Here is a 224882-nt window from a genome sequence, read left to right on the forward strand (position 1 = left end):
TGGGAGGCAGCACGGCCGGGCAGCATCCTCTGCCTGCAGGCAGACCTCTCTCATACTGAGGTGAGACGCACAGAGGAACCTGTCCAAACCTCCTAGAAGGATAGAAAGCGGGAGCTGCTGCCCTGTGCCAGTGAAAGAAACCCACCCAAAGAAATAGCTTTGCAAGTGGGGGGTGGGAAAGAATTAACTGCTTCAGTTAGGGAGGACTCAAGGGGAAGGGAGTGGTAGCTTGGGTATTTTTCATCTAGACAGTTAGGTCTGATCCTCAGGGCAGTGGGTGTTAGGCCAAGGCTGGAAAACTTTCCCTAAAGTAGCAAAGCACAAAGCTTCCACGCACTGTGTGCTCAGCCCCGAGAACTTCCTGGTAACTCAGGTTATTGAGGCAGATTGTTGATTAGGATCCAAGAGAGAATTAGAAACTCTTTTAAGCATAAATAGTATTTGCAACTGTGTGAGTTAAGCAAACGGATACAAGGGAAATCAAACCTCACGCTTCAGGGCATAAACTGCTCTCTTGTGAGTCAGGATCAACCTTTTTTTCCTCTACGCATAGCATCTCATAATTAGCTAGGTGCTTGCTGCGGTTTTGATTTGCTCTGAAGCATCAGTTACTGGCCGCTGCCAGAGGCGGGATGCTGGACGAGATAGACCCGTGATGTGTTTCTGTAGGGCAACCCTTTTGTTCCCGTATTGGCAAAGCTTTGTGGGAAAGCTTTGGTGATTCATGTCTTCAGCAGCTCCTGGTCTTACCGAACATTGGCCTCTCATTTCCATAAGCACTAAAGTCACTCTGAATTACTACAGAAATAAAAAGGCAAAGTTGCACGAAGGGTTATTTATCTACACTCTGCAGACAGCATTTATTTACTAAATTCGAAGATGCTTTTAGGACCTGCATGGGTAATTTTTGGTAGCAAGAAATTAATTATTTTCTGTATTCCATTTCAGCTGCAAAGAAGTCACACAACTTCCAGAAGGTTTTGTATTTTGAAAAATATATATTTCTGTGTGCATGTGCGTATACACATAGATGTATGCATGTATATATATATAAATATAAGTTGGTCCAATAAAAGGGTTTGAATTACTAGCATTTCCTTACAAATTAAAGGCAGGCAAGGACCAGTAATGCAGGTGACAGAGCATGCACTAACAAAGTCTGTCTCTCCACACTGCCTCTTTGATGTACCTCATCTTTGCCCTGAAGGAATTTCATTATCCTATGGTGAGCCGGTAATGAAATCTGTGCTCAGAATCAAGCCTTCATAGAAAACGATATCTTGAGTCTTTGTTCTGTACAGACTAGCTGTGTGTGGTAGGAATATGTTTCTATTTGTGTGTGATCTGAATGTACTTTGAATACTGATCTCCAGATAAAAAGGATAGAGATCTAATTTGACAAAATATTAAATTCCTCTATCTTGCTTTATCTAACAGAATTCTGGTGCTTATTATTGTGATGAACATTTGGGGTGATACTTGTAGTGTTCAGCATGTGTGAGAAAAATCTCTCTGTGGAGAAGTGAATGGAGTGTCAAAGACCCTGATATATAAAGAGTGCAGAGGGCTCTTAAGTACTATTTTTAGAACAATGCCGCAACAGATTTACACACAGAGAGAAAACCCTCCTCTACAGTCACTTAGGAGCAAAGTAGCATTTCGCTGCATAATAATGAGGAATTAATTGCTCTTTGTCATCACTTTTTATGCAAATTGCCATAGAACATTTGCCCAATGTGCATTTTACCTTTTAACGAAGAAAGTAGTCATGACAAACTAGACCAAATTTCATAAGCTAAAGACAAAAGTAGGCTGTACGATACATAAATTGCAGCTAGCAAGTCTATTCCTTTGAGGAACTCTATCAACTTCCCATGAAAGTCCATTAAAAAAAAAAAAAAGAAAAAGACTTCTTGGCCTACTCGTCTAGTTAAATTAAATTAAGTTCAATTATTAGACAACTGAAATTTCTTTTCATGGAATTTGCTTGTCACTCTTTATAGCCTTTGTTTATCTTTTTCTTTTCGCTTGGGACAATCACCAAATACCACCAATTTTTTGTTTCCTTTCTGACCGCTTTCAAGATTTTACTCATATCGTTACTGAATTTCAGACATCACAGGTTGCCAGTTGTTTAAAAATGTTTTGTTGGACTTATATTTAAAAGTAAAAAAAAAATTATTGACCTTGTGTTTCACCTGTTTTCACAACATTTACATTTAGACTAAAGTGACAATTCTTCAGAGTAAACTAGAATTGCAACAGCTATCAAACAGCGTTTCCTTTCAGTGCAAGAAAGAGAAATACATAATAAATAATCTTTATTCTACATGAAGCTTTAATTTTTTAGTCATTCTCCAACTGACACTGCAAATTTGATGCAAAAATTGCCTAGATAGATGGCAGACCAGGTCAAAATGTAGACATCCTAATGTATTGCATTGTGTCAAAGCATTTTCTCCAGAAACATCTCAACATGTTTTCTTTTTCCTGAGAAACATAGGAAGGATATCGCCGCACAAGGAGTTTCTGTCTTGCATGTGCAATGAATTCATTCAGTGAACTAGTGGGTCTTTTGAATCTCTAGTTTCTACCAACTTCAAACATAATAGCGAGTTCCAACAGAGTCCCTTTTCTATTCATATGCTATTCACAGCAGACCTTTGTAGTTCACAACTTCAAGTTAACATAGCAAAGAGCAGTTTTAAATCATTCCAGTAATCAGGGGTCACAATTATTTGCCACAGCTACAAAAAAACCAGAAATCACACACACACTGCAAGCCAATGCACTCTGCTTTCACCTCTAAGGCAGAAAAATAACAGAGACTTGACCTCTGCCTTAAGTGCTAACACTTCAGCAACACTATCTATTAATCAAAAAATGTATGAATGCAGCTTATAAATCCCTCTGCATGGAAAAAGCCATCTTCACCATTACAGAAATACATTTTCTGTCCTGGTCCTTGCTTAAGGTACAAGAACATCCTGCAGCCTTTTCGAAAAAAGCAAAAGCAATGGATGTGAGAACTAAATGAATCAAACCGTTGTTAGTTATGTGAGTGGAAACCCACAGATTCGTTGGGGTCCCCAGTTCTTTGCTTAGTATTAGAGCTAAAAGCAAATAAACTGCCCCTGCAAAAGCCAAAGCCTTCAGTGTAGTACTGAAGCACTCCAAACCCCTCTCAGAACTGCACAGTGTCAGGGATTTAGCCTGGATTAACAAGTCCAAAATACTCCAGCATCTACTCCAAGGTGATCAGAAGCAGTGGCAGCCACCGTGCCAGTATGGCCACTGCGTGCCCGCTGAGTGACAGTACATCTGCATCCTCCGTGTTCCCCACCTGCCCTCCTGCCGGTCCTGCTCCGGCTTCTGTTCAGCCAGAAGCCATCCCCGACCTCCACAAGCCTTCTTATGCTCCAGTCATGTTTCAGCTACATGAAGCACACGTTATTATTAAACTACACGACGATCAGACTTGCCTCTTGAATTTTACATTCCCACATGTTGCTCCGTGTCACTTCCCACCCCTCCCTCTGAAGGCACACTGATGGGCACCTTGGCCATGCCCCATAACACAGCAGCGTCCACCAACGCCGGGCTCTGCCGAAGCTGGTGGCTTTGCACTCTGCTTCATCCTCCCCTCCATCTCCACCGCCCACCCCCAGTGCCCCAGTCTCCTCTCCCAGTCTCACCAGCATTGCACTGCCTTCATGGCTTCACGTTTCCCACCATCTGCTACGTCCTGCGTGACTCAACACCAGAAATACCTCCTCAGCTGAAGCAGCAGCGCGCTCGGCGCAGTATGCCTCCTCCTGCAGAGGCGAAGGGAGCGCGCAGCTGCCACGACAGCAACGTGGCACTGAGGACCAAGGCAGAAGTCGCCAGAGGCACAAGAGTCAGCCGGGCATCCAGTTGGACATCCCACCACCACTGCCAGTTCTGCAGGAACTCCTCGCGACTTCCTTGCGACAACAGCAAGACGTCCTCTGCTGTGGCTGCACAGTCCAGCCTGGAAGGAAAGAAATTTATTTGCACGAAGCCCCTGTTAGAGTTATCCACTGAAAGCTGAATCACAGGCGCTAGAAAGTCAGACCTGTTACCAACTCAGTATTTTTGTTTGTGAGTAATAATTACCTCAAGGCTTTTACTCTTAATTAGTGTATTTGTGTCTAGTCAGCCACTGGTGCATGTGTGTAAACTCCCATTGATGTTAAAGACTACGTGGACTAGAACACTTTTTAGAAATAGTAATCTATCCCCAGGAAATAGTGGGGTTTTTTTCTTACCCATCTTCTGTTCCTTCCCAAAATCATGACTTTGAACTAAATCTTGCCAGCTTACTGGTGTCCTGTGACATATCAGAACTGGGACCTAGACTGCTCAGAAATATCTCTGTGCTCTTGAATGGAAAAAGATATTTACTGTCTAGAGCACAAACACTGCTCCGCCACCTCTGGATTAACCTCCGCGTGCCCTCCTTGTTCTCCAGTCCCAGACATTTTCCCTCCCTCAGCAGTGCTCAAGAGAAGGAGCTTTTTTCTAACCCTCTTGTGCATCCCCTGATTTGCAGGAGGACAGCCTTGCCAAGGCAGATGCTTTGTCTGCGCTCTCACGGTTTGCTGCAGATATTTTCACTTTTCTGGATAACGGTAAAGACACAGGGTTGTTGAAAAAATGGATTACAAGGCTTCTGAGCAAGCTGAGCTAAACCAAGGTTGAGCTTTGTCCACAATTGCCCTCAAACAACTTTTGGAGCTGATTTGCCTGTGCTGATTCTTAGTGATAGGGGAATATGAACTGAGGTTTAAATATGTCATTACAGATGCCCTTGCTTTTTGAAGCAGACTCTGGGATCATCCTGACCTGCAGAATCAGGGAATTTGCCAGATTTGACCTTTAGAATGCAAAAAAAAAAAAAAAAAAATAGTTTTATATTATATTTAAAAATATGATTCTAAATGCAAATTCTAAAATGTTACTCACAAATCGTAAATAATAATGAACATACTAAGTAAAAAAAAAAAAAAATGAAAGCAGTAATAGAGCTGATGAAGATCTCAGAAGGCGGCACTGATTTAACGACAAAATGGGCAAGGACAAAGCCTTAGCCTCGCTGGCTGTCTCCAGGACTTGCTGTGGGCTGTATTTCGACTGCCTCTCACGGCACTGAACTTCAAGACACCAGACAGCTGTTAGGATTGTGTTTGCTCTGGGGCTGACAAATTCTCACCTCCTCTAGAACCAATGGAAAGAATAATCTTTAGGCCATTCATCCTATTTATCTAGCATAGGCGTTGCAATTACTTTTCCCAAATTATTATATGTCAAACCAAAGTCTGGCAACCCCGGCAAGCAGGCAATCTGAACAGTTTAATTCTCTTTTTTTTGAAAAAGATAAACACCAGAGAAGACCCTACCTTTTGACTTAGTGACCACAGTAGATGTTTTGCACATAATGCGTAAACCTTAATGATTCCAGACCCTCGATTTCTTGACATACAAAGTCATCAGCTCCTTCAATTCCCTTTCTATTATGTTATCTGCATCTATTTTTTTAAAGGTCAGTGCCTGCCATTTTTTCCTGCCTTGCTTCCTGACACTATAATTTTAGTCCCAGCAACAACGCTTTGTTAATACTACAACATATTTCAAATATTATATCTCACCAGCTCCTCAAAATATCATGCTGGAGATCTGACGCTCTGTGCATGGCAAATGTTCCTTTGTGGAGCTTTTGATGTGATGTCAAGCCACGCTGCGGAGACATTACATTGTGGATCTTTGATATCACGCACCGTGACAATGTCTCCTTCGTAGCCGTCACAGCCACTGACTCAGGGCGTGCTGTTCGTACTGTCAGTGCTCCTGGAAACACAATGTACCTGGGGTGTGTTAGAATCCGGTTGCAAAAAGACATATGGTGCCTGTAGTACAATCATTAATCAACTGTGAATTTCTTAATCACTGCAAAGAAAATGATGCAGTTTCATGAATTCTACCTGGGCAACCCAGGAGAATATGTGCATAATTATCAATAATGACTCAGATCTGTGCACAGGACAAGGGCTTATCCAGGAAAGCCGATCTTTTTCACCCAAATGCTGCAGGGTAAAATGTACTTCGGAAGGAAATGACAATTTCCTCAATTAAAAACCGCAAGATTTGTCCTTATTTTTCCTTTTTCACTCCTTCATTACCATTGTAAAGATCAAGTCGCATAAGATCCACTAATGTGTTGCTCATTCATAGAGTCTTTGAGTCAGCGTGGTTGAAGCCAAGACCGCAACAAAAGTTGTTCTGTGCAGCACTTTCATCTCTTCCCGTAGCACTTTAAATTAGGAATTACCTATCACCAGGAAAAAGCAATTTGTTTTTATAAATACGTGATTGAAATACCTTGCAATACACAGAGCTCTCCAACAAGTGGCACTATTAAGACTATTCAAGTTATGAGATTGATATGCAAATGAGATCTCAGAAAGGGATGTTGGGACATGTTTTACAATATTGGACTCCATTTAAAATCTTTTAAATTTACATATGAAATACGATTGAAATAGATATACATAATTCAGATATTCTGGAAAGTTTTGTGTTATCCATAAAGAAAACACTGAAAAGTAGGTCAAGTGCCATAAGCTCAGCCAGGCGGTCCTCTCTCAAGGGGTGAAGTCACGGCGGTGTGGAAAAACCACCTAATTAAGACGTTAGTAAAGGTAATGTGTAACCAGGAAATTTGTCCATAGAGTTGACCCAAAACCAGTTGTTGAATGTGTGGATGTAGCCTTTTCTCAAGGATAGCATTGCAGCATTCACAGCAAGTTATCCCTCAAGTATTCATGGGATAATTTCTAAATCGTACCTCTTCACATTTATTCTTACCTTATTTTGTTGTCATTGCTTGACAAATTGTGGATCATTTTGAGAGACCATACATGACATCTCTTCAAATAATTCGTATTTGTTTGGAATATATGTTTGGCTGTACTTCAAGAAAAATGGTCCAGAAATAGTTACATATACAAAAATTGAGGCATGGAGATAGTTGATTGCAATGGAAACAGGATCAGAGTGGATTTGTTGCTGGAATATAAGCAGTTTGGGAATGAATTGGGAAGCCAATGCATTAAAATGTAAAATACATGATATAAAAATAGCATTTTTGAACAGTAGGTTTCATTTGGTTAGTGTAATATTCCTTCTGTCAACTCTGTCAGTTTTTCTCCAGTTTTCTAGTGTTATATAGAGATATAACGACCATAATAAAATCACGATCTGAATGATATACAGGAACCTGAACTCTGTCTTCCATTACAAGTTGGTCACAAAATTATTAATAGCATTTGGGTACCAAAAGCTGCATAGGGGTGCTTGGTGAGTTTTCAAAAAACCTACGTGCCCAGTCCCTGCTTGTCTCTAGCTTCTTTCGCTCTGTGCCAATCTCCATCCTGCACAAGCGTGATCTGGTTCACACTGAAGTCTCTGCAAATCTTATCACAGGGTAAACAGAATAATAAAATCTAAAATGGATGTTTTCCCTTTATGCTTCCTTTAAGCTAACTAGTAATATTCATTTAAAAATGTCGGCCAGTAAGATAAATGGCAATTATTGAGCCTTTCAGAAAGGTGCGCTATGGGCAGAGGTGTATAGAGAGTGCTTTGTTGAGTTTTCTATTTGGCCGGCTTTGACTACCTGGAGCCGTATGTCCTGTAGTGTGTTGTAAACAACAAAATATGTGCACTTTGAATACAGTGGCATAATGGGCAGGTAGTATGCTAACTAAAGCATTACAAATGCTGCATGGCTTATTTTTATCTTTCTGTCCTTCCCAACATAGTGTTTTTATCTCTCATGCCAATACAATATTATTTTTGTGTCTCTAGGAAAAATGAGGCAACAAGGAGACTCAGTCCTGCTAGTGTTTAAACACACGGCAAGTCCCTTTGCACGCTGTGGGACTTAACACTATATAAGTCTGCAGAACCAGAACCTAAACGGCACTTGTGAGCAAGGCTTTATATGAACCTTACTTGGAAAGGGAAAGTGATGTTTATGAGTCAAATTCTCCAGTGGGGTGCTATTCTGCAGCCACATGTAGCTAGGAAAAGTAGGGATAAAATGCTACTGCACTAAAATGCTTTTCACTTTACACAAGCAGACAACCGTGCAAAATGCAAGCCAGGGGAGAACAACGCTTTTGAAAAGTGACAATATGTTTGCCGTTACACACAAAGAGTTGATTTTGTGTTGGCACACAGTATTTGCATAGTTTTCTGTTGTTTAGTAGAGTTTGAAAACGCAGGTAGCCTGATGGAGCTGCTGCAATTTCAGGAGAAGACACCAGTGAAATAACTTGCAGAGAAATTGCTCCCCTCTGAAAGATACGGAAAACACTCTTTCTCTCTCATCTGTCTGTAATGAAAGGGGGAAACAGAGGATGAAAACGTACAATAAAAGCTGACATAAACACAAAAAAAATAACAAACATGCACATGTTAATTACCGAACGTGCTTTTGTTAGCAGTAGGTCACCACCATTCTTTATTGACATTTACTGCAACTGCAATTTCTTTTTCAAGACCACTGACCCAGGAAAATGTAACCCTCTAGTTATCCAACGCCCTTTAATTAGAGATGTCTCCAGAGATAATCTCACTCACGGCCCCTATTGTGAATCATTTATTTTCTAACTTTCCTTTCTACCAGCCGTCTTTCATCTTTATGTTTTTCTGTCCCGGCCTGGCTGAACAACTCGGGCTTGTCGAGCGCAGTCGATTCATTTACCGCCTCTCCCAGTGGCGTTTCACGCCTCCTGACATTCGGGGTCTCGCTCGGAAGCACTGGCTGCCGGCGCCGGGGCCGCTTGCGGGAATCGCGGCCCAACCACCGGGTAAAAGGAACCCCTCGGGGTGGGAAAGGGCTCGAGAACCGGCACCTTGCGCCCGCTGAGGCCAGGCGAAGGCCCACCGACCCGCTCGTGTCGGGGTCGCGTTGTTTGTGCTTTCGGCCGCGTTCGGCGGAGCTGACTCGTGGCTGTTGGACGCCTGCGGTCCGCACCATCAGTAGGATGAGGTTTCTCCGGGTGCGGAGCCCGTAAAACACCACCGGGACCAAGGGCGGCGGCTCCGCCGGGGCGCCCGGGCCGGTATTTTTCGCCCTCCCCATCACACTCTGCCCACAGCCGCCCAGGGGCGACGCGCCACCGCTCGCCCTCCCCACGGCCGGGCCCACCGGCGGCGGCGGCGGCGGTCCCCGGCCCTCCCCCAGGCCTGCCGCCCAGGGGAGGTGGGCTCCACTAGCCCTCCACGGCCGGCGCGGCGGGGACGGGCCCGGCCGCGCCGCTGCGACTGCTGTGGCCGCCGCCATGGCGGCCGGCGGGCCCGCGCGCCGCCCCAGCGGCCCCTGGCGGCGGACTACGGCTCCCAGAGGCCCCTGCGGCCGCCGGCGCGAGCCCCCGAGCGCGGGGCCCGGCGCCAGCGGCGGCACGCGCGCACGCACCGAGGGAAAGGCAGAGGCTCGCGCACAGCCCTCCGCGGGAAGAGCGGCAGGGAGGGAGGGAGGGAGCGAGCCCGCCCTGCGCATGCGCGGCCCGCTCCCGGCCGGAGGGGCGGGGCGGGGCGGGCGGAATGTCAGCAGCGGCGCCGCCGCGATTCGCGGAGCGGCCGTACGCCGCTTTCTGCGCGTAGCGGCCGGGGCGGGCGAGGGAGAGGGCGCTGCGCCGTTGGCGTAGCGTTATTGTGAATGGAGCGGGCGGCGGGGCGGGGAGGATGATGTCAGCCTGCGAATGTCAACAATGTAGCGATTGAGGGGCGGGGGCGGCGCTGGGCCGGGGCGCGCGAGGCGGCGGCAGCGGCGGCGGCGGCGGGCGCGGGCGGGCGGGCGGCAGAGCCGGGCAGCAGCGGCCGCGGCAGCAGCGCAGCGCCGCCTTCCCTCCTCCGCCTCCGCCGGGCTGCCACCGCCGCCGGCCCCGGGTGCCGCTCCGGCAGCGACACAGCCGCCGCGGTGCCGCTCCCCCCCCCCCGCCTCCCTCCCTCCCTCCCACCCTCCCTCCCTCCGCTGCGGCTTTCTCTCCTCCTCCGGCCCCCCTGCCAGCCCCCTCCCTCTCTCCCTCCCTCCCTCCCTCCCTCCCTTCCCCCTTTATTTTTCTCCGCAAGACTTTGGCTCTGGAAGCAGCTGGTTCAAAGCAATCGCCATGTGATGAGCGTCTGGGTCGGGGTTTTTTTTTTTTTTCATTTGGGGGGGGGAGGGCGCAGGTTTCTGACCGCAGAGAAATACTAATAAGAATTTCCGAAACAACAGCAGCAGCAACAACAGGAGCAACCCCCCCCCTCCCCAAACCTCCTCAGCTATAACAGCCTTCCCCCCCCCTCACTCCCCACCCCGCCCCGGGCCCGCTTCACCCCGCCCCACGGCCTCCCCCCCCCCCCCCCCCCCCCACCAGGCTGCAGCGAGAGGGGCGACCCCTGAAAGTTGCGCGGAGGCGAGGTGAGTGCGCCTGTTCCGCGGCTCGGCAGCCCCGCTGGGGAAGGGGAAGGGGGGGGCGAAGTTTAGGGAGGGGGGGGGAGGCTGGCCGGGGTGGGGGCAGCGTGGCTTCCCCCCCCCTCCTCCCCGAGCAGCTGTTGCGCGGGGTTAGACTGGGGGGGGGGGGCTGCACCCCCGCCCCCGGAGCGGCCGCGGGCTTTGCAGGAGTGCTTCTTGCTTATTCCTTAAAGTGGGAAACACGCGCGTTGCGTAACGGGGAATGCGCGGCAGGCGCCGAAGTGTGCGTGTGTGTGTGTGCGTGTCCGTGGACGCGTCTGTGCGCGCCCCCCGCGCTCCGCTCCCCTCCGCAGGCCGGGCAGGCCGGCAGCCGCGGGTCGGCCCCCCCCCGCGGAGGTCCCGGCCCCTTCCCCCGGCCACCTGCAGCCGCTCGGGGCAAGCGGGCACCGCACCCCCCCGGGCGTGTGTGTGCGTGTCCCGTCGTCCCCGTCCCCCCCGCCCCGTTTTTCTAGGTTTGGGGCGAGATGTGAACTCCGATAACAGTTTCTTGGATCATTAAAACGTAGCGTGTAGGCAAGGCAGCGCGCCGCGGAGACGCTGGCTGTCATGAAAGACGCTAAGTGTGAAATCATGCCTCTCCTTTTGTGGAGCAGGCTATTTTTGTAGTGCAGCGGGTGTCTTCGCTTAAAACGCTTCGGTTACCGTGAGATCATCGTGCCCTTGTTGCTGAAGCCCCGGCAGCTCCGGAGTAAAGCCCGGGCTTCGTTCCTTAATAATAAACGTGAGGCGGGGATGGCATCTTACTAGAATTACTCTTTAGGATGTTGGAAAGATTGGGAAATTACGGTGTTGCTGTTTGCTCTAGTTGAAGCCGTGTCAGTGTTTTCGTGATGAAAGCCCCTTTTCGAAGACTTTGGAACTGTCGCTAAACTTGGGCATATTTTAATTTGGTATTCTGGGGCTCAAGCTGGAAACAGGTCGGGTTTTTATGAGGCAGGGAATTGGCTGAGATTCTGCCGTAGATGGGGGAATGCTCTGCAGTTTGAGGAGGGCGGTGGTGGTGCTTGGGTAAATTGACTTCTTCAGGTATGTAAATACTGAAATTTGAGATAATCGCATTTGATGAGATGGATAGAATAAAACGATAGGGTTGCGTGTTAAGCCGTTGTCTACGGGGCTGTTGTAGCAACAGCCTGAAACTGGTGTTTTAGGAGTCTTTACTTCTGACAGAGAGAAATAAAATTCCACTTCAGATGTGGGCTTGTTCTTTTAAAAGCCCGTGTTGCCTTTTGTGTCCACCCGCCTGCCCCCGTCACTGGGATCTGGGCGCTTGTGCCGCAAAATAGATCGGCGTTGTACTTCCCTGCGGTGTATTGAACCTGTGCTTTCAGCATCGTTTTTCACATTTGACCCTCCGGCTTCAAAGGCTGTTCTGAAGGTGCTCTGCGAGAAATGGAAGGAAGCCGTGACTAATTGGAAAAGTAGAGGATTGAAAAATCAGGATCAGAGGTCTAGTTTTCCTCTTAGTTTGCTCTGTAACACTGGACGAGCCATTCAAACAGATGTACGCCAGTAGACTGAGCTGTCAAGTGGGCAAGAAAGGTCCCTAGTGATTTTGGAGATAGGGTGGTTGTCAGGATATTTAGAGATCTTTTGCAGAAATCCTCCACAGAAGCAAGAGTGTGCATTTCTGGGCAATGCTGGGCAAGTCTGCTCTGTAATTTGTGCTTAAACAACTCCATTTTTTGAAAAGTTTTACAATTGTGAGGAAAGGTGCGCACAGAAGGTGCGCAACTGGTGCACATGCTGACAGATCCCAACCGGTTAATCATCAGCAATTGTTTATGCCCAGGTATCTCACACTGGGAAACAGTGCTGGGACAGGTATTCCTAGTCCCTTTCTGACCTGGAGGCACATCTCGAACATGTGTTGGTATTAATGTCGTGCACCCTGGCAGGATGCGCTGGTGATGTAGGTGAGACGCCCACCTCCCCTTCCCTCCTTGCTTTCTGTCGTTCGTTTTGCAGCAAGAAAACATTCGCTGTTCACTCTTACGTTCTGGGCATGGAGGAGAGTTAGAGACAGCACCTGAGTTGCTAGCTGAGAAGAATAACAGTCCAAATCCCAATAAATAGGCATTTTCACGATGCTCCTAACATGAGGAGATTCTGGTAAATCTTTGACATTGTAGAAGGCCTCAGAGACTCATTGAAATTAATGAGTTTAATAAAATCTCCATACTATGTAGCAATCTTATGTATCTCTTTCTGTGTGTGCATAATTAATGACAGAGCTGGAAATAAAACCCTGTATAGATGATGTGTACTGTGGAATATGTGACAGAAGTTGCTTGCCCTTGCTTATTTTAAAACTTTCATTGCTTGATTTTCTGTTCTGAAGCGCCATAGCTATTTTTCTTAACAGTGCTGCAGTATGATTGCCAATTAGTTATTTTCCTCAAGGTTTTCTCTAAAAATATCACCAGCCATAAAAAAAAAAAAAATCAGCGATCAGGATTTTTTTGTGTGTGGGTTTGTTTTGTTGTTGTTGTTGTTGTTGTTGTTGTTGTTTTTAATCCAAGAAGAATAAAAAAGAGATGTTTTCTCATTGTGTGCCTGTGACATTCTTTTAGGGTAGGACTTCACATACGCATAGATAAAGAGGAGACCTCTTAGAGCATAGCTAAGAGACGTTTATGGCGCTAAGCTGAAAAATGAGATGTGTAACATTAATATATGCGAAGTAATCATTTTGGTGGTAATGACATTTTTATGTAATAAACTATTGGTGTAAATTGAATAGCATTTATTGTATGATGTGAACAGAGTCTCTGTGATTTTAATTTAGGTGGTATGAACGTGGTTTATATATTCAAATCAAAATGTATGTGCCTTTACTCAAAGGAATGCTCTCTGAATGGCTTCTTAGTTTACAAGTTGCATGAACATACCTGTAGTGTTTAGCAGATTTGACTTACATTTGAAGGCATGCATGCTTCTGTCTTTCACCTCTGGGTCTGAATTTTCAGCTTGGCTCATTTTGGGTGTGATGGTCTTAGATTAGTGGTTTCTGAGTTGAACTGTTAAGGGAAATATACCGCTCGTTCCATTAATGTGTTGAAGAAAATTTGGATTTAAACTTAAAGCTTTCTCGGACTCTAAGTCCGAGTTAGTCCTGCTGCTTTCAGTGTTCCTCCTGACTACAGATGCTTTAGAGAGTGTGGAAGAGAGTCTTTCTGCTATTGCAGTTCTTTACTGATGTTTGAGTAGGTGCCTCAATGATTTTGTTGTAGTAGCTGAATGGGCAGTAGGTTTCTACCCCCAGTAACTCCCTAAGGTTTTCCAGAATAGTACTCAAACTGCTTGTTCAGCTTTTTAAAAAAAATGGTCATCATTGCTTTAAATTCAGCCAAAAGACATTAACCTTGACAGCTGCCTGAATATTACGCATTCATGTGAAGCTTGCATCAAGGAGATGTAAAATGTATGAATATAGCCAGCTGAGTTGCAATGCGTTCATTTTACTTTTTAGTTAGGCAGAAACATCTTTGTAGTGGATTGAAAAGAGCACTACTTGCTGTGCCGATCTTGGACTATAAATTGTAATTTTGAAGCAGGCAAGCAGTGGAATGAATACAAAAGGCTTTGTGGCCAGTGATGGACTTGAAGTTCTAGTAACCGATGGTACTGATCAGAGAGCAACCACATGTTCAGAACAGGTAAATAAAAAAGAACGAAGGAACAAGTTTGAGAAAACCTTTATACTAAAAGTTTACATGCACGGCAGAACTTTGATCCGTCAAAAATCGGGCTCGGAAGGCTCCTCTGCTTGGTTGTATTGATCTTTATGCAGAAAGAGCCACAGCAACAACCTGAAGAACACCAGCTGCGCTGCACTGGCATCTCAGCAGATCAATAGATGTGTCCCTGTTTGGCTTGAAACAGGTTGCCCGCAAAAGCTCCCAATGCAGCGGGGGCTGAACTGCAACTCCTGCGTGGGCGAGGGGGCTGCCAGGCGTGCAGCCCCTCTGTGTATAACCCCTCATCCCTCCTCCATCTCCTCTGCCTCTGCTCCCCCTTTGCTCTTTACACCTCCTGGTGCAAGCCTGCCCTCCGAGCAAGCTGGGACACTTCAGCGTCCGTGCCTCAAAGGAAGAAGGGAAGGAGGAGGTGGCGGTGGCTGCAGGGGCAAGAGGCACCAGGACCTGAGGTACGCCGTTTTCTTCTTCTTTTTAGTGTGAAAGGTGACCTAAAAGGGTCAGATCCTCACAGATTTATTCCCAAGACCTATAATTTGCATACAACTTTCACTGCTATCGCATCAACTGAACAGATGCTTGAAAAGCTGTTAGGAACAAAAACCCTGCGAATTTCCAGTTTACCCCTAGTAGGAGTTGAAATGGAAGCTGGAAGCTTATTTTTTTGCTCCTGAGCTTTGAAAGCACTCAGCCGGGCTGTGATGGGTAGATGGGTTTTGGTGCATAGGTTCAAAAGGAGTCTCCCTACTAAGAAAAACAGGAACTGTTCACTGCTTGTCACTGTGGAGGGTTTCTGGGCTGTGGAGCAGCAATTTTGTTTTTTGAAAAGAGGAAAGCAGTTATGTCTGTTTAAATAAACAAAATGACCCTTGAGACTTAATCATAGCTACTTATTATAGCTGACATCCACGGAGGGTGGTGGGGTTTTTTTTGTTTGTTTGTTTTTTTTTTTTTTTATTAGTGATCGCTTTAAAATCTAAACCTGAACTAGGAAAACAGGAACTGTAGGTGTGGAGGTGTTCCTTTACCCTGATTTGCATGCAGCCTGTTTTTTATTTAGTGGGTAGGTGTGTTCAGTGTATGTGAGAGCAATTGAACATGTCAGCAGTTTCCTACAAGCTGCTCTTGCTGACTCACGTGTCTGGTGCAGCTTGGAGCTACCCTTGCTATAAACTATCCACAATAGGAGGCGCAGGCAGAGAGACCGTCGGTGCCGCGCTGTTGTGCAAAGGTTATTTTCGGTTCTCCGGTCACTGCTTTGCTGTGGGTTTTCTTCCCCAGAAATATCGAAATACGCTGTTGTTTTGCCAGGCTGCCGTTCCGCTAGGTGCCTAGTGTAAAACAGAAATCCATTGCGCTGCTGCGGAGGTTGTGCTCGGAAGTTCATCTAGATGCTACGGCTGTTCAGCAGGATCAAACCTCTGGGGTTTATTTTGTTTCTTTTTTTGTGAATGGGACGTTACAAAAAAAAATATTCCCCCCGAGCATTGTTCCCAATTCGGATATGCCAAGTCCAGCGTATGAATTGTATTTTCCCTTGCCAATTGCAAGCTGTACAGTCTCCTACCCTCCGCCCCTTTTTATGGCAGAAATGTTCTTTAAAGCCAGCAAGGAATTCTGATTAAACTTTAAAAACCTGGTTTTAGCTATCTTTACTTTTCAGAATTTTGCTGTTTCTTAGTCTGGTTTTTCTCTCCTGTGTGGCAATATCGCTGGCCATTAGTGTGAAAGGATTCTTTTATTTGCGTGAAGATGAAAACTTACGCTCTTGTACAAGTGCCTCTTTATTTACAGACTGTATTCTGATTACTCATAAGGATCCTAAAATGATAGCTTCTGCTGACTGATGATTTTTAACTGATCTTCTTGTTGTGGTTTTTCTTCTTCTCTCCATTCTTTTTCCTTTCTTAGTCGATCACAAAAGCATTTGCAGAAGCGGAGTGCATTATCCATCTGCAGTTCTGGATTTACTGTCATGGGGTTTAGATTCATAGTCCTCTTTTGTGTATTTTTCTTCTTTTTGTTGAATGGGGTGAAAAATAAGCAATCACTAAAAGCGTGGTAAACGAAATCAGCTGGTATAAAACAAGCTTTAATAACAATAAGGTGAGTTCTTGTCACTTGTTTTGTTTTTAGTCAACTACTTTGACCAGTAATGAATAGAAAACCACATTGAGAGCTTTGTAACACTTAAAGAAAATGGGTGTTCTTGGTTTCCGCCAATACAAATGACTCATCAGTATCAGTAGGGTTTCTACTTCTAATAATAAAACTGTGGAAGACCTTTAAAACGTGTGGTTTTGGCCCCTACTTTTAGTGAAAGGTTGGAAAATATTACTTTGAACTTTTTTTTTTTTTTTAAGTTATGGAAGCTTTAGTGCTTTGCTGTGCAACAGTGAAAGATCTTGTACCGTCCCAAAAAAACCTAATCGTACCACTGCTTGCGGTGCTAAAATCTTTTCCTCTCCTGTCTCCTCAGTGTTTCGTGTTTCACCGCAGTGACTATTGCTGACGCTTAGCCTCGATGTCAGAGATGCGCATCTGGAAAATATAAGCTATTTATGTCGAGTGGGGGAAGACTTGGCACACTACCTCGTCTTGTCAAGCTGCTGTTCTCCACCTCTCTTCCACTCCGGTAAAGAGAGGACAGTAAGATTGCTGAGTGACCTGTATTGCTGTTTGAGCTGGGGTCAGAGGATCCGGAAAGTAAACAGAAAATAGGAGTTGAAGAATAAACGACAACTGCAGGATGTATCTGTCATTACCTAGGAGGAAATGCACGTCTTCCAGTATTGAAAGTGATACTGAAAAAAGGGCAAATCAGAAAGTGATCTATTAAATTCTTCTCTTTCTTTTTTTTTTTTTTTTTTTTTTTTAGGTATTAGTTTTCAAATGTGCTGGCATCCTTCTAGCTGTTTACCTATGAGGCTGAAATCTTTTTGTAAAGATTCTGTCCCGTGTTCAGTGCAACAAAGCAAGCCCTAGCGCATACTGCGTTTTGTTTGAAACTATACCTTGTAGAATGCGAGGTTATTTTGTTTTCATATAAGCAGAGCATGCCCTCCATGCTGTTATAGTATATCAGATTTTAATTCTTTTATGCAAGGTATTCTACTTTTAATGGTAGTGCAATCAGTGTCTCCTGATCTGCTGCATTAATATATAGTGTTGCTGCCTGCTTTCAAGTTGCCTGTGTTGTTATAAGATTTAAAGACTATAAATGAGGCAGAGCTAGTCTTTTCTTCCCTGTTAGAGTAAAAATTCCAACATTTATGAAACCTCCATGTTTACTTCCTCTGTTGTTGCAATATTTATACTAGTAAGTTACTCCTTATAAGGATGTGATGGTTCTTTGTTTCTTATTATTCTATTTTAAAAGCAGAGTATGCTTTTTACAAAATCCATTCTCGGACAAATCCTCAGTAAATCTAGACCTATCCCAGCTCCCTCAGTGTCAGCGGGTATCTTTTACCACTAAATATTTAAATGTATTTATGTAGTTAATTTGGATTGTGCTGAAATACCTTGGATGTGTTTGTTAGTTTCTTGGATAACCAGACTGTGATGGAGAATCTTTGTTTTGTAGCTTCTCACTGGAAGAGGCGCACTAAAAATAGAGGCGCAGAAGCCTGTGGAGATACAACTTTGAAACATGTGAAAATCCAGTTGTTTGTTACATGGCAACAATAAGGGAGATTTTACTGTTTTCAGTTCGGTATAGCAGAAAAGGCCAACTTCCAACTTAAGGGGTTTATTTATGGACAGTTCTTACTGAAGTTCACAGAAGAATAATCAGTAAGGACTGCAAATGACAGTGTTGGTGGTTATTCAGAGTTCAAGAGGACATAGGTTCAGTGCTCTGATTTCAGCTTGTCTTTAGAAAATCTTGCCATCAGAAGTGTCATGAGGGTTGCGTTGTGACGAATGAATATCGTGTCTAAATCTCATCCATCTTCTGAGCTCTGCTGACTCGGAAACGGGATGTGTCTCCAAAATCACTGGGGGCTGGACCCGTGAAGGGCAACAGACGCTGTCGCTACTGAATTTTGAGGCTCTGATTCTGCTCTGCATCATCTTTCCTTGCTTTGCACTGCCCTGGCACCTGTCATCCCACAGTGGGCCAGCCCTGAGAGCTAAACTGGCAGAAGATTATTCATTGTATGTGTAGGGTTAGTTTTCTGCTGGTTGAGTTTACTGCAGGGTCTGGTAAGGGACCAAATGAACCCCAGATTTGTTAAAAGACCTGGAGCTGACCATGGGACACCTGGCCCTCAAAGCACAATGACCATCAAATCATCATGCCCCATCTCCTGAAGGTCACTCTTGTCTTGCTTTCGCAACGTGGTGGTACTGCAGAAAACCATTATCAGCCTGTGCCCAGCCTAACCTGTAGCTTGGCAGTAAGAGCTTGCTGCCAGGGCACGAGAGGTTTGGGCCATTTAATTTTGGCTTGTGTTTGCAACAGACAATTGAAAGAAACGTTAGAGGAAAACAGAACTCAATCAAGCAAGTCTTCTACGTTAACAAAATGCAAAAGTACTATCTTTTGCAAGTATTCAAATAACTGTTGTTATTCCCACCTGGTTCTTGTTGCTTCTGGCCTGATGTGACCTGGTTGTGTCACCTATCACCCAGCTGTGATGAGCTCTCGTGAATTCAGATTTCAAACCTAAGTCATAGCTGAGGAGATGAGCAGTCTTGGTGACTGTGGAGAGATTTTTGAACCAGGTGGCTGCAGTCCTAGACCCCGAGGTCTTCCTTGCAACCTTTATCACCCTGAGGCTGGCAAGTGTGTGCACTCATAGATGCTGAGTAAAGAATTCAGCAGATGATCAGAGCAGCCCTGATCAGCTTGAATTTGCTCAGATGAAGGAGGGAGTCAAATCTCATCCTCCATAACGTTGGGACCTGGTAACCTGTTCTGCTGCTGGGTGCAGCACAGGAGGTTCTGCTTGGCCGCGCACTTGTTGGACTTTGCTGAGGTGTGTCAGTGAGCTAACCTGAATTTAGATGTCATGGTAAATCATAAAATTGTTGCGTAGTTTGTCGTAGCTGGAAGTTCATGGGCAGTGCAAATATAAGCACTCTGCAAGGAAAATTTTTGTTTGTCTTTTTCCCCTTCTTGTTCCTCTTCATTTCTCTTATTATTAGACTAAAAGTAGAGTCAGTGATTCATTCAATAATCTGTTTCTTGGACAGTTAGTCATCTGCCAATTTGTGTTAACTTTCCACTTTGTTCAGAAAGTGAGTAATGCTTAATGCACTAACCACCAAATTCCAAGCTTAAGAAGCTGTGAGCATCACTCAAACCGTCTCCAAACTTTCTCTTCAAAATTTTTACCATTCCCTAAGATCAAAGCAAGTCAGGTCTGGCATGCAGTGTGGTACAGCTACAGTCCAATTGTTTTGTCTAGCCCCAGTTATTAACGCAAAACACAACGTTGCAAATGTAATTCACAAGTTCTGTTGTACACCAACCCCTGTATTACTTAATCAGTGTAATGCTTCTTGTTTTTCTTCGCAAGTCTTACTTTCAAAAGATAAGTGTTGCCTCCTTATTTCCCTCCTTTGCCCCCCCCCCCGACCCCATCATGACTTTGTTAATTTATATTGTTCCCTACCTCAACAAATTGTGATGCTATCAAGACTAATTTAGTGAAAATACCTTGCAAGGGAAGCTGGAATTGGTATTAGCTGCCTGCTGCAAATATTTCTGGTGCTTTTCATGATTCTTTTTGGTAGAAAAAAATGATGAACTCGAAGCTATAAAGCCTTCCTATAGCGAATGGGTACGTATTTTGATCTCAAGGTGACGCCAGTCATTTCTGAAGATGAACAGAGGACTTGTTTGAATCACTTGAGAATTTTTTAGCTACTTTTTTCTTTCTTAAGGAAACTGGAGTAGCATAAAGAGTAACAAGGTCAGTAATGTCACGGGAGAACTTTACAGGACCAAAGTCTTTACAGTCTGCTCTAAAATAACATGAAAGTGCCAACTACTGCGCCCAACAGCAAAGGAATTCAGAGTGCAGGAGGCACTTGAGTGCTATGGGGAGGGTGTGCGTGCGCAGGGGGTAAGGTGAGGTGGGGGTGGTAAATATGGGTACCAAAAGTGGTTTGCTTAGCCCAACACCTTAATTATTCCTTCCGCAGGCACCTGTCCTCCTCCTCCTCCCCTGCAACTTCAGTCCATTTCTTGCAGCGAAGTCATCGTCTCTGTGTGATTATCCTGTGGTGCAGATGGTTTTAGGGTCTTCCCGGTGCCACAGTTCTATGAACGGGCAATGCAAAAGCCGGTGGATGGGAAGGAATAGCCTTCGGTTGTAGGGTCTGTAGGCAGCCTGTGGCTGCCTCCTGCTGCGGCATAACGGGGTCAAAGCAGAAGTCTGTCGTGCTCTGCTATTGTCAGAATAAGAAAAAAATGGTTTGGTCCTGAGGAGAAGGTAGGGGAAGATCCATTTCCCCATTCATAGAATTTAATTCCAGTCAATGTAAATACCTGAAATGTCCTGGTAGCCGTGTTCTAGCGTGAAGAAACATGGCTTCGGAAAGGTTTTTCCTTGCAGTTTGACTTGGCACACCAGTGGGTTTGAACAGTTTGGTTAAGCTTTGGACAAACAGCCATGCTGGTTATTTGAACACCAGCCTTTGAGACTTGCCCGTCCTGATTACCTGCAGATTTTCCAACATCAGCAGTGTTAGTTAATGCCCTTGCCTCTTTAGACTGACTGCAACTATCATATTTAAAAAATTACTTGTTTCTGGTTTGGTCTTGGTTTCAGCTGTTGAGCTTTCCTTTTCAGGAGCGATGCTGGATCAGAACTTGAAAATTTCTTGGATATGTCTGCTTCTCAGTTGGCTCATGTGTGAGCAGAGCTTTCACCTGCTTTTGGTTGAAAGGCGTTCAGGAGCAAACCTGTACAAACGCTGCTCCCTGCCTGATTTCAAACAAAAAAATTAAACCACCTAGGATTGTGTATGGAGGGACCCAAAAGCTGTACCAGAGTAGCCTGAGAAACTGCCTCTAAGATTACCATATTACGAAATTGCTCCGTTGTTTACCAAAAATCAAAATTTCCACCTTCCCGGGAGGCCCTGAGCCAAGGGAGGGGTCTCTGCAGCCCCCTGCGGTTGGCGGTGCAGGTGGCCGTGCCGGCGGCTCTCCTGCGCTCGACGGAGAGGGAGCTGCGGATGAGCGCCCGGTCGGCCGAGCCGTCGGCTGCTGAACCCCCTCCGCTCTCCCCCACCGCACGTAGGATGCCTGTGCCCACACCAACGTTGCTTTTAGGTTTCTGATGTAAAGCTTCAGAGCATTGTGGAGCAGCTTGACTCCTTGCTAGTTTGGGGGGGGGGGAGGAAGAGAAGAGCAAGGGTTGAGGTTGGTGGTGCAGCTATTGGTTGGGTTCGGTGCGCTCCCCGCACCTGTGACTCGAGCAATGGCTGGTTCACTGCCTGAAGTTGGTTTGGGTTTTGGTTGGGTTTTTGTTTTTTGGTTTGTTTTTTTCTTTAAGGAAGTAATCCGCCCAGAGGTGAGAATTGGTGATGTTTCGTTGGATTATGAGTAAACCAAAACTGCGAGGAATGCCTTTGTTTCCAGCCTTTTGCTCCTGACCTCCGGCGGTCAACGCTGGGTGACCGACCCTGAGCGCTGAAATGACGCCGGAGGAGACGGGCACCTCCCGTTCGCAGGGGTGTGCAGCGTTCGGGGATCGCTTAATCACCGGGTTTGGCACTTCGGGTTTTGGGTCACCTGGACGGGGCAGAGGAGGCTGCGGGATTTACAGCTGTACTTGGTCTAACACCTGGCACAGCTGCTTTCTTTGGCTGGTTAAGAGTCTGTGGGGTGAAGGAGGGATGACCAGGCGCCCGAGACCTTGCAGTTGTTGAAACCCAGATAAGGGCAGTGTTGACTGTTGCAAAGCTGAAATCGTATTCAGGGCATTTTTATCTGAGGAATATATATATTTTTTTTTTTTTTTCCCCTCTCCTTTTTGTTTTTTCCTCTGCCTACCTTCCATTTGTTTCCTGCCTGTAAAGTTTGGGACATTCCTGTGAAGACGGGCACACCGGTATCATCCTGGTGTGCGGAGAGAGAGGTGCCCGAGGAGTCGCAGCCGGGCGAGGGTTCTCCCGGGTATTTACGGAGGACTGTCTCCTGCCCCGACTCGCTCTGCAGGTGCGCTGCTCAGTCGGTTAAAGAAACCGCGAGTTGAAGTGATCGCTGGGGTGAAACAGTTTACAAATAGCTTTTCAGTGTTTGTTTTTATTTTTAACTCCTTCCCCACCCATGGGCCCCTCCCCTGGCGTATTGGCAAGGTTGAAACGGCTCAAGGAGGGAAAATCGTTGTTGCAGAATATGCAAAGCGCCCCAAGAGTTTCCAGAGGACCCTCGGACGGCGAGTTGCTTTCCTACCGGCAGAGATCCCGCACCTCTTCCTTCCTCCAGCCCCACTCGTTCCCTTCTGCTCCTTTCTTATTTGGGATTTATGGGGGTAAAACTTCTTTTTCCGTGGCTGCTGGGTTTTTTTGTGGGGGGAAGATTGCATGGTTGGGGTTTTTTTGTTTTATAAGGGTGGACCACTGATGAAATGATACCGATAGCAATGCATTGAAGCACCTGCGAGGAGAGCCCCCGAGCCAGGTCCTGCTGCCCGGACACCGGCTCCCAGTGTCCCTAACAGCACGGTTCCTGTGGCCGGGCACATTCTCTCAGGCACCTGGCATGTGCCCTTTTTGCCCTCATTTTAGCTGATTGCAGAGAAGTGATCTGAACCATGCTGCTGCATCTGAGCACGAGAGGTAATTCAGACATTTCTCTCTCTCTCTTTTTTTTTTTTTTTTTTTTTTTAATTTAAAATTTTCCTAACCCGTGTTCAATCACTTACGGAAAAATCTGGTCAAAAAGGTGAAATTTCTTTGCTGGGTATTTAATCTCAAAACCACAGCTCCCAACACCCAGGACGCACTAGTGGCAATGCCCTGCTTACAGCCTTTTTCCAGCGCTGCGGGGGTGTGGGTAGGTGTGCGTGGAGCGGAAGAAAGGGAAAGGGCACGGATGGGATGGAGGGGTCTCTCGGTTTGCTTTTTAAATTAAAAAAAAAGAGAAAAGAAAGAAAGTCTGGCTGCCTGCGAAGTAGGTTAATCATTGCAGAAAGACTCGACGCTGGTACTGCGTGTATGTGTTTTCACACGTGTGCCGATGGCTGCGTGCGTACTTTGCGGCTGGTGCAGCGTAGCTGGAAAGTATGTGGGAGCGCGCCTGCTTCCTCTGAGGCTGCTGCAGGTGGTCGGAGGAGGGTGGGGGGCGGCGGGGGCGATGCTCGGGGCGAGGTTCGACACCCGCTTCCTTTGGCGTCTGCGTCGGGCGCGCGAACCCGCTGCCTCGCCGACAGCCAGGCGGCTGCAGGTCGCGCCCGCGGCGCGTCGTCTTTGCTCTTACTGATTTGCTGCTGTAGGATTGTGACTAAGATTGTGGTTTAATATGCCCTTTTTAGGTATGCGAAGTGTTTAAAATTATTGAGTGTTGCATTTCTTCTTTTTTTCTTTCTTTTTTTTTGTTTGGGGGTTTTGTTGGTTTTTTTTTTGCTATGGCCTTTTCTACCTTTAAAAGTTTCCACAACTTTTAGAAGGTGAGAAGGGTAACTTTATTGTAAAAGAAAAAGTTTTCCCTGGTTGTTACTCGTCAGCTACAAGTATGCGTTTTTTGCCTTTCAAAGATCCTTTTTTGAGATAAAATAATTTCATAGCCTTTAAGGTTTAAATATCTAATAGAAACTGTTGGTGAGCCTTAAAACTAAATAAAAAGAAAGCTTGAACACCTAGAATTTGTGAGGAGACTCTGTCTCTTTAGACAAGATGTCTGCATTCTGCAGCCGTACCCCAAGAAACTTGGTGTTAACATTTGCAAGTACAGATTAGTTTCCTTGTAATTTTGAAATCTTTACTTGAGGGCCTGTAATTTTCCTTAACTGTTCATGTGCTTTTAATGCCTTGGATATTTGTTGAGTGTATTGCATGTGTGCTCATATTCCCTTACGTTTCAGATGAAATGCTATAGCCTTGCAAGCTACACTGCCATCATGCTAATGGTGAAGATAAAATTGCACGTGCTGGCTTGGGGAGGAGGTGGGAATGGAAGGAAGCGGACCTATACTTACACATACATCTGATTGATGTAACACCCTTCTTTCTTAGCAGATTCTTAGCTTTAGTGCCCACTGATTACCTTTTTTTTTTCAGTTCACACCCTCTTCTGCCATGGAGCAGGATAGAGTTTACCTATTCATCTTATTGAAGAAAAGGGTGTTTTCCCCATGGAGGTACCTGGAATACCTGGCATCAGCTCGTGGTTGACAGGAGCTCCAAATGCTCTGCTCCAGGGGAGCTTGAGTGAGTTGAGCTGTTAAATGTAGCTATTAGATATCAAGCAGAGGTGTAGAGCAGTCTTTCTGATGTTTGTGCCACCTCATATGCCATTATTAATTGAGACTGCAACTAAAGGACCCAACAGTAGTTCTAGACTGTGTGTTTGACACTTTTGAAAATGTTGATACGCAACCATTGTGGAAGTGTTAAGGCTTGATACATGTTTTGAAAAGGAGTAACTGCAGGGAAATTTAATACCCCACAAAGGTGTAGCAAGATACATGAATCATTAGCAAAGTCATAGAGAATTAAATTGATGTAGTTTGGGAAAAGGTGTTGAAAGGCTCATAGCACTTTGGCTCAACTTCATCTCCTGCAGAAAGACTGCCTAGCTGTTGTTTCTTGTGTATTATTTGCTTTGGACTTGAGGTGGCTGGTCTTTGTAACCCTGCAGTCTGCGTGCCAAAATCCTCGTATAGATCAAGTCTCCCCAGTGTCCCTCCTTGAGCAGGAGCTCCGGGAGCAGCTCAAGTAGAAGGTGCCAGTCATTCTGTGGAGGATTTGCTGGTCAGTGCTTGGGGCCGCCTTGCTGGTGGTCCTGGGGGCTCAGCAGCTCCTGTGGACTTCACCCATCTCCGTGCCAGTGGGGTGATGGCAGGTCCCTGCACCAGCGGAGCCCCCTCACCTCTCGGGTGCTGCGGTCCGTGGGAATGGCCCCTGAATTGCTCGGGAGGCAAAGACTGGCCACCCTCATTGAGGGGCTGTTTGCAAAAAGGAACAGGATGAGGGAGGTTGAGTTGAAATAGCCATAAATGTTGTGTGCAGCTGCACGGCTGGAATTGTTGGATTAGAAAATGAGAGAGAAGGTCATGCAAAGCCAAGAAGCAGCTGAGAAAAAAAAAATCAGAAATTACACAGAGTAAAAAATGAGAATACAGTCAAAGCCCTGTCCTCTGTCACGCTGGAAAGGGGAACACATAATTAAAACCCCCATGTTGGAGTAGGTGATGTAGGAATTAAAACACATACCTGTTCCAAGTTGCTGCTTTCTATGCAACCTCACTTCAAAATTACACAAAAAAAGAGCTGCTTGCACACAGGAAACCATGTTTTTGACTAGAAGATACAGTAAAAAGACAGGGTGGGGCATACTTGTGCTTTACTGTATGAAAGCAAAAGGAGAGGGTATGCTGCAGAGCATCGTGAGTGAATCCATGTTACTTCTCTCTTGTTTTCAAAATGAATTCAGAAGGTATCATGCTTTCAAGGTACGACACTGAGGCTTGAGCAGTTGGTGTGAGTTACAGTGTGCCGTTTAAACTCTGCTGTTTTACCATCCATTTGGTGAAAAAGGGATTTAACAGTTGCAGGGAGTTTTAAAACATTTGAGTCCTCAAAACAACACAAGCATTTAGTTCAGCACACAGAACTTGCATGCTGACCAGAGGCACATGGCAAATACAATTCTAAATTTTTTTTTTTTTTTTAGAGGTCCTACTGGTAGACGTAAATGAAGCAGATCGAGCTCTCACCGTGGCTACAAGCTGTGGCAGAAAAATTAGCACCACACTTTCCAGTGGAAGCAGAACAAAAATGTAAAGTCTGCCAATTAAATTGGAAACAGCTCTTAATTTCCCCTCTCCTCCTCCCCCAAAGGATGAATGGCTTACTCTTCTGGATGGAACTTTGTGTAATGACTCATAGTTTTATATGGATTAGTGTGAATATGTAGGTGAGGGAGACGCTGGTATCTGAGAAACTATATATAGTGTCTAGAAGTGTCCTGGAACACAGAATAAATGAACGTTTGATCTATTTCTCTTGCTGAATTAACGGAAACATAAATGCAGAATATCTTCCTCCCTTTACTCCCTCCCCTTCCAGCTGTGTTCAGCAAGACACAGAGGAGCCTTATGATAAACAGAGAACGTGCCTGTATCGATAACTGAACTAGTCACTAAAATTAGGGTATCGCCTTTGCCCTGTCTGAAATATGCATGGACAGGGCACCAGGAGACAGAAGCATGACAGTGCAGACATCGCCAGCGAGCATGCAAAGTTTCTGTGGTACGCTTCGTGAGGCGGTTACTGTTCGGTAGGTTTCCAGCAGGGAAAGAAAGGCCCTTCCACCTCCGTGGTCCGTGTCTCTTTGGTCAGACGACGCTGGTCTGTGCCTTGCTATGGGCAGCAGCCAGAGGTAAGAGCATCACACGCCTTGCTCTTCTGGTGGCACCTTAACGTGCCTTGTGTTAGAGTGTGACACCATCGTACCTGCTGCTGTAAAGCCGGAGGTAGGGCAGCTGTATTCGTGCTGGGCTAAGCCCAAATCTTCCGGCTCTGCAGTCATCTATAGCTGGTAACTTAAGCTGAAAGTGTGGGTTCACATGGGGCTTCTCCAGAGGACTGCAAAGTTTTCCATCTCATGGCTCCTGTTTCACCCTCTCCTCTCTACAACCATTTACTATGCATCCGCTTGCACCAGAACAGCTATTAATAGCAGGAGCAGGGCAGGGATCGTCCCCTGCACTGGGCACCGGTGAGGCCGCACCTCGAGTCCCGTGTTCGGTTTTGGGCCCCTCACTGCAGGAAAGACACTGAGGTGCTGGAGCGTGTCCAGAGAAGGGCACCCGAGCTGGTGAGGGGCCTGGAGCACAGCTCCTGTGAGGAGCGGCTGAGGAACTGGGGCGGTTTGGCCTGGAGAAAAGGAGGCTGAGGGGAGACCTCATCGCTCCCTACAACTGCCTGAAAGGGGGTTGTAGCGAGGTGGGGGTCGGTCTCTTCTCCCAAGTAGCAAGCGATAGGACAAGAGGAAATGGCCTCAAGTTGTGCCAGGGGAGGTTTAGATTGGATATTAGGAAAAATTTCTTCACCAAAAGGGCTGTCAAGCATTGGAACAGGCTGCCCAGGGAAGTGGTGGAGTCACCATCCCTGGAGGTGTTCAAAAGACGTGTAGATGTGGTGCTTAGGGACATGGTTTAGTGGTGGACTTGGCAGTGTTTGGTTAGCGGTTGGACTCGATGATCTTAAAGGTCTTTTCCAACCTAAGTGATTCTAATAAACCCCCTATCAATGAAACATTCAGGTTAGGGAAAAAAAAAAAAAAGGCGACAACTTTTTGTAAAGATGTTTCAAACTCAGCTATTTCACTGTGTTGCTCCTAAGCAAGGCTACAGAAATTTGAAGTGGAAGAAGTAAGTGGTCAGTGAATTGTGGTAGAGGAGAAATGGGATCAAGCAGACAGGGGAAGGTGGAAGTGTGTTGAGCTGGCATTGCTGCAGATACACGCAGTGGGGCCTTCACCCATCAGTGTTGTTTTCTCTTCTTAGTCTGCAGCAATGCCATTTGCTCCCCGGGGAAAATGGTCTTCTACGTAGAGTCTCCATTAAGGGCAAAAGGGAGAGAGAAAACTGTTCTTATGTCCTTGTATGACAGTCGTACCTTAAAATTAGGCCTTATGTAAGGAACTGCCCACTTTGAGCAGTCGTCCAAAAATCTGACGTAGTTGGGTCCTCCTTTTTAGATTGTTCACCATAGCTTACTTTAGCATTTAATTGTAGGGACCTTATTTTTACATCGCAGACTTGCAGACACATATTGTGCTAGCATACAGTTGTTATTGGGTAGGAAGGCTGAAAATCCTGAGGTCAGTCCTGAGCTTCTGTCCTCTGCTTTCCCATGAGAGCGTGTTGCTGGTCTTCTCTGGGAGGACCCTGGTGTGGACTCTCCTCAGTCCTCTGTAGCAGAAAACTTTGATTTTTCCCTTCAAGCAAGATGCCACACAAGTCTTACTCTGTGTGCCGTGATACCCTGGGAACATTTTCTGGAGAAGGGGAAATGCATTTACATTAAAAACACACAACCAACAACAACAAAAAGAAGCAGCCGCTTCTCATATAAGTGGGAAGGAATCCCACAGTGTCTTCAGAGAATTAGATTTACTTGGTCATGTGCAGTATCTCAGACCTCCCACCATCGGATGTCAAGGAGGTCTGTCTTCCATTTTAAAACTAGTACCTGGCATGGAATAGAGTTATACTAAAGTCCTATTGCCTAGAAACGCAAACATGGAGAAATCAAGAATTCATGTCGTTTGGTGTAATTTCTTGAAAAGAGATTAGAACTCCAGTGTTTATCTTGGATCCCCAATGCAAGGCACAGGAGAGAGCGATGAGGGTATTTTATGATTAACGAGCCTTTTTGCATATGTTTCTCGTGCCTCTTGGCATTTAGTAGTCTCAGTGACCTGGCTTTTTATTTCATTTTTCTCTTGTTGGCATTCTCATCAGTAGTCTCCTGAGGTGGAAGAATCTACCCTCAACCAGCAGGTCTCTTCTGGGCTGTGAGGATGTGGGCCAGTGTACTACCCTTGGACTCCACCAGTCAAGCAGGTTAGCGTTTCTGTCCCGTTCCTACCATCACTTCTTTAGTTCTCTGCTTTGGCACAGAACAATTCCTACAACACATAAAGCCATCGCCCTCACCTTGAAAACAGGATCCGGTTATGATGGGGAGCAGCGTTACGCTGAAATTGCCAGCCTACCCGCGAACAGGTTAATTTGGGTACCGCAGGAGCCTACCCGCAATACTCCCTGTTCAGTGGGAGTCAGGTTTGCAGCCCAGGCTGGCCCCCGTGCACGGCGCTCCGGTGGTCCCAGCCGCTGCGGCTGCCGTGACAGCCGTGTAGACCTGGCCCACACCAAAACGAAGGCCGTGGGAAGAAGCACTCTTCAGCTGCCTTTGTCCTCAGAAGAGGAGAAACCCAAGGTAACAACACGTGGTTCCTGGCACTTAGATGAGAAAGGCACCAAGGATGGGAAAGCGCTGTACGGACCATGCGGCACAGTCTGTTGCAATCAGAGTTTTTTAGCTTTATGGATCTGTGTGAATTTTAAGGATAGGCAGGAGTTTGGCTTAGACATGGGACTGATCCTTCATCTAAGAGAGTGTGAAGAACATCTGACGCTGAAGATAAGCAATTTACCCTTTCGGTTGGGAGCTTTCTCGACTGGTGGCAGGCCATACATGGCACATCAATAGCTCTGCCTCCCCTGGGGTTTCTCCCTGCAGCTGCAGACCATGTGCTTGTGTATGTGTGTGTGCTCACCAAGGAGGCGAGGGGGGAGTATTTAACCAGCTGCAAATCAGTGAATCAGTGTAGGGGAAATGATTTCCCTTGGGCAGAGGAACGCCGTGCCAGAGCGGAGGCCGAGTTTGGCAGTGGCTCACCTGGGCTGGAGAAGGGACCCCCGGTTGCCAGGTCCCACTGAAGGAGTCTTGGGTGCTTTACAACCACTAGACAGCCGTCTGTCTCGTTTCCTATGCTGCTTCCACCAAGGTGTGGGGGGGCTGGACAAGAAACATGGGGCCAGAGGGCTGGGGCATGAAGTGGTGTCTCTGTAGAGCAAGAGCAGGGAGATGGAGGACTACTGAAAAATAATGGTGCGCTGCAGGTCAGGCGGCAGCTCTCTAGGGACTGGAGCATGAGAAGAGCATGGGTTTGCTCTTCTGGCAGTAGGGCTTGTGCTTCCTTTCCTGCCTCTCTCTTTATTTGGAGAGTAGTCAAAAGAGAAGTAATCTGATCAACCTGCCAGAGGCCCTTCTTGCTTCTGCCTGGCTGAAGAGGCAACCATAAAAGTCTCCTCATTCATTCTTAACTCTTCTTTCTTGGCTGTTGATGCACAAGCAAGTTAGTCTATACCAGTCTGTTTTCCTCATATACAGGCAGCCTATCTCTATAGTAAATATTTTTTGTCTTTCTCTAACCCCTGGGTACAACACACCTGTTTTCTACAGCGATGCCTGTCATTTTAACTAATTGTGCTTAAATGGAGGAAGTCACCGAGTAGATGGAGGGTTTTAATTTCACTGAAGCCATTCAGGAAAAGCAGCTGGATTTCTATTCTGCATACGTCCTTATTCCACCCCACGCTTGACTAGTTTGGGAAGTGCTGTGGTGAGCATCCGATAGGGTGAGTTTTGTCACCTGCGTGAGTGGCTGGATGCTCATCACAGAGGCTGCAGGATGAAGCGTGCCTAAACGTCTGGGGCGGAGAAGGTGGCTCAGCTTCATTTTTACGGAAGAAGCCTTAGACATTTGCATGAGCCTTTTCTGCATCCTGGTGAGTAACCCAAAGGGGCGAGGCCTTCCAGGATAGAAGCTATTGGAGAAAGTTACTAGCTGGCAGCCTGGTGCTTTGGGGTATAAGCATCCTCCTAAGAGCTTGGTTTCCAGCAGGGTGAGGCGAACAGAAGAGGCAGGATGGGGCAGGTTTTCCTGTGATTGACCAGTGTTAGTTTTCTTGCGCCTTGCCCTGAAGCTTCTGTAGCGCTGCTGCCTGAAGCTGATGGTGGGGTGGACCATGAGTATGATCTGAGAAGGCATTTTCTTGCGTACAGTATAAACTACTATCCTACAGTTACTATTAAACATTGCCAGAATGGTACATTTCAAAGTCTTATAAAAAAGTGTGTAAACAAAAAGTACCACTGTGTGGGGAACACTTAGCTTCTACAGAAATGAAAATTAGCAAAACTAAATGCAGTGTATTACATCCGGCAGGCCACTAGGCTGTATCCAGTGAAATAGATAAGGGGCTTGCCATTGACTGACAGGGTTGTAGATACACTGTGTTGACCTGTGCAGATTTCGGGCCCCATCTTCTCCAAATGAGTAGAAAAGCTACAGTGAACATTAGCACAAAAGCTGTCATTCTCTGCATGGGACAGCTAAGACCATGCTTTCAAGTTCTGACCCAAATAATGAAACAATTTTCAACGTGGTTTTTTTGGTGATTATTTTCTTTGCCTGGGAAGGGCGTTGTTTGAAAATCAGCCGCTCATAAATATGTAGCGATGTCTTGGTGCTCTGGACAGTATTATACTGCTCTGAAAAACTTTCAGCAAAGCTGTTCCAATATGTTTCCTCTTGGATCCTGAATATGAGGAATACCCTAGAGGTAGGATGGTACATCAGATGTAACCATATTCATGAAAAGAGGAGGATAACTGGCCTAGCAACGTTGATGTAAAAAAAATCACCCCTTCGGTGTAATGCTTTTGATAGGTCCAGGGAATGGCAGAGAGGTTGGTGCAGGTCATAACATGGAAGTTAAGCGTGAGCGTGACCATTAGCCGTTGAGTCCAGCAAGGAAGGTACTCTATTTTGTTTGTATTGCATATATTGTACTTTTCATTTCTTACAAAAAAACCAGATGTACCAATTTTAATGTACTGGACCTTTGCTTAGTTACGTATCATCTTTCTGGGAAAACCTATACATAACAGCATTGTTTTTAGTGGGCACAAATCCTTGCTTGGGCTACAACCACATATTTTAGACAGGACATGTTTTGGGCACTGCGCATGGAATTTTATACAGCAATTGTCCTCTTTGCTTTTGTGAGTAAATTTTTTAGCACTGAAATATCGAGCTACAATACTGTGCTTTATTGTTGGACTCACTGACCTTTGCCTTTAGTTGGAAAGGGGGCAGGAAATCTGTGTTTCCTAAAAGCTGCCTGAAGTCATAGAAGAAAGCAGTATCCCTTCTACTAGCAGCGTACGAAATGACCTCTCAGTGCAAAGAGAAATAACTGGGGCCACATGAAAGCCATGTGGAAGCTTGGCTGTGGGAAGTCAGCGATGATGGGAAGCAAACAAACAACAGGGAGCTGGATGTTAATGTTGGTTGTGTCAGATATGTAAACTCCTGTAAGTTGCAATAGTTGTGCTTATCAGGATCCACAACCCATCTCTTATCAGAGCAAGCGTGAGCCCATGGAGCAGATGTATACGCACTGCTTCAGAGGCAAGATCCAGTTGTGGGCAAAAGAAAGGGGGTCTTACAGGGAAGGGAAATCAAGGTTGTTGCCTCTTTCGTGACTCTTGGACTGCGTAAGAAAACAAAAAGCAATCCAGAATGGTGAAGACAAAACATCTCAGCCTCTCTTGCCAGTTGGAGAACTGCTAATAATGTTTATAGTCTTGGAACAAAAGACAACAAAACAAGTTACTTAAGAATCTATCATTCTGACAAAAATAGAGCTTTCAGCTGGTTTTTTTTGTCTGAGCCTCTGTTTCTCCAGCCAATCAATCCTGTTACTGAATAAAACTCTGGAAATCAACTTAACAAGATTAATGCCTGTAAATATTTGTAAAACCTATGTGTTATACAGTCTCTTTAAATGAGATTATGTCATGTTTATAATACTTGCTCATATTTTGTACCCAGCCTGGTCTAAAATTGAATAGTTTTCATTAATTTTTCTTGCTTGTTTAATTTCATGCTTAAACCAATAAGTTCCAAATCCGCATGACTGCCCACTTATTGTTACACTCGGAATAATTGCACTGAGTCACTGTGCATGGACTCGGATTGCCATAGGGTGTTAATACTTGATATTTAAGCAAGCATGTTTATCTGAAAGCTGGCTCATCAGTCTGTGGAATGCAATGTTTACTACATGGAAGTTTAGCCTAGAATGATTGTAGTCAGGGGATGTAGTCTGTGATCGTTAATAATGCCTAGAATTAGTGTTTGTCTTTTCAAGGGTGTTAGGGAAATTATCTGCTAAATGTGGGAAAATAAATGCAGGGAAAATAAGTGTTATGCTTTGAGAAAAGGGGTTTTGTGTGCATTTAATACAGTTATCTTAAAAGATTCTTTTTCTTGCCTTTGCTTTTTTTGTCCCAGTATCTGGTTTTTGTCTATGCTCTGTCTTGAATGTCTTGTTTAACCAGAGGAGAATTGGGGATTATGCAAGCTAATAATCAATTCCCTTCATAAATTGAAAGATCTGTTTTTTCCCTGCCCAAGTTTATTTCCAAGGTTTAGTCCAAGTGTTTAGTTCCAAATGCTGATGTAGAGTTTTTTTTCCTAGTGAAATTTTCCTCTGTGGCAGAAGGAACCCCAGGGAAACTGACATTTGAAATGCCATTTCACCTTCGTTTATTTTGCTGATGTGTTTGCAGGTAGTTAAAACGCTGAGAAATTTAGCGGCAGCATCGCCTGCTGCAGTGTGTTTTACAGAAGGAAAACAAATAACGAAGGGGGTGATGGCTGTTCATTTACTTGCACCTTCTGCTGAAAGGTTGTTCACCAGTCCTGAAGGAAGCAACTGGTGCTCTGCAAACCCTTGGCACACAGGTGAGAGCAGAGAACCCTTCCCCTAGCAGATTCCCTGCACCAGCAGGTCAGGGGCTGCTCGGCCGCTCTGAGGGGTATGCGCTGGGTAAAGCCTGCAGAGCTTTTCTTCCTCAAGCAAGGTGGATAATTTCATGTAGGACTTCGAAAGAGCTGATATTCGGGTTTTAGCAGGAAAGCATAATTTTCTAAACTGCAAAGGGTCCACAGTTCTTGCTTTTGGGATTACTAGCTAAGCGTCAGCAGCAGGCTGGATTTAATTTTTTACAGGAGAAGCATCTGTGCAGTTCTGCAGACTGAGATAAAGCAAATTTCAGATTGGAAATCAGATGAGTTTGTCAGTCAGAATAACAGTATTGTAGAGCTATGGGTGAGGAGTCAGCTAGCACTTCATTCTTTGCAAAAAACAGAGGGAAGATTTTTATGATGCACTGCTCTTTCACACCAGTAGTAGTTACTGCTTTTGAGCACGGTTGCTCCTGGCCAAGGTGATTTTGTTGTTAGTTGGTTTCCTCTTACTGCAGTTACTTGGAATAACCAAAGGAATCACTGTTATTCAGAGGCCATGTGTGGCAGCTTAATATTTTGAGTTTCGGGTGGTATTTACATGTCCATGTATCATATTTATAAATAACATTTATTTTCCTTTTTCAGTGTATGTATTACAATAAGAACATAGGGAAAAGGACTGGAGGACATCATAGTTATAAATATGCTTTCATTTATATTCTCTTATTTGATGATCTCTTGTTGATTTTTGCTATGTATACAAAGAATGTTTTAGTAAACAATACCAGTTTTGTAGAGAATGTAGAGGAATATGTATGTGTGCAAGACAGGCTTACTTTTTTTTTTCCCAACTGCATTAGGCTTTTTTTTTTTTTTTTTTTTAGATTTTAAGTACTTTGCATTATTCTTAACAGCGATAATACGTGGAGCATACTGAGATATATTATACACATATCATTTGTTCTTGGGCACCAGTGTAACATACGTGGGTGTCAACTGCATATCGCAGTGGTTTTTAACCAATTTATGATAGTTTTGTTCTGATGCAAAGCTTAAGTATGCTAGAACCAGGATTGCCACCCACTTGAAATGTTGTTGTTAGCAGATAGCATTTATTTCAGTCACTTTAAAATCTTAACATTGTGAAGTGGTTTATATCTTTTTAAAGCAACTTTTATATTCCATCTGGATAACATCTACCAGTGTCGGTACTGGAGATCACTCTCCTGTAACACGTAATGCAGGTGTGGAGTTCTATTGTGTTAATTAATTAATTCCACTGAGGTCTCGGACCTCCTAGAAGAGTAGGGTTATCCCTGTTAAGTGTCCAAACAGGATACAACTTACCGAACAGCAGCGTTCTCTCAAAGCTCTCCTTGATCCTCTGGATGGAGTCCAGGAAGCCCATCGCTTCAAGGAATACACGTGTCAGACCGTATGACCTTACATAATAACCACGCGGGTGAGAAGCCCAGGGGGCAGGTAATCTGTGGTGTGTCCAGTGGTGGTGCTGGCAGCGTGCTGGTGAGTTCCTGTGCCGGAGAGGTTTGCAGCTGGCTACCTCGTGGTTTCTGCAAATGGCCTTCTCCAGCTTTTGTTTGTCCTCCTGCCTTTCTCGTATAGCAGTTAGGCTGGGAGAATGGGAAGTGTGGCTCATGTCGTCCATGCAAAGATTTCTGAAGGCGGCTCACAAGGCTGCGTGGATTGCCCCTGTTGCCTCCAGTCAATTCTTGGGCTGAAAGTAGCTTGAAGATTAGAGGAGAGGGTACAGCCGCAAGCGCGCGCACACAGACTTACAGAACAATGAACGTACCCAGAGAAATCACCCGGAGTAAATTTTTTTTGTGTCACGTAAACTAATATATCTATCTATCTATCTATCTATATATATCTCATAAACATTCAGTGCCTGCTTGTTAGGTTTATTTGGTAGCTCACCCTGTGTTGCCTAAGAGTTTAGGTTAAAATGCTTAGTAATGCTGTACTTGATCTTGGGGATCTACTGAAAGAAGCAGGCTGAACTTCTTCACCCCTTCTTCCGTTTAAAGTGGAGGCTACCTGCCTTCCTGGGGCTTAGAGAGGATTAGTTACTCCTTACGGCTGGCTTTGGAGAGGAGAAGCGCTGAGCAGCGCGGTGGCGTGATGTGTGTCTGCTCTGATGGAGGTGGGAAGGGAGGATGCTCTGGGGTGCTCCTGGGCAGGGAGGAGCGTTAGCCGGCGAGGACGGGGTCGGGAGAGCCCCTGCGTGGGTGTGGAGGGAAGGCACCGCGGCCGCAGGGAGACTGGAGCTGCGTGGGGCTGGCTGGCCCTTCTGGGACGCCCGCAGCCTGCTCTTTAAAGCGAGCAGAGCGAGATGGGCAGAGGCAGAATACCCAGAGCATTTCAGTGAATGCGAGCACAAACCCATTCCCCTTCCTGCCCGTTCTCCTCCACAGCCTCCGGGATTTAACTCCACGTAGTTGGGCCAGATGACACCCAACGGATAAAGCTGGGTCTGAAATCGGGGTGCAGGGAGCGCCCACACTGTGCAGACCGAGGGGATGCCCAAGCGCATCCCTGCCTTCCAGAGGACCCTGCATCCATTGGTTATAAATCAGCTAGTTTGTAACATTGCCTCAGATTTCTGTTTATTTTTTTTCTTTTTTGACGTTCCTCATCCCTCCGAAGAAGACAAAAGGCTGTAATATTAAAAGATAATTTTATAAGTCCAGGGAGAACACACTTTTTCCTTGTGCAAATTAAAGTAATGTTCTATAATAACTACCATGTAGGAATTGATTTTCTGCAGGTAACAACTTTGTAGGCTTGATACAATAAAGTAATAGAGCTGTGCATGTGTAACCCCTGCAGTATTACAGGGCTGTGATAGAAACAGCCTTTATCATGCAAGAATAGCAATCACATTCTTAACATTTTTAGATTTCAAAGTGTGAACATCAAACATAAGAACAACAAAACAAAAATGTCTGAAATTCATCAGCCATTTTCATCTGAGTTTGCCAGGCCCCACAGTGTAAGTGGTACTTCAAAGCCCATGACAATTCAGTTTAAAAAAAAAATTAAACAATTTCATCCTCTTGAAATATTAACATAGGAGAAAAACAAAGGAAAAACCTCTCTTGGCATCTGCATCTGTGGTGAGGCAGACAATTTCTTCGTCGTCTTGAAGTTCTACCTAAAGTTGAGAGAGAAAACCCTGGCGCTGCATTATCATCAGGCTTGTTGGTGTCTCGTTCAAATGTGGTTGGCAAACTCCTTACAGTTCCCTTGTAGCATGAATGGGGAGTTTCCAGCTCGCAGAGGCTCTGGGAAGATGTGTAAGCAATTGCATAAGTCCAGAGAGGAGCTGTGAGGTGTGGTTCCATAGCGAGCGGGCTCCCTTGAGCCCAGGGGCTTGCTGCGGCAAGAAGTAGGGCATGAAGGGCAGTGAGTGTTGGTCCCTGACATAGAGGATGAGCCCTGTGATTCTGGACCAGCAAGTGATGTCCAGAGGATACTTGTTGTATCCCCCTCTGCATCAGCTGAAAGAAAGGGTAGAGCATATAGGGAACTGCCGTCTTGTCTGGCTACGCACATGTCTGGTACTTGCTGAAGTACAAGTTGGTTTCTAGAGCCCACGTAAAATCCCTCTGTATGTCTGAGTTATTCCTCTGTGCCTTGGAATAAGTAAACTTGCGGACCTGGGGTTAGGTCTGCATTCTGGCTAAGCATGTGTTCGAGCCTGTTAGGAGCCTGAGAGGACGGTGCTGGTCTGGGGACGGAGGGGAGCTGGACCGTGATGTCCCATTTTGAAGGAAGCCAGTGGGGAGGGTGACCTCAGGAGGTGCCAGAAGAGAGGCCGGTGTTGTTGCCTACTTGGGTCAAGACAAACCTAGAGGATGAAGCTGGGTCCCCAGGGCGGCGAGAATGGGCACCGATCGGACGCTGTGATTCTGCTGGTTCCACAGGTTGTGGTTGTCCTGGTTTTACCGAGAGGTGTTTCTTAGGGGGAAGGTACTTACCAAAGCCCTAAGTACCCATCAGGCTGGCAGCAAGCAGATGCTCTTGCCACCTGGGCAGAGGAGAAGGGCTGTGTGTAGCTGTTACCTCCTCTTCTGGCGGTGGGGGTGATGCACAGGCACTTGTGCCCTGTCCCTCCCTGCCGATGCTACCAGTGCTGCCATTCCGCAGCCAGCTCTTCTCAGTGTGGCATTACCGGTCTCCTCTGTTTTGATGGCTACATTTGAAATATCTTGTTGCTGATTATGCAAAGTATCTGCTTTTCATCACCGCGTCTTTTTGTGTGAATGCTGTGTTGAGTCTTCAGTATGGATTTAATATTTCTTGAATATTATATGTTAATTGCTTCCAATTTTCTATTGCTTCATCTCTTGGGCCACTTCAACTTAATTATTGTTACAGCTGCCCTTTTGTGAAATGTGTTATGCCTGTTCTGATTTTTCTTCTCAGTTTCATTTAAATATTTGGCAGCCTAAGTAAATGTTCTTGCCTTATATATTTTGTTTAGAACAGCAGATTCCCATTAAATCAAATATGGGAGTTTATTCAATTAATAGGGAGACTGATAGTAATGCTGAGTGGAAAAGACAGTGTGTTGTAGTCTACAGCTTTAAACCGAGAATGGTACATTTCTTGAAACTTGAGGTTCGTGTGTTGATTCTTTATATATATCAGGGTCTCAAAAAAATTTATTACTGCTCTTCATGCAGGCTTTCATCATGGCAGATGACCTGTGCTAGTCCCCTAGATCTCTGTATAGGGGGTAAAAAAAATCCTCTGCATGCTTATGTTGAATGAAAAGGTGCTCTTTCAAAAGGCTAATGAGTAAAACTGGACCTCAGCAAGAAAAATATATGAAGGTAATGTATCTCTTAAACCCTGACTCTGAAGTTTATGAGGATTTTCCTTCCGTGAAGGAGGAGTTGCTGCTGGAGTCCCACTAAAGTGCCAAGTGTCCTCATGTCCAAAAGAAAACTGCTTCTGGGGGATGGAGGGGTAGAGGGGATGGTGCAAAATTTAGAAGTTGTGAGGCACGGGGAGATGGGAGTGACAGGCACAGAAAGCTGCGTAGATGGTGGTGAGTTTTATCTCAGCCCTCTTAAAGAGCCTGAAGGCACCCCCGGGGATGTTAGTGACACAGTGACAGCTCTTCTGAGCTTGTCCTTCCTCCGGGTGGTAAAGGATGGGAAACCTCTGCCTGGGACGTGCGGGAGCTGGACCAGGTGAAAAAAAGGGTGGTGGGAATGTCCCCACCGAATTGCTGAGTGGGTTTTGTAGAAAGACGACTGTGCTCAAAAAGGAAGGTGCCGATGCCTTCCCACAGTCTCAGACCACTTCTTTCCTGGCTGGCTGGCTGTGCAACTCCAGGTCCTGCTGTTTACCCCGTGCAGAAAGTATTCGTCTGTAGAGGGGATGAGCCCATATAAAGACTTGTGTGAGGAAATGCAAGATCTCCCAAAGATAGCAGAAAATTGTTTCTTAATGAGTCTTCGGTATGGTATTTCATAATGGACCTTCGGAAAAGTATGAAAAGCATTTGCCTCGGTGTCTTAATAACCTCTCCGGGGGAGGGAGCGGTCTCCTTCCCGTGCATGGCTCCGCTGTGGTGAGCAGCCCCTCTGCCTCCTGCACGTCATCGCTTCCACCCCTGAGATTTTGCATTTAATAGTGAGGCCACTTGCAGGCTGGGATTTGACGGTGTCTTTTCTAAATTAGTGTGTTTGGAAAGGAAACCAACGGGCTTCACTGGATGCCCATGAATTGATCCAGGTGCTTGTTTAATGCAGACAGTAGCTCATTCATGAGCGTAACCCAAAGAGGATGTAGTCGGTTGTATCTTTTTTTTTTTTTTTTTTAACTGAAAAAAGTATTTTTGTAAGTGATTTAAAAATGGCATTAAGTTAAAAAAAAATAAATCAAGCAGGTGTTGTGCTAAAATGTGAAGTGCTTTTACGGTTTCACAGCATATCTGGCTCTTTTTCCTCTGTATTATCATTCTCCACAAAAGCAAGTGGCTTGAAGACACCTAGCAAACAGCTGATCATAATAGACTTTAAGGTGCTGGATTATTGCTCAGGTTTATGCTGCTTTGGGGTGCCTGTTGGTTGCATGCCGACTGCAAGAGTTCAATTATCTTAATAGTTGCAAAGCATAGAAGCATAGGACCAAAACCATGGGTTACTGTTGAGATGCTGTAACCCAAACATTAAAAATAAACATGCTAAAAATGCCTTCCATTTCCATTCCTACTTATCCCTTCTTAAAATAAATGAAAACAGCATAAAACAAGTATGCATTTATTTTAAAAAATTTCTAGAAAGCGCTGGAATACGAGGACATGAGCATGACAGTGCTACCAGCCCACTGCGAGACCACATGGAAGCGTTTAACTGAGTGAAGAGACCGGTTTCTTTTGTTTCAGATTATAGGATATTAGTTAAAACCAATTGCAGCTTGTTGTTTTTAAAGTCAGTTATTTTCAGCCAGTAACTGCTAAACGCTGCCTATTTTGGCTGTGTGTGCTCTGCACACGCCGAGACTGGGAGAAGGAGAGAGGGGCAGCCGAAGCTGGGGGCATGTGCCCTGTACCGCTGTGGCTCGTATGCACCAGATGGTCCCACCCCGCAGCTCACTCGCTGCTTATTCCCTTCAGTTTCCTAAATCTTACTAATTTTCTCTTCCATAAATCATCAGTTTCCTTTCCTAGCAATTAATAATTTCGCTTATTTTTTAGTTCTATATTTAATCCTTCCCATTCATCAACTCTCTTGCATGTTAATCTTCCAATATTAGAAGAGTTGTATGCATTTCTGTGCCCGTTCAGATGCCTGTCCGTATACCCCAATTTCCTCTCTTTATTTTGGTGACCAGCATAAGGTGCTCCGGAGGAAGGAGCAGTACTCCTGCCCACCTCAAATGACAAATGCAACATTCTGACAGCCTATGGTGGCTTTACCCTTTAATTACTGGGCCAAGACTGGAGCATAAGATGTTTATGTTCTTTTCCAAAGTCTTGCCGAGATGGGCAACTTGTGTCCAGTCCCTGTTTGAATCCAACTGGACTCTTGGCCTCCCTGGTATAAAGGGGAATGAATTACTATTGGGTAAATTGCTTGTTGTATAGAGAGTATTTTCTTTTGCGTGTGTTGAGTTTTTATTTGGTTGAAACTTATTTTCTTCTTGTGTTATGAGATAGAGAAACACTCTAAAATTCCAAATTTTCTAAAAGATGTATTTTAAGCAGACCAAGTGGAGCGTGTTACCCAGAACCGGAGCGCACCTTCCCCCTGCTCAGCAGCACTGCTGCAAGGGATTTGCTGTCTCCTTTCTTTTCGCCACCTGGTGCTGGGGTGTCCCTGTTCAGAGTCCAGGCACGGGGTGGCTGGGCGCTGGCCATGTGCTGTCCTGCCACCACAGGAGGGCAATCCAAGCCATCCCCAACGTCAATGCCACAAACTGTCACTTCAAATTGGAGAGGTGTTTGTCAAATGATTTAGAAGCCATCGCTGTGTGGATGCGTTTCTTGGGGGGGTTGACAAACCATGGGAGAGATGTCTATCAGCTGAGCGGTCTGATTGAACGATAGCTCTTTTGTTCCACAATATACCTGCAGTGCATACGTAGACTCCTGCCTGCTTTATTTTATTTGTATGTATGAGTTCTACAGAAAACTTCATAAAAGCCACGTGGTGTTTCTTAAGTGATTCTTTGAACCAGCCCCTGACTTACAAATGCTTGGCAAGAAGGGTGAGGGAAGGTGCTGAGGCATCGACACCTGCAGCAGCAGTTGGAAATGAAAGATCCGGAGCCCCGTGTCCAGCCGTGTACGGCTCCCTAAGGGACAAACCTGGCCCGGAGAGCCTACGAGAGGGCGCGTCGAGGGGGTCTATAGCTCTGCGTTTGAATGCGTGTATGCAATGCCCTATCTTTGACAACACGTGCTGCCTGGATCTCCTATCATTCCAGGACTTATTCAGTCATCTGAATAACTTCCCACCTCTTGGCTGCAGGTTGATAGTGGTGCCCTTTGTGGATTCGTGTGGGTAAATCCTCTATGGTACATAGTGTTGCTCTGCCTTTAATGTGTATACGTAACTGCTCAGATAAAATAAATTCATTGTACCTTGCTGCAGCTGTCAGTGAAAGGAAATTGTGCATTTTTCCCTTGAGTGTTGGGATAGTTTTTCTCCAGTCTTTCTTTGAAAGTCCTAGTAGCATGCTACTTTTTAGATCTATCTATCTCTTTACAGAGGAAAAATCACTTTCTGCTTTTCTTGTGTTCAGAATTATGCAAAGCAGTTGCCGAACATAAACATGCAACAGTAAATGCTATAGTAATGTACTCTACAAAGATTCTGCCGTTAACCACACCAAAGAAGACAAAAATGCAAGGTTCTTGAAATCGATGTCACATGCAGGAAGTGACATTTAAATTCTTACTCATTTAAAATTAAGCCGCCTTACCATTTTCCTCTTTTAAAGTGTTGAAGATTTTCCATTAGTTAAAGGGTTGTCTTGCAAGCCTTCAAGAATAAGTTTTTCCTTTTTTTTTTTTTTTTCCAGAGGCTTGAGCTGTTGGGCTTTTTTAAGATGATGGTATACATCTGAGTGTGAGGACTGCGTACGTTTAATTGGCTATTTGAGAACCTGTGTTAGAGGACTGACCTCAGGAAAATGGTAGTCCCACTGCTTATCTTTACACTTTGTAAAAATCATTGTTTAATTCTTGGAAGAAGAATGTGTTTCAGTCTCGCTCAGTTTTTTTCGTTGTTCTGGTTTGCTTTGCTTCTGTTGGTGTTTTTCCTCGTCCCCTTCAGTGCTGGAATATAGTATTGAAACAACTGTGTGGTTTATGGGTTTTACTCCAAGTTTTTCATTTTTTTGTCATGTGGAAGCCTCATGTTGAGCCTCCAGTAAACAGATTTTCTTGAATTGAACCAAAAAGCGAGGGCTGTGACATGCGACCGGTTTTGGCTGTGAAATCAGGGTCAAAGTCACTTGCACACATCCAGTCCCGGCGGCGGTGAGCTTGGGCTCGCCCAAGTGTTGAGTTTCCGCGGCTGAGCTCATGTCCCAACAGCAAATAATGTTCGGGACTCTTCTGGATGGCGAGCTGAGCTGTCAATCTCCTCTGCTATTAGAGTTGTCCAAACAAGCTTTTTGTCCTTCCTTTTTGAAGGAGAGTTGCTGGAGTAAACATCTGTCCTTCCTCTTCATTTGAATTGCTGATCCTTTCCTGTGCTGGTTGCGCTGCGGATTGAACACAACTGTCGATGCTCTCCTGAAGCATGAAAGGACAATGCATTTGTTTCGTTTCTCAGGCATCTGCCAGAAGTATTTGATAGCACTGAAGTGTCGAGATGTTATCTCAATCACTTAAATTCTGTACTTCAGCATTTCTCCATTGCTAGGGTTGAAAACAAAACCACCAAATTTGAAGTATGAACTCTCTATCAAATGAAATGTAGCATTTAATGTACTTTTAGCTGGTGAAATTATCACAGTTGCTAATTGGTATAACTTTTACCATTAGTGTTGAATCTTCTTTATCAGAATATGTTTGTGTTGCTTTTATCTACCACTTCTCCACAGCATCATGGAAAAATAAGCCTTTATCTTTTGTGCATCTCCAGTATATTCTTCTGTTAGCCAGAAGTGTCTCTTCGGTATTCTGGAAGTACTGGAAGATTTTAAAATACAGTCCATTAAGGAAAAAAAAATAATTAAAGGATACTCTGTTAAAGAAAGAAAGAAAGGGGGGGGGGGGGAAGCTAAAATCCTGTTAAATAATTAAGATGCTTTGGGCTTTATCAGGATTGTCAGTGTTCTTGCCATAATATACATATGCAAAAACTGTAAGAAGTTTAATATTTTATAGCAAGGATAACTCCAAAACCTAAATCTGCTGGCTTGTTTCTATGGTAACAAATATTGAAATATGTCTAGCCAACACTGTATGTCCCCCCCATTTAATTTCTGTCTATGGGTTCTAGGAATTCATTAAAACTGTAGAATCCTTTTAAAATTGGTATGTTCTGTTGTAAAATTCCCTAAGATTAATGTTGAACATAACTTTTAAATTTTAACATAAACATTTCTTTGAAAGAGATTTCTTAGCAAGTGAGGGATTAGAGTTATATTTCTAAGACTGTATGCTCATTGATCTGGTATTTTTGTTCTTCATTGGCAAGTTAAATTTTTTTTTTCTGTGCATGACTATACTTAAAAAATGGAGTTTCAGTCTATGGATTCTGCTGAAAATATTAAAGGCTGCTGAACTGGAACGATCTGGCTGGAAGACAGCAACGGCATGAAGTCAGCACCTGCAGGATTAAATTTAGTGGTCGGGACTTCTTGGCCAGAGCTACTTCTTAGGGATCCTATCCTACTCTTAAGATTAAAATGATGACTTACTGGGAGTTCAGCTTTCATTTAAATTAATTGCACTTAACTTTTTGTTTATTACAGAGTATGTTCCAGCTATCTGATTTAAGCCATTTTGTGTCTGACATCTTCTGGTTGTTTTTCTTTTGAGGGCAGCCTGGCAGTGTTGGGAAGTAATCTCAAGTGTTGGCAGTGAGTTCCCATTTCCCCAGTGGTAACTCAAACCACAAGCACCTAGTCCCAGCAGTAAGAGAAAAATTTTGAGACTTTGAAGCGAAACATCAGGTTGATGCAACATTTTGCATCTGGTTGACTAGCCAGCATTAGATGCAGCTGGAAGCATAAAGACTTCCTCCCTCCGCCTGCAGGGACTCTGGTTTCTGCTGGGATGTAGTATAGATAATGAGGCAACAGAAAGAAAATTTCAGAAACTGAGATTTGCGCTTAACAGCTGTGTTTCAGGAGCCCACGGTTATGTACTAAATGCATGTTTTCTCATAGGGCTAATAGCATCCAGCCTTTTTTTGCTCGAAGAGACTTAGAGCTGGGGACTTGGAAATCAGACCCAGCAACCTTAACTGATGCCTCAAAGGGCAAGGAGGTACAGCCAGAGCCAGTAACTGAAGTACTCAATAAAAGCAGAAGGTGGTGTTCAGAAAAAGTGCCGTTCGTTCATTCGTATCCTTCCAGAGCAATAAGGAAAAAAGTAGGATATTTAACGGGCAAAGGATTATCTCCATGGCCCTGTGTGGGAATGAGTGACTTCAGTGCTGAGCTCCAGGCTGGCGTAGGCAGCGCTTTGCTCCCAGAGCCAGGAGAGTTGACGGTTCTGCTCCTAAGGCAGAGCCAGGCTGAAAGAAGGGGGCAGTTGTATGTGCACAAGGAAACGTAAAAACAAAGCAACAGACTTAAATACTATTCAACTGGATTGTGAGCAAAATATCCTGTCGCCTCACAAAGCCCTAAGTAAATCTCCAAAACCTCCTTTTATGATCGCAAATGTTATGTAGAAAAAGACTTGAGGCAGCGTTCAGTGAAGAAGTTGCTTTGGGTTGGATATGGGAGGCTTGCGAGATCCCAGCCCTCAGCTTGCTTCACCTGTGTATATATTTACCTGTACCCGGCCCGAGATATGCCTTTTTGTTTCATGCACGTCCTGTGGTGTTCTTTGAACCAGCATGGGCTGTGGAAATGGGAGCTGCAGAGTCACCAACAAGAAAGTTATCAAAGTCTCCCTCCGTCTTAGGTGAGTCGTTATCACGGTACTGTCTGAAAGCTCTTGCGAGTGTGCGCTCTCCTAGTACCAGGGTGCCTCCAGCAGCGCCCGGGCTTCTCATACTGGTAGGCGTTACGGGTGATGGAGGAGCCTTGCCTTCACGCACCCTCATGCCACGCAGTCAAGGACAGCGATGTCCACTCTTGGCAGTATTTTGAACTCACCAGACTTCATCCCAAGTCCATGGAAAGACTTTTGATCTCTGCAATTAGCTTCACCTAAGGGGTCAAATGTAAATGATGGGTGCGTATTCCTGTTCCTCAGAAATAATGCTTTTCTGCAGGGCTGCTTTTTTTTTTTTTCCCCCCCTTCTTTTCTGTTTTCATGATGAAGTTTTTTGAAAAAGAAAAGCAAACAACCTCTAGTCTTGTAACTACAAGATGAAACTTGGCTTTTCAGGACAGAGATGTGAAGTCTCTGTATGCATTTTTAGAGTGGCCAGTGCAGGGAAGGCAGTGGCTGAGGCCCCTGGGAGCTGAGGTGAAAGCCTTATTTATTTTTTAAATCCAAACACAAATTCCGAACAAGAATTTCTGAAGGAAACTGACTCAAGACTTGCTACAAACAAGTGAAAAAATTTTGCTCTTTCATTTCTTGGGTTGAATGTGGAACTTGGTGAAACCATGGATGTGCTCCAGCCCAAACTTCTTTTCTTTGAAATAATGAATTTTTCTTAAATAGGTACAAGAATATATGTAACAAAATGAGTTCCGTTTTGAGGCTTTCTCACATCACACCAATGGACTTGTCAAATTTATTTTCAGGAAAAGTGAGCAGGATTGAGAGCAGGATTACACATGCGCATGAAAACTGCGAATACTCCCATTCCGTTAGGCTTGTAATCTTTTGCAGGCAGAGCAAGCCTGCTCGCTACAGCACAGCCAGTTGGTAGCCATTGGGAAGCTTTCCTGATGGACAAAGGTGTCCACACCAGTTTTTCCACCTTACTTTAAAACATCTGGTATATATCAGGGTCCTACACACCCTTTTTGACTCTCAGAGCTGTGAAATGAAAAAGCGACTTGTACTCTTCTGTGATCAGCTCTCACATTCTCGTATAGTGTCTTTGCAATCAGATACATCAAATTATACTTTGACTCACTCCTACAGTTTGAAAAATACTTACGATCGGGTTTAGATGAACTGCTTAGTAAAATCCTGCAGAGAGTGAGTGTGAGTTGAGGGGAAGCGCGCGTGAGAGGTAAGATGCCAGCGGTTATATGGTCTGCTTGGCGCAAGGCAAAGGCAGAGTTCAAGCCATGATTGCTGCTATTAACCTTGGCGGTGTTTGCGCGGAACAGGAGTCGGTGTTTTTTGCAGAGCTAATGTCGGTATTTCCCTTAACATAAGCAATCCTGTAGGAAGATGCATACCAGACAATTAAAAAATAATAGGCAGCGCGAGCGCATGCAGAGAAATTCTGCTTAGATACAGGAGCGCTCATTTCCTGCAGGAGTTATATAGCCCCTTGCGAGAGGAGAAACAAGGATTTGTAGAACTGTATTCGTTTTAAATGTCTCTGAGTGCTTAGTGCTGCCCTGATAGTGGGGGGGATTTTTTTTCTGATAGGTTTTTTGCAGACCTATAGTTTGGAACAAAAGGTGGATGGTACAACTCCATAATGCCTTTTACGTGATATTCCCAATCATAATGTTACTGAAAGCAAGTCTCCCTGCCCCATTTCCCTGCTGATTAAAAATTCGGTTTCTTATTTTTGAGTCCTCTGGAGGCAAAATTTCGAGAGGTCAGGAATGGCTCTGTTGCAGCTTCTTTTCTGTCTGCAATTCCCTAGCCTTATGGCAGACTGTTTTTCTCTATAGTTACTTCTGCCATAGTGGTTAAAGACAGAAAATGTTTAGCTTAACCCTGAGGCAGCTCAAACCTTGTGCTGGATTAATTAAAAAATAGTGCTATGCCCTCCACAGCAGCAGAGCGTTGTTTGGGAGGGGAGCGAAGGGAGGAGCGCTGGGGGCAGGAGGACTCATCCTGCCTGCCAAGATCCCTGCCGTCAGCAGAAGATCCCTGCGTGTAAGGGGCGCGGGTATCGGCTCCCAGATCTGCCGCGCAGCTCCCTGAGCTGGATTTCGCCTGCAGCGCTCTGTTTGTAAGGCAGCCGTTCCACCACCGGAGTGTTTTATTTTCTAAAGTTGTTTCAACCCCCTTTTCCATCCTGGGGAAAAAAACCAAAAAAGCCCTTTGGAAGAGGGGCTAGGTGACAAAGCTATGCATTTCTCCTCCATTTTATGTACTTTGTGTGAGTTAAAAGGCTCGTTCTGCCTTTCATCTTGCGGACTGTTTTCTGCAGATATTTCCTAACTTTTCCCATGACGTTTTCGCCTGGTTCTTCAGAAGACTGTACGGACTGAAAGAGACTATTGTTTCTGCAAGAGCGCAAGCATGTGCACATCGGCTAATCTGGTTGGTACAGGATTTCAGGAGTGGGTGTTGGACTGAGGAACAGGATTGGGATGTGTGCGGCTACAAATTCTTGCGAACGGCATGCTCCCTTATTCTGTAAATAATATCGCATTTCACTTTCTAGATTCGCCATTCGTGTTTCTCCAAAAGTTGAACTCCAGTACCATGAGACGTAAACAAGGAAATGGCGTACAGGAAGATCGCAAAAGCTTTGGTTAGCAGAGATTGGAAAGCTGGTTCGGTTTTCAGTCCTGCGCCTGGATAGGTATCAGCTACTTGGCTAGGTGGAGACTCAGCATGTTTATTTTTCACAAACATCATAGGTTTAAAATTGATAGTTCATTGTCTGTCTTGCTTTCTCCTTCCCCACGTTTGGGTTTTCATTTTTGAAGTACAGGGTAGGCAAACAAGTACTTTTTAGCCTGGCGTTTAGGAGACAGACTTTGGCAATCGAGATGCATTTGCCAGCTCTTGAGACGCTGCAATCTGAACCTTGCATTTACAACACACTCTTTCTGCAAAGCAGCTTGCATACAAGACATCACGTGATATGGGGTTTTGTTTTTGTTTTGGGTTTGTTTTTTTTTTTTTTCAATTGGATGGTATCGCCAGGGAGCAAAGAAACTGCTGGTGGTTGTTTTTGTTTTACACTCAGGACCTTGTCAGATGCAACCTCGCCACAGATTTGTTTCCCCTTTTGGGAGCATTACCTAGAAGATGGTGCTGGGATAACTCCAGCTTCCTGGTGGTGACCCAGATCTCTGCTGGCGATGAGATCTCATCTCCGCTGGGCACGGACTGAGAACAGCAGTTGCGTTTTCGACTGCTGATCCGCGGGCATGTTCCCATACGGCGTTTCCAGGCTCGTCAGCAGCCTTGCAGCGCTTTGGCTATTGCTGCTGGCGTGCCCGTGTCTGGCGGTGAAAGGCGGGGTTTTCTTCCATGGTCTGGTTTCATGTAGGTCTCGTAAGAGGGTGTGAGGCAACTCTAGGGTGTTTTTACGTGCTACTTTATGTATGTGTGAGACAGCGTAAAAATCCTCGGGTTTTTTTTAGCAGCAACAACCACATTGTATAACTGAAAATTCGCTGTATCTCCATTTTAATACAGTTTCCTTGGTTAGTCAGGAATAGTTGCTGCTTGTGAATGACTCCTTGGAACTAGAGGGTGCAGGCTAGGAAGGCTGAGACTTGCTGGTAATTTAAGAATTGATGAGGATTGATACTGTGGTTTGTTGATGGATTTTTGTCTGGCTGAGATGCTTTTTGACGGATGCACAGGAATTCCCAGGTGTAGATAAAAGCACTTGACCATAGCCAATTTTGTAAGAGAATAGGAAAGAGAGATTGTGAAGTGAGGGGGAGTTGGGGGTTTGTCTGGTTCCTTTCCATCTACGGGCTGTCTTATTTAGCAAAGAGCTTACAGCCTCACCCGTAGTCACCCGTAGTGGGTTTAGCACCTCTGGACCAAACTGCTGCGTTGGCTACCTTTGAAGGGTTTTCCCGATGCTTCCATGAGACACAGCATGGGTCAACTACCTTGCTTCGCAGACCACCTCCCTGCTTGCCCAGGTGATGTTTCTGAAATTACACCTGCTTTTCAGCAGTTCATGGGCACAGTACAGAGCACTGGAACCAGTCTGTGAAGCTGCCTTTTCCTATCCAAGACTCCTTTTGCGTTAGACAGAGTCCTTACTGCTATAGCCAAGAATATTTGAGGCATGTTTTTGCTGACAGTTTTCTGCTCTGCACTCCCGAGGATTGGATGTAGGGCAGTTTGGAGGGTTCCTAGCAATGGAACTCCCTATTTACAGTCAGCGAGTTCATTAGAGCCCTAAATTATTTACCTTAAAGAATTCAAGCCCTGAATTATTTACCTTTAAGGTCTGTCTTCCTGCGTTGTGCATTTGGTTGACTGTAGACCTATGATCCGTTATATGCTATGAACGTCTAAGGCAGTATAATATCTAGGGCAGTTTCAGCTATTTGCTCTTAACTTTATTTTCATACACAAATACATTACGATATTATAACTAAGGTCAGAGTGCTACTCAGTGAGATGTAAAAAGGATTTGTGCAGACTTACTGTTAAGTCTTGTGAATGCACGGACAGTTTTTGATTATGTGATCGCGCTCTTCTCTTTCTGCAAGTCCCTTGCCTTGTGCCGAGCATACGCAGCTGTAGCTGCAAGCCCTGGGTGGATGCCCTGTTCAGCATCTTGGTTTTTCCCTGCTGTTCGGTGTTTGGCCCCGGGCTTTTATTTATGGCACACTACTCAAACCCTGCTGAAGAAGTTTGTGATTTCCTCACAAACTTACTCTGTTTATCAGTGTCAGGCTTGAGGGTTTGACAAATGATTTGGGAAGCATTGCCACTTCTTTACAGGAATAGGGTTAAAACAAGAGGACAGAGGATCTTGAGGATCTTACAGCCTTGCCGCTGAGACGTCGCTATATCACGTAGTATTTCACGTATTGAAATACGGTTCCCTTTTGCTGAGAGCGTTCATTAGTTTTGCTTGAGAGAAGCCAGGGTTTCAGGTTGGTTAGGAACTCGCCATTAATGGCCACTTGGGAGATGCTGGGTTTGACTGACTGGAGCGGCGCCGCGTCGGCGCTGCGTGGCGGCTCTGCGAGGCGCAGCTCGCCTGCCCGAGCGCCGCGAGGGGCGGCGGGGAGCAGCGGGGTGGCTGCCATCTTGGCGGCCAACGACTGTCGGAGTTGCCCTGCGCTCTTGTCCCGTGGCCCGGATGCGCGGCCCGGGTACGTCCCGTGTGCCGAGCCTGGCAGGGGAGGGCGAAGGGAGCCGCCGCGGGCAGCGCTCGCCCGCCATGTTTCCCTCCCTTTTTAGCGCTTCGACTCGTCAACGTTCTCTCTTGCAACGCAGCTTTGGTACACCAAAGAAAAGAGGCGTGAAGCAAACAAAGGGCAAACGGTGTCCGCTGGCGTCGTAGAGCCTCGAACACCGTTGGCTGGCAGCGCTGCAGCCGCACAGCCGCTGTGCAGCCCTCCGTCCTCAACCAGGTTGTCGTTCTCTCCCCGTCCTACCTACCTCCAATTTTCCGTCTCCGTTAAGCGAAATTTCTTGTTCTGGTGTATTTTTCCCCGCCGGCCCCTGGCCCGGCTCTTGGCTGCTCCGCGTTGAGCGTAGGCGGCTCCGGGCGGCCGGGCCGGCGGCAGGGAGGTCACCTGGAGCGGGGAGAGGGTTGGTCCGTCCTTGCTCCGGAGGCGGCCCTGCCCGGTCGGAGGCAGATGCCGGAGGCGAAGGCCACCTCTCTCCTCCTCAGCCCCGGACCAGACTCTGCTCTTCGCTTCCTGCGGCACCGGGCTCGTCCCAGGTTTAGACTCTCGGTTCCAGAGGTTGCCAGAATTTGTTGAGTCTTTCCAGCCACTTTTTCGGGAATGGCTCGCTCAGACCACTGAGACAGACCGAAACCTTGCAGCAAATCTTTCTGGCAGGCTTCCGTGTCGATGATGGGCAGAGTGTGCCAAATGCTCGAGCCCTGGAATTGCAGGAGGGGTATCGCAGCCGTATCCCCCGCCCCGTGCTGCGTGGCTGTGTTTAGTTCGTATGCCCTTGTGGAGGTAGGCAAGGGATCACGTACAGACGGTTGAGTTGCATCTCCTTAAGTGAAGGGGTTTGTTTTGTTTGCTTTCAGAGAAAGCGATGAAATACTGACATTAATGGCATTTCCAGTACTGAAAATCCAGTTGCATTTTTTCTTTACTTATATGATGTGTCTTCTGGCCATTCAGAGAGGCTGGTGGGGTTTTTTTGAGGTTGTGCCTTCAGTTGGGTTTCTACCATATGGGCTTTTTTCTTCCCTATTTAAGTGTGGAAATTTCTTATATGAAGTGTACATTTTGTTTCATTGGTGTATTGGCAGGAGAATTTGACGCTGAAGCTTAAAGCTACTAATATGTGAAGTGAGGAGTAAACACAGACACTAAAAGACCCTTTTGAGAATTTTAAGCGGAGTCACTACTTAAATAATGTTGTAGGTGCAAAGTTCAGGGAAACTGTACGATTAAGTAATTTACTGTCGATGTAATTTTGCAAGTATTATTTTTACATTGCTGCTGCGGTTATTAGTGGCATGTATTTACTGTTGAAACAGAAAGAAACTTAAGCAGCTCTCTCTTCCCCCATATTTCTGCTTTTGGTGGCACTGAGTGTCTGCTTGGCGTTGGTCCCGGCACTGCCAGGCAGGATGCCCCAGGGAGAGCTGCATTCTCCTGCGCAGCTCTACAAGTGATAGGCAGTGGTACCTCGGCTGCCCCTCCAGATTGTTCTCTGTTCCTTCTATTTGGTCAATGAGCAATTTTGGGAAAAGGACTTTTTCTTGTTTAGTATCTTTATGACACATGGCAGAAAAAAAAAAAAGGGCCTAAATATCTGCTGGGAAAGCCAACTGCTGTAATGCAAATAATAGATAGTCACGTGCAGTTAATCGATTTTCTCTTTTGTGTTGTTTTTCACACAGAGCGATGAGGCAAGAGAGAAGTTTTTAAAAACAGAAAAATGTGATTGCGAAAACATCATTATTGGCAGGAGGACTCAGTGGATTCAGGTAATAATGTGACACCGCTTTTTATTATGCTTTAAAAACCGGCTGGGTTTCAGGCTGACAGGGGCCCTTTGTCAGGGACTGAGGAGTAGAGGAAGGTGACAAGGTATAACAAGACCCAGTGGCTGGCTGTGAAATTAATTCAGACCAGGTGAGAGGGTGTGAGTGTTCCCACAGCATGAGTGATTGCTGAATAGGACAACATTGCTGGAGCTGTGGTAGCTTCCTTCCTTATGTCAGGCTGTTGATTCTGAGGCTGTTCTTGGGGTTTTTTTAATAGGGTTTTTTTCCCCTAAGAGATTCTCTAATTCAACCTCTTACAGCTGTGCCGATGCAGGCAGGGAAGCTTCATGCCTGTTTTATGAAAGAAGGTCAAATGATTAGCTGTCCCTTCAGAGTGCACAACTCTGAATCTGTGACTATTCCCTTGAATTCCCCCTTTTAAAAGATTTCTGGATCAGTTATCATTATCTGCTAAAAGACCCAGACCTAGACCTTTACTGCTTTAGAGGACTACCGCTAGTTGTTTTCCGTGTGTGAATGAAGACAATTTCTTGTTGCGTGGCTGTATGAAACCTAATGTGTGATGTTTAAGCATGCTACTAATATGTTTGCAACAATCTTACCTTCAAATAATGGACTTTTAACATATTTAGATCCTATTTCACAGGAAATGTATGTTGCTAGCTAAAATGCATCTCTTATGTTTTTAATCATTTTAATTATTTCCCTCACTGAGGGGGAGTGGAAGATGAAGGGGGGGGAGTTTACAGTGCTAATTGCACTCCACGTTCGTAATTGGGGCCAGATCCTACCCTCAAACTTCTTAGGCAATCCCAGTGAAGTCATCAGGCTTTTCACAGGCATATGGGTTTTCCCCATGTCTATTTGATTCCAGGATAAGGGCCTACAGAGCGCTTTTTCATGCACTGATTTCTCACACGTATGAGGAGATGGAAAAAACATGCATCTTTTTCAACATAGCCTCTTGGTTTCCAGCACCGATTGGAGAGGATCTGCAGTATTTTATCGAGAAGCAGATCAGCAGAGCTGGTTGCCTTAGACTGAGCTGTTTTTAACTGGCGAGTCCTTTGCATTTTCTTTGTTAGGTGCTAGGTGGGAAAAACACAGTTGTGGCTTTGCATTGCTATAGTCATGACCAAGAAGGGCATTTAAATAGCATGTGAATGGATGTGGATTTGGTATTTCCTAGAGCCAGCTTCTATTTAGTATTAAATTGCATACTCCGGGAAGATAGTTGCTGTATCAACATTGGTATAATGACACATTATTAAAAAATCAATATCCAGTCATAGAAACAAGTCCTGGTGTAAGCAGTTGGGTGCTTACAGCTGCGATTTGTATGTATTTGCAAATGTAATGGGCTTTTTTTTCTTGTAGCACTGGTAACTTGGATAAACACTGTATGTGTGACTCATTGCAGAGTATAAACTTATTTTAAAGGAGCAAGTGTGGGATTTGCTGAATATCCTATTGCTTGCATCCCTGAATACTTGCATTAGGTCATGATTAATCTTAAATTGGCCAACCTGAGAGGAAAATTACTGCTGATCTCCCATAGGTGACTTCAGAAACAAACAGAAGGATGGAAGTGCTTTAAAAACATAAATAGTAGTTAGAATTCATAAAATCATAAAGCAAACATATGGTACGAGGTCTTCTAAAAAATAACACTTGAAAGCTTTTTTTATAGTTTCAGAAAGAGCTTGATTAGTTATCACAGGAAAAGTAAATATTTTCATTCCTTTTTCTTCAGTTCTCATTCCATTCCTGTTTCTTTTTCTCTTTTTCTCCTTTTTTTTTTTTTTTTTAACCTTTTTTTCCCCCGACTCTTCTTAATTTGGTGGCGTGGAGGAACCAACACCCAATGTGCCTAGAAAGCCCTGTTTGGGGGCAGCAGACAACACTGCTGATTGTCCTCCTGTTGTTAGGTTCATTCTTGAAGTCCTTCTGCAGTGTTGGCATGGAGTTGATGTAATCCAAACTGAACGCTCCCTGTGCGCGTGTGTGCGTGAGCGAGATGCGATGGGCACCGCGGCGGTTCCTGGACCGCTCAAGAACACGCTTATTTTTTAACGTGTTACCCCCAGCACTGGTGATGAGGGATGCGATCCCTCTGCGTGTGTGAGCGCGTGCAGGGGCGCGAGCTCGCAGGGGGTGGCACGACGCAGCATCCCTGCTCTGCTGCCGTACCCTCGGTGGGGCGGCCGCGGTCCCCAGCGCCGCGAGCGTCGCGGTGGGGAGGAGAGGCCGCCGCTGAAAGGGGGCGAAGGAGGAGACGGGGAGCGGAGGAGTGGGGGGCCGGGCGGGGAGGGGGAGCCGGGGAGGAAGACACGGCTCCAGAGGGAAATACTCTGTGCTTTGCAGTTGCTTGTGTGGATAGAAACCAGATGGTGCGCTGGAACACCCGCTTGCTCGGGCGGCGGCGGAGCCAAACATATGGTTAATGGTTAGGAGAAAGAGCTTTGCGAGCCAGGGCTTTGCTGACTGCCTCGCATTACAGATTGTTGCAGTGTGTCATTACATTGCCAAACTAAGTGCTTAATACCCGCTGCGGGCGCTGGGCAGGCATTTGCAGGGAGGATGCTGAGGCTCCCCGGGCAGGGCGGGAGGCTGACATCACGTGCGTCCCCCCGCCACACCCCCCCACACCCCCTTTCCCCACTGGAAATGCTGTAAATCTCCCCTTTTACAAGCTCAAAACCTACAGCAGGCAGTTTTCCTGTTCTGCGCGTCTTTAATCTGTTTATTTCCAACAGCATATGGTTGGTTTTGCCCTTTTTTGTGTCTTTTTTTTTTTTTTTTTTTTTTTTTTTTTTTTTTTTTTTTTGGTCCCCGAGCAGCCAAGTTCACCTAGGCTGCAGCACCATGCTTACATGCCCGGCATCCGAAGTTCCTGCTCTGGGATCTTTGGGCAACACCAGGCCCATGTTATCTAAGGAACTGCTGAGCTCATTCATCTCCTTTTCACGGCCCGCTTCCTTTTATTTTTAGCCAAATCCGTCAGGCCTGACAGGCGGGTAATTTGAGCCAGAGAAAGGGCAAAGCTCCAGGTCCTTTCCACAAAGCAATTCTTCTCCTCCCTCCTGGGAAGGCTCCAAACTTGGCCTGCTCCAGGCAGATGGATTTGTTGAGTCATGTGAGATCATTTACACAAAAACACAGCGAGGCAGTGAAAAGGAAAAAAAAAAAAAAAAAAGGAAAGAAAAAAGAAGAAAAGGTGGGGGGGAAGGGGTGGGAGAGCGTGCGCTGCCGGGGCTGCTGCGAGCGTAGGAAATGTGCTGCGAGGCAGCTAGACAGAGGAATGCAGCAGATTCATTCTTGTATAAGGTAATGTCTCGTTTACAGTACAGGGTGGAGCCAGCACGGAGGAAAAATCACTCGAAAACAGATTACTCATTTAAAACAAAAATTCTCTTTAAAATAAATAATAATAATAAAAAAAATACAACCACCCAACCAACAAGCAAGCCGCGCGCACGGGCGCGCAACAAAGGCGGCGTTGTTGACAGCACCGGATTACAGTAGCGGTAAACTCCGGGCTGGGAGGTTGCTGGAAAATGAGTTTGCTCCGTGATGCAACCGGAGTTTGCTTTGTCTGGCCGCCAGCGCGAGCGGGGCGGTGGGGACGGGGAGGCCGGCGGCAGCGCGCGCGCTCCGCTCCGTCCAGGGATGGTTTCAGGCGGTGGGGAGGGATGGAGGGAGCGATGCGGGACCCCGAGCGGGCAGGCTCTGCTGGGGCGTCGTTAACAGTGAAAATGGGGGGGGGGGGGGGGGGGGTGCATGGAGGGGGCAGGGGAGAGCCTCTTGTTTTGGTTTTGAACTGGTTATGGCATGATCTTCATTACATCAGGGAGTAAATTGCATTTACTCAGTTGAATGTTGATTTTGTTACCGTTTGCAACCTAAGCTAACCCCGGCGTGTTGGTTTTGGTTTTTTTAAGTGGGTGGTAAGAGAGAACATCAAACTCGGGGCTTTTTAGATCTTGATGCATCCCGGAGAATTAGGTTGGGTTAATTTATGCAGTGTTCTAACGAGATGCATTCAAACCTTTAAATAGACATGGACTGTATTTAAATATTGTTAATAGAACTTCTGGTTTCTCCAGTTTTCTTAGCAAGGCAATATCTGAATATTAGTGTTTTGTCCCGATGATTAAAAATCAGAGCAGGAGCAGAAACTGGAACTGGAAATTGGTGGAAAACATGTGAAATCAGACAACTCCAATGCAAAGCTTATCATTAAATTCTCAGCTGCAGTTAAGGAACTCATGGGAGTGTGTAAACGTGGGTTTGTGTTTTAACTTGACCCTTTCCCCCACTGAGCAGCATCTTCTGCAGACTCCACGGCCATGTCCATTGAGGTGTTTTCCTCTGGGGAGGGGAAGGTTTGTCTGGAGCCTGCCTCCCTCTGCTTGACCTTGTCTTTCCTTTTTTCTCCTCCCGCTTCTTTTTTTACACTTTTGTCTGAAAGACGGCTGGCTTTCCCAGCCCGCTTGCCCTGCCGGGCTGTGCCGCTGAGCACGTTCGGCATGGGGAGAGCCTTCACTTCTCGCGCTTAAGAGTTTTCTCACTTGGTGGAAACCTTTTGTCTTCTGTGTCTCTTGATCGGGCCGCCTCGTTAATTATGTTGAAGGAGCACTTGGCAGCACCCTGAGTCCCAGCTGGGGTCCCGGACTGCACAAACCTGCAACAGGATCCCTGCCCCTCAGCTTACGGCTGATGTCTGGGGTGAGGATCAGCAGGGGGATAAGAGTATAAGGATGAGAAGTATGGCCAGGCTTGGGCCCCAGACTGTGCAATAAGCTGTGGCCGTAGCACGGCAGCTTTTAACAAGGAATGGCTGTAGATTGCTCTGAGATCCCCGGAAAGGTCCCAGGGAAGGACAGCGTTGTTATTTATTCTGTTTGCATAGTTACTGTTATTTTCTTTCCCCTCTTCCCCCAAATACCTAATTATCCTACATTTTCTGTTGCTGTGAGCAACATTTCCCGTAGTTACCCAGAGCTGCAATTCCAGTTAAATTCTCACTTTATAAAGCTAATCTCCCAGCAGTGGCTGTGGGATTTCCAAAAGAAAAGATGTTTGTGAGGAGCCAAAGTTTTTAAGATTTTTGTCTTAGTGGACAATTCTGCATAACTCCACGGTTAACTATGCATGTTCGTTATTGGTTGAGGGCTCAATAACTTCATCTCTATTTATGGCACTTAGAAGACTTGTAGTTTTTTTAATTCCCCTGCAGAGTGCCCCACACCCCAATACCTCCTTTTTCCACTCCGAAGATGCTGCATGTGTTGCTTTTTGCATCTCTACATTGGACAACCAGCCCGACTAGACAGGTTTTGGGAACTATTCATGACCTGACTATCGGGAAAATCAGCCTTACTCTTCCTTCCCCCTCTTTCACAGTCACTCAACTTCCTCCCTTTCTTCTGCAAGTGTGTTGTCTATAAGATGCTATCAGCCCTGTAATTTTTTTATCTCGCTTCTCCTATCGTTTCCATTCTTCTGCTCCTAGTGTCTCTTCCTCTATCTCACGATTAGACCAGAAATTTCTCTGCTGCTGGCATCTTCTGCCTTCGCACGTACTGTGGTGCTGCCTCCTTTGGGATCTGAGGAAGGATGAGTGTGGAGTTGGTACGTGTTGTGTCATGTCCTGTGTTTGGCTTCAGTTTGCACAGGCAGAGGGCATCGTCTACGGCAATTTTTCTTTCATTGTCTCCTTAAGCAACCAACTCTCTCTCCACCTAGGTTGGAGGATGAGCAGGAGGTCCTCAGTGCCTCCCTCACCAAACACTGGGGACCTCCTGCTGAAGTTGCTCTTTCCAAAGCGATGCAACTCGTAGCTGGGGTTTGCTTGCTTTCCTCCAGGCTTGAGAGCGCCGAGTTTCCTTCCAAAGACCTTATTCTGTGCTGTAGCTGTATAACTTTCCTCGATCTGAAGTTGTGCCAAGGAGAGATGCTCTGGGAGCGAGGTAACCCTCTAGTTTTGAGCTCAAATTATCCCGCTTGACAGGATCGGATAGCAATTCCCTGCCGCAGAAAACTTGGGCAAACTTTATAATTCTCCGCGGAGGGGTCAGAGGGTTGAGAGGTGAAACCTAAGATGAGCGGGGCAGTGACCTCCCCATATTGCAAACATTCATTTATGGAACTTATGAAATAACCTCAAAATAAATAAATCTCTAGCCTGACAGCTTCCTCCTTACAGAACATCATAAAAGTTATGGTGTAGTGGTGGCAATTTCCTCTTCTTCATGTATGCATCTACAGGGCATCCCAGGGGAGAGGCAACAGTTGTTCTAGACAGATTAATCTAAATTTCCGTGGAGCTTTTTAAGGCATTAAATCTATGTAGATTTTTCTCATCCAGCAACGAACTGGTGCAGTGGTGAACCCCAGGACTATTTGTAATGTATTCGGAAACCTAGCCATTTTCTGGTTGCGGCCAAATCCCATTAACTGTGATTTCCCTGCTTCCCTTTTCCTCCTGTCGAGCCTTCTGGATAGCGGCTTCTCTTAACAGCTTGTTTGGAGAATCTGCTCTGAAAATCTCCCAGCCGCTCCACTCCTCTCAAAGCAAGGGAAACTCTGGGAGCAGCTTATCACCTGCTCATCGGCTGACTTCCACTTCTGCTAGAAAGTCTCTGTCGGCCATAGACCAAACAGGCTTAAATCTCTTTCCTTTCTGTTCAGTCGAGCTCAGCAGAGGTAGAATTCCTTTTGGAGATTAAACTTTGCCTGTTGGTTTAGTGAGACATCAATCCAGACAGCACACCATGTATAAAATTGGCTTCTTTAATTCCCTTGGAGCATCCTTAGGGATCCTTGAGAGTTGTCTGAGAGGTTCTAGCAAGGGTGTGCGAGCATCCTCTGGCACTGCCCTTGCAGTAGCAAGTTTTTCAAGTTTATGTTAAAAAATATCAAGTTGTTTTAAGGCTCTGTTCATTCCATTAGCTTTTCACTGATAGTTCCTGTAACGTTACTAACGGCTAACGTGATCCTTCAGTTTTTTGCCTTGATTCTGTTATAAATTAAATCGGTGTCAGCAAAAGCCGCTTCTGGTCACATGCTGTAAAAAAAATCTTTTTTAACCTGATTGCAGCCTTTGTGCAATTAATGGGAACTTACTGTTGCTCCTTGATAAATTCATTCATGTTTAATAGATATTTGTGGGCCATATTTGGCTTTAAGTGGATGTATCACAGCTCTTGAGGCATTTTAGTGGCTAAATAGCTGGGATTAGACACTCCAGTTACTTATGACAGTTGTTTTCCTGTGTCCATACCAAACTGTGTGTGTTACACAAATATTTTTAGTTATAGCCTTGCCAGATTTGTTTAAAGAAAAGAGATGTCCTCATTTTTCAGAGATGTTTATCTGTGAGTGAGTGGAATTACATGAATGTTTTCTTCTCAGTTGATTAAATTCTAAATGCTAAGATGAAAGGCCCACTATTACTTACAAAAGTAAGACTTGCTTTTGCATGAGTAGAGCGATTTATCTTCTGTATCCGCTTCTCTAATTGCAGTCTGTAAAGACCCTAAAAAGTCCTGCTATTCAATGATTTTCCTTACTGCAACCAGTGAAAAATCAGATTTAAAATGCATTTAACTGATGCTCAGTTCCACATTTAATACCTCTTGATTACTATGGTCACAGCATAAATAAATACATTTGATAGCTTACTTGATCATGCAAATGTTGAATGTCTGTCTTCTTCATCAGAATATACCTTTTATCAAAGATATCTGCTGTCATAGAGCCCCAAGCTGTTGATTAGGTAAAAGGGAGTGCCATATATGGGAAAATAAACCAGCACTTACAAGGTAGCTTCTTACTAGAAAATAATGAGATTTCTTTTAGCAACTTCAGCTTGTTGTTTTCTATTTGAATACTTTATCAAAATTAATAATAAAATGCTAAAAAATAAAGTTGTCATGCCTTCTGGGAGTATGGCATAAATAATTAACATGGGATATCTGTCTACTCGGTTTTGGGTTGATTGCTTATTGGCTTCCACATCATACTATGAATGGATTTGAAGCCCCTGTGGTGGGCTTGGACTGTGCCGGACTAGCTCAGACTTGGTGCTACCCTTCTCGATGCCGTTCACTGTGATTAACGGTGTCTGGATGGATGGCAGAACCCAGATGGTTATGACAAAATAATTGTCTTCTCCTTGGATGCGCCACTTGGGCACAAGCATCAGTGAAGCTCCTTCTGCAGCCGGTGATGTTGGAGGCAGCAGGACCACCTGCTGCTCCTGGGGAAGACATCTCGCACAGGTAGCACTGCACTGCCGAGGGTATGCGTGGCACAGCCAGACTCGCTCAGCTGTGCTTTTTGAGAGCGAGAGGTTAAAAGGACAAGGGTAAACCACGGTCTGAAGCAGACTCTTGCATCTGGCAGGTCTGTTCTTGGGTGACGCTCATTTGGTTACACAGCTCAAGTGCAGCGAGAGTTTCACCCCTGCCCACGGGCTGACAGTCACACGCCCAATGGGAAGTTATTTTTCTGTTGGGTTTTGCCCCTTGTGAGTGTTGTCATTGGAAATAACAGGAAATAAAGGGACGGAGGTTTATGGGGCATCATGGCCTGTTCACCGTTTAAAATAAATCTTCTGTGATTAATTCTCGGTGGGGCAAAGGGGAAGAGGAGTTCATGCCCTAAACTCTGGAGAATTTTTAGTATTTAATGCTAATTTTAACCCTGAAGCATCAGTGAGTTAAGTAGAGCTCAAAGTGCTGCATTTAGCCTTCATCGGGAAACGCTGGGTAGCATCGCTGGAGGAGTTGTGACAGCAGGGAGTTCCCACACGCGCACAGTGGTACTTCCAGAAGAACTAAGGGTTGGTATTTCCAAAGAGCAGTGGAGACACATGCGAGTTGGTGAGACATGTTTTGATTTTCAGTACAGTAGGTGGCAGGAGAGACAAAGCGACAGCTTGGCTGAGGTAGCTGCTTGTCCACGTGCCGCAGTAACAAATGAAGGCTGCACCACATCTACACCCAAAACCCTGGAACAAAAGTTACGTCGTATTGCCGGGTGCTTTTGTGAGGTCTGTCATCTGACGTGATAAACACGAAGACCTAAGAAGATGGGAACGTTAGACACATGTATTGCAATGCCCGTGTGAAATGCCACATTACACACTGTCTTGTGTTTTTACGATGTCTTCTGGTTGGCATCAAGGACTAAAAGTTTCATGGCAGCCTAAGCCAGTCCCACTTACGGCTGTTCATCCTGTTTCTCTCCCCACAGTGTCCTTGGCCAGGACTTCCCCCATGCCCTCTTGTACCTGTGCTGGTGTTTATGAAGCTGGACCATGAGCTGCTTCATGGGGTGAATCCAGCCAACAACTAACTAAAGACGTGGTTGGATTTTGTGCAACTCAGCAGAACCATCTCACCTCGTGCTCGTGAAACTAGGCTTGAGGCAAAGGAGCAAGATAGGAAAAAGGGACTGAGGGCTTCAGGCTGCAGTAGAGCTGCACGCTTGATCTACCACCCCTGTCAAACAGGATGGAAGAGGTACTTCTTTAATGGATAGCTAAGTAGTTGCTGGAGACTTTCTAAGCCAACATCTGATGTTCTTGGACTTCTGATCTGCAGTTGGATAAAGTAACCTTAAAAGCATGAAAAACATGTCCTTTCTAAGCATACGAGAGTCTTTCCTAATGGAGAGGCAAACTGAAGAAGTGAAATTAGTGGTGTTTTCCCTTCTGTCTCTTAGACATATGTCTCCTTTTTAAAGGTGAAAGGGAATTTCCTCATCCCACTTCAGTTAAGATGAACAGATTGTTAGCTTTCTTATCTATGGGAGATTTGGCCTCCTATTGCATGCAAGGACAAAATCTGCTCTGGTGCATGTGTAACTTGAGCAACGTCAATGAGGTTGCGTTTGTAAAACAGAGAAGGTGATTCGGCTCAGGTGTTGTAACTGGAGAAAGGAAGCACTTTTGTCCATTGATTTATAGGGAATTAGTGTGTGGCTAAAATAGGCTCAGCCATTTGCTGTGCTTTTTTTCCAAGGATTGTTCTCTGAAGGACTTTTGGTCACAATGGAAACAGCTTCATTGTGTAGGCCTGCAAGAGGGCATTGAGTTTTCCTTAGAGCCAAAAAGCAGACAGTATTTGATTCATACTTGTCAGGGGAACCTTTACTCTACGTACAAGCTTCCAGTGATGACTTTAGTCCTCCTTTTATCTGTACTTGGACATAAACTTTGAATTCTGGCATATCAAAGCACGCAGTTGTATGATAGCCTAAATTCTGCGTATTCATTTGATGTGAAGCCCTGCTGAGCAACTCCGCTTCATTACTTATATTCTGTTTCTGTGCCCACTGGTTTCATAAGATTTTTGTCAGCATTTTTTCAACACATTAATGTTGTTTTTGTCATTGAAGGTGACTGAGAATTGAACTGGTGTTGAAGTTGTAAAACTGTCGGTGTGATGTAGTGGCAAGGACAAGACATCTGTTTAGCTACTTGCTCAGTTCTCTTTGCTGGAGAGCCTGACTGCCCCATAGATAGAACCTGAGCACTTCTGGGCATCTCAGAGAGGATGAAATATCACCCTTGTACTGATGAGAAATGGAGGCAGAAACAGTGATTTATCGAAGGTCATGGAGGAAATCTGAAAGGTTGAGATCTAGGTCTCTTCCACCCCACCCCAGGAAGCTGCATCCCGTAATTTCTAGTATGATGAAGTTTTCTTCCTCTCCCCTGAGAAACATGAGACTCTTCCCATTGGAAAAATAGCTGTTCTTATCACAGGAGGCACGGGCACACATTTACAAATTTGGAACCAAGTTTAAGACTCATTGCCATGAAAAACAGGCACATCTAGAGGGTAGCTAGCTATAGCTGCAGCGTGGAATATTAAAAGGGGAAATCATCTGAGGGGCACAAGCAACAGTTAGTAGCTGCTCTGTTGTTGCTTTACATACGACTTGGAGAGTTTAGTAGCTGGACCAGAGGAGAGGGACCTGGGCATACACCGAGTTTGAGCAGCTTTTGGGCTGCTCCATCCTTGCATCAATGGGCTGCATGGTCAGGTCCTTTCTCATAGAAAAGCCATTTGTAAAGAATGGGACCTTTTTGGCCAAATTTTCCTTAAATAGGCTGGTATCTTGCAGATACTGGTATGTTGATATAAATTGTATGGCTGCAAATAGTTAATTGTTTCTGTAACCAGCTTTAACTGTGGAGTGCTCTGCTTGGTGAAGAGGATCAGGAAGGAGTTCCTATTATTTTAAAGCAGTAGCTGTCTGAGGCTAATTATGAAAAACGTGCCAAGTTGAAATACTCACTTTTTAAAATGATTTTCCATAAGCAGCTCATAGACAGGTTTAAGCTGTGCTGGAAGAAGTCCGACTGCATTTTAATGTAGATACCTGGATTGGTGATTAGGAAAAGATTGTTAAACAACTGGAACTTAAATACCGGTAAAGCTTCGCTGTAGCAATTTCCCCAAAGGCACAGTGGCAATTCTGCTAAATAGAGAGTTTAATAGACTTTAATAATGTGTACTTTGGAGACCCTATACACAAAGGAATAATGCATAAACCATTCGTTACAGTAAAATGCTACCTTTGCATCTAACAAGGAATCTGTCAAAACAAAACTGACCCATTGTGTGTGGCAACACATCGTTGGGTGTTAACAGACAGAAGTCATTATCGCCACCTTACCTGTCACTTCACCTGTTGTGATCAAAGGTGCAGCACGTATCGTTTTACCTAACAGTGACTGAATTATCTGAGGTAGACATTAGTTTCTTTTCTGAGAAGTCCTTTGCTGGCAGGAGGGCTGCGGTTGTTCACAGGGCTTTGTTTTCCTTTGATGTGCCCCTTTGGTGCCAGGAGAAGAGAGACCTGGCAGAAAAACTGCATTTAAAAAAAAAAAGAAAGAAAGAAAACAATAACAAAAAAGCAACCTTAGCAAGCAGCTCTAAGCGAGTTTAGCGTTGGATTTTGATTTGATTTCGCTGTGCTGCTGCTGAGGGCCCTGCTGGAGAACAGGCGGGAAGGAGGAAGGAGCAGATGCTTTTGGTAGAACAGTAGGGCATTTATCTCTTTTAATGAGGTAACATCATTAGTGCTGACAAAGTGCTGCAAATCAATACGTGTAATGGACTGCTGCTGTCTTTCAGTAGTGCACAGGCTGTTGTACTTCTGAGCATTTGAATCTGCTGAATCACAGGTCAGGCTTTATCTCCTGTCTGATGCTGGGTTCGTTTGGTTTTTTTAACCATTTTGGTTTTCCCCCTCCCTAATCTTTGCCTTCCATCTCCGGGAACTGGAGCACACCTCCAGGATATGTGTTGGGGCAGGCAGAAGTGTGCGGATTTTACGAGCATGGGAGCGCATTGAAATGCCGCATAGGTCTATTGTGCTGCAAGGACCTTCTCTTTAATTGGAAAGAGTGAGGTTGCTAATGTCTATTTGAGCCTGATTCCTTCTGCCTAAAATGGCTGCAGGTTTTGTTTTGGGTGTTTTGGTTTTTTTTTTTTTTCCCCTTGCCCTCTGCCTGCTTCCTTCAGAGCAGTGGTGTAATGTCAGCCACACTAATCATGTCAGCCGGTGGCACTGATGACCCTGACATTCAGCAACAAAGAGCAGCAGGAGAGAGGAGAGAGTGAGGTGGCTGCGGCACTGGACAAGGAGCAGCAGCGGGTGGGGGGAAATCTGCGGGTCAAAGTGTTTCTCGGTACAAAATCCATCCGTGTAAAAATCATATGCACGGTTGTATGCAAGGTGACCAAGGGAAGAAGCGGGATGGATGTCAGTGGAGATCTGTACTTTATCCCTCACTTTTCAGATGGTAAACATGACAGCACATGACTATGGTAGCATGAAAATAACAAAAACCCCAGCGAAATTAATGTAAATTTGAAAAAGCCTGGAGGTTATAGCAATGTCTCTGTTAAAAATTACTTAATTTCCCCAGAACTCCCATCAAAACCATGTCATCCTCCACCACAAACAGGTAACATAACTTAAACATTTGAGGTATGCTGTCTGTTTATCGGAGGGCCCGGGAGTGACACTTGGGCGTCCGTGCCGATTCCAGGAAAAGAGCCTGTCGGTAAAGAAGATTCATCTGAATAGATCACGCACGTCAGAAAAAAAGTGGTTCCTCTTTCTTTTTTTATCTGCATGCTCCTCCCATCCTGGGCTTCCCAACACCTGCTTGTGGTGAAAGAATATAAACAGAATTGCAAGAGTCTTCAGCATTAACTGTTGCCTGACAACTCCAGCTAAGCACTGCAAGGTCGTCTGGTTTTAACTCTTTATTTTTGTTACTTGTTCCCTGCCACACATCCAGTGACCCTCTGTAGCATCCCCAGGTGGTACCATCCCTGGTGGAAGACCTCCACATGTTTTTGCCCTGTCATGATCTGAAAGTCAGTCATGTTCGCCGGAGTTGATATGAATCCAGAGTTGGGGTCTGTCATTGCCCACCCCTCTCATGTTACCCTCAGACCAAGGAGGGGGACACGACTGAAAGCCAAATAAGGTCACAGTTGGAGGGGCCACATATTAGCGTGTACCAGTATCATCCAGTAGTAACACTGCTGAGTGTTGGTTTGGGTCAAGACTAGGTAAGGCTCTTTTAATACTTGTTACTTTTGTTAAATTTAATTGGTGTTCCCGCTGGAGAGATCAGAGGTGTACGCTTCAGTGACACCCAGGGTACAGTCAGCATTCCTCACTGCTGAAATGAAAGCATCATTCCTGCAAAGCAGAAATCTCACTAGTGGTTTGTTACCTGCTTGTGTTCTCGACCGTCTTGAACCGGCAGAAAGTAATGGCCAACAGATGTAGAAAAGGTATCGTCTTGGGAAAGCTCTGAAGACCTTTTTTTTTTCATTTTCCCCCCATACCCCCCAGAACATCCCTTTCATAAATCAATGTTCCTACATCACATACCAAAGCTTTTCTGTGCTGTCTTATTCCAACAGTGAAACCAAAGTTCACTTACCTCCCTTCCAAGGTTGGGATTACAAAAACCTTCCATGCGTCTCGCCCGCCTCTCTCTCTGCAGGCACTCCAGTCCAACAAATAAATACTTGGCCAAGTTTTACTGCCCTTTACCCGTTAACTAAAAACAACTGCCTTCTGCTTTGTTGAAGGCAAGTCATGCCTACTTCTGTTGCTCCAGCCAGCAGAGTTTCTCAACCAGCTTGGCCTCCGAGGGACTGATTCCTTTTTAGTGACTCTGAAATAGTTACCAAATCTTTCTGTGATCAACATATGAAAAGAAAATAACACAGTCGTGGGCCGTAAGGAGAGGAAATAGCTGGTCATACCGTTTCCCAAGACTACAGATGACCCACCTTTGCTCTACTTTCCTCAGTAAAACTGGGGCGAAAGTGTTGTGATGGAGGGCAAAGGGACAGGGGATGGAAGGGTTTGAGAAAAAAAGAGCTGTTAATATTACAGGCTCCTGTATTAAGGTTATCTACTTTTTTTTTCTCGTGGATAGTGTATTCAAAATATTTTAGCACTGCATCTGAGGTTGGCACAACTTCTCAAGAGGAGAAAATGCAGGGCTGCTCGTTAGTATTGTTTCAGAGCAGGCTTAGAGGTGATCCTGCTGCAGGCTCGGCTGCTCGTAAGGCTTGGTGGCTATCTCATAGCAAATACAGGACAAAGCATTGATGGAGAAGGGCTGCTAGCATGAGATCGCAGCACTGGTGGGCCAAATTGCGTTTGCCCGACTTTCCTGGGTGGTCGCCTGGCTTGTATGCAGCACATGGAAATAGACCTTCTGGAATGTGAAACCGTGCCTTCTGCATTTCTCCCACAAGTATTTTATAGTTTTGACTGGCATACGCAAAGGAAATGGAGAATAATAGAAGAAAAAACTTATATAACCCTTCAGCTGTGCTTCCTTTCCATACCAAGGTTTTGCATTTAGAGTAAAAAGACCAGTCTGTGTTATTGTGAAAGTCTTTTTTTAAAGTTTAGTGATGAGTTTTTTGGTAAATAAGTGAAGGAGTATTTTCTTTTTTTTTTTTCTTTTTTTTTTTTCCCTTAAACTCATCTCCAGTTTAGATAGTGGATACTTCTGTGTGTCTTCACGCAGAGAAACTGAACCAGTGGGGTTTAGTGATTGGGTAATCTGATTCTTAACAATTCAAAAGATCCCTTTGTACAAGATAGATTTATTTGATTCCTGGTTTTACAGAAATAGGTTGTGAAGGGATCTTGAGTGTTTGGGGATTTTTTTGTTGTTCTTTTCTTATTAGTAATGATGTTATAAAGCAGTAAGTATCCAGGCTTTTGTAAGTCTCAGATATGAGTGCCGTACACGGGATGAGGAGAGAAGAACATATGACCAGCATCTCTCTTTCCTTGTTCTCTAGATGTGGCTGCCATCTACTCACTAGCTCTGTGATCGTGGCTCTTAACGTTTGGTGTAAGATAGAAGCAGCATGTCTTTTCAGTCCCTTCACAGAAAGAAATAACAGGTCTTTGCCAGCAGGACTCCTTTCTCCCTCAGGTTCAGCTGCGCAGCCTGGGAAAGGCAGCCCGGACACGTAACGGGTTGTCCTTTCAGAGCATGTCGAGGATCCAGCTTTGGTCCAACCGTGAATCAACCACTTGAGGCTGAGGATCCTTTGCACTGCTGGAGAAGTTACCACCCGAAAACAGTAGGATCTTTGCCTGGGAAACGGGAGCTTGAAAGGACACAAACATTTGGAAGGGGCATTGAAGCAGTAATGGTACATACGTTAACAGCAGTAAAATTGCGCAAGAGCATGGGGGGTGAATGGGCATGTGCGAGTGAAAAAGAAAATGCTTGCTTTTCCCCCACCTCTGCCCTTGGAGGTAGCCGCATCCTCTGGGGACATAGTCCCAGTTTTGTGAAGGATGCCCGACAGCTCAAGTCACGTAGCTTCTGAGCTTTGTAAATCTGGGGATAAGTGTTTTGTTGTTTGCAAGGTGCCTTGCAGTCCTCCGCTGGGAATGTGTAAAAAGTATACATGTAAAAAGTACCTCTGCCTTTGCAGTGGCTTTCAAATTAAGTATCTTTTGTTTCGTTAACACGACGGCTCCCTAGCCTGCTTTTTCAGCAGCTCACTGAGATGCTTCCCAGTGGCTTATAGCTCTTGGTTTCATCTGGCAAAAGCGATCTATAATCCAGGGGTGTACAGGTATGGGAGCCCTTCAGAGGCTTGTGGAAAAGGAGCGATGCGTTTGGCTTGATACTTAGAGAAGGTGAATATTCTGATGGTTTCCCACTGTGTCGCGCTATTCAGTTTTGAAAATTGCGGCTTGCATTTATTCTCTCAGTAGAATGAGGCACTCCTCTCGGGCTCCTGGAGGAGACCAAGAAGTGTACACTTAATTGCTTTGTGAATGATGGGAAGTCTTGGAATGCAATCTAGCCATTGCTCATTAACTAGCTGAACCTATTAAACCTGGACAGCAAGCAGGACTGAGTCGGCCGCCCTTGATTGCAGGCAGCTAATGGAGCTGTGGGAGCAAGCTGTGACTGCAGAGCGGAATTGGCAGTAGACTCCCATCAACCTTCTCTGTTTTGAACTCGCCCTACACTCCATTTAGACTTCTGGCTTGGAGACAGATGATTTCAGAGCAGTGAGGAGGGGGGGAAGGTGGAGGGTGGAAAGCATTGTCTTCCCAGCTATGTTAGCTTTGATCTGAAGTTAAAAGCGAACCAGAATTCAAATGGCATCGGTAATTCGACATTTAAACCTGCAGAAGCAGAGAGATTTGTCATCTGGCTGTGGCTGGCTTTGATTATTGATTGGGTCTCACGCAGATGGTTCCGCTGCACAATGCTAAAACAAAAGAAAATGCCCAAATAATGTGACTTAGCATCTCCTCAGTGTTTTTTAGCTCTGAGGGAACCAGCTGCTCTTACAAAGCATACATATAGGTGGTTTGGTACTCACAGAATATATCCTGTCTTGCAAAAGAGCATGGTAGCACTTTCTTGGATCTTCATGCCACACTAGCAGCACAGAAGAAAACAAAATTTACTAAATGTTAACTGGATAATTGAGGGTTTGTTGTGGGTTGCTTGGGGGTTTTTTAGTAGCTTGAAGAAATATGAACAGACTTGGGATTTGCCCAGGAAATTTGAAGCATTTAACCTTTTAAACGCATGAGGGCCTCAACTGGAGATGGATACAGCCCTGGATATGTAGCATTTACCTCCAGAGCACTCTTGGCATTGCGCCGGAGCATTGTTTCAGAGCAGTTTGTGCTGCTTGCTAAATCGCCAGCATCCCATCCTTCAGCACTCGCATGCCTCTCATCCAGTTGCACTTTGTGCCCAACCTTATTTACCTTGTGGGTTTTGCCAGGATCACAGCTTGGTGGTGTGGCTTCGGGCCCAGTCAGACCGTCTGTCAAGGAGAAGGGGAGGAGAAGTAGTGGTTTTAACATGTTGCCTGAAGAAGGGCATGTCCAAATGTGCTTTGAAATCTTTGTTCTACTTGCTTGTTCGATACTTTTAAGGTGCTGTATATTGTGGATTTTTTCTGTTGCTTTGCCTTAATTTCCCCATTGTGGAGAAATGGTTTCATTTCTAGTCTGGATTCGTACACTTGTTTGTGCTGCTGGCAGATCCTATCAACACCCACTTTTCTATGATATTTAAACTTTAAAAGATAAAATAAAAATCTTTGGTGTCGTAGAACAGTGACTTGCTTGTAAAATGCTTCCATATACCAGAGATGCTATTTAAAAATATTGTAGGAGTCTAGTAATACATTAGCATTTTATGCATTTCACTCTGAGCAGTCCCAAAGTGCTTAAACTGTAGCGCACGCATGCAACCCTGCTGAGATGCAGTCCCTAGGACAGAGGCTGTAAACCAGCCCTGCATTTGCTGAGGGTACAGGCAGCAATGGATGTGAGCAGCTTGAAACAAAGCAGCCAGAATAAACCGCCTTCTGGAGGAAAATGCTATGAAAATTATCACTCTTGATATAGGACAGCCAGGGGTTCAGCTCGGGATGCTGACGGAGTTGCTCACCTTGGGATCGCTAAGCTGTGTGTGGACCTGCACTGGGACGCCCCACAGCTGCGGGTACGGCCCCAGACTGGCACTCGACGCCAAATATTTGGAGGGGCGACCGCTAAACAAGTGTCCACATGGGCTCTGTGTTAATAACTTGTTGCCCGTAGTAATCTTCACTGCATTAAAAGCAAATACCCCCTTCATTTGTCATCGGCTACAAATGGAGTAACCCGCTTTAGCTGTAGGCTAAGCTGGGCTGAGATGACTTGCGGCAGCCGTGCACCAGAGCAGCGTACAGATGGGCAGCTGCCACCGGTCCTTTGGTGGCTGGTGATCTCTTACGCGATACCAAAGCGCTCGTGTCCCCAACGTGTGCGAAGTGTGTTCCTCTGCATCGTCCTAGGTATCCTTCCACACGTTTTATATTTGGGTCCCTTTAAAACCAACGTATGAGTTGCTCTCAGATTAGCTATTTTATACGTTTCTCAGCAGGGGGGGGTTGTAGAGCTTTAGTGTGAGGACAACAAAACCATTTTCAGATGATTTTGAGACACCAATTACTTCATTCTGGGAAATTCAGCCTTGCAGAGGCTAATAAAAACTAAAATTCAACCTTTTATAATGTTTAGCAGAATTAATACAGCACGTTTTCTGGTTATCATTTCAAAACCTCGGTGACATTTTGTCTGAATGTTCCCATACAGGTGCAGCTGGGGGGAACAGCAACCTCACTGGTGTATAAGAGAGCTCCATTTTCCAAAAGGAAGTACATCATAGCCAGCTAAGATGTCATAGCTCAGGGTTCAGTGAGCTGGCAGCAGCCTCCGAGTCTGGTGTTTCTAACCAAGTGGCATAGCAGCCTGTGCTCCTTTTTCACTCTTTAAAGAAAACAAAGTGATTAATTCTTTCAGTTTTAAAATACATCATGTCTAAAAGAGAAAAAAGAAAAAAAAGAGAACTATTTTATTTTCATTTGACATGACTCTGTTAGGCAGAAGAAGCCTTCCAATACATTGAGTTGGGAAGTAATTAGTCTTGGGAGTGTGAGATGGGTTATAATCTTAATGTCATTTTACCATTACTAAAATAGTCTAATTTTGTCCTTTTCTAATCCATGCAAATCCCATTGATTTAACAGTGTTGTACAGATGAAAATAAGAAATGCGGCTGGCCTATATTTTAGGATCTCCTTGCCTAGTGTAAAAGATTAGAGAGCACATCGTCTGATGAAGCAGCCATCCCTCCTGTATGCTGGAGTACTGCTACCAAATGCTGGCACAAGGCAGAGCATCACGTGCAGCTCTTGCTGTTTTGGAGCTAGCAGGTGAAGCTCAAAACCTTTCATTTCTCTAGATTCAGCAGAATATGTGTATGTGCAGTTTGTCAGTATGTTTACAGCAAAATAGGCTAAGAGCAGAAAACATTTCTAGAGATGGTGAAACCTACTTTAAATGAAACGAGAGGCTTTAAAAGCTTACGCAGATCTTGAAAAATACAAAGGGCTGGACTGAACGTTGCCATTTCAGTCAAATTTAGAACCTCCGCCTACTTAAACGGGAACACATTTAGGTCAGTGCTTTGTGCTTTGCAAAATCATCTCCCTAATCTCCTTCAGAGCATTTCTGACTATGATTTAGGTGAAGGGGGGAGGGAAGTGCTTCCAGGCTGAGACTTGTAGCTAAGTTGTCATACAGAGTTAATCTGTTGAAAGACTGAAGTGGTGTAGATAGATAGGTACTGAATTCTGAAACCTATTTACTGGCAAGCATACTTGCATGCACGTACTCATTATTTGGAAGCATTCAGCCAAGGTATCCAGAAACTTTGGGGTTTTAAACCATTTGCCTAAACCACGGAAGCAAATTCTAGTTACCTGGGCTGATCTCACTTTGCTTGTGTGTTTCAGCAAGATTCGGAGAGGTTGTGTGAGATGATCTCTTCTATACGCAGTTTCTTGCATTCGTCAAGTAAGTGGAGCACAAATACGGTTTCTTCCTTTCTCCACCCCCTTTTTCATTTAATGAAATGGGAAATATTGAAGCTACTGGAAACCCTAATGTGACATTTCTTGATGCAATGTTGCTGTCTCCTAGCTTTGGGTCCTGTAAGCAAGTTGCAAACATCAAAAACTCCTGTATTGCTGGTCTTCTTTAGTGCTGTTGTTTTATGAAGTTGGTAAGGAATAAGTAATCAGGCTAATATATCAGGCTAATATATATTTTAAAACACGTAATGAAAAGTACTTCTTTGGCAGATGATACTAGTGGCGAAGCTGTTGGTAGAGCTGTCCGTTACTATAAGGGATCCTGAGTTTGAGTCTGCTGTCAGGGGACTTCGGATGATGGGAGATGGGGGTGGGATTTAGGATACCTTTAACTAGCATCCTGCGAACAGAGGCTCCAACAAGACTGTAGCTGGTGCAGTTGTGATTGCAGTGTGAACGTGGGTGTCACGTAAGTGGGACTGAGCCTCCTGGGAATGAACGTTGGCGCTCTGTCTTCCATGAAACCCCCATGTGCTCACCCACGTCGGTATGTACGGTTGTCGCCCACCTGCTAATGAAGAATGAAACAAAAATATTCTGCAGGAAAGTCTTCCCTTGGTGTTCATCGCCTAAGTATTTCTTCTGCCTGCTCAGCAGGCACTAAAATGGAAGGCAAGAGAGTTACAGAAGTGGAGGAGTTAAACTAAGGAGGAGGTGACCCTGTGTTCTCTCTGGGCTTCCCAAGTATCTCAAGTACTTGCTTTTAAGAACAGGGATTGGGGCCCATTCCTCTTTGGGCTGATGCTTCAGTTCTTGCCTTTCCATGTCTGCACTTACTGCTTTTCCACAAGCAGTAAGATCAAAAGCTGACAACAAACCCGATCTTGATGGAGCATTGTGGCAGCAGCCCGGCTTATCTGGAAGTACAGATAATATTAAAACGTGCTTCATCAAAGAGGGCTAATTTTCAAGAGGTAGAAACGAAACTGCAGCACAGTCATGCACAGATTTGTTGTCTAGCCATTATGAGGCCAAGCAAAGAAAGTTAAGGCACAGTCACGCACAGATTTGTTGTCTAGCCATTATGAGGCCAAGCAAAGAAAGTTAAGTATCACAAAATTAAAATTCATAATCAAAGCAAATGAAGCAGTATTGTAATTACTTGGGGCAACAGAAGCTAGCTGTTCTCTTGCGAATCTGAACTAGTCATTTCAGTATTCCTTCAACTTCCTCTTTTCTTCATCTGAGACCTAATAGCTACAGATTTTAGTGACACCTGTATTGACTCAGACACCTGCTCTTTGCTAGAAAACAAGTACACTGGAAGTTCTCTCCTGGAGACTTGGTGGGGAGTTAGTGCAGACAGGTACCGGCTGTGTCCTGTATCTGCTTGCCGATCGCTCCTTCTCAGCGGAGAGTAACTGCACAGTGTGACTGTCCACGTTTCAGTAAGTCTAGGGGCGTTGCTTATGGCATTTTAAAGTCTGGATTTGAACAAGTGGGTTCAAGAGTCTGTTTCAGTTTCAGAAACACAGGGCACTTTTTATACTCTTTGTACTTTGGAAAAAAGCTGTGTTTTCTCGGGAGAAATGATGTATCAGATAACCGCAAATGGCCAAATTACTTTTATCAGAGTATCAGAGTACACTGAACAGTACTTTAACCACCAAATTTTAATTAAACCCATCTTACAGACACCTATTGCAGTATACACAGCTTTTATGTGTGTGTAAGCTGAGGCACAGAGAAGTTGCTTGGGGTTATACAAGAAGGTTTTTAACACAACCCGGGTCCCTTGTTATTTGCTTTAGCCTTTACATGGCTGTGTGTTTGTTATGGTGTGTTAACAAGAAGAGGTGAAATGCAGATGGTTTGTCTTTTTTAAGGCAAGCTATACATTGGTTACGCTTAGTCTATATTTATACTACTTGAGAGCTGGTTATCTGCAAGTATTGTTAAGTCGTCTCTGGTTTTTATGTTCTTCTGAATGTCTCTTCTTTGTCTTCCGTGTTTGTGTCTTCTGTCTTGATTTGGCAAGTTTAAGAGGCTGACACTGATTTCCAGATATCTCCGATAATAGCATTTTTTGTCTCATATTTTAACCAGAAGACTCTCTTTCAACCCTGAACTCTTGTTTTTTCCCTCTCCTCTCTCTGGGTTTAAATTTCCCCCCCCTCTGTGGAGCCTGTCTCCCTGAAGGCTTGGGCTTTTTGCAGTGATGAACTGTTGTTCACTGCTGGCCCATTTTGGGTCTCTCTTGAATCCTGAGGTTTGAATGTTAATATTTCAGGTCTGTGGCTTGGCCATCCAAGTGCAGTCTGCTCTACCCTTACAGTTTACTTACTGTCAGGTCCAGAATGAGTTTGTCACGTGGGGCCCGAGCGTAGATAACATCTCTCACGTGAAGTAGAATAAATAGTTGGCAAAAAGGACCTTCCTTTTCATTCTCCATCTGCTGAACCAAATAGCACCATAAGTATAGAAGAATATGAGCTAGTTCAGTAGCCAAAAAAAAATTTTCTGAATTTTTTTCTCCCAGCTCCGGTAGGTGTGAAGTTTCTGTGTTTCACTGTATTTAGGGAGTCCTAACGTGAACCTGCATAAGATTCAGGTGGTAATAACTACTAACGTATTAGTGTGCTGAGGACGAGGGAGGCAATGCAAAATGTCATGCTGAAGAAGGTATGAACAATTCACAGCAGCTCTGGAGACAGAACGCAGCTGCTTCTGAGTTACAAGATGTGGTTTCTTTTTTAAGCCAGGTATTGAAATGGCTGCTGTTACTGTAAAATGTGAGTACTCTGCAATCTTTTCATCTTGCAGCATCCTTATCAAGTAGAACATAGGTGACAGGAAAACTGCTGTGTTCCCTTAGCGGTTGGTGGTGCATGGGTACCACCTAACCCAACGACCAAAACAAGGTTGCAGCTGAACTCACTGAGGGCAAGGTTGTAGAGTCTCATGACCCAAACCAAACTGGTCAAACAACATGGTTGACATGAAAAGCAGTAATACGCCATTCTGTGTTTGGGGTTCAGCTACAGGCAAAAATCGGTCCTTGGAAAAGAGGCAGTTTAGAGGAAGATGGCGAGGTAGTAGTTCCAGCAAACCACGTGCCAGGTGAGTGACAGACTCTGTCTTGGGTCAAATGATGCACCTGCTTTGGTGAAAACCATGAGCCAGGCAAGCCTCTGAGAACTTCTTTGGGGAAAGTGTTGGAAAAAAAACCCCAACCACTGAAAGTAGGTTTCTGGAACACTGGAAGAAGGGCTGCAACAACAAAAGAGGTGCAGGTGAAAGAGATGGACGAATACATTAAGTAAAATTCTTTGAGTAAGCAAAATGTCTGTGACCAGGAATTGATGAAGAGCAATCTAAGAATGAAAACAAAGCTGTAACATATTCATGAAGCAAGATGATCATAACTCAGAGGGAGTAGCATTAATTATGACTTCCAAGGCAGAAAAATAGCTTATAGACTGGGAACCAATTAGCGGTCGGTTGCTCTGAACTAGATTTCAAACACAGTACATGAAATGACAATTACACAGTGTTACCAACAGGCAAATACTATGATGAGATAAGAGCTGTCAGCAGACTTGGACCAAATTCCTCAGCCTGACATCTGCTTACTAATGGGGAGACTTCCTTCTCAGGGTTAGGGATGGTGACAGAATGGAGGAATTGATGGCCAAGCATCATCTTCTGTCTCCAAAGCAGTAACAGGGGACCTGGCAGAGCTCTGCCCGCTCTTGAGGCTCTTGGTGATGCGTAGGCATAGTGTAAAGATGTCCCCAGAGCAGTTGGTGGAATTATTGTGGTCTATTGGAAGCAAACACAGTGCGTATCTTCAGCAGATCTCCACGTGCACTAGATGTGATTGTTATTTTTTGTGACAGGACCAAAAAGAAAAAACCTCTGCAGAAGAATTAGAAGTGTTTCTTTTGGTTTTACTACCAAGTAAACAAGGCATAGGTTGCTAAAAATGTAACTGATTTTCAGCTAAGCAAGCCCAAATAGTGGGCTTTCCAAGGATGGAAATATCAAAGCCAACACCAGATGTTTGAATGCATCCAGCAAAAGCAGCAGGAAGGTCAGTTTCAGAAGAAGAGTAGAGGGCCCCAAGAGAAATAAAGCAGATAGCTTTGCCCAAGAAGCTGATCTAATTCCTGAAAAAGCTATCCCCTTCCCTGTTGTCTCTATCAGCTCAACAGGTAAGGTGCCACCACCCAGTGGGCCTGCCTGAGGTTAACAAGTGAAAACTCTATAGGACAGGAAAGAAGGACAATGATGGGAGGACCACTGTGACTTTGCCAAAGGAACTGAAAATGCCAAAGTAGAAATGCTATCTCACAGCACAAAGGCACATGTGAAAAACTCACTAAAAACAAAATTTGGAGAAGCTGCAGGTAGAGACCATTGTTGAAAAATGATTGAATGAATAGTTGCTGAGTTCTTAAAGAAATACGGGAATATGAAAAAAACCCAATAATCTGACTGATGGAGAAATTGCATTCCAGTTAAAATATCCTAGAAAGGTCATATAAGCGATTGCAACAGTTGAAGAGAAGTTCTATTCCTTTCAGTGGTACAGTCATGAAAAGTGAAAAACCAAAACAAAACAGAGATTCTAATTTTTTTTTCTGTTATAGCTTCAGCTCAGCCATTTCAATTCAGGAGATAAAGGAATGGCCAGATATTTTGATAGCCTCTCCTTCTCCCTGGCTTGAGACAGATTACCTGCCAATCTGATGCAGTTGTTTGTTTGGGGTTCTTGGGGAGGGGGAAGGGTATTTTTATTACCTTTTTCAAGAGATTAATCTACTCTTTTCAAGTATGTATTTATAATAATTGTGAAGTCTTGACAAGCTTGAACCATTGAAGTAAGTGGAGAGCTGAGTGAATGGTTCATTGTCGGTAACGCTGGTGTAAAACAGATGTGCATTCTGTCACCTCTTTATGGTTGCTGTTGACTTGATGTTGACATGACCAAGTCACCATGAGAAAAAGTGCTGCTAGATATAATATAATGAAGTGTTACATCGGTTAGAGCCAGCGTCCTGAGCATGGGATGCTTAAGTGACAGAAAACATGTAAGTAAACATGTAAGTAAAGACTGTCTGGCATTGCAGGGCTAATAATTACTTAGGAAAACAAATCTCAGGAGACCTTCAGCAAATCCCAACTGAAGCATTATATAAAAAGGCAAAGGAATACAAGGAATTAGTCAATTTACACGTCTTGGCAGAAACACACCAACCAGCGTGGAAGTCCAAAAGGAAATGTCACCAACTGGCAAGGCAACAGCTGCGTTTACCAACTTAAACAAAATTAGTCATTGAAAATACAAATGTAGAGACCAAACTAGGAGTCTTCCACTCAGATGTTATTTCCATTTTAACATGTGGATGTGAGTGTTGGAAACTCACCAAAGGCACAGACGCCTCATGCCTCCAGAAGTAAATACCTGGGGAAAATACTAGGTAACAGACGGAGTGAATTTGTCACAAATGCAAAGATCTGTCACTTTGTCACCAGTGTGTCCCCCAAGTTCTCCAGGGTATGTGATGGAAGCACTTGGGTCGTGTGCTGAGAGTGAAGCCAGCAAGCCTGTCCGAGCAGATGGGCTCTTGAGCAGCTGGAGGAACACGCAAATGGTCAGACCAGATATTAGTTGGAGTGTGAACGCTTACTGGCACTCAATCATACAGAAAAACTGCAGAGAGCGGCTAAAGAAGATCAGCACAGACGGCAGAGCTGCGTTGGCTTCCAGAGCAACATCTGCGGGTACAAGAAGGCTTTGGGGGAAAAAGTTACTCTTGGTTCACTTGGGGGTGGGGGGGGGGAGCTTACGTGATGTTTTCTCCTTTGCAGATTTAGACTATTTAAGGTTAGGTTACTGAGAGGAACCAGAGCTTCCCAGTGACTGCTTTTCTGGCCCTGGCTGCAGAGTGCTGCATTGCACGCATGAGCCAAGAGATCCGTCATCTCTGGTCTAGCATGCTTTTTCTGTCTGACCTCAAGCAAATCACGCGACCCCACCAGTTCTCCAGAGCTCTCTGACCACAAGACTATGGGATTTTAATTAGGAACAGTGGACAATACACTACTTTTTCTGGTTTCACAGCCGCCTGCAGGGGCTAGTAGGTGAAGCAAGTTGCTGTGGAAATAGTAGAAAAGCACGTGTTTCACACACTGCAGTGGGAGTAAAGATGTTGCTTGTAGCTTTATTTAAAAGTGACCTAAGATGATGTAACTGTAGCTACAGATCGTCTTCAGAGGTGAAAGCTAGCCCTTATCTTCCTCATTTATGGGTACTTGCATGTTTGTCTTAATACAGTTCTGCAGTTTTTTCGTTTGGTGTTTTAGATGATGGCAGTTATTACAGTAAAAAAATGTTTAGTTTACTGAGTTTTAGACCGCTTTGTAGAACATGGGGACAAAAATAACCTCCCACGCTCTTTTTTTTATCCTTTCTTCATTTGTACAAATAGCACTTCAGTTGTTTGTTCTTTATAACTCTGGTTCCTTTATGCAAACTCAGCTTTCCCAGGATAGTTATCAGACCCTGTTCATTCTCCCTGCTTTTATCACTGCAGCTTAGCACCTTCTCATGCATCAGGATTGAAGTAGCTTGCACCCTTCTTGCTAGGCCAGTTGTGCTACCTCACCTCTGCTACTCCTCTTTTGACATCTACATTTGGGTACAAACAGCCATCATTTTTATTCCTAGTGACAGTGTCATCAGCCTGTTGGATGAGAAGCTGATTTTTCAGAGTTAGAAATTTAAGGCAGAAGAGGCTTATTTGATCATCTGCTCGCGCTCTCCCTGCCAACCTCCTATTATTTCTTAACTAGCTTAGCTTTAAAAGGTTGAGGTGAGATCTCAGCCCCGTGCCTGGGGAGGCGGTTCCAGCACCCAAACCCAAGCTTTCTGCCGTGGAGTAGTTCCCAGTGAGAATCCCAACATTTTCCTCCCGGATTTAATCTTGCTGTTCTACTTGCACATGCCTCAAGGGCATTTATTACCATTTACCACAACCTTCCCAGCTAGCCAGGTTTAGCCCTTTTGGTTCTTCCTCCAGCAGTCTTTCTCGGTAGCCTTGTAGGATAACTTGCTCCTGGTAACGAGAAGCCTGTGACTGAGCATCGCTTTCAAGGGTTTGCTTTCTGCCTGCCCTCTTCCATGCGGCGGAGCCCCCCTGCAGCAGGATGAGCTGTGGCAGCAGGCGCGGACAGACCCGCGCGTTTCACGTGACACCATCCTTCGTGTCTGGAGCCGGTGGATGACGAAGTACAGTCATCTATTTCCCAGCCGAGAGCTAAGTCATGCATTTTCCCTGCGAGAACCGATAAGCATCACAACCAGCTAAGTAAAGGCACAGCGTTTTCCTGTGTTATTGGTCGTGTGAGTTATGCTGCCCTCCCTCTCCAGAGATGCTCAGAAACCAGAGTCCGAGCTTGGCAGCGTGATCAAGGAGCCCCTTTCCAACCACAGTGAAAGGCAGTCTATCTAAAATGATTCTGCTCCCTTTTGAAAACAGTCTGCTAAATGGGGCTGCACACAGCAAGGGCAGCCGCTGCGTGTGCTATCCACGCCAAGGAGCTCATCTGGGTTGCATTTAAGAGGGAGTTTTGGACGAGAAGAGCCTAAATAAACACAGGACCTGCTGTGTTTGAAATTTTTACATCAGCAGACATCAGAATATGGGTTGGCACCAAACCCTGTAGGTAGGCTGGGATGCAGCGGAGGCCAGTCGTGAGAGCTGGGGGCTTGCCAGGGGGCAGCTCCAGGTGCCCGAGGGCTTCCCCGGCCGGCGCTCTGCAGAGCCACAGGAGCATCTGGCGAGGCTGCTCGGCGGTTTCTGCAGGGAGTTTTGCTTGCAGAATCTCAGCTGGAAACCCTGTTAAACTGGTAGCCGGCCTTCTTGAGACCGTTTCTCTTCCCCCGTGACCCAACGCGGACGTGAGCAATGCTGTCTGTCTAGCTAGGCTGAATCAAGTCATTTGGGCCCTTCGAGTAAGTGGTTGCAGATACGTCCCTAGAACAAAGTCGTAGTACAAATTGGTCATGGCAGCGGGGATGGAGTTCAGCAGGAGTTAGCCTTTGGGGTATTTTGTCAAATTTTTGAAGCGTGAACTGTTGGTAAACCAAAGCTAACAGGGCAGATTCATAATCTGCAGCAAGAAGCAGTATAAAGCAGCTGCAACCCCACTGCCGGTGCCCGGCGTTAGATTTCTTCTGCCCTTTCTCTGCAGACTTGCTGTTGCTGTCACCATCCTACCCGGAGGCTTGGGGCACACTGAGGACCCCAGTCCAGCTGGAGATGGCAAAGCTGCTGAAACACTGCTGTGAGTGACCTTGGCCCAGGAGACCAGACCCAGCTTTCCTGCTGCCAGCCCTGCTTAGAGCAGGGGTTTGTCTGGGTGCAGATGGCCTCAGCAGAGCTCTTCGTCCCTTCTGTAGGCAGCGAAGGGGTTCGTTCACCTCCTCGAAGATGGGTACCTGAAATGGTGTGACGTGTGCCCTGGAAGGGACTGTCACTTTGCATCAACGGTAAAGGAAATCAGGAGAGATGACTGTCTCGGCTGCAAATTTCTACCTTGTGTCTGAATCAGATGAGATTAATCCTGTTGTAAACTGCTGGAATGATGGGGCCGTAGAAGTAGCTAGATAAGTAGTACATAGCGAATTAGATAATATTTTACTTTGTAAGGGGCACTCTGTATGTGAGTATAGTAACCAGCTGAAGTAGAGAGGTGGGTGTGAAAGGCATAGTAGTACTGAGATTCTTGTCTCTTTAAGTTGTGGTGCTTGCTAATGTTGTTTATTAACTGGCAGCACACTAAGTATTCTGTGGTAGTCTTGGACATTTTAACAGAGAAAAATGTTTTACAAACGTGGATGTTTTCTAAAAATATATTAATTTCTGCAGGAACATGATAGGTAGCTTTCTGTTTCCACCTAGCCATTTCAGGACTGTATCAAGAATAACTGGATCCTCAGTTTGGCCCAAAGTCCAGACTTTTTTAATTTGAAGAAAGCTTTTATAAACCTAAAGCCATGGGTTTTATCTTCTTCTTCTTCTTCTCTTAAGTCCTATGAAAATGTTGTTTGTAAACAAAAATAATACATGTAGCGCTTCAAAGCCCCAGCTTGATTTTCATACCTTGGTTTACTTACTTGTATTCCTCTTGATCAGGACAGCAGAAAGAGCTTTAAAGATATTTTCCGTCATATGAAGCAGTATCTCTGTTATGGCTAACACTGTAAGGACTTCTCAGTGTCAGTTGGCTTCCACATCCTTTAATCTCTTCCGGTTCCGCATGTCTTTTTGGATTGTCTCAAACTGATTAGATGCAAAATTAAAAGTTTAGATGGCAATTACAAGAAGTACTGAAAAATGTCGTACTCTTTGACCGTCTTGCTTCTAGGAGGCAGTGGGTGGGAAGGAATAAAAGCATGCCTTAATTATACAGTCTAGCTGTTTACTTTTACAGCTGTAGCACTGCTGAAATATGCAGCAGACATCCTAATTCCACTAAGCGTGGTCCCTGGATGTTGCACCTGCCAGTCCCACAGTCTCAGTACTGGATGGCGATGTGTGTGTGGCTGAACAATGCAGGAAGACTACAAGAGGTTTATCCCATTAGAAATAAATTACAGTGTAGTGTAGCATGAAAATGATGTGTCAGTGAATACAGAACACAGGATTACCTTCTGTCTCTCCCCTTTATCATAGATAACAGAAGCAGTATGGGAAGGAGATTTATATTGCACTCATTTGAAGCTGACCAAGCAATTTAGATGAGATGAAATAGGGATTTTATTTCTGGAGAGAAGAATGTGTTCCTGCTAAAATGCCATTAATTGCTTTGTTATTTAAGGCACAAATTATATCCAGCAATTTGTTGGTCTCCTGTTTTTTCCAGTGGAAATAATTCACCATGGAAAGATTATTCTGTCAAAAAATGATGATGAACCTACTAACAAACTCAGTTGAAAGAAGTTGAACTTTCAATTCAGCTTCTATTCCCGCTCCCCGCTCCCAAGCACTGTGTGTGTGTCTGTGTGTGTGTGTCTGTGTGTGTGTGTGTGTGTGTGTGTGTGTGTCTGTGTGTGTGTGTCTGTGTGTGTGTGTGTGTGTGTGTGTGTGTCTGTGTGTGTGTGTCTGTGTGTGTGTGTGTGTGTGTGTGTGTGTGTGTGTGTCTGTGTGCGCGTGTCTGTGTGCGCGTGTCTGTGTGTGTGCGCGCGTGTCTCTGTGTGTGCGCGCGTGTGTGTGTCTGTGTGTGTGTGTCTGTGTGTGTGTGTGCGCGCGCACATAGAGGAGAGGAGCTTAGGAAAGCTCCCAGGCTCCCCTGGAGGAAGAGGCACTCACCAGGGTGGACCAGTCCCTTCCAGGTCCAGTGCTAAACTCTGCTCCTGCTTCCCTGCCTTGTTTTAAAAATACCATGTAGAGCTTCCTCCACAAGCACTGTCCCTGTCTGCCAAGCTTCCCTCCTTTGGCTTTTTTTTTTTTTTTTTTTTAAATCAGTCTCTTTGCTATCTCTTTTTGCTCCTGCTGGCACATTTTGGTTTTCCTTTAACTGGTTCCTCCCATCACCGTGCCGCCACCAGGCTGGTGGCCTGACTCCATCACCCAAAGCTGTGCTCTTTCTCCCATGTCTTCATGCCTGGAATTTGCCGTGCGGATATTAACCCAATGATTGCCCACGGCTAATTTATTTGTCATAAAAGCAAACCAAGTTGAGCCCAAGGGAGGTGCGCCTCCATGCAAATCACAGTTGTCTTGTACAAGCACTGCTTGCAGGAACAGTCGCTTCTGCATCATGCCCAAAGCACAAGCTTTGGGGTTTCTGCTTTGCCGCAGGCTTGGGATTAAGAAAGATTTGGAGGCTGTGAGATGAGCAGGGTCTTTTGTACCATTAGTATGCTCATGTTACCTCTAGAGACCTTGCAAGCAGTTCTTGCTTTGGTCATGGCACCAAGGGTTTCCTTATATTGGGGGGAGCAAAGAAAAATGCATCTAGACATGTGCACGACGTATGCGGGGACCCTGTCCTTGGTGTGCCTGGATCTCGGGTCTGTGGGCTGCAGCAGAGGTGTGCTCCCTGTGGCAGAAAGCCCCTCAGGTGCAGGGCCTTCTCTGCCTGAGGTTTAACTCAGCTCTTTGCCACACCACGTTAGGGTTTTTTGGCTAAAAGCAGGGCTCAGTCATAACCTAACATGGAAGCGTCCCAATCTTCTATGTCCTATTTATAGAGGGTTTTTTTCAAGGGAGGTCTAAATTGTACTTCATGTGGTTGCTGCCCGCATCTTTCTACTACTGCAAGCTGAGCAGTGATCGTGGTAAATTAGATCTGCCCTCACACTGATGGACTCTTGAGGTTTTTTCTGGAGTGAGGTGATAATTATGTTTTACTTTAAAAAATAATAGTTGTTCCACGGAACAAGAGCTTTGAAGCCATTTCTTATATTTTTCAGTTCTTCACAAATAGAAATGATTCCAAGAATAACAGCTTCATATATATATATATATATATAAAAAAAAAGTTCCATTATTGCTGTTTTCCTTGTGAGACAGAGCATTGCTCTCTGTCTTGGTCGGTGTTTAAAGCTGCAGCGAGACCCCTGAATTGCCAGCAACTCTATATCATTTGTGTCACCATCGATGGGGAAGAAGAATAGCTTTTAGAAAAACTATTTTTGTTACAGATGTGTAGACTTGAATTTATAGGTTCAATCATGCTTCCAAGAGAGCATCTGTGAAAGTGAGATAGTTAGCTGGATGAAAGAGCTGGCAAGAGGAGTAAAACGGGGGCGGGGGGGGGGACCGCAGGAGGGGGTAACACCTGAAAACATCCATCGGGAGAAGCGAAGCTGGGGGAGGTATGCAGCCATTAAACCTCACCAGTCCCTGACCAACTACTGGCTTCTTGCCTGCTTTTTTTAATTTTGAGTTGGCATTGCCTGGTGTATTTATTCCTACCCTTATTTACAACAAGCACTTTTTATAAGGCTCGGAAGTGAGCGAGCGCTTTTTCCAGCTCTCTGCTCTCCATGCCTGCTGGAACATCTGTACGCACACACTTTTCCTGTCTAAAGATAGTTTGAGCTAGTGTGCTGAAAATACAGCTTCAGGCTTCGGTTTGTTGTCTTAGTAAGCATAAAAGTATGTTCTAATATTATGTCACTCCAGTTATGTATTTCAGCAGCTGCAGTCTATCTGCGTCCAGTTTGTTGGGAACGGCCTTGCTGCCTGGGATTTGTTTTTCCATGGCCCGAGTCCTGGGTCGCTTAGGTTGACTGAGTCTGTGCATTGCACTCTTTCTGTGAGGGTGATCGTTCTTGCCCAGTAGGATAATTCCGACAGGGTTTTCTGCAGGAATGACATGACCTCCTTTGACTGACCTCACGCTCTGTCGGCAATGCTATTTGACCAGCATCCCTTCCCCCTCACACCGCTTCCCCTGCGGGTTCCTATCCTTGCAGGCCTTGCCATGGTCGTACAAAAAAATTCCCTCCCCTCTTTCTGCAGCGCAATCTCCATGTCAGATATTCCTGCTTTTGCTTCCCAAATTTCCTGACTTAACCTCTCCCCCTGACTTAACCTTTCTCCATCTAACACAGATGCAGTACACTCATCCCTTCTGCAGATATATAGGTTCCTGAAGTGTGCATTGAAAAAATGGAATTTACTTATTGCGGACCATTCCTTATTTCTGTTTGTATTTTATTATATTTAGTTTAATGCATTGTAGCCTGTGCTGTGTGGTCATGAGGTTTAATCTTGCCTTCCCGTCATGCATTCCCAGGTAGGAAACCGGGACGGGAGCTTTTTGCATCCTGGGGACCCAGGGAAAGGAAGCTCTGCTAAATGGCAAGTTGTGCTCCAGCTGCAGTTCTGGGTCGGCTGGTGTTTGGAAAGCTGAAACACGCTCAGATGTTTCAGGGGAAGCTGGTGGCAAAGGTAGAGAGGAGCACAGTAGTGACCAGGATCAGCAAATGTTAGAAGTTCAGGTATTCGTAAATGGATATCACAGTCCATGTATTTGTGTGGAGATGTGCATTTTTGCTGAAAAATGAAAAAATACACTAGGCGCTTTTATACATAAAGCAAAAAAAGTGACATGATCATGCATGGTTGTAAAAGCTTTTATACTGCTGTAAGTTTGGAAATGTTAAGTGGCAAAGTGGATGAGTTATGTGGGTCATCTCAAGTAAGTGCCTATAAAAAAGGGCTTTGCAGCTCATTATCAGTTATTCTCTGTCTAAGGCTTGTTTTATGGAAAGGGAACTTTTGAAACTTTGAAGATTCTGATTTTTATCAGTGATATTCTTCATCTGTCCTTGGAGCAGCACAAAGGCAGGCTCTCCTCGCCGCAGGAACCCAGCATGCTTGGTCTGAAGGAAGGTGGAGGTGTCAGAGCTTCCCCAGCAGAGCAGGCGGGTGTCCCTTCACCGCTGCTGGCCAGTTGGAGCCAGGAGAAGGCGGCAAGAAACCATACAGCTGGCATCCTGGTTACGACTCTCAGTGGCTGCCAAAATTGGTTTAAAATAGCTTTTACTCAGAGAGCAATATTACAGATTTGTATTTGAGCTATTTGGACTTCACGAGGGTTGGAAACCGAGACGCCAAACAGTGCAGCTTGCTGTTTTTTTGATGCACACTTTCACGTTGTGAAGTTTTCGTCACATAAATTTAGATTTCAAGCTCTGGGCCGCAAGGCCTTCATTGTAAAGCATGCCGTTGTTCAGGACTGAATGTTTGCCCTTCTTTGGCATTTGGGTTATCGTCATTTATGTTGCAGTGATGCCCAGAGGCCGAGTAGGTCGGGGCCCTGCTGCACTATGTGCTGGGTGAATGCACAGTGACAGCTTCTGCCCAGGGAGCCGGCAGCCCGATTTACTGGTTTCAGATGGCCGCTGCCACCAGCTGCTCAGGAGCGTCGGCTGCTGGGCCAGAGCTTACTAGGGACAGATAAAGCAGGGATAACTCAGGTGAGGCAGCCAAATGTGCACTGTAAATGCAGCTTACAGTCAGGACATCAGTGCTGCCTCCTTTGCCTGACTCAGCACATACAAATGCACAGCTTATTGTGTCAGTGACTATCATTATATATTGCAAAGCCTTATAAGCCCTGGCCTACTATTTGGTCTCTGTCAACACCAATTCCAGTAGGACCGGTGTGAAAACAAACTGTTAGAAACAGAAATAGCAATTAGAGGGATGTATTTTCTCCTTCCCAGTGGGGAATCCCTCTGCCCTGTCCTTCCCCATGCTCTGTGCACAGCATCCCTGGGTGAAGGACAGGGACTGGTGTCCGTGGATTCAAGGGAGAGGTTGAGCTGTAACAGTGAAGTGCTGGGAAACTTTTCCATGTTTATAGTGTGCCTTAGTCTGAGGCATGTGCAGGTTGGAAAAGAAAATAGGAAAGTTGGAAAGAAAAGAAAACAATTGCAAATTCTTGAATACGTTTCAAAGCCCATTGGGTGCTATTTGTACCTTGTCTAGGAGGGTGCGAGGTGGTTTCTATGGCATGTAGTCTGAACCATCAGTGTGATTCAGTTGTGCCTTTGCCACTAGGACTTGTCTGCAGTCCTTGGGAAGTAGGGCAGGTAAAGCCCTATCCCCCACCTTCCCTCACCAGGCAGTGTGTGTGCTGTACGCAGCACCAGTGTGGGTACAAGCTGAAGGAAAATTTCATTATGTTTGACAGTGCCTTTTTAGATGAAGTACTGCCACGATTGGCATGACAGCAGTGAATCCCAAAATTGGTTGATTGCAGAGAGAGACTTTAAACGGTGAAGACAGACGTGAGGGATAAAAGAATTAAATGCTTAATTAATGGGTTTATACTTCCTACTTCTTGGAGCATGACTATTTTTCCTCTCTCTTGTTTTGTTTACTTTAAGGTGCCATATGTTCCACTTGAAGCTGTATAGAAATTTGGTAAAGAAACCTGCATGTCAGAGTTAAGAGGGTTCTGAATTAGGTGATCTACTAGTTGAATATTGGACCTTTTTAATAGGAAAATGTTTTGGGCTACCAACATAAAGAGGTTATTTGGCCAATATTCTGTATCCTAACGACAGCACCTATACAACCATGCAATTACTCTTGCTCCTAAGGGACTAAAATGAGCCTGTTGCCTTAGCTTCGACTTCCCGTGGCAGTTCTCTCCCGTTTTCGTGGATTCCTGATAACATTTTTCATTAGAATTCTAGTTATGAATGTCAGCTTTTCTTTGGTGTCTCCTTCTGTTAGTTCCTTGCTTCCCACATGCTGTTTTATGTGAAGGTCTTTGTGAGTTGCTTAAAGGAGTAAAATCCTTCATGGTAATGGAGATGCTAACATGCGTGACAGTTCTTATCCACCCAAAAAAGGCAGCAATTGACTTGTAGTTTTTTTCATATAAACTGATTTTTCACTCAGAAAAGTTTTCACTTAGAGAAGGTAGCTATTAATTACTTATCTATCCATGTTTCAATATGCCACCATCTCGTTAAATAGCTCCCTTGTCTATTTCTTTCTGAAACTATAAAGCACTCTTTTCTGCAGAACAAGCTCGATGACATCTTGACACTTCCCTAATGTTTTCAAATCCTGGTGGGTTTGAGTGAATTATTGGATTTATTTGAACTTCAGATTCAGGGCTTGTAAATATGCACAGATGAAAGCCAAAAAGGTTGAGAAAAACACACTTGCAGTTGCAAGTGCTAGATTTGGCATAGTTATCTTTGGCAACATGAGCCTCATCTAGTCCAGGAACTCGAGGGATCATAAATCTGTTGTGATACCAATAGTTGTCTTCTATTATGGTAGTAAGTACTCCCTCCACTGTTGTTAGATCGGACCCTCGGGAAATGCAAAGGAAAGTGCAAGTCTCACCCAAGATGTTTTGGTACTAAGCAAGCCAAGCACTTGGAAAAGATCCTTATCTTCACTTTGCAGATGGAGGATGAGGTGAATGTACAAGACCAAGTTGCTGAAGAGGTCTGATGCAAGTGTTGCTTGGTGGGTTCTCACCTTCCAAATATTAGTACAGAGCCTTAATGCAGAATGGCCCTGCTTTCATGGATCGGTACACTGCTTTTCTCTTTCCGAACAGCAGTGCTGCTACCCACGAGAGACCTGGAGCAGAGTCCACCCAAGCAATGAAGCTTTCAGTGATGGCCTTGCTAAGGATGATTTCAAGAACTGATTTCTGATATTTTAATGGTCCAAGGATTTGGAAGGTCTGTGAAACCCTCAACCATGGTTTTATTTTCATGAAAGGATTTCTGTAGTGACATTAGAGCTATGTGCATGTAGCCATTAAGCAAAGAGAGCAAGTAGGTGGCACCTCTTGCTACTACTTCTGCCACTTCACTTTCTGAGTGTAATGCTTCAGTTTAAGCGCTCCTACCATACCACCATCTCCTGGTGAGCACAGATGTTTGTTAACTGGCTCTGTGCAGGGGATGATCGGATCAATAGGTGTTTAGTTTATAAGTTTCACCTACTCATCTTGTTTTCTATTAATAACTTCGTGGTTTAATCCTATAAATATATTGTGCCATGCATATCTCTATTTGGGGAGCTAATCCTGTTGTGGTAGGCATCTATTTCAGGAGCAGCCTAGACAAAGCACAGTACATTCAAGTGCTAGCCTCCATTATTGTGTGTAGTGTGTTATATCGCTGGTATTATTGTAAAGTAGGAGTTCAGGAAGGAAAGATGTTATTTGCAGCATCAACTCATTAAAAATATTCTGTACAGATTTTTCCAAAAGAATAAGCAGACCAAGCACAGTGGGCCCCGTGCCAGGGTATGTAATAGCTTTGCACAGCATCAGTTGAAGCTCCAAGTTGGATAAAAGGCAGCTTTTTATGGGTTTGTTGAGTATTCCTTTAAAAAAAAAAAAAAAAAAAGGTTTGTGTACAGAAGTAGCAAATTAATTCAGTTCTATCAGAAAGTAGGTCAGTGACTGACCTCCTGATAGCATGAGGCAGCAGTTTCTAGCAGAAGTGACAGCTCAGCAACATGAACCCTCCGTGTCTCCAGGAAACTTCTTTTGACAAATGTAAACACATTATATCCTGTATTCCTCTTACTTACTTGTTTTTTTGCTGCTGCATTAGAAACCACAAACTGTCACTCTCCATCCCCTTTCTTCACCCCTTCTGGTCCCCAAAGGGAAATGCCTTGTAACATAGCTAATAATTTTTGCAAGGCTGTGTAATGAGTGAGGCGTTCCAGCAGGGTTGGGGTTTTTTTTTGACAGCTGAAGTTGAGGACTGTAAACCAGACTTGACTAAAATCCAAACCAAAGTCTTTCCAATGGTGAGGGAAGTCATTGGGAAGACAGAAACTGGATTAATTTAGGATCCTTGTGTCCTGGTCTTGCTTTGCTTTCTGCTGAATGAAATTTTTGCATATACCCACGTGCCGCTTCAACGTTTGTCTTGCCAACATTGGCGTCTGTGTTGCTGAACAGACAGTGCTTTGAACACATCCTCACTGCAGCCCAGCAACTCCTGAAACTGGGATGCTTTTTTAATTTTGGGGGAAGTACCAAAGAGTTGATAAAGGGGGTGGTAGCTCCTTGGACACCCCATAAAGAAAAATTGCCTCAGAGGATGTGGGGTGTATGTTCATCTTTTCATTGAGTTGTCTTCATCAGGAGGTATAAAAGATGGATCGTACACTACTAGTGAACTACTTTGACTGGTACCTTTCCTGCAGGATGAAAAGGTCAAGCCAGGTTTCCCGCTCCAGTGCTGTAGTTGAGACCAATCTCTGAAAAACTCTCGAGCTGGTTCTTTCTCCTGACTTGTAACCAGGTTGCACACACAAGGTAGCGCCACATGGAGTAGGTAGGAGGATTTCAGAATGTACTAACCAACCTGGTCGGATGTAGACATTTTTGCTAAAGATCTCATAAAACTTGACATAATTTTCTTTGTTACCTAGTTACCTGAGGTGGCTCAAAAACATCCAGAGATTCCTATGGTCATTTATACAAATGCTGTACAAAGAGTGATTTTTGCCATGTGATAGATAAACCTCTAGAGCGCTTCAGCTGCACGTTCCATTTAACTGAATTTTTAACTTCATTTGTTTGGACACACTGCGCTACAGTAAAAGTTGGATGACATTGTCTCAGCCAGAAGTAGAGATTTGATTTGATGGGGATACATTTGTTAGAAACAAAATGCTGCTAGCTTTGATAAAGGTTTGATCTGAGTAGATACAGGTCAAGCAAGAACTCAGCTGGTTTTATTTAACAAAACTATGAGAAGTTGGGGAAGAAGCAACTCCTATTTCAATGAATGACATGCTTCTGTGCCAATGCTATAGGTAATGCTGGCATTGATCGTTACGCACCATACAATAGATGTAATGCTAAGGAAGTAATGAAAAATGTATTAGTGTATAGAGTTAGAAAAAATGGTAAAACAAAGGAGAGGGATGCCCATGTGCATGTGTGTGAGTACGCTTGTGTGCGGGAGGCAGACAGTTCCCAATCTGCCTCCTGAGGGGTCCTTGCACTTCCTTTTTGATGGAGTGGCAAAAGGGGAACACAGATGCTGGCTTTCAGGTGATTAAACTTGTCATAGGGCCACCAAGTTTCTTCTGCTTGAAAGGGCTGGAAGCACAAGGCATGCTCCAGAGAGGCATGGACAAAGATCTGATGCCTTTTCTCACCGTTCCATGGTTACAGAGAGATCGCTTCCCGTTGCTCCCTCTCCTGCACCGGGGAGGGAGGGTCAGGAAGGGAACGGCTGCTTTAGGGCCTGGGCTTTGCTGAGCAAAGCTTGCTGTGCAAACCTGGCACAGATTGAGATCCTTTCAGTTCAAGGCAATTTGAGCATCTCAGTCCCTTCTCAAGGTTTAAGAACTGGAACCGTTTTTGAAGCACACACACACCCCCCTCCAAGTGGAAAGCTGCAAGGTTTCCCCCCACCCCCAAATGCTCGCAGGAGGTCCTGCCAGACTGTCCAGATAAGCTGATTCCCTGTTTGCTGGTGGGTGGCAGACCTCAGTGTAACAGATATGACGTGGTGACCTTTGCAGCGATGTGAAGACAGGCGTAGAGCAGAGACAGGAAAATTGCCCACGGTGTAGTTAGTCACTGGTGCCACTTGCCTTGGGAGGGGAGAGGAGAGGAGGCCCTCTTAAACCCCAGCAGCTGTGAAGTGTTTGGGTTAGCATCCTGTCCTCGCTGGTTGGAATAGTGGTGCCCAGGGAATAAAAAAGCTGCAATCCTCCTTTTTTTTTCAGTTTCTACCCAGAGGAGTTTGTTTCACAGTCTGCATCCCATGCAGTGACTACCCAGTGCATGTTCAGTATATATATTCAATATATATATTTACTGCTTTGGTTGCATGTGTGCGTCATCAAGAGAGCAGGACAGCTTCATCTATTCCCCTTTGCTTTTGAAATCTTGGTGAGGGCTTGCTGGGGCAAACATCATCTTTATGGCTTTCTTCTAATGCCCTGCAAATAGCAGTGGGAGGGAGTGCAGCTGTGGGATCAGCCAAGACTGCCATCCTTCCCGTGATGAAACCTGAAGGGCAGAGCGGAGAGGTGCGATGCAGGGAAGCCACAGGAGATCCTTGGTCTGCATTTCCCCAGTGTTGAACCTTCCTGCACTGGCCCTGCATTGGTTAGAGCAGGCACAAGCTCACACAAAGGACTTGGCAAGAAGGGCCCTTCTGCTTGCGGGTGGTTACTTCACATTCACAAGCTGGATCCATCAAGAAAAAAACTTGTCACAAGTCAGTAGATACTTTTTCTCAAAAAAACCCTCAATAATCACAACAACAACAACAACAAAAACAGAAAACCCGAAGTCCCACTTTCTTCCTAATAGTATTCTTCACTGGGTTAGTGGGGATGTCTTGGGCTTTTTCCATCCCAAAGTAAGAACTCAGGGAGTTTTAAGTTCCTTGGATTTCCTTCTATACAGCAAAGAAGTAAAAATGTACAGGAGAGATTATATTTGGGCAGTTGAGATAACTTACAGTAAAACTTAAGTTTTTATTAGTTTGCCTTCAAGGTGGAGGAAAGTCAGTGTTATCTTCTGGGTAGTTAAGCTGAAGTTTTTGACTTAATAGTTGAATCATCTTTATTTCAACCTCAATGATGCTCAGACAGAATCCAGTGAAATAATGCATTTCATGTGATGCACTGAAAATATTTATAAATTTTTGTTACTTTGGGGGAGGGAGGTAGGAGTTGCCACTTGAGTGCTTTTCTAAATGTACAGTAATCTAAGCTAATTAAGCATGGATGATATTATTCCAGTCAGCAGCACAAGATAATGTCCATCCTGACTGTTATGACGTAAATGTCCTTTGCTTCCATTAGATCCATCAGAGAGTAATATATGTAATTTGTCACAGTAACATCTCAGGTGATGAAGAAATTCTATACAGGGTGTATGAGTGTGAGCAAGTGAAGAGTCTGTATGAAATTTCATCCCCCCTTAATGTTTTGCAGGAGCTCTTTTTGGTTGATGTTACTTGTTTTGAGTTTTGTAGGGAAATTACATGGATCGCTCTTGCACTGATGCAGGCATGTGGCAGGTGGATCTGTTCTGCAAAGGTACAACATTGCCTCTCTTCAGGACTTAGGAACCGCTCGAAGCATCTCTTCTTTGTACAAGTGTTAGGGGAGAAAAAAAAAAAAAAAAGATAATTAATTCCTTGTGTTGCCAAGTTAATTTCCTGAATGAATTTCCTCTGCATTCTCTGTGGTGTGTACTCTGAGAGGTGGTGGAGCTTAGGGAGAGGTATTCCAGAGCACTGAAAGTCCAGGTCACTGGTGCACAACATGAAGCAGGGGCTTTTACGTGCTCCTCATGAAGCCCATTTGGCAGACGCTGAGAGTGCTCGTTTTGCAGTACTGTGCTTTGCTGCCCTGGGCTATTGCTAGCATTTCTATTTCTGCCTGGGGTCGGGCCCAGCCTGACTCCCTTTCTCTCCTGCATTGACAGTCTTCCTGTCCTGACTATCAACAATGCTGGAGGTAAAACCAACCAACTGCTTCGTTTAGTTGCTGGATCACAGTCCCTAGCTTACATGGGTGTCTCTGCAGAAGTGCAGAGGAACTTAAACCTCAGAAGATAAGAAAAACAAAAATAACTTGAAGTTGTTGACACCTCAACCAAATGGATGCCTTGGTTATCTCCTGCTGGTTTGGTTCTCTCTATCCTTGGCCTTGTTTCTTTAACCTTGATTTAGGCTAGTGTGGGGCTAACGTTTTAAGTTAGCATTGCCACCGAAACACCGCTTGTTTCAGCTGAGACCACTTTTGTGTCCGTTACTGATTCCAGGGTGTAAACTAGACAGATTATTTGTCCTGCCCTGAGGAAGAAGAGGAGGAGTTAAAATTTAAGAGCTGCCACTCATGGGCACGAGTGCTGACTAACACTTACTATCTTGAGTATACGGAAATCAATTTGGACCTTGTCTGATGAATGCCGCCGCTTTTTTTTTTTCCCATATAGAGCTATACAGAAGAATCAAGAAATAAATGCGTTCGCTTAAGATAACATTGTGTGACAGCTGAGAACAATTAAAACTCTTACTTGCAACTATATTTTTTTTCCTTCCTTTCTACGGTAGGAGGGTGGCGTCTGCAGCTCTGAGTAGTTGATACAGGGTATTTGTCACTGGTCCGATCTTATCTAGAACAAGTATTGTGCAAGGTTATTTATTTTACAGCCTTTTCTCCTAGTTTTGCACAACACACAGGTCTTCGTAGCTGGGAAGGGATTTTTTTTTCTTTTTCCTGACTACAGTCTTTTTGGCAATAAACACACGCCTAACTGTAAGAGAAAAAACTTTCACAATCGAGCTTGTTTTGTGAAGCCCAAACATTTGTGAAGCTTACAAACCCTCAAACTTTGCATAATGTGCCCATCCCTGGTCTCAAACATGAGGTGGCAGAAGAGGGAAGTGTTACTTTTTTTAACCAACAACTTATGACTGTGTCAACACATGACAATTTGTCAAAGCTTGCTGTAGCGGTGCTGTAAATTAATTTTTAGCATCAGTTGTGAGTGGTAAACACTTTGTGCAGTGTGAACAGCTCTTAGTACAGTGTGAGTTGTCAGCAGCTTGTGAACTACCCTATAAGAAAAAAAAAACGCAAAGGAGAGAAGGATAAAAGCTCGTATACTAGTACAAAATGGATCTGAGTCTGCAAAAATTCGACATGTGGTGGTAGTTTTTTTCTCCTCCATACCAGTCAGCTCAACCTTGAAAATTTGGTTTTTCCATTAATAATAATCACCTGCAAAGTTGGGAAATCACAACTCTCCATCCTATGCACCAGGTAGTGCCTGATAGCAGACAGGTTTCTCAGGCTCGTGGTTAGATGAAGTAGAGCCCTCTCTTTACTCTCAGATTTTGCCTTTGCTTGCTTGCTTTAAAAGCAGAATGTGTCCTGCAAATGCAAGCACAATCCTTTGTTGAGAAGTCTCACATAACAACATAAAATGCCTGGAAAAAAAAAAAAAGATGGCAGCCCAAAGATAAGTGATGAGGGCTGAGCGCGCTCTTTTCCTCACCTGTCCCCTTTCTGTTTCTCCTTGCCTATCCCAGCTGCTGTGGTGGAGCTGCAGTGATGGTTCATACAATAGCAGCTGACATGATGGAAGAAAATTATTTGGTACGAAAAGCCAGGGAATATGTATTGTAGGAAACAACTTTTCAGATACAAACCTATTTTAACCTGTCACTTTAGCAGAACAAGCAGTAATAACCTCCCAACCTAACAATGACTGTTAAGTTGAACATTAATTCACTCAGTTGTTGAATTGCTAACATGTCTACAACTTAGAAGTGAACACCCACTCAAGAGAGAGAAAAAAGAAGTTGTGCCTGGAATTCCTGGCCTTGCTGAAGTCACCTACATTTTTTGGCGCTAACGCCGGTATTTCATCTTGTGTTTCCTGCAAATATTTTAAGTAGAACTAGATGAGAAAAACATCTGCGTGCGTTTGTTCGCTGCTTTGATATGCTCAGCATGGGGCTTTTTTTCTCAAGTGCAGTCGCTCTCGGCTTCAGTACCCTAGGTAGGCTTTGACTGTGCCTTGGAGTTTGTTCTTGTAAGCAGGCAGCACACATGAAGCTTGGCATGAGAACTTTATCGAGTCCTACTAAAGCTACTTTTAACCTGGTTATGGTTTTAAAAAGAAAGATGACTTTATTTGTGTATTTGCTCACAAAGAATTTTGGTTTTATTTCCTTTTCTAGATATAACTGTGGGTGCTGCTTGTATGAAAGAGCTGAGCCACACCATCCAGTAAACTGTCTAGAGCAGCAGTTGGCTTGCTTGGAAATCGCTTCCAGGACTGTTTTGTAAGTATTTTTGCAAAAAGCAGCATCAAATGGTTTCTTCAGTTTTGGGGCATTTTTTAGATGTTTTGATTCTTCCTTATAATTCATAGTTTTACTCTAACATCTAGTAGGCAGTAGCAATGCATGTGGGAACACGAGCATTCCCATGTCTGAAGCATAGAGCTAAAGCCCTTTAAAGGCTCTTTGCTGACTTGCTCTAAAACTCCCTGGCACAGTACCTGAACACTTTTGAGAACAGGCAGCTTACGTATAAGCCTAGAAAGAAATTTGGTAAAATACGTATTGCTCTATTTTGTCATTCGGTCTGTGCATGCGTGTTTTTTGAGTCTTCATCTCTGCCTGCATTTTCGCACTTCAGCATTTTATCTATGCTGGTATAGCCCTGCTAGGGCAAATGCTTTGTGGTGATTTTCATAAACTGTGATCTGCCTAACTCAATTTGAAATAGCCCATGAATAGCTGCCTTAACTGATCTGAAAAGAGCACAGGTTTGTCTCTTTGGACATGCTGTGGGTATGGCTAGGGAACCTCAGTAGGCTGTGAACGGCAGTGAATTTGGTCAGCTGCATCTGTCTCCGTGATGAGTGTGTGTTGATGAAAAAGACCCCATTTCAGGTTACAAGCCAATTGCATTGAGTATGGCATTAAGAACATGTTTGCACTTAAAATGAATAACATCATTCTAGAAAACTTCGAGATGTACACCAAGAAAACCTTATCATGCCATTTATACAGTTCCTTTTGAAAGCATAATCCATTTGGGGATGTTTGTGACCTGAAATTTTATAACTTTTATTTCTTTTTATATTGCCTTCATTTTTCTGCTGCTGCTGATGCAGGTTATGAGAAGTATGATGTGAGAAGTATTTATGACTTAAGTGCATTTCCCTTGAAATGGCCTCTGATAATATGGTTGCTTCAGAGAGCAAGGGTGGGAGAGTTAGTGGCTTAGGGCTCAAATCACTTAGTTAAGCACATTATACAGGCTGCTCACACTCCTCAGCACCTTGCAAAATATTCCCTACAGGTTACATTTGCTGTACATAAACTAGTTTTAAAAAAAATATATATGCTAATCCCATCACCAAGTCCTTCAGTAAAGCAGTTGAGTCAGTCTTTTGGAATAGGTTTCTTGTTTGTGGATCTTTGTTCTGTGCAGTCAACTGACACACCTGAGTCACTCTCCAGGTGAGGTTGTGCTGGACAAAAATCCTTGGCTCAGCTCTGCCAGCAGTTATCTGCCAGATGCACTGACTGCCATTTCATCCTTGCTCTGTGCCTACCAGACCCGTGGGGTGCTCAGCCTGATACTGCGTGGGTGGACATGAATGAGATGAAAAATGGACATGGGTGCCGTCAGTGATGGGATACCTCAGCTATGGCAAACGGGCAGAGAACGAGTGAGGGAACTGCTTGGGAAATTAGGACTTAGAAAAGTCGTTAAGTTCTAAGAAAGTTTTCTAATAGAAATTTAGAACAAGACAAAATGTTTGTTTTCAGCATCCTGCCTGTAAATGGTCTGTCAGCTTCTGGAATTTAGTCCTGACCCAAGCCGCCGTTGCTTTCATAGAATCATTTAGGCTGGAAGAGACCTTTAAGATCATCAAGTCCAATCGTTAACCTAACACTGCCAAGTCCACCACTAAACCATATTCCCCAAGCACCACATCTACACGTCTTTTAAATACCTCCAGGGATGGTGACTCCACCACTTCCCTGGGCAGCCTGTTCCAATGCTTGACAGCCCTTTCGGTGAAGAAATTTTTCCTAATATCCAAACTAAACCTCCCCTGCAGCAACTTGAGGCCATTTCCTCTCGTCCTATCGCTTGCTACTTGGGAGAAGAGACCGACCCCCACCTCGCTACAACCCCCTTTCAGGCAGTTGTAGGGAGCGATGAGGTCTCCCCTCAGCCTCCTTTTCTCCAGGCCAAACCGCCCCAGTTCCTCAGCCGCTCCTCACAGGAGCTGTGCTCCAGGCCCCTCACCAGCTCGGGTGCCCTTCTCTGGACACGCTCCAGCACCTCAGTGTCTTTCCTGCAGTGAGGGGCCCAAAACCGAACACGGGACTCGAGGTGCGGCCTCACCGGTGCCCAGTGCAGGGGACGATCCCTGCCCTGCTCCTGCTGGCCACGCTTCCAGCACGGGAGGCAGGACCCCGGCTCGTGTGGGGTGACGAGGGCTTCTGGGCCTTTCTGGCAGGGTGCTGCAGCGCTTGCCGGCAGGAGGCCGCGCTGCCCGCCGGCCCCGGGCTGGCACCGCCGTAGAGTTGCCCGTAAGCCTTGCGGCTGTTTCAAGGGGAACTTTTTGCTCTGTTGCTGTTAGTGCTGAATTTTCATCCAGTTTATGTCATGGTGTTTGAATCGCTGTGGCACCAGGAGCGGGAGCTGTGCGTTTATTTAATTTATCCTGTGGTAGCTGCTATTCATTTGGTAGAGCGGGTTTGGACGTGGTGTCGCGGGGCACACGCTGCTGAGACAATCTCAGTTATACCAGTTCCTTGAAGGATTCACTATTCCAGCATGGCTTTCTGCCTCGTGTCCTTCCATTTTAAGTGTATTAAACTGTATCTGCCACTGTTTAATGGTGGCAGAAGGCCACATATTGGCTTTCCGTGAAGCTTCAAACAGTAGATGCATGCTTTTAAATAGTTAAATAAATGTTAATTACGATTCACAAATAGATTTTCCCCAGCTATTAAGTAATATCAAACACTGAATTTTTCAATCAGTAATCGTTTTTCCAGCTACCGAGTGGGATCAAGTATTCAGTATTTTTAGAGGGTTATTTTTGCAGCTGTTCGGCTGCTTTAAGCATAAAAGTCTTGTTATTTTGTAGGGCTTGACAGCCCTGGATGCACAGAGTGGGCACAAGTTACTGAAAGCCTGTGGTGGAATTGGAATGATGACAATCTTCTGATGCACCTTGGTGAGCTGAGGATAGTTTGGGCTGCATCCAGATAAGCTGAAAACAGCATATTGGGCACTTTCGAAAGTTTGTGGTTTTGCAGCATTTTCTCACAAAAGTCTGAAGTCTTTTTCTTTCTCACTGTGTTAGTTATTACACAGGTGGAAATTAGGTATTTTTTCCCTCTCAAGATCTTGAGACTTTCTGTAAGGGATTCAGCCAGTGTGAATTATTTCATGAAGTAATGGTTTGACTTGTTGCACCTCCTTGCAAATAGTATAATACCACAGAATTTTGTCTTAGAAATATATATTATGTGCCTTTCACTGGAAGATCTTAAGATGTTTTCAAATATCAATTAAACCACAGATCATGATGATAATGGAAGAGACACAGTTCTCACCCACCATGAAGACTACCCTGGCTGTAAGCATATTGCTCACGTTTGCCCAGTGATTCATTAGCTGAGCCAGTAAAACATTCTAGGCAGTCCGATGCGGTGGCTTACTGGTAGCTGTTCTTCAGCCGATTGCTCGTTTTGACGTGATGCACAGCAGCATCAGAGCATTTACTTTGGAACTTACCGTTTTTGTGCATCTCCTTTCTCTGGTTTTCCTACCAGATCTGCTCTGCTGCCTCACAACACTGCTGTTTGCGTAAGCAGTTGCTGTAATTCTTTGAAGCTGTGAATAAGACTTCTCCTTCTAAATATCACTGATGTGTTTTGATGAAGCCGTAGTTGTGAGTGCCGGGTGCACAAACAAAGGACACTTAACACCGAGAGCTAGAGAGAGGCTGATGTTGGTAGAGGAGAAGACCAAACAGCTAAGGTTAAATTCTCTTTAATGTTCAGTTGTGTTGGTTTTTTAAGCCAAAACAAAAAAGCAGCAGAATAAAAAGCTTCCACAAAGCAGAAGTGTGAGTGAAATGAAACGTAGTGGCTAGACAAACGAAAAAAAACCCACATTCATTAAAAAACCCACCAAACTTAAATTTCAGAGCCCTGGTAGAAGAGGTGATCTGTCAGTCACCCAGCTTGGACTGGGCACCCAGCTGGAACTCATGGTCTGAGTTCAGTTCCCCTCCTCGGTCGCAGGTTTCCTGTGCGTACTTGGGCAACCTCCTTCATCTGCCCCATGACTGACTTCCTCGTTTGTGCAGTGGAGATCATCCTCCTCCCGTTCATCATGAGGGTGAAGCCTACTGATGCTGCTGAAAGACATGGATGTTGCGACGGGGAGAGCCACCCCAGGGACTAGAGCGGGAGGGATGCGCTTCCTTGCAGGGGATAATCACCCATGCTGCTTGCATTTCAGTGTTCAAGAGTAGAGGAAATGATTTCCAGATCTAGCAAGGGTTGGTTTTTTTCTTTCCGAGTCTTTCAGGCCTATTTCTCGTGGAGTTTGGCTGCCTCCGTTCAGCAGCAGGCATTTGGAGTATTCCCTGTCTCTCGCCTTTCTCTTCTCAGTCTGCCTGCTTATGGCTTTCAGTCGTTCCTGTCTGCTCGACACGCGTGACCCATACAAACCCAATGAGATCAGAAACGCAGCTTCTGTCATCTCCCAAGTTACGTGGAGATCTCTTGAAATTTAAATACAGTTTGTGTAAGAAAGAAACCGAAGAATGCTTGAGCCTGATCAGAGGGTTACCAAAGGTGACCCTAGGAGCTGAGGAAGGTGAAACAAGGGAGTGGGCCATCACCTTCCAGGCCTCTTGGCAAGGAGTGCGCTGGCACAGTGTTGCTGTGTCTGCTGAGGGTGTCCAGATAGCCCATCACCACCATTGCCCTTCAGTGCCTCTGCTCCTCCACTCAGTCCCTGATAGACAAATATTAATTTAAGAGATTTTTATATGAATCTGACCTGGTGCCGATCCTAATTCTGAGTAAGGAATCAGTAATAACAAGCCTCGTGCCTTTTGATGTGTCCTTTTATCTCCTGTGGATTGGTTGTTAAACTTTTCTCACCCTTTACAGGAATTACTTTTCTCTGGGAAGAGGGTGTGGAGTCCTGTATGCTCTTTTTCTTCTCCAAACATGAGTAATGCTCTTCTTCAGCCACTGATGAGATCTTGAAAGTACAGGCAGGTTCGTATTCAGACCAGAGCCACTTTTTGTTTTCTATTTGATTCTGCTACAACAGCTCTTGCTGTTTCCTGTCCTCCCACCTTTTTACTGCCTTCCCTTTTTTTTTTGGTCTTGCTTTTACAAACCTTCCTTTGACCTGACCCTCAACTTTTTCTGAGCTGCTGGGGTTAATTAGAGATCCTTCTCTTTGGGACCTATGTAGTCCTCCCATCCCTGAAGTATTTCAGTCTCCTTCTCCTCCTGTACCCACAGAAACACTTCCCCAGCCTTACCTTGAGATCCATACTCACCTGGACCTCTTTCTGCCAATGATAACTCTTTATCCTGGCCCTTCCATGAGAAGTTCCTTCTCTGTCATGACTCACGTCTGGTAGGATACCAAAGTGGCACAAGGTGTGCTCTTCCCTCCCAGGTCCTCCCTCTTCTGCTTGTTCCTTACTCCCGAATGGCAGCCAGCCTTTGTCTTGGGCAGGTTGGCTTTTCTTCAGTAACTCTCTCATCAAGTTACTTTCCTGTTTATTTTTCCCCACCATTTCACTGCACCCAGTTTTCCCTCTCTCCTGATTCATGAAATGGTTTTATTTGGTCTGAGTCTGGTTTCTCATTTGGACCCTAGTGGACGGCAGCACGCAGCAGCCTAAATTCTGAGCCTGGGTGCTGAATGAGGGTCAGACCAGAGGTCCACCAGCCCTGCCTCTGACCGTGGCCAGGAGTGAACATCCACAGAGAGTGCTTGAGAAGGCAGAAGGCAGGTGTGGGTAGTGCCGGGCACTGAGGGGATGAGCTGGAGGGGCTGTGATTTAGAGCCCTCCATAAGCCCTGATGGACCCGGGAGCAGCCCCATTCATTTTCATTGACTTACTGCCATTTTGGATGAATAAAGAGCCCCCTTCTCACTCGGAGAGATGCAGTGCAACTCCAGGTTGACTGCTGCGTCTAATCCAAACCTCTAAGTAAGAGGACTTTGAATTACAGGAAAAGCAATGTCTTGTCTCTTCTGAGGTCGGTTAGCTCAGAGTCCTCTGCCATGGGAAGACATGGATAGTTTGAGACATGCTGCTGCTGACACTGGATGTCCCCTCTCTGCCTGCAATGGTCATCCCTTTTCCCAACTGGTAAAGCTGGGAATTCAGTCTGCTTACAGCTCTAAAGGACTGGTGCCTGAAAATACGGCAGCTGCTTAGTTGTCCGTTGCTGTTTCAAGCCCGTGCCCAAGCTGCAAGTAACGAGTTATTGAACTAATTTAGTTTTATACCAAAGAAGTGATTTTCTTCCTGCAAGTCAGGAAGGCTATTTAACGCAGTGTAATTGACTTTAGCTGTAAGATTCAATATACTTATCTAGGATTACGGTTCAATAAAATCTAATTGTGCCAAGAGCAACAGGAATTGTAGAAACACCCAGGGACTGTTTTCTGCCTTTCCTGTGGACACGCTGAGTTGGATGTCTTCTGATCCTTACAGTTTGGGTTACACTGCTGCTTGACCTGAGCGTTGGCAGGAGCAGCTTGAGGTGGCACTGTTTGGCGCGGGGAGGTGAAGCCAAGCAGCTGAAATGATGGGTAGCCTTCTTCAGTCAGTTTTACATGAGTGACTCTGTCGTTTCAGCGTGTCCTGCTGGTGTCAGGCTGGGGGAACGGGAAGTAAGCTGTGTCTGGTTTCATTATGATGGTGATGATAATAGGATCCACGAGGTAAATGACATTAAAAGCTCTATAACATCGCAGGCCAAACTGTGCACGGAGAACAAAACCTAAAATCAGTTCAGTTCCTAAACATCCTTTTGTCTTGCCTCACCCAGTGTAGAAATAAATACGGGAAAACAAATATTTATTCAGAATTTCCTCTCACTATTTACCAAGTAGGAAGCTGAGTTAAGCCAATTTCTACATAGAAACATTTGCTGGCCATCGTGCATTGGCTTTTATAGCTGTGTGCTATAATTGTGGAGAGCCTTTTCGCCCAAGCATTCATTCATGAGTTCTTCATCAGCCACTCTGAACAAATGGGAGAGCGTTAGATTTAATTTTTCACTTGCAAAGCTTCAGGAAAAAGTACAGACCTTTTCAGTGGAAGGAGGATACTGGCACAGGTAATGAGTAATTTGGGATGATGGCTGAACAGACAATGTGGCAAGTGTCCTTGTCACATGCTGAGGCACAAATTTAGTTATTATTTCTTCACAGAGATACCTCCCAAACCACAACCCTTGATCCAAACGTGAGCTGATGTCATTAGGAGTGCTTACCTACCACCATGCTTATTTTCTCCATTATTTCTTGAGAGTATTAATTACACTTTTGCAAGCAGGAAAGGAAGAATATAATTTCAGATGAAACTAACAGATTTGGCTGGTTCTGGTACACTGACTTCATAAGCAATAAAATATTATAACATTGCTTGGTACAGCACATGCTGTACTAATCATTTGCTATGCAACTGCCTTTTTTTTACATCATTTTAAACAAATGCCAGGACTACAGAGAATAATAAAACAAGATAATCAAGGCAGAACAGGCAGGTTTTGTGGTATGAGTTAAAAACAAAACAAAACAAAACCCTCCAAAAGCCATGAGAATTGGAAAGAGAGGCTCATTCACATGACAAAGTTAAGCTGTAATTACTGGGCGCAGAGAACATTTTTCTTACAGGAACAAGCAGTGAGTATGGATTGTACTGGACATCCCTGAAGCTGGCATAGCCACAGTTTAAGAGTGGAGAAGGGAGCTTGCTAAGAAAATAATTCTTTTTTCTGGTTATGGAGTTAGCTTTGATTCTGGCCTAATGGCTCTTACTACTGCTTCGGGTGATAGTTAACTGGGATGGTGACAATACTGATACTAAACTTCTGTTTTCAGGTGCCATGAAATGGAAGAAGAAATTCATGTAGTGCCTAAGTTTTCTGTTCGAGTTGAGCTGTTAGGGAGAACTAGATAGACATTTAAAATACAATCTTTGCTGGTTTAGTTAACTTTATGAGGTGATGAACCCTGTCTTGCTTTGTTTCCCATGCCTTTATTTTTTTCATTGTGACATTCAAGAGTTGGTGCAAAATTAACTAAAAAGCAGATACAAGTGGCACTTCAAATTTTGCCCACTTAGCTTGCATCAAAACACTAATGTACGTTTGTACACAACCTGCTGGTATGCAGCGCCAGACAGCAAATGGTTTGTTAGTATTGGCAATGCTCTTATGAAGCCAAATACGATTCTTTTGCTTGCTGGCCTGAGAGTGCAAAGTGCTTTTAATTCCCATTCAATTTTTCTCTGCTTCTTCTGTCTTCGTATTGCCACCCTTGTGCCTTGGAATAATAAAACTTCAAAAATTTTCTAAAAGTCGCAGTCGAAAGCATGTGTTATCTTAGGTCAGGCAGATAAAACCAGTGCTAAATGCAGTCTCTTCTCAAATCTGGCCGAAATAGTGTGTTTTGTCACATTCTGGGAGTGTGGCTGTCTGTTTCTCTCAGCTGAAATAGGTAAAAGTTGTTCACAAAAATACGAGATTCCCCAAAACTGTTGCAAGGTTGATGATACTCATTGGATTCTGTGCTGAACAGACCTAAAGCTATATGCTTCTGGACATTATTTCTAAATCACAGTTGATATTACATCTTGTTTATTATTGTCATAGGTTAGTTTCATAAGTGTAGCTCTGCAGTCATTTCTTCTTTCAAAAGAGCTGTGTAAATTGCTTGCATGAAGATTTTTTTGTCATTGAAAAGCAAAACTTTCATTTAAATCCACTTCTGCCCCATTCAAAGGAGACAGAGTACAATATTTTGCAGATACTTCTAAGTATTAGTTTCAGGTCCAACTATCTACCACAGTTAGGGAAATAAAATCTAATGTAAGCTTCAGCCAGTAAATAATTTTCTTTTCCCTTTTTATGCCATTTGTTTCATTATTGCTTCTCCTCCACAGCTTTGGATTTTGTCTGTCGTCTTGTTTTAAAATCTACCATTGTATTACTCTCAGTACTCAGTGTTTAGATGCGTCCTCCTCCTTCTCCTCCAAAGTATACTGAGGTTCTCCTATCTCCATGCCTTGTTTTTAAGAATTAATAGCTTGCTGTGTAATCCATGAGTTACTGATGAAAGCTGAGAGTTGTGCCTCCAGCAGCGCTGCTGATGTACTCCAACTGCTGGTGGGCACTCAGCCTGCAGCGCCCGGCTGGAGTTACTGCCAGGAAAAACACAAAATTTGGGCATCACGTCAGCACCACAGTACTGGCGGTTTCAGTCTACAGACAAAGGCTAATATAGATACAGCCATTAATTTCTCACCCATCCAGGGACATACTTTTAGTAAGACCATGCATCCGCTGTTAAATGTTTCAAATACTGTCCCCTTAATCTGTAAATTATTGGTCCATTTAACAGGGCTCAGTGTTCAGTCCCAGCCCTGACACCTGCGTGGTACCCATTGAGCCTGGTGCTCCTGCCCCAGTCATCTCTCCATTTTCATGCTAACGGAGTAGACTAATCCTCTTTCTCTTAAAGTCTCACACCCATTTCTCCCATTGGTTTCTTTTTTGTTGTTGTTCTAATGATTTTGCTCTTCCAGGGCAGATTCCCTGCCAGAAGACCCACAGTACAGCTGTCTAGCATCACCCTTACCCTGGTAGTAGCAACCACCCTGTTTTGTGTCACCTTTTCTTCAGAAAACACCACTAGAGGCAGTTGCAGCCTCACTTGATCTTTCCCTATTTAGAAAATGTGAAAATAGTTAATGAATCGTTTTGGGGAGGTGTGACCTGAGGGATGCAGACGTGTGGGAGTGTTTGTTTGTTGAAAGCATCAGAAGGGGGGGGAATCACTCTGTTATCCAAGTACCGGTGTTGAAAGGTGGGAAATCGGCGTGCTCTGAAGTTTCACTGAATCTTGATTCTTCTCCTATCTATCTCTTCCTGGAAGGTACTTCATTTTGGAAAAGCACAGGAAGAGGAGAGAAAAGAAGCTCTTAAATTCCCAGGATTTCCTTTGGGGGAGAGATCCCGCAAGGGAAGGAGGGAACTCATCTAATAATCTTTGCAGCATTTAATCCCAAGAAAATGCAATAAAATCAGTGCTTCCACTGAGAGTTGGCAGCATATTTTTTCCATAACAAGACCTGGATTTCGTTTCTTTGTAACACAGTCTGATTCAGACCCTACCGAGTTGACTGAGGAGAGTGAAATCTGGTTTTGACAGATGTTTTCCATGATCCGGCGAATACAAACACTCCTGTGAGATGACAGGCGGCTTGTTTACATAAGAAATCTTTTTTTTTTTTTTAATAAAAAAAACCCAACAAAAAACACACAAACACAAAGCAACATTCGGATCAGTCATTCTGATCAAGGCAGTGTCAATTATTAGGCTGTAAAGGGAACTGATGACTCAACTTAGGCACAGCGGCAGCGGCGGTCTCCGATTTTCGGTTTCACAACAGATTCTTTTCAGGAATGCTTTTCATTCATACCCGACGTTTAAACGTGTCTCCGGGAGCGTGTATCATTTTGTGATCGGGATGCGAGAGACCAGCGTCGGTGTGCTCTGAGCGGTTGTGCAGAATTTGGGAGGCACCCCCATACCTCGGTGGGATGCTCAATGGGAGAGGGGTCCTCTGACCCATCGCATCGCGTGCCCGGACCATACTTGCACGCCACCAGTGCTGTCAGTCACCACATTAAATATATAGATGAGTTCGCATCAATAAAATTGAAAAGCACTTTGATTCAGAAAGCGAAATGTTTTGATCAGATCCCATGCTTAGTAATTCCAGCAAGCACACTTGTTAAAACGGGTGAGTCAGAAATGGAAATGCAAAGCATTTCTCTGAACAGTGGCCGGAAATTAGCTCTGAAAACTGAAACAAAGCCCAGACCGCAGTTTTATCTATTTACTTCACAATTTTAGATCTGCGAAAATCCCTTTGTCTTTGGGAGACATTTTGATTCTTCTTTTGTCGCGCCAGTGCGATCCTTAGGCTGGATGATCAACACGTCAGGACTGTCTGACGTGTCTTAATTTTTTGGTTTAAAAAATGAGTTTTCTGTAAGTGGCTTCATTGCCTGTGGTGCTGCCTGATTCTGCCACACCGTGTGGTAGAAGTTGGTGGAAGTATTAGGCAGGATGAGATATTGCAGTATTTGAGGTCATGTAATACTGAGGAAGAAATCAGGGGAATGGAGTGGAGTCACTCAGCTGCTTATTACCCAATACGTATGTTATATATATGGCACAGGCGGCTATCTGACTGCTCCAGCACCAAACACTCATTGGTTTGGGGCTGGCTGCTCCCCAGCTTAGAATGGAGAGGCCGCGGTAGTAACAGCCCCTCGGTTTGTAAGGACATAGCCCTCTGGCCGTGGAGAGAGAGCAGCGGGGGGGTCATGAGTGTCTTGATGTTAGTAGAGGTGGTCTTGCTGCAAAAAAACTTAAAAATCAGCATATTGCGTGATAGGTAGCAGCGTTTTGGTCCTCATCCTGCACCCAAGATGACGATGCTTTCTTCTCTACTGGCATCTGGGTACCTGCGGCTCATCCTTGAGAGTGAGTCTGGATGCTTTGGCCTTGTTATACGGCCTTGGACAACGTCGGGACTGCTTTCCTGGCAGCTGTTGCGTGGTCTGAGGCCCACGAATGTAAGTCATGGTGGAGGAGGACAAAGTAATGTATGTGTTTAAGGGACTTGCAACTTCCATGGCAAGGCTGGTGAAGGTAGTGCTCCTTTCAAAGAGAAGACAATCATCTGGGTGATTTTTCTTAATGACTGTTTACCTAAATAAATAAATAATGCATATTCATGGCTTTAACTAAAGTAACTCATGTTGAAATGTTTACCTCTCCTGGGGATAATTATTAAGGGTGGGGCGTGGGGTGCAGCAATTAATAATAAAACATTTAGATGAGATTACAGAACGTTCTGATTGGAATAGTAAACATTATGCTAGAAATAAAAGCAAATACACAGAGCTGTCTTGAATTTAAAAAAAACCAGAACTATGCTATCCAAAGAAACGCACTGAGCAGAAGCAGTTCGGGTGAAGTGGCTGTGCTCTTCAATATCACAAGGAGGTTTCTTCAGTGTAAAGTTAGATTTGTTGGTAGGTTCTCCCTCAATTCCAGTCCAGAAAAAAATGACATGAAAATTGGCATCCACATAGATTGGTGTGGCAGCTGTAATACCCGTCAGCACTGCTTTGAGGCTGGTTGATTCTTAAACCGAGCGACAGAGAGTGTTTCACCTGTTCATATCGGTAGTAAACAAAACCTTTGTTTGCGTTGTGAACCTTCTTCCCCCCCTCCATTTCATACAGTCCTGTGAATGAAATTCTTTGCTCAGCTGAGAGTTTGAAATTTGGACCCATCCTTTCATGTCTTTTGGCTACGGTTTCTTTTCTGGTTAATGAGCTCAAAGAGAGCCAGTGATGTGTTCAAAGATTTCTGTGACAGCTGCATGCCATTAGGCTGAATGATTAAAAAAAGCCCCATAATTGTAGTTAAGTGCAGTAAATACAGATTGGTCTTTCAGTTTAACATACGGTAGCAAGAGAACTGAGCCTTGGACAAGAGAGCTGCTGCTTAACCCCATGCAGACGAAGCTTGTGGGGATGGTGGAGCTGGTCTGCCCCGTAGCCTTAACCTGCCTCCAGCTCTTACGGACCAGCAGAGGAGCACGATCGAGCAGTGCAGTGTATCTGCCCCTTTGTACTGGGCTGGGGATGAAAAAGAGTGGAAGACGGGCAGAAAGTAGTTAGGAGCACTAAGGCAAGCCTGCAGGGGCCGTAGCCTTGGAGCTCCTGGTGCAAACAGGGTCGGCTCTTCTTGCTCACCGAGGCGTCTCTCCGGGCCGCTCTCTAACCTCAGGTATCTTTTGGGGGTGAAGGCTTCCAGACCTCCTCCTCTAGACCATATTGGTCCCTTCTAAAGGTAGCATCAGAAGCGCTGGGGGCACTTGCCAGCACCTAGCGTGCCTGGCGTGCTGCTGGCACATGTCCCCTGTATACCCTCTCATCTAGAAACCGAAAAGTGGCTTTTCTTTGACTGGAAGTGCGGTCTGACTATTGGATGTGGCGGAGTCTTTGCTCACATCTGTCGCTAGCGGAAGTCCTTGGCTGTGCTCTGAAACAGAGCAAGATGTCGAGGAACAAGCGCTGCTGGATGGGCTGCCTTGTTCCCAGCACCGGGAACCGGTGGGAACACCCGGTTGACTTTAGTCCTTGCGAGGCAGCTCCGCAGCTGCTTCTGGCTGATGAATTTCCTCGACCACACTTTCTTTCTCTGCTTCAGTGGGTCAGCCTTTTCCCTGACCCAGCTGCCTGTTCTGCAGGATCTATGAGTGGTGTCTGTACCCCAGAAGACAAGGGTGCTAATGGTGTTACAAGGTGTCCTGTTGGTCCATCTCCCCTGTAGCAGAGGGCGTGCATTTATAAGCATGGTGCATTTTCCCCATTGAGAAAATCTTTCTGGGTTCACCTCAGAAAGATTTCTGTGGAGCAGAAATATCCACCTCCACTTCACCTTTTTTTATAAGGGTTTCTGGGAGTTTCATCCACACAGCTCCCGGTGAAGCCAGTGGCAGCGAGGAAGCCAGAGCCTCACGCGGTGTTTTGCAGGTTGAGAAGGTGCTGCACACACGGAGTGCGCAGCACAGTAAACCCGATATCAGCTTGCAACTAATTATCTGTGTATAAAAATTCCCCTGCTCACCGTTTTGCCGTTAGAGGCTCACTGGTAAGATTTATGACTCTGGCTAAAATGAAGTACCATTTCCTTTTTCTCAGCATTACTGTGCGTGGCCTCTCTGGCTTTTCTTGTTAAACAGACTTGAGTTCACCCAACAGGGAACGTATGTTTGAAGCTCTTTCCCATCACGATTCTGCCTTTCTCTTTTTCTGTTTGTTACAACCACTGAAGATAACCCACAAAACATTTTCAGGTCTTTCGACTTTCTCCTGCTTGGTGTGAGGGTGAAGATGGAGAAGCTAAGAGGCAGCTCCTTGACATGAGATGCAGCGTTGGCCAACTCTCAGCCTCGCCACAGCTTGCGCAGGCTACTGGTAGACACACATGTACCTCCATCGGCTGCCTCTTCAGTTTGATGTGCAACTGTTGCATTCAGCATTTCTATGAGCTAAAGGATAATTCCTTCACTTCATGCTAGAGCGTGGGGGACCAGCTGTACAGCTCGGGGAAAGGCTGTATTTCTCCTACCCTCATGTTGCACACGTATGTCCTCATTTCACAGGCTGATGAAAATGAGACCACTGACTGAACTTTCTGAACTGGCAAATGCATTGCTGACTTCACCCTGATCTGAAATCACCTGAAAATTAGTCTGTGTGATGTTGTAAGACAGTAGGGGTTTTCTGAGTACAGAGGAAAAAAGGGAGCAATGTTGAGCTGCTGCCATCTCTCCCAGTCGCAGTTAGACGTAGTTATTTTTGTATTAGAGCTTGGAGGAAAACCGGTAGAGATGCCAGATAAACCTTCCCAAAAAAACCATTTGTGTTAATACTTAAATATTGTTCATCTTTCGCAGCATTTACTTATCTGTTTCCCACATGTTGAACCTTATGGGGAGTTTTTGTGGTTGACTGTGGCCCATTCTTTCATTCTGTATGTTAACTGTTTTCTCGATTTGCATTTTTTAAAAGAAATCAGCAGTAAAAGCCTGACTGTGATAATTGTTCAACGCGGGAACATCCTTTTGGCAGGGCAGGCATGTGTTCTTGTGGTTCACGTGCATTGGGGCAGCTGCATCATTTCGTGCCGCCCTGGGAAGCATCCTTCCCCGAGAGACCCAGCGCTGGCTAGTCCCGTATTGTCTTCCAAGATGCCAGGCAGCAGTTTCATCCTCGTCACTGAACCATCTTATTTTCTCCTGTTTGCATGCATATTAACCAAAATCTCCAGTCCTTATGGAGAAATAAGCCAGATATCTGAGTTTTCATCAGATCTGACACAAAGTATTAGGCTGTGACTTTTGCTGTGTATTGGTTTTACTGTGTGGGGCATAAATATTCATCTTGTGTCATTTGATAATGTTGTTGTGTGTGGGTCTTTCTCACAGCATATATTAACTTTCCTTTTACACCTAGCCATTCTTTCATGAGTCATACCACCAAGATAAAATATTTTCAGCAGTGGCTTTATTTTATGTCGAGTATATTCCAATGATAAAGTCATTCAGATTTTACATAAAAAGATCTACAAGTTCCTGTGGTGATGCTCTTGAACTACAGTCTCCCCCCCTCTCCCAGCCCAGTCTGGTTGATGTGTCACAGAGTTAACTGCAACCAGAGGACAAGAGGGGGTGGAAAATTCCCCCCATGCACATCCCCCAGCTCCTCTGAGGGTTTTCCGTTGAAGCTCAGCTGGTGCTGTTAAGTGTAGCTGGGGAAAATCCAGTTTGCAGACCCTGGAGCGCTTCCCTGGCCAGCACAGGGCAGCAGCACTGCCTTCCCCTTCAGTCAGTCAGCGGCAGTTATTTTGCTGCTTCTCCTGATGACTTCAGTCGTGGTTTCTAGCCAGACTGATTCCTCACGCTGTTTTGCCATTATCTGAACAAACAGCTCAGTCTTGTCTCTGCTGACTGTTGACACAGCTTGCCCAGGTAGGGACGCACCGCAGAGGTGGTCCTCGCGGTCCTGAGTGGGTACCTCCCTGCTTCTGGTCCACACCTTCTTGGTTGTGGTGGTCTTCTGCATCCCACCTCTGGGCACCGGGGAAGAAGCTGCTGTGCCCTTTGGACTCCTGGTTTTGGCCAAACACTGCATGTGAGCACAAGCAGGAGTGATGGATGAGCACGTTCCTTCTCTTTGGAAGAACCGAGCAGGTTATTAGGAGGAAATTAAATGCACTGATAGCGAAGCAGGCCGTGCGTGTTTTCTGACATAGGTATCGGTATCATCTTGGGTTTAATTTACAGATTTCAGGGAGAGATCCCGCACTAGATGTCAGGAGTACTGCAAATGCCTTCTCAGCCTCAGGCAATCCTTCAAGCAGTTGCAAGCTACAAATATTCCAATGAAGCTGTTTCAACCAGAAAGAAATATTCTTCAGCTTCACTCAAAACCACACAAAACGTAAAGAAAACATGTTTGCTAATCTGTGATGGTATTGCATGTAACAGACTGGGATCCTTGACTTCACTGGGATTAATTTCTGTACACGTTTGTGTAAGAAGCGTTGCACTCCACCAAGTGAGGCATCGCTTCAGAAAACACCAGCTCTGCACATCTGTGCTCACTTCTCCCTGCTCGCTGGTGTGCAGCCTTCCTTAAATATTTTTTTTCTCCTGTCCGCATCTGTGAGAAGTTCACCAACTTGTCTTGTCTTGTGGGTTCATTTTACTTAGCCCTAATTTTACACGCCCATTGTGAACATTGGTGTGTTTGCTAGCCCCACTGTGTATTTGTTGCTCGCCTCCCTCATTGCCAGCCCAGCTTCTCTGGTTTTCTTGAGCATGATTACACGATTTTCTGTGTCTGAAACATCTTCCATGCTAAACGGAGTAATGCCTAGGTAAATTCATCGTGCTCTTCTCAAATCATCTTTCTTGGTTTGTTCACTGCAAACTGAAGAACTTATAAGTTTTGCGCCTCTTAAGCTTCAAAGCTCTTGTTATTTTACATTAACAGCAATAATTTGTTGAAATTTTTGAAACGCACCCTCCATATAACAGAAATCCAAGCTGGAAGGTGTTTTCTTGAAGTAAGTACTTTTTTAGCTTCATGCTTCCTTCTGCCAGTTGTGGTGTCTGGTGCATCTTCCTTCACATTTGCATTCTTCAGTGCTAACTTGAGCCGCCAAGCAGTACTGGAAGCCCCCAGAAAGGGGGATAAAAGGTAACGTGTTTCAGATATGTACAAGAGGTTGTTAAACAGTGTAAGTTTAAAAACAAACAACTTACAGTGTCCGGTTCGAAGTGATGTTGTTTTTCTAGCTTTCTCTGCAGCTGTGAAGGCAGGTGCTTCATTTTAAAATAAAGATAAGGTTTCCTTGCACCCCTTACGAGTCCAGGAGCTGGGTCTTCAAGCTGACATAGAACAATGATTTTGTGGTCTCTCGTGATCTGTAACTGATTGCCCATGTATGCAGGTCAGTGCTGAGAGCTGAGACCTTGGTGTGAGCAAGCCTTGGAGCAGAGAGTGCATCCTCCCCTGCCTCTGGTCCAGCTCTTTTCATGCTGTAAACCTGGCCAGTAAGCATGTTAAAATGCTGAAACTCTCTTCAGTGCATGCACTGTTGGCTCTTCATTTCGTATAAGCTCAGTTTTCCTGTATTCCTTGTAAGTTTACAGCTGTAGCAACAGTTTTGCTTTTAATAATTTGCCTGTTTCAGAAAGAAAATTCTTTTATCGAATGGGAAGCATGAAGAAGCCCTCATGTTGAGCGTAGGCGGGGGGGTTAGGTTTCATTCTACCCTAAGCTGACCCCTGGGCAGAGAGATTCCTGCTTTCATGTTTTAGATCATGTGTAAAACCTGATGCTGGCTGGATCGTCCCGCATAGGGCAAGAATATCTAGGGAACATGGGGTGAGATATGGAGTGAGACATTTGCAGAAGGGAATGAAATGTTTGGGATGCAGCCTCATGCTTTCTACAGCAGTGACCATCAATCACACCTTCTCAGAAAAGCATGGCACTGAAAGTCTTCCTCTCCCCCCTTTTTTTCTTGTCTCCCTGTTCCCTGCTTCTGTTTGTTCTCCTTTCCTTCTGATATGCTGTGGCAAGTGCAATTTTAGCTCAGAAAACTAACTTGTCCTTGAAAACACAGAGCCTTCCTTGGTTTTATTCCTTTGACCATTGAGTAAGCAACAGTTATTTTTGTTCTGCCAGTGATTTATGACTGAATAGATTTGGAGTTTATATTTTTAGTTTTATAGGCAATTTAGATAATGTATATTTGTGACCATAAATATTTGGTCCTCTTACAGTCTGTCAATGAATGTTATGACCTGTTGGAGAAAATTATATAAACTGAAGAGACACAAGCATTGTGTTCCTAGCATAGCCTCATAATTCTTTTCAAGTACCCATATAGGTAATCCTTAAAGGTAGTAGTATTTTGAACATCTGTTGGTATATCATCTAGGAGGGTGCCATCTAGAAGAAATAATCTACTTTTCATAAGCGATCCAGTTCTCTACAAGGCTTGGTGTAAAATGCTGTAGCATCAGTGCTCAGAAGGTATTGAACTTTTTTAGCAGGAACTGCACACTTACAAAACCCAACAAACTTCTTTCATTTGCACTGCTTTGTGTTATTTTTTGACTTTTTTGTGGAGTCAGTAGACATTTCTTGAGAAACCACAAGTTTTTACTGAAGAGTTAATTTTGCAGATTTCAGAAAAATAATAGGAGTTTTTAAAAAAAAATCTAAACGTTTGTTTTTTATCTTCCTTCCCCTCACCTACTCCTTTATCGAGCTTTAGTTTGTGGTAGTTCTGCAGACACAGCCCTTACAGTGATCCTGGGAAGATAGATACATGCCACTGCTTGTACTGCTGCTGTCCCCTTCTGTTCAAAAGGAAATCATCTTCCTTTCCATTCCCAATTGCCAACTTTATTCAAGTGAAGAGTAGTTAAGCATTCGAATGTTTTTTCCAGGAAAACAGTAAAGTGTTGGATACTGGCAACTTGAAAACTTCAACTTGAAAATCCCTGTAACTTAAAACTAGTTACTTCTCCTTCCAAAATGATTTCCTTCCCACCCTCCTCCCCAACTACTTCAGGGTATGACCTCTTCCTTGATATGTGGGGGAAGCCTTTTCAGAGTCAGCTGGGACTGGGCGTTGGGTGGGATCTGGGCTGTGTGCGGATGCCGGGACTCCGGTGCTGAGCCCCCTCTTCCAGCCCCCCGGCCCCAGCTCTGCTCTCAGCAGCCCTCCCTGTCCCAGAGCCTCCCCTCCGGGGACTGAGCCCCGAGCCCCTTGCACGGCGGTGGCAGCGCGATTAATTTGCTGTGGGCACATGAAGCTTTTACTCCCTCTCCAGTTTTCTTTTGACACGGACTGGCGTGACAGGTAGCTTTGCTTTAGGGCAGATGGAGGAATATGACACACAAAGCATTAACCTGAGGATACCAAACTACACAGATGGCGTTTCTTCTCTGAAGCTCCCCAGAATAAGGCAGAAACAAAGGAACAAATTTGATGTTCCTAACTTAAATTCCTTGATAAAATCAAAGCAAAGCTTTGACGAAAACAATATTAATTGTTATCTAAAGTCTATTAGATCATTTTGCTAGTTTTGTTGGAACAGCTTTCTGGTGCGATGTGCAGTTTCATAGATCCACACAGTGGTTTGGGTTGGAAGGGACCTTTAAAGCTCATCTAGTCCAATCTGCCTGCCGTGGGCAGGGACACCTTCCACTGGACCAGGTTGCTCAAAGCCCCATCCAACCTGGCCTTGAACACTGCCAGGGATGGGGCATCCACAACTTCTCTGGGCAACCTGTTCCAGTGCCTCACCTCCCTCGTTGTAAAGAATTTCTTGGTATGTGTGCATAAGTATGCACATACCTGCAGTATGATCTGGTAGAATAATCACAGAAGTGTTAGTTCATCTGTTCTGTAATTCTTCTTGGGGGTCTCGTATGTCTGGGTGCTATACGAATGCAAGAAAAACATAGTCTTTATTGTAAGGTGTCTACAGCTTAAAGGTAACAGGAGGTATGTAATGGGCATAATGTAATTGTCATGTTTGACATAAAGACCTTCTGCGTTTCAAAAAAAAGGGCCTCAAACAATTTTTAGAATTAGGAGGGGGGGGGAAGAGGGGTTTTGTGAAGATTCAGTACTTGCATTTTTTAATGTCTGCCTTTATTTTATTTTAGGTTGCTATTGACTGATTTGCCAGAACATTGCCCTACAAAGCATTGGAGGGCCTCTTCTTAATGGATTGCTGCAGCCCCTTAATTTCTCCATTGATCTTGTTCCCTGCATCGTGAGAACATTTTAGCCAGCGCAGAACCTAGAAGAGTTACATGTAAGTCATGATTCAAATTCCTTTGTACTTAAAGAAAAAAAAAAAGAAAATACAAAGGTCTTGGGGAGGCAAGGTAGAGGCAGTAAACATCATAGTTTAGAAGAATACTGTAAAAGCTGTAATTCAACAGCAAACATTAGGTGGTGAATAAATTGTTATTGAAGTAGTTACTTGCTTTTTTAACCTAAATGGTGATTGCCATTTTGAAGGCTTTTCTAAGTGTTCTGCTACCATAGTAAACCATAGCAAGAAGTACTTAAAATAGCTTCTCTTCACCCCATCCCCCTCATTATGCTTCATTTTTCTCCACAACTGGAGAAGCGTGCGTACACTTACCTTGGTGTGCTGTGCCGAAGCCGCACGTGCTCCATGCGGGTTTGGAGGCCATCCTTTGCTCAGCAGGACTGCAGGCATCCCTGTATTTTTCCCATCATAAAACCCATATCCGCCTCCTTTGGGGTTTCCAGAATACTTCCCTCGAGGAGCCCTGGCGCTGCTTCTCCTTTCAGCCTGCTGCCACAGAAGGCTCTTTAAGCATCAGTAGTACCTTCATTGCCACCTCCAGCTCCTTCCAGGGGGAGTTACCTGCTCCACCTGGCTATAGGAGGGTGGAGAAAGCCATGCACAGATCTGCTAGGGACAAAGGGGCTTAAAGGGGCTGCAGATCCCTTCCTGTCTCCTCAGTCTGGGTAGTAGCTCCTGGTGCTTGTTATGTACTTTGATTTTTCCTCCCAAGATGGGGAGCACCTGTGGTGCTGTGCACACACTTCCTGGCCCCCATCATGGCTAAATCCTCCTCTGAAACCTCGCATGGCAGCAGCCTGGCACGGAATTGGTGGGTTATTCTAGAGGAGAGAAATTGGTTTGACCCTTTTTAGCTTGGGAGCAGTTCAAACCCTAATTCTGGGATCCATCTGCAGGTGGAAGAGGCCCCTCGACCATTATAAGGATGGCATGGATGTGGTGGTCTGTGCTGTCCAGAGGGTGGGGCACTCCAGAGCTGCCAAATTTGGAAAAAGGCTTGAGCACAACTTTACTGCATTCATTTTTTAAATAAAACCAAATCTTGTTGTGGTTAGGAGGTTTTTATCTTTCTGATGGCGGTATAGAGCAGCTCGGCAAAAGGCCGCCTGAGCCAGAGATAATACAAAATTGTGTTCACAGTGTGGCACTGTGCGTGTTCCTGCCCTTGTTTGTTCACTGCAGTAACAAATTCATACGACACAGTTTAATGATTAATCAAGACAGGGCAGTGAAGCTGACCACAGCACTCATTGCTGATCAGTTTTTCTTGAATGCCTACAAAAACCATTTTTAATCTTAGGAAGTGATTTGTAATACTACTAAAAAAATAGGAGTATTTTGGAACTGAAGAGTTTATATTAGATTTATACCTTCATTTGAGGTACTTTATTTGCTTATGTGACACTAAAAGTATTATTTAAAACAAGAAAAGTCTATTGCAAAAGGAGGACAGGTTTTTTTAATGCATATGGAAATTCAGTTTTTAAAGAGAGGAGAAAATTTTTCTGGTGTGATATATATCAGCAAAAATAATAGTGAGGTAGTAGGCAATGGAGAAAGGGTAGTAACAGCATTTGCTGTTAAAGAGGCCTTACAAGGTGTTGGTTTGATTTTGTTTTCCGAAAAAGGGAGAGCATTGCCATTTCATTGTGGGCTTGGCAATATATGGTGCAGTCATTAATCAAACCCCTGATAGCAGGAATCCTCTGACTACAGGAAAATTTTGGATCTGGCTTGAAACTTGTTTCTAGTGCTTGTCTTAAGGGAAGAAAACTTGAAAGTATGAGTTGTAACAGCTAGGCAGGCAGAAACAACTCGTTGTTCATTAGTCCTATTTAGCACCATTGTCATGAGGTTTGGAAGCCTTATTCACAATTTCTTGCAGGCTTTTCTCATGATGTTTGAAAAGGTTGCCATTAGGCATCTTGCAAATTCACTATTAAAAACCCTTTCAGAGGAACTAACTTTAAAAATGGCATCCTTCTTAAGGGACTTGAAAAAGCAGCCAGAAATTGAATGGACATAAATGGAAAAAAACCTCTCTCGTTCCAAGAAGTGCATAGGAAGTTTTGTCTTGCTGCTTCTTGTGCTGCAAATAATCAGAAGTCTCCACTTCCAACAGTAAAATCAGGTCTGAGGGCCAAGTAAACTTGAAAACCATTGTAAGGACAGAGGAGCTGTCATCAAATACGTGCTTTCTTTACTTTTTTTTTTTTTTTTTTTACTGTGGTTGTGTGCTTGAGATATGCCAAACTTATAAAACATGATGTGTGCTCTAACTCCTAGAAAACACGTGCATCACCTCACAGGTTGTAGGCTGGTGGGCTGGTGTTGCACCCATTGTGCATGCAGATCTGTGCTGGCAGAGGTAGATGCAAGGGCAAGCTGCCGGTTGCTTACTTAATTTCTCAGTGTTTCCTGCTGTCTGGCTTTTTTTCACAACAAACTCTGCTTGTAACAATTACCTTGTTACAGCAATTCCCATAGAAAGAAGCAAACTTTCCCTTGTTAATTAGCCCTGTTGGAAAAAGCAGTTGCACAAGGTTGACCCAGCTGTAACAACTGTATTCTTCTTGCTTTTCCCAGGGTGCAGTGTATTTCATAAACAAGTATACCTTCCCCCCTCTTCCATTTATTATTTAGTTTTTATAATACTACTAGGATGCTGATAGATGTGATCTCCATAAAAATAATACGTATTGATGTTTGAATTCAAAGCAGAAGGTATCTTCCTTGTTCTGACAGAGCAGATTGCAAAACCCTGTTACGGTGCGTGTGCCAAGATAAAAACATTTCTCCAGGTCCCCTAGGAATTAATTCTGGGCAGGTTACGCTGCATGTATTATAATGAGGGAGTACAGGAATTAGGGAGAAGCTGTGCTTTTCTCTGAGCAGCTCGCAGTTTGTTATCCCGAACGGTCGCTAATGGCAGAGTACGGGACGGGGCTTTGCTTGGGTGCTGGGGATGTGGCTGTGCCTTGGAGCAGACGCTGGGGCAGGGCTGCTGGCATCCCAATGGAGGCGGGCAGTGATTCCCATCGATTTCCACACTCTGCTCACGTTTCTTCATTTTGTTTTACCTGTGTGTATTTTCCTTTAAAAGTGGCAAAAATAACACCCCAATCAATGGCATTCTGTGTCTAATAAATTGTCCTAATTTGTACTGCTTATGCAGTGTTGAGAATTCAGCAGGGGCCTTTAAGTGCTTTGTTCAGGGAAAAAAAAAAAGGCAACCCAAACCTCAGAAACCTCTGCACACAAATTTCATATTTGCTAGTTATAAGTCCTTGAGAATATTTCCAAAAAATTTTAAAAAGATTTCTTGAAATCTGTCCTACAACCATCTGTAGGCAGATGTAAATAATGTAAAGTTTTAAGATGCAGATTTTGGTGATTAAATGTCTGTCACCCGCCTACCACCACTGCCTGGGAAAAATGCATCTTTTTTAAAATCTGCACCAAAAGGTCAGGTAACTTGACTGAATTAAGAAAGAAATAAAATTTCTGAAGGCAAAGTCGCATCCCTTTGAACATTGACTTAAGCACTCCTGACTCTCAGTACCAAATCCACTTCCCAAGCGCCATGGCCGTACCTGAGGACATGGGTGGTTTTATCCTACTGGATTTTGATGCGAGATGTGGCCATGTCTGGATTTCATGATTTTTCTCGTATGTTTTCCTGTTGGAATGCTGTTTTTATAGTGGAGAAGGCATTTTCTTACCCGTTTTATGGTACTGACATATCAGGGCTCTGCACCTCATGCACCATCGCGTGGAGCATCTCCCGCCCCGGGGAGCTTCACGGCCTCCCGTGGCATCCTGTCCTGGGTGTCACGCTCAGAACTGCCAAAAAGCATTCACCTATGATGTAGGGGAAATCTCTTTTGCTGCTAATTAATCCAGTTACTCCTCCTGCCCTCCTGTTGAGAATACATAAAGCCATTGACTGCTGCCGACACTGTGTCGGTCCCTCGGTGTGATCGGGTGCTCCTCAGCACCATCAGTGCCTCTGTACCTGAGGCAGGCTGCACCCCCAGCCTGGGTGGCTGGGGACGGCTTTTAATAAGTGTTTGCTGCAAATATATCTGTTGATTAAATGTATATTTTTCTTTATATATACATACGTGTGTATATATATATAAATGAAATACATATATGTAAAAATAGTTCTATATATCTAAGTATGTAATTTAAAAAAAATGAAAATGGGTATCTGGGCAGATATATTCAGCATGGTCTGAAAAGCGCTGGTGTAGCTTCATGCACAGCAGCTGTGCACGCACACGTGTGTGGGCGGTGAGCTGACGTCCCTCTCTGGATGTTTCTGACCAAGAGCCCCGTGCCGGAGGCAACCCCATCCGGGTACATGCGGCGACCGCGGGCCGTATGGCCAGGAGGAGCATCCTGCTTGTGCTTAGTTGGTACGATGGAGGAGGACGGTGGTGTTTGTTGCAGTATAGCGCGCCGTATGAAACCGAATTATTCTGACACCTCTCCCCTTTGCTGCCATTGACCACAGGTTTGTTTGTTCATCACCCCAGCGGCGTGACAGGCCGCGTGGGCGCGCGGTGTCATTGATCTGTTTACTCGGCGTTTCCCACGTGGCTGCCGTGTTGTGGCGAGGACTTTTATTTTTCACTGCGGCAGGTGACAGCCCGGTTGCGTGCGTGTGTCAGCCCGAGGGACTGAGTCACAGCCCTCCCTCTGCCCGGGGCTGGCGACAATTCCCCTTACCGACGTGGGGCGAGATGCCGGCCCATCTCCACAGGACAGCTTACCTGCCCACATGTTTCTTTATTATTTTTTTTTTTTTACTGAAAAGACTGAGAGATGGTGATGGTGAGATCAACTTTCTCTGTAACCCAAACCAATGAAAAGTAAAATCCATCTCACCGCATCAGTTTTGTTTTCACTGCTGGTTCAACCTATCCTCTCCCCCTGGCAGAGCCCTGCACAGTCATTCAGTGCCCAGCTTGGGGGTGGTGTGGTTGTTAGCTCAGTGGTGTATGACCCATTTATTTTCATAATACTTAGATACCCGCGCTTCTGCAGCGTTCAGCACTCGGGTCCTACGACCTAAATCCTTGCCAGAAAAGCACACACCTGATTTCAGCGGCGTGCGTGGAGAGCGGCTGGCTCTGTGCTTGGCTTGCCGGGGGCTGCGAGAAGGCGATGGGCCGCTGGGTCGATTAATGTGCAAGCGCAGGTAAAGGTACATTTTTCCAGAGCTGGCACTTTGTCTTAGATTATGTTGTTAAATATCGATTGCTAGCTTACGAGACATGTTTCCTGTTATGATTTGCAAAGAGTTGAGAAGTAAAAGTGTTGTAGTGGATACTTTTCTGGCTATAATAACTTGGATTTTCAGAGACAGCAAGGTAATTAATGACATCAGATTGTTCACTCTCCTTTCCCAATCCCCAGACGTGGCATCACATATACTCTTGTTGAATCTGCTCTTAAGACAGACCTTTTTTCTTATTGAGTTACAGGTTTTCAGATGATAATTAGGTTCATGCTTGTGTTGCTTTCAGTAAATGGAAAGAATCAGGCACAGGATAGACAGGAGAGTAAACTGCCATCGCAGTAGACCTGGGAGCTTTAGGTATAAAATTAAAGAGTAATTTGCAAAGCGACTTGAAGTAAAGTGGATTTAAACACAATGAAATCATCCTTGACAGCAATTTGTTTGAAGTTCTTCTACTGTTATGAGTATAAAGGGATTTTTTTTAATTGCCGGTTTCTGGGTAGAGTATTCAGCATAATTTCTCACAGGTAAGCAAAGCATTAACTCCTTGTACCTCAGTAGTTTGGGCAGTGGAGGGATGTCGTGGTTTAAGCCCAGCCGGTAACAAAGCACCACGTGGCCGCTTGCTCACTCCTCCCCGCCGGTGGGATGGGGAGGAGAAAATATAAGGAAAAGCTTGTGGGTCAAGACAAGGATGGGGAGGGATCACTCACCAGTTATGCTCATGGGCAAAAAACAGATTCAACTTGGGGAAGAAACAAAATCAATTTAATTTACTACCAATTAAATCAAAATGAGGATAATGGGAAGTAAAACCAAGTCTTAAAACACCTTCCCCCCACCCCTCCCTCCTTCCCGGCACAGCTCCACTCCCAATATTCTCTCCCTCCTCCCCCGCAGCAGCGCAGGGGGACGGGGAATGGGGGTTGGGGTCAGTTCATCACACGTTGTCTCTGCCGCTCCTTCCTCCTCACGGGCAGGACTCCTCACTCTTCGCCTGCTCCACCGTGGGGTCCCTCCCACGGGAGACGGTCCTTCACGAACTGCTCCAGTGTGGGTCCCTCCCGTGGGCTGCAGTCCTTCAGGCACAGCCTGCTCCAGCGCTGGCTTTCCCACGGAGCCCTGGCCATCTTGGGGGGCATCCATCCCCCTGCTCCGGCGTGGGCTCCTCTCTCCCCGGGCTGCAGGCGGGCATCTGCTCCCCGCTCCCCTCCGCGGGCTGGGGGGGGACAGCCTGCCGCCTCACCGCGGGCTGCGGGGGCATCAGCCTCCTCCCCCGCTCCTCCTCCCCTCCTTCCTCACTGACCTCGGTGTCCGCACAGGGGTTCCTCTCACATCCCAATCCCACTACTCACTGCAGGTTCCCCTTCTTAAACCTGCTCCCCCAGAGGCGCTACCGCCATCGCTGACGGGCTCGGCCTGGGCCAGCGGCGGGTCCGACCTGGAGCCGGGGAAGCTTCGAGCAGCTTCTCACAGGAGCCGGCCCTGCAGCACCTCCCCCGCTACGAAAACCCCGCCACACAAACCCAAAACGGGAGAAACTGAGAGTAGGGAGAGGCACCTTCTTCATTTCATCATTTCAAAATCGGTCAGTGGTCAGCTAACGTAGAGAAGGACTCTGCCAGGTAACAGAGAAAACAATTAATCAAATGTATGAAAACCCAGCAAGATCCCGGGCGGTAGATACACACTGCATGCGAATAGCTGTCCAATGTTTAATAGAATATAATGGCACTCTAAATACAATGGCACTCTAAATACAAGCTGGAAAAAAAGTAACAGCAATTAGCTAGTTTGCATCCCTTGTTCAGATGAGCCATGAGTTCTGGGGTTTTTGCATTTATATACTTTTGCTGTAGGTGTTGGAAGTGTGGGTGGCCATGAAAAAGCAGTGGTTACAATAAGATTTTCCATTTATTGCCCTTTGTGTACAACTAAAAATAAGATTCAAATGCTTCAGAATTTGTAGAGCAAGCATAATCCTTCTCTTAGCTCTGATGACTGGCTCGCCTGCAGCTTCAGCTCTGTCTGGTGAGTCCTAAGCTTAAATGCTTGTAAATGGGTCTGTGTTGGAAGGGGAGGCAGAGTTTACTTGTGGTGTGGTCTAGCTATGTTAATTCATCAACTTCTTATTTGAAAAAAAAAAGGAGTTAGTCTTAGTGCATAAGTAAGATGTGGTGATGAAAGAATTTTGGAAGCAGAATTGTTCTGCTCTCTGGAAAAAGTAGCTTTGGAGAGGACTGAAAGATCTTTAAAATCAGTCCTCCAAAACTTCACTGGTGTAACTTGAACTGTTGATCCAGAACTTCATCTTCTGGCAAAGAAAAACAAAAAAAAGGAAATTACACAAATCTGCTGAGCATCAAGAAACAAATTCTCAGGGTTAACTTTTGGCATGTAAAATCCTTTTGGTTTGGTTTTTAGGGTGACAGTATTGAAATACGCTGTCTCGGTAGCTTTTCCAGGTAGTTGCACTAGTTAGGAATCCGCTAAATTAGTTGCAATGTCTTGAGCTACTAAATCTGTTCTGACCACATTAATTGATATGTCATCTCATGGCCAAGAGAAACATTAAAGAGAGATGTTGTCAGCATATGCAGGGAAATTCGTAACTTCATGGTGTCAGGTTTGGTGCTGTCCCAGCTTTGCTCATTAAGTAGCCGTGGCATTTCCAGAGACTAAGTGTGCCTGTGCATGTCAAGCTTCTCGGTTTGATGTCATTCTTGCAATGGATGAGTAGAGAAAGCATCTATCCAAGAGCTGCAGAACCAAAGGTAGAGGCTGAAAACTTGCTTTCTGCTGCGTGGCAGCTTGAGCTTCACCACTTTCTTGTCACTTCGTGACCTTTCCAGGTTTTCCCGGCTCGGCAGGGTAGCAGAAGTGTTGGTCTTGAGAATCGGGCTGCGTAAGACAATAGGTTTTCGCTCTGAGTAACACCGCATGGTGCAGAGGATGTGGGGTGCTGGGGGCACTTAGAGGCACTTGCGCTTGTTCCATGGAATAGCCATGCTGTCGGCGGTGAGTCTTTTATTATGCAATATGAAATCCCTTTAAATTAGCTTGGTGTAACCCTCCCTCTATTCTTAGGAGAGCTCGGTGCCTATCATTGCTGCCTTACTTTTGCCTTTTTTCTGAAACACGCGTTTCTGCTTTTACATCTGTATGCACCCGTTGGACCAGCTCCTGCCATGATACAAAGTATGAAAGGCAAGAGAGCTAACGCAGTAATCAGGCTTTTAAGTATTTCAGGTGCGAATGGGCAAAACTTCAGCAATAATTAGTTTCCATGGCGGTGGTTGCTGCAGGGAATTACATTACAGCTGTTACAATCACCTGCATGTCTCAGTCCTGTAGGTGACCAGATGCTGACAAGCAGCATAAACATTTGTTGTCATTTTTTCTGTGGAATTTTCCCTTTTTGGTACAGAAGTAGAGGTGGGTTTTTTCTCTCCCCCCCCCCCCCCTTTCTACTGCTACGCCCGATGCAGATGAGTTCAAACCTGATGGCTTTGAAGATAACGGCAGGAGAGAGTGTGTCATGCGGCGACGACACTCACGCGCCGCTCACTGCTGCTGCACTTTCCAGCTGGATGAGACACGCTGGTCTTTTCCAGGGGTATCGCCGCACCAGCTATTTTTAGAGATGGCACATAGGACGCGTTGTGCAATTATCAGTACCCGCTGCTGGGCTCTTCATTTTTTCCCTTGTATGGTGATGAGGTTTTTCAGGTGTTTACCTTTCTCTTGAAGAGGTAGACGGATCTCTTTTTGATTCTTCTAACCACTTGCAGAGCTGCTCCGTGGAGTCTGCGGAGCTGTGTTTTCTGTACACAGCCTGAAGGGAACAGTCCTGCATGCGGCCACTAAATTAAGATCAGTATAACTGACCGAAGCAATGCAGTTGAGATTTTCAGCTGAAGAGCTCTAACAACCTGTTGGGTTGCATAGCAGTAGATCTGCTATCTCGGGAAACCCCCAGCTTGGTTTTTTTTAACTTTCCCACAGCAAACAAGCTGCACTCAGGCATTTTTACAGTTGTCATGAACTCTTTCTATGGCTCTCAGTTTCTGGAGTCCTTTAAACAGCCAGCTCGGCTGTTGCTGCTCCCTGTGATGTATGGGAGGTCCTGTGAGATGGCGGCGGCAGATCCCAGTCACCCGGTGATCCCGTCCCACGCACCCGGGGGGAACGGTGGGTGCTTAGGGATGTGGTGCAGCCTCATGATGGGAGCAGAGCCGGACAAAGCAGTTGACTGCTGGCTTAAACCTGTCGGTTTCTGGAGGAACAGAGCTGGCCGGTTGCAGGCTCCTTAATGCATTGCTCAAATAATGCAAAAACATTAGCAATGGAGATTTGCTGTAATGGTGTATTTTAAGTGCATCTCTGCTCTGCCAGCTTCACTTTTAATGCATTCGGTTAAGGAATGCTTTGGAGGTTGCTGCTAATGGATGAATCTTCCGGAAAATTGGAATTTTCAGATAAGATTGACACTTTGGAGTGAGAAATATAAATCTAATGAGAGTATTTCAGCAGAGGTTTGTAATTAGGAATGAATGGAGGGAATTTGTGCGCGCAGTCTGCAAAAGGGCACAATGGAAGGTGAAATTGCACCCTCTGCGCTGAATGAGGGATGAAAGCCAATGTATCAGTGTCATGGCATGACAGTGTAGAGTATAAATGATACTGTCACTGAGTGCTGCAGAAGGTATCAAGGGAATTCCACTCCAGTAAATTACATTACTTAGACAGACCTGAAGGCATTGTGTCTGAATGATTGGAGGGAAAAAAGGTTGTCAGCACAAAGCAGAAGATATTATAGAACAACTGGCTGCAGGGTTGGAAAGCGCTGTTTTTCTGATATTTACCATGCAAAGCTCTTCAGATGCTTTTTTAAATGTTTTTGGTTGAATTACAAATGTATTGATGAAGCAATAGTATTTTTTGAGATGGTGTTCGGAGTGGATACCAGCCTGCAGCAAAGTTTGAGCACACACAGCTGCCATTTTTTCAGTAGGACTTGGGACTCCTTCAGACCTGGGGAAAATCTAGTTGTGTGTTCCCAGCTCAAGCAGTGATCTTTATGCATTGCTTCATTTGGCTGAGGACTTGCTTTTTGGGCTGGATTTTGGTTATGGTGTAGTTCTAGCATAGGTTTGTGGGGAGGGGAGGGTTGTTACCATTCTCACTAGCAGTGTCTGGGGCTGGATTGTGGTGAGCAGCAGCAGATCACGGGACACAAACTTTATATTCTTATTTAGAGGCACTCAGACAGCATGGCGAGGTCTGTGATGCAGGCGGCTAGGACCGTGATGTCATGGTGACAGTGCAGCAAAAATCCAGAGACTTCATCCCTTTCAGTATGCATGTGCTGGCACATCATACACATGTGTTCCTCAAACTGTTTTGCTCATTGCCCACCCAAACCCACTGCTAACACCACCTTGCTTCCCCCAGCCACAGTGATGGTGTCAAGTAGAATAGTTATTTCTCTCCTTTTTTTCCTCTGTAATGACCTATTACATCCACCCTCACAGGGGCAGTACCTCAGAGACGGGACTTAACTGCTTCTCTGTCTCTGTTCTTACACGCAGACAACACCTACAAGCTCCTGTCATTTCCTAGTTTGCTCGTGGGTGAGACAGCCCAGCTCCCACAGTGCTCCCAAACTGCCGCTTGACGATAAAACAGCTTCCCCCCGAAGATGCTACGTTTCATTCCTGCAGCGCATAATAAGCCCTGTCTGCTTTGGGCTTCTTGTAAAACTTCAGCAGACTTTGTACTGCTTAAAAACATATTTTTCCACTTGCCTACTCATGAAAAGCATCACTGAAAGTGCATGCTGTAAATAATGATAAGGGAGCAGGCCTCGTTTCTCCTCTTCAAAACATGATTCTCAGCAAAGCCCACACATGGCAGGAGGATGGACATGCAGCACAGTTAAATTAGCAGTCCTTAGCGTAGGGTTCTTTACCTAGAAATACCATTCCAAGTTGTGGGGGCATTAACCAGGAAATACAGCCAAACTGAAGGGTTCTGATTCGGGAGAGGTTGCGGTTCAAATGCTTCCATGGAAATGGCCTGTCCTCCTCAGAATGCAGGATTCAGTCCTTACATCCCCTAGCTGGAAACCATAGCGTCAAACCTACAGGCAGTGTGCAAAAGCAGTGAGGCATCTGTGGAAAAGAAGATGGCCTGTGTGGGATGGGATTCAATAGTATAGCAATTTATTAGCAGGTCCTTATCATAGCCAGAGGTGAGTGGGAGGAAGCAAAGTGTAATTTGTATCTATACTTCTCACATTAGAACTGGGCTGGAGTGGCCCAGGGTGTAGGACTGTGTCTGTCTGTCTGGATAAAAAGGGGAGTTAAGATCTAAGAGATGTAAAGTTTTTCCTTAGACCATCATTGCCATGGGAGACTACTATGCCTGCTTAAGTGCTTGTTTGTAGCATTATTAAAAATCTGCCGTTGCTCACTTCTGTGGTATTTTGTGTCAAAAGCTGGCATTTTGACATTTTTTTTTTTTTTAATGTTGGGAAAGCAAATTCTGTTTCTTATATTCAGCGTCATTCCTGCGGTCATGATTGAGCCACGTTTTCAAAGTGTGGTTCTTTGTAGTCATCCATCAATCCACAGAAGACCCATTTGTTCTCGCTGCCCTAGCTATCCATATGATGCCATTTTCCTCTTCCCACGCTGGTCCTGTGGCATGAACGCCTATAACCAGCACCTGTGAAGTCATCAGGATCACTCATGGGAGCAATGGATGCAAGACTGGACTTTAAATGCTGCAAAGTACCATGACTGCAAAAGTAGGGTAGAGGGGGAGAAGGAATGACCAAACTCTACACCTTAGGGAATATGGAGAGACTAACCAGTATTGCTTTAACTGAGAGACATATTGAGCCTGCTCAGTCAGATCTGTATCCCCTGGCAAATGTATTTTGTTGTGTAAATGGCTCCCTGCTGTCCCAGAAGACTATCGCTATCTTTTCCTACCTTGTACAATGGATTTCTAAATAATCAATCTTTGTGCAGGAAAGTTGTGGTTCAGTAAGCCCAGTTTGCTAACGAGTCAATGGTTTAATCTTAATTCTCACTGCTAGTGCTTTTGATAACACAGGGCTATAAAGTTTGACATAGCAGAAACTTCTCTATAAACTCTGATTTGCTTGCCAAAAAGTCAGACCATTACCGTTAATTCCCCTCTTATCATTAGTGTTATTAAACTGACGATTGATGTGTAAAAACTGCCATTTGCATGAAGTTCCCAAAACTGCAGTAAAAGAGACTTTTGTTCTGACTTGGTAAAGAGAGGGGGGAAAAAAAGGGCAAAATAACGCTAGGTCTAACAGCAGAGATGTTCATATAAAGACATGTTCTGAACAATAAGATCGTTTATCCATGTATGACATAAATACATCAGAATTTAAATAATGAGAGATCTTGTGAAATGCAGCAAAATGCACACCACTGGCATTGTGAAGTTTCCCTTCTCTAAAGCCCTATTCTCAGGGAAAAGCAGCTTTACTTTTGCTTTGAAAATCCATTATCATAAGCCTTTTTTTTTTTAAAACACTTGTCTTAGTGCAATATTAAAGCAATTTTATACCCTAAGAGCAGCTCTTTTGTAAGGTAAAGTGCAGTCCCGTGTGTGTATGTAATTGCGGTTTATAATACTTCTCACAATCCTAATTTCCCCCAAATTAAGAAAACCACTCACCTTTTTAGGCTTTCCTTTTCCTAATTATTTTTTGTTCTGCCTGTTTTTCTTCCCCAAAAGATCCTTTTTTAAAAATCCCTTCTTAGGAGAAGAAAAAAAAAGGCACAGAACGCTTTCTGGATTCATTGCAAAACACTGCTTGAAGGAAGCATTTTAAGAGTTTAGGTTAGAAAGTTTCTGCCTCTTTGAAACTGCATGGGTGACACTGCTATTTTGGGAGGCAGTGCCATCTGCTTGTTCAACCAAAAAGCGGGGAAGATGTTCCTAGTTCTGGCATAGACTTTTGGGTTGATTCCACATAAAATTCCCGATCGATCTTTGCTTGTGCTTGCCCCCTCTATAAGCTGGGGAGAGCAAGGCCACTCACCTCTTCCACCTTCACAGCTCCCAGGGGAAGGGTGTTCAGCTTGTGGTCCACGATGAGTAAGACATGGTTGTTCAAAACAGGCACAGTCCATCATGAGGTATGAGGTCCACAGTTCCTCCCCGCGGGTGTTCATGTTTCAAGAGCTGTACTGAGGAGAAAGAGAGAGCAACGTAGCTCCCAACACCTGATGCCACAGGTAGCTGCTACCTGCAGGTGAAGAAGAGGGTCTTTGGGGGAGGCTTGGTTGGGGTTTGCTGGAGGAGTTGGGTGTTTGTTTGCTTTTGAGTAAGAAAGAGGGAGGACAAGTTTTCTGGGGTTTTCCTTGCTTTTGGGGGAGAAAAAAAGCAGGAGGACAAGGTTCCCTGGAGCACAGATCAACCATCCACCAGCTAGTGCAGGTGTAAGCAGTGCGGGAGGTGCAGAGGACAGTAAGACTAAGTGGGGAGGAATGGCAGGACTTGTAGGGAGTGCAGATGGGTTGAAGGAAGAGGTTGACATGAGTAAGGTGGAGTCTATGTAGTATGTACCGTGAGTCTGTGGAAATAGCACAGGGAAACATGGAAATGTGAGGTTACTGTAGTCCTCCATAGGTGTTTAAGACATTTCTCTGAGATAAGAGAGATTTAAGTCTATGTTATATTGCTGGAGTATTTGCAAATACGTATGTATCATCGTTACAATATCTTCCTGACTGGCAAAATGTTTCATCCAATCTCTGTTGACAGAGAAGATTGCCTACTGATAATTGCTTTGCTTAAGTGTCTGATAATATGCCAGAAATGAGAGCATTCTCTGTTAGGTCATCTTTAATTATGCATGTACCACCTGTCAGCTTTAAATCTGAAGAAGATTGGTTTTCTCATTGGATTTGGAGTAGGGAAAAGAAGAGAGCCTTCAACAAGAGGACTAGGCAGTTGCAAACAGTGTGCCTATGGGGGAGTTTCACAAGCAGTCTCCTCATCTTCCCTAGTCATGGATACCACTGTTGGCACATGCGGAAATATTTGAAATATTGCCTAAACTAGCTGCCGTAGCGATGGTTTTTGCAGGAAGAGGATTTCAGACCATCTGTTGCATTTCCTGGTTTTCCTTTTTCCCCATTTCAAAGGGAGAGGGAGCACCGAGTTGGGGAAGGACATGTGGCAAGTCATGGCTTCTTTGGCAGCTCTGGGAGGAAATCCCTTCCAAAAGCCTTGCGGGTGGGTTATTCACTTTTACACTGATTAAAGCACACAATAAAACTAGTCAGGCCAATGAAGACATGCCAATCTAATAGGAAACTAAGGGCTCAAAAGACTGAAAAATTATGAGGATGGGTGCTTAACAGGGTTGCCATTACCAGACCAACTTATGATACTAAAAATTACCTTGGAGATAAAATTTTATCTTTGTACAGGGTGGGGAGGCAGTAACTGTTTGGGAATAGTTGAAGGGATTTTCAGTTCATGCGAGAATACTAGCTGCTTATTTGGTACAGTAATAGATTTTAGGAATCTCCTGGGTTTTCTGGTCTCCTTTACTCTGAGGCCAGTCTGGAGAGCAGGGAAAGGGTGGTTGGTTGTCCTCAAAAATGTACCGTTTGTACCGGAAAACAGGAATGGTCTTTGTTAAACTTCTCACCTGCTTTGGCAGAAGAGAACATCACTTGCAGTGTGGAATGTTGGTCCTGATGCTTCTTGCCTATGTATCCGAGTGGCCCACACTTCCCCCTCTCTGGGATTTTGGTTTTTCAGCTTCTGTCATCACTGCCTCAGCCTCCTGGAAAGAATTCCTCAGTTACACTGGTTAGCTGACACTGATTGTTTTTCCTGGTAATACCTTCAGCCAGTGCTATTTTTGAAAATCTGGGATTTGGAACAGTAGGTCAGTTTGTAAAACAACAAGAACGAGTGAAGAGGGACAGATGGCTCTGGATGCGAGAGCATGTTTCTGTTCATCTCCCATTTGGCTTTTGCTGATGCTTCGTCGTTGTGTGAGCATTTGAGGCTGTCGTTTTGCATTGGTTAAGTGGTAGATGCTCCTTTGCTGCAAAGATTGTCCTGTGGCACACGTCATGTCCCCCCCTCCGCTCCTGTGGGGCTCCAAGGCAGGCTCCCTCTGCAGAAGCTGGCAGTGCATTTGCACCTGAGGACATGGAAAGGGTTTGGGAGAGAAGTGGATTTTCTGCCTAGAAATCTGGCTGTATTTTTTCTGACATTTTCTCCCAGTGACTACACTGGACGAAGCTTGCCTGATTATTCCTTTGTTCAGCATAAGGTTGCCAGACTCACCTTTCTTTGCTATTCCTGTGAAAATGATGACAACTTCTCCATCTTCTGTTGTGCTGTGGGATTTTGCTCAATTCTTAGTCAGAATCTGATTGATTCAGACTTGCTTACTTCTCTCTCTCTGAATAGTGGTTCCAGCAGCATCACCTGGATGTAGCTGAACTTTACAGAGCTGAAATGGAAAAGTGTGTGGGCGGTGCCACAACCTTTTTTGCTCGCTCATGATTCATTCAGCCTTTCTTTCCAGCCTCCTATTGCAAGCTAAAGGGCTCTCCAGTCTAGCAGTGGTCACTGGAAGACACCTCTTTCATACAGGCTCCTTCATTAAATACAAGGGTGTATGCATCTCATTATCCTTGTGCTACTGCTGAGTTGTGCAGCACCACTGGACACTGCAGCAGATGTCCCGTTCACCAGTTTGACGGACAACCATACTTGAGTGAATGCAGTACTCTGCTTTTGTCTCTGAAAAACTGGGCAACTAGATGAGATTTAAGGATACCTTTAAGGATTAAAGAAATTTTTACTTAAAACCAGACTTGAAATAATTAAGCAAAATTCCCTCCCCAAAATAAAACAACAGCATGCCCTAGCAAGGATTTTTCTGAGCTCTTCTGGCTTACGAGATGTGGCTTACGTAGTCCCCAGGTCTGGCCAGTCCTGGGGGCTCTTTCTTGCCCTATATTTTATGGGTGATTACTTAAACTACCCAGAGCAGTTTTTCTGGAAAGCCTTCCTGTTCTCGAACCCAAGATGGCATCATCTCCCTTGTCCTCTCTTATGACCACCTACCCCTTTTCTCTCCTGGACTCTTCAGTGGAGCTTGCCCAACTGCCTTGGTCACAGGAGGGGCTTCAGCTATCTTCTTCATTTCTCACAGGGACACTTGTTTAACATTTCTCTTGTAGCCTTTGGTGTGCTGCTGGTTTTAGGCTTTATGCTTTTTCTTTCTCAGTTCACTCTTAAAAACACTACAGTAAAACTTTTCACATGTCAGGTTTAGTATCCGTTATAGTAGCAGCTTCATGCAGGATTCATACTTTCCCTTCCATAGCAGTGCAGCAGTGCTTGATAGTGAAGCTGGTGAAATTCAGAGCAATGTGTTTACATTGAGATATCCGACTGTATACACTGCTAATTTTAAGAGGAAGGGGAACTCTTCATGGGATAATTGGTTTTGCCATATTTATAGACATGACCTCTTGCTGAAGGATGTTTTTACTGACTCCAAGTCGGCTGCTGACAGCTGGTATTACAAGAGTTCATTGTGAGTCTCATGGTCTGTGTGTGCTTATGTATACACAGCACAGACAAGATGAAGCCACGGAGAGATAATGAAGGCAGAGATGCTAAACCCTGTAGCAGTGCCTAGTAGTGAAGCATTTGAACAACCAGCGTGGCCCAAATTCCAGCTCCTGTCTAGGCTGTAACAATCAGGAAAATCACTTTGTCCTTTAACTGATTTTACCAGTCTGGATGAGTAGCCAAGAAGTCAAGGTAATCATCTCTCCCTTACGTAGAGCCCTGGCAGCGTCAGCACAAGCTCCTAAATCATGTGGTTTGCCTGTACCCCCACGGCCCACCCGTAAATGGGAATACTGCTGTATCTCCCTCCATGCCCTTTTGAGGTGTAGAGGCAAAGCGGTGTGTGGATCGCATAAGTATCGCAGTCAGGTTTTGCAGTGTTTCTGCCGCAAGTCAGTTGGCAACACAGTACTGTAGATCAATGGTAAATACATGCAACCTTCTCGAAAAGTTCAAGTGGGCAATCAGAGCAAGGCAAGTGGTTGCTTTTACACTTTGGTTGCAGAGCGTTTGTGGAGGGATTTCAAGGAAGCCTCTTGGTAGCAGGAAGCTGCTGCTGCAGGCATTCGATGAACAATCTGCGTAGTCATCTTCTGTTCCTAGTGCCTCCTTCCCTGGGCTGCTTAATAAATATGTGAGCATGGCCATTATCAGCCAGGCTCCGTTTCTTTTGCCTGTGTTAATGTGCCGTTATTTTATGTCACATTGAGTGAGGAGGGAAGGCAGTGATACGAAGCCTTTTTTCCCTTTCCTTAAATAGGACTGATGACCACAGCTTAACAGCATTCCAAGAAAAATACATTTGATCGAAGGTGGCCAGAGCCTTCCCTGAGATGCTGCATAAGGACATTTGTCCTGATAATAACTTGCCTTTGCCATTTTCAGAGCAGACGTTCCTATTGCAAATCCTGTGTCAGCTCACTGCAGTTAATATGCACACACGTATATAAAGGTACCTCTTTGATTTCCCTCCAGGCTGCCTCCCCTCACCTCCCACAAAGGCCCGAGGGCTGCACGGGATGCCCACGCTGCCAGCAGCTCCATCTTGAGGGGTTTCCTCCAGCAGCACCCGCTTGGTGCCCTTCGGTGCCCCTTTAGCCATGAGCGGTCTGCTCTGCTGTGCAGGAGCACCGGCGAGCTTTTTGCACACCGCAAGCTGGAATTCCCTCTGGGCCACTGCAATGAATATTGCAGAAACCTCACCGAGCAGGGGAGAGCATCGTGCTTTTACGTGCAAGGGCTTGCCAGTTCGAATCACGTCTGTTGTGTTGCAGAGGGGAATATTGCTCTGGTTGCAGCGGGTTAGTGGAGTACTAGCAAGTCTCATTTGCAAGGGGTCCTGGGCTTCAGTCTCATCTCATCTGTCACCAAGAGAAGGAATCTACTCTGACAAGTTCTGCAAATGCTGGTTTCACTTTTGGTTTTTGTTCCCCAGCCATGTCCTTTGTTTCTGAAACGCTGTTTACATACCACAGATTTCTTTTTTTGTGCAAATCGATTAGCTTTAATTTCTTCCTCAACTACCTGATCTTTGTCCCATTGCTTCACCAGCATTCTGTTGTTAATTCGCATGATATATGATAATGCGATGTGATATCCCTCCCTAGTTAGCAAAATGTTAGAATAGCTGTTGGCAGCTTCTGGAAGAGTAATTAGCAAGTAGGAATTACACAAAGATGTGCACACTAGCCTAAGTACGCATTTTCCAGCTGTCTGCAAGTTCAAAAACTAGTAGGGACTTTTCAGGCTCTAACACAAAATTAATTACTCGCTGCTAGAAAAGAACAGTTACAAAAATGTGTAGTGTGCAATCAGGGCTACTGTGTTTTTTTCCTTAATTTGGAAGAGGACTTCTTTATGACAAAGAACAGGATTTTTACAGTATTTGGTAGTCATTTTCCTGAGAAGACGAGCGTTTTCGTTACAAGGGGATGTCGAGCTCAAACTCAAAATAGTAAGCTGCCTAAGAAAGCACTTAAGGGCTTTGTGTACATCAGTCCTCACGCCGTCGGGCATAGCGCTGCCTTCCATGGGGATGGCACGATGCAAGTGCCTTTGTGCTGGCTGCCTGAGCCAGGATCCCCAGCTCCGTGTGCATCCCGGTGTAGCCCAGGACATCAGTGTTTCCTTTCTCTCTTTCTAATGTGCAAGAGTTTCTGTCCACGATGCTTTCTTTAGAAAGCCATTTGCACTGCTGTGCCTCTGTTTTGCATGAAGAAGCCCACGTAAATCAAATATAGCTGCACAGCTGTGCTAAAAGCCTCCTTTTTATCCACAGGCAGCTATTGTCCACCAGCTTTTATTTCTCCTCTTTCCTATTCTTTTGCTCCTCCGGGATCAGCCTGAGGGTGGCTGGATTTTTGTTTGCTCCCTGCCATAAGGTAGTCAGTCTCTGCCGGTGCGATGGAGAAAGGGGGCAGGCAGAGGGGAAGCATACAGCTGGTGCATTCGGACTGCTTGACAGTTTTATTTTAAGCTCAGGCTCTTCTTGCCACCTCCGTAGCCTCTTCTGCTCTCTGCCTCTCACTTGACATCTCTTGTACCTAATTCTCTAATCAGTTGGATTATCATCTCTTGGCACCGTGTCCTCACCTACTCTCCAGCTTCTCACCAGCGATTACTCCTCCCCTCTCATCTCTTCTCTACTCTGACACTTCTCCCTGTTTGCTTCTCTGAGTGCCTGCAACTTTCCCTCCTCTCGCCTCCCATTGAAAAAGCATCATCCCACCTCCCGGTGGGGGAACGGACAATTTCCAGGAAGCTTTTTTCTCAGCGTTGCCTCCATTCCCACTGCTCTTTCAAGCTCCTTGGCAGTCGTTCCTCTCTCTGTTCGCAACCTCTCTCTGCCGCCTGCCCCCTTCTGCTCCCCCCCAGCATCTTTACATACTCGCTGTAATAGGCAATGGCTTTATCTCCAGCTTCTTCAGTTTCTTTTTGCTCACTGAAAACACTGGAAGATAGCCGCTCTTTCCCACGGTTCGTTCCCCTGTTCTCACTTCTGCCCCTCTGCCCGCCTGGAGGCAGCGGGGCCAGGACTGGGCTCCTGCCTGCTTACTACAGACCCTTCTCCCTTGAAACTTCTCCAGCTATCCCTCCTCCACCTTTCCTTCTGTGTAACTCCTGATCCATAAGCCCCCAGCCTCTTCAGCCTCCTTTCTCTCAGAGGTAAGCCTGGTCCTTTTCCTTCTTTTATCTTGAACCCTTCCACTCATCCCTAGTAACACGATTTTTAGCATCCTTGTGGATGTTGCTCCTGGCTCTTCCCCATCCCTTCAACTTTTCACCATTGCCATTTCAGAGCTTTTATCACACATCCCTTTCCTCCTGTATTACTACTAAAAACATTTGCACAAACATCCTTTTCAGGATTTTAATTTCTCCTCTTGATTATGCTCCTTTTGGAAAAATTATTGCCACATGCAGTGGAGAAGTATGCTTGTGTGCGTTTGTATGCATGGTATAATGGCTACAAAGAATACTGAGCCACCTAATTTGGGCAGAGTTAAAGGAGTGTTTCCTCCTTGATATAAGGCTGGGTAGCTCTATTGATAGGACTGGCCCAAGGATCCTTTTAATAGAGATCATGTCATTTTTTGATGTTTGGAAAGGTAATGCCAGGTAATATGGGCTATTCCAGAAACATGCAATGGAAATAATACATATTTTCTAAGAGATGCTAATTCAACATTGTGCATATGTGTGCACTGATATGTATACACACACACGTACATTTATACACATACATAAGTCTATGCACATGCACATACATGTCTGTTTTTAAGACACTATATTGGAGCATAGCATGCTGTAATGGAAAAGCATCATGTCATTCATAACACAGTAGTGACTGTCCTGTATTTCATCAAGCAACAAGTATTTTTTAAAGCATTTTAACATTCCTTTGAGCATATAACCAAACTGTGTCTTACTAGGACTTAAATTCTTGAAGTAATGGCATGAATCTGTAGATACACTTACCTGATCTTGACTTCCAGTAAATAAAAATTAACTGAGCCTATTTCTACAAGGCTTCAGTTGTGCTAATGGCAAAAATCTTCATTTAGTCTGATAGTGGAAAATTGTCTCTTCCCTCCAAGAAGCTATGTCACTAGGTGGTCAAGTTTGTCTAGACTGGATTTGGTCCTGCGTAACAATATTTGCATTCTTCTGACAGTCCAAGAAACACAGTACATTGATATAGTTAGAAGATTTGTGGAGTGATTTTTTTTTTCATTATTTATTTTTTATTGCAGCCAGCGATATAGGTTAGATACAGTTAGGATAGGCAGAAGTTGAGGGGGAAAAAGTAAGAAAAAAGTATGCTTGTTTTTACATTGCGGACTGTTCTCTTTTACGCGTATACGGAGAGACAAACTCCCTAGCAAGCACTAGAGTTTGCCATCTAGGCTGGTCCTCTTTTTAGCACAAAAATTGCTGTAGGGGTTGCAAGTGCTGGGAAGTATTGATTGTTTCCCAGCACACTATTTGTATTACATATTTTAGTTAATAATTAGTAATGCTTTTAGGTTAGTTTTGTTTGAAATACTGATCAATGAGCTTTATAGATTCCCCGCTTTATACATAAACATGTCAGTTTCCGATGGAGCAAAAGAGTTTTATTTTATCCCAGATTGTTTATACTGTATAATTATTAATCTGTAGTTTAATCTCCTTGTCTTCATGCTTTTATGGCTTGATCCTGCTTGTTGCAGGGGATCTCAAATCTCGTTAAAGGGCATGGATTAAAGGCACTCAACACCTTGCCAAATAAGTGCTGGAATGTGCCAGCTAACTCCTGTTGCATGTAGACCTCCCAGTGCTTCTTACTCTACATGTACACCACAAATAGGACTGCCTGCCTTGTATCTTGTCATTTCCCTCTACAAAGCCTTATTTTGCACCACACAGTAGGTTTGCCAGACTTCAGGTGTACAGGGTCACAGTTTTCTTGCTGTGATGTTTTCTCAGCCTGTAGTTGGAAAACCACCACCAAAGTGTTTCAGCTGAGGGGGATGTAAAAAGGAAAAAAAGCTTGAAATTGTGTTGATTTTCTGATGTTCAACATTTTTTTTAGCTCTTCTAAAGCTCTGGTGCCCCCATGCTGTGGAGCAAAGACATGAGATCTCAGCTGGAGAGTGGATTTGGGGCCACGGGTGCAGCAGTTGCTGTTGCTATTCCCATGGAAATCCATCTGACCACCCAGAAACTTTGGAAAAGAAAGTCCAGCGCAGCTGATGGCTTCTGCTTAATGCTGCCTCAGAAATCTGGTTTCTGACAAACCAGGGGGACCTGCAGAGCTGTGCTCTGCTCGCTCCACCCATATTTGGTGCGGCGTTGTGGACTGCTCGGTTGTGATTTTGCAGACCAGTGATGGTCAGCCAGCGCCGCTTGAGAAGCAGAAATCTCATGGCTCCCGCCCTCGTCCTGACCCACGTGGGCTCGAGGGTCAGGTTACACAATGGCAGCTTTAGTTTGTTTAAGGGGAGGAAATTATGCACAGAAGCTGTTAAAAGAATATAAGGTTGTCAAGTCAAGCGAGAAATGTTATAACATCGCCTGCTCAGCCTTCAGTTGGATCCTGTGTGCATGCAAATTTGACAGTCTTTAATTGCATGTCTCCAAGATCTATGGAGAATATAGCTTCTCAATTCATATCAGAAAAAGCACACAGACTTTTTTCTTCTCAGAAGAAAAGCATTTGCTTGTACATCAAATATCATTATCTCTTAAAGATTGTCCAGACTGTAGGTATGCGGTACGCTTCATCAGCCAGGCAAAGCTTTCATACGTCACAGCTGCCTGAAACACAGCCCTGAGCAAACCTGACATGGTCCTGAAAGTAGTGTGGCAATGGTGGTTGCCACTGTGGGGACAAGGTCCTCACTGATTTGTTTTGTGTTACCTTCAGGTATGGTACAGTCAGGTGTTCTGGGGTGTCCGTCCCCTTGTGAGAGAAGAGAGAATGCAGAAGGTAGCAGCAGGTTGCACTTAACCACACTGCTGAGGGTGGAGAACGGCTTGGGATTTTGTGGGTCTCCAAGATATTGTCTGCAGAGACTGTGGGGAATGTCTGGTTTTGGTGGCCTCTTTCTCCCCCAGTAGCACCTCTACCAATTCCCCTTGAAGACAAATGAGCAAATGGGGGCTGTAAACTAACAATAGAGGGAGAGAGTGACGTCAGCGAATACCCAACTGCATAAACCAGCCTTATGGTGCTTTCAGTATATGTAAGTCTAAACCATTACAGTTGTACAAGAATCATATTGTTTGACTTTTTATTAGCCAGGTTCTTAGCTTTACGAGAGAGGCATTGGAGAGAGTGGCACATGAGCAGGAATCTGAAAGAGTTTCAGTGGAGTGGTTCTCCACTGAAAAGTTCTCCACTAAAAAGAGACTGGAAAATAAAGGTTTACAACTTGTTGCATGAGAAAATGAAGCTAGAAGGGAAGCAGTTTGTCAAACGCTATTATTTGTGGACAGTCTTAAATAATGTGAATCACGGGCCCTCAAATCCCGTACAGTGACCTTGTGCAAGCAGAGTACACCACCTGCCAGGAGATTATAAATTTATGCATGCACTGTACTCAGAACTGAAAAAGATGTTTTCCAAAGTTAGAACCTGTTGTGTTGGCATAACATTACATTTAAAGTAAAAAGCGTTGAACGCACTGGGAATTGTTGAAGAATATTCTGCCAGCTGCTCAAAATTATGATTTTACACTGCCATCAATAACAAAAAACGTTACTCTAATGAGAAGCCATTCTGGTTAAATGAAGAAATAGAAGTCGTGGTAAAACATTAACTAATTGAATATCAAAAAAGGGAAAATAGAAAAGGCAGAAATCTTCCCTAGATGGTTCTTGTATTTGAAATGGTGGAAGAGGATGTGTCCATCCTGTGCAGTGATGTGGAAAGAAGAGAAAGTTTGCTGCTTATAGCAAAGGAGGATCTGAGACAGGCAGCAGTGGTTGAAATTAAACATTTTCACATCCTAGTAACTTTTACATCCAGGAATCTTAAAGGAGGTAGCTGAAAAGCTCTGTTCATTTCTAATAAATCTTGGGAAACAGGGGAAATTCCAGAAAATTGGAGGGCTGCCAACTGTATTTCCGATATTTCAAAAAGATAAAAGGGATGTCCCGGGGAACTGAAGGCTGCTTTAGCTTGACGTCAGTCCAGGGTAAAATAGCGGAACAGCTATTTCAGGATCTGTCAAGAGAGAACTTGGAGGCTAAAGGTATAGATAATTCCAGTAACAGTTGAAGAGAGAGCTTGTCAAACAAACTGCTGGTTTTCTTTGCTCTGTCAAGACTGCAAGTCTGTGTGATAAAGGCAACTTTTGATATTGCGTTTAGGAGGCCAGATTAGGTGGTCCTTTCTGCCTTTTGGGTTTGTGAACCATATAAGGAATGCCCTGAGATTAAAACTCCCATGACGAGAGTGCGCTAATTCAAACAGAAATAATCAAGCCACTCTGTTTCCCTGGGATAAAGCATGGCTTAGTTTTGGGTTTGGCGTGTTAATCTCCTATTTGATTTGATTTGGCTTTTGCAGCTTTAAGTGTGTTGAGTACATCGTAGTTCTGTGCAGGCAAAGAAACCAAACAAACTTCAAAAAGCTGCATGAAAAGCTCAACAAATAATGTAAGTATCCTCAAACAGAGATAAAATCCAAGTTCTTCTTATAGCAGCCTTTGCAGCTTTAATCCCTCGTTCTTTACCACGGCAAAGAAGCTTTCATAAGCTCCTCCGGATCTTACAGGAGAAGGAAAGCTTGTCTTTGCCTTCTGCTGTCTTTGCAGTCCTCTAAAACTACAGGTGCAGATGCTACATTGGCTGTACTTACCCTCAGAACCAAGACCCAAATGCATCAAATCTTTTCTTTCTCTCTGGGTTCCTTCAGGCTGCAGTTGCACTTAGTCAAAATGCCCATTTGTCTCACATCCTCTCCTTACCTCGGCTGTAGCCTGGTAGGTGTTGGCAAGCAGAAGTGATTGCTTTCCGTGCACCTTTCTCCGTGGGATGATTTATTGTTAACAGCAGGAAGGACACTTTAGTTCCAGAATGAGGGCCGGTCCATGGATAAAGGGACTTTAAATAGGAATCTAGGCATGTGCCAGACTCTGAGGATGGTGGGAAGGCCTGCAACTCTTGCTTAAACCTTCCGATAACAAAATGGCAATTCTCAGATCCTTGCAGGATCAAAACCACTGTCAGAATACCTTGGCGTAATCCAGGTATCCTCTTGGCACTTGCTCTGAGTTTCTAGTCATTTCAGTGACCTTCGGATCATTTGATGGTTAGAAAAACATGTGAAAATTGTTTTTTGCATGTGTAGATAAGCCTTCTAAGATTCAGACCTGTAAATCTGTGGATCCTAATGCAATAGTCACTAGAATTTATTTATTTATTTATTCATTTATTTTTAGATTAGTAAAAATCTATGATTTAACCATAAGAAAACATCTTTCCTTCCATACATATGTTGGCAAAGGAGAACATTATTGTTGGTATCTGGTTGGTTGTGGAAAAAGCTGCACAAGCAGATAGCAGCCCAGTCTCCAAGGAGAAGGCAACACCTGTATTCTTTCCCAAGAGCAGAAGGTGTGAAGTTATCCCCTACGAAATTCTGTCCCAAATTTAACCCAGTGACCTACTGCATGCGTTCCTGCTCTTCACACATTAATCACAACAGACATGTTCCAAAGGACATGCCAGTTTGTGTCCCAAGGAAACATGAAGGATATTCTGAACACCTGCTAACTTGCAGCAAAGATGAAGAGCTTGCATTTTAGGAAAAAAAAAAGAAGAGCAGATTTTTTCCATAACAACTGTGTAGTGTGACAGGAGAAGATGGGCTTTTGTCAGTTTTGCAACCTCTACAATTTGAGCAGTCGAAGATGTTAGCAGTGGTTTTGGCCATACCCTCCCATGCAGACAGAACTTCTTCCACCAGTAATGCAGATAGGCTGGAAAAGCAGTAATTAGTACAGCTTGAGAAATGAAGAGAAAATTAACCAGGAGATGTAATTTTGAGAGAGAACTTTTCTGTTTTCCTCTGGAAAAAAAGATCAAAAACAATGCTCATTTGATAGCAACCAAAAATTTCAAGTACAGAGCTTCAGCACTGAACTCTACTGGAGTTTTTAAAGGCTGGGCTTCCTTGAGAATAGAACATAAGGGAAATAACTTGTTGGCATAGTCTTTCACATTAGAAGGCTGTTAAAAGGAGCAGAACAGTGCCATTGTTCATTATTTGTAGCTTCCAAATGCTGGTACTATTGGGTCAGTATCAGCCTGGCCTTTCTTCTCATAGTCATATTAGCAAAAGAGATTTCAAATAGAGAGACACATTCTTTACTATCCCGAAGTATTGTTATACTGGCAAGTGGCCTGGATACTTGACCCACAGTTTATGCTTCAGCAATTTCATCATTTCAGATGGCATTGTAGTGCAAATTATACATACATACACACACGTGCACATATGCTTACAGAGGTACACGTAAATTATTTAAAGGTTTAGGAGAAGGACGAGAGCCATATCACTGTATTGCTCATCAACCAAAGCCCCAAAATACTCATTTAAAGCAAGGAAGGCAGGACCTAAATCTGGTGGGCCCTTGCCAGAATTTCCAGCCTCCGTTTGTATTGAGACCTCAAACCTTTTCAGAGAACTCACAAAGCTGGACAGCAAGATAAAAACAAATCACTAGTTCATTTTTCCCTCTCTGATTCTTTAATCTGGCAGTCCAGCTTACCCAAGAATAAACCAAAAGGCCGTGTCTTTTCCCCAAGGTCCTGAAGCCATTGACCACTTCAGAAAAACATAGTATGTTGTTTGTTTTGCTTGGTGGTTTCCTGGCACTGTTTCGGTGTTGGGCATTCCCCATTCTGCTTTGAATAAGCTATTTTGAGTAGCAGACTTGGTTCCGGTCCCCTTCACCATAGCCAGCTACTGTAAAGAGCAATGTGAAAGCCATGCGAAGAGACTTTATCAGGGAAGAGTTCTGTGTTTCTCACTTTCCATGTACATGTAATTTCAGTTGAGTGGCTTCTGAGAAATAAGGATAGAGGACGGTTCTTCTGTTGTTCCTTCTGTTTTCCTACCTGGTCTATGTCTTCCCCCACCTCATCTACTATGCCCCTCTCCTGAAGGCATCATCATTTATATTTAAAGGACGTTGAAAATGCATGTTAAACTAAGCCTGACTTACTGAGTGTAGGACAATTAGTAGTATAATTATGTAATTTTTCCTGAGTCATAAAAGATGCATACTTTGCCTAGTAGGCCTGTATAGAATGTATATGTCAATGCATGTAATGTGTTTAAGCATTATTTGCATGTTAACTGAAGTCCCTAAAGACTGCGAGCTATCATTACCTTGTTCAGCTGGGTTCCTCTCTCAAAAAACAATAACAACACAGCCTTCTGAAGTGTAAGAAATAGGTTTTACCTGTATGTGGAACATAAATCTATTTGGACTCTTCAAAGCAACCTCCACTGGGAATCCCTGCCTCCTTATGGTACCAATCTCTGAACAACCTGAAGCGCAATTTCTTTAGAGTAGACACCTGGGGTTTAAATAAACATTCATCATGGAGACTATGGGCATCTTGACATTAATTTAAAAAAAAAAAACAACAAACAAACAAAAAAGAAGATCCATCGCAAAAATGAAGCTGTGGTACATTTCTGTTCGTGTGTGCAATCTGCCAATACCAAAATCATTGTAAGTAACCAAAATGCTACAGAGAAAACTTACATTAAGCAGTTCTGTCTAAAGGTCTGCAGGATCAGAGTCCCCCCCTTTTTTTTCCCCTAGTCTCTATCCAGTTGTGCAGTAGGGTCTAGGTCCAGTATAACAAAACGATTAAGTGACTTTTGCAATGGGACTTACTTCCTACATCAAAGCCTCTGTGCTGTGACGACGTATGGGTGTGCAAAAGCAGCCATTCACGGTCTGGAGGACGCATCCCTGTTCCTGTCACTTTAAGCTAGGGAATGAATTCCCAGTATTCTCATCTCCACTTCAAAAGTACGTGAAGCTTGCCATGCAGAAACAGGGCTCATGGCGCAGCTCTGCAACCAGCCCAGGCACTAATGCTTCTGCTCACTGCCCATGGCGTAGCTCGTCGAGGACCAGTTTGTGGCCCTTGAACTGTGTGCAGCTCTTTAGCAATTCAGAGGGTGCTCCCTGGGCTGTGAACGCTTGACGTGTTGGAGCCATGCGGCCTCCTCAGCAATGTGAATTCTTGCCTTTAGGAGATGTTACCAAATGTCTGCAGGGTTCTGCTGCGTGCCCAACCAGACCTGCCTCTCTAGAGGGCCTGTGGTTAAATCCTCTTTTGGGTTTCTCTTAGCTATCCCCCTTCCCACCCATGGTCAAACGAAGGTCTTGCTTTGAGGCAGTAGGGTCAGAAGCACCAGCCGTCGCTATCAGCAGCAGCACATGTCTATAGCTGCCAGCCAAGAATGCTCTACAATGTCTTTTCCACTTATCCATGCATCTTCTGCTTTACAGCAGAAGTTACTTAAACAATGTGAAAAGCTCATTTCTGAAGACGTTCTTGCTAATGGCCCTGGCACCCACAGTATTTTTGGCAGGAGGCAAGCCCGTGTAGCCTGGCGGCCTGCTAGTCTATTTTCAATTATCTGGGGTGCTCAGAGAAGAAGACATTAATATTGCTGAGGATGACATAGCAAATTACTACTGCTCCCTAACCTTTTTAAATTGCTAACACTGTTGTAATCTGTAATTACAGAAATCAGTGTGAGAATTGTGGCACAGTATAATTATCTTTCCTGATACTTTATTGCTGTATGAATTATTAATCAAAATCAGTCTTGTATAGTATTTGCAGCAACTAAGAAGAATAATGTATAATTAAATTTCGTTATTTCTATTTTTGTGCTGGTGTTTTATGATGTTGTAATTGATAATTAATTGGTTAAAAATTCACACAATTCTTGGGAGTTTCATATGACTATGACTGTTCAGTATTCAGCATTTATTAATTGAATAATGGGCTCACTGAAGAGACCTTTGTATATAGTCTTCTGTCATTACAGTGAGCTCTCAAAAATGGTGAATTAATCATTAGGCCTTTCAATAGTTTCTTTTTAAAGGAAAGCAGTGACAATATAATCATATCCTTTGTTGTTATAGCTATAATTGAGAGATCGTAATAACCAATTACAAGGATGGTCATTTGAGGAGCTCTGAAGTGTCAGTTATTGATAAATTTCTTTAAAACAAAGTGTTGATTACACAGAACGAGTCTTTTCATAGAAAAAATATTAGGAGATGGGGAAGGAAGCCTGGAAAATTATTTTCCTCCCACTTGCCACTTAAAAACAGTGCATGTTTATCCGTAAAAACTGTCAAGTCTGATGTGCTTTTGCTGCCATTTGTCAGAAGTACAAGTTCCTCTCAGCTTTTTCATTATTTTATCATCATTCTCCCCATTTTTTTCCTAGTACCTTTTGCTAAATTGTTAGGGAAAAAAAAATTAATAGAAAACCTCAGAACAAAAGAGCGTTTTTTCACACTGTCTGCATCCTATTGAACAGAAATACTGTCAAGACGTTTACATGCAAATCTGCAGTGCAGACTCTCCAGCTACCTGTGAACAAAGAGTCTTGGCTGTGTTCAAGCTGACCACTTCAAGTTATTCCTAAGTGTCTTTTTTTTACTCTTAGTGGAGCTGATTGGAAGAATGTGAACTGGAACTAAAAATAACCGCAGTTCAGTATTGATCCTCTCTTAACACAATCACGAGAAAGCCGGGAGTCACCTTGTACAGCAGGATATAATGCAAGCTCCAGCTTATGAACCTGCGGTTCATTTTACACCAGGTCAGGTACTGCAATTCCTAAATGAGAAATCACACAATGTTATCTGTTGGCTTCCGTACTAAAATGTAGCATTACAGACATAATGAGGAGATACCGATAAACCTTTTCAGGCCTTTACTGTGAGGTTGTTGGGAGTCCTCTGTGTGCTGTTGTAGAGCTGATGTCCTGCTTACACCTCCTGGGATACAAGTGAGCCTTTGTTTCATGGGATGAGATGATGCCTTTAAGCCCCCTTTTCCCCCTATCCCCTTCCTCACTGGTGTTTTGCCACGGAGAGGCTACAAAGATGCTTCTGCTGCAGTCTGTGCACCTTTTATAAGTTGAGCTTGACATCTGATGGCTTCTCATGTTCTAAACCCAGCGCTCCTCTGGAGCCAGTGGGAGGGGGAGCCCCTGCTCTCAGTGACACCCACCACATGTGGTCTTTAGACAGATTTTTTCTACTGCTTGCCCTCAACAGCATGGTCCCATGCAACTTCAGTACCCGTTTGAGAGAGAGGAGTGCGGGGCAGCAGCATGCCCATCACTGTCTCCTGCAGTTGGGGGCAGAGGAGACGAGAGGTCTAGGAGGCATGTGTGGAGGGGATAGATTTGGGTTTTCATCTGTGTTGACATCCATCAAATAATTTGTTTCTGAGACAGTGGTTAGTAGGTCAGGAAAGACAGATAATACAGGCACGTTCCTCTGCCCAGGCAGTTTGTTGTTGGCCAGTGTGCTAGAGCATGTGAATATTCATCCCGTGTAAACTTGTACCCTGAGTAATGTGGCCCTGGATGTTTTTGTAGGAGTGACTAATCCTTTTACAAATCCGGTGAGTTCTTTGCCTAGTAACATGCAGCAGGGGTCAGTCGTACATATGGTTTATTGCAGTAACCGTGAAATCTCTGGAAAAACAAAACAAGCATCTTCCTATGAGTACAGGGTACAATTTCAGTTCATTTCTATGGTCAGGAATCACAGCTCTTCTTTTTACAAATTCTGCGTTTGTCTTCCTGCTTTAATGTGGGTGTGCTCTCCAATTTGCAACACTAGAAACAATAAATAGCAGTGCTGCTTTGAGCTTTTTATTTTGTATTATTTGTGTAGTGTTTATTGAATTGATCATGCTTTTTGAGGAGGGCTTTTTCTCTTTCCTTGCCAATATTCTTTTTCATTGTTCTGCTGAGGATTTCTTTTGTCCCTGTTTCGGCATCAGTAATCAGATGCAGACACTACACAACAGTGTACTACACCAGAAGTAACTAGAACATATATCTCCTTATTAAAATATTTCTCTCTCTCTAAAATAGGTGATGACAGTCTGTCTGTCTTCAGTCTGTCATCTTCATGAGAGACTCCACATTGGAATTGAGATTCCAGGTGAATGAGTCCCTGTTTTACTGTAATGGTGGTAGAACACTGCAACAGGTTGTCCAGAGATGGTCTGGGGTCTCCACCTTTGAAGAGACTCAAAATCCTACTGCACATAGTCCTGAGCACCCTTCTCTAGGTCACCCTGCTTTGAGCAGGGAAGCTGGACTAGATGATACCTAGAGGTCCTCTCCAACCTCAACCATTCCATAATTTTTGTTTTTCTTCTAATTGCCACTTGTGTATAACAGAGTGCCCTGGATTTAGTGTGTCACCTTGTTAGTGTCTAATTCTTTTTTGTATTAAGGCTTTTTTAAATTCCTATCAATCCCTATTACCTTGGACATTTGAACTAATTTTATCAATTTCAGTCTCCCTGTCATGGTCTCTGGACTTCTAGGTCACTAATTAATGTAGGATCATCAGATAATTCATGTTGAAAAGGACCTGAGGAGGTTCCTAGCACATCCTCCGGCTCAAAGCAGGTCAGCTCTGAGATCAGAGTGGGTTGCTTAGCGCTATATCCAGTCTGGTCTTGAAAACCTCCAAGGATGGAGATGACACAACCTCTCCAGGCAACCTGTTCCTCAGTTTTTCCTTATGTCCAGTCTAAAGCTCTGTTGTTTCAATTTACTCCCAGTGTCTGGCTCCATCTTGTCGATGACCTCAGTGCAGGAGTGGCAGGCTGCTGTTAGGACCCTGGTATCCCCAGACAGACTCTCTCCCATCCAAGTACTAAGTGTGCCCAACCCTGCTTCAGGTTCAGAGATCAGAGGAGCTCAGTCGTGTTGCATGGCGTGCCGATAGGCAGATGTGAGCCAGTACTGCTGCTGTTTTGTTTCTGGAGGAATTTCACTGTTAACCTGCTGAAAATTGCCCCTGCATCCCTTCTCTGTTGCATACAGTTTAGCCTAAGTGATTTCCAGTCTGATGCAACTTCTCACCTTATGACAGCTGAGCTTCTCTAGCAGCCTTTTGTAAAGGTTTTGTCAAAGGATTTCTGAAAGTCAACACTAATTACACGTACCAGTGTTCCTCACTGCTAATTTGACACACTTCAGGAATTCTAATAGAGCCCATCAGAGACATGACTTCCCCTTGCAGAAGCCATGCTGCTTTGTCACGATGATAATTTGCCTGGTTAAGTGCTCCGTAGCTCTGCCACGATCGAGATTTACCTTTTCACGTAATTAACCCAGTTCTAATGCAGGACTTTCTGGTCTGTCTTGTTAAGGTTTTCTCTCCCCTAATGCTTCCCTTTAAAAACAGACACCACATTGCCTTCCCGTTAGTCTTGTGAGGCAGGAGCTGGTTCTTTCATCATAGGTAATGTATTTTTGGTGGCAGCTCAGGCAGTGCGTTTATGAGTTCCTGGAGAGTTTTGGGTGAGCACCAGCCAGTCGAGACAACATGCTGCAAACTGAAGTAATTCAGATGTTCCATGAGCAACTTTTTTGGTCTCCTGAGGTTACATGTGCCTCCTCCATGCTGCCCATGCAGAAGGGCTCGGTGGGATCTCCCACCCGCCGCTGTGGAAGGACCGTGTAAGCAACGTTCCAGTTCGCTTCACTGCAGTTGCTGGCCTTTACCAGCAACTTTTTTTGGCAAGGTTTCAATGGTGCTTTCCTTGCCCACAATAGTTTGTGCCAGTTTCTGGAAACTTTTGTTTCAAAGAGGCTTTTTCTGGCAGTATGGTGACCTATATGCAAACAAATGCACAGCATGTTCTTTTGAGCTGGAGAAAGGCTTGCTAAGACATTCTCTCTTCGGTTTGAAGAAATACCAAGTGTGTAGCAATGATTTCCATGAAGAAGGTTCTGCAAACTCAGCATAATACTGAATTCAGCAAAAAATTATGCGGTTTGAATTAACACTGTATAAAAGACTTCCAGCCCCGCTTGCCTCAGAGTTCAGAGTTAATACCCGATCCCTGCTTTTCTCTTCTGAGGAGAGGGGGGAAAAAAAGTTGAATTCTGCTAATTTTCTTGCTACTACATGCCAAAGCCCTGCAGTGACCTTATCACTTTGCACTCTAAACCCTTTCCCCATGAAAATGAACAATATACTTCCCAGTGTAAGGTTTCACCATCTTGCTCCTGTCCTGCAGGATAAAGCCCTCTTGGAGAGGAAGCACCTCGTGCCTGGAGGTCATTCAGTCGATGGCAGATCGTGGAAAAGGGAAGACCGTAAATCACTTGTGTTGAAACATTAGAAGCTGATAAATAGGTGGTCCTGAGCTGTAGCCCAGCCCCGGCTTCCCTGTGCGCAATGCAGGGCTTGGGGTGCTTCCTGGAGCGGCCAGGGGCACAGCCAGGGGAAGTCTGTGTCAGACTGAGATTGCAGCTGCTGGCCAGGGCATCCACGCGGGCTCTCAGCAGCTGTGGGAAGGGGCACGGCATGGCTCTGCTTTTGGGAAGCCCCTGGAGTCACAACAGTAGCCTTGGGAAAGCATGGCAATATAAGCCGCTGGGTGGAGGTCCATCCCGGGAGCGTAGCTACGGATCCGCTGGAGCGGATGGTGTGATTTACAGCCCCAGCATCTCAGTACTGCGTTGGTCAGGCTTCCTAGCATAGAAAGTAGGCTTGCTCACCAGCGGGGAAATACACCGTGGTATTTTCAGCACTGCATAGGGCATGCAACAAATTTTTTTTAAAAAATACACTTGATGAGAGCTGTACTTAAAAAGTGGGAAATTACTAATTAGTAACCAAGTAATTCAGGGTTTGATTCACACAAATTGCACTATTACTGTAAAAAAGGATTGCAATTTCAGGCAAACAGTGGTTTTTGGTTTTTTTTAAAAAAGGCACTGAAAATATAATTGATGTTCTGTTCATTACCTGCCAGGTTTCAGGTTTCTTGTACATATTTTCATCATCTGACACATTACGGGCATAAAACATGCCTGGAAAAAAAAGAAAAAAAAATTAACTCTTTCCCCTTTGTATTGTCATTTGCAACTCTCAGGTTTTCCCACTAGATTGTTCTAGTAAACTCTTGCATTTCGTAGCACACAACAGTGACCACTTAGAACATCATTATAACGCTATCGTTAGCATCAGAGTTCGGTTACACAGAAAGCTATGAGTGGGATGAGCTAAGTATCATTTTCTCTTTTACCTTACCAGAGTGCTAATAAAATGATTGCTGTCAATTCTTCTCATTAGTCTCAATTTAGGAGAAAAAAAAAAAAATTCTTCTGGTTAAGAAATCTAACTGGTAGCATAAAAAAAACCCAAAGTATCTCCCTCCCCTACCTATATGCAGATCAATAAGCAGCTATGTATCTTCTCTGTAGATATAAAGTCAGTGAAGGACTAATCTGGGTTGGTTGGCTGTTTTTTTTCTGTTCATGTAGGCATTTCAGCTGGGTACTCAGAAGTGTAGCATGAGTCAGCAGTAAATACTGAAAATACCAGTAAAATAGAAGCCATAAGCATCCCATTAAGACTTCCAGTAATATTATAGTTCTGTAATGTTGGCAAAAATACCTATTTTGTAGAGTCATCATAGCCACTGGCTTAAAAATACTCCTATAAAGGTGGGAAAATGGAGTGATTGTTGAGAAGTCTAGTAAAGTTACAAGTAACAAGCGGGTCCTCTTAAGTCCGTTCTCGTCTAGATTATTAGTATCTTTCAAATGACACTGTAGGAAAATGGTACCCTGATGAACTCATGGCAAGAGAAATAATTTGAAGTCATGTTATGTCTGTCTCCTCATGTACCTGCATATTGCACTAACACAGGAAAATGCTGCAAAGGTCCACGTTAAAAAGTAGGAGAGGAGGATTTTTGCTTCTACTTGCTACAGTGGTCAGATATTTACAGTGCAGCGGTATTATACCAAAATACCGCCATCTGTTGCCTTTAGCCCTGTATGCCTCTGAATCTTGCCTCTCAGAAGGCGGTGGTTGTTCGCAATAAAGAAAAATAATTCCTTAAAATACCTGAAGCTTGTGCATTTACACGACTTTCCTTTCAGCAGCAGATAGAATAGTACATACAAATAATCCTTTTTCCCATGTAAGCCCTAAAACAAGCATGTTCGGTTTGTTTTGGGGTACATAGTGTGTTCAGACACAGCACAGGCTTTTACACTTTTCTACTCAGAGAAATTGAATTGAGAAAATAATGTAAAGAGAATTCAGTCTAGTGCTGGACAGAAAATTTTGGGTAAAAGAATTACTTCAATGTGATCAAGTACAAAGGGGGTTCCTGTGGTGTTGGGTGTTGGGGGAAGCTGATCCCCACCACCATCACAATCACAAGTCCAATCCCCATGTTCAGAGGCATTGCCAGTTCTACGTGTGCCAGAAATTGCAGAACATCAGGCAGAGAACTTCCTAGCTCAGACAGTTGTAACGAGTGTCTTGCATCCTTCCAACCTCTGCTCTGCTGTCAGGAAGGGGAGACTTATCTGCAGGCAGGAGCAGCCCCAGCACCCAAATGCTGCCCTGCCGCCTGGGGTCGGACCTCCACATGGGTTGAGGGATTTTCTTGGGTCTGTGGGTCTGGAATTCAGAAACTGCTCTTTTCTGTAAATGGCATTAAACTGCTGGTGAAGGCATGTTGCTTTAGGCATACCTGGAAACAGATTTCTTCTGAAGCCACTAAACACCTTTCTCTCCCCCTTAAGGCTTAAAATGGCTCTAATTCTGAGTGAGAAATGAAGTCACTATAGTTAGTGGCTTGTCTTCATCGGGTACGGCTCCACCTTGCCTTTCACTTGAGCCGAGGTCTTCAGTGTAAACACGCAGCTGTTTACAGCCTGTCAGCTGGAGAATAGGCTGGGGTTTTGAGGGTTCTTTCCCTTAATCTGAAAACAACAGAAACAAGCACAAAGCCCTTTTTTCACTATTAGAAGACCCAACAGTCGCTCTTGCTTTTTTTGCTAAAATCTCCTAAAATTTCCCATGTTCCCACGTTACTGCCTCTACTAAATCGAAAATTGTAGATGCGTAGTAGGTGGTTGAAGGAAAGCACTTTGCAGTCCATCTAAACTCTACTTTGGTTTTGAGGGGGGAAGTCAAGGGTGGGTTAGGTAATCAAAGAGAGGTGGAGTGAAAGCCAGTGGCAATGAACACCCTTCCCCATACCTTTCCCAAGCAACTTGCTCAGATCTAAGAATTAATGGACTGCTTGTCTGTGGTCCCAGGGTATCCAGAAACCCGGCAGCATCGCACCACACCACGTTCACCTGGTGGCTGTGTTGCTCCTCACCACCTTGTTTGTGTTTTCTTCCTCCCTTCTCCCCTGCAGGGTGTGAACGGCATGTCTGTGGATGAGAAGACTGACTCCCCCATGTATGTGTATGAGTCAACGGTGCACTGTACCAATATTCTCCTCTGCTTAAATGACCAGCGGAAGCAGGACATTCTCTGTGACGTGACGCTGATCGTGGAGGGGAAGGAGTTCCGCGCCCACCGGGCTGTGCTGGCTGCCTGCAGCGAGTACTTCTTGCAGGCGTTGGTAGGGCAGACGGAAAATGACCTGGTGGTCAGCCTGCCGGAAGAGGTACAGTATGTCACCGTGCCCCCGCCATAAACATGAGCCCCCTCCATCCTACGCGGTGAGGAAGACCTCCGCGGTCCGCTAAGGTGGCAAAGGGGAGCGTGGCGCGGGTTTCAGTGCCTGCCCTGGCGCGGCTCTGGATGTGGTTTTTGTGTTTGGGTGGGTTGCAAATTGCTGAAGGATGGACATGTTCACGCCAGCCTTCCTCCCCAGCAGTAACTCCTAACGGTTACAGTGGCAAAGCTTTAAGATGCTTCAGCTCGCCTTTGTCACTGCCGCCGAGGGAGTCGTACCCAAATGCTTAATTACCGTAGCTTCGTTCAGGGCATTGTCAGGACCCTGATACTCTTCTGCTGTACCAGACAGGAAATTTGAAAGGGGTGATGTGGCTGCTAGGTGGCAGGTTATTGTTGAAAAATCATTTGAGCTGTCACATTGTTGGGAGTCTCATTGCTGTCCACCCCGCTCTGGCAGCTCATATCCTCGTCCTCCTCTTTCCCTTCTTCTGTACCTCATTCAGCCTTGCTTCCTCTCACCTCCCCTCACAGCGAGTTTGGGATTTAACTGCTTCGGGACATGTGTTTTCCACCGAGAAACCATGAACACAGTCTGTCAAAAAGCAGGGTTTTTCACATGCAGCGTGGCTCCCACAGCAGGAAGCCAAGGGACGTAGAAAATACATACCTCACTGGAAAGTTTACTTTATTTTACCACAAAATCTCACTGGCTGGCTTCCACCCCCACTGTAGTTTCCTCACAGCCATACAGCTGTGACAGCACAGCTACCGTAGGGCATGCCGGTGGCTTTGCTGCCCACAGAGGGGAGATGTGTGCCTGCTGGCCGGGGCTGCCGTCACTTGCCGCCTCGGCACTGCCTACCCGACATCTCTGGCTGGGATGGGTGCTACAAGAAGGGTGGCAACATACCCAGGGCACGGGACGGCAGTCGCTCAGTGGGAAGGTACTCTGGCATACAGAGGGGTTTTCACCGTCATTTGCTTAACACCCATGAAGAAGCACAGTGTGTTTTTAAATGATGACAGATCCTGAAGTGTCACACACCGTTTTTCCCCCTCTGGTTTAGCTCTCCAGAGACTTCAGCAGCATCATGATGTTGTCACGGCACAAGTTGGAGAGCATGAGAAGAAGTAGGTCACCAGGTGTGACTTCATGAGTCTTGACACTGAATATTACTCATGAAGAAATTTCAACCCAGACATTTTGCATAGGAGTTTAGAGATATCACAGAGGATGCGCTAGGATGCGCACTATGATTCTGCAGTGTCCACTAATAATTTCCAGTGGAAGAATCGAGTCTCAGTGAGTGTCACATAGCTTTCACACCGCAAAGCAAGGGTGGGTGCAGAGAGGTGACAAAACATGCCTGGGGTGCACAGGTACAACAAAGAGGCAGGAGAGTATCGACACTCTTCTACAAAGCCTTGGTGAGACCTCCATGTATGATTCAGGTCCTGTTAAAGAAAAATAATTGAAATTCAATTAAGTATATACAAGAGTGACTGAGATGTTCAGAAGAAGGAGCCTGGCCTAAAGCAGGAGGAGACAAGACCATGGCAGGTTCCTACTGCTGGTGTGACAACTGCGACATGCTACAGCTCTGTGTAGGCAGAGGAGATGAAACGGCTGAGAGGCGGAGTTTCTCTTTAAAAAAACAATGTTGACACAAGCATTGATTGGTTTCAACTGGCTTTTAGTAAAAGTAGATTGGAAATTAGCAGAATTCTAATCACAGCAGCGGTGAGGTGCTGAGCCACAGGCCAGTGGGAGAAGCAGGGTGGTGGGGGGATCAGGATGTGTCTGCACTTGGTGACCCAGTCCTTTGTTCATATGACACTAAAGATTTAAAACACAAAGGTTTGTCTATGTGTTTTATATGAGATACTACGTAAAAAAAATTCCTCCAGTCCAACCATAAATGATTTCTATTTAAGTCAGTGCCCTTTGGATAAATGAAGCATTGGACTTCTACATTTTAGAATATATCTTAATGAAAGATCAAAAAGTTTTAGTGACTTAAGGTTACTCTGGCTGCTGTTACAGCTCAAGTGAAGTCCATGGATTTGCAGAAGTAGTGAATCTAGTTCTTGAGGTTTTTCCCAGTATTCTGAAATTGTCAATTGACCACCACTGTTGTTTTGCCACGTGCTTCTCTTAGTTGCAGAGCACCAGGGCTTTAACTTTCTCATCCTGGAAAAGAACTGTCTTAGCCTATTAAACAAGACATCTAGAGTTACCAATGCTTACTTGTACAGATATTTTCCATGTGCAAATTAATTGCTGTTAACTGCATTGAATTTAATTTGCTCAGTGGCTACTTTATTTGAATAGATATACGTGAGGTGGTCAGTTAAATGATTTCCTCACAAATGCTAGTCACTTGGGGTAGAGAGCTGCCTGATGCACTTTGTTATTTCTCAGTTACTCCTTGGTTAAGGAGCATGTCTCGGTTTCTGGCGTTGCTCTGCTTCAGTGTGCTGAGCGCTTTGGGAAGTGCCTGTGTTGGTATGGGAAGTGCCTCCAAAAAAGAACAGTGTCGGAGCTCCCTATAAAAGGAACTGAAACACTCCTGGTTTTTAAGAGCTGATAGAGCAGGGGAAAAAACATCTTAGTTATATTGCATTAAAAGAAATTAGCAGGGTCTTTTGCAGTTCACAGGCTAATGGCTTTTCCCAAGGCTATTGTTTTTAGTCCATGGTCTGCAGAGCTCTGGCAGCCCATGAGTTACTTCTAAAGGTATCTGTGAAAACTGTCTTAATCTGTCATGTAGGGGGTTATTCCTCCAGTGGAAAAATTTCAAACAAAAGTACGAAGTTAATGTCCTGAGCCAGTACTTTTTTTCAGGCTTATAGACAATTTATGTTGGCATATAGATTGAAAATAATTTTTAAATATAGTCTTCACGGTTCAAAACTTTTCCAAACGTGAGGATCACTCGTAAATTAGCAAAGCTATTTTTAAGTCAACCATACAAGCATTGCATTTTAAATTCTGGCATGGTTTGAAAACTGCTAAAGTATGCAATTGTGGAGAAAGGGCATTATCATTATTATTTCTCAAAGTTTTGATGTTGGAGCTGGATAAAGCTTTATATATAAAGCTTTTACACTCATGTAATGTTGGTGTGAGGGAGCTTAACATCAAAACAAAAGAACTTATTTTTGATTATTCAAAGCAGTAAATCTGCCTCTGAAGTCTAAATTGTATACTTTTTTTTTTACTTCATAGCATGTTGGGGTCTTTTTGCTAATCTGACATCCAGACGTTGTTAACTGTTGTCTAGCTAAACAGTGAACTTAAGTTTTTTACATTATTTCTTGTTCATATCCAGTTACAGGTGAGAGCAGTCTTTATGATACACCAGTCATTTCAGTAGGAGACATTGTGCACACACAGAATTGGGACTAGTTTACCTTACAGGGTTTTAAACTGCTGCAGAACTTTGTGTTAGACTTTTCAGGTCAGTTCAAGCGTGACTTAATGTGCCTCAGTTCAAACCTTTCTCTAATCAAGTTAAACTAAGTCAGTATGGAGCTAATTCTGCACTGATTGAAGAGTTTCCATAAACCCTTTTGTGCTAGCCTGGGTAATTTGATTTCGTACTACACCTTTTGTTAAAGCAACGTATTTTAGTGTGTAGATAAGCGCTTGGAAAAACAGCCCCTTAATAACAAAGGCTCAGATGTGGCTGTGGTGTGTTAACTGTCAGCCCTCAGAGCAGAGTTAGAGGAATGGAGTGTGTCAGCTGCCTACAGCTAATAAAAAAGGACCCCGTTAGCTCTTAACTTTTATGCTTTTCTCTTCATTTGCAGTTTTTGGTAAACAACTAGAACCTCGCCTGCTTTTCACCCAGGGTATTTTTCAGCAATTGTGCAGTTTTCCTCTAGCAGCCGCTGTTAAATGCTGCCCAAAATTAATATTTTCCAAGAACTGAGTTTAAAGCCGTAAAGTTAGTCATTCACTCCATACCCCTAACTGTTGTTTTGTTTTATTTAATCATGAAAACTGGTCTTCCTTCCTTTAACAAGGCACTTAATTAAGCTTTTAATTCATTATAAGAAGTTAAATGGCACTTATGAGGCTTTTTTAATGGTTTCCACTTCCCATCCAGATTACAAAAAAAGGTGTGATAGAGAGAGAGACACGGCTGTCAGCCAGAGGTATTGTAGGTCATGCCAATATTAGCTGGCAGCAGGCCATTATCCAATTAACATTGCTTCATCGCTGCAAGTAATAGCTCTCGAGTAGATGATTGAGTCATTCATGCTGTAGTGGTACTCTACTTGAGAAGGAGCCAGTGCTTCATCGAATAGGCTTTTGATACGCTATTATTACCTTGCCTGGCTTTGCTAATAGAAGTGCACAGCGAGTCTATATGGGCAAGCTGAAAGCTGGGCGCTGGACAGAGGACCATCATCTATGCAAACACCTTATTCACTTGGTTTTCTGAAAACTGAGGTTGTAGTTAAATGGTGAAAAGACAGAAACAGCAACAACAAATAAAACCCCTCAGTTACATTAAATTCCTACAGCTTAGAAATGAGATTCCCAACCTTGCTTGCATTTTTTTGACTTTGGGGTGTACCTTTGAAAAAAGCTTCACCTGGTCATTGCAGCCATGAAAGCACCAAATGCATTTCTCTCTGGTGAAGTTAAACACAGGTCTTCCGAAGTCGTAGACCAAGCTTTTTCTAGCACTGGTCTGATACTATCCTTTCTGTTATAAAACCAACTTGCTTCTCAAGTAGGTTGGTTAGCTTTACCTGTAACCCTCAAGTTTCTTCAATCTGTTTTAAAGAGTGGTTATTGGTCACTTTTTTTAGTGCAGTGAACTACCTGCTGGAAATGTTGCCTTCTAAAAGGATTAAATGGAGTTGTCTGTGGCTTACAAATCTTCCAAGGGGCAAAGGGAAGCAGCATCTCTTTTAGGAAGAGGGGGTGGGATGTGCTTGGGGAGCTTTTTTGTTTGTTTATCTGCACAGCTCTTTGCTATTAAGAGAATGATGTTCAAAGTAGATGTTAGCACACACCACAGGCTGAATTTCTCTGCGTTCTTACTCCTTTACTGCTCCCTGACGGCTGCTGTGAAACCTGCCATTTCCCCATGAGGTCTAGCCCTGTAAAACCTGTCATCTGCTTCTTCAATTGACGTGGGTTAACTCCCTCACCCAGTTAAATCTTTGCAAGGAGAAGGGCAGGACAGGACCTCGATTTGGATTCAAGGCTGGCAAAAGCTGAGTATGTTGGAAAGCGAAGGCATGCGGCACCCTGGGTGGGACTGAGCCAGGCATCTAACATTAGTATGGCTCGTAGCTGACAGGGAGGAGAAATACTGGCAGCTGCTAACCATCCATGCCAACCAGCCAGCCTGAGGGAAAAATGCTGGGAATTAGCCAACAAAAGATGATTGCAATGAGGAGAAAATCAAAGGCAGGATGCAGGAGGTCAACTATTACATACCCTGCTGGCTAAAGGCAATTGATTACTATTCCTTTTTATCTCTCTAGAAAGAAACGATATTCTCTTACTTTGTTTCTTTCCTTTCTGTGTATATGCATGAATATAATATCTTTAAGGAATGCAGGAACTGAGCTGGCAGTGCTCTGCACAGGACTGTGGAATGGAAGAGGTGATAAATGTGAGAAAGAGGAGCAAGAGGGCAAGAAGAAAATGTCTGCTTGGAAGTTTCTTTCCCAGCTGGAGGGATGTTATTACGCAGTAGAGAACAACAAAAGACCCTTTTTCTTTGACACCCCAGAGATGTATTAGGAGTAGCTAAAGTTAGTTCTTAGAGAATGGGAAGCATTAATGTGGTTTTCTCTTTACATGACTGTATTGGCCATTGATGTTCCTCACAGATTGCAACACTGGCCAGAATTATTTCTGCTTTGGCTCAGGAGGCAGTAGTGACCTGAAAGCCTTAGTGAAAGCCACCACCCCTTTCATCCACAGACCTTTTTGAAGTGGCAAGAGGTTGTATACATCAGGCTTCTAATAAAGTCAGGCTTCAAACTCATTTACGCTTCAACCTTACCTCAGCAATGACACTTCAGTGAGTCCATGTGGATGGAGGTTGGGTCTCTGGTTTCCTAAATTCCTTCCAGGGAATGTGTTATTTTTCGTGCTGATTCACAGTGCTGACACTGACCACACCGAAGGATGACTGGAGGCTGCAGATCTGTAGTGAGAGCAAAACTGAGCATTTGGGTACTTTTTGAGGTCTTACATGATGTGATACTAATTCAGGAGAAACCATGAGACAGAAATGGATATTGTTTTATGTGCATTGCTTATGTAGCACAGTACAAGGTACAAACGATGTATTTTGTTTCTAGCAGGTGAGTGATAAAACAGAAATGAGACCATCAAGATGTGATATGAAATTCCATCTATGTCTTGCTGCAAAGGCTTCCGGCACTGCCTGATTTTTCATGCCTCAAGTATGATGAAGAAACTAGCTGCATACTTTTCATTCTGTGCGGTGTAACTTCCATTATTTTCTGATGAGGGCTCTCTTGCCATTGATAATACTTCCATCATCTTTTCCAGTGGAGAAAAGCGAAATACACCTCTGTTGTGTTGTGGGGAGAGCTAGGCTTAAAAAAGGAAAACAAAAGCCATGCATACATGCATGTTAAGGAGAGAAAATCTTGCAATAACTCCTTTCCTTCCCTTTGGCGGTACCTGTACTATTTATTTATTTATTCGAGTAAGCATATAAAAATGTACTGTCAAAGGGGATATGGAGATGAATGCACAGAATGAAATTCACCCCACAAGTGGACTCAATTTTGTTGCCTTTGTTAGACTCGTGCCTGCCACTAGTGCTAAATCAGGGTGATTGACTGTGATTGCACTCGCTATTGAAAAGGCAGTTTGTAGTGTGGAAACTTTCTCACTCAAACATGACAAACATAATCTAAAATTTAAAAGATGTCCGAAAGAGTGAGTCGTAGAGGTAGACTATGCTAAGGGCATGAGCAGAAGCAATAAGGATGTGTAACAGGAGGTGTTTTGGCAGGGGGGAGTTGCTGTATTCAAATATATATGTGGGCATGAATGAAAATGAGGTGGCTAAGCCATGACTGTGCCTGAACACTGAGCACTCTGGCCCTGCAGACTGAAAGATCTTCTCCTCCACCTTTGATTCTCTTACCTTTACTTTTTCTCCCTCTAAAAAAGCTTTGAATTTCTTTAATGCTGGCAAACTAAGGATCTGCTCTTTTAAGAGTCCAGTAATACAGGCTGAGCATTTGCCATTTGAATAAACAGACAGATAAAGCCCAGATAAGACACCCCTCAGCTTCACCACGTCAGAGACCACAACCTGTAAGGTACTTTCTGGTCCCAGTACCAAGCTTTGTTTCGTTAGTGTTCCCAAGACCCAAAGAAGATAAGGTTTTATCTCTGTACAGCACTTTCTGACAAGGATTCCCCGGTGAATAATGTCAAACCGACTGTTTTTCTCAGCTACCAGTGAAATTGAGCATGTTATGGGATGGAATATGGCATGTATTCAAATGATGCGTTGCAGCAGTCAACAAACATTAAGGCTAGGAAGTATGGTTCAGTTTGGAAGTGAAATACGGGTTTTAGGTGAGCAGAAGGCAAATGAATCATACTAGGATTTGGGAATGAGATGCTCTGTGAATTTTACGGGCAGGCTGTTGAGTTTTTTAGAGGAAGAAGTAGACACACTTTCTGTTACATGTTCAATGCAAGCTCTGAAGAGAGAAATGGCTGGTTTATTCCAGGACTTCTGTGCAGCGCTGAATTTTCATCTGTCCCACTTTCATGGGAGACCGCCAGCAACTACACCTCCAAATCCCAGTGCAGTCTAACACTACTAAAAGCTGTGTCCTTGGGCACTTTATTTACTTTAATAAAATAAATAAGTAGGAGCAGCTGTACTTGGTCAAACTGCAGATCAATCTAGCCCAGGCTTGGTTTGTTTTAAAAATGAGATTTAATTTCACTGAAAGAGCTTGAGAGGAGGCTTGCATGGTTGTTTAAAGACTTAAATGAAAAGAAAGTATCAGGCGTATCTCTAGGAAGCGTGTTTTAATTTACTGGGGAAAGATATCATGAGAGCCAAAGGCAGTTGTTTTGAAGCCAGATTAAAATCAACTGAAAAATTTGGCATGTGTTTTTAGCAACAAACTGCTCAGTGATGTGTAGGACTGCACATTGTTTCATAACTGTAAGACAAATGGCCTTGAAGAGGGGTGAGCTTTAGACACCCCTTGAAGAAGATTGGTGCTCAGTACAGATGTAGTTGAGTGGAACTTAAGATAACTAAGATAACATAGATCAGATCTGCTAATAAACCTTTCTGCTCTTCACTTTGCTTAACCTGACCTTCTAAGAGCGGATGGCATCAAAGCGTGCAGCTAATTTTAACTGTCTGTTTCCAGCACACAGAAGTAGTTGAAATCTTTTCTCTTTTTGTGTTCTGTATTTTGGGATGGTTTTTTTTTTTTTGCTTAAAGTTTGCACGATGCATCTTTTGGGTCACTTAAGAGTCCGTGGTGGAGGCTTTAGAAGACTGTGGAGAAGAAAAGGTTAATTCGTAATTGAAATGGCACCAGGAATTTCTTGCTGTGACCCAGGGCCTGCTGCTAGCTGGGGGTCTGCAGTTAAAATAGCCATAGCTGGGCTGAGAATGGCAGAGAATCACGGTACTAGCGCTTTCAGTAAAACCAATATATAAACAAAGTGTCACCAACAGCTGGAATTGAGAGGTATCGGCTCTGAAGTTAAATAATGATAACATAAAACCTTCAGCACTAGATTTTTGAGGTCTCTTGTGAACAAATAAAATACTATCATCACCTCTGTGCAAATGCTGCAGTGGAAGCTGATGCATCAGGTGGGAATTACAGCACAGGTCTGTGCATCAGGTCATTGATAATTAAATCACCTTGTGTGAACCACTCAGCTGTGTTTACCTCTCTCTAAATGCTCTGGTTCACATTACCTCACAAGGAGGTGAACAGACTGACCCACAGCTGGCACAGCTACTGGTCCCAGAGCAGCTCGTGTATCTGAACCCAGAGCTTCCAGCTTATCACTCCTCAGCCAGAGTTTCAGTCTCATATTCTTCCCTCTGTATCTTTTAAGCATGCAGGAGGCATTGAGGGGATTTTCAGACTAGTTGCAGCATTTCTCAAGATGATTGGGGTAAGATGGAGCCGCTCACTGCCTTATCTGGCCGATTGGTCCTCGGTGACCGATGGGCTCTACTCTGTGTCCTCTACCTGTTCTTCCTGCATCATACCTGAGGTCCTGTGCGCTGCCATAGATAACAGCTGCTGAGACTACCACATCCAAGAGGAAAGTAGACTTGGAGGCATGGAGCAGATCAGAAAGAGTCTGTGAATTGCTACAGACTTCCAGTCCCTCACCAGGAGACTGGGGCACTTTGAGGATGCTTTATTAGGAATTTTTGCTTAAGTGGCAGAGCTGTTGCAGACCCAGGTTCAAAAAGAAATGCTTAATTTAAAAAGCAAATCTTGATACTTAGAGCAAGATGTAAAAACTTTTTCCTATATTGTAGCTTTTGGGCATCCCATTTATTCCAAACAATAGGTGAGTAGGTACCTAGCAAGACTTGATCTCTTCCACAGAGAGCTAATCAGTCTTGGCAGATGGGAGCTGTGGATTTCAGTACCTCAAAAACTGGGCATCTTTGTTTTGATGTTGAAGCAACCATATTTAGTTGAGTATATATTGCACCTGGTTCACATTATTCCCTGCAGCAGCTGCTCATCATTTCAGAACACACTTTAGAGAAATGGAAGTGTACAGACTTACTGTAAGGACTGCAGAGAGATTTGGCAGGTGTGACCCTGGATGGATTCAGCGGCAGCATTGTATTCTCAGTGCTTCCTTCTGCTTCCGCGGTGTCAGATGTACTTCCCAAAGCCAGAGCTGAGGTGCGTTTATGTGGGTAGCAAAATAGAAAGGAAACCATCCAAATAAATTAATTGACCTAGAAAGGGACCTGAATGGTGCTCATAGTTTAAAGAGGTGTGGGCATCGAGTGCGTTGTGCATCAGATTCTAGTAATAAGGTAATACTCTACTTGAAATTTGCTTGCTTTGAATTTTGATAGGACCAAATTCCCTAGTCTGTGCATATACCTCTTACTCTGTGTTCCCAGAATGGGTGGGGAGGCAGTCTGCGGTAGTGTTTCAAGGTAAAAAGAGCAGAATTAAAGAAAAAAAATGTCCATGCAAACTTTACCAGTACAGTTCTCAGTTTCAGGAAAAAATGCTTTTGATGAAGTGGTCTGGGATTTTTGTCAGAGTGTCAGCTAGGAGGCTGAGACTACATTTTTGGCTGTGTAAAGCTTTTGCTTGTGGGAAATGTGTTGGGTTTTTGCTTACCTTTGAAATTCAGACCTGTGGTCTTCTGTTTCAAGGGCCTGCAGCTGGTAAGAAACAACTCTGAAACAACTCTGAAAGCAAAATATCTTTCCATCTCTGACCACGCAGCAGTAGTACAACATGCCTGACCACCTCTCTCCCAGATACACAGGCAGCCTTCAGAGAAAATTTCCCTGTCAGGAGATTCTTGGTCAAGTAAAAACAGACTAAGCTCAAGTTATTTCCTGTTTCTTTCAAAGGACAGGGTTGGAGCCAGTAACCTTTCAAGACAGGAAAAAGCTGGGGAAAGACAAATCCTGACAACTTCCCTTCTGCTTTTCACAGAGGACTAGTGCTCATTTCTGCTTCCGGAATGGGAAGCTGGACTTGCGGTGGATGGGTCTCCAGCCATTCCATCTGCCTTTCGAATTGAACTATTTTTTAACCTTATTTTTATCTGACTGCAGATTTCCATGCTCCCCCATGGATGATTTTCTCCATATGGCGTTTTTGTCTGGACATAAAGCCAAATCAAGCAGTTTCTGCCTGTTCCTGAACTTGTTAGTTTTCAGGAGACTGGACACATCAAACCAAGGCTATGTTTTAAATGTCCGAACTAATTTGTCAAATGCAAGGCACAAAAAATAGAGTTGCCTGTCTTCTGTAAGAGCCATCTATCCTTGTCATTTTTGCCCCGTCTATATAAGCAGTAGCCATTGAGGACAAATAATATCTATACCATTGTCAAAGGAAGTGAAGAATGAAGAGGTGTCCGTGACATATATAGGCATTCGGGCATTCTACAAAGAAACTTGTTCACATTTACAAAGTCATCATAGCATTCAGAAAGCAGAAAGAGTTGCTTTCAGTAGTAGCAGAAACCTTTAAATCAATAACTCCTTTTCTTCTTTCCCTGTCTTCAGTGTATCTTGCAGCTGGACTGAGAAGAACACCCCGTAAGAGCTACCCGGGGCTTGGTTTAGTTTTGCTTCCTTTTTCAAAGATGAGCCCAATCCTTCTCTTACAGGATTTATTTCACTATTATACATGAACTTCCCAATTGGAAACCTCAGTTGAGAGGGCATAGGCAGGTAAATTGTTAAAGACAAACATTTGTTCATGTTCTGGCCTCTGTCTTCAGCTGGTGGTGCACAGCTGAGGTGACCCTAGTGGGAGCTGCTGTCAAGATTGCTGTGCTGGACCTCCTCCAAGCAGCTCTGTAGAGCACATGAGCACTGCACACCGTAAGCTGCTCCTCACAGTGAGCTTGGAGGGTTTCAAGTCAATCCCAGCCTCAGGAGCCCAGACTGTTTGCATCATCTGGTCTTGTACTCTCAGCTTAGTTCTCAGATACAGTTTTAAGCTGAATTATTTGGTGAGGTTACAGTCCGGTTCTGAAACTGGTTTTCTGAAGAGAAATTGCATAGCTAAAGAGGTGTGAGAATTCGTGGTCATTTCTTGTCACTGTGCTTTCTACCTCTTGGTTGAATGGTAAGGTGGTAGTAAAGACCTATCTAAATACTTTCTTTCAGGAATGGATGTTTTATTCTTAACTAGGCTTTTATTTTCCCAAACTGCTCTGATTGCAGGTAGAGAAAAGAGAGGGTCAGGTGTCATGTGTTCTTGAGAGACTTCAAAGGTGTCTTTGCTATTGTAAAGAGTGGAAGAAATCAACATCATTATAACTACTTGACCAAATTATTTCCCTCCTTATACTAAAATCTCTTAAAGCCAAGGTTTTCATGAGGCCTTTTTGTAACTAATTGTCTCTGCTATCTTTTTATTTATTTATTTAAGGGAAGGGAAAAAGTCATTCCATTTGCAGTTTGCAACCCTTGTCCATCTGTCAGATGGGTGTATATTTACAGGAATTAATGAATGCCTGTTTCTAATTTCTCCCCTTAAAACAAAGGTTACACCATCGTTGTCTCTGGAAAGCTTTTGGACCAGCTTGCTTTTGTGTGCGTGCACCATTTTTTGGTACCACACCAAGCACACTGTTGAGACTCTAGTAGTGACCAAAGGAACAGAAGGAGATTTTGGGTCTTGGAGATAAACCCTGTTCATGTGGCTAAAACTCTAAAACCCCAACGGTGATCTGCTGGAGAGCAGATAGAGATCTGGGCTCTATCATGCACTCCCCATGCCCATCTCTGCGGGGTAAAAAAAAAAAAAACAGCTTCTGCCCTGCCACCTCTGAACATGGGATCCTCCAGCACCAAATGTGAGAAGGACTTGAACTCTACTTGATCTTCAGGAAGGCAGCCACCCGTGGGAAGGCTGGTATTTCCTCAACCTCTTGTATTGGGTCTGGCTGAGATGGAGTTAATTCTCCCCAGCTGCATGTAGTACTGGCACTTAAATGCTCTTGCTCAATCCAGTCAGCTGCATATCATTCTGTTCTGGGGAAGGTGAGAGCAGTTCTGGAAATGATGCAGCTCCAAAAGGTATCAACTTTACTCCTTTTACCCCCCCAGAGCTAGTCCTCGCCTACAGTCCTTGCCTACAGAGGGTGGAAGGACAGGTAGCCTGGGAGGAATGCAGAGAAATTGTCTGAGGAGTCAGGGATCAAGTTAGAAAAGCTAAAGCCCTCATAGAATTAAATTTGGCCAGGGACGTCAAGGGCAACAAGAAAAATTTCTGTAGGTATGTTGGTGATAAAAGGAAGACTAGGGAAAGCGTGGGCCCTCTCTGGAAGGAAATGGGAGACCTGGTTACCCGGGACACGGAGAAGGCTGAGGTACTCAATGACCTCTTTGCTTCAGTCTTCACCAGCAAGTGCTCCAGCCGCACGGCCCAAGTCACAGAAGGCAAAGGCAGGGACTGGGAGAATGAAGAAGCACCCACTGTAGAAGATCAGGTTCGAGACCGTCTAAGGAACCTGAAGGTGCACAAGTCCATGGGACCTGATGAGATGCATCCGTGAGTCCTGAGGGAACTGGCGGATGAAATGGCTAAGCCACTATTCATCATATTTGAGAAGTCATGGCAGTCTGTTGAAATTCCCACTGACTGGAAAAGGGGGAACATAACCCCCATTTTTAAAAAGGGGAAAAAAGGAAGACCCAGGGAACTACAGACCAGTCAGTCTCACCTCTGTGCCCGGCAGGATCATGTAGGAGATCCTCCTGGAAACTATGCCAAGGCATATGGAAAATAAGGAGGTGATTGGTGACAGCCAACATGGCTTCACTAATGGTGAGTCAGGCCTGACAAATTTGGTGGCTTTCTACGATGGGGTTACAGTGTTGGTGGATAAGGGAAGAGCAATGGACGTCATCTACCTGGACTTGTGCAAAGCATTTCACACTGTCCCGCATCACATCCTTGTCTCTAAATTGGAGAGATATGGATTTGATGGATGGACCACTTGGTGGATAAGGAGTTTGCTGGATGGTTGCACTCAAAGAGTTGCGGTCAACGGCTCAACATCCAAGTGGAAAGCAGTGATGAGTGGCGTTCCTCAGGGGTCGGTATCAGCACCAGCACTGTTTAACATCTTTGTCAGCAACATGGACAGTGGGATTGAGTGCGCTCTCAGCAAGTTTGCCAACAACACCAAGCTGAGCGGTGCGGTTGACACGCTGGAGGGAAAGGATGCCATCCAGAGGGACCTTGACAGGCTTGAGAGGTGGGCCTGTGTGAACTTCATGAAGTTCAACAAGGTCAAGTGCAAGGTCCAGCACCTGGGTCGGGGCAATCCCAAGCACAAAAACAGGCTGGGTGATGGGTGGATTGAGAGCAGCCCTGCAGAGAAGGACTTGAGGGTGTTGGGGTTGACGAGAAGCTCAACATGACCCAGCAGTGTACGTTTGCAGCCCAGAAAGCCAACCATATCCTGGGCTGCACCAAAAGAAGCATGACCAGCAGGTCAAGGGAGGTGATTCTCCCCCTCTACTCCACTCTCATGAGACCCCACCTGGAGTACTGCGTTCAGCTCTGGGGCCTCCACCATAAGAAGGACATGGACCTGTTGGAGCGAGTTCAGAGGAGGTCCACAAAGATGATCAGAGGGCTGGAGAACCTCTCCTATTAAGACAGGCTGAGAGAGTTGGGGTTGTTCAGCCTGGAGAAGAGAAGGCTCCAGGGAGACCTTATAGCAGCCTTCCAGTACCTCAAGGGGGCCTACAGGAAAGCCAGAGAGGGACTTTTTACAGGGGCATGTAGTGATAGGACAAGGTGTTAATAGCTTTAAACTGAAAGAGCGTAGATTTAGATTAGATGTAAGGAAGAAGTTCTTCACTGTGAGGTTGCCCAGAGAGGTTGTGGATGCCCCCTCCCTGAAAGTGTTCAAGGCCAGGTTGGATGGGGCTTTGAGCAACCTGGTCTAGTGGAAGGTGTCCCTGCCCATGGCGGGGGGGTTGGAACTAGATGATCTTTAAGGTCCTGTCCCATCCAACCCAAACCATTCTGTGATTCGTACAGTAGTAACCATACAAGGGGGAAACATCACTTTTTTAAAAAACAGAGTGATGAGAAATGCCATGGCTGCCCATCAAGTGAATGTATTTGTCGTTTGGTGTTTATATCACTGATGAGCACTCTGCACTTCACCAGTGCTCTGTTTTGCCAGGGTTTTTTAAAGGTCCTTGAGAAGCCTTTATGGCAAGTGAAGTAACCTTGGCAAGATCCTGCATTACACCGTGCCCTGCCCAGCATTCCTGTAGTTCTTGCCATTTCCTGCCCCTTACGACATGGCTGTGGCTTTGGACAGCAGGCGCGTTTTGTATTTCCCAAACGAATGATGTTTTAAATGTCTTTATCTGTGAGGCTTTTTACTGCGTGCTGTGGATTTGCACAAGGGCGAGGGGATTTTTATTTTGTGTAATTACATGCTGGTTTGTGGCTCTGTTTTATTTCCTCTTTCATCCTCCTCCTCCTCTCTCTTCTACCTGAAACGTTAAATTAAATCTAACACAGCGATACGTTTAGACGGAGGCGACACTTGGCTATGCCGGTTCCCCGGTGACTTTAAACTGCTGGCTGCAATACTGCAAACAAATTCAGACCCTGGCTTGGCCAGCAGTTCCTCCCAGCTATCTGCATGTTCTTTCTCCAGGCTTTATTTTACCTACACTATTGGAGACTGCGGAGTCACAGCCTATGTCTCATTGTTATGCATGGCTGGGAAATATTCCTGTACTTATTTGCATTCATTAGCTGTTGGTAGTTCCTCTGTTGAGGTCTCTAGCCTTGTTTTTACAGTGCTTTTGGCAGTGTTTCTGCACTTGGTGTGTGAATTTTTATGATCTGTTGCATGTTATTCATGCAATTTCCTGCCCTGTAATGGTATCAGTTTTCCAGACACAGAGGAATACAAACGAAAACCCAGGAGCCTGCATTAGCATAAAATGTCCCAGTTCTGTCAGTTTGATTAATTTGTCTCTTTGTCTCCACTCTATATGATAAGTGCTATTAATGGTTGCAACACTTCATATGTCAAAGTCTTTCTTCCTAATGACTTGAAAATGTGGTTTATTTCCCCCTTTTTTGTATTATTTTTCTCATTTAGCATTCCACTCAAGTATAGATTTATGCCATGCTCTTTCATTATCTTACTGGTTGCAGCACTGGAGTGATTACATATGGTGTAGGGTATGAGCAAAGATACGATCCCAGGGGCAGCAGCTGCTGATGCAAGCTGAAAATAGATCCAGCGTATGCTCAGCACTTTTCCCAGAGGTCTTTTATTTATTAGGAACAGTCTTGGTACAGGACAGCTCGGACCCTCATTTAGCAAGATGACTTTTTGCCTTTCAAGAACAGTGCAATGACTTTGCTCTATTTACTGTCTGCTGTGTAATTTTTTTTCACTGCCTCCTATCGAAGTGGTGACTTTACCGAACGTAAATTGTAATATAATCCTGATTTATAATGAAGTCAAGAAACGACAGGCTCCATTTGAAGTAATGGAACTTGACAGATCGAAGGTTTAAATTAAATAATCCTATTTGTAAGACAGCATTTGTACATGGTACACTGATTTAAAATGAACTTCAGTTCTTCTTCAGCGAATCCTTTACTGTTCTCTGTGTTTTGCCTTCCATAGAGGCTTTTGGGGGACCAAAATTCATTTGGAGAGAGCATGTTTGTCGTTGTAAACCTGTGTGGAACAATACACTGTTTTCTTTCCCTTAGCAAAGAAGTTCTCGTAAATAGTTTCACAGAAGAACTCTTTAATTAAAGAGGAAAATTAATGTAGGTCAGTTATTCAGGGCAAGCCACATCTAACCTGCTTCGGTGGCCAGAAGAGCCCAACTGCTGAGAACGAGGAGAGGGAGGATGCTGGAGGGAAAATAGTGAGGAAGGCTGCGGCTTGACTTTTCCCCTCCCATGAACAGAGGTTCATCGTAGCAGTGATTTGTATGGAGGGAGAAGATTGCCTCCTCCGAGCTGTCCTTCCCTCACAGCTGGCAGAGGGGGACGCTCGAAGATGGCGTGTCCTCCTGCCTCTGCACCCCGCTTTTCTTCCTCCGTCACCGTCGTACCAGTGCGGGCAGCCAGAGCCCCGGGGTGTGCAAATCGAAAGGTGGTCACGCCATGGCTGGCCGCTTGGAGCTGGCAGTAAACGCAGAAGTGGGGGTTGGTGGAACAAAAGGCTTGTGGACGATGAAAAGAGACCAGGCAAGGAGCGTGAGATGCTGGAGGAATGACGCAAAAGCGCAGAGAAAAAGGGCAGTGGGATAAAAACGCAAAAGGTACAGTGCAGGATTTTTCTGGCCTAGATCGAGGGAAGCTATTTTAGAAAATGCCCCCTTCCCTTTTCTCTCACTCAGCATTGCATTTTTGCCTTCCTTCCTGGCTGCATTTAGTTGCTGCTGCCCCTGCCTGTCAGCTTTCTCATTTTCCTTCGTACCTGGCTGGGACGCGGCCCTCGCGTACTCAGCTTGAGAACGTGTCTCGTGCTGGCCACGTCACCCTGCCGTCGCCCCGAGCCATCAGCTTCCCTGCAAGCCCCGACGCAGAAAATGTCGCTTTTGCACCCGCTGTGTTTGTGCGGCGTCGGCTGCCCTCAACGCGGGGCTCGGGCCCGCGCCGCCTCCCCGCCGGCGGCCTGGCCCCGGCCTTTACCTTTGGCCCTCCCTGCCGGTGGTGGGGTCTGTTGCGGTGGCCTGGCAGGGGAGAGCTGAACGAAGCAGGGGCTTTCCTTGGCGCTTTCCTGGGAAGACATTAAAGGTGTCTTGGGGCTGGGCGGTTACTAATCCGCAGGGCCCAGCTCAGAAGAGGGCAGCCTCTCCCGCATCGGGGCCATGAGAACGGGCTGCCTGCACTGGAGCCTCAGCGTCGTATCTGCCCTGCAGTGAGTGGTTTCAGGTCCAAGTGGTTTATTTCTCCTCATTTTAATGAGCTACACTAATGAACAGACGCTGAAGAAGACAAGATGACTGCCGAGGAGGGTGTTGCTCAGGCGAGGGGGTTGGACCCTGGCCTGGGGACATTGGGGCAAGAGGCTCCTGCTCTCCAAGCGATTAAGAACTTTTTTCCCCAGCACTTGCAGGGAAGTAATAACTTCTATTAATGAGAAACCAAGCCCGAGTTCCCCGCTGCTGTCAAGAAGGGACAGGACTCAGGAGCATCGCTAGGGAACGTGAGGAAAAACGAGCTCACAAAGCCAAAGCGGCGAAGGCGAGGAGGATCTACACAGCAATCAAGGCATTGATATTGTGTGGGCCCTTGCTCCTCGTCTAGGGAGAAAAAGCAGCGAGGCCCAAGAATAAAAGTCCATCGGGAGGTTTTAGAGCTGCTGCTGGTAGCCTGCACGCTGCCCCATCTCCCTCCTCCGACAGACGTGTGCATGGCTACAAGCACGGCTTTCTGTTCACTTGGAATTAATGGGATTATATACGGCGGGAAAGGAGGCGGGGTACACTGAATTCTGCAAACACAGAGCTTCAGCCTGTGCTGCTTGATCTTTAGAAAAATAAATAAAATAAAATAGCAAGAACCAATTCCAGGATGATTCAGTATGCAAATAAACTGTTTTTCATTACTCACGGCACACATAAATGTGCAGTGGTGACTGAGGCAGCAGAATAGCACTTCACTGTTCATTATTTTATCAGACAGTGATAATTGTAGTTAATATTTTCTTAGTAGTGTCTCTGAGAGTTTATTTATACTGTTAATAATCTGAGCAGCTGTAATGATGCTGGCTGCCAGAGCTGTAGCCTTTTAGAAGCACTCTAGTGTGGCAATGATACGATGGTAATAGAAATCCAAGGAGAAAATGATCTTTTCGGAGCAGATGGGGCTAATTCAGTCCCTTTCACACACGTTCACGTTCTCTACTCTCTTTCTCACACTAGCATGCGTGGGTGCACGTGAGCATATGTAGACACACACACACACACACACAAATAGCTGTAAAGTCCCGACTTCCACTCTCCCAGGAAGTCACATGTCAAGCTGGAAATGCCATCATTTTTCTACGTGGAGAGTATTTCTGGGGCTCCTAGGGTAGATAGCATTTTCTACCCCTCGCTTTCTGGATAGATCTTAAAAATCTCACGTATGAAGCAGAAAGGGGGAAGTCAGTTCCTTGGGGACAGCCCAGAGCCAGGCATGGGGTTGTGGCTGTTCTGGGATGCCGTTGCCCATCCTTCCCGTCCTTCCCGTCCTTCCCTGCCTTCGACCGCTTTCCTGCAGGGCGCTCCTGCTGAGCCTGTGCTCCTTTAGGGACTAGAAGAGCCATTTTACCTTTGCTCATAGCAGACATGACATATCAGCAGGAAGGCAAATGCCTCCAATTTTTTCTGGCGGGATTTATGGAGCATAGCTAACCTTTTGGGCCACCGCACGAGGAGTTGACTGCTCCTCATGGAGGACAGGAGGGGACCAACTTTGCCAGCTCAGCAGTGGCTGGTTCTCCTTGCAAACCTGCTTTGCTGAGCTGAGTGGACGTCACTGATGAAATGTGAACACCAAGCAGTGGAACAAAAGCCACCGTAATCCTCAGATCTGTTAATAGGCATGCAAGAACAAAAATGAGGTGAACGCAGGAAAATTGCATGTCCAAATACCAGAACTTAAAAGGCAAGGCGGGGGAAGAGGGGAAGGAAAACTGGAACAAATGCAGCATTTGGCAGGTTTTGTTTTAAAAACATGATGCCTGCAGGAAGCCGGGTTCTTTATACAAGGTTTCAGCCTACCAGTTAATAATTGTAATTGCCTGGTTACCTTGTGGAGCGCAATAGTAAAGCCTTTGACATTCAGTTCCTTCCACAGTCCAGCAAAAGCATCTCTGGATTTGAAATGTTACGGTATTTGCTGGACTGCGCTCTCTGCTACCCCAGCGTAAGGATGCCAGTGATTTTATATCCTGTGCCATGCCGGCGCACGGCCACGGGCAGTGCTGGAAGCGTTGGCATCATCAGCCCTGGGGAAACCACGGCAGAGCGTCCATGAGCTGCATTGGATGTTACCCAGCCCCGTCTCCTGAGCCTGCTTCTTCCCCAGCTCCTTTGTCTTCTGATTTAGTTCTCTTCCTCAGAGTGCAGCCTTGTGTTTTTCTAAATCATATCTGACAGATCCTGTTTCTTCCTCTCCTACGCTACGCAAAGTATAATAGTAGGGCTTGTAGTGAGATGCCTTGCTGTGAAGTATTCCTTGTTTTTATAAAGTAATTACAGTGTATTTAATGCACTGTGTATTTAATACACTGTATTATATAGTCTGTTCGCATAAATAAATTCTGCCGTGCTTGGGAAAGAGTATTGGTGTAATTTACAGGTCTTTGTAATTTTTCTGTATTGTTGTGTTTGCTTGTGTATTAATTGCAGCTTTGGAAACTCTGAACCACTCCTCTCCACACCCTCTGAATTAGCAAATTTCTACACGCATCTTCATTTTCTGCCTATTTGGGTATTTCCTAATGTAACTTGGAGGCTTCCAGAGTTTTTTTCTTCATTCTAGAAGTTCTTAAACTGCTTTTTGTTTTCCCTTTTTTCTCCCCACTTTGGCTCATGATGTGCACCTAAACAGATCTTTCACAGACTCTTCTCTCACAATTTATATTCTGTGAAAGTTTTCCCACTCCTTCCTCCCCCTCCTCACGGCTCAACACTTTCTCCCTTTTTTTTTTTCTTTTTTAATCTGGGGGTCAGTTTAGTTTTCCTTTTGCAAAAATATGGGACTGATTTTAATTTTAAATTACAGTTACACTTTAATTCTGATGATGCTCTTGGGTTAAAATCTTTTCATTTCTGCCCGTTTCTTCCCTGCCGGTTTCAGCATGGCTTGCATAGGCACCCAAGGAGAGAAGGTAGCATTTCTGCTGAGCCACCCTCCTGTGTCATCCTTCATTACTGTGTTCCAGGTTTCTTAAGGTGCAGGTTGCATTGGAAAAACAAATGTATTGCAAACTGCCGGATACCACAGCCGTATTTCCCCTTGCTTTATCTTCTAGTTCATGCCTGAGTGTTTAAACTGCTAATTAGTGCCGCTGTTTTTTATGTGTTCTTTGTTGATTCAGTCATGTCATAGCCGAGTTGTTCCTTCAGAGAAAAGCTTATTTGAAACATTCTCATCTCTAATTTTCTTTCTAACACCTCCACCCAGAGTCTGACCTCAGCAGCCTGAAAGTTATTCTCCAAGCTTTTTCACCTATGCTTGCCTGCAGGTACTCTCTTGGCCATAATTTTGAATTTTCTGTGTTCTCCAGTTATGCCCTGGGCAGCCTCTAACATCGACAACATAACCCAAACCACGTAATTAGTTAGGAAAAATTTGTCTCCTTCTGCTGAAGGTGTTTTCTCCAAACAGTGGCATTTCAGCTGTCATTCCTCTGGCGTGATGCGTAGTATTACAGGCAGTATTCTCTTAATGGTTTAATAAACTAGTGTTTGACTTCAATACAAGTTGCCAAGTGAGCTTTTAAAATAAGAGCTCTGACAGGTACCAGGTTTGCTTGCAGGGGTGTGAGAAGTTCCCCCCTGCAGCCCAAGAGCTGTTTTGCCGAAGGTGTTGGGCCGCGGTGGGGTGGCAGAGGGAGGTGTGCGCCAGTGCCAGCACAGCTGCCCCGCCGGCAGCCCCTCGCCTCCGCGCGGACCTGCCTGCCTTAGCTGCTGAGCTTCGCGTCCCGGGCTGTGGCCTGGAGGAGCGGCCGCGCAGGGAAACGTTCCCTTACACTCGGCAAACCGCTGCGGGCCGTAAAACCCAGAGCGGCCCAACGGGGTGTGCCAGGGGACGTCCGCCAGACCGATGGTTGCAGTAGATGTGATCCAGGTGGTGCATCCCTGCTATGGATAAGCACTGGATGTTCCAGTCCTATAGCCTTTCGGTTTTGCAGGCGTATTCATCTATGTTTGGTAAGGATGCCTGCTGTTTTTTGCATTGACATGTGTCAGCAGCAAAGTATTGAGGCTTATGCCTGGTGATTTCTAACTTCCTTCTCAATAAACAGTGTATTTTCTGAAAGGTGTGGCAAATTCAACAAATTAATTTCCCCTAAAAATTCTTAGGGATGGGAAGGATGCTGAAAATGCCCAGGGATACCGTCAGGATTTCCAAAAGTAAATCCTTCATTTTGATTTGAAACCAATCTCACTTTTGAAAGGTCAAAAGAATTTCAGCTGGGCTTCAATAACTCTGAGATGAAATAAAACTTGAAGTTGTGGATCAAAATAAGCATTGCAGTTGGATCAGAGATTACTTTATTTTTACTTTTATTATTCTGAATTTTAGCTTTTTTATTCCTTAGACATCTTCTGATTCTGTCACCCCCTTTGACTAGTCTGACATTACTGGTCCCAGGCTTGAGGGCCAGGATTTTTGAGAATGCTTCGAAGTTGGGGCCGTTACCACAGTGACTTTGATTTGGAAAAACACAAGTATGCGGGTGCCTTAACTCTTTCGCTCCACCCATAAGTCACATGCGGTCGAATGCTGACATAACCAATAACATGGGCATTGATCCGCTGGCTCTTTACACTTGGCGATCAATTCTGAGCCACTTGCCCCGCCGTCAGCGCTGACGCACTTCTCACGGGGCGATGGCCATGGTTTGCAATTATTGCTCCCCATCCTCGAGGCGAGTCTAGTGTGAATGACCTCTCCTTCCTCCCCGTCTCACCTCCTGCGGTCGCACCTGCCGCCCAGGAGCATCGTGATGCTCCGCGGGCACTGAAGGTTATTGGTCTTTCCCTCCCTTTCAAGTGGGGAGGGAGGAGGCCTTTTGAAGTGCTGCCCCTGGATGTGTTTGTTACGCCAGAGAGAGGAAAATGAGAAGTCATTTGGTTTCCTCCTTCGATTTGTAAATACTCTCACATAGGCAGTCAGGGCTTCTAGTGTAAATTCGTCGTCTGGCCGAAAGCAGGGACTTCAAGGGGAAAGGCTGAGGCAGGCACCTGTGCATATTTTTTTTTTTCAAAAGCACAAAATTGGAAGTTGGATGAGCACTTCCAATGCGGCATCTTTTGTAGAAGTACCGCTGAAGGGAGTTAAGCATCACCTTGAAGCTCTCAGCGTGACGCCTCAAGAGGCGGTTGTGGAGGATGCACTGGAAAGATACCTCAGTGTGGCTTTGCAGGTGGCAGCTTTTTCAGTGGGACTTTTTGCTAAAAAATAAAATAAATAAATTAGGTAAATCAACCTGTCAAAGAAAGGAGCTGTGTGTCCGGGTTCTCCCTTCCGCTAGCGTGCATTCATGCCCAGCGTTGTCTGTCGTGGTGGCGGTGTGGTGGCCTCCCACCCCTGCAGTGCGATGCGATGCGATGCGATGCGATGTGGGAGATGCCAGACTGTCACTTGGACTTCAGGTCACTCTTCTGCCCAAATCTGTACACACTACCTGAAGTGACAGAATGTTAAACTGGGGCCAGCAGGGTATCTGCTTAAGTTAAAAAGTGGTTTTAGAGTTAAAACAAAGGCCTCTCTTCGTTGGTCTTCTCCATCAGTGACTTGTACCTTCCTCTCTTGTTTAAAAGCCCAGATAATACCTGCATCTGATGCTTCTCGCCCAAGTTGAATTTTGAAGAGTGATTACTGATTTTAGGAGCTCCACAGATTTATGAGCAGATAGGGGAAATACATCTGTAAGCTGCCGGTGAGAGGACATTTAAATGCTGTTGAATTAAAGAGGGGAAAATGCAGTAAAATACTGGTGTGGCATTGGTTTACAAAAGTACTGTTGTTTATCATCTCTTCTTCTGACTTTTTCCTGCCTCCTGCATGTTCCCGCCCTATGTGAAAGGATCACGGTTTCATTACGGTTCCTGACTGTGTGCAGGCTTACTTTGTGCATGTATAGGGACAAGCCATGATAGCTAGCACCGTTGATTTTGCACATGCAACTGACCTGTTTGAGCCTAGTAATACATTTAAATTTTTCAGAGAGTTTTCCAAAACCAAATAAGCTCAAGCTAGGAAAAACAGAATCTGCCAGGCTCCACCATCCCAAGTAAAAATAACTAAGTAAATAACCAGGAAGACTCTTAACTCTTAATGGAATAACAGCTTTGGTGACTGATTTTGGTTATCAGATTACACTCTGAAAATAACTTCTGCACTATACTTGCAATTGGCTGTAAAAGAAAAAAAATACAGTGTGATCTAATTTTAGCAAATAAGATTAGAGTTAATATTTAATCCCAGAGACCTTCTTCAGGCTGTGGAAAAAAATAGCAGCAGCTAACTGTCACTAATCTTATCTCCTATTTCTAGCATGTGTTTGATTATATAAGTTGTAGCGTTAGGAACATGCTGGCCAAGTGAGAAGTTAGTAGTTTGTTTGCTACATCCTTGGGCTTATTAGACAAACTTCAGGGCTGAGATGGATTTAAAAGGTCTCCGCACATGCCTTTAGACTGCAATAGCAACACTGACAGGTTAACAAAATGGGTACCACAGTAGGCCCACTACAAAACAGTACGCGAATAACAGAGCAATTTTGAGTTCTGCAAGAAACAGTCACATTTCTTCTATGTTTCTATCCAACTGTTTTAAATTAATATTTAGTTTGGGATTTGATATTCAGCATGTGAGGTTTGATTCAATTTTCCTTTCTTCCTTCCCCACAAAATGGCTTAATAATTAAATCAATGTTTGGAGATTAGAGATGAGGGGTTTCTAACTGTTTTTAGGTGCCTGGTGATGAATTTAACCTGAAAATCAAAATACTAAAAATATAATCCATAATCCTACAAGTAGCTTGCATGCTTCACAGAAAACCCATCAGTACTCCTATTGATTTCAGCAAGGCTACTCAAATGTGTAAAGATAATAATCTGCGCCTGTGCTGCTCCGTCAGGACTTCTGTGTTCTCAGTGGGTCTGAAGGTCTGACCATCTAATTTACCCCCAAGACGGTGGGATTTAGCAGCTAATGTTCTGCAGATCTCATTGTGTCCCCAGAGGGGAGGAGGGGGCTCTGCCCTCCCCCACCACCACCAATGAGCTTGTTCTTTGAATATGCCCTAGGTATGCTTTATTTGAAAAGGAACAATTGTGTGTACATTTGCTGTTGAACTTTGATGCTGTTTTCTAGAAGGTCTTTGGCACTGTGCCCTAATTAACATGGAAATTAGGCCTGGAAAAGCCTACCAAATTAAAGCCCACCTCACCAGAACTAGGTTGTGCTTTGTTAGTTTTTGCTTTGCAGTACTCAGATATAAAGTATCCATCATCTTCCCTAGAAAGCCTTTCAAGATCTCACTGAATTTGCTGTTAGGTTAAGAGTCAGGAAAAAATCCCTGCATTTTCATTTTTTCAGTTTCTTCTTGCTGCAATCAACAATAGCACCCCATAGCAAACTAGACAATTTTTCTCTGTTCTTGATGTTAGTATGCATCAGATTACTGTAAACATTCTCTTGCTCCATTTTAGATATTGCCTTGCCAAGTTTTACATTCCTGCATGTTTACAGTGATCTTTCCTTGCCCTTAATCACTTTTCCCCTCTTTAAATTGAACTCAGACTTGCTGGCATTTTGCAGGGGTTGACCTTCCCTGCTCCAGATGCAGCTTTTCATACAGATGCCATTCGGAGCAGGGTTACCAGACATCCATGTTTCCCTTGGAAATAACCTTTTTTCCTCCTGTAAGAAATACTGTCTGTGCAGAATCGGAGGATTTTGTCTATTTGTCTGGGATTTTGAGACATCTGGAAGTCTGGGCAGCCAGCTAATGAGCATGCACTGATGAACTCTGCAGCACACAGCAAGTCCAGCCCATCCACAAAAATGTCAGACCTCTTCATGTGCTCTGAGGCCACGTCCCGTGTGTTCAAAACAATGCAGAGGCCTCCACAGCATGCTTGATCGGCCATCGTGGAGGAGACCCAATACAACGGGGAGCCAGAGAGAGTTCACCCACAGTGCTGTGTCTCCCGTGGCGCCTGTTGGTGTGCGTACAACTACATTTAAAATAGAATTTCTGGCCTAGAAGTCCCTTACGAAAATACAACGTTCCTAACGTGGAAGTGAGCTAACCCTGCTCCTAATTTTAGAATAGTGTGTGCCCAGTACTAGGAAAATGCTGTGCTAAAAACGGTCTATATTTGCATCTGTAATGCTGCCTTCTTTACTAGCATTTGTCATTGCTGACTCTCATTTCAGCTTCTTATTCTCCCATCTGACAGTGACCAATATTGTTTTCCTTGAATTAGCCAGTTTTTCATTAATGATACAATACCGACCAAGGAAGAAGGGAAGGCAGAGAGTATAACAATGATTCAACTATTTCTCCAAAAGGAAGCAGCATTACCCGGAATGCATCGAGGAAATATAATGAGAGATGATGGAGGAAAATAAGGGAAGGAAGATTTCCTCACGAGGAGGTTTTAAGTAGAGTCTGGCAATGATCTCCCAAAGGAAGCAGTGGAAGTCTGGTCACTTAAATCAATTAAAACTAACCAGAGCATTGCACTCCACAGGACTCTGTAAGGAGAAAAGCAGTGTCGGACTGAACTAAAATAGATTTTGCATGCTTATTTTCTGCAGGGCTGCTGTCTATATTTTGCTGGTAGATTCAATATGGCTAATGCTGATTAACAACTCTATTGACGGTGATTATATCATTGCATTATTTCCAGCCCGTTCCCCAGTATCATAAACTCATGAGGGCATGGACATACAAAACATATCCCCTGGCTCGGCTAGCTCAGTCTGAAAGACAAGTGGCAGATAAAGGGCTGGAGAACTTTCTTTCTTTCTTTCACCTTAGCAGTGGTCAGGCTTGTTATCGCCACAATGCTGGATTGACGTAGAGCTCCATACCACGTGGTGAGCGTGGGGTACCTGTGGCAGCATGGCAGAGGCAAGAGCTGCATGTGGACCCCCGGTTCTTGATCTCTTGGATTGCTGTAGAGCAAGAAGTTGTGCCCAATGGCTTAGGTATGGCTGCAGTACCGTGTTCTCTGTGCACTAGGTGTGCAGAAGGGTTTTAATGCATACAAGACCAGCTGGGGACAGGAGCAAGGCAAAATAAAGTGATTCATCCTTAGACTTGGCAGGTTGTTTGGCATGTTTCAAGTACACAGGAGAAGTCCTCTCCTAGCCTGCCTTGAAAGATAAGGGAAAGCAAGCCTCCAAGAAGCTGAGATCTTTGCTTTGCTTTTCTTGTCTGTGTGGGCATTGTTGTTTTGTATGTACATTTCACCTTTTCTCTGCCTGATTTTCTTGTAGCCAGTCAATTCCATTTAAACAATAGAAATGGGTAGAAATTGGAATAAGGCAAATGATCAGAGGGCAGGGAAGCAGGGACTTGGCATATGAGCTTGGACAAGGTGCCCAGGGGAGGTTCTCACAAATTGACCTGCCTACTTAAACTTTAATTTACATGGAAAACAAGGTTTAAAAGCAAAGAAATCTTGGACATATGGCATCTTATTTACAGTAGGGAAAAAAAATAAACTGAGATTGTTGCTGGCATGTGTTTTACCCATCCAGCAAAGGTCTCTCTCATGTAAATGGAGACTGTTATATCAGAGAAATGATCTGTTTCCTTCTGCAAACACAGATCAACTTGGTTTCACTAACTGTTTTCACTGGGTTGCATCAGTCAGGTCAAATCATTTTAAAAGACTGATCTTACCTCTTCCTACAGAAATGCGTGTGTGATGGTAATACACGCAGCTTCAAAGCCTTTTCTTTCCCAACGTGCGGTGCTCATAGCCACGCTCCAGCGCCTCGATCGCAGCCTTCCTGCCAGAATGCATCACATGCGGGCGGTCCCAAAGCTTGTGGGGCTGAGGCAGGGGACCCGCCACGGGATCCAAATCAATATTTAGACAGCTTCAGGCGACAGAGATTGCGCTGGCTTTCACACTTGGCCGCAAGCTTTGCAACCGTTTGTTTCCAAAGTTATTGTTTGTGCAGTTTCAAGCATTGGCACTTGAGAGGTTCCTCCCTGAGGGCAATGACAAGCACCGGGTGCTTGAAAAGAAACTCCCTCTCTGGATCTGAAGATTGTGAGAGCGAGGAAAGTTGTGTCACCGGGTAAGATCTTGTAAGAAAGTCAAGGCGCACGTTTGACCAGCATTTTCATCATCCTTCACTTGAGGCATCTGCCGGGCATCGTGGGGAGCCCACAGCGCAATCTCAGGCTCTGCTTCTGATACATCCAGTGCAGAACAGCTGTAACAGCTGTCTTGCTGCTGTTTGTTATCACAGTGGTTTATTAGGAGCAAAAACCTGAGTCATCGTGGGAGACAGCCTTGCTGTGGGGTGGTATGAGTCAGCCCGAGGCTCTGCAGCCTGCCTGCGCTGGGGGGACGGGCAGGTGGGTGAAACCCTGGCCCAGCACAGAAAATTATTTTAATTTGCTTTCCAGTCATTCCACCTAGTGGCCAAGTGACACAACTGCCAGGAGAGCTGGGTTTGTGCTCCAGAGTCCCTCCTCATCAAAAGGGGCCCAAAAACCCCAGACGGTATTTATAGCTGCTCCTACAGACCTGTGCTGCTGCAGAGCTTACAAGATGTAGGAATGTGTAAGCCCCCACACTGAAGATCTCACCAAAGAGAAACATCGGCCTGCGAGAAGCTCATTAAGTTCCCAAGCAATTTTGTTAATCATGCTGTGTAGATAAAATGCAGATAGGCCTTTAGTGAGCTGATAATCTAACAAATAGGCAGAAAGTGTAACACTGATAAAGCAGAGATCGGTTTAATAGCCAGCTGTAAATCTAGGCAATTCTGTACCAGAGGCATATTGTAAAACAGGAATGTGCAAGTGTGTAAGTATGTGCATGAAAATGCACTGTTTCTTAAAATAGCAGATACAGCAGTAATATTATGTATGGAAGAGCTATTGGGAGCAATTTTAGAGGTGTTTAAAAATATTTTTCTCTCCATCAAGTCTGCACCACTTGTGGTATCTTCATAATCCAGCATCACAAGTGCAGTTCTATGAATAACAAAGGCTTGTTTTTGGATGTCAGGATTTTCTGTAAAAATCTGTGAGCTCTATCACTGGTCCTGAGGCAGTATAGGGAATTTATAGGCTTTTCATTGGGATGAACCAAATTATTCACTCAGATATATGCTAATCAGGAATAAAACCATCACAAATTCATGGCCTGATGTCTCAACCAGCCTCTTGAGCAGCTTCTTGCTCAGTGGTGTTAATTCAATTGGAAGGACACGGAAAAGCAGCTCATATTCAGGGTATCCCATACCTACTGGATAGGATATCCTTCTGAGGAGCTGGGAAATGTGAGTCTGGGAAAGGGACCTGATTTCCTACTTTCTAGGTACCTCTTCTGATCTTTAGACCATTTTATGAAAAGGGGACAGCAGTGCTTCCTCTTCTTCTTTGTTTTAAAAGAAGAAACTAAGCTGGGAACACCTACCAGAGACACCTACAGCCAGAGGGAGGTTGCAGGCTGTGCATCCCAACCTCACATAGGCATGCAGGTGTTTGGCTGCTCTGAATCCCATCTAGATGCCTTTCCTTGGTATGCAAAGCACAGGGAACTCGGGTTTGTGAATACCACTTGCAAGCAAGACAAGAAGGTGTCATGGTGAATCAAGACTGAAGTGACTTACCTGGCAAGGGTCATGTGGAGGGTGGTTGGTGCAATGGGAAATTGAGTTGTGGTCTCCCACATCTCAGCTTAGTGGCCAAACCACTGAATCTCATTCTTGTGCAGAAACCTTTATCCTTGATGGTGAGCCCTGGTTTTGAAGCAGCCTCTCGCTGCTTCATGAAGAATAGTTTTTCCAGTACCTTTGTTTCCTGCCCATTGGGGGAAAAAATTCAACAGAAGTTAGCACCATTGCATTTTTTGTCAAAAAATAGACAATATCTATAGTTTACTATGTGACGTAGCAAGTTATGTGATAGTTATGTGTGAAGATACCACTGTAAAAAATCTGGGGGGAGAATCTGGGGGGAGAAAGTGTGTATTTTTTAATATATGATATGTGAATGTAAAATATAGATGGTATGATGAGAAAAAAAGGACGAGTAGTGGTGCATAACTCAGACCTGGAACAGTTGGTTGGAGATCACTCTCCTGGAAACAGTTGTTACTCTTTCTGCAAAGAAAATGGTGGAAAATTAAGTACTGAGGTGGGACTCTGACTAATTTGTATCACTTTTGAACTATGAATATGGATTTCTTTCCTGTTAGCTGTACCTTAGATTCACTAAAATAAGGAACAGTATGAGGAGAATAATTTCCATGGGATGGAGAAAAGAGCTGTGCAGTCAGTACTTACCTGTTATTTATTCAGCAATGGCTTGCAAAAATTTGGGAAGAAAAAAAGAAACCGGTTTGCTCTTGAAAGAGGCAGAAAGATAGTTTCTGTTGAATTTTGCTGTAATATTAAATGTTTCCTTCCCAAAACACTTTTGGAATTGAAGTGGTATCTTAAGCTTGAAACCGCTGTTCACCAGAGCTTCCATCAGGGCAGAAGAATCAAAATTGAATTGGTACTTTCATGGTAGTGTGCTGCATCACAGTTAAAATAAGATCCATCGAAGAATTAGCAGTGTCTACACCAGTCTGGTTTTTTCAGTCTTTTATTAGAGCAGAGGCTTAGTTCATAGGTCTTCAAGGTATTTGGGAAAAACAGTGCTCAGTTCAACCATAGCATCATTGCTGGCGTGATAGAATAACTGGTACTGAGCAGTATTTATTTCCGGACACTAGATCTGTTAGGTTATCTAACTACGCAATGAAGGACTTGGGATGATAGCAAGAACTGATGGTAACACTGGCAATTTCCCTCTTTTTTTTGCAGGTCACTGTCAGGGGATTTGGTCCATTGTTACAGTTTGCCTACACTGCTAAGCTGTTACTCAGCAGAGAAAACATCCAGGAGGTCATCCACTGCGCTGAATTCCTGCGCATGCACAACCTGGAGGACTCCTGCTTCAGCTTCCTTCAGACGCAGCTGCTGAACAATGAAGATGGCCTGTTCCTGTGCAAAAAAGATACCACCTGTCAGCGCATGCACGATGAGGAGAACTCGGATGGAGATGAAGAGGAGACGATGGAATCAGAGACGTCAAAAATATCTTGCCCAAGAGAGAGGATGCACCAAGAGCCCTTCAATTTTGAAACCACTGTTGCTGGAGCAGACAAAGGCGAAGGGATGCTGCCTGACTCTGACATGCTGAGAGATAGCAAGGACAATTTGGACAAAGACGCGGTAACACGGTACCCCAGATACAAGAAATACCAGCTTGCTTGTACCAAGAATGTCTACAACACATCACACATCAGTACCTCAGGTTTTGCAAGCACATTCAGTGAAGAGAGCTCTGGAAATGGCCTCAAATCAGGACTTGCTATGGGGCAGATAAAAAGCGAGCCTCAGAACGAAGAGAACGATGAAGAAAGCATCACACTTTGCCTGTCTGGAGATGAACCTGACATCAGGGATAAAGAAGGGGATGTTGAAATGGACAGGAAACAGCCAAGCCCCACTTGTGTCGACAGGCCAAAAAGTGGGTCCTCTCCTTCTTGCTTGCGGTCTTTCTTCAACAGAACAAAAAGCATAGATTTGGTTGGCTTCCCCAGCACTTCCCAACAGCACTTTGGCAGGAGTCCAGCATGCCCTTTTGAAAAAGGGACAACTCAGGGTGACCACAAAACTGATTACATCCCTTTCACAGGGAACTATGGACAGTCCCATGCCATGCAGAAGGATGCTTCCAACTTCACAGTGGGATCACCGCTCAGGGGGCCCGGCTTTGAAACTCTCTGTAAGCAAGAAGGGGAGCTGGACAGGAGGAGTGTTATATTCTCTTCAAACGCTTGTGACCAAGTAAACACTTCGGTGCATTCATATTCCGGTGTGAGCAGCTTGGACAAAGACCTCACTGAGACTGTGCCAAAGGGTCTGTGGGCTGGCGGTAGCCAGTCTCTCCCCAGCTCTCAGACCTATTCGCACAGCGGACTGACAGCTGATCACTTGCCGGGAAGGATGCGGCCGAACACCAGCTGTCCGGTGCCAATTAAAGTTTGCCCTCGCTCTCCTCCTTTGGAAACCAGAACCAGGACCTCCAGCTCATGCTCTTCCTACTCATACGCAGAGGACGGCAGCGGCGGCTCTCCCTGCAGTCTGCGTCTTTGCGAGCTCTCCTCTTCCCCTTGCTCCCAAGGCCCCCGATTCCTGGCGCCCGAGCACCAGGAGCCCGGCGTGGTGGGAGATGGATTGTACAACCCAGTCCGAGCCCAGATTAAATGTGAGCCATCCTATGGAACAAACTCCAGCGATGAGTCTGGGTCATTCTCAGAAGCAGACAGTGAATCATGTCCTGTGCAAGACAGAGGGCATGAGGTAGGGATTTAAGATAAGTACATATATCGCAGTCGTTGTGACCCAATTAATCACTCCTTGATTCTCTTGAATGACTTGGCATTTCCCCAGCATTTTCTTTGTTTATAGAGGCAAAGAGTAACTTCTATTTATTCCCTCATCAGCTGAGTATGCGTGGTTGACTTCACATAAATAGGTCTGCTTGACCTCCGAGGTGTTTGGCGTGTATCAGAATTTGGGTATGGGACAGCAACAAACTGCTGAATGATGAGAGCGCGTTGATGTGCTTAGGAGTCTGCTAGCAGTGTCTTGTCCTCCTCCCTCCCTCGCCCACTTGCGTGGCACAAAGCACCATTCGTCATCCTTAATTTGCGGAGGTGGTTCCAGCTCCGCTTGTTACTGCTGCTGGTGTGTCTGAGCAACCTCAAGCCATGCCTTCGCTGACACCGAGGGTCAAGCAGCTGGCTCAAAGAGCCCCTGCTGCGTATTGCGAACAGCCCAAGTAGAGGAGGCAGACAGAGTGGGAGGAGAAAGAGGTGTGAAATTACTTGAACAGTTGCATAGCTGGCCACCCTCGGCAGTGGGAACAGTATTCAAGTCATCTTCCCTCTGTGCGTTCGTGTGTCTCGCACATGCAGGTAATGGGTTTTGCCTCTGTTAAGTGACAACTGAGATGATGTTTCCTGCCTGTGACCCCACTTTGTTTGGTGGTGAGCTCTAGCAGCTGTTGCATAAATGTTTCAAAGAGAAGTTATCCTTTAATTTCCAGGACTGTTAGGAGAATGGCAGGGGGGCGGTCTGGGGCTGAAGAGCAAGCTGTGAATTTCCATGCAGCTCTCCCGTGAGAGCGAGAAGAAAGAGGGCCTGCTCTAAAACTAGAGATGGGCCAGCTTGGAGTTGCGGTGGTGATAACTGGCTAACCGCGATCAACTAAACTGTCTGTGTGAAGTCAGTAATTTGAGGGAAGACTTAAATCATGGAGATGTTTTGTGAAGCCCAGAAACTGAAAAAAGACTGGATGTTTTCATAGAGTTTCATTAGGAAACTACATGACCTGGAGAGCATCTGGGTGAAGTTGCCTATCTGGCTCCTCTGGTAATGCTGAAATGCTCCACTGAGAGCTTGTGCTTCAGCGTGGGGAGCAGCGAGTGCAAGTCTGGGGGGTTCACGTGCTGTGAGCACCCAGTTCAGAGCCAGGGGGGCCTAGTTGTGGGCTAAGGATGAAAAGAGTGAACTTTATTTTGTCCCTCAAACCTTATTCCAGCTACATCCCAGGCTCTGGAAGATACCTTTCAGACAGATGTGGGTGGTTCCTTTAGTTGGTTGCTTAGCTCTAAGGAAGGGCTGAAGAGCCTGGGGAGCCTCTGGCGTCCTAATCCCTGTCATGCTGTACCGGTGGTTTTGAGAGGACAGTTCTTGTTTGTCCCCATGTCCTGAGCTGGAGACAATGCAGAAGGGAGAGGAGTCTCCTTGGGAGGCTGCCTGGGATACTGCGTGTAGGACCTAATTCACGAAGCCCTACAGCAGAACCGCTCTGCTTGGCCATGCCAAGGTTACTCGGTGAAGTCCTGCCTTTACAAGGGGTGGAAGGGAGCAGGGAGTGGGACCAAGGGGAGCATCAGATCTCCACCCACGCGTGCGGCTTGCTCAGCAAGGGCTAATGCGCAGCATGAGGCAGCGAAGAGGACAGGAGGTTAGCCTTTTGGGGTTTGATGATTAATTAGCTGTCATAATCGGCTAATTGTGTGGAGATGCTGCTGCAGAAACAAGCCCGAAGAGTCAAATGAGAAGGTTATAGGGGACTGGTGGTGGTTTCCCAAAGAAAGTATGTGAATGTGTGCAGGAGACCGTGGATGAGAGGAGGGATATTCACAAGAGGTGCAAACGGGTGGGCTACGGGAGGCCATCTTGGTGTGCCGCTGTCAGGCAGACATGTCTGGCGCTGGGGCAGAGCTAGGAAGGGTTTGCTCCACTCCTGGTTTTGCTGCTGGTTTCCTCCTGGGAAGATTTTCTGCACTGTGCTGAACAAGTTTTCTCCCTAGGGCTGCTGATAAGGCTTTTTTTTTTTCCCCAGGGCATTTTGATTAGGACTGCTAGGCATTAAAAATGTGGTGAGGAAATCATTGCTCCGTGAGGTTGCATTGCAGTATCCTGAACCAGCCAAGGGTAAACAGATCACACCGGTGCTTCGGTACAAATTTTGTCTGAAAAATGAATTTGTAAAGGTTGTTACCAATACAAGAAAGGACACTGCAGCCTCATTAAACAATGCTGTATTTATACAGCGACTTGGGGTGTATATCTTGCAATCCTGCAAGATCTGCTGCTGTGGAAGCCTCAGTGAAGAATATGTTAAACCAAGGGGTAGAAAGTATCTAATAGCAGCAGGAAGTTCTTGTATAAGTCGCTCTACCTACTTTTAGCAGTTTGTCTGCCATTAAAGCAGCAGGAGAGACTCACAGGAATCTGAAACGGGCTGCTTTCTGTCTTTCGCTTCCCTGCAAGCTGCATGGGAATCTTTCTCCAGTCCCAAAATTGTCAGTTTGCCCTTGCTGTCCTGATGACTTCCCAGATGGGTCCCTTACCCCCTGCCATATCAGGCCACACAGTGTTTGCTGGGCTTCTCTTCAAAAAGCACCTGATAAGATAGCTGGGGGTGACACACAGGCAGTCACGCCTCCGGAGAGTGGCTGCACAGGCTTTTCTGCTGCAGGTAGGCTTTTGTTTGGGTGGGACGGCCTGATGGGAATAAGCCTGATGGACTCTGACCCTTGGTTATCTCATGGGGCTGCTCAGTTCCCCTGGAATTTGGACCTTGTTGGTCTTGATTTGGGTCCCAGAGTGCTGTTGGTGCCAGAATTAATGTCACAAAACATTATTTGCTGGTGTATTGATTGTGTGAGAAGTTGGTGAAAGGTTTCTTCTCTCTGCTTTTTTTGGGCACTCTGCTTTCCCGCAGGCAGATGCCGTTCAGGAGCACATGCCTAAGTTGTTTCGTGCCAAAAGTGGGGTGCTAGGGCTCAGCAGGAGTGCTATGTGGGTGAAGGTGACCCCACTTTGTGGCCCAACTCCCCATCCCATAGGGGGTGCAGACTGCAGTCGGCATTGTCAGAGGAGGTAGTGGTCCCCATAACACCGCTGGTAAATCCTCTCCAGAATGTCTTTGCCTTTTGTTTTCCTTCCTGTTAAGGGAGCCACGCAGAATCTTCTGAGATTTCCCTTTCTTAAGGCTTCGTGATAGAAGCAGCAAGTGCAGTGTGGGGTGTCCACATGTTATGGAGTTGCAGGAACGGGGCTGTTACTTGAGCTGCTGGGACTTTACAGAAATATTTAACAGTTTGTGTTGCTCTTTTCACCCAGCTCCCTCAGGCCTCCACAGGTTGTTAAAAATCAATTATTGGAATATAATACTACAGAGAAGACTCACGCTTGGTGCTTGCAGGCAGGTTCTGACAGTCCTGCTTAAAATAGCAACAACAAAACAATAAGCCCTGAAATAATGAATTGTTGAGAAGGAAGTAGTCTGTCAATCTGTTAACCTACTTAAGAACAGAAACTTCAGCTCTACCTACTTTTCCTGATATTCCTTTTCTCCAGCAAATATCCATGGGTTTTTTTCTGCTAGAAAACTTGTAAAAAATATTGTACTACTAAACAAGTTAAAAAGAAATCTCAGCTCAATCTAATTTGATGAGTGAGTTTTCTTAGGAAAAGAACAAACAAGAGGAGGAGGTAAGAGGTGGAGTTTTCCAAGAACTATTACTATCTAGAGAATTGTGTTCGGTGTGTCTTTCATTTATATTTCAGAAGAATTTCCCACCTGGGTTCGTGACTCACTTTTCAAAGGAAATTTTCATAAAGGCAAAGCTAATGCAATTGGACCACTGAGGATATTGTAGACAAATAACCTTTAGGGAGAGCCCAAACCCCTCCATGTTAAGCGACAAGCAGCCACCCTTTGTCTGCTCGTCTGCTGATGTTTAGCAAAGTACTGAAAGTCAGAGCCCCAGTAAAAGGTGGTAAACCAAAGTTGCTCTACCAGAAATCTACGGGAGCTGTGCTGAATTACCTAAGCTGAGTCTTCTTCACTGCTTAATATTTCTACTTAGTGAAGAAATTAACATAGAAAGAAGGACAACCAAGAAAAATACCCGTTAAGGTGTTAACTTGCTTTTGTATGTAGTTCCTCTCCAGAATTCTGTGATCGGTCATCCCAGATTTCCTGATCTTACTAGGTTTATAAATTTGAAAATGAGAAAGTTACTCTCCATGTTCATCTCTCATGGATGTTCTCCTGACCAGGATCCTCAGTGGCATCAGCAGAGCACTTGGAACTGTGTTTGGCAAGATCTGGTTAAACAGAGTCTTGTCAAACATCAGTCTTGTAAGATAAACTTCATGGCAGTTTTGTTTTCTTTCCTGTCTTCAGTAGGACTGGTATCCGTGCTGGTAGCAGAGAATTACTGGATTACAACAACAGTGAGAGTCTTCCATTACAAGCTTGAAATTTCAGGAAGGTCCTTTTAAACACTGTATTATTTCATTCCAGCCTACAATCAGTTCTGTTATGCCCTGAGCTGAGGACCTTGCTGGAGCTCTTGAAGGAGTCTCCAGTTCTTGAATTTGTTTCTGCAAAAGCAGATTTTTCAGGGAAATACTGCACTTTATCCCCCCTCACTTCACTGCCTGCTCTGCCCTTCTCAGATGCACCTACAGCTTCTGTCAGTGTTTCTGTGCTATCCCTTGTCTCAGAAAAGCCTATTAATGGACAGGAGTATTGTATTGTTGTGCCCTTTGAAGGGCTGGAAGCTGGGGACACTGTGAGCAGTGAATGGGAAGAGGACAGCCCAGCATTTTAAGCACCAGTGGTGTGTGATCTGAATACAAGTCCAAGTCCTGGGCTGAAGGATGAGAACTCCATCCACTTCTCCTGATTGTTGGGTTAAAGTACTCAGCCATGGGACTAGCCCCTTCCCTCAGGTCTCTGAGGCAGGTGGCAAATCAAAAGGTTACTCAGGCTGCCTCCACTAAGTGCCTAGCAGTGCCCTGTCATGTGGCATTTGCTGACCTAAACACCTCTCGTGGCGCTGAGGAGGTGAGGCTGGAGTTGACCTTAGGCAACTGCGTGGCCATCAGTTGTGTTGTGGCAGATAGGACAGGCTGTTTGCAGTGGGACCTGCTGATCAAGGCCATTTCAGACCTGGTTTGTTGACACAATGGTAGATCTTCACTGCCTGGGCTTGCTGTTCTCCTCTTGCAGTCCTCTGCCATCTTGGTGTGGTTGACAACTGAAAAGAAGAGGTGCTTTGAAGGTTTTACCTATGCCAGTAGACAGCAGGGTGAGGAAACAAGTGAGAGTGCATCCTGCCTGTCCTCTCTCTTACACAAAGTGTGGCCCATTGGCTTTGTGCTTCTTAGATAGCCTCTGTCAAGGTGAAATCAGATAGGTCTCTCTTCTGTGGGACCACAAGTGGTGCCTGAAATAGTGTGTAGGCAATCGAGCCCCTAACACAGGTGGACACACCTCAATTCCTGTCCTGGGATGAATTTCTTCCTGAGCATTTGTGGAAGACAGACTTGGCATGCTAAGGAAGATACTAGAAAAAACAGCATTAATGTGTTGGGCTTTTTTATGTGAAGCAAATTACCCCTTTCTACATCAAAAAAAGCATTGATATGATTCAGCCCATGTGCTGGATTGCTTGGGTGGGTCCTGAGAGGTTTCCAAGGGCTGGGCAATTTTAAGTGTCAGAGGCTTTCAATAACTCTGGCTTTCAATTTAAGGGCATTAAAGCAACAGTTTTATTTCTTACAACTCTGGAGCAACTGACCAAGATTTTGAACCACTTATAAAGGTCAAGCTGGTACCTTGAGTTCTACCCTCCTATACCCAATACATAATGATTACTTTTTCTTATGGATAATACATGAATGCTTTTAGTTACTGTGATGTTAAGCCAGGCTTGGGAAGTTCGTTGCCTCTATTAGCACTTGGCAGCTAAAGAAAGATGATGTTGAAATTCAGATATAAAGAAAGAATGAAATAGCTAATGTAACTCATGAGTTAAGGAAATTCCCAACACTTGACATTTGGATTTTTATATGAGTGAATACGAGGCCTTGGTCCTTTCCTTTATTTCAAAGAAAAAGGGAGGTGACGGAGCAGCAGCAGCAGTAACTAGTACAGTACTTGAGCGGCACAGCAGTAACTGGCATATGATCCAAGCTGGCACTAACTAGTGAAGCTTGAAGGAATTAATTGGTTATATATGGGCCTTTCATGTGCTGAGTCAATGGCTGTCCCTCTCTGTCTAGATTGCTGCTGTTACTTAGCCACTGAAAGCAATGACATTTACGCTGGCATCCTAATGCTAATACAGGGGGAAAAAATGCCGCAAAATCATAAACAAGTTTTCTTTTTCACCAGGGTGGGTTGGCTGTCCTCTCAGGGGTGCATCAGCCAGAGTCGGGGGCAATAGAGGCTGCAGCAGTGGCAGAAAGTGCCAGTTTATTTGTTGTGTGGTGGAAACAGAGCTTCTGCTGTTGTGTAACAAGGCAGGGAAAGAGTAATTGTGCTGATAGGGAGGATTTTAGAGCTCTGTGAGGTTAGCTCTGGCTGGAGTAACTCCTGGAAGGAGTAAGGAGCCCACTTACATTTCTAACTTGAAATAGACCGAACCAAAGAGTACACAGTCATTTCCTGTGTAAAATTCATAGATATTAAAAAGAAAAGTTTATGAGAAAACATACTTGCTGGGTTTTTCTTACACATCTAGAAAGGATTGACTGTCCTTTTTCAGACACCTCAGGTAAGGTTTCTCTCACCTACCTTAGATACTGTAAGATGCAGCATCTTTTCTAACTCTCATCTCTGCTGCTTCTGCAGCCAGAAGGAGGGAGAAGCCGTGCGGGATGCATCGCCATCCGAAGGCCTCTCTGTCCTCAATGCCAAAGCAGGGTCCTGGACACTAGCTAGTCCCAGCCCATCATTTCAGACAGCTGTAAGTGGGTCAGATGAATCCCACCCATAGCACAGTCATCAGCTCTTGCAAATTGACTTACCGCTCTGTTGTGATAAATACCAGCTGAGAGTCTTGCCCTGTGCTGGTGTAAAACACCATTAGCCTCTCACTGCAGCAATACCCCGGCACAGTTATTCACTGTGTCTGTGCCAAAGGCTTGGTGGTTTTTTTTTCAATTGACAGCTAATTGCGGAGAGGGAGACAGGCAATAAAAATGCTGTGAATGGTGAAGGAAATGAGTCTGACTCACTTCCACTCTCCCTTTCACGTTTTTAATCCTGTGCAGCGCTGCCTATGACAGGAGTGGGATTATGCTGGGTTTACTGATAGCAGTCTCTGGTCTGCTGTGTAGATGGTTTTATTTTCAATCCGTTTGGGTTTTTTTTTTATGAATCTGTTTCTATTTATTTTCCGTTTCCCTTCAGCGACTTCTACCTGACAGATTTAAGTTGCTTCCCTTTTATTCCCATTCCAGCTGCAAGCACATCTCCTCCTTGCAAGTAAATATGTTTTGAAAGGGAGAGGGAGGGAGAAATAAAGTTAACACTGCTGTCTGCTTTGAACTTAAGAAAATAAGGAAAAAGTGGGAACGTGAAAGGGCTGTCTTTGCAGTGAAACTGTGGTGTCTTTCAGAGGAAAGCACAGGCTGTTTTCATTTTCAGACCCCGATTGAAGCTTGAGAGAAAAGCAGGTGACACAGAGTTTATGTTGACTGTCCAAAGGCTAGAGAGGGGAAATCAAACAGGTTTCATGTCATTAGTTAGCACTCTGTAAACATGGTAGTCCACATCACCATGCCTAAGGTCAGCCTTTGTGTGTACAAGCAGGAATCTGGGGGGATTGGGTCAGTGTTTGGTGTTTCTTGCTGGTTTAAATTGACCTGTCAAGTAGTGTGTTACGAAGTGGTGCCTGGACACATGGGGCAGAGGGGCAATGTTCAGGGCATGAAACCTTCTGAAACGATGCGGTTGGTGTTTGCACTGAATTTCATGTGGCCCAGGCTTGGAGATGTGCAGAGCAATGACAGAAGAGCACAAGAAAACACAAGTTCATGAACAAGGCGAGGAGCTGGTTATCAGGAGGTCCGGGTGCCCGGTGAGGTTCTGTGACTGTCAATGCCAGAGGCCACCCTATGTGTTTGTGTACATGTGTTCTCAGCAAACTGTTCTGCATAAACAAACCCAGCTCTCCAATGAAAATAATTTATTTCTAATCTGTTCTGTTATTTTCTTTATCTCCAAATAATTAAAGTGCACTGTTTGAAGACGATAACTGTGTTTTAAATATCAAAAGAACCTTTTCAGTCTCTATCTTTTGCTTGGCTGGAGCAACTTAAGTCATATCTTCTTTGGTAGCCTCCTTGCAGAATAGGCTTGTACAAGACATTGGATTGTACCAAATAGGGACAGAAATGTAAATATTTACTGCCATCTTTTGGGCAGTATGGGTATGACTCAAAAAAAAGAAAGGGGGTCAATCAAGTTACTCAGTTGTCATATCCTTCAGCGTTGTCATCTGATTCTTATTTGACCACCAAACACAGCAGTCCACCAAGGAGCATTAATTTTTTGATAGTCATGTTATCAGTCTCCAGCTACAAGTGAAGTAAGGTTTGTAGGGAGATTGATTTGATTTGAGCAAGCTGATAGGTTTGGGGAAAATAGGCTAACAGAAGTCTTTGAGCACATCCGCCATTCTCCAGGTTTTGAGACAGTGTGTGTTCATTGCTCCAAGCCATCAGGAGGTTCATGTTTTGCTTTGCTTAAATGCATAATCAGTAGGAGTTGGAGAGATGGTTGGAATTCCGGAAGTCAGAACCTGGAGCTGCAGTCGCATGGTCTACGGTCAAAATTGGATGGCAGTTCATGGCCCGAACGAAAAATGTTTTACTGCAAGTAACTGAGGTTTGAGACCATTCGGGTTTTTTTCCAAGAAATTCAACTTGGGTGCTCTTCAATCTACAAAAATATTAGAATGTCAGCAAATACTGGTTTATTTCAAAATGCGTATATTTTAGCAGGGTAGGATAAGTTGCATCACATTCCTCTGACCCTTTCTTCTTATATGGTGTACTGCTTAGTTGAAATGCTGATTAGATGACCTTTCCTAATTGAGGTGTCAGGTTGTATTTTTAACGTCACACCTAATCAAACTTTTAGTCCTACAGGCCGTGCAGAAACAGGTTTCCTGCTGCAGTAATAGCCCATTCCTTGAAACTAGTTTGAAATTAATAGCAGTGAGGTACTTCACTGTTTCCAAAAGGCCATGTCTCTTAGTGGATGGAGCCTTCTTTTAATGCAAGGAGATCTGTTAGTAGAGCTTTTTAGAAAGGTGAAATTTGTTACCTGGGATTCACCTATATTGCTGATTTCAGTACAATTATAATCTGATCCTTACTAGCTGGACCTCCACAACGTGCTACAAGGGAGTGTTAAAAACTTGCTCGATGCAAAACTTGGTGTGTTGTTTATTTAGGGAGTGGCAGCATAGGTAATCATCCTTCAGCTCACTGTTGCTCAGCTTGCATTCAGCAAGCAAAATATGACTCTCTGCTCTTGTCTTGTATTTGTTTGTTTTAGGTGAAACTTCCTTTTCCTGTTGATCAAATCACAGATCTTCCAAGGAATGATTTCCAGATGATGATAAAGATGCACAAGCTAACCTCAGAGCAGCTCGAGTTCATCCATGACGTCCGCCGGCGCAGCAAGAACCGAATTGCAGCTCAGCGCTGCCGCAAGAGGAAACTGGACTGTATTCAGAACCTAGAATGTGAAATCCGCAAGTTGGTGAGTTCTGTGCTCTCGCTGCCGCCCTGCTTGCCCTCACGCTGCAGCTTGCAGGGCACCAACAGCAATTCCTGTCCAGAGTTTAGTGGGTTCAGTCAGTTCGTATGTAAGTAAGCAAAGCCACTAGTATGAAAATTCAATATACAAATATATATTATTATGTGTGTGCATATTATATATATATGGAAAACACAAAATTCCAGTGGAAGGAGGCCTAGATATCTCTTTATTTTGATATCTCAAGAGCAGATTGCTGAGTGAGTTGGAAGTGGAGGGAAGCCTGTATCGCAGCTCCCTTCGTGCAGTTTAACTTACCCCCAGTGCTTACAGTGCATCCACAAAGGCATATCCTGATCCGAGCCGCATTTCCATGCTTAACTACCATAACAATCTGTTGGTCAGGGTTTCGTGGAGGGCTCGAAAGAGATAGGTATCAAGAGACCTTCAGAGGCTGTCTGGTCCAGACAGTGGTGTGGCAGGGCCAGCTTCATCTCTACATAGAGATTTTCTTCCTTTCTGGTGTGCTAGAAGGCAGCTCAGTGTTTTCAGGACATTTCAGCTCACTATACCTTTTTTTCAGCTCTTTCATTCACTGAGCAAATGGCAGAAATAACAAGGGAGTTGAAAAGCCAGGAGTGTGAATATCCAGGCAAGTGGGCATCCCTTGGTGTAGGTCAGTGAGATGGCAAGGGTATGTTCCTCCTTGCTCCTGCTGTCTTCTTCCCTCTAACGCTCCTGGTGTGCCATGGAGTGAACCCCCCCATGATTCAAGGACCATCTAACACAAAAAGCCTGTTCCTCCTCCCCAGTGCACTGGCCTTCACATCCCGTGCACTGGGTTCAGGTGGCAACTGTTGGTTTGCCCCAACCCTCCCTGACGTGTGTCTCTGGCAGTAGTCTGCTGTGGAGAGAAGAGCAAAACCTGCCCTGCTTGCTGGCCAGGGCACATCTGGGGACAGGTCTCCTGTGTGCCACGGTGTCAGTGGGCAGTGCTACCACATTTTAATCTAAGGGAGTGAGGTGACTGGAGTGAGGCTAAACGGCTGCTCAGGAAATGCCTCTCTCTTACAGTCATGGTATGGACACCTCAGGTATGGTTTGGTGGCTAAACATAGATGTCTACAATATAGACATCTGCACTGGAGCTAGTTATCCTGGTTTCCTTTATAGTCAGTGAAGAGAAATAGATACCTGTCAAGTCTTAGTTGTCTCATCCTGCAGCAGAGGAGGTTACATACAGCCCAGAAGTGCCTGCTCTTCTCCATTGCTAAACAAGATTACCTGGAGAGCCATGTCAGATGTAGACGTCTTAGCATAGGCACCTTATCTGAAAAAACTCCCTTCCTTTGTGACAGTGCCCCTGTGGTCTGAGGGCTGTGCTCCTCTTCCCCTGCCATCCCTTGCCTATTGAGAAAGCAAGCTGATACACAACAAAAAAAAGCTTGAGACAAGAGTCGTGGGGTAAGACATGTCTACAGGGTGTCGCTCAGTGGGAGAAATGCAACACTGGAACTTCAAAATGGGTTAACACCTCCTCATCTGTTTAAAAGTCTTAAAAGCTTTCTGAGATGTCAAAAATAATGGAATAGTACCAGTTCAGCTGTTATGAGAAGTGTGGGTGTGCAACATGCAGGACTGGACAGTTTAATTGAATTATGCAGCATAGATTTAGGAGTCCAGCATTAAACCCAGCCTTTGAATATCCAGGGGTTGGAGTGATAAACTAATTTATTCACATAGATAAAACAAAAGGAGCTGAAGTTGATTTCATTACTGAGATCTCTGCATACCTAGCTTCCATTAAAATTAAAGGTTATTTGCAGTCTTTGATTTAAATGTCTATGTGCATATTTAAAACATGCTCAGCTGTAGCTTGAGCTTAGTGGGTCTGAGGAGCGGGGTACTTCTTGTTCTTGTCATAACAGGTTGCGTGTAGAGAGTGGCCTTTAGTGTAGGCTTCGCTGTGCTTCATTCTCTGCACAAGCTGTAGCAAACGTAGTGTGAAAGACACAGGGATCTGTTGGAAGAAGCTGAGTTACCGTCACCTCACAAATGGCAGAAAGCCGCATGACTTTGGGTTACTCACTTACTGCCTGTGCCTGTCTGCTTCCCGTCTGTAACAGGGAGGTGACACTGACCCCACAAGCTGGTTGGGAGGCTTAAATCATCAAGGCTTGCAAAGCCTTCAGATGCCGTGCTGCTGAAGCCCTGGGGGGAAAAAAAAGAAATTAAAATCAACACATTGTTCAGAGTAGTGCTCCACTGATGCAAAACAAACTAAACATCAAAGATAAACAAAATAGTGAGCAACAGCTTCCTGCACCAAGCATAATTCACAGTGCGTGCAGGTTGAGTCAGAGGTTCTGCAGGGTGAAAGAGCAGCTCCTCATCCAGGTTGTCAGGAGAAGCAGGTCCAGTCTTTGCTGCACATGCCCGTCCCTCTGCACTGAGCTGATGATGGGGAGGAGTACATGTCTCTCATTTTCCAGAGCAGAGCACCAGGGGCAGCACTCTAAGGGCTGGACTAGCAGCAAGGGGGGGTTCAGCTTGATACCTGTAGCCTTCACTTGAAAATTAATTTGGGTTTATTGGCTTTATGCAATCCTGTGACATTACTGTTATTGTCTAACATAATCAACTGTGTATAGGCAAAATAAATCTTTTAAGTCCCCTTCTCTCCCCAGCACACATACAGATCTCAGGGAAATGAATGAAAGGCGTATGAGTGACCTTGTGAGCCTGATCCCTGCTGAATTTCAGGGATCGAAAAGCCTTTGAGGTGTGGGATTCTTCAAAAGAAATGCTGAAGTTTCTATTTGGCAAGCTGGACTTGAGTATGTAGCGATATGTAGTAAGTGAGCCAACTAGGGAAGGTGCCCCAATGGACCTGTTGTTTGTGAACAGAGAAGGACTTGTGGGTGATGTGATGGTTGGAGGCTGTCTTGGGCATAGCAATCACAAAATTATAAGAGCTTTTGATTCTTGGACAAGTAAGGAGGGGGGTCAGCGGAACTGCCACCTTGGACTTCCAGAGGGCAGACTTTGGCCTGTTCAGGGACCTGGTTGACAGAATGCCTTGGGAGGCAGTCCTGAAGGGCAAAGTTGTTCAGGAAGGCTGGACATTCTTCAAGAAGGAAACCTTAAAGGTGCAGGAGCAGGCCATCTCCACGTGCTGAAAGGTGAGCCGGCAGGGAAGAAGACCAGCCTGGCTGAACAGAGAGCTTTGCCTGGAACTCAGGGAAAAAAGGAAAGTTTATGACCTTTGGAAGAAGGGGCAGGCAACTCAGGAGGACTACAAGGATGTCGTGAGGTTATGCAGGGAGAAAATTAGAAGGGCCAAAGCCCAACTAGAACTTAATCTGGCTACTCCCGTAAAAGACAATAAAAATGTTTCTATAAATACATTAGCATTAGCAACAAAAGGAGGGCTAAGGAGAATCTCCATCCTTTATTGGATGCAGCGGGAAACACAGTGACAGAGGATGAGGAAAAGGCTGAGGTACTTAATGCCTTCTTTGCCTCAGTCTTTAATAGTAAGACCAGTTTTTCTCCGGGTATCCAGCCCCCTGAGCTGGAAGACAGGGAAGGGGAGCAGAATGAAGCCCTTTTAATCCAAGGGGAAATGCTTAGCAACCTGCTACACCACTTAGACACACACAAGTCTATGGGGCCCGATGGGATCCACCCAGGGGTTCTGAGGGAGCTGGTGGAAGTGCTCACCAAGCCACTTTCCATCATTTATCAGCAGTCCTGGCTAACCAGGGAGGTCCCAGTTGACTGGAACTTAGCAAATGTGATGCCCATCTACAAGAAGGGCCAGAAGGAGGATCCGGGGAACTACAGGCCTGTCAGCCTGACCTCAGTGCTGGGGAAGGCTATGGAGCAGATCATCTTGAGCACCATCACACGGCACGTACAGGACAACCGGGTGATCAGGCCCTGAAAGGCAGGTCCTGCTTGACTAACCTGATCTCCTTCTATGACCAGGTGACCTGCTTAGTGGGTGAGGGAAAGGCTGTGGATGTTGTCTACCTAGACTTTATTAAGGCCTTTGACACCATTCCCCACAGCATTCTCCCGGAGAAACTGGCTGCTCGTGGCTTGGATGGGTGTACTCTTCACTGCGTAAATAACTGGCTGGATGGCTGAGCCCAAAGAGTTGTGGTGAATGGAGTTAAATCCAGCTGGTGGCCGGTCACAAGTGGCGTTCCCCAGGGCTCAGTACTGGGGCCAGTTCTGTTTAATACCTTTATCAATGATCTGGACGAGGGGATCGCGTGCACCCTCAGTCAGTTTGCAGGTGACACCAGGCTGGGCGGGAGGGCTGATCTGCTCGAGGGTAGGAAGGCTCTGCAGAGGGGTCTGGACAGGCTGGGGCGATGGGCCGAGGCCAAGTGTGTGAGGTTCAACAAGGCCGAGTGCGGGTCCTGCCCTTGGGTCACAGCAACCCCACGCGGCGCTGCAGGCTTGGGGAGGAGTGGATGGAAAAGGACCTGGGGGTGCTGGTCGACAGCCGGCTGAATGTGAGCCAGCGGTGTGCCCAGGCGGCCAAGGGGGCCAACGGCATCCCGGCCTGTGTCAGAAATGGTGTGGCCAGCAGGAGCAGGGCAGGGATCGTCCCCTGCACTGGGCACCGGTGAGGCCGCACCTCGAGTCCCGTGTTCGGTTTTGGGCCCCTCACTGCAGGAAAGACACTGAGGTGCTGGAGCGTGTCCAGAGAAGGGCACCCGAGCTGGTGAGGGGCCTGGAGCACAGCTCCTGTGAGGAGCGGCTGAGGAACTGGGGCGGTTTGGCCTGGAGAAAAGGAGGCTGAGGGGAGACCTCATCGCTCCCTACAACTGCCTGAAAGGGGGTTGTAGCGAGGTGGGGGTCGGTCTCTTCTCCCAAGTAGCAAGCGATAGGACAAGAGGAAAAGGCCTCAAGTTGTGCCAGGGGAGGTTTAGATTGGATATTAGGAAAAATTTCTTCACCGAAAGGGCTGTCAAGCATTGGAACAGGCTGCCCAGGGAAGTGGTGGAGTCACCATCCCTGGAGGTATTTAAAAGACGTGTAGATGTGGTGCTTAGGGACATGGTTTAGTGGTGGACTTGGCAGTGCTAGGTTAGCGGTTGGACTTGGTGATCTTAAACGTCTTTTCCAGCCTAAACGATTCTGTGATTCTATGATTCTGTGGGATCTGGTGCATCGTTCTGAAAAGGGGCATTCGTAAAAACAGTCACAAGGTGTGCAAGAATATAAAGCTGCAAAATTAAACTCATGCAACTTTAATTTTGCTTCTCAAGCACTCCTACCCTCCCCCCATACGCATGCTGTCCAAGCAGGTAGTCTGCTTCAAGATCTTACGTTTACTCTTAGGAGAACCAGCAGTGAAACTCCAGTTGACTTCACACAATACATGATCACTGGAAATTCCTTTGTCATCTTCTGTCCACTTAGTGACCAGTAATTTCCAGTCTCCTGAATTATGTAATGGTACTAGGGTTTAAGAGTTTTTCACTCAGCTGGGTCTTTTTTATGAAAGACCCCTTTCCCCCCTTGCACTTGCTTCCTGTAAGTCACCCATCTTCTTGGTTTCACAACAGACAGTGAGTGAAATGGTCGCATCCTCTGAGTGTGATAGGTAATTTTTTTTTGCCTGCTTTCCCTCACTCATCCATCTACCCACTCACATTCCCTTTTTTCCCTGCAAACTCACAGCATATTCTCTTCCATAATTCATTATCTCAAGATGTACTTGAGCATCTGTTTATTTTTTTATTATTTTTATGCTTTCTTGATAGATTTATCAATATTTTAGCAGTTAGTTCTTTTCGTGTGCACTGCTCTCTTCCTCATTCGCACAGCTGTATGCTTCCAGTGCAGGCTTCGGACCCAGGGCAATACTATCAGCTGTCAACAACCATCCATAGCTGGATTATCTGAGTTGTGGAGTTTTCACACCTCAGATGCTGAGGCAGCTTGGGTTTAGCAGTGTTACTAGGTGAGGCACACGGCTGCGCTACTTTTGGGGCCAGCTCAGCTCTGGAAATAGCTCTGGTACTCCACAAAATCTCATCTACTCCCTCAAGCTGTATGCCCACCTTCCTGGGACAGAAAGTGAAAATGTGCCTAAGCCGCCAGTCTGCCTCCTGAGCACGGGGAGGGCAGCGCTCACCTCTCGGGAGGCTTGTTGGCCACCTGAGATCTAAGCTGGAGATGACTCCCACCGCAGCACGTCACACAGCACCCTGCGCTAGCTAGGGCTGGGGACCTTACCAGTGCTTTGCTGGATACAGAACGACCTGAGCTCCTTTTCCCAGTTTTTGAATCCTGCTTGAAAAAGTAAGTCCCACCAGACTCCCTCACTCTTCCTCCTCACTGGTACCGTCCTGCCTTTCACCCGACCCCCTCCTAGAGCAACCCGCTGACACAGTGAAACTCTGAAAACGCTCGAGCTAGACGTTGGTGGGGGAGGACATTTGGGAGCACAAGAGGCAGAGCCTGAGCAGAACAAAGGGGAAATGACATTGAGCTTGTTTTACTGAGTGTTAAGAAGCCCACCAACCTTCAGAGTTTTCACATGCATCTTCATAAAAATATGTTGATTAGGTCAAACCCAAACCATTAAGCACCAGGGCATGAGAAAATGAGCCATGGTGCAGGCCACAGAGCACGCACTCAGATCCTCTTCTCTGAGTAACACACCTCTCAGTGGTGACAGGGTTTCACCTGGCAAGCAGGTGCACCCACCCTGACTGAGCAACCCAGCAGTTAGAGGGTGAACTGAACTTCTGCAACATCCTCACTTCAGGAACTAAACCCTGTTTTCTTGCTGTTCAGATGGGTAATGGCTTTTCTCCATCAAAATGTTTCTTTTGGAGCTTTTTTGTATCATCCATCAAGCAGCCTTAGTCTACAAAGAGAGCTAACAGTCTCTTGGGAATAACTTGTGACTCTATCCTCTTCCAACTCAAATGTTTTCCTCCAGATGTTTCCCAAACTGCAGTCCACGCAGACCTCATGGTGGTCAAATATGTGATGTCTTCGTGACCTTTCCTCTGCCCATATAAAAATAACTGTGACTTGTTGGTGTTCTTCTTGGGTACCGCTGCATATGTGCCTGGGACGCATAGCCAGCGGATGGCCCTTCCTCAACCTAAGATGCCTTCTTTCTTTTTCAGGTGTGTGAGAAAGAGAAATTGCTCTCAGAAAGGAACCAACTGAAAGCAAGCATGGGAGAATTGTTAGACAACTTCTCGTGTCTTTCCCAAGAAGTGTGTAGAGACATGCAGAGCCCGGAACAGATACAAGCTCTCCACCGATACTGCCCTGTTCTCAGACCCTTGGATCTACAGCCAGCCACCACCATCAGCCCCTCCCCAGCTGGCGTGGAGCAGAGCCTGGTGACCTCCCAGTGCATCGGGGAAAGCATGCAGTGCTGCTCAGAGCAAGGCTCGGCGCAATTGGGAGCACCCTGGCTGCCCAACAACATCTCGGAAAATTGTTCGGCCGGCGCGGGGTTGGATGGAGCCGACACAGGTACTTACACCGAGAGAGAGCTTCCACCAGAGCAGAGCAGCCAAACGGTCACGGTAGACTTCTGTCAGGAAATGACTGATAAATGTACAACAGATGAACAACCTAGGAAAGATTACACCTAGTGACTTGTAACCTTAACGTTACACCTGGTCAGGTGTTCTTCAGTCAGCCAGTGGCAGTGTTCATTTGTTGTCTAGAAGAACGTATTTGGTGCACACTACAGTGGTCTTAGCAGCAATACTGTTTTTAAGTATTCCCTCCTCTCTACAAGCAGGAGTTCTCTTCACAATGGTGCTATCCCTTGCTCAGGCAGGGAACGAAGCAGTGGCAACACTGTCTGTTTTTGTATGTTGATTTCAATCTTAACAGGGATGGACATAACACCTCTGAGGACCCAACCGCAGCTTTTTTCTCAGTGGCCCATGTCACAAAACCCTAACTCAGGAATTTCCTCTGAATGTTCAATTTTTCATTGAAGACAGCTTCTTTACACATCAAAGTTTTATAGCTAAACTGTACATATTATATATAATATATATAAAATATATATATCCATATGCAAAAGTCCCTGCATGCCTCAATTTTTCTCATCCTACAAACTGGAAGCTTTCATTTCTATTGTATAAACAAGTTCCAACATTCCTTTTTGTCTTCGATGCTAGAACTAGTTTGGTAACTTGTTACACGATAATTTTTTTTTTCTTGGTTCGCAGTTCAGCAATATCATTCGATTTGTACTTATTTATAAAATTTTAATGTTGGAAACTTATTTGAGATTTTATTATAGACAATTTTTTTGGCACAGCCATTTCGTGCCACTTGAGCAATGTGGAGTTATTTTATTTTCTTGCAGATACTGTACAGTAATGGTCAACTTTGCCACTTGCACTGAGTTTCTGGTCAAACCTCTTTTCATAAATGAAGTCGTGACTTCAGTATAACTTGAGTATATGGTTTTCTTTGCTTTATGGCTTAAAGAAAATAGAAAAGTTTTAGCTAATAGACAAACACTCAGGAGCTCATTATGTAGTAAAAACGGTCTTGCCAAATACTGAATTCACTATACAATTTGTAAAGAGAATCTGCTTGAATTATTTTTATATTCAGACTTCTTTCTGTTTCACAAACCAAGTTTAAGTGCTGTTAATGATGCTTTTGGATTCTTATGGGGAAAGTATATTTCACTCTTTAGAGAAAAAAGTATTTGACAACTGGATCAGTTCATCATACGTTCCACGAAGTAAAGCAAATGGAGATCACATCAATACACTTGGGGGGGCTTTTTCTCCAGCCCCACTCTGTATACTTTACTCATGGAAGCAACTGCTGCTCCGGCTAGTCCCCAGAGCCTCACCTCAGCTGTCCTCAGACGTTATCTGTTTTCCTCACCAGACCCGAGTTGCAGAGGTGGGTCTGGTGAAGTCAGTGATCCTGCCTGGGTAGGCAGAGTTGCAGGATTAGACCCCTAGTTGTTGACTTTGGTTTCCTTACAGAAGTCAAGTTAGCACTGTATCCTCTAAGAGCAAAACATACATCTGCCAACACCTGATTCGGTCGCTTACCCATCAAATTCTTGTGTTCCAGGATCCTCTCAGCACAAACCGCAGCTAAAAGAGCGCTGTCTCGAAGGAGACTACTCAGTGAATTGGCTTAGTTGTAACTGTATTGGATTTGTAACTTAAGCAATGTTGACTCATGTTATGACTGTGTGAGACAGCAGCTTTCCAAGCATAACATCTGTATGTACAGTGTAGACAGAAAAACATCCTCCTAATGCTTTTTTAATAATTATTATTATTATTCTAAGTGTACTGAGTTTTTATTTTGTGGTTCTTTGCCCTACGTGTGCCAGGTTGCGTGGCTTTATCGATGACAACTGTCATGTGCTTTACTGGCTGATATTGTTTGTTCTCGCTGAAAAAAATGACCAGCTGTTCACACCTGTTTAAAAAAAAAAGTGTGGGAAAGCAGCTTCTCAGAAGCACTAAGCGATAATGTGGTCTTCTGTGCTAACGTTTACACTAGAGGTGTGCGCTGGTGTTTTTTTGAGGCACTCAGTAGATCAGCATCTTGACCCTGGAGGAGGAATCAGCTCCCTCTCTCCACTTCTTCCATCTTCAGACTGTGCTCATGGACCGTCACCCAACTCGCCACAAAGTCTTGCTTTTATCCTCTTCACCCAAACTATTGTAGCCAAGCTACCGAGGAGGAAATGCATATAGCATGTGCCATGTTTGTTGAAAATACGTTTTTTTCCCCGCATGTACAAAGAAAAACTAGTATATAATGTAGGAGAATATTTATGTTTAAGTATTAATCATTACTGTACAAAATCCTTACCTTTAAATGTTCAAAAATATACAAATGCCATAAACTCCTAGTTCACACGGTTGAAAAAGGGGGAGGAGTTGTCCTTTCTTTTTAAAAGAGCTTAACCTAAAAATATCTGAGCCCCCTCCCAGCCATCTTTTGCAGGTAACTGACTGAGAAGCTCTTTGGCGAGGGGGGGGATTTGATTTTCCTTTGAATTCGTTGACGTTGCAAAGCAGTTCTGTGCTTCGCAGAGAAGTTTTGTTTCTATGAGACCATGGTGAAAGCTAGAATTTAAAACTAAATGTGAATCACATTATAGAGTCATAGCTACTTGGGGGGGCTGGGGGCGGGTGGGAGGGAAGGGTCAACTGACACAGTATTTTAAAGATGTTTTTCTGTTGCCTTTTTTATTTTTAAGTGACCTCCTATATATATGAATAGATAGAATGTTTTATGAGTATAAAACCAAGTTTTAACTTGCTTCCTGACATGAAGATTTACTCTACTAACAACTCATGTGCAACTGGTACTCTTGACCTCATTCCAACGGTTTAAAAAACCCACCCACACAACCCATTGCGCTGCAGCTCTTAGGTTTGACCTGGCTTCATACTGGTGCTGGGTCTCTTGATTTCCTCTACCTTGGGAACTGATATTTAAAACCACTGCTCAAATAAGTGTCTCTTCCTCAACCTTGCTCTCATCTCTCTCTCTTTCCCTCCCCTGCAAGCTTTTCTGGATGTTTGGTTTCATTCTTTCCCATTAGAAGTGGCTGATTTTGTGTCATTGCTTCCTATATTTACATGTATCATGGTTTTTCAGTGGGGTTTTTTTGGTGGTGGTGGTGGTGGTTTTTTGTTTCTATTTTGTTTTAAGTTTTTTTTGCTATTCCGAACCACGCGGCTCTCAAAGCAGTTACTGGGCTAACGTTAAAGGAAGACATTGGGAGAATTAGTTTCAGACCTGGACACCAGCTGACATACATACCCAACCGTTCTTGTCATGAGGTCAAAACAACTGACTACAAGAATACCATTGGAAAGAAAAAAAACAAAAACAACTGACGGCAGTATTTATGAGTTTTAAGAGTTTGGCCAATAGTCACCATGATCTTAAGTAAGAATCTCTTTGCTTTTGTCAAAGAGGATATGTGCAGCGTCAGTCTGTCGGACGTTGCTTGGGAATGGCGTGGTGAGACCCCCCATCTCCCCGCTGGGCACTACACCGCTCTCGTGGGCGTGCGCGTCCTTGAAGCTTTGTCCAGTCTGTATCTAGTCCTCCTTTTCCTTTGCCATTGCTATACTTGTATCGCCAGGAAACCTCATTTCATTTAGGCTTGTTATGCTTTGTCAGGTGAGTACTACACTATATAATGTGTTTGTTTCTCTGCGTTCTCTGGGGGTGCCTTGAACACAATTAAAGCTCCTTGCAAGCTGATTCTGGAACAAAAAGGTAGTGAAAAAAAAAAGGAAAAAAAAAAAGAGAGAGAAAACAAAACAGAAAACAAAAGCAAAAATGTGTTATCAGGAGATCCCAGTATTTATATCACAGATTTCCTAACGTGATGACTCAGGCGTCAGAGTTTGATGCTGCAGTATAAAACTATTATTTTATATATTGTACAAGTAATTTATTAAATGTCTTTCTAAGGGTATATGCTGCTTTTAAGATGCACTATATTTTTGGATCTAATCCTTGTAATTATTTTTTTTCCCAAGGAAGTAAAATGTGCTGCGAAGGCAAGCCACAGTGATTAGTATGCTAACTGCTACTTCTCTTTAAAAAGGAGAGTGGGAACTAGATACGTAACTTTGCTAAATGGATTAACTGCTGCCAGAGGAATGATTAATGCTGATAGTGTGGTCGTTAATCTGGACTCCAACACTTCGTCAAGTCTGTATTCTAAACAGCGCTTAAATAGACGTTAAAATGCCTAGGTATATAGTTAGATTTTGTAATATGTAACTTTATGATTGCCTAATAAATAAAACAAATCTGCATGCTGGAATCACTATAATCCTGTAATAAAATGAAATCTGATCCACTAGGAGAAAGCACGGTGAAGCGTTGCAATTCCAGAATCAACACCACATCCTCACTGGTGTCTTGTAATCCACTGCTGTGGTGGTGAAGAGAGAGGGGGGGGGGGGGGTTTGGAGAATAGAAGACCTGTAGTGAATTTTGCGGTGAGACGAAGTGAACGTTTGCCAGGTTTCCACAAGCTCACATTTTGCTCCACTTTGTGTCCTCTACCATTGCAATGAGGAGCGCTGCTTTCACCTTTTTTTTCTGATCTGAAATGCGTTTGGAGGTGCCTCCAGTTGAATGCTGTAGCCCATGGCTGCAGCATTTTAAAAGTCTCTATTTTAGGGCTGCCTAGAGAAGGTTTAGCTCCATGTGAGCAGCAGAGCTGATGGCCTTGCATAAGGAGGGGATCTGCTAAGTATGGAGTGGTTTATTTTTATCGGAAGTGAGGTGAAACTAAAACTATTAACATAAAGAACTTATGCTCTCTTTCCTGCTAGAATTTTTCTCAACAGATTTTGACTTCGGTTCAGTTTTGTCTCTGCCAACACAGTCCAAGTTAATTTTACATCCATATATATAATACATGTATGTATGTATACATACATCTATAATTCTAGTCAGAGTGTGTGTTTGTGTATTTTCCTGTTCATAATACATATATGTATATTTATAATACTCCCTGGAGTATTTCATGACTCAGGCATCAGATCTGATGCTGTAGAATACAATATATGTGTATATGCATATGTTCAAATAGTGTGTCTATATTTAAAAGATCTATTGTTGGTGGTCTGTAGAATAATTATTCCCTTTACTCTCAAAATTTTAATGGCATTACTTGCAAAGACTAAGTGTACAGTATTTTCCTACACTCCACCAAGATAGGTATTATTTATATCGAAGTCAAATATTGATAAGCATTTGAAGGTATTACACGATAACGTTGCCATTTTTGCAAGTAAAATTGCTTTTCGGCAGGAAGGGATGCTAAAAATACCTTTTTAAAAGGTCATTACCCCAAGCAAATGGCTGCTAAAAAGCCAGTTAGATGACTCCTGTTCTTGTACGAATTTTAGCGACTGCGGGCAGAGCCCTTCCCGCAGGTGAAAGTCACCGCCTGGTTCATGCAGTGCCACTGTTGTCCCTTTTGGCTAATTAAGGGCATGCAGAAAGAAACTAGCGTCCCAGAATAGAAATGGCAACTGGCAGTGTTTGATTTCATTGATTGCTTAGAGGCAGAGACGGTCCCAGGCTACGAACCCAAACGACCCTTCTGTTTCGGAGGGAGCCGAGCGGGGGCTGCGGTCGCCGGCTGGGCTCGTCCCTGCAGCCAGAGGAGCCCACCCTGCGGGACGGGGCAGAGGAGGGAGCAGCTGCCCCACGCCGGGGGTCCAGGCCGGCGTTACCCTGCCTTTGTGATGTACCCGAGAGAAACGTGCACGGTCTCGGTCCTGTTCTCACTACTACGTTTGCTCTGCCTGAAGCTATCTGGATCCCTCAGACCGGCAGGAATGATACTAAACACTCTGGTGATATTCGATGCGTGGTTGTTTACTCGTAGTTCCAAGCATCACCTTTGATTTCAAGGGTGGGGATGCCCTAAGAGTTTGTTCCAGAACCAGTTGGTTACAAGTGCACCTCTTATATATGCCTTACAAACTTCAGAGGCCATATTCAAAACAGGGTTTTATCAGTGTATGCAAGGGGGTGCAACCCCTCTTCTCTTCCTCCCCAGGTCAAACAGTATGGACAGTTTTCACACATATCTACCTGTATAACCCTCTGTACCTCTCATAACTGGTCAATGACTGTAACAGGTTACATCAGGTGTTTTTTCTACATACTTTTTACACAAATTCTATGCGATTAATGTAACAATTCAATGCATCATTTTATTGTACTAGTTCTTAAGCTTGTCTTTATTTTTTTTCTAGGTGACTGTGGTTTCTTGTGATTTTTATTGTATAAATAAATGAGGTGGCTGTTGATGCTTACTCTCTGTTACTAAGAATTTTTACCTTTTTGGAAGAAAGCATTGCTATGAACTAATGAATTTAAAATGTCATTTACTCATTGTAAATACAGTATTGTGCAAAAAACAAAAATGAAAAAAAAACACCCGACCCTTTTCATTCATTTGAATTGCTAGTGTTAACTGAATTTTGTCTAGACACCATTTCTGTTGATGAAATAAAGACATATCATTATGTATTGTAAATCGACTCAGCTTGACTCTGAAATTGATGTTGCAGTGCTCAGTTAACCCATGGGTTGTAGGTAAGATTCGGGAGGGTAGGTTGGATGTGGTTGATACTGCGCGGCGAACCTCTGGACTGATGAAGAGACCTCCAGTCACGTGGTCCCATGGCTAATTCACTAGTCGTCTTTGATCCAGGGATCCAGTTATCTTTGATCTGCTGCAGGAACAGCCAAGGGTATTTCATTGCAAAGATGAAATACGTTGTTTTGGAAGATCAAATAAGCTGTAGCTATACCCATTCCCCTAGTGCTTGACTTATGGCAATTCTGCCAAGTCTTTGTTTTGGTCTTCTAAAGTGACAGTGTATGTGTTGGGAGGCAAGGGGAGAGGTTGGAGTTTGTTTCCCCTTTACGAAAAACCTGAGAGAAACTGAGAGGTTTCTGTAGAAACAAAACACAGCTGAAAATCTCTGTGTGTAACCCAAATACAGTAGTGTTCCTCTCTGAGGGGGGGACTTGGGCCGTGGACCGTTAGCATCCCTTACACTGCAGAAGATCCAGAAAGGAAAGAAGGAATTATAACGGCCTTAGGTGCTATTACCACAAGCAGGGCGCGGAGTCTAGCAGGGGGTGTTTGCTCTCTGGAACTCCCAACCTCATGGCAGCCACCTCTCTCCTTGGGCTGGAGGCAACCTGAGAGCCTGCTCAACAGCTTGGCAGGAGGAGACCTGGGAAGGGTCCCTGGCATGACCAGCTGTCCTGCCCTGGTCCACACACTTGCTGGGCTGCTGCTGCGGGGAGCGGGGAGGAGGGCAAGCTGCTAGAGGGAGGTCCCCAGGCTTTTTTATCACCAGACAAGAAACCGTAAATTGTGTGCCCTGGGCCACCATCCTCAGGGAGGCAAACTGCATCCTCCTCCGTCTGCAGCAGTGAAAGTTGCCTGCGATTTTTCTATCTTAAAATTCTCATGGAAGAAGATCAAACGTTACTTTCCAGAGTTCCCCAGTTCTCTGAATCTTCCTGTTGAGCATATATGAAGAAAGCTTCCCACCCCCTCAAATCTGTCAGAAGATGTAGCATCCACCGCATGTACACATAGCCTGGCAGTAGAGAATGTACTTTAGCAAAGCTGTTTCTCCATCCCTGATCAGTTGTTGCTGGCACTTAATGGCCACCATCTTAAGTATTTCCTTTTTTTTGCCTTAAAATGCTAAACAAATGCACAGACAAACTGTCAATGAGTTTGTAGTGAGGCAGAATACGAATGTAAATCATGTGCACTAGAACAACATCACTGTAATCTCAAGCAATCTTTATGCTTGACTCTTTTTTCCTGCTGACCTGCTTTCTGCTAGCTTTGCCTTAGAGTTGTCAAGTCATAGAGGATTTTTATGCTTAGGCAAACTGGCATAGCAAACAAGCTTGTTCCAAGCATTGCCTGCTGTTGAGGTGATAGCAAATGCGAGCTACAATAAGCTTGACAAATAAAAGCAGCCAAAAGCATGTGGCCAGAAACAGGGTCAGGGACAGTCAGCGGAAGGTGCTTTATTTTCCAGATACACAAGTGGAAGGACTGCTTTCTTGGGCTGCATACAACCCAGAAATCCAACCTTCCAGAGCCAGTCTGTCCTAGCAAACTGAAAATGAGCTCTTTTGGGCTTTACGTGTCTTTCAGTTCCTCTATATGAACTAATGAGATAGTGAAGGGAATAAGATTTTCATGGCCCTGAGGTGATACCTTGCAGATCTTCTTGAACAGCAAACTGAAGAAAAGCACAGATGTTTTGCACTTAAAATAAATTGCCTGATTTTACTTAGTTTCGATTTTGAAGCCAAAAGTATTAGCTATGAGGAGGCTACATTAGCATGGAAAGTCTCTATCAGAGCTTGAGGACTGCGTTAGCACAGCCAGACGAGCAGCAGCATATTCCTCAGCTGGTTTTTTTATCTCTCTCAAATTCTCTGTCCCTTCAGATTCCTTGAGTGTTTCTTCCATCTTTTATTCATTGGCTGCTGAAGCCTGGGGAGATAGAGGCCACGTAGCCTTCCAGGTTACTTTCAAATCAAACTAACCCTTTCTTGTAGGTGCCTTGGGTCTTCCGCTACCTCGAAGGTCAATGGATCAGGCTGGTTTCTGATATGAACACTGCTAGCATGCACAACAAGTTGTACATCCCAAAATGTTCTCCCAAAGACACAAGGCTATTTCTGCAGTGGCAGCACACACTGACCAGATCCAGCTCAGTCTACGTGAGAAAAATCTTGAGTCATGGAGCGAGCTACCCCTTAACACCAACAATCAGAGTACGGTACGGTTGGGATTGGCGTAAAATGGAGGAATAAAATATTTGCTTTCTTACACTGTACTATGAATTTAGCATTATAGTGGCGGGAGAGGGGAACATAGCAATAGATAATCTGCTTTTTATCTCTTTGCTGAAGGCAGTTTGTGCTCAATCCCTTAGTTTATTTCTTCTCAGAATGTCATTACTTTTTCATGATAGATGATAGTTCTAGGAGCATGCTCTGAAAGATAACAAGAGAAAGAAAGCATGAAGCTGAATTGGCTTAGAGGTGAAAAAGAAATGTTATCACAGTAATTAACCCCAGCACACATATAGTTGGGAAAGTGGGAAATCGGGTGTTCAGCTGACAACATACTTACCTTGTAGGGCTTTGTTCAGTGCTAAGGGGGGGTGGAGAGAGGGGGAACACCGTGCTTTTAAACCAAAATAAACACATCAATCCCTGAAGTAACTTGCTTGAAAGCAGTGGACCTATCCTAGAGTCCTTTGCTTTACATGTCAAGGGGTTTTGTATATTTTTGATTGCTTTAAAACCATACCAAGATGAACTCAATTAAGCGAGTTCCACTTTCTAAAATCCAGCTTATACATCTGTTGCTGCAGAAATCCTCAGAGGGGTTCATTAGTTGTCAACTGCTGCTGACCCCCAAAGTTTATTTGTGTTTGTGCAACTGGTGAATGGTTACCTTTGGGTGACCAAGTAGCTTTTGCAGGATAATTGGTACACTGGCTGTCATCACCACGAGGTTCTCCTGAGTGCTCCAGGGCAGAATAAAATACAACTACTGTGGCATTTAATATGGGGGGTTTTTTTTTCAAAAAAGAAGAGGTGTTTGCATAGAAAAACTGTACAAAACCAGCAGTAGTTACCAGCAGGTGTAAATGTGAATACCTTTTAGGATTCTTAAACATCCTAGAGGAACACTGGCTTTTACCAGTCCCTTACCCCGCCTCTGGATTTTCCTGGTGGAGCTCAGCTGTCTAAATAACTCCTCGGCAGTTATCAGGTTTGTTGTTTCAATGTACATTCACTCTTATCAAACTGTTCCCAGCCCGAGGAGCGAGAGCGGGTGAGCAGCTAGTTAAATGAGTGGATATTTATTCCTCAAGTGTTGTTGAAAAGGGTGAGTAAACATGCCTTGTTCTGGAGAAGACTGCAAGCATTCAGGCTGAATAGCGGCTCTTTCTTTCATATCCTGCTTACTATGGAGTATTTTCCCACTGGGTAAAAGGCTCAAAGATGAATGGAGAATTGAGAAGTAGAAAAAGAATTGAACAGCACAGAGGAATAAAAAAGCAATGCAGTGAGGGAAGCTGGACCCAGTGAATCGTAAAATTTCCCCAACTTTGGCAGAGCCAGGATTTCAGCCCCAGAGACTTTCTTTTCTGCAAATGAATAAAATCAGCAGCCCTATCTTCATCCAATTCTGTGAGCTGAGAGTATCAGCTTTACCAGCTGCTTCATTATCAGCTTTATATCTCCCTCATTCACCGTGAGGAGGGGGCCTTGCTTTTAAAGATACATTGATTACTTTGTAGCCAAAAATATAGACTTAAAGAAATGACACTGACAGCACAGGGCTCTCTGGAGGAGAGGGTGGGCTAAAGAATAAGGAATAGATGTGACAGTGAGGAAAACTCAGCACTTCTTGAAAAACAAAAATCTGAAGTTGAGTGCCTAAAATGCCTAATTCTTTCTGAAAATCTTGAGCTAATAATTTTGGTTTCCCAGGACAGCGGTTCAGCTAAAATATTGCTAAGAATATTATAAATCTTCTAATGACTTCCAATTTTGTTTTGTGATTCCAGGAACTTATTTTGGCTCAATGAAGAAATACGGCCATTAGATAATGTCAAGTCTTCCCATCTTCTTGGTATATCTTCGGATACTCAAGCAAGAGGAGTAGCACAGTGGTTCTCTCGATGCAGATTTAGGCTTGGGGTGCAAATGTGATGACTTACTTCCAAGTCATCTGAAGGATGGTGTCTTTGTGAGAAGAGTTGCCAACCTAGCATAAATACTCCCATTTCCAGTTAATCAAATTAAAACTCATAGGTTTTAGAGCACATTTTAGGATTCTTTAGAAAACTATTATATATAGGCCAAAAAGAACTGATGCTGGACACGCTCAGGTAGCATGCAACTGGAGGCCTCTGCTTTAGAAAGGCGGGGAGAGACACAGCTAGCAAAAGACTTCAAACCCAGCTAGCAATGAAATATCACACAGCCTCCAGCTTTTGTAGAAATCACGTGATGACACTGTGACACTCTGAAAAATGCAACGCCAGGCTGTGGCCATGCTCAGCTGAGCTTTCCGATGTTCTGCAATCGTTCCTTGGGTTTGTCGAAAATGGCCAAGGAGGAAGACTGCTTGACTCTGGCAAAGGCTGACTTTGGAAGTAAAGCTCTCTCCCTCTCTAGCTGTTCAGCTGGAGTGCTCCGGTCTCCTCTTATTTTATCCCCCCAGAGAGAAAAAGAGAGTTATTCAATGGTCCCAATGGCTTCACAGAGCCTTGCACGCATGAGGCCATGAGACACTACCCCTTAGTGCAACGCTCCAAGCGCTAGATGCCCATTGTAGGCTGTAATTCCTGGCCCCACCTATTTTCAAGAGAGCACAGATTGTATGTGTACTAGTTATATACTGACCTTTGACCGCATCAGCCTATTAATTTTATCAGACTTAAGAATGTATCATGCACCAGTCAAGGGCCTGACTGGTGCAAATTATGTTGGGGTTTGTTTTTTTTTTTCTCATAATGTCATTCATGTGCAGAATCTTATTGACAGCAGCATAATTCCTACACAGCTTTGTGAATCCAACCCCCAGTTGTCATTGTGATTGTAGTTACACTAAATTCAGCGTGGCTCTTTTCACTGAGCTGTATGTGAAAAGCAGCCATTTAAGGCCTGCTTGCCGAAGAGAGGCCGGCAGCCTAGCACCATGCAGAAGGTGGCCCTTTGCTCCATAGCTGTATCTCCCCTTTTAAATAAAAGTTAAAATGTGGCAAAAGATGCAAAACTTAGGGCAGAACTATCTGTGTACCCGCAATATTTCTTAGAAGATAAGGTGCCATGTATTCTCTAAGATGTATCCTCTAAGTGAGCCTTGGAAATTATTAGCTTGGAGACAGTTATCAGTGAACAAATTGTTTGCTATCACTTCAAAGCATGCTGACTGCGTTCCTCAGTACTAAGGTTTTGGAGGTTTGCAGATAGCCTGGTTTCAGCCACACACAGATCCTGAATTCCCTTGTCAATGTAGAGTTTTGTAACGTTATTTACCCCAGGTCTCCATCGAGTTGAGATTAGCTCACACGTATAGCTGGTGATGCTCTTGTCGTTGTGTTTAGGTGGACTGAAATCAGTTGCAAATTACCCTCATGGCATGCAGTGGATCTCTCCTCCTATGCTTTGCCGTGTGCTTTCCCTGATGCAATGAAGGTCCAGTTTTGGTGGTCTGTCCTCAGAACCTAATAGATCTAAAATTTGACCAGCAGCAGCTCAAGGAAAAGATACTTTTTCCCAATGGATCAGAGTGTCTTGAGAAGCCTTCAGCCTAATAAGTTTTTCAAGATTTCTGCCTCTCTCATTTTTGCTTCCCAGTCTGAATAATGGATAGCTTTGGACAATGCAATGACCAAGAAACTGAATAGAGTATGAAGAGTGAGTGGTTTGGGTGTAAAACTAAATAGTCGGAGTGTAAATATTTTTTTCAAGGTTTTATGCCACAGTTGGACATGAAATGAAGAAATGGCTCTTCACCTCCACCAATTCCAGACGAGGAAGTTTTAAATAGCCTTGTTAGTTTGCATTGTGGCCAAACATGGTTGGTCTGTACAAATCCTACCAACGGGAAGGGCATTTCTTCTTCTATATATATAGCTTGTCTAGTTTGAACTGAAGTCTGAAACGTTGAGGAATCCTCATGCCAAACATACATTTTGTATTCAATATCCTACTGAGCTGTTTCATAAGGGTTTTCAAGGAAGGGTTGAATGCATTCTCTCTTAAGGGTCCAAAGTACCCTTTCCTCCAAAAAGGAAGTCCTAAGATGAATTTCCTGTTCTGTTTGAGGGATGCAGTTTTGTACTTTCTTGGAAAAAAATCACGTGATCATGACCTGGCCAACTACTATCCACCTCCTAGTCTTCCTGGTTTGATCAAGAGGGTGCCATACATTATGAGAGGTAACTTTTACAACATTTAGTTGTCCCTAATAATAGTTATTTATCTGTTAGAGACTCAAGTTTGGTGTGGAAATGGCATTGATAATATTGCTCAAAAAAAAAATCTCATCACTGGCTAAAGGTCAAGCATCCGTAACTGTACTATTAGATCTGTTCGGTCCTTTCAATGCCATGACTCACAGGACACAGTTGACTTGTATGCATATTCTTGCAGTGTCAGATGGATTGATTCTGTATAGCTTTGAGATTTTCTTTCAGCTAAGGAAGCTACGGTGGTTGTGGGCAGTTGCGGTTGTCCTGCTATCTTAGCACAGAGCGTGGGTATGTGTTTGACTGGAGGGTGCTAGAATGGTTGTTGAGGTACAGAAAGTGATATTTGTAATGTTAAGTTGATACTCCTCTCTCATTGAGCTAATGCAAAGAATGCTACAGACAAATTCTGGCAGAATGGTATGGATGAAGGGAAAAAGAAAACGTTCAAGCCAGTATGGAACTAAAGATGATAGTTTGGAAAAGTTATCAAAGAAAATTGAAGAACAGTGTGGGTTCCACTATGGTTTTGCTCCATTTGGCTATCCAGCTTAGATTAGTAAAATCCAGGGTAGTATAGACTGTATTTTGGCTGTTTAGAAAATGTTTGTACATGTGGATCATTGTTATGTTAAAAAGTGTCTGTCCTTTCTCTGCATTACTGTTGCAAGTCACTATTAACCAGGCATGGCAGTAGGTAATTTTTTTTGTGTGCTTCAGTTGGAATTTTGTAAATACTATTCCTTTTAAGTACTTTTTTTTTTTTAGATAGACTCACTAATTTTTGCATGCTCCTTTCACACAGGTAAATCTAATCATACATATTTTTCTTTTATCTAAACATTAATACATGATGATTGTCTCCTGGAAGTCAAATTAAAACAAATCAAACCAGCTCTGAGTGCCCTTGACAACCAAAATTAAATAGTGAATATAGGAATTGGGAAATTCAGACCAGAAGCTTACACAAGCTTTAATGCCCAGATTCAAAACTTTTGTGATGCACCAGCATATTTGTGTGTTGAAATTCGCATTCATAAAATGCTGTAGCAGTGCTAGCAGTAAAGTGCATTTGCCAAAATCTTGGCTCAACTGTATATAGAAGCACCTTTACTTTAAAATATCATATGCAGTAAGTAGGAAGCAACAGGTAGCATACCTACAGGAGTCACATTTTAAAATGCTAGTACCAGTCCCTTGCATAATGATCCCCAAAGGCAGCATGCTGGAAGAGTGTTACTTTCAAGAGTAATGGCATTGCTTTGCAAACTGACTATATTTCTCTGTAAGATCTCCCCTGGAAAACAGCATCATTGTCATTAAACAGTAAAAGCTGCCAGGCAACTTCTGTGAGTTCTCAACAGGGGCTACTGAAATTCTGTCTTGCTTGAATAACTTTTTGCACTTCACCTTTTTAAAGAGCCTTCTCATCTGAGTATCAAAAACCAGCAGACTGACAGATTGGACTCTAGGACCTCTCCCTCTACTAGAAACATCAAAGTGAAAGTGGTTAAATTGCATCTAAGTGACAACTTAACATGGCTTATGCTGATTATATATTGTAGAAACTATAACTCCAGGAGAACTGGAACCCACAAACAAACAGGTTTTTGATGAGCAATGTGTGAGTGGCTTGTGCTTCTTACCATAAAAGATTTGAAGTTGTTTGTTTGATTGCTTGCTTTTGTTAGTTTTGTATTTAGAAAAAGTATTTATTTTTAGGCAGAGTGAGAAAAAAAATTGAACAGAACCTGTCACTTTGAGTACTGTGTGAAGGAATCTTCTGTTTATTACATGCCCTGTAAAAAGGCATTTAAGGGCTTGCTTCTGCAAGCATTTGTAAAGGAGCTTTTTTGCTCTCAGAGGACAAATCCCATCATCTGGGGCAATCAGAATTCAAGCTACTTTAAAAAAAACCCTCGTTGGTTCTTGAATGCAAGCACCGTATCTTACCAACACTGAGCTTAGAGCGTGTGACCAAGGAATAGGAACAGCTGCTGAAAATGCAATTCCGTCGGCGTTGGCTCTGGCGTTGCAATTATTTGGTGTTTTATATGTAGATCTTTTGACTTATTCATTGAGCAATTACTCGACTCGGTGGTCGCCTCTGGGAGAAACCCCCTGCAGCTGAGAGAAGTTGAGCCGCTGAACTCGACGCACTCAAGCCTTCCCTTTCTTACAGTCCCGAGCAGGCTGGAGCGGAGCAAGCTTCCCCGGGGACAGTCCTCGGCAGGGCGATTGGGATGGTGTAACGGGTATAAAGAAGGCGAGATTGGGTGACGTAGAGACCCTCGGCACTCCGTAGCTTCCCAGGGATGTTTTTGCTTTCACCGCAGAAGGAGACCGGGCGTGCGGGAGCTCGCCTTCGTGCGGGAGGACGCCAGGCGTTCGGGCTGTGCCGGGAGCCCTGCCCAAGCCTCCCCGCTCCCCGCACCCGGCCGGCCCCCTCCTCCCCGGGGCCGGGGAAGGCAGCCGGGGCCGCCCGCCCCGCCGGGGCCGGGGCCCCCCCCGCCGCCCCCTCCCGCGGGCCACCCCGGGGCCCTACTTGCCATCGACACGCGGCGTCCCGTGGCTGCGGCCGGCGGCGGGCTGCTGGGCGGGCTGCCCTCCTCGCGGCGCTTCCCCTCCGAGCCGGGGCCGGAGCCGGAGCCGGAGCCGGAGCCGGGGCCGGAGCCGGGGCCGGGGCCGGGTCCGCCGCGGGAGGCGGGGGTCTCGCTGTCGCTGCCCGCCCGGCTGCCGGTGAGGACGCGGGAGAGGAAGCTGGACTTGCGGGTGCCCGGGCAGTGGCCGCTGTCCGGGGAGTCGCCGCGCTCCTCGTCAAGGTCGCGGCGGAGGCTCACCCGGCTGTGCTTGCGGGGCACCCGGCGGGCGCCTGCCGCCGCCCCCGCCGCCGCCCCGGGGGGGCCGCCCGCCGCCGCCCGCGGCGCCTCCTCGCTGCTGGACGAGGGCGGCGGCGGCGGCGGCGGCGGCGGGTGCTGTCCGTGGTGCTGCGCCGCGCTGTGCCGGCGGCGGGGCGGCGGGGCGCCGCGGAGCTCTCCGCGGTGCTGACGGCCCGGCGGCCCCGCCGGAGCCGGAGCCGGAGCCGGAGCCGGAGCGGCGGGAGGAGCGGGGGCGTGGGGCGGCGGCGGCGGCGGCGGCGGGGCGGCGTCGCTGGCCGGGCAGGCCGGCGGCACCACGGAGCTCTTCTTGGAGTTGTAGAGGCTGGTGTCCTCCTCGGCGGGGCCCGCCGGCCGCCGCGGCCGCCAGTAGAGGCTCTTCTGGATCTTCTTGAGGCCCAGGTGGGCGATTTCTAGGATGTTGAGGAACAGGGAGACCGCGGCGATGCTGTTCATGAAAACCATAAAGACGGTCTTCTCTGTGGGTCGGGACACAAAACAATCCACCGTGTTAGGGCAAGGGGGCCGAGTGCATTTGTACAGGGGGGACATGTGAAACCCGTATAAAAGATACTGACCTATCATAAAGCCCACTTCGACCACCGACCGGGTCAGGATATGTAGGACGTAGGTGCGCAGCAGGGACCCTCTCAGGGGCGCCTTATGCACTTTCTTCTGTTCCTCCAGCTTACGCAGTTCCCTCTCCACTCTCCTGTGTTCCTCGGGCATGGGCTCCAGATCCTCCAGCTGAGCCCGCAGGCGGGCTTTCCTCTTCTGACGCTCCTTCTCGAGAGCCCTTAATCTGTAGAGCGCGTGGCCCATGTAAACTAGCGACGGAGAAGAGACAAATATGATCTGCAGTACCCAGTATCTGATCAAAGAGATGGGGAAGGCTTTGTCGTAACAGATATTGCTGCAGCCGGGTTGCTCCGTGTTGCAGATGAACTCGGACTGCTCGTCGTCCCAGACATCTTCGGCAGCCACTCCCAGCACCAGCATCCGGAATATGAACAGGATTGTGAGCCAGATTTTGCCAACTATGGTGGAGTGGATGTGCACTTCTTCAAGGATGCTGCCCAACAGGTTCCAGTCCCCCATGGTCAGAGGTTCATATCTGAAATACCCCAAAATTATGTTATTTTAGTACAATACTGGATTACTTTTGGAAATGGCCCTTGTCAGTATTTCTTTAAAAATAATGATCTTTCATATACATTCTTCTAATAGCAGGAGAGCTCTTAGAAGTTCATCATTATTTTCTACTTAATGGGTCCTTAAATGAAGGCAGACTTTATGATTACTGGTGAAAGATGCAAATGTGAGATTATTTTAAGCTTAAGAGAGATTGATTTCAGCTGTAAGCCACTGTACTTCTTAACTGCCTACAGTTTTACACTACTTTCTACCCACTGGGAAAGAAGATAACTTTTTTTCACTTTGCAAATCCTTTGCCCACTGTAGTTTAATTCTACACCCACTCCATTTCACTGTCTGTGACTTTGCCATAGTTTTGCCATAATACATAATGCTCGTGGCTATCTTTTGTTTGATAAAGTTTTGAGATGTATCGCATAACTGTGACGGAAAAATGTTTCATTTTCTGCCCCAAGGCAGTAGCATTATTAGTGCCATCCATCCAATATTTTCCCATCTACCAGGGTAACAATCCAAAAGTTTCTCACTTGGATTCCTGAAACTACAAATACATAGCTAATTTACACATAGCTGTATGTGTGTAAGTAGCCTCAGTTCTAGGATAATGTTAATAAACTACGAGTGTTTCTAGGATTAATATCTTTAATTTTATGCACTTAAAGTCTTATTGAATCACCAGGACTTCATCTCCATTATAAATTTCAACATATGAGAGAAAGAAAACAGGGATTACATAGTGCAGTGATGTGGACATTTTTAGCTGTGAGCGTGAGATGATCTTTTTAACTACCTCTTTCCCAGAATCTCTTTGAATCACCAGCAAATTGATCTACCTTCTGCTGCCAGGTGCTTGATTTCCAAGCCGCTTCTCTGGTAACTATTCAGGAGCTTCAAGTAATGTGGGGAATTGAAATGTAAGGTATTTGTTTATTTGTGAATGCATCACATGTTCGGTATTGCGTCCCTGGAATTTTTTTCTGCTAACGTGGTAATAAAATATTGACAGCAACTGGGATCATATCTACCTTAGGGTTTGCACTTAAATTTTTTATGCTACTGTACTTTCAAAACTTCCCAAATTCCACGAAACCACAACCTTCAGTAAAGTGCAATTTCTAAGTTTTTTTAAGAGTGCCTGGTTGCAGTACCCTAAATCTTACACAGTTTTAATTGATAGCACAGCCGTGTGAGATCACCATTATCAATATAACTTGGTTATGGTTTATGACATGATCCCCCATAGCACGATTCTGCTTGGAGGCTGTATTTATCCACACTGCAGGTAAAGATTTTCAATTGTAACCAACGGCGCAGTCATTGTCTGCACAGGCACCCTACAAACTTTATTATCACATTTCTGCATTTGGAGGTTTTTTTTCTGCACATTTGAATCTATACAATGAAATTCCCTTTTGACACAGGGAACTGGTTGAGGAAACCTAGCCAGTCAGGCAATTTCTTAGATGCTGTGATGTACCTGGAATATCTTCTTTCCCCACTCCTTCCCTCCCATGCATATCATTGAAATAAGATACATGAAAAAAGAAAAGTCAGCAATAATTATTGTAGTCCATTTTCCTCATCTTTAAACAGTGTCAGATCTTTCTTCTGACTTTGTATGGATTTTATTCAGAGCAGATATCAAATTGTTGCAATGTCATAGGTTGGGTGGGTGTACAAATGTTCATATGTCGAAATGTTTACTGGAAAATGTTACATCTCAAGCTAAAAATGTTGAACCTGTTTTTCCAAGCTTGGAAGTGCTGATACAGAATAGTTCACCTTCAGTAAAGCGAGAAGTGGAGGTTTATGTAGAGCAAGCTCCCAAATGCAGAGTATTGAAGAGGCCAAGTACAAGTGGGTGACACTTGCTGATTGCTCTGTGCCACTTCCCCTGAAAGGTGACTGAATGACGGCAACGCAAGAGTTAAGCAAAGGAGCTTTGGGTATATTTGCTGCCTTGTGAATGGCTGATCCCTCACCGAAATTGATAGACTCCACAACCCACCCCCCCCCCCCCGCCAACAAGTGAGATGCTACAATGTAAATGCAGGAATAAAACGGAAGGGAGACATGTTTTAATCCCAAAGATGAAATGCTAGCATTCCCCTAGCAGTAGGAATTATTGTCGCTCATTTTGGAACAGAAAGTGAATGCAACCATTCCAGGTAAGAGAGACAAAAAGAGGAGTATAAACATATCACTCTGGCTCTACAGATGTGGTTTTGTTTCTTAAGTTGTTTCTACCAGTATTTAAAGAACTCTGTCCTCACCACTCCTTTATAACAGCCAACAGGGGAGAGTAATTGTAGGAGTGGTCTAATTCACTAAGTAAACTTATTATACCAAGACACTTTGCCTCAAATCTGCACTGGTAGAACCACAGCATAAATATTGACATGGTGAACATTGTGTATAAAGTAAAGAAGTTAGTGGAGAGCCACGAAAGCCAGAGTTTCTAAGAAATCAGCCAAAACTACTTTACAACCTTGTCATAGCAATGTGCTTCCAATTTTTCCATCCTTCCCCTCCCCGGTCTTCTCTGAATTCTGTGTAACAGAGTAATTTCAGTTTACTGTAAGAGAGTAATCTCAAATATCAATCATATCATTATTTCCAGTCTACTAGTAGACTAGAAATTCTAGCATTCTAGTATACTAGCCTAGTATACTAGAAATATACCATTTTTAGTATAGATAGTACATACCTGAGACATTTCTCATTATACCATCTGACTACCTCTGTGTCTGTCCAAATACTTTTGAACAGTTATTTCAAACAATAAAAATTCATGCATGTAATCAGTTAGAACCAGATGGAAATCCACCATTTCTCTTCAGAGAAGTTTCTTTATTTCTTGTTTTTGTTACTTCTTTAAAATAAAGTTCATTTGATCATTTGCCACTATTCAGATCACTTCTATATTAAATCTATGCCAGGTTTTCATCAGCTGTAATTTGAAAAAAGCAGAGTTAAATCTTAAATTTCTTGTCAGAAAAAGTTAAATGCTAAGATGCAAATACTCCTGGGTTTAATTCCCATTGCTTCATACTGCCCTAGGAAGGATTATTTTTCTGCCGCTTACCTTAGGCGAAAGCCCTTGGTTACTCTATCTTAGAGCATTGCAGAAGGAGCACGCAGCGCTGCCGATTGCTATAGCTCAGAGACCTTCCTTCGACAGTGCTAGGACATTTTTTTTTTTTTCCCAAGAGCCAAAGCATAGACGTGGTACGCTGAGCGGACTTCTCGGTTCTTTATAGCTGGATGTTAAGATCACTCAGCCTAAGCTATCCATGCACAGTTTAAAAATCATCAGATGATAGGCTGGTGCCTCTAGCCAAAATTATCATGCAATTATTTTAGTCAGTGGCATCTAACAAAGCCATTCCCTCAAGGCTCAATCTGTATGGCAATAGTTTGCCATGTCCCTATGCCTTGTTTTACTCGGGTCTTCAAACATTATGCCTCCACCCAGCTCTGAAATGAAATTTTATTTTGTAAAATGGCTAAATAGGCAGCCTTTAGAGTATGATAGATTCTTTACATTCATTTTCTTTACATTCCATTAGTTTCGCTTTGAATCAATGCCCAAGGATCGATCGGTCATGTCCGATTTCATACTCTGTTGCCTGGTGAGTTAATTTAGGATGCGTTAGACTGAGTCTTTTTGAAAATGGAGGCCACAGGAACTGAGACTCAAGTCTTTGGTTAGCAACACAGGCTTTTGGCACGGTAACCTGTCTTCAGCTGGGTTCAAGCCCATTCAGAACTGGCATCTGTGAGAGACAAGGTTTAAAAAAAGGAAGGTGAGTTGCCAAAATGGGATTTTTGTGGGAAATCGGGCCCACCAGAGCTCAGGTTCTAATACTAAGAGCTTCTGCTGCCTAGTCCTGCCCAGGCCTAAATTTTATGGAAATCCCAAACATCCATTTCTTTTCTCTCTTGCTCCAGAACCTCTGGCCCTTTTCTTTCATCTTACAAGGTGCGTGACTGATTTCCACTTCAGCCTCTTCACCCTAAGGGTATTCCCACTAACCAGTGGCCAGTTCTCAAAAGACACTAGCCCCACCTCTTCTTTGGGATTATCTTAGATTTATGTGCACCCTTCTCTCTCGCACAAGCCGTACTCGTCTCCGTGGAAGTCCTGGTTAAATATGCCTTCAGAGCCTTGCGCTGCAGCAGATGTGGTGGCCCCAGCACCTTTCCTGCAGCCTCAGTCTAATGCAGCAGATGTACGGTTCATGCACACATTACAAACGCTTTCGGGGCAGTAGCGCTACACTTTCTACTCCTGAGAGACGCGTTAATATTCATCCAACCCCCCCAGACCTCCACGGGCCTTTCTCATCCATATGCTCTCGCGCTCTCTCTCAAGCCCATGTACCTGTCATTGGCTTTTTATTTTCGCGCCTCTTCTCTCCAGATTCAGTCACAAAGTCCCTAAGGCTTTACCTCGCCGTTTCAGTCGTCTCGGAGCTTCGACTCGGGCCTGGGTGCCCTGTGCTGCCTCACCAGGCAGTGTCGTTGACCCGACATCTCCACAGCTCCCGGGTGTTTCTCAGGAGCACCCTCTTCAGCTCCACTCACTGTGAAAACCTGAGAACTGGGCAAGAGCTGCAGCACCCGTGAGTTATTCATCCCATCGGAGAACGCCCTTCGTCGCTCACCGCGGAAGCAGCTTGTTCTTGGCCCAGCGCGTTTCTGTCCCACCTCTTCTCCCCCTCAGCGGGTCACAGCACCAGAACCACGGGCTGCCGACCTCGCTCTGCCCTCAGAGGAACCTGGGTTAACGTTTTGGTTTTCTCGGGGGACAGGGCAGGTGACAGCAGGCTGCTTAGGGACAATTTGCCATGTTTCTGCTTTAGCAGCAGAATCGGTGGCGGTGTTAAAGGACTGCTCGTGCAACTTGTTACTGGACCATACAATTAATTGTACGTGGAAGGGAAGCAGGGTCGGGGCAGGGGAGTGGTGGGAGGGAGCAGGATGAAGAACAGGAGTGCGGTGTAGTCCTTTGCATTTGGAGATGAGCAAGAATCTGTGGGGGGCTGAGGACACTTCCTCGCTATAAGCATCTGCCACAGGTGAAATCATCTTACAGTGTGAATGCTAACAGGCAGTGTGTGTGGGGGGGTGGGTGGCGTTTGATGGGGCAGGGAATATCCTGGAGATCCTTGGCCAGTGACACCCGAGATGGGGAACCGTGAGCAGCAGCACAGCAGGAACCAGCACAACTTCATGCCTGACCTTCCTGGACCAGCAGCGACCTCCCCGTTGGGAAGCAGAGACCCAGGGAACACAGTGCTGGGGCAGGAGTTGGAGACAACCAAGCAGGGTAAAAGCTCTAATCTTTCTGGTTCTTCAATAAACCCCAGGATCCAACTCCAGCATGGGGTGTTTACTCTGTCTTCCTGGTGACAGCACCTAAATTGTAAGTGGCAGCTATTATAAAATAAGTTCTTAAAATATTAGGTCCAAATACACTTTTTATAGCATTGCAGCTTTTGACATTCTTGTCAGGGATTTAGATTTGAAAACCAGAAAAGGATACACATGGGAACTAACTGCAATCTTCTTACAACACAGACAGTAGCATTTCCTTGTACTAATATATTACTCTTCTGACATGCAAAACAGCTAACGTTACAGGGTCAAGACCACTTCAAAAAGCACACGCTTTCTGCTGCTTCACCGGACCCATCATACAACTCTGTGGCCGATGCACGTGTAACAGTGAGCTGGACAACAGGCTGTGGCTGAAGCGACTCAGGTATAGGCATACTGAAATGCCAGGATGAGACTGCAGAATCTTACCACCTTTAGCCCAAACGACTCCACGTACAGTGTAACGTGACTGGCAAGAAACCCTTTGGTTTACTAAAAAAGTCACCTCACTTGAACTTGCAGATTTTTCCATTTTACTACAGACAAACATTACCGGTACTAGACTTGCTCCTTCTGGGGCAAGTTACCTTTCACAAGAAGA

The 224882-nt window shown here is 44.7% G+C and overlaps 2 protein-coding genes across 5 annotated transcripts; one reads left to right on the forward strand and one right to left on the reverse strand.

Annotated features, from left to right (window-relative positions):
• Nucleotides 1-10429: 10429 nt before the first annotated feature.
• BACH2 (BTB domain and CNC homolog 2) lies at nucleotides 10430-204449 on the forward strand. Of its 3 annotated transcripts, none has more exons than XM_030042099.2 (8): nucleotides 10430-10489; nucleotides 52318-52404; nucleotides 95662-95770; nucleotides 115582-115733; nucleotides 152137-152391; nucleotides 182952-184496; nucleotides 194077-194283; nucleotides 201444-204449. In XM_030042099.2, the coding sequence occupies exons 5-8, from the start codon at nucleotides 152149-152151 to the stop codon at nucleotides 201921-201923; spliced, it is 2475 nt and encodes an 824-aa protein (XP_029897959.1). In that variant the 5' UTR covers nucleotides 10430-10489; nucleotides 52318-52404; nucleotides 95662-95770; nucleotides 115582-115733; nucleotides 152137-152148; the 3' UTR covers nucleotides 201924-204449. The 3 variants fall into 3 exon arrangements, with proteins under 3 accessions (XP_029897959.1, XP_029897966.1, XP_029897952.1); XM_030042106.1 differs by having other exon boundaries at nucleotides 95662-95766; XM_030042092.2 differs by lacking the exons at nucleotides 10430-10489; nucleotides 52318-52404 and adding an exon at nucleotides 21691-22417 and having other exon boundaries at nucleotides 95662-95766.
• Nucleotides 204450-208191: 3742 nt separating this feature from the next.
• GJA10 (gap junction protein alpha 10) lies at nucleotides 208192-222143 on the reverse strand. Of its 2 annotated transcripts, none has more exons than XM_030042128.2 (3): nucleotides 221985-222143; nucleotides 217418-218858; nucleotides 208192-210867 (listed from the first exon to the last, which is right to left on the reverse strand). In XM_030042128.2, the coding sequence occupies exons 2-3, from the start codon at nucleotides 218840-218842 to the stop codon at nucleotides 210829-210831; spliced, it is 1464 nt and encodes a 487-aa protein (XP_029897988.1). In that variant the 5' UTR covers nucleotides 218843-218858; nucleotides 221985-222143; the 3' UTR covers nucleotides 208192-210828. The 2 variants fall into 2 exon arrangements, with proteins under 2 accessions (XP_029897988.1, XP_029897979.1); XM_030042119.2 differs by having other exon boundaries at nucleotides 217414-218858.
• Between the last annotated feature and the right edge of the window lie 2739 nt (nucleotides 222144-224882).

Source organism: Aquila chrysaetos, chromosome 2, assembly GCF_900496995.4.
Source record: "Aquila chrysaetos chrysaetos chromosome 2, bAquChr1.4, whole genome shotgun sequence".
Classification (NCBI taxonomy): domain Eukaryota; kingdom Metazoa; phylum Chordata; class Aves; order Accipitriformes; family Accipitridae; genus Aquila; species Aquila chrysaetos.

What these genes read in the sequence shown, in the direction of transcription:
- BACH2 (XM_030042099.2), top strand. Translation starts at nt 152,149, where the DNA reads ATGTCTGTGGATGAGAAGACTGACTCCCCCATGTATGTGTATGAGTCA. An exon ending in TGGTCAGCCTGCCGGAAGAG is followed by an intron (nt 152,392 to 182,951) that starts GTACAGTATGTC and finishes TTTTTTTTGCAG; the next exon opens with GTCACTGTCAGGGGATTTGG. An exon ending in TGCAAGACAGAGGGCATGAG is followed by an intron (nt 184,497 to 194,076) that starts GTAGGGATTTAA and finishes TGTTTGTTTTAG; the next exon opens with GTGAAACTTCCTTTTCCTGT.
- GJA10 (XM_030042119.2), bottom strand. Translation starts at nt 218,842, where the DNA reads ATGGGGGACTGGAACCTGTTGGGCAGCATCCTTGAAGAAGTGCACATC. An exon ending in ACGCCGCGTGTCGATGGCAA is followed by an intron (nt 210,868 to 217,413) that starts GTAGGGCCCCGG and finishes GTTATCTTTCAG; the next exon opens with AGCATGCTCCTAGAACTATC.